Raw genomic sequence first — 288,358 nt, 5'->3', positions numbered from 1 at the left:
CTATTAGCTCTGTAATATGACGACAGTATTGGACACACTTTGACTGCTGTCTGGTGCCCCAAATCAATAAAAAGCACCTTCGCTGTCACACTACAAGACAGATGTACCAATACACCAGGGATGCTAATTAGCACAAAATGTTAACACCAACACAGAGTCCAACACTCTCGTGTGTTCACTGTAATTAATTCACACCCATGCAACTTATTATACATTTTTTGTACGCTCCTTTAGGGGTTTCCCTGTGGAAGTGCTATGAATGTTTTATGAAGACAATATGAAAAGTGGAGCCCTTGGGTTATGTCCCAAATGCCACCTTTTCACATTTTAGTGCACTACTTTTGACCAGGGCCCATACGGGGCCAAAACCTATTTGGAATGCAACCTTGCCCTACTCTACCGTTTGTAATCGGTACTCCTGGGAGATAACCGAGCTGAAGCTGTATTTACCCAGCATGTCTGTCAAAACTGGTGCCATCAAAACCACTTTGGTTCTTAATACGAGAGACATGTACAGAATTTTAACAGGATGATTGCTCCCACCCACGATAGGCAGTGTACAGTTGCCAATGTGACTGACAGAATGCTGTGTCGAAACACACAAGCGATCCTACAAGCGATGACACAGGATTTTGAATGCACACACACACACACACACACACAGGATAAGAATGGCACAGGAGGACGTGTGAGATATGAGATGTATTGTTTCACACGTTGCTGAGCCTTTGAAGCTCTTGCTCCGGGCACTGTTGCATGCTGGGAGGATGGAGACGTTCCTAAAAAACATCAGAGGGGGTCTCCCAGGGAGTCAGCGCTTGGTTGGTTGGTGTGTGTGACTGTGTGTGTGTGTGTGTGTGTGTGTGTTTTGGGGCGGTCTACCACCTTGCAATTTACAAAACCAACTCTATGGTAAGCATTTGCTTAGTTTGAATAAGGAATAGAAATTGTAACATGCTCAGGGGAGAGAAACATGCAGAGGTTTCTTTTTCCCAACAAGTCATTCAGGTAGAATTCAGGTAGAACAATTGACACGTACGAGGAAAACAGTGGTGTGGATTAGTTAGAGAGGTTACCCCCCCCCCCCCCACAACTGACATAGGATCAGATATTTCCTAAATCTTCTAATGGTTGAGGTTAGATCGGGGGTGGGATAATCTAATCTCCAAGATCTGCAGTTACAGTAACACAGTGGGCTACTCTGCATACTGTAGCATCATTTCAGAGATTGAAAGGTTGAACATACCTGCTGCTTCCTGGAACCAGATAATGATGGAGTCAGCAGAAATCTGGCACAAAATGTGGAAGGAAATACTTCTTTATACACAATAGTATTGAACAATGATAGATAATGGTGTAAGGGAGTGCGTAACTGGCGGCAGGGAAGACGGGCGCAGGAGAGCAAAACTGGGTAATCAACGGAGCCGTTTTATTCACAAAACCACCGGAAACCAGAACAACAAACAAACGGGTACAAAACCCGTCGCGCGCCAGAGACAACGTGCACATGCACTTACAATACACAATTCCGCACAAAAACATGGTGGGGGAACAGAGGGTAAATACACAACATGTAATGAGGGAATTGAGACCAGGTGTGTGGGAAGACGAGACAAAACAAAAGGAAAATGAAAAGTGGATCGATGATGGCTAGAAGACCGGCGACGCCGAGCGCCGCCCGAACAAGGAGAGGAACCGACTTCGGCGGAAGTCGTGACAAATGGCCTGCGACCTCTGGCGGACATTGAGGTTCCCTGGAGGTCCATTAGTGTTAGAGGGCTGGTGAGCTGAGGGAGTTAGCCAGCTGGCCCAAAGGGCTTAACCTCCTGTAGGGCCTAGCTGACTGTCAGCAGGACAATGTGTGAGAATCCTCCACTACAGTCTCCATATTATGAACGCCTCAGTCTCAGCATAAATGATTTCATTCTCAGCAGGAGTTGCCTCTGATATGCCTCCTAATATAGACACCGTGCTCCACAATTTCCTTAACAGTCTGAGATGGTCTTTACATAATGGTTACAGCATTAATTAATAGGAATAGATCATGCCTACAGTACTTTGATTATGTATAGTTCCTGATTAGTTCATAGTTAATCATTTTTGGTCTGGGAATAGTCGTTTTATACCATGGGCAAAATATGAACTATGAACTGACCTTTTTTACCAATCAAAAGGGGTCAAGGTCAACATGCTATTGATTTGGAATGGAGGGTCCCCTCAATTCCTTTTTATGGTGTATTATAGTGTGTGTTCAATTCCTTGACAGCAAGTATCTCTTTAAAAAGTATTTATGTTAGTATTGATGTCATCCATCTGACTAAACCTTCCATTACTCTGCCCCTATTGACAATACCGTGCATGGCTAAAACAAAACATCCATCCAAAGTTCTCCATCCATCCTGGTCAAATGGGCGCTATTGGCTTCTGAAATGGAGGCGATTGCTATAATATCTGAAATATTCTCGATTCATGTTTGATCGGTGCTGATTCAATCATCACTGTGAAGTATTGAGGCAACGACCACGACACAGCAAAATCAATGCACACATCCCATTAGCTACGCTCCAATGGAGATTAGCTGAGAGGATGTCCTGTCACGTGGTCGGCCATTTGATAACGGGTTGGTATAGTCTGATTTGCTCTGAGACCCCTTCACAATCCAATCAATGACTCAGCAGGCTCCTAAATGATGGTCTTTAGGGGTTGAGGAAGTGGGAGGGAGAGGCTTGAAGACGGGCTTTAATTCAATATACATTGCATAAGAGGGGTGGGTAGAAATGAGTAATTATTATGTGGTGGGTTAGGAGAGGTGAGCTGAGGAAAGAATTGAGTGGATTAGGAGATAGTCTGGGAGGGAGGCAGGGGTGACGGAAAGGTGCCGGATAATTCTCCGGACCTTGGTGACAGAATTGGCGGCCATTTTGGATTGAGTGTTCAGGGTGAAAATACTACCTTATGAGGGAGAACACAGTAAAAGTGTAAGCATGAACAATTAAATGTATTTATTACTGTCAAGTCGTATGTATTTGTACTTCTATGTACATTTTTGTAAGACATTAACACTTCGACTATAGCCTATGACTATGAGATCATGAGAATGTGGTGTCATGTTAAAAATGCACTAATTTGCACTATAAAGCATTGAATTCACAAGGAAGCTATCAATAATTCATAAACCCTCAAAACCCATTGGTGAGACATACATTTAAAAAAAACTTCCAATCTATAACCACGGTTTCAACTGCTCCTACAGCCTTGCTTCGGTACTTCAGTTTAACTGACGCCCGTCCCAGAAAGACAATTTCCATAGATGGCCACATAGAGAAATCATATTTGAGAGCTCTTAATAAGGAACTTTATTCATCACCTTTGTACATAAAACATCCATTGAATCATTGAAAGAATTGTTGCTATGGCCGATTTCTTTTTCATCACTCACGGCCGAAGATATTTCAATTCTATACGAATCTAATGTCTGTCATGTTTTTGGATGACTTGATGACGTCGTCGCTGCTTGCCCTGCTGCCTGTGCGCACTGAAAGCTAGTGCAAATGTGAATTTGGGCCGTGTAAACCGAATGCAACCCAGATATAGACGGTCCATGAATCGGTGTATGTGAGCATTAGTAAATTATGTTGAAAACAATGGTCAAGCATCTTGGACGCAGTCCCCAGCTATTTATACTGCAGTGTGATCAACTGTTTAATTACAGTACAATGCAATGTCTAGGCATTCATGATGTCTCCTTTAACAGCGACTGTACTGTCATCTCAAAGTATCTTATTTATGGTTCTATCGACCACCCCAAAAAAAAAAATCATTGCTTCCGGCACAGTCCTTGAAGTGCAATCATTTTATTCAAGCTCAGATTATTTGATACATTTTAAAACATCAGAACTTGATAAACCAAATTAAATTGCTGATTTGCTACAAAATAAAAACCTTAAAAGGAGCCCCACTATCTTGTAACAAAATGACTGATTAATGTTGCAAATTCAAGAAATGAAACTTTAAAATATTAAGGCTTTTAGATGGTTGTGTTATATGATCTTTTTTATCAGGATTTTCAAAAAAAAACTCGACCTCTAACTTCTGTGCTCCCTGGTACTTTTATGTGTTGTATTCTTGCTCCGACATGCTTTCGTCCTTTGCTGTCTGACCCAGTTGGGAGTAAGGTGAAGTTGCCCCTGGAAGGTTAGGATTTGGGGAGGGTCAGCCGATTCTAGATCTGTACCAAATGGCAACTTCTACCTGGAGTCCCAGCGGTGAGTACCCCGATACTACCCCCTGCCCTGGCAGAAGTAAGTCAAGGATTGATATTGTATATACACTCTTAGAAAAAAATGTGCTATCTAGAACCTAAAAGGGTTCTTCGGATTGTCCCCATAGCAGAACCCTTTGGTTCCAGGTAGAACCCTTTTGGTTGCAGGTATAAACCTTCCCAGGGTTCCATGTAGAAACCTTTCCACAGAGGGTTCTACATGGAACCCAAAAGGGTCCTGCCTAAAAACAAAAAGGATTCTCCTATGGGGACTGCCAAAGAACCCTTTTATAACCCTTTTTTTGTAAGAGTGTATAACCGCTTATAACTCCGTTATGAAATGCTTGTGACTGTTTTCCCACAACAGCAGATGGATCTTAGTAGAATGAGGCTCTCTCACCTCTCATCTTCACGAAGGCAATCTAAACACATTATAACCTCGTAGTGTCAAGGGCCGTCCGCATCCATTAAAGTAACCTGTGCAGACTGCGAGGAAACGGATGGAAACGAAGGGTCCCATGCACCGTGCAAGAGTTTTCAGATGACCTGTGCAGCTGCGGGACAAGCGTAGGCAGGCAAAACTCACTGAAGCATGAAGAAGAAGGATGTCACCCTCCGGACAATTACCCGCCTGGCTCCAGAACACTGGAACAGTCCTTCTGACCTGGTTGTGTGCTCAGAGTCTCACACTGTATATACACACACTTTTTCAGATGAGAGTCCAAAGCACTTCCCAAGGGGAAGACCTGGTACATACAGAACGCTTTTTGACAACCAGAAGGCCAAGGAGTTGAAGATAAAAGATTAACAGACTGGTTAAAGTTATCAAAGCTGACTGAATTATCCAGGGCGATGTCTTACTTTGTGTAATTGATTGATGGTGTGAGTGTTGTGTCCACAGTCTTCTGACATTTGTATAAATTGTTTGATATTTCATTGTTCCTGATACGTGTTCCAGAAATGCCCAACAAAATGTTCATACTGTATGTGAAATCCTTGTATCCTGACTTTATTTATTCGGACAACTATTGTGTCTTTGGTAGCAGGCTGGTCTTTTGAAAGGTAAAGCGACCGTAACATTTTTTTTTAAATCATGTAGTGTGGACACCTTGTCAAAATAATTTGGGATCTGTGAAAAATTGGTAACGTAAACCTGTTTATGGCCTACAACGACTCTAAATGGTGTCAGTAACATAATAACCTGGAACACATGAGTTAGCGAATACCCAAAGACTGTATCCGCACAGTGCTTCACACACACACACACACACACACACACACACACACACACACACACACACACACACACACACACACACACACACACACACACACACACACACACACACACACACACACACACACACACACACACACACACACACACACACAAACATATATATTTTTAAATCTAGAGGGGATGTATATTGGTCTAAGGACAGATACTGAAACATCAAACACTAATCGGTTTACCGCTAAACACACCCACATTTTATGGAGATTGAAATTGATTTCCGAGCCCAGATGCAAGGAACAAGACAACGAAAGTACCCGATTTTGTTTTGTGTGAAAAAATGTCAGGTTTTACACACTCCTTTCGGTTTCTTGTTGACTTTCAGTTACAAGCTCAAAGACGGAAATAACAGAGTGGGTAGCGCCTTATGGGCAAAGACAATGTGTGAGTTACTGGAACAGTCATGGGTTCATAATGAGTTCCATTAGCTCTTTTAGCTCTTTGACATCTGGAGATTAGAGAGGGAATTGAAACATAGCATTCATCTTACATGTACTTTAGAATGAAAAGACAGAACGCCCCATTCTGTTCTACTCCCTTCAACTTGAAAGGGCTGATCTAGGACTTCCATGCCCATGTAACCTTTTTCATTGTGATCTAAAAGGCCCTTAAATTAGCATTCCTATAAAACTTGCATTGAAAATGTGGGGGAGCAACATCAGACAATGGTTCTGGGGGCCTTCCTGCATTGCTATTCAAAGCTCTTTTACCAAATTGCCATTCAAAGCTCATTTCATACATTTCTACACTATCTAATTGGGCAATTCATGATGACATCACTTGAGAAATGTGTTTGGGAGAAACATTTAACTTTACAATGTATGTGTGTGCGTCCCTACTCCCTTGCCGACCTGGATTTAAATAATATTTGAAGTCATTTCACATGCTTTATTATCACGACTCAGGATATGAATCAGATGCAGACACAGGAGGTGGAGGAATAGTTATTATCACTAAGGGGCAGGCAAAAGGCAGGTCGAGGGCAATCAGAGGTTCGTAAACCAGATCAGAGTCAGGCAGGTACAGGATGGCAGGCAGGCTCAGGGTCAGGACAGGCAGAACGGTCAGAACCGGGTAGACTAGAAAACAAAAACTTGAGAATAGGAGAAACGGGAAACATGCTGGTAAGACCTGACAAAACAATTCGAACTGGCAACAGAAACAGAAAAACAGGTATAAATACACAGGGGATAATGGGGAAAATAGGAGACACCTGGTGGGCGGTGGAGACAAGCACAAGAGAGGTAAAACAGATCAGGATGTGACACTTTATATGTGCTTAACTGAGCTTGTCTGGCTTAATGGACCAGTAGAATAGTCACAACGCTGCAAACCCCACCCACCTGGCACTCCAGGCTGACTAGGGCAAATGCTCAAAGTATTTGAGAGATGTCAAATAGTACTTGAACCCAGGTTTAGTCCCAAGTGGAAATTACGCCCATGCATCTCTCCCAATGAGAAGTATTTAAACCATCAGCTGCCACAAATTAGGGTGCATCTGCAGGTATGTAAATGTATGCTAATGTGTGGCCTCTTTCCTCTCCCGCTGCTTTGAAGTAAGCTAGGGCAAGTGGATGGCTGAGAGTTTGGACTAGCGAGCATCAGGAAGCATGTGCCTGGAGGCTGATGCAGGCACTGTCCCTCGAGTCCTAACGAGACAGATTTAATGTTATCAATCGGTAATTCACATATACACGCAGTTAACAATATAAATAGACCCCTCATATTTAACTCAGCAAGCCAATCAATTAATAATTGTTATATGTTGCTTAAATTAGGTACATTTCCTATTAAGTACGTTTTTTTTAACCAAAATGGATGATGATTTAAAACTGAATAAGACTTGTTTGTTCTCCCACCAGGATTTGAGAATTGTTTGGTGAGCTGTGGAGTACATTTATTTAAACTTTCATTTAATTCTGTGAAGTTTATCTCCAGGATTAAAGTGTTATAGTCTGATTTGATTTGGAGTTGAAGAAAACAGATAGTCTACCTCCCACAGTAGAGAAAGAGTACGCATCTCATGCCAAGTACACAAGCAGAGAAAATGCCAGAAAAATGTCTCAACGTTTTTTATCATGTGACGGCGGGAAATGCAAAGAACTGTGGGAAGCGGCGTGTCCGCGGCGTAAGTGCCTTTGGGTGCCAGATGCAATTTTACACTCATGAGTGGAATACTGAGGATTTGGATGTGTGTGTGTGTGTGTGTGTGTGTATGCATATGTGTCTGTATCCATCTACATTACCTCTTTGCAAAAGAAACACCCACACACTATGAAATATAAGCTCAAGATATAAGAGTGGACATTCAAAGTAAAGGAAGCCATGCTGAGAGAAACATATATTTAGGTAACGCTTCAGGCACCCTACTGAGCTTATGAACCACGTAACACATTCATAAACAGCTTAAGGCATTAGAGGCGCCAATAGAGTTTCAGTTCTGTTTTTGCAAAGGAGATGCAATACCGGGCAACACATGTTCTATATCTAATTTCCCCTATATGAATGATATTAAATAGCACAATCAAATGCCTGAACACGTTACAAACACTCCTAATCTAATTCCTATTACAACAGTATAACCCTTGAAAACATCTTTTTTTTAAAGTCCCCTTGTGACCTCTGATAGGTGAGAGGAAAAGATTGTATATAGGGGTGCATCTCAATAGTCTAAAGTGGCTTCCTCTCCTCATCTCCTTTCCTTCATCTGCACTGACGTGAAATAACTTGTAGGACAAAAGCACAGTCCTGGTGGCAACCACAACGTTACTCTGACCTGTCCTGTGTTTTGAGGTCAGTGCAGAAAATGGAGAGGAGAGGAGGAGAGGAGGCCACTTTTTAGATGCACCGCGTGTTTCCACGTCACTGCTGGCACCTATTTAGTCCAGACCCATTAGGCCAAGTTGGAAAGGAGACTAGGGAAAGAACTACGCTATAAGAATATTTGGACCTACTGTAGACACTGGTTTTGGGTGTGCTTCTGAGGAAATCTATGGCAGAGTAAATTGGGCTAATTTGATTCCTCCATTTGCATTTCCAGAGCATCTTTTCATTACTTTTTAATGTTTCCATCCCATCTAAAACTTTTTTTAAAATAACAATTTTTTTTGTGGGTCAGACGATACATTTGTAAGATTTCTGGTGTCTGGGAATCTTGGTCTGATCACTGACTCACGTGGTCATTAAAATGAAAAAGTGAAGATTCTGATGACTCATTTCTATCCCAATTTTTACTTTGTACACTCGTTTTATGAGTCCCAACAGTGCTGTTCTTATTCCTGTCTAGCAACACTGTGATTAAAGTAGTTACAACATCTTATTAATAAGGTACTGCTTATTAACAGCATTATAATTGCAGTGCCAAAACACCTCATGAAGAGGGGACCTAAAGTCAAAAACATAGTAATGGAGTTGGGTGTTTTTTGTAATAGCACAAGAAGAAAACAGACTGCTGCTTATACTGCCCGTGTAATAACAATAACTCAACTTCATTATTATACAATTACTAAAGTACAATGTATAACAATGCTACCATCACCATGTTACCATACCAAAGTGCTACCATCACTTTCTTCCATATGGTTTCTCTCTATGGTTGGACATAATCCATTTGGATGAAAGTTATGGAAACACTATGTAACACTGTTAGTTTTGCAGGTCTTGACACAAACCGGGGCGCCTGGCACCTACTACCACACCCCGTTCAAAGCCACTTAATAAATATTTTGTCTTACCCATTCACCCTCTGAATGGCACACGTACACAATCGATGTCTCAATTGTCTCAAGGCTTACAAATCCGTCTTTAATCTGTCTCCTCCCCAACATCTACACCGATTGAAGTGGATTTAACAAATGACATCAATAAGGGATCATAGATTTCACCTGAAGTCACCTGGTCAGTCTGTCATGGAAAGAGCGGGTGTATCAAGGCACAAGGCGAAACCCAGATGCAGACACAGGAGGCAGATGATTGGAGTCTTACAATGTTTACTAATCCAAAAAGGGGTAGGCAAGAGAATGGTCATGTACAGGCAAAAAAGGTAAAAACCAGTACAGAGTCCAATAGGTACCGAAGGGCAGGCAGATTCAAGGTCAGGGCAGGCAGGATGATCAGGCAGGCGGGAAAGTAGTCCAGAGTCAGGCAGTGGTCAAAACTGGGAGGACTAGCAAAAGAGAATAGAAAAGGAGTACGGGGGGAAAACCGCTGGTTGTCTAAACATACAAGACGAACTGGCACAGAGAGACAGGAAACACAGGGATAAATACACTGGCACAGAGAGACAGGAAACACAGGGATAAATACACTGGGGAAAATAAGCGACACCTGGAGGGGGTGGAGACAATCACAGGGACAGGTGAAACAGATCAAGGTGTTTTTAATGTTTTATATACTCAGTGTACAATTTACAAATGAGCAAGTTGATTTCTGTAGCGTAGTAACTTTGAATATTTGAATGAACACCTTTAATCCATATGAATACTTTTACACTTAATCACAACAAAATAATAATGGGATCGCCATATTGGCTTGTTGGCACCAGCCCGCACACACACCTACACAATTTTTGATAATGCCCAAGTACAATATGTGGCTGTATATAATCGATTCTGTTTGATGCTCATCAACAGATGGACTTGTTCACTTGTGTATGTTCCAACGACGGACCCATCGTAATGCATGTCAAGCCAATCTGTCAATTAAGAAAAAAAAAGCCTTTGAAAAGCCCTGCCTTCTGGTAAAGTCAGTGTTTACCAAAATGGACTTGCAAAGTTTGGTCACGCTGTTCTTTGCACACAAAAAAAGCTGTGGTAATTGAACTTCCACGAGTCTCCGAAATGATGCAGGTAGGCCTATTTCTTCTGTTCAAAAACATACATGTGAAGGGATTTTTAAAAATCAAACGTAAGTGGCACATTTCCTACAGTCAAGCAAATGTGACTCACTATCCAATATGGTAATTAACTGTAGTGCAGCAGGCTACATTAAACATCATTTGTCTTTCTGTGTTCTTTCTGTAAAGAAAAAGGTGACATGAACAGTTGTGGTTACATGTTATAAATAACCGCCAATGTTCCCAAGAACCCACCCCCCACCACACTTACACAAGCCCCAGGTGATTACTCAAAGGAAAAAAGCATTGTCTTCAAAGGGGAGAAAATTACAATGGAACTTGAAGTGCCCTTAAACATAAATGGCCATTGTCAGTAATGGACAGCCTCTCTCCATGGGGTTCACTGGGCCCTTTGTCCCAAATAGCACCCTTTCACCTACATAGTGCACTACTTTCTATGTGCCCTAGTGAGAAATACTGCCCTACATAGGGAATAGGGTTCCATTTGGGATACAACCCGGGTATCTACTGCAGCTCTCTACTTCAGTGCCCCCGAGTGGCACATTTGTGTCCAGATAAACAAATTTGGCACGTGGTATAGTGTGTGGATTATACCACCCGTACGCATTTCACAGGACATACTGTCCTTCTTATGTATACCCAACACATGCAGAAATAAATATGTATCACAGGAAACATGTAGCACAATTTTCTAGATGTTATATCCACACCAATGACCACAGCACGGCAGATGGATACGGTACGCTTTTCTGACCGACCGTGACCATGGCCATTATTCTTGGTGGCACGGGACCCGGGCTCGCACCAGTTGGAAAATGGGCTTTTGGTTGGAGGCAGGGCCTTTAAAAGTAAACCACATTGGAGGGGCAATGAGACACCGGTAACAGCTCTCCAACTGGCAGGACCAATATTTCACGGTAAAGGAAGAAGTAGGTCAGCGCCAAGTAGTAGACGAGCTGTCGCTAAGAATATCGCTGGCCTCAGTGGACATTTTTAGGAATCTTAGGTACTTTCTCTCCACAAGGCACAGGTGACTACTCTGTCGTGAGTTTCCAGTGTTTTCCCAGCCAATGAGACAACCTAACACTCACAGACATGTGGAATTTGGAAAAGTCACTTTGAGAACTGTAATTGTAAAATTTTCGAGGTTCACAAAAAAAAAAAAATTCTTTGCATGTCAAAGTTATTTCCATACACCGTCCTGAACTCCCTTTCGAACGACACATTCCAATTCCACCAATACTCACAAAAGTTGCCACTGGGATGATACGATTCATACTTATTATGTGCTATTTGAGCTGTATCAGATCATGTTGTGTTTGGATGGTGTTGAGTGCGATGTTGCCCAAATTGCTCACTTACACCTTCAAGTCTGTTGATACAATTATGCGAGCAACAGCAATTCCACCCCTGTATCGAACAGTCCTTGAGACTCCAAAATCCTCCAAAGGTATTTTTTTCTCAGCTCTAGAAAGGATTTTTTCATTCGTTCATCCAATTTATTGGAGGGTGATGCATGTTGTTGGATGCTGTGGAACTGTTATATCGCCCTCGTAGTTTATTGCCTCTTTGAGAAAATACGATTTGAGAACCTCACATTTTGCACTTGCGTCTCCTGTTTCATTACAGTAATTGAGTTAGCTCTACTTTGGGAACTTTGTGCATTGAATAGAAGAAATGGGGCTGGTGCCAGTTGCAAGTAAAGGAATTTAGACACTCCTTGGAGTTTCCATAGCAATAACCAACGAACAAGTTGTAATTCCTTTTGATATGTTATAATTTCCCTAGTCCCATTTTCCCTGTTAAAATGTAATTACATCGTAAGTAAGAAAGCACTTTAGCTCTTGCTGAAAGCTTTCACAGTGTCATTGTGATTGATTATACATCATTGTATATTTTGAAGTGGTTTTGGCTGTGATAATGTTGACAGTGAGAAAAACCATAAGAATATTCAACCAAGTCATTACAAAACATGTAATAGAACCAGAGTAATTTAAATGATTTTATTGTTATGGCACATTCAAATTGACAGATTAAACACACGTTAAAACATTTAAGAGATACAATTAAGAGTATACTCATGAGAATAAGTGGTTACATCAAAGAAAGACCAATCTTGGTTTCAGGGATTATTTCTCAGAAAAAAGGAACCTACAGGAAAGGCAGAAGGAGACGAAATGATTTCCCGGCAGAGAGAGAGAGAGAGAGAGAGAGAGGCTACAAAGCACAATTAATTAACACATGTATCTACTTGGTGGAAAACACTTTCCATTTCTACTCGGATACAGCTCGTGCCTCACTACAGTGGGTAAGGACGATAGTCTGTCTCTGCTTCACTAGTGTTTAGATAGTTTAGCATAAGCATTCACGACAGGGAGAGTGCCTGGAGTCAATGACACGCGATCCAATAAACGGATGGCCGGTGGCGGTGGCTTTCCCGACACCCCACTCCAACCCCGATCAAGCCCCCCACCTGTGTGCTCATATTTGGGAGTAATGCGTCACAGAACCTGTCCCCTGAGGGGTGTCTTAACAGTCGGATGTTAGGATTTATGCCAAGTGATCAAACATGCCTTATTAGCATAGCGTAGCCTAGCGCTGGGGCTAACGCTCCCCCACACTGGCTCAAAGACCTAGTGTGGTGCTAGCCCTCCATCTCTCCATACCCATTTATTATTACATGCTTAATTAGCCTAGCGAAGCGCTGGGACTAGGCAGCTAGCTCCTTCACACACTGCTAGCCCTCCCTCTTGCACATGTATTATTTACGCCTGACTGTTAATTCTGGAAAAGAGAAGTCTGTCATCAATAATGAAAGAGCCTGTCTTTCCGAAAAGAGAGATTGTGATGTTGAGGTACAGGTTATGGCTTGTAATGATATATGATTATAAGTACAAATATGATTTCTGGAACAGGCATCCTCATTTAAGTCAATGCTCAGGTCAATGTTCCATGATTCTATTTCTAAGTTATTGACAATTCTATTTCTATGCTCCCCTATCGTTATTGTTATAAATTGTGTATAATTGCACCCACATTTTGGATGGATGGTGATATATTAAGTGATCTGAGTATCTCTTGTCTCTCATCCCTGTGTTCCCTTTAAGAAATCAGTGCAAAGGTTCTGAAAGAGCAGCCAAGGTTTAGCCTCCCCCTTCTCCTCTCTCTCTCTCTCTCTCTCTCTCTCTCTCTCTCTCTCTCTCTCTCTCTCTCTCACACACACACGCACACACGCACGCACGCACGCACGCACGCACGCACGCACGCACGCACGCACGCACGCACGCACGCACGCACAGGGGGCCGCTGGAGGGGACGTGTGTGTGGGGGTGTGTGTCACTCGTCTCAGTGGAGTGTGTGTGTGATTTGTGTGTGTGGGGGTGTGTGTCACTCGTCTCAGTGGAGTGTGTGTGTGATTTGTATGTTATTGAACCCCCCCCCCCCCCCCCAAGCGTCTTTGCTCTCCCCTGATAAAAGGAGGATCTCGACATCTGAGGGGTTGGGTGGACTTCACAGCAGGGATCAGTCACTCTGAAGGAGAGGGACAGAGGGCTTTAAAGAGCATGGGCCAGGAGGGGAAAAAGGGATGAAAAAAAGAGAAGAGAATTTGATGGCAGGAGGCAGCTCACACATGACCGTCACCATCGCTCCCTTATATCCCTATCTCTCTTTCCCTCGCTCTCTCTCTCCTCCTGCAGCTGTGGCTTTCTGAGCATGCCTCTTCGCCATCCAACGGCTGAGCACACACGAGTGGGGGAAGGAAGAGAGGCAAGAGAGGAGGGGCGAAAAAGAGATTCCAGCAGACCTAGTTTGAGAAGGCACAGACAAAACAGAACCTCGAGTAGGAGCAAGGAGGGCAAATGTTTAGAGATTTTCACATTAGAGGACATTTGAAACAGGGAGAGTTGACAATGCTGTGACAATGTGATGGCCATTCGCAACTCCTTTTCGGAGGGGGAAAGAAGATGACAAAGGAGGGAAAAGAGCTTTTCGTTGATGGCCGTGTGTGTGTCTCAATGGGCAGTAGGGCACGTCCGGCATTCGAGGTTGGACCGCACTCCGGTGGACATTCTAGGACATTCACCTAGAACAGATAGTTGATCAAAGCGACACATTATTTGTATCGTTCCGCAGGAAGAGCTTTCGTGTTGTCAAGGGGAGAGCATCTTTGAAGTGAGAGCACTTGTTATTGAAAAGGACAAGAGTCTTGTTGTTTTTCAGGGATTCAACTTGAAAGATAAACTTTTATCAGTCCTTTCTTTTTGAGGTTGCACACACAGGTCCCTGTTCCCTTTTATGACTCAAAAGGGGAGTTCGGGGGATGATTTTGTGGGTCAGCGGAAAGAGAACATTGGAATTGCAGTTGTTCATTTCCTTTTGTCAACACAATATATTGGGAATATCACAGTGTTGGGAACGTGTGAGGATTACAATGGAGACGAAACCTATCATTTTTTGCAGTGGATATCCAATACTCAAATAATGGACCATATCCATCATGTTTTTTCACTCCGTGCCACTGTATGGAATTAGTGCTGGAGTTCCCAATTCCACATTGGCATCCAACCGGAAATGTAATGCTGCGAATCCTTATGATTGATTATGACTGGAGACGTAAGTGTAAGTGCATTGCTGAAACCATTGCGCTTTTTCTTCCTGCTCGGCAAGAGCTTTTTATGCGGCAACTTATCTACAATGTCCAACATCTAAAATGGTATCAACCACTGGCACAATTACAAGAACATTAAAGTAATACAAGAGCAATTCCCAGTTACTGCAAATACTAAAGGACTACAAATCAATGGCGTGGAGGTATTGTGTTTAGAGTGTAGAGTTTTAGAGTTTGGGCAAAAACTATTATTGGTAGTAAGGATTTTTTAATTTATTACAGTCCCTAGGCAGCAATGCGGTTTCAAAGTTACTCTGCTTGACCTTTTCCCTGCTTGCTAAGTACTGAATAGAGGTTGAAGGATAACTATTCATATTTACGAGGGTATTTTGGGGGAACTGATGGCAGGTCATGCAAGTGGACCTGACTTTGTACTCATCTGATGGGACTAAAACTGTCTGAACCAACTGGTGGTATATACCTGATTCAACCAACAGGACTAAAATGAACTGATGAACAGAGACAGTTACCACACATTTATTATAATACACAACCCTCTTTGAACCCAGGTTTTTGCTTTGACCCACAATCTTCATTTATTTGATATTTAATTTTAAAAAATTGACTCTTTTTTCTTGGAACTTCATTTTCCTTTGACCTTTGACCTGTGTTTCGTCCTTTCTTCTTGGATCTTGGTTTCACTTCTTTCTTGGACCTATTTTTCTCTTTGACCTTCGCCACCTGGTCAGTATGGTGCCACCACCGCCCACCAACAAGCCTCATGTGTGCTTGTCGGCCATCTTGATCATGAGTAGCATGGCGCTGATGGACGCCTACCTGGTGGAGCAGAACCAGGGGCCCAGGAAGATTGGTGTGTGCATCATGGTCCTTGTGGGGGACATCTGCTTCCTCCTCGTCCTACGCTACGTGGCCGTGTGGGTGGGTTCCGAGGTGCGGACCTCCAAGCGTGGCTACACCATGATCCTATGGTTCTTCTACGTCTTCGTCCTGGAGATCAAGGTCTACTTTGTCTACCAGAACTACAAGGCCGAGGACGGGAAGAGGGGAAGTTTGGACGGTTGGACTGGCGGCGGCGTGGACGGGGTGGCACGGAAGGCGCTGACATTACTTCTGTCCATCTGGTTGCCCGTGGTCTACATCACGTTGGTGGCCATCGACCACATGGAGTATGTGCGTCCGCAGAAGAAGAAGGAGGAGATCCGGTGTCGACTCTTCTGGGTGGTGGTGGACTTGCTCGACGTCCTGGACGTGCAGGCCAACCTATGGGAACCTCAGAGGAGAGGGCTCCCCCTATGGGTGGAGGGACTCATGTTCTTCTACTGCTACATCCTGCTGCTCGTGCTGCCGTGCGTGTCGCTGAGCGAGATCAGCATGCAAGGGGTGAACATCGTGCCCCATAAGATGATGCTCTACCCGATTCTCAGCCTGGTGACTATTAACATTATCACTCTCTTCATTCGAGGCGGGAACATGGTTTTCTATAGGGACTCCAGGGTGTCTGGGATACTGATGGGTAAAAATGTGATCGCCATTGTTCTTAAGACGTGCAGTTTCGTCCAGTATCGGAGGCATCTCGGTGAGGTCCCGTCTCCCGCCCTTGGGGTAGAGATGCAGAAGAATTGCGTTGTCCACGGCCCGAAAGTGACTATGCCTGTGCCCATGCCGATGCCCATGCCACCCCAAGTAGTGATTCAAGACTTCACAAAGTTTCCCGAAGAGATGGTGTGTGTGAGTGACACAGAGGTTGAGCAAACGTGACACAGGTCTTGGTGAGAAAGTAATAAAGATACATAACATATTATAAGCTTTATTATAGGACATTATAAAAGACTAATTCATGCGTATAACAAGTTATTAAGCATGATGCCTGCAGGGTTTCAGTAAAGTGTTACCAGAACAGTTGACACAAGGAAGCACTGTGTAGGGTCACGACAAGGTGTTGCACCATTTCCTAGGACAAGGGAGGAAATGACTATAGGGAGAAGTGAATGTGTCCCCCCCCCCAATGATGATGATCTAAAGGAGAACAAAAAACAAAAATGAAAGGATCTTCTTAAGTATCGGACCCTTTTTTGAAATGTTCGCCTAAAATGACATACCGAAATCTAACTGCCTGTAGCTCAGGACCTGAAGCAAGGATATGCATATTCTTGATACCATTTGAAAGTAAAACCTTTGAAGTTTGTAGAAATGTGAAATTCATGTAGGAGAATATAACACATTAGATCTGGTAAAAGATATTACAAACAAAAAAAACATGTTTTCAATTTTTTTGTTCTGTTCCATCATCTTTGAAATGCCAGAGAAAGGCCATTAAATCGCATAGGAGTTTAGGCACAATTTAGATTTTGGCCAGCAGATGGCAGCAGTGTTTGTGCAAAGTTTCAGACTGATCCAATGAAGCATTGCATTACTGCACAAAATGCAATTGTATCAAGTCTGCCCAAATGTGCCGAATTGGTCAATTGATACATTTTCAAGTACATAACTATAGAGAACATACAAAAATTATATGGTAATAAAATATTTCAATTTACACACTCCCAGGAATGTTATAAATGATGGATAATTAGCTTCCCTAAAGAAAAGACACTAACCTTCACACATCTAGATGGCCAGGTGTGGTGGGTGTGGGGCCAGATACAGCAGGGGTTCAAATTGTAGAACCCAGTTCCTATATTTGAATATAAAATTGATTTTATCAAACAAAACTACGCTACATTTTATCTCTGGGACCCTCAGCAAGATTACTGATTACAAGATTATTTACCTTTTGAGGTGAATGTATCAAACCAGTTGCCGTGATACATTTTTGTTGTTGTTGTGCACTCCTCAAAAAATAGCATGGTATTTTTTCACTGTAACAGCTACTGTAAATTGGACACTTCAGTTAGATTAACCAGAATTTAAGCTTTCTGCCCATATAAGACATGTCTATGTCCTGGAAAGTTGGCTGTTACTTACAACGTCAGTCTAGTCACATTAGCGCACGTTAGCAACAACCGTCCCGGTATAGGGACACCGATCCCCTAGAGGAAAGGGATACTTCTATTTTAATAAGATGGGGATGATTTGTGTCTCTTTGTGTACCTGTAAAACTACCTAAAAATATGAATGTGCTGGATGCTGGATAAAGTAAATGAAAGACATTCTGCACACTCTACTAATAATGTCTGTGTTTATTATTTATTTCAGCATTGTAGAGGCAGTTCAATGAACAGTAGAGTACTTTCACTCTGACCGGTCCTCCTTTCCAAACTGTTTTTGTTCTAATGCTGTTTGAGTGTCAATGTGAACCATTTGTATTGACTGACTTGTCTTTGATAAATGAGCCCTGCATTGAGAGAGTTCAGGTTGTGATTGTTATGTATTTTGCATTGGATTAAGCGATATGCGTGACACTGAAGAGCTTTAAAAGAAAAAAGGAACAATTTGAAGCATTTTCTTTTCCAATCATTTTTTATTTTGCTAAGAGAAGTAGACTTTTTTCTTAGACGATTTCTTAATGTTCACTGTGGTCAACAAAATAAGATTGAAGAAAATACTTTAATGCGACTGGTATATGTGTCTCCGAAAATAGGCCTTTATCAAATATGTATTGAAAATGAGCGATGTCTGCTAACTTGTTCTGACACATGCTTATGAAGCTGAGCTTTTCAGCTTAGCCTGTACATGTATGACTACAAAGACAGATATTTGCACTGAAAGAAGACTATGGTGGAGAAATTACAAGATTATGTTATAATACTGTTATTGCATCAAATGGTTGTTTTATGCAACAGAATAGGGGGGTTCTTAGAACACTTTCATCTGTATGTGTTCTACTGAGGATGGGCCTCTGGGAGATCAAACACTGACAGAAGACTTACGATGTCTTTGGGTGATAAGCCTAACAAGACCATAGCATGAGTTAATGTTTCTATACTGGGGTACCAGGGGGAGATGGCTCCAGTATGGAGTTGGGGGCCAGACCCTGGTCTCTACACGATGAGAATAGTCTTTACAGCAGATACTGTTTGCTGTGAATTATTAGTATCTTTCATACAAATCCGAACCTTGTGACCCATTCCATACATTTGTGATTTGTCATGAACATCCAGGAGGATGGACTTTGCTATAAAATGCTGTGGCTTAGTCCTGCTGGTTGGGCTCTCAACGAATCACCTACAGGAGGGTCGTTGACAAGCTCCATTACTGCAGTAATTAAATAATAAAGTTGACTTGTTTTGAAGAAATGTAAAAGTCTCTCCTTTTGATTAGAATAATTCCACAGCAAGACATTTTATCAAAGAGAGATATTCTACACACATTCGTGTTCAGACAGAGAAATCCCAAGACAACTTCTGTCCTGTGAAAACTACATATTTTTATAATTGAGGCATGGCTGTTCTCTTCACTCCCTCCATTCACCGTTGGAAGATGGGTTCCCATTTTTCAAAAGTACAATTTCAGTCTACATAAGAAAAACTATATCAAGTGCATAATTAATCCAAGACCTTGAATTTGGCAATCAGTGCTCCCTCAAAAAAGAAGGGCATGACCCCTCTGCATTCAGAGTTGATAGAGAATATATTCCGAACAGTATGAGCTCTATGTTTGAGAAATGATCAATATAAAAATTCCGTTTACAGTTTTCTCAGAAAGACCATGCTGCATAATTGGTGTGGTATCCATGGCTACCCAATATCTTGTAATGACTGATATCCGCAGTATGAGGAAGATAAGTTAATGATTATATAACTGCATTTCCTTCTGTATTGTTCCCTGATTGTTTTACAATGCCTTTGCAGCAGCACTCTGTTTGCGGTTACGCTTTGAACCCTTAAAAGCACATTATTTATAGGGTATTACAGTATGCAGGCAATGTTCCAACTAAATATTTCAGCTCACAATTTATCCCTCACTTTTTGGACCCTTAGGGGAAAATAATAAAATATGATAAACTTCATTTAAATATGATCAAGGTGTAACGGTGGTCCTCCTCCTCTTCAACCGAAAAGGAGGAGTATTGAGGGAACCAAGGCGCAGCGTAGTGAAATGACATATTTATTGAACACGACGGAAAAAACAAACTAAACTTGTATAAACCAACAAAACAAATAAACGATGCAGACAGACCTGAACGACGAACTTACATATAACGTGAAGAACGCAATGAACAGGAACAGACTACATAAAACGAACAAACCGCAAACAGTCCCGTATGGTGCAAACATATACACAGACACAGGAGACAACCACCCACAACGAACACTGTGAAAACACCTACCTAAATATGACTCTTAATTAGAGGAACGCCAAACACCTGCCTCTAATTAAGAGCCATACCAGGCAACCCATAAACCAACATAGAAACAGAAAACATAGAATGCCCACCCAAACTCACGTCCTGACCAACTAACACATACAACAAACTAACAGAAATAGGTCAGGAACGTGACATAACCCCCCCCATAAGGTGCGAACTCCGGGCGCACCAGCACAAAGTCTAGGGGAGGGTCTGGGTGGGCATCTGACCACGGTGGTGGCTCAGGCTCCGGGCGAGGTCCCCACCCCACCATAGTCAATCCCAGCTTCCATCTCCCCCTACAAATGACCACCCTCATACTACACCCACTTAATCTTTTGGGTAACATCAATACAAGGGGCAGCCCCGGGATAGAGGGATAACTCAGGACAGAGGGATAGCTCAGGATAGAGAGGTAGCTCAGGATAGAGAGGTAGCTCAGGATAGAGGGGCAACTCCGGACTGAAAGGCAGCTCCGGACAGAGAGACAGCTCTGGACTGAGGGGCAGTTCTGGGTAAATAGCCGCTCTGGGCTGAGGGACAGCTCATGACTGGCTGACGGCTCTGGACGCTCATGGCTGGTTGACGGCTCTGGACGCTCATGGCTGGCTGACGGCTCTGGACGCTCATGGCTCACTGACGGCTCTGGACGCTCATGGCTCGCTGACGGCTCTGGACGCTCATGGCTGGCTGACGGCTCTGGACGCTCATGGCTGGCTGACGGCTCTGGACGCTCATGGCTGGCTGACGGCTCTGGACGCTCATGGCTGGCTGACGGCTCTGGACGCTCATGGCTGGCTGACGGCTCTGGACGCTCATGGCTGGCTGACGGCTCTGGACGCTCATGGCTCACTGACGGCTCTGGACGCTCATGGCTCACTGGCGGCTCTGGCAGATCCTGTCTGGTTGGCGCCTCTGGCAGATCCTGTCTGGTTGGCGCCTCTGGCAGATCCTGTCTGGTTGGCGCCTCTGGCAGATCCTGTCTGGTTGGCGCCTCTGGCAGATCCTGTCTGGTTGGCGCCTCTGGCAGATCCTGTCTGGTTGGCGCCTCTGGCAGATCCTGTCTGGTTGGCGCCTCTGGCAGATCCTGTCTGGTTGGCGCCTCTGGCAGATCCTGTCTGGTTGGCGCCTCTGGCAGATCCTGTCTGGTTGGCGCCTCTGGCAGATCCTGTCTGGTTGGCGGCTCTGGCAGATCCTGACTGACGACTGGCTCTAGCGGCTCCTGACTGACTATCGGCTCTGACGGCTCGGGACAGACGGGCGGCTCTAATGGCTCGGGACAGACGGATGGCTCAGACGGCGCTGGGGAGACGGATGGCTCAGACGGCGCTGGGGAGACGGATGGCTCAGACGGCGCTGGGGAGACGGATGGCTCAGACGGCGCTGGGGAGACGGATGGCTCAGACGGCGCTGGGGAGACGGATGGCTCAGACGGCGCTGGGGAGACGGATGGCTCAGACGGCGCTGGGGAGACGGATGGCTCAGACTGCTCCTGTCTGGCGGAAGGCTCTGGCTGCTCCTGTCTGGCGGAAGGCTCTGTAGGCTCATGGCAGACGGGCAGCTTTGCAGGCTCATGGCAGACAGGCAGTTCATGCGCCGTTGGGCAGACGGCAGACTCTGGCCGGCTGAGACGCACTGTAGGCTTGGTGCGTGGTGCCGGAACTGGAGGCACCTGACTGAGGACACGCACTTCAAGCCTAGTGCGGGGAGCAGGGACAGGGCACACTGACCTCTCGAAGCGCACTATATGCCTGGTGCGTGGTACCGGACTGAGGGCACGCACCTCAGGACGAGTACGGGGAGAAACAACAGTGTGCACAGGACTTAGGAGACGCACAGGTGGCTTAGTGCGCGGTGCCGGAACTGGAGGCACTGGGCTGGAGACACGCACCATAGGGAGAGTGCGTGGAGGAGGAACAGGGCTCTGAAAACGCACTGGAAGCCTGGTGCGTAGTGTAGGCACTGGTGGTACTGGGCTGGGGCGGGGAGGTAGTGCCGGAAATACCGGACCGTGAAGGCGTACTGGCTCCCTTGAGCACCGAGCCTGCCCAACCTTACCTGGTTGAATACTCCCCGTCGCCCGACCAGTGCGGGGAGGTGGAATAACCCGCACCGGGCTATGTAGGCGAACCGGGGACACCATGCGTAAGGCTGGTGCCATGTAAGCCGGCCCGAGGAGACGCACTGGAGACCAGACGCGTTGAGCCGGCCTCATGACACCTGGCTCAATGCCCAATCTAGCCCTACCCGTGCGGGGAGGTGGAATAACCCGCACTGGGCTATGCACTCGTACAGGAGACACCGTGCGCTCTACTGCATAACACGGCGCCTGCCCGTACTCCCGCTCTCCACGGTAAGCCTGGGAAGTGGGTGCAGGTCTCCTACCTGCCCTTGGCCCACTACCTCTTAGCCCCCCCCCAAGAAATTTTTGGGTGGTACTCACGGGCTTTTCGGGCTTCCGTGCAAGACGCGTCCCCTCATAACACCGGTTTTGGGCTTGATATTCCGGTCTCCAGCCTTGCTTCCTTGCTGCCTCCTCATATCTCCGCCTCTCTGCTTTCGCTGCCTCCAGCTCAGCTTTGGGGCGGCGATATTCCCCTGGTTGAGCCCAAGGACCTTTTCCATCCAGTTCATCCTCCCAAGTCCAGTAGTCCTGTGTATATTCCTGCTTGAACTCACGCCGCTTGGTTCTGGATAGGTGGGTGGTTCTGTAACGGTGGTCCTCCTCCTCTTCAACCGAAAAGGAGGAGTATTGAGGGAACCAAGGCGCAGCGTAGTGAAATGACATATTTATTGAACACGACGGAAAAAACAAACTAAACTTGTATAAACCAACAAAACAAATAAACGATGCAGACAGACCTGAACGACGAACTTACATATAACGTGAAGAACGCAATGAACAGGAACAGACTACATAAAACGAACAAACCGCAAACAGTCCCGTATGGTGCAAACAGTCCCGTATGGTGCAAACATATACACAGACACAGGAGACAACCACCCACAACGAACACTGTGAAAACACCTACCTAAATATGACTCTTAATTAGAGGAACGCCAAACACCTGCCTCTAATTAAGAGCCATACCAGGCAACCCATAAACCAACATAGAAACAGAAAACATAGAATGCCCACCCAAACTCACGTCCTGACCAACTAACACATACAACAAACTAACAGAAATAGGTCAGGAACGTGACACAAGGACTAAATGTACACTGCTGCTTGGCAGTTATTCATGTTTTAGGAGGTGTATGTTGCTGAGGTTGTCTATAAGGAATGGGTAAGTAAAAGTGTAGTGGTCTTGAGATCCTCTGACGGGTCAAAATCTGACCCATACTCACAAACGTATATGATATATGCACAAATACAGATGCAGTATTTTTTTGCACGCGTTACATCACAGCGTGGCATGCCACACTCGCCTGCGTCAAAATCGCGCTGACATTGCTTCTGTCCATCTGGTTGCCCGTGGTCTACATCACGTTGGTGGCCATCGACCACATGGAGTATGTGCGTCCGCAGAAGAAGAAGGAGGAGATCCGGTGTCGACTCTTCTGGGTGGTGGTGGACTTGCTCGACGTCCTGGACGTGCAGGCCAACCTATGGGAGCCTCAGAGGAGAAGGCTCCCCCTATGGGTGGAGGGACTCATGTTCTTCTACTGCTACATCCTGCTGCTCGTGCTGCCGTGCGTGTCGCTGAGCGAGATCAGCATGCAAGGGGTGAACATCGTGCCCCATAAGATGATGCTCTACCCGATTCTCAGCCTGGTGACTATTAACATTATCACTCTCTTCATTCGAGGCGGGAACATGGTTTTCTATAGGGACTCCAGGGTGTCTGGGATACTGATGGGTAAAAATGTGATCGCCATTGTTCTTAAGACGTGCAGTTTCGTCCAGTATCGGAGGCATCTCGGTGAGGTCCCGTCTCCCGCCCTTGGGGTAGAGATGCAGAAGAATTGCGTTGTCCACGGCCCGAAAGTGACTATGCCTGTGCCCATGCCGATGCCACCCCAAGTAGTGATTCAAGACTTCACAAAGTTTCCCGAAGAGATGGTGTGTGTGAGTGACACAGAGGTTGAGCAAACGTGACACAGGTCTTGGTGAGAAAGTAATAAAGATACATAACATATTATAAGCTTTATTATAGGACATTATAAAAGACTAATTCATGCGTATAACAAGTTATTAAGCATGATGCCTGCAGGGTTTCAGTAAAGTGTTACCAGAACAGTTGACACAAGGAAGCACTGTGTAGGGTCACGACAAGGTGTTGCACCATTTCCTAGGACAAGGGAGGAAATGACTATAGGGAGAAGTGAATGTGTCCCCCCCCCCCAATGATGATGATCTAAAGGAGAACAAAAAACAAAAATGAAAGGATCTTCTTAAGTATCGGACCCTTTTTTGAAATGTTCGCCTAAAATGACATACCGAAATCTAACTGCCTGTAGCTCAGGACCTGAAGCAAGGATATGCATATTCTTGATACCATTTGAAAGTAAAACCTTTGAAGTTTGTAGAAATGTGAAATTCATGTAGGAGAATATAACACATTAGATCTGGTAAAAGATATTACAAACAAAAAAAACATGTTTTCAATTTTTTTGTTCTGTTCCATCATCTTTGAAATGCCAGAGAAAGGCCATTAAATCGCATAGGAGTTTAGGCACAATTTAGATTTTGGCCAGCAGATGGCAGCAGTGTTTGTGCAAAGTTTCAGACTGATCCAATGAAGCATTGCATTACTGCACAAAATGCAATTGTATCAAGTCTGCCCAAATGTGCCGAATTGGTCAATTGATACATTTTCAAGTACATAACTATAGAGAACATACAAAAATTATATGGTAATAAAATATTTCAATTTACACACTCCCAGGAATGTTATAAATGATGGATAATTAGCTTCCCTAAAGAAAAGACACTAACCTTCACACATCTAGATGGCCAGGTGTGGTGGGTGTGGGGCCAGATACAGCAGGGGTTCAAATTGTAGAACCCAGTTCCTATATTTGAATATAAAATTGATTTTATCAAACAAAACTACGCTACATTTTATCTCTGGGACCCTCAGCAAGATTACTGATTACAAGATTATTTACCTTTTGAGGTGAATGTATCAAACCAGTTGCCGTGATACATTTTTGTTGTTGTTGTGCACTCCTCAAAAAATAGCATGGTATTTTTTCACTGTAACAGCTACTGTAAATTGGACACTTCAGTTAGATTAACCAGAATTTAAGCTTTCTGCCCATATAAGACATGTCTATGTCCTGGAAAGTTGGCTGTTACTTACAACGTCAGTCTAGTCACATTAGCGCACGTTAGCAACAACCGTCCCGGTATAGGGACACCGATCCCCTAGAGGAAAGGGATACTTCTATTTTAATAAGATGGGGATGATTTGTGTCTCTTTGTGTACCTGTAAAACTACCTAAAAATATGAATGTGCTGGATGCTGGATAAAGTAAATGAAAGACATTCTGCACACTCTACTAATAATGTCTGTGTTTATTATTTATTTCAGCATTGTAGAGGCAGTTCAATGAACAGTAGAGTACTTTCACTCTGACCGGTCCTCCTTTCCAAACTGTTTTTGTTCTAATGCTGTTTGAGTGTCAATGTGAACCATTTGTATTGACTGACTTGTCTTTGATAAATGAGCCCTGCATTGAGAGAGTTCAGGTTGTGATTGTTATGTATTTTGCATTGGATTAAGCGATATGCGTGACACTGAAGAGCTTTAAAAGAAAAAAGGAACAATTTGAAGCATTTTCTTTTCCAATCATTTTTTATTTTGCTAAGAGAAGTAGACTTTTTTCTTAGACGATTTCTTAATGTTCACTGTGGTCAACAAAATAAGATTGAAGAAAATACTTTAATGCGACTGGTATATGTGTCTCCGAAAATAGGCCTTTATCAAATATGTATTGAAAATGAGCGATGTCTGCTAACTTGTTCTGACACATGCTTATGAAGCTGAGCTTTTCAGCTTAGCCTGTACATGTATGACTACAATGAAAATGAGCGATGTCTGCTAACTTGTTCTGACACATGCTTATGAAGCTGAGCTTTTCAGCTTAGCCTGTACATGTATGACTACAAAGACAGATATTTGCATTGAAAGAAGACTATATGGTGGAGAAATTACAAGATTATGTTATAATACTGTTATTGCATCAAATGGTTGTTTTATGCAACAGAATAGGGGGTTCTTAGAACACTTTCATCTGTATGTGTTCTACTGAGGATGGGCCTCTGGGAGATCAAACACTGACAGAAGACTTACGATGTCTTTGGGTGATAAGCCTAACAAGACCATAGCATGAGTTAATGTTTCTATACTGGGGTACCAGGGGGAGATGGCTCCAGTATGGAGTTGGGGGCCAGACCCTGGTCTCTACACGATGAGAATAGTCTTTACAGCAGATACTGTTTGCTGTGAATTATTAGTATCTTTCATACAAATCCGAACCTTTGACCCATTCCATACATTTGTGATTTGTCATGAACATCCAGGAGGATGGACTTTGCTATAAAATGCTGTGGCTTAGTCCTGCTGGTTGGGCTCTCAACGAATCACCTACAGGAGGGTCGTTGACAAGCTCCATTACTGCAGGAATTAAATAATAAAGTTGACTTGTTTTGAAGAAATGTAAAAGTCGCTCCTTTTGATTAGAATAATTCCACGGCAAGACATTTTATCAAAGAGAGATATTCTACACACATTCGTGTTCAGACAGAGAAATCACAAGAGAACTTCTGTCCTGTGAAAAAGACATATTTTTTATAATTGAGGCATGGCTGTTGTCTTCACTCCCTCCATTCACCGTTGGAAGATGGGTTCCCATTTTTCAAAAGTACAATTTCAGTCTACATAAGAAAAACTATATCAAGTGCATAATTAATCCAAGACCTTGAATTTGGCAATCAGTGCTCCCTCAAAAAAGAAGGGCATGACCCCTCTGCATTCAGAGTTGATAGAGAATATATTCCGAACAGTATGAGCTCTATGTTTGAGAAATGATCAATATAAAAATTCCGTTTACAGTTTTCTCAGAAAGACCATGCTGCATAATTGGTGTGGTATCCATGGCTACCCAATATCTTGTAATGACTGATATCTGCAGTATGACGAAGATAAGTTAATGATTATATAACTGCATTTCCTTCTGTATTGTTCCCTGATTGTTTTACAATGCCTTTGCAGCAGCACTCTTTGTTTACGGTTACGCTTTGAACCCTTAAAATTAAATTAAATTATTTAAAATTAAATTATTATTATTAATTATTAAATAAAAAATTATTTATAGGGTATTACAGTATGCAGGCAATGTTCCAACTAAATATTTCAGCTCACAATTTATCCCTCACTTTTTGGACCCTTAGGGGAAAATAATAAAATATGATAAACTTCATTTAAATATGATCAAGGACTAAATGTACACTGCTGCTTGGCAGTTATTAATGTTTTAGGAGGTGTATGTTGCTGAGGTTGTCTATAAGGAATGGGTAAGTAAAAGTGTAGTGGTCTTGAGATCCTCTGACGGGTCAAAATCTGACCCATACTCACACACGTATATGATATATGCACAAATACAGATGCAGTATTTTTTTGCACGCGTTACATCACAGCGTGGCATGCCACACTCGCCTGCGTCAAAATCACCTGCAGAAAATTGAAATAACAAATGCCATTCCTCCTCATCATCACCAAGGAAATTACATTACCTTGTGCAAGTTTTTCTTTTGACCTATAATTTCACTGCAAAAACTGATGTTTGTCCAAAAGACACAAGCATCACACTGCAAGTCTGCATTCAAATACCCAATATCTATGATGAATACCTATGTGAGAATGCTGTTCATTGACTACAGCTCAGCGTTCATGATATATGTAAATCCTCTGGTGCAGGAAAATTCTCAGCAACAACAGATTGATCAAATTAAGAGCATACATCTGTAGTCCGGGACCCTGGGACTGAACACCTCCCTCTGCAACTGGATCCTGAATTTACTGACAGGACGACCCCAGGTGGTGAGGGTAGGCAACAACACCGGGCCTGTCATGCCAAATAATGTCCCCCAGCCAAATAGTGTCCCCCTCTACGTCACAATGGAATTCGATAAACTATTAGCGTTGCTATATCAAAGGTGTGATGACCTAATGATTCTCATTCTGGAGATCATTACAGCCTAAATTACGTTATTTTCATCATCACTATGCAAACAAGGCTGATTTCCGCGGCAATTTCACTGTTTAAACAAGTTATGTTGAGTTAATTAATAAAATGAAAACATTAAATTTAAGCTACTTTTGGGTACCTTGTTAACATTACAACATGAAAAAAATCCATGTCTTAAACATTGCTACGTTTCGAAAATGGCAAAAAAAAATGTGTAATCTGCTTGACACATTAAAGTTACTTACCTTACAGATCACAAAGGCGGCTAATTTCCACTCCATTCATATGCAAATCAGTTTGATTCAAACACTGGTTCGTCTGGCAGTCATGTTTTTATTTTAACCTGCCCTTCCCTTATCTACACTGAAATAATATAATTTGATGATTTTTTCCAACTCGCATAGCTCATATATGGATCTATTGTAGGTCCTAGGATACAACAATGAATAATGTGGAACAAATAAATACCATCAAAGAATACCTTTTATTAACTTACAATAATGAACACCTTGTGAAATAGCTATGAAAACCAACCTGGCAATATTTAAGATTTTAATACAAACTTTGATAGGTTTTGGTACGGATTTTTTGTGCGCTCTTATGGCAATCACAGACTAAAATACTGAATTCTGGTGTGTGGAATTCTGCCTGTCACTTGTTCTCAACAGGCAGCAAGTCTCAGAAGGGGGACTTGAAGAGGGAGACTGCAATGTCCAGACACTGCTGCTCTCTTTTTTCTGAGTGTTTGCAGTGCTAGCGTTTTTAGTTAATCTGTGTATCTCTGTCACGCCCTGACCATAGAGAGCTGTTTATTCTCTATGTTGGTTAGGTCGGGGTGTGATTAAAGGTGGGTTATCTAGGGGAATTATATGTCTATGTTGGCCTGGTATGGTTCCCAATCAGCTGTTTATCATTGTCTCTGATTGGGGATCATATTTAGGTAGCCATTTCCCCATTGTGCTTTGTGGGATCTTGACTATGTATAGTTGCCTGTTAGCACTATTTTGAGTGTCACGTTTCGTTTGGTTCGCTTTGTTGTTTTTGTTCTTTGAGTTCTCTTCCTAATAAAAGGGATGGAAACATACCACGCTGCATCTTGGTCCAATCATTATGACGATCGTGACAATCTCACATTATGTGCCCAGTATGATAGATCAAGAAAACTTTCTTAGCAGATAATGACAACAACAGTAGCTGTAGATGATGTAATGAAAAGTTGGAGGATGGTTGATAATGGAAGACATCAGGTGGATCCACATCTGGGTGTTGGGCAGAACCCCTAGGTCCTGGAGAACAGGAGCAGAGTTAAAGGGAACAGGGTAGGAGACAGAGACGTAAACAAGCAAACACACAGGTTGCACTTTACTGTGAGAAAATTTGATGGATTAGTGTAGTGTTATTAACAGCGGGCAATCCTTTTTATCTGGTATAAAACCTCCACTTCCTTCTCAGTCCGTGCCTGAAGGTAGTACACGAAGGCGTTCTGATCTGGTTTGACAACTTCCACCACATCAGGTGGGGTTTCAGTGATCTGAAAGTACTTTATACAAAAATAGCAATAGACAAACAACAACACTAAGTCAATCACACATTTGAAAGACTACAGTATATGCAATAATTGTATATACAATTGTATTGTTTACCTCAGTCAACAGCTGCAGCTCCCGTCCATACTCGGCCTGGATGCTGCTGTTGTGTGCAAAGAGAATTACCTTCAGGTTGTCCCACCCTTCCTGGTACCAATCAAGGGACCAGCCCATGGCAGTCTTGAGGGTCTGGTTGGTGCATTCACCAAACCTAGAGGATGGGGTAGGAAAGCGATATCTATTGACAATGTAAGACATTGAAATATGTCTGATTATGTACCATGGAAAAACAAATTGTAAAAAATTTATAAAACAAACCATTGGTGACAGAATATAACCTTTAACCTCTCTTGGGTACGTGAGACGTTAGCGTCCCACCTCTTCAACAGCCAGTGAAACTGCTGGGCGCCAAATTCAAATACAGAAATACTCATTATAAAAATTCAGAAAACAAAAGATATTTTACATAGGTTTAAAGATTAACTTCTTGTGAATCCAACCACGGTCTCAGATTTAAAAAAATGCTTTACGGCGAAAGCATACCTTACGATTATTTGAGAACATAGCCCACTAGACAAATCATTACAAACAGTGACCAGCCAAGTAGAAGAGTTACACAAGTCAGAAATAGAGATAAAATGAATCCCTTACCTTTGATGATCTTCATATGGTTGCACTCAGCAGACATTAATTTGCTCAATAAATGTTCATTTTGTTCGATAAAGTCTCTTTATATCCAAAAACCTCAGTTTTGTTCGCACGTTTTCTTCAGTAATCCACAGGCTCAAACGCAGTCAAAACAGGCAGACAAAAAAAATCCAAATTGTATCCGTAAAGTTCATAGAAACATGTCTAACGATGTTTATATTCAATCCTCAGGTTGTTTTTAGCCTAAATAATCGATAATATTTAAACCGGACAATAACGTCGTCAATTTAAAAGGTAAACAAGAAAGGCACTCTAACGGTCTCGCTCATGAAAAAGTTCTGTGACACTTTAGGGTCCACTCATTCAGACTGCTCTTACTTCCTCATTTTTCAGAATACAAGCCTGAAACAATTTCTACAGACTGTTGACATCTAGCGGAAGGCATAGAAACTGCAATTTGAGTCCTAAGTCAATGGATACTGTAATGGCATTGAATAGAAAACTACAAAACCAACAAAGAAAACTACTTCCTGAATGGATTTTTCTCAGGTTTTCGCCTGCCAAATCAGTTCTGTTATACTCACAGACACTATTTTAACAGTTTTGGAAACTTTAGAGTGTTTTCTAGCCAAATCTACCAGTTATATGCATATCATATCTTCTGGGCCCGAGAAGCAGGCAGTTTAATTTGGGCATGCATTTCATCCAAAATTCCTACCCTAGAGAAATTAACAGCCGTACCTTGTTCCAGCGTTCCTGACCTCGGTCACTCAAGATGACCTCAGGAGAACCGTGGGTGTTAAAGATAGTCCACCATCGCCTTGGAAGTGGCCTCGCTAGTCTCATCCTTGATGGGTATCATACTAAACGAAAATCTATTTTTGGTTCCAAGCACCTTTTTAATGGGTTACAGAAGGGAATTTAGAGTTAAGCACATACTCTTCCTTTACTGACCTTACTGGGTATTGCCTCCACCCACTTGGTAAAGTGATCGGTCGCAGGCAGGCACCAGCTGTTGCCATTCCTGGATTTCGTGAAGGGTCCAATGAGGTCAACCCCTAACATTTAAAGAGTTAGAGAGAAGATTACTTTATTCTTACCCGTATCTGTGTAATACAGTCTGCAGATTTTCATATTTGTAAGGACACTGACACACACTATAATATTGAACTCTGATGTGGTCAAATAAAGAAACCATTACAAAACAACTTATCAGGGCAAAATTAGAATTGGGACAGTTACCGATCATGTGCCATGGTGAAATAACTTTGATGGGCTTCAACTCCAGCGCCACAGTCTTCGCCCTCTCAAACTTCTGGCAGGCTAGACATGGTACTGACATTTAAGCAAAAAGTGACAAATTGAAACATTGTGTGCTCTCTGATATATTAATTGAAATCATAATAATTTCAGATATAATATTATGTGGTTGATAAACAAAAATGTTATTTCACTTGCCCAGCTGTCTACCCCCTTGACAATTCCCCATCAGAAGAAGCGTAGGTTGAATTTGGCATTCATGCATTTCACTCCGAAATGTACAAAATGCATTTCTGTCAGCATGGCCTCCTTCTCCTTAATAAAAATCGCCCTCCTGTGTGGCTGGCCATCCTACCCCCATAGGTAGATACGATTGCCTAACAAGTTGGAAGAGAAGAGTTGTTGAAATACTAAAGTCTAAGTATATTTGTACTGCCGTCTTTCTCTCTCTTTGTCTTCCACTCTCTTCCCACCTCTCTCTCACTTTCACCCTTTCTTTCTCACTGCCCCCCCCCCCCTCTGTGTGTGTCTGTCTAGCGAAGACACCTAGTTTAAGCCTATCAATTTGATTGATCAGATTTATTTTATAGCTAGACACCTCAATATGACAGAGATATAACTATATCAATGGAGGCTGCTGAGGGGAGGACGGCTCATAATAATGTCAGGAATGGAGTCAATTGAATGCTATCAACCACATGGAAACCATGTGTTTGATACCATTCCATTTACAGTTGAAGTTGGAAGTTAACATACACTTAGGTTGGAGTCATTAAAACTCGTTTTTCAACCACACATTTCTTGTTAACAAACTAGAGTTTTGGCAAGTCGGTTAAGACATCTACTTTGTGTATGACACAAGTAATTTATCCAACAATTGCTTACAGACAGATTATTTCACTGTATCACAATTCCAGTAGGTCAGAAGTTTACATACACTAAATTGACTGCCTTTAAAAGCTTGGAAAATTCCAGAAAATTATGTCATGGCTTTAGAAGCGTCGGATAAATGATGTCAATTGGAGGAGTACCTGTGGATGTATTTCAAGGCCTACCTTCAAACTCAGTGCCTCTTTGCTTGACATCATGGGAAAATCAAAAGAAATCAGCCAAGACCTCAGAAAAATAATTGTAGACCTCCACAAGTCTAGTTCATCCTTGGGAGCAATTTCCAAACGCCTGAAGGTACCACGTTCATCTGTACAAACAATTGAACGCCAGTATAAACACCATGGACCACGCAGCCGTCATACTGCTCAGGAAGGAGACGGGTTCTCTCCTAGAGATGAATGTACCTTGGTGCGAAAAGTGCAAATCAATCCCAGAATAACAGCAAAGGACCCTGTGAAGATGCTGAAGGAAAAAGGTAAAAAAGTATCTATATCCACAGTAAAACGAGTCCTATGTCTACATAACCTGAAAGGCCGCTCAGCAAGGAAGAAGCCACTGCTCCAAAACCGCCATAAAAAAGCCAGACTACAGTTTGCAACTGCACATGGGGACAAAGATTGTACTTTTTGGAGAAATGTCCTCTGGTCTGATGAAACAAAAATAGAACTGTTTGGCCATAACGACCGTCGTTATGTTTGGTGGAAAAAGGGATGCTTGCAAGCCGAAGAACACCATCCCAACCGTGAAGCACGGGGTGGCAGCATCATGTTGTGGAGGTGCTTTGCTGCAGGAGGGACTGGTGCACACAAAATACAGTCATGGCCAAACGTTTTGAGAATGACACAAATGTCAATTTCCACCAAGTTTACTGCTTGAGTGTCTTTAGATATTTTTGTCAGATGTTACTATGGAATACTGAAGTATAATTACAAGCATTTCATAAGTGTCAAAGGCTTTTATTGACAATTACATGAAGTTGATGCAAAGAGTCAATATTTGCAGTGTTGACCCTTCTTTTTCAATACCTCTGCAATCCGCCCTGGCATGCTGTCAATTAACTTCTGGGCCACATCCTGACTGATGGAAGCCCATTCTTGCATAATCAATGCTTGGAGTTTGTCAGAATTTGTGGGTTTTTGTTTGTCCCCCCGCCTCTTGAGGATTGACCACAAGTTCTCAATGGGATTAAGGTCTGGGGAGTTTCCTGGGCAATGGACCCAAAATATTGATGTTTTGTTCCCCGAGCCACTTAGTTATCACTTTTGCCTTATGGCAAGGTGCTCCATCATGCTGGAAAAGGCATTGTTCGTCACCAAACTGTTTCTGGATGGTTGGGAGAAGTTGCTCTCGGAGGATGTGTTGGTACCATTCTTTATTCATGGCTGTGTTCTTAGGCAAAATTGTGAGTGAGCCCACTCCCTTGGTTGAGAAGCAACTCCACACATGAATGGTCTCAGGATGCTTTACTGTTGGCATGACACAGGACTGATGGTAGCGCTCACCTTGTCTTCTCCGGACAAGCTTTTTTCCGGGTGCCCCAAACAATCGGAAAGGGGATTCAGAGAAAATGACTTTACCCCAGTCCTCAGCAGTCCAATCCCTGTACCTTTTACAGAATATCAGTCTGTCCCTGATGTTTTTCCTGGAGAGAAGTGGCTTCTTTGCTGCCCTTCTTGACACCAGGTCATCCTCCAAAAGTCTTCGCCTCACTGTGCGTGCAGATGCACTCACACCTGCCTGCTGCCATTCCTGAGCAAGCTCTGTACTGGTGGTGCCCCGATTCCGCAGCTGAATCAACTTTAGGAGACGGTCCTGGCGATTGAACAGGTCTCCTTGAAGTTCTTGATGATCCGATAAATGGTTAAATTAGGCACAATCTTACTGGCAGGAATATCCTTGCCTGTGAAGCCCTTTTTGTGCAAAGCAATGATGACGGCACGTGTTTCCTTGCAGGTAACCATGGTTGACAGAGGAAGAACCATGATTCCAAGCACACCCTCCTTTTGAAGCTTCCAGTCTGTAATTCGAACTCAATCAGCATGACAGAGTGATCTCCAGCCTTGTCCTCGTCAACACTCACAAACTTCCGAAGGCTAGGGGTTCCGAACATCTGCTGAAAAGGCAGAGCGCGAAATTCAAAAATATTTTTTTGAAATATTTAACTTTCATACATTCACAAGTGCAATACACAAAATTAAAGCTTAACTTCTTGTTAATCTACCCATCGTGTCCGATTTCAAAAAGGCTTTACAGCGAAAGCACACCTTATGATTATGTTAGGTCAGAGCCTAGTCACAAAAAAACATACAGCCATTTTCCAGCCAAAGAGAGGAGTCACAAAAAGCAGAAATAGATATAAAATGAATCACTAACCTTTGATGATCTTCATCAGATGGCACACATAGGACTTCATGTTACACAATATATGTATGTTTTGTTCGATAAAGTTAATATTTATATCCAAAAATCTCAGTTTACATTGCCGCGTTATGTTCAGTAATGTTGTGCCTCGAAAACATCCGGCGAATTTGCAGAGAGCCACATCAATTTACAGAAATACTTTGATAAAAGATACAAGTGTTATGCACAGAATTAAAGATATACTTCTCCTTAATGCAACCTCTGTGTCAGATTTCAAAAAAGCTTTACGGAAAAAGCACACCATGCAATAATCTAAGTATAGTGCTCAGACACAAAAACAAGCCATACAGATACCTGCCATGTTGTGGAGTCAGTAAAAGTCAAAAATAGCGTTATTAATATTCACTTACCTTTGATGATCTTCATCAGAATGCACTCCCAGGAATCCCAGTTCCACAATAAATGTTTGTTTTGTTCGACAAAGTCCATAATTTATGTCCAAATACCTCCTTTTTGTTTGCACGTTTAGTTCACAAATCCAAATTCAAGAGGCGCGGGCAAGTCCAGGTGAAAGTTCAGACGAAAAGTCCAAAAAGTTATATTACAGTTCGTAGAAACATGTCAAACGATGTATAGAATCAATCTTTAGGATGTTTTTATCATAAATCTTCAATAATATTTCAACCGGACAATTCCTTTGTCTTTAGAAATGAAAAGGAACATAGCTCGCTCTCACGGTCGCGCACATGACTGAGCTCATGGCATTCTGCCAGACCCCTGACTCAAACAGCTCCTATTCTCTCCCCCTTCCTAGTAGAAGCCTGAAACAAGCTTCTAAAGACTGTTGACATCTAGTGGAAGCCATAGGAAGTACAATATGACCCCATTTACATTGTATCTAGGAAAGGCAATGAGTTGAAAAACTACAAACCTCAGCTTCGCTTCTTTCAAGAGGTCTGGCTTAATGAATCTGCTCATCAAGCTTTTAAGCAACTTGAACAAGTCTGTAGAGAGAAATGGCACCATGGGCTTATCGGTCTGGTAGCGTGTGTGGAATCGTGTCATTTCTTTGCTCACTGACAAGATGAATTTCATTTTGCTGTCATGAGAGGGTTCTTAACGGCCTCCTGAATCACCTCAAAGGACTTTGTGCCTGGATTTGGACATCTCTACAGCCTTCACATATGTTGCCATATGGGGTAAAAACTCTTTCAAGCACGGGCGCATTTTCAACCACCATGTCTGGCAAAACTTAACTAGCACTGGGTGATCTGATGATCCAATGATGTTAAAGTAGTCCTCCCTGCGGGCTGGATTATCCTTCAGAAGTTAGTACATAGCACGCAGTACACTGTCGACTTTCCACTCTGTTTCTTCCACTCCCTTCTGAAATTCTCCATGTACAGTATGGAGGCCACAACTGCCAATGTTTATAAAGGTGTACATCAAAATCTAGGAGTGACTTCTCAACCTTTGAGTAAAATGGCCAATTTACATTTGGTCCATCCATGCAGATCAGAACCGTGTTTTTCTTTTGTAGATCTTCGGTGCTCTTCTCATAGACCGCTTTAAGGTCCAACGCAGTCGCATGTCCCATAAATGTGTCATCATAAAATCTTGTCACAACTTTGTCCTCATCCCGTAAACGGACGTGAAAGTCACACTGCTTTTACTGTGTTTTTCTGTTAAGGCTCTCATCAAAGAGAAGTACATAGTCCTCCTCCCCAGAAGACAGTTTTTTAGACTACAAGTGCTTGAAATGAGGAGCCATATAGATTTTCCGTGGATCTTTAACAAGCCAGTCTTTGTAAATGTCTTTGGTGAGCCAAGAGTCCTGGAATTTACATTTTCCAGGCATAGCTGAAGGTTAGCGTTCTCGCTTGCTTGCCGCTGTTTAACTTGCGTCATTCGACTTCAATCACGCACTTTTTCGAGGCAGGTGGCGCGTGAAACAAGGACGCACAGACGGCGGGAGACACACATGCAGACAGCGGAACGTAGCCTGTTACTGAGGTTAAAAAAAATATCTAAAGAACCTAAATTTCTATTCTGGCACAAAATATAATACACTGCTCAAAAAAATAAAGGGAACACTTAAACAACACAATGTAACTCCAAGTCAATCACACTTCTGTGAAATCAAACTGTCCACTTAGGAAGCAACACTGATTGACAATAAATTTCACATGCTGTTGTGCAAATGGAATAGACAAAAGGTGGAAATTATAGGCAATTAGCAAGACACCCCCAATAAAGGAGTGATTCTGCAGGTGGTGACCACAGACCACTTCTCAGTTCCTATGCTTCCTGGCTGATGTTTTGGTCACTTTTGAATGCTGGCGGTGCTTTCACTCTAGTGGTAGCATGAGACGGAGTCTACAACCCACACAAGTGGCTCAGGTAGTGCTGCTCATCCAGGATGGCACATCAATGCGAGCTGTGGCAAGAAGGTTTGCTGTGTCTGTCAGCTTAGTGTCCAGCGCATGGAGGCGCTACCAGGAGACAGGCCAGTACATCAGGAGACGTGGAGGAGGCCGTAGGAGGGCAACAACCCAGCAGCAGGACCGCTACCTCCGCCTTTGTGCAAGGGGGAGCACTGCCAGAGCCCTGCAAAATGACCTCCAGCAGGCCACAAATGTGCATGTGTCTGCTCAAACGGTCAGAAACAGACTCCATGAGGGTGGTATGAGGGCCCGACGTCCACAGGTGGGGGTTGTGCTTACAGCCCAACACCGTGCAGGACGTTGGCATTTGCCAGAGAACACCAAGATTGGCAAATTCGCCACTGGCGCCCTGTGCTCTTCACAGATGAAAGCAGGTTCACACTGAGCACATGAGCACATGTGACAGAGTCTGGAGACGCCGTGGAGAACGTTCTGCTGCCTGCAACATCCTCCAGCATGACCGGTTTGGCGGCGGGTCAGTCATGGTGTGGGGTGGCATTTCTTTGTGGAGCCGCACAGCCCTCCATGTGCTCGCCAGAGGTAGCCTGACTGCCATTAGGTACCGAGATGAGATCCTCAGAGCCCTTGTGAGACCATATGCTGACACATGCACATTTGTGGCCTGCTGGAGGTCATTTTGCAGGGCTCTGGCAGTGCTCCCCCTTGCACAAAGGCGGAGGTAGCGGCCCTGCTGCTGGGTTGTTGCCCTCCTACGGCCTCCTCCACGTCTCCTGATGTACTGGCCTGTCTCCTGGTAGCGCCTCCATGCTCTGGACACTACGCTGACAGACACAGCAAACCTTCTTGCCACAGCTCGCATTGATGTGCCATCCTGGATGAGCTGCACTACCTGAGCCACTTGTGTGGGTTGTAGACTCCGTCTCATGCTACCACTAGAGTGAAAGCACCGCCAGCATTCAAAAGTGACCAAAACATCAGCCAGGAAGCATAGGAACTGAGAAGTGGTCTGTGGTCACCACCTGCAGAATCACTCCTTTATTGGGGGTGTCTTGCTAATTGCCTATAATTTCCACCTTTTGTCTATTCCATTTGCACAACAGCATGTGAAATGTATTGTCAATCAGTGTTGCTTCCTAAGTGGACAGTTTGATTTCACAGAAGTGTGATTGACTTGGAGTTAAATTGTGTTGTTTAAGTGTTCCCTTTATTTTTTTGAGCAGTGTATATAAATTCAAGCACTTTCAATGACCCATGTCTATTTATGTATATTTTCAAAAACTTTCAAGGCCTTGATTTTTTTCTTCTCATTTTCACAAACTTTCAAGGATTTCAAGACCCGTGGGAACCCTGGGGTAAGGTTACATAAGAAATTTCATGACGGATTATTGGGACCGAGGTCAGAGGAGCAGACTTAGTCAATTACATAATTAGAGATGGTCTTGTTATGCTGCTGGAAATGTGATGGAATAACAATGTGAGAAAAACATCCACGCCAACACATTATGGTCTGGGTAGGCACAATGATTTAGAAAGGTTATTAGTGTGTGAATTAATGTGAGTAGGAAATTTGAAGAATTCTTGCATTTCCCTTCCCGTCTGTTCTCTCAACGAGGGGTACTTTGAATGAGTGCTGTGCACACACGTCCATGTATTGCCAGGTAGTGGAGTACATAAAGCAAAAGAGAAACATACAGATTACATTTAGACTAAAAATTCTGTTTGTAATACAAGTGATATTGATTGTTGCCGTTGATTATCAACAAGTAAAAGTTGAGTATGTGCTATGCTATTAGCTGCAGTGATTATGACAAGACAATATAGAGACGGAGAGTATGGAGGACAGGAGTAACAGCACCCAAACTTTACAATTTAACTGGACAGTGGCAGAATAAAATGGGGACTGAATAAGGATGGAAGGAGATGGAAAGAGTGTATCATGGGTTTAAATGAAGACTAACATTTCTCAATATTGAATATAAATTAGCTAGCTAAAGTTAGCTAACGTTACAGAAACTTTAACTGGCTAGCTAGCTAGTTAGCTAATGTTGGCTAAAACATACCAACAATTATACAAAAATTACCAGGTAACATTAATCAAATCAAATCAAATCAAGTTTATTTTATATAGTCCTTCGTACATCAGCTAATATCTCGAAGTGCTGTACAGAAACCCAGCCTAAAACCCCAAACAGCAAGCAATGCAGGTGTAGAAGCACGGTGGCTAGGAAAAACCCCCTAGAAAGGCCAAAACCTAGGAAGAAACCTAGAGAGGAACCAGGCTATGAGGGGTGGCCAGTCCTCTTCTGGCTGTGCCGGGTGGAGATTATAACAGAACATGGCCAAGATGTTCAAATGTTCATAAATGACCAGCATGGTCAAATAATAATCAGGAGTAAATGTCAGTTGGCTTTTCATAGCCGATCATTAAGAGTATCTCTACCGCTCCTGCGGTCTCTAGAGAGTTGAAAACAGCAGGTCTGGGACAGGTAGCACGTCCGGTGGACAGGTCAGAGTTCCATAGCCGCAGGCAGAACAGTTGAAACTGGAACAGCAGCAAGGCCAGGTGGACTGGGGACAGCAAGGAGTCATCATGCCCGGTAGTCCTGACGCATGGTCCTAGGGCTCAGGTCCTCTGAGAGAGAGAAAGAAAGAGAGAAGGAGAGAATTAGAGAGAGCATACTTAAATTCACACAGGACACCGGATAAGACAGGAGAAGTACTCCAGATATAACCAACTGACCCTAGCCCCCCGACACATAAACTACTGCAGCATAAATACTGGAGGCTGAGACAGGAGGGGTCAGGAGACACTGTGGCCCCATCCATTACAGGGTATGTAGCTTGGCTAGCTGATGAAAAACTTAAAACGCAGTCTCAAAAATAAATACCGTGTCTAAATGAATTACCTTGAATTGATTATGAGGTTTAATGTTTGATTTGTTACATTACATAATTAAGTAATGACTCAAAAAAGTTACGGCAATCATCTGTTTTATCACCAGTAAGAAACTGCTAGCCATTTCCTGCTAACAGCTGAGAACTGCTAGCTAACTGGCGAGAACAAAAACAGTCAACAACTTCGGGAGTACAGACCCCTAGAAATCGACCGATCGCAAAAGTAAGAACTGCCGAAAATGCACAGTCAAAGAGGAGAATATTTATTCTGTCAAGGAAACTTTTTTTTTTATAGAGGCATACTAAGACAGAAGAAACGTGACACAGTGTGTAAATGATAACACATTAGTGCAGGACATGAAGACATTTATTAAAATGCTGGAAGTGAATGCTGGAATGAAACAATTAACTATGCAAATCAGCAAAATCTGTGTGCATTATATATTTATTTTAATTTTTTATTTCACCTTTATTTAACCAGGTAGGCTAGTTGAGAACAAGTTCTCATTTGCAACTGCGACCTGGCCAAGAGAAAGCAAAGCAGTTCGACACATACAACAACACAGAGTTACACATGGAATATATATAAAAAAACTAAAAAATAGATGCCTGGTGTAACAGTATAACTTTACGTCCGTCCCCTCGACCCGGGCGCGAACCAGGGACCCTCTGCACACATCAACAACAGTCACCCACGAAGCATCATTACCCATAGCTCCACAAAGGCCACGGCCCTTGCAGAGCAAGGGGAACCACTACTTCAAGGTCTCAGAGCAAGTGACGTCACCGATTGAAAGGCTATTAGCGCGCACCACCGCTAACTAGCTAGCCATTTCACATCCGTTACACTCACCCCCCTTTCGACCTCCTCCTTTTCCGCAGCAACCAGTGATCCGGGTCACGGCACCAATGTAACAGTATAACTTTACGTCCGTCCCCTCGCCGCGAACCAGGGACCCTCTGCACACATCAACAACAGTCACCCACGAAGCATCGTTACCCATCGCTCCACAAAGGCTTGCAGAGCAAGGGGAACCATTACTTCAAGGTCTCAGAGCAAGTGACGTCACCGATTGAAAGGCTATTAGCGCGCACCACCGCTAACTATCTAGCCATTTCACATCCGTTACACTGGCTCAAATAGAAGCCTGTCTCTAATAAGCGCCTGTTGTGTTCAGTGATTCAATTTAAGTTTTACGGTACATTACATTATGCATTTTTTTTTAAATATATATTTTTATAGTTGTTTGATTATTATCTTAGCTAGTGAATAGCTAATGTTTACTCGACTTCCATGTCGATCCGTTGCAGTTGTCTCTCACCTGTTGTGTATCCAACCATCCACGCTCTTCCTATTTCCAGCGCGTCTTTTGACCAAGTGCACTTTACTCGTGAGCACACTTCTGGTTCCAAAACAAAGCCCTCTTTTAAAAAGGGTTCTTCAAAGCAACCCTTACGCTTACAAAGGTTTACAAATAACTGGTGGCAGAGACTGGGTTATTAAACGCACCATAAGGTTACTTGTTTAGCCTTATATTATCGTAAAGGATCATACAGGAACCTGAAGTACATTTATTTACCTTAAATTTTCCAGAAACCTTTTCTTTTTAGTGTACAGGGAGGTGGTCAGACACCTGGCAGTATGGTGCCAGGACAACAATCTCTCCCTCAACAAGTATGGCCCGTCCACATCGACGGGGCTGCAGTGGAGCAGGCCAAGAGCTTCAAGTTCCTTTGTGTCCATATCACAGAAGACCTTACATGGTTCACACACACTGGCACAGTCGTGAAGAGGGTGCTTCGTCTCCCTCATGAGGCTGAAGTGACTTGGCATGGGCCCTCAGATCCTCAAGAAGTTCTAATGCTGCACCATCGAGGGCAACTTGACTGGCTGCATGACCACCTGGTATGGCAACTGCACTTTCCACGACCACAAGTCTCTACAGAGAATGGTGCGGACGGCTCAGTGCATCCCTGGATATCCAGGAAATTCATATCAGGCGGTGTCTGAGGAAGGCCCGGACAATACCCAAAGACATCAGCCAAACCAGCCGTGCACTGTTCTCTCCGCTACTGTCTGGCAAGCAGTACCAGAGCATCAGGTTTCAGACCAACAGACTCAGAGACAGGTTCTATCTCCAAGCAATAAGACTGTTGAACAGCTAACCGATGGCTGGTCACCCTCATTAATATACTATCTGCACTGACTATATGCACACTCTCAGGTCTCTGTTCTCACACACATAAACACGCACACACCCACACATTCACCTATATATGCTGCTGCTACTATTATTATGAGTTACTTTTTTCAAATTTTGTTGTGTTACAAGATGGGATTAAAATTCATTCAATTGTAATTTTTTGTCAACGATCTACACAAAATACAGTGTTATGTCTAAGTGGAGGAAAAATAAAACACTAATATATCTTGATTACATTAGTATATTGGGTAAGTCTCTAAGAGCTTTGCACACCTGGACTGTACACTATTTGCACATTATTTTTTTTAATTCTTTAAACTCTGTCAAGTTGGTTGTTGATCATTGCTAGACAGCCAAGTCTTGCCATAGATTTTCAAGCTGATTTAAGTCAAATCTGTAACTAGGCCACTCAGGACCATTTTTTTTTGTCTTGGAAAGCAACTCCAGAGTATATTTGACATTGTGTTTTAGGTTATTGTCCTGCTGAAAGGTAAATTTGTCTCCCAGTGTCATTTGGAAAGCAGACTGAACCAGGTGTTCCTCTAGGACTTTTCCTGTGCTTAGCGCTATTCCCCTTTTTTATCCTAAAAAACTCCCTAGACCTTGTTGATGACAAGCATACCCATAACATGATGCAGCTACCAGCATGCTTGAACATTTGAAGAGTGGAACTGTGTTGTGCTGGATTTGCCCTGAACGTAACGCTTTGTATTCAGTACATTAAGTTAATTTCTTTGACACATTTTTTGTAGTTTTACTTTAGTGCCTTATTGCAAACAGGATGCATGTTTTGGAATATTTATATTCTGTACAGGCTTCCTTATTTTTACTCTGTGTTGATCCATCCTCAGTTCTCTTATCAACAGCCATTAAACTCTAACTGTTTTAAAGTCATCATTTGCCTCATGATGAAATCCCTGAGCGGTTTCCTTCCAACTGAGTTAGGAAGGACACCTGTATTTTTGTAGTGACTGGTGGTATTGCTACACCATCCAATGTAATTAATAACTTCACCATGCTAAAAGGGATTTACTCATCTACAAATAGGTGCCTTTCTTTGCGAGGCATTGGAAAACCTCTCTGGTCTTTGTGTTTGAATCCGTGTTTGAAATTCAATGCTCGACTAAGGGACCAGACCTTTGTATGTGTGGGGTACAGAGATTAGGTAGTCATTCCACACAGAGTGAGTCTATGCAATTTACTACGTGACTTATTAAGCACATTTTTACTCCTGAATGTATTTAACCTTGCTGTAACAAAGGGGTTGACTACTCATTGACTCACGACATTTTCAGCTTTTCATTTTTAATTAAGTTGTTAGCAAAAATCAAAAAACATAATTCCACTTATGGGGTATTGTGTGTAGGCCAGTTACACTAAATCTCAATTTAATCAATTTTAAATTCAGGCCGTAACAACGAAATGTGCAAAAAGTCATGGGGTGTGAATACTTTTGGAAGGCACTGTATCTACCCTGACTACCACTGTATCCCTGCACATTGCTAAGATAATGGTACAGACCTTGTGTTTAACATACATTCTCATGTGTTTTACTTCTTGTGTGTTTTTATTCTTAGATTTGTTGTAAAGTCATTTTTATTTTTAGATATCTGACCTTGTATTGATTCTGTGCTCTTTAAGATCCTATTCTGAAAATGTTTTTTCTTACTTTTATTGAACACTATTGTTGAGAAGGAGCTTGTAAGTATTCATTTCGCTGGACTGTTTTACATCTGTATGCTGTGCATGCGACAAATAAACTTTGATTTGATGACGCCTTAAAATGTGAGACTGGCTTACCGGAATGCGCAACAAAGATATCATGCTCATTCACCTCTAGGGCGCAATAACCTTGAAGATAAAGTTCAGGCATTAACTCGTGTGAGGTTAAAGGTGCAATATGCAGAAATTGCTCTGCCATTTTCTATGAGTGAGATGCAAGACTTCTCTCTCACATAGGCACATAGTATCTGCGCATGTGCATGGGTTCGCTTCATGCTGTTCCAGCGTGGTAGCAACGGGACCAAAACAGCAGAGATGTTAAGCCTCGCCATCAAAAGTTCTTAGTTGTTGCAGAAATTGACCCACTATGCTGTTTACTTTGTGCATCTACGTTAAATCGCTGAATCTACCTGTCACGATCGTCTTTACATTTACATTTTACATTTAAGTCATTTAGCAGACGCTCTTATCCAGAGCGACTTACAAATTGGAACGTTCATACATATTCATCCTGGTCCCCCCGTGGGAATTGAACCCTGGTCCCCTTTACGTGGAGGAAGAGTGGACCAAGGCGCAGCGTGATAGAAAGACATCTTCTTTTATTATGAAGACGAACAAACGAACAAAACGACAAACAGACGACCGTGAAGCTATTCAAACAAATAGTGCTGACACTAAACACTACACATAGACAATTACCCACAAAAGCCTACTGCCTATGGCTGCCTTAAATATGGCTCCCAATCAGAGACAATGAATGACAGCTGTCTCTGATTGAGAACCATTCAGGCAACCATAGACTTACCTAGACACCTACACTCAACACAAACCCATACACTCTACCAAAACCCCCTATACCATACAACCACCCCAGACGAGACAACTATACACAAACATCCCCCCTGTCACACCCTGACCTAACCAAAATATTACAGAAAACAAAGATAACTAAGGCCAGGGCGTGACACTACCTTTAAAACAGAAAGACAAAACAGAAACAAAACTGAAAGTGTAACAAGTGCCTGATTTGAGGATCAAACCCACAATGATGGAAGCTGTAAGCAAAGGTTTAAAGGAAAAATGTCATAATTTTTCAACCTCATATTCATCATCAACATATGTGAAAACGGTGGGTTGTTTTGTTTTTGTAGTTCACACAATTTGTGCATTTATGTTAAAATAGCTACAGTAGGTGAGACAAGAACACATCACAATCGTATCAAGTACATTTTCCCTGAACAAATTATTTATCAGCGAAGTCAGTTCTAGTGGGAAAAGAGAAGGGGGCACCATGAGAGTTATTTTAGATACTCTTCAAGGAGGTAGGTTTGCAGAAGTTTTTGCAATATGAGCAGGGACTCCGCTGTCCTGACTTTAGGGGGAAGCTTGTTCCAACATTGGGGTGCTAGGACAGAGAAGAGCTGACTGGGCTGAGCGGAGCTGCCATCCCATAGGGGTGGGAGGGCCAAGACACCAGAGGTCACATAGGGTTTGAGAATAGCCTGAAGATAATGAGGTGCATTTGCCCTAGCTGCTCCATAGGCAAGCATCAGGGTCTTGAAGATGATGTGAGTTTTGACTGGAAGTAGTGGAGTGTGCGGAGGTGACATGGTAGAATGGTAGAACTTAGGAAGGTTGAACATCAGGTGGGCTGCGGCTTTGTGGACTGGGGACAAGTCTGGACAAGTTGCAGGGGTTTGATGGCACAAACGGGAAGGCCAGCCAACAGAGAGTTGTAATAGTCTAGACGGGAGATGACAAGTGGCTGGATTAGGACCTGCTCCCCTTTCTGTGTGAGGAAAGGTTGTACTCTGCGGATGTTGTAGAGCATGAACCTGCAGGAGCGAGTCACTGCTTTGATGTTTGCAGAGAATGACAGGGTGTTGTCCGGGGTCCCACCAAGGTTCTTTGCACTCTGGGAGGGGAACACTGTGGAGTTGTCAACTGTGATGGAGGGGTCTTGGAGCGGGCAGGCCTTTCCCGGGAGGAAGAGTAGCTCTGTTTTGTTGAGGTTGAGCTTGAGGTGGTGGGCCCACATCTAAGCGGAGATATCTGCCAGGCACACAGAAAATGCGTCGCCACCTGGGTGTCAGAAGGGGGGGTGGAGAAGAGTAGTTTAGTGTCATCCGCATATCAATGATAGGGAGACCATGTGAGGATATGACAGAGCTGAGTGACTTGGTGTAGAAAGAAAAGAGGAGAGGGCCTAGAACCGAGCCCTGGGTGTACACCAGAAGTGAGAGCACGTGGTCAAGACACCGATCTTCTCCACGCCACCTGGTAGGAGCGACCTGCTAGGTAGGATGCAATCCAGGAATGTGCGGAGCCTGAGATGCCGAGCCCTGAGAGGGTGGAGAAGAGGATCTGATGGTCCACAGTGTCGAAGGTAGCAGATAGATCTAGGAGGATGAGAACAGAGGAGAGAGAGTTAGCTTTGGCAAAGTGGAGAGCCTTTGTGACACAGAGGAGAGTGGTCTCAGTTGAGTGAGTTAAGGTCAAGAAGATCGTTCTGAGAGAGATAACGAGAGAGTTGGTCAGAGACATTATTCTCAAGTGTTTTGTAAAGAAAAGGGGGGACATCGGTTTGTAGTTTTTGATGTCAGAGGGGTCATGCTTGTTTTTGCTGTTCTCCAAATTGCGTTCATGAGTTTTTTAATTGTGTATAAATGCAGTAAATTCGTTTTTTTTAATCATATGGAATTTTGCACTTTTTTTTAACCTTGTTGAGTTGTTTTGAGCTATGTCACATCTGTGCTAATATGGCAAAAATTCGCTAGGTAGCAAACCAACAAAGGTACCGATTTATTTTAGAGCGAAGAAGTGCTTATTGTGCAAATGTATTTGTTTTCAATACAAATTTGGAGACAAAATATAAATTACACGTCAATAATCCTATGATTGTAAACCAACCCCATCTGTTTCCTAACTCTTGGATGAGCGCACATCATTTTGGCAAGTAAACATTCCACCCGTTTATGGATACTCACACACACAGAGCATAGGGAGCAGGGGGAAGTGCAGTGAGCTGGGAAGAGAGCGAGACCAGCAGCTATTTAATTTTGGCAGAAGCAATAGGTAGGGTAGGGTCTGAATGTTGCGGGCATGGAAGGGGCTCGCACACTCGCACACACAAACTCGCAGAGTGAACTCATCAACAGCAGTTCGGTTGTGTCACGCCCTGGCCTTAGTTATCTTTATTTTCTGTAATATTTTGGTTAGGTCAGGGTGTGACAGGGGGGATGTTTGTGTTTTTGTCTTGTCTTGGGTGGTTGTAGTGTCTAGGGGGTTTTGGTTAGAGTGTATGGGTTAGTGTTGAGTGTAGGTTTCTAGGTATGTCTATGGTTGCCTGAATGGTTCTCAATCAGAGACAGCTGTCATTCATTTGTCTCTGATTGGGAGCCATATTTAAGGCAGCCATAGGCATTGGGCTGTTGTGGGTAATTGTCTATGTCTAACGTTAGTAGCTGTGTGTGCACTTTCGTTTGTAGCTTCACGTTCGTGGTTTATTGTTTTTGTATTAGTTTGTATAGTGTTCGTTTCGTATTCATCTCTAATAAAAGAAGATGTATTCATATCACTCTGCGTTTTGGTCCGATCCATGCTCCTCCTCAGACGAGCAGGAGAACGAACGTGACAGGTTGTCTTGAGTCATCCTCTTGACTCTCCCTCCCATCATCCTCATCGTTCACCCTAGTCATGGGTTCACTAGGTTCACCGACTTCACTGAGATGGGAATCTAATGTCTTACTGTCGGCACTCCTTGCTCTCACGGGTCTCTGTCATGTTGCTATAGTTACCTTTCATTCCAGTAATAACAGAATGAGTGAACCAACACAGAGAGGCATATACTCCTTGTACAACAACAACAACAAGCGATGACAAGGACTGAAGGTGGGGGCTGCCATATGGAGTGATTTTAGTGGCAACAGAAATTGACTGTGAATTTAATCATTAATTGGACTTAAACCTATTTTTAAAAAATAATATTTTCCGTACACCGTTTAACGCATTCACATGTGAGTTCCAAATATCTCTAACGGTCGCCTCAGTGAGTTTTTTTATGCACGTGACGTCAGACTGCTCTCACTGTTCCAAAATATGATTGTTAAGCAAAACAGGACAGTTAACACATGCTGCCTTATAAATTATCTATAGGCTATGTTTCAACTTGTCAATTTCAAATTCTTTTCTAACAAGTTGTATTTTCTAACAACAGTTTGAATTGAGGTGTGTTCCGCCTCCTCATTAATTCACATAGAAGTAGCCCATTTCACTGTTGTGGACAATTTATGTTTGAGGCTTTACTGAGCCGGACAAACTTCTTTCTTTGAGGAGAGCCCAAGCACTTCCCTAGTGTTTCCGCAGATCAAGTATGCAGACATTTGCACAGTCTTGCACGAACTGGCACATTTTCTGGCTGGCATTTACAGTTTTATTCACCAACTAATGCATTCTGATTATTGCATAGATTCTAATGAACACCTATGATGTGTGTAAAATACTTTTTTGAAGGTTGTAATGATTATAATGAGCTAACGCTAAGCTATTTGCCAGCTATTCTGGGTGTCACGCTCTGGGTGTCGCTACTTCTGTGAATGTCTGAACATTGCGTCCAAAAATTAACAGGTCACATTCAGGACATAACTTTGTTAGGACTGTTTTAGTGCAAAATGTTTCTGTGAAAAAACAGTGGCCAGCTCAAATGCTGACTATTGCGTCAATCGAAACTGACGTTGTAAATAAGCGTTCTAATCCCACAACCACAAAAATAAGTTTAAAGAGCTAAAGGAAGTCCCACCATTTTTTTAAATGGAAAATTTAGTTTAGAATTTTGTATCATTTTCAATTCAGAACAATTTTCTGTTGGCACTAATATCACTCCATTCTGACATTACCTTTGGTATGGTATAGGATGGACTGCTGAATAAACTGCAGGTTGTTCTTTCTTCAGCTTGGCTTGTAATATGATAGCAAATTGACAATTTCATTGTTTTGTATTCTGCACTGGCACAAACTTTAAAAAATAAATTAGTAAAGATCTACAGTAAGCAATTAGACCGTTTCAACTTGAGGTTTGCCATATTACTTACACTACATGAGTATGTTGAACATCTCATTCCAAAATCACGGGCGTTAATATGGAGTTGGTCCCCCCTTTGCCGCTATAACAGCCTTCACTCGTCTGGGAAGGCTTTCCACTAGATGTTGGAACATTGCTGCAGGGACTTGCTTCCATTCAGCCACAAGAGCATTAGTGAGGTCAGACTCTGATGTTGGGCGATTAGGCCTGGCTCGCAGTCCAATTCATTCCAAAGGTGTTCAATGCGGATGAGGTGTCATAACTCTCCTGTGATGATCTGAAGGATCAGTGGGTCTGCTCTACAGCGTGCTCTCTCGCTCGTAGAGGGGGAGATTGGGAAGTCGTCTGTTTTATGGGCGGTCATAAAATACGCTGCCTCCATGCTCTGTAGTGTTCAAGATTGGAATGTAAACTGTGGAACACCGAGAGACCCTTGGACATCGAAAGTTTGAATAATTAAACAATATTTTTATTTTTGAGAATGTGGGAGTGGTCCGTGGACACTTAAGGGACAGTCATGACGAGTGTGTTTAATTTGGTGATCTCATGAAAGACAGGAAACACTCATTACTGGGTCTTTGGTTGTGTACACTTCTTAATTATGGGGTTTACATTTAAATATTGTGTAAAACATATGATTACATATTAAACTATTTGTGAAAAGATGAAATGTAATGTTAGCCTTCTAAATGAGAGTATGGATTTTCATATAACGTTTAACTAGTCAGTGGCCACACCCCCGTGAACCCAGACATCACATTATGCGGCATAGAACCCCTTCTTCCACAGAGTATAAAAGCCACTTCCTACAAAATGTACATTAAGTCATTAAGTCAGAGAGTCCCCACATTGGAATGGCTACAACTCTACCAAGGACAAGACCAGAGAATGCGGAGATCATTCTCACGTTGAAATGACAAAGAAATCTACAAACTAAAGAACAATTATGCAGACTGCCGCTGTAAATACTTTAGTCTGGTAAACGCATTCGATCTAAGAACAGTTCCGAATGGTACTCTGAAGCATCCATTGTAACAACTACGACAGACTGTGACTCCTGGGGAACGCAACCAGAGACTTTTCTGTCGACTCTCTCCAGCAGACGTACCGGCGACCACAGAAAGAGACAACAAGACATACACTTGTAAATATGTAAATTGAAATGTATATTCGAATGAGCGGTCGTTCATGTAAAGTATTAGCAATTTCTATGAGTGTAGTTATCAGCTATGAGTTTCCCGCTCTTGAGCGGTCCACACCCCCCTTCCCTTGTCTACCAAGCCGTCATATCTACTTTGTCCGCTAGGGACTTTATCAATGCATTGTGTTAGTAGCCAATATCTACTGTTTATTTGTTATGTATTTCTGTGATTATTTAGTTAGTTAGTAAATAAATAATTAAGCCAATTTGTATATCGCTGATTCATCATTTAGGCTAGTGTAACGGCTGTCGTAGTCGTTCTCCTCCTCAGACGAGGAGGAGCATGGATCGGACCAAGATGCGGATTGGTAAGTATTCATGTTTTAATGGGAAAACAACAAACACTACAAAATACAACAACCAACAACCGTGACTAACCTGAAACAGTCCTGTGTGGCCCAAACACTGACACAGGAACAAACACCCACAAAACACAAGTGAAACCCTGGCTGCCTTAGTATGACTCTCAATCAGGGACAACGATTCACAGCTGTCTCTGATTGAGAATCATACCAGGCCGAACACAAAATCCCAACATAGAAAATCAAACCTAGACCAACCCACCCAACTCACGCCCTGACCAACTAAAACAAATACATAACAAAGGAAAACAGGTCAGGAACGTGACAGCTAGGGTTCATGCAGATATCCAAGGGTTTGCGACGTTCAGTAATGAGAACTGATGAGGTAATAATGATACATTAATAGAAGACTAATCGATAAGATATGAAAATATCTGAAGAGTCAATTCGGGAAATAGAGAATCTATAAACATTTTCCCGTGGTGCCCTGACTTCCTAGTTAATTAAAGTTTACATGATTAGTTTAATTACGTAATAATAATTACACAGAGAATTGATGATAAAATAACAGTCTTCACATTTAATGAGGTCAGGGCTCTGTTCAGGCCAGTCAGGTTCTTCCACACTGATCTCGACAAACCAGTTCTCTATGGACTTCACTTCGTGCACGGGGGCTTTGTCATGCTGAAACATGATTTGGCCTTCCCCAAACTGTTGCCACAAAGTTGGAAGCACAGAATCGTCTAAAATGTCATTGTAAGCTGTAGCGTTAAGATTTCCTTTCACTGGCCTAGGCTGAACCATAAAAAACAGCCCCAGAGAATTAAACTTTACAGTTGGCACTGTGCATTGGGGCAGGTTCTCCTGACATACGCCAAACCTAGATTTGTCCGTCGGAGAATGCGTTTCCACTGCTCCAGAGTCCAATGGTGGCGAGCTTTACCGCACTCCAGCCGACGCTTGGCATTGCGCATGGTGATCTTAGGCTTGTGTACGACTGCTCGGCCATGGAAACCCATTTCACGAAGCTCCCGACGAACAATATTTGTGCTGACGTTACTTCCAAAGTCAGTTTGGAACTAGGTAGTGAATGTTGCAGCTGAGGACAAACTATTTTTGGCGCTACGCACTTCAGCACTCGGCGGTCCCGTTCTGCGAGCTTGTGTGGCCTACCACTTCGCGGCTGAGCCGTTGTTGCTCCTAGATGTTTCCACTTCACAATAACAGGCTCTTACAGTTGACCGTGGCAGCTCTAGCAGGGCAGAACCGAATTGTTGGAAAGGTGGCATCCTATGACTGTTCCACGTTGAAAGTCACTGAACTCTTCAGTAAGTCAATTCTACTACCAACGTTTGTCTATGGATATTGCATGGCTGTGTGCTCAATGTTATACACTCGTCAGCCACGGGTGTGGCTGAAGTAGTCAAAGCCACTAATTTGAAAGGGTGTCCACATACTTTTTTATATATAGTGTACTTAGTGTACTCAATAGTGTACTCAACCACTATGGGACATGAGATTACAATGAGGCCTGTGTTGCCCCTCGCCCTACGAGAGGTTAATCTTGGCCACCTCGCCCACCAAAGTTCTGGGACAGTTAGCTTTAGGCCTACCAGGTTCTCTTGACCCTGGTGGAATCCACCTTCGGAACTTTTGGGGATTGTGATCCTGCTCCATCTGGAAAACATGGCCAAGCCAACGCATTATTCTGATCTTGATTTGATGGGTGATATTCTGTCTTTTGGTTTTCCTGTAGAGTTCGAGGTTGGTGATTTTATTTGGCCAGAAAATGCAGCAGATTCTTCTGAGGCATCCATTATGGAATGCCTCAACTTTCTTCATGTCTGCTTTGATGACCCGCGAGCATTCAGACCCATACAACAGGACAGATTTTCCATTGCTGTTGTATAGGTGGATCTTTGTTTTAAGGCTGTACTGTTTGGACATCCAGATGGAGTTGGGAGAAGACACCCTGAGCTTTTCTCAATCTTGCCTTGATGCCCCTTTTGAGCCCTGCTGTCCTTGCTGTTGAGGCTGCCCAGGTATAGGAAGTCCTCCACAAACCCAAGTGGGTCACTGTTTACAACGACTGGTGCCGGGATTTCAAAGTTTTAAAATGATTTCAGTACAAATGTAAAGATCTATGAAATGTTGCATCATCGCATTACAGTGCTTAAATGCAAGGTTGTTGGAATGGTGTGTATAGATACAAGATACCATGATTCGAAGGTGAAAACACAATGAGTGTCAATGAATTCTCATTTATTGGTTTGTTTGAAAATATTTTTTCCCATTATCAAGGCAGCATTCAACGTCGACATTATATGACCTTGAAGGAAATGACTCCTTAGAAACCATCTAATTGAACTTCGCTGACAAAGTTGAGCCTGCATGCCAAAACTGTATGCACAGGTAATCAGCGTTATTACTCTGTAACAATTGACATGAATCATACCTTCATAAAACATACATTACACATCTATAAACAATTTAAGTATTAAACAATATTAGTGATTCATTAATATATAGATATATAGTCTGGCATAGTGGTTGCGTCATAATACCCATGAAACCTAGCGATAAAACCAGGCAATGGTTCCTATCATATTTTCACCATTCATTTTTTGCATCTGGGATTTTAGAACTACTTCATATAAGGTCTGTGTTTTGAGTAGGCTTGCCCTGGCGTGACGTTTTGATAACCGTGTAATTCTCTCTTGTACAAGGTGAGTTTTATTAATATATTCGCCTTCACTTCTCAAAAATGTGAAATGCTAATTAGCAACAGAGAAGACCACAAGACTACAATTTCCTGCACATCATCTCTAGTTGACACTGTCCGCTACTGTTCACCAGCGCGATCAGAGGACTGTGTCCAATCCATTACCATCTTATGTCCCCTTTCTCTGTCTTAGCTAGCCACTGACTACACTTTAGGTAGCTAGTTAGCAGAGCAGTAGGTCAAACAATGATTTTGTTTCTACTTAGCCTAGATCAATGTTTGTTACAGTATGTCGACTTTGGTGTCTATTTCAAAACTTTGTCTAAGGCTGAGCATAAGAGCATTTAAAAGGGGGAAGACCACTACAAGTCTGCCATGTGGAGAAGTCTAGCTATAGTGAGGGGCAATTTAGCGGTTTGGTCAGGGCCAGCATGAGGGATAAAGTTTATCCTGTGTTGGTGAGTGTAGCTAGTAAGTTAAGTTTGATATACAGTGTGTTCTATACAGCTGTCGACATTCTACAAGGAAACAGCCACTTAATCAATATTATAATCATTAACCAGATTGGCCCGGATGACAGACTCCGATGAGTGATAACTCCATTCTAGAATGTTGTCATTTAAAAAAAATCTATTGACATTCAGAAGTGACTTTGTTTAGACATTCAGCATGTATTGTAGTTTCATTTTCAAAGGCAGTATTTATTTATTTGGGGTTGTACATGCATTCACAGTCTTGATTTATAGGATCCTTCCCACTGTATGATTGATATGTCAAATGATCAAATCTCAAGTTATCAATGAAAAGTTGATGGAAAAACTGCACATGTCCTCGTGAAAATGTGTTTATGAAATATTCTACAGTACAGCTGTAATGTCATCAATCAAATCAAGCTTTATTTATACAGCACATTTCTTACAACGAATGCTTTTCAAGGTGTTCAAAGTCATGCATTGAAAGGCATGTGGCACTTAACATCCTTCCTCTTGGTAGGTCTCTATAGGTAACCAGGGGGTTCTCTGTACTACATGCAAATGCCTCCATGGAGCTCATAAGTGTAGCCATGCAGCCTATTTTGGCGGTTCACAATATCGGCCATACAGATGTGGAATGCGAGTGCAGGAAGCCAGCCGTGCCCAACCAGGTGCAGTCAGTGGATGACCTGTACCCAGCTGAAGACTACAACCCTCTGTCCCGAGAGACCACAGAGGAGGATCTTCAGCAAAGGCATTTCTCCTTGAATCTGAGCCAGAACAACCGCTACCCTCCCTGCGATCCCTGTCTGTACCAGGCATTATCAAAAAAGGGCACCTGGGAAATGAAGGCATCCTGGCTGGCATGGCGCGACAGCAGGAGGCTATAGGGCAGGCAACAGTTGGACAGCGCACCAGCCCCAACTGACACACCATGAGTAGAGAAAGGTTGGTGGCCAGCAATTATAGAGCAGTGGTTAGGGCCAAGTGAATTACTTCTCCGCTGCTAAAAAGGGTCCTCAGTCATTGGATGGGGTGTTGTCTGTAAAATAGGGCACATATAACGAAGAGGAGGGCACCAGACCATCCGGTTACGCATCAAGGCAAATGGCTACAGAGATGGATGTGCAGGAGTCTGGGCTTTGTGTCATGGGGTCTGGGATACTGGGTGCCTCACCGGATGATCTGGTGGGCACCACAGCAGTGGTGGAGGTCAAGTGTCCTTATGGTGAAGGGACCTTACCATTGAAGAAGCAGTGATGTCGAAGGATTTATATATCAAGAAAGGACTTACAGCCTCCATGAAGAAAATCCTTACTGGCACTAGGTCAGCTCCACATCATTGGGAGGGACACCTGCTTCTTCACTGTGTGGACCACCAGAGCCTCCAACACCATCCCCGTCAGTGTGGCGACCTCTGACAGACTCATATTGCTCCTCCTGTTAGTACCTGTTTTCAGGGAAGCCAATGGTCCAAAAATGTTCCATATAGTTCATACACACACACTAGGCTCCTAGAATAGGTTATATTACACTGTGGTGGGAAAAGTATCCAATTGTCATACTTGATTATAAGTAAAGTCACCTTATTCGAAATGACTCAAATAGAAGTGAAAGTCACCCAGTAAAATACTACTTGAGTAAAAGTCTAAAAGTGTTTGTTTTTAAATATATTTAAGTATCAAAAGTAAATGTAATTGCTAAAATATACTTGGAAGTATCAAAAGTAAAATAATTTCAAATTGCTTATATTAAGCAAACGGCACGTTTTTATTTTGTATTTATTTACAGGTAACCAGGGGCACATTCCAACACTCAGACATAATTTACAAACGAAGCATGTGTGTTTAATGAATTTGCCTGATCCGAGGCAGTAGGGATGACCAGATATGTTCTCTCGATAAGTGTGTGAATTGGACCATTTTCCTGTCCTGCTAAGCATTGAAAATGTAGTGTACATTTGGGTGTCAGGAAAAATGTATGGAGTAAAAAGTACATTATTTTCATTGGGAATGTAGTGAAATAAAAGTAAAAGTTGTCAAAATATAAATAGTAAAGCAGATACCACAAAAAAAAATACTTCAGTAGTACTTGGCCATGTTCTGTTATAATCTCCACCCGGCACAGCCAGAAGAGGCTATGAGGCCACGCCTCATAGCCTGGTTCCTCTCCAGGTTTCTTCCTAGGTTTTGGCCTTTCTAGGGAGTTTTTCCTAGCCACCGTGCTTCTACACCTGCATTGCTTGCTGTTTGGGGTTTTAGGCTGGGTTTCTGTACAGCACTTTGAGATATTAGCTGATGTAAGAAGGGCTATATAAATAAATTTGATTTGATACTTTAAAGTATTTTTACTAAAGTACTTTCACCACTGATATTACATACAAGTTTTGCTCAAAGCAGCCGACTAAAGTCATGTAGTTAACATAAGTTCAATCACAAAGGCTGGTCTGAGTGCATTTCCTCATAGTTTCAATCAGTAGTACAACACAATTCACATTGCATTTTATCATGGGCACACTGGGAATTTATATATGTGATGTTTAAATGACGTCTTACCCCCAGAGTGAGAGAGTACGTCACCTCCAGCAGATCTCCTTTCTGAGGGTGGCGTTGATCATGCACTGCTTCTCATGGGGTGAGCCTGATGTTCCGCATAAAGTCAAAATGTTTATACATCTACAAATTAAATGTTTTACACAATATTGTATCATATTTGATGAGTTACTGACCTGTCTGTCCACAGGCTTGATCTGCTGTGGTCTCCACAACCGGATCACACTGGCACAGGGGGTCCATGCACCGGATAGCATGAGGGATGCACTACCTTTGGATTCGAAAACAAAGAGACATTTGGTCAGTGGTAGGTCTTTTTCCAATGCTCTATCACCATCTTTATCTGGACAGAAAACAAATGTTTTATCACACAACACCCAATCCTCATGCTTCAACAGTATGGATCTTCCAATCAACAGTATGGATTTTCCTACCATGGTGGATGAGCTAACTTTTCTGGTAAATACAAGGCCATTTCTCTTTCGCTCCGGAAAATGGCAGCTACAGACCCGAATGTTGTCACTGGGTTTCCGGTCTGACCATCTGAAAGACAAAAAAATAGATATTTTTACAAGCTAGCTAAGTTGATTACTAAAATGGTAACATCTACTGTATATTAAAATACCATCACCCACAGACCTGTCTATAGTAATGGTAAAATCGTCTGGGCTTTGGTCTATCTGCACGTCTAAAATCCTACTATGTGGATGGGACATTTCTGCTGGGTTGGAGGAATTATCTGGAATGCTCAACTCGATGATCAGGACAGTCTACGGTACTATTTCCCAGAAGAGGTGAAGTATTGCAATGCGCTATACGACTATACTTCTGATTCTAATTCTCAGGTTTCAAGTTAAAACCCTCAGCCGTAATTTCACTGAGGAGGACCAACAGTGATAGGGGGATCGTCTGAAAGGGACTGACATGAAGGGAGTAAAATACGAATTTTGGGCACTGGCCGGCAGACCACGATTTCTACATTCAGGTCCTAAATATGTGACATGTGATGTTTGTAAAGGCAAAATTTCACTGCAGTGTTGGGCTAGTTTGGCACATTGTCTACAAGCCCAGTCTGAAAAGTACTAGCCTCTGGATAGCTTAATTTTCATCCCTGCTGACATTTCTAACTGGCTTCACAGGTCATTTGATTAGTCATGTACAATAGATGCACTCGTTGAACAAAACCGTTTCTGTGTTTTGTATGGGGAAAAAATTGAGCCCACAAGTCCTTTGTGAGCTAGTTAGCCAACTTTAGCTATTGTAACCAACCAAGGTACCTAACTAGCTAGCTCATCAGGCAATATTTAGCTCGATAGCTAGTTAACATTATCTCACTGTTTGTGTAGTCAGACTTTTCTAAGTGGTGATATGCTAGCTAACCAACTATCCTTGCCATGGTGCTGGCCTGTCGTTAGCTAGCAAGTCTGACTACATGAACGGTGAGTTAACTAGCTAGCTAAATATCCTAGCTAATATCCTAGCTATAATATCCTATTATAGCTAGCTATAATAAATATAGCTAGCATGTCACAATGTGAGAAAAGTAGCTGGCTAGCTCACTAAAGACTTGTCAGTAAAAAAGTCACAACAGTCATTAATGCTAGCCTATGCTGGTTTTCTTTTTACTTGTAAGGAAGGTAACATTGTACATGTAACTACAGTTTGTGGTTATCTAGAAAAATGTCCTAAGCACCTACCATAGCTAACAACAGTTCTGTATGATAGCCACATTAGTGGTTCATTAGCAAAATTACAGGCGAATATATAAATAGAAGTTACATTGTCCAACAGAGATTTGTGCGGTTATGAAAACGTCACGCCAGGGTAAGCCTACACAAAACACAAACCTTATATGAAGTAGTTCTAAAATCCCAGATGCAAAAATGAATGGTGAAAAAACTATTGGAACCATTTCTGTGTTCTACCGCTAGGTTTTATATTATTATGACTCATACTGTGGTACTCAATGCATTTAAAGCAAAAACATTTTTTTTACCATATGTATTTAAAGTATACCATAAAAGTGTATTTTGATGTAATTCCTAGGGTTTCACCGCCCCATTGAAATTAATGGACCACTTAGCAGTGTCGCCTTCTATAAATTGGTGTATGTGTGCCTTATATTACCACAGAGTTTTCTTATACTCATACCCAGGTTGAGTTAAATAGTCTACCCACTGGACACACCATGCTATTTCAATGTGAAAAATTTGGTAATATTTGGTTGAAACGTTGATCAATGAGATTACAACCTACACTGAACAAAAATATTAACGCAACATGTAAAGTGTTGGTCCCATGTTTCATGAGCTGAAATAAAATATATCAGAAATGTTCCATATATACAAAAAGCATATTTCTCTCAAATGGCGTGCACAAGTTTGTTTACATCCCTTTAGTGAGCATTTTTCCTTAGCTAAAATAATCCATCCACCTGACAGGTGTGGCATATCAAGAAGCTGATTAAACAGCATGATCATTACATCGGTGCACCTTGTGCCGGGGACAATAAAAGGCCACTCTAAAATGCACAGTTTTATCACACAACACAATGCTACAGATGTCTCAAGTTTTGAGGAAGCGTGCAATTGGCATGCTGACTGCAGGAATGTCCACCAGAGCTGTTACCAGAGAATTAAATGTTCCTTTCTCTACCATAAGCCGCCTCCAACGTTGTTTTAGAGAATTTGTCAGTACGTCCAACCGACCTCACAACCGACTAAGATCAGCCAACCGAACAGCTGATGAAACTGTGGGGTTGCACAACTGAAGAATTTCTGCACAAACTGTCAGAAACCATCTCAGGGAAGCTCATCTAGGTGCTCATTGTCCTCACCAGGGTCTTGACCTGATTGCAGTTTGGTGTCGTAATCCGACTTCAGTGGGTAAATGCTCACCTTCGATGGCCACTGACACACTTCATAAGTGTTCACTTCACGGATGAATCACGGTTTTAACTGTACCGGGCAGATGGCAGACGTGGTATGGGCAGCCATAAGCTACGGACAACGAACACAATTGCATTTTATTGATGGCAATTTGAACGCACAGATACCGTGACGAGATCCTGAGGCCCATTGTCTTCCCATTCTTCTGCTGCCATCACCTCACGTTTCATCATGATAATACAGGGCCCCATATCACAAGGATCTGTACACAATTCCTGGAAGCTGAAAATGTCCCATTTCTTCCATGGCCTGCATACTCACCAGACATGCCACCCATTGAGCATGTTTGAGATGCTCTGGATCGACATGTATGACAGAGTGTTCCAGTTCCCGCCAAGATCCAGCAACTTCGTACAGCCATTGAAGAGACGTCTATGAATCAGAAGTTTGGACATTAGAGTAGAGCGCAGTAGAGTATAGTTCAGTACAGGAAAATACATTATAGTGTGCTCTACTGTGTACTGTACTCCACTCTATTCTACGCTACTGCACAGTACAGGACTGAACTATACTCCACATGACTATACTGTAGTGAACACTACTGTACTGTACTGAACTCTACCCTACTTTTCTTTACTGTAATATACTCTACTGTCCTATAATGTACTGTACTGAATTATACTGTACAGTAATGTACTGTATTCTCCAAATGTGTGAAACAGAGACGTCTATGATTGGTTCAGATTTCGTCCGGACCAAATATGAACCAATCATTGACGTCTAAGTTTGGGCCAAATGAAGGCCGGTCCAGACGTCTGTGTACGTTGAAATCAAGGCAAGGGCGGACTTACCAAATGTCTACTTTTCAACATCCATGGATATCCGGTGTCATTTGGTGCTTAGTGGGTGAGGATGCTAATTAAAGTAAATGGGGAGAGGGAGAGAGTCCAGATTTGACCCCCAGATGACAGATTTGAGATTTGACCCCCAGATGACAGAAAGAAAAAAGTTATCAGCTGAACATAACAGAATGCCAGTGGAAGGGAGGACAGTGGCATGTGACTACATGTATCAAATAATCTCTCACACCAAGTTACTTCATTCCTCAGTGTCAACATGCACAGACGCAAAGATGGGCCCAGTCACCATCCCCACGCATGCACACACACACACACACACACACACACACACACACACACACACACACACACACACACACACACACACACACACACACACACACACACACACACACACACATACACACACACACACACACACACACACACACACACACACACACACACACACACAGAGAAAATAAACTCAGTTTATTTGTCGCATACACAGTTCAGCAGATGTTATAACGGATGCAGCTCAATTCTTGTGTTAATAGCTCCTAACAATGCAGCAAAAATGTCAAACAAGTACACAATTAATAATAAGAATCAAGAAATCTGCACTCTATCTATATTGTAGCAGGGTTCCACAAACAGTGGAAACTTAGAGGTGCCCTTTATACAGTATGGCAACGCCGTATGATTTGTCCAACATCTAGTGCTTATGAAGACATTTTATATGCTGCACTGTATGAAAGCCTTTATATGTTGTAGTTTGTTAAGAGTGGGGCCGCCTTCACACGTTGAAGCCTTCCAGGAGCAGGTCTGGACCTAAAGGATGGACACCTTGTTGCTCTAATGACTGTGTTTATAGAATGCTGTATCCATGTTGTCTTTTAATTTGGACAGGAAGGATGCTGCTGGGTAAACGGTCCTTAGAAAATTCGCAAATATATATATTAACGTATTTTTGTTGATGTTCAGTAGGAGGCAGATACCTGGCCTAGAGTGTGTTCTCTGCCAAGAGAAGCCAATATTATGAGTTCCCAGTAAGCCAAACTGGTTGACCTGAAATGACAGTTACACCTGACCTGGTGCTCCAGGCCAGAACGCCTTTTTTTAAATGTTGTTTTGCATATCGATGTTGATTACATCCAGTCTTATGTGAAAGCCTGACATTAGTTCCACCAGGTTATCCCGGCCAGGATACGCTCTAGGCCAGGTATCGCATTTGCATCATACTTCAGATCCCCCTTCTACCAGATATTGGATAGTTAAACTGAAATCATTTTCTAAGAAAATTCCAAGGACTATTTACTCAGTGGCATCCTTCTGAATTACAATATGACGTGGCAGCATACATTAAAAAATGTTTTTAACCTTTTATTTAACTAGGCAAGTCAGTTAAAAGGATCAGACTCTTTTTTTCAATTTTCGCCTAAAATGACATACCCAAATCTAACTGCCTGTAGCTCAGGGTCTGAAGCAAGGATATGCATATTCTTGATACCATTTGAAAGGAAACACTTTGAAGTTTATGCAAATGTGAAAGGAATGTAGGAGAAAATACAAAGAAAAAAACATTCGTTTTTTTGTTGTTGTTCCGTCTTTGAAATGCAAGAGACAGGCCACACTGTATTATTCCAGCTTAGGTTTTGGTCACTAGATGTCAGCGTGTATTTTTTCGACTGATCCAATGAACCATTGTATTTCTGTTCAAGATTTGTATCAAGACTGCCCAAATGTGCCTAATTGGTTTATTAATACATTTTCAAGTTCATATCTGTCCATTCCCCTCAAACAATAGCTGTAATTGTAACGGCTCTCGTCGAAAGTAGTGGACCAAAGCACAGCGTGGAAAGAGTTCATGATTTTTATTATCAAAAAAACACTCAAACAAAATAACAAAACGAAAGCGAACAGTTCTGTCAGGTAACAGACACTAAACAGAAAACAACATCCCACAAAACCCAAAAGGAAAATGACAATTTATATATGATCCCCAATCAGGGACAACGATAGACAGCTGCCCCTGATTGGGAATCAACCACACCAACATATAAATAAGGAAACTAGAATGCCCACCCTAGTCACGCCCTGGCCGTAGAGAGGTTTTTATTCTCTATTTTGGTTAGGTCAGGGTGTGACTAGGGTGACAGTAATAGCTAATGTAAATTGAACAGTGCAGTTAGATTAACAAGAATTGAAGCTTTCTGCCCATATCAGATATGTCTATGTCCTGGTAAATTTTCTTGTTACTTAAAACGGCATGCTAATCACATTAGCGCACGATAGCTCGTAGAGGATTTACTTCTTATGGGCAGGTAACGTCCCACCTGGCCAACATCCGTTGAAATTGCAGAGCGCGAAATTCAAATTGCAGAAATATAAATATTTAACATTCATGAAAATACAAGTATTATACATCAAAATAAAGCTTAACGTCTTGTTAATCCAGCCGCTGTGTCAGATTTCAAAAAGGCTTTACGGCGAAAGCACACCATGCGATTATCTGAGGACAGCGCCCCGCATACAAAAGCATGACATTTTTTTTCAACCAGGCATGTGTGACACGAAAGTCAGAAATAGCGATATAAAAAATGCCTTACCGTTGAAGATATTCTGTTGGCACTCCAAAAGGTCCCAGTTACATCACAAATGGTCCTTTTGTTTGATAAAGTCCTTCTTTATATCCATAAAACCTCAGTTTACCTGGCACGCTTCATTCAATAATCCACCGGTTTCCCTCTTCAAAATGCATACAAAATGAATCCCGAACGTTACCAATAAACTTATCCAAACAAGTCAAACAACGTTTATAATCAAACCTCAGGTACCCTAATACGTAAATAAACAATACAATTTAAGACGGAGAATAGTATGTTCTTTACCGGAGATAAATAACAAAGAACGCGCTTTCATCCAAGCGCATGGAAACACTACAGCCAAAATGGGAGCCACTTAGAAAAACTACAACTTCTAGCTCATTCTTCCAAAAACCAGCCTGAAACTCTTTCTAAAGACTGTTTACATCTACTGGAAGCCCAAGGACTGCAATCTGGGAGGACTTCGCCTCATAATAAACATGAAAGCCATTGGAATCAGTGTTAGGCTGAATTATTTTTTTGTTGTTGGATGGTTTGTCCTCGGGGTTTCGCCTGCCATATCAGTTATGTTATACTCACATACATTATTTTAACAGTTTTCGAAACTTTAGATTATTTTCTATCCAAATCTACCAATTATATGCATATTCTAGCATCTGGGCCTGAGTAACAGGCAGTTTACTTTGGGCACGCTTTTCATCCGGACGTGAAATACTGCCCCCTACCCAAGAGAAGTTAAAATAACTAACTTTGGCCTTCCGAATAGCCTGAGTGCACTTATTTCTCATTTACCTGAACGAGAGCCAGTCAGCCTGAGTATGCGTGTGCCGAGCCTTTCGCCAAATGCAATTCTTGAGGTGGGGTAACTCTGCAAGATCACAGTCGAACTAGGGGCTGAACCTGTTTTTTAATTCAATTTTTTTTATGGGGGCGTGTTTGCTAACAATACCACTGAAAATATAAAAAAAAGAAGGTCCAAGCGTCCTCAACGGAGGGGATCAAGCTGATTTCTATACCATTTTACAGAGGCCAGGTCATGAAGGAAGACTTTTTTCATTAAAGTTTTTTAGCAAGCGTCTATGAAAAATCAGGACCGGTCGTTTCACTGAGCAGTCATTACGAACACAGGCTGTAAAACAGTGATCGCTAAGGTCATTACAGAAAACACCAGACTGATTCCTATCAGGATTATTTGTGAGGATAACATCGAGGAGAGTAGCCTTTTCTAGGTGTTTGGAGTCATAGCTTGTGGGATTGGTAATAATCTGAGAAATGATTAATGATTCACCAAATTATATTTTGAAAGATGAAGTAAAGTACTTTAAGAATATGTTTTCGTTTCAGGCTCCTCCATCTCCACTAACCGAAGTTAATTGTATGGATTTTTTTCCTATTAATAATGTAAAATTAACATTTGTACAGAAAGACTCATGTGAAGGCCAAATTACAGAGGAGGAACTTCTTGATGCAATTAAAGCCTTTAAGGCTGGGAAAACTGGATGACATACTAGTGGAAGTATACCAAACTTTTTTTTATATATTCAGAGGACCATTATTAGCATGTTTTAACCACTCCTATATAAACGGTAGATTATCGACACACAACAGGGTCTGATTTCATTATTACTGAAACAGGATCCAAGTGTTGTATATATAAATATCCAGTCCATTTAAAAAATTGGAGGCCTCTTACATTTCAGTGTTGTGATGTAAATTTCTAGCTAAATGCTTGGCACATGGAATTTAAAAGGTATTGTCAGATATTATTCATCCTAATCAGACAGGTTTTTTACATAAAAGAATACTATGAAATATCGGGGACACCAGGCCTGGTTTTCATAGCTGATTTTTAAGGCTTCTGATAAAGTACGACTGGAGTTTATATATAAATGCCTAGAATATTTCAATTTTGGAGAATCTCTTATAAAATGTGTTAAAGTTACTGTATGTATAGTAACCCTAGGTGTAAAATAGTAAATAATGGCTACATCTCAGAAAGTTTTAAACTGTCAAGAGGAGTAAAACAAGGTTGTCCACTATCGGCATATCTATTTATTATTGCCACCGAAATGTTAGATGTTAAAATTAGATCCAACAATGATATTAAGGGATTAGAAATCCGTGGTTTAAACAAAGGTGTCATTGTACGCTGATGATTCATGTTTTCTTTTAAAACTACAATTAGAATCCCTCCACAGCCTCATAGAGGATCTAGATACTTTTGCTATCCTCTGGATTAAAATCAAATTAGTATGATAATACTATATTATGTATTGGATCACAAAAAAATGCTACTTTTACATTACCCTGTATTTTACCAATAAAATGGTCTGACGGGGTTGTGGACATACTCGGTATACAAATCCTGAAAGAAAGAAATGATCTCACTCCAATAAATGTTTAAAGAATGTTAGCAAAAATAGATAAGATCTTACTACCATGGAAAGGAAAATACCTGTCTATTTATGGAAAACTCTTTAGTCATATCACAGTTTACCTATTTGCTTATGGTTTTACCTACACCTAGTGAGCTGCTTTTAAATTATATGAACAAAAAATATTCAATTTTATTTGGAATGGCAAGCCAGACAAAATTTAATGGGCCTATTTATATAACGAATATGAATTCGGAGGCCAGAAATGATTAAATATTAAATCATTAGACCTCTCACTAAAGGCATCAGTCATACAAAAGTTATACTTTAATCCGGATTGGTTCTCTAGTAAATTAGTAAGAATGTCTCAAGAATGGCCTTTTTCCCTTTATTCAGATTACAACTGCTCACTTTCAGTTATTTGAAAACAAAATAATCTACAAAATATCGTTATTTTTTTAAACAAGCCTTAGAAAGTTGGTTGCAATTTCAGTTTAACCATTCTGGACTACCCATCCCGGATCCGTGATAATTGTCATCAGAAACACTGACTAGCATAGCCTAGCCTAGCGCCACAGGTATATAATATAATATAATTTCATGAAATCACAAGTGCAATATTGCAAAACACAGTTTAGCCTTTTGTTAATCCATCTGTCGTCTCAGATTTTGAAATTATGCTTTACAGCGAAAGCAATACAAGCGTTTGTGTAAGTTTATCGATCGCTCGACAAAACAATAAGTACACCTAGCATCAGGTAACTTGGTCACGAAAATCAGAAAAGCAATCAAATTAATCGTTTACCTTTGATGATCTTCGGATGTTTTCACTCACGAGACTCCCAGTTAGACAACAAATGTTCCTTTTGTTCCATAAAGATATTTTTTATATCCAAATACCTCCGTTATTTTGATGCGTTATGCCCAGGAATCCACCGGAAAGAGCGGTCGCGACAACGCCGACAACAATTCCAAATTATATCCATAATGTCCACAGAAACATGTCAAACGTTTTTTATAATCCATCCTCAGGGTGTTTTTCAAATATCTATTCGATAATATATCAACCGGGACAGTTGGCTTTTCACTAGGACCGGGAGTAACAATGGCTGCCTTTCTCTTTTGCGCACAAGTCACTCTGAGAGCCCCCACCTATCCACTTACGCAATGTGGTCGTTCACGCTCATTCTTCAAAATAAAAGCCTGAAACTATGTCTAAAGGCTGTTGACACCTTAGGGAAGCCATAGAAAAAGAAGTCTGGTTGATATCCCTTTATATGGGCAATAGGGATGCATAGGAACAGAGAGGTTTCAAGAACAGGGGCACTTCCTGATTGGATTTTCCTCAGGTTTTAGCCTGCAATATCAGTTATGTTTAACTCACAGACAACATTTTTACAGTTTTGGAAACTTCAGAGTGTTTTCTATCCTAATCTGACAATTATATGCATATTCTAGTTTCGGGGGCTGAGAAATAGGCAGTTTCAAATGGGTACGTGTTTTTAGCCAAAAACAAAAATATCGCCCCCTAGTCTCCAGCTGAAAAGACAGAACAAATAATATAACAAATATTGTGGTTAAATTCAAATAGACTAATTGATTAAAAAAAACATATTTTTTGATAAGATGTTTAAAAAAGGTATAATTTTTGTAAATTATGTCATAAATAGGACTGGTGCCAGAATAACAACCTATCCCTCAACGTAACCAAGACTAAGGAGATGATTGTGGACTACAGGAAAAGGAGGACCGAGCACGCCCCCATTCTCGACGGGGCTGTAGTGGAGCAGGTTGAGAGCTTCAAGTTCCTTGGTGTCCACATCAACAACAAACTAACATGGTCCAAACACACCAAGACAGTTGCGAAGAGGGCACGACAAAGCCTGTTCCCCCTCAGGAAGCTAAAAAGATTTGGCATGGGTCCTGAGATCCTCAAAAGGTTCTACAGCTGCAACATCGAGAGCATCCTGACCGGTTGCATCACTGCCTGGTACGGCAATTGCTCGGCCTCCGACCGCAAGGCACTTCAGAGGGTAGTGCGTATGGCCCAGTACATCACTGGGGCAAAGCTGCCTGCCATCCAGGACCTCTACACCAGGCGGTGCCAGAGGCCCTAACATTTGTCAAAGACCCCAGCCACCCCAGTCATAGACTGTTCTCTCTACTACCACATGGCAAGCGGTACCGGAGTGCCAAGTCTAGGACAAAAAGGCTTCTCAACAGTTTTTACCCCCAAGCCATAAGACTCCTGAACAGGTAACTAAATGGTTACCCGGACTATTTGCATTGTGTGCCCCCCCCCCCCCCCCCCCACACCCCTCTTTTACGCTGCTGCTACTCTCTGTTTATCTTATATGCATAGTCACTTTAACTATATGTCCATGTACATACTACCTCAATTGGCCTGACCAACCAGTGCTCCCGCACATTGGCTAACCGGGTTATCTGCATTGTGTCCCACCACCCGCCAACCCCTCTTTTTACGCTACTGCCACTCTCTGTTCATCATATATGCATAGTCACTTTAACCATACCTACATGTACATACTACCTGAATAAGCCTGACTAACCGGTGTCTGTATATAGCCTTGCTACTCTTATTTTCAAATGTCTTTTTACTGTTGTTTTATTTCTTTACTTACACACACACACACACACATTTACCTTTTTATTCGCACTATTGGTTAGAGCCTGTAATTAAGCATTTCACTGTAAGGTCTACTACACCTGTTGTATTCGGCGCACGTGACAAATAAACTTTGATTTGGTGGAGTTATGTCACCCATGCAGCTAACACAGACATATGGAAATGTCTGCTCTACCCAAAATTACAACCAACTAATTGCAGCATTACCACAAAAATGGAAGAGGCAAGTAAAAGGGGGGAAAAGTAAGGAACTTGTCTGTCGGCCCTGCATTAAACACCATAAATGGTTAAAGAAATTTGTGATAAATAAAAACATATACCAATTTCATTTAAGGACCAAAAAATTGACAGCTGTGCCATTTAATTGCAAAATAGTTGGGGAGAGATTTTCTTTGTATCGATTCCATGGCACATGGTTTATGAATTGACACGCAAAACAACGCCGGATTCAAAATTCTTGCAACCAATAGAAGATTGTATGGGGGATACAATCTTCCCAGCTCTGCAGATTTTGCTGCGAGGACGCAGAGTCATTAGATCATTTTATTTTGGTACTGTCCATATGTAGCTCGTTTTTGGTCACAAATCCAGGAATGGCTGATGAATTGCAACATTTACCTATAACTAACGCTGCACATCGCAGTGCTAGCTGCGCCACCAGAGTCTCTGGGTTCGCGCCCAGGCTCTGTCGCAGCCGGCCGCGACCGGGAGGTCCGTGGGGCGATGCACAATTGGCCTAGCGTCGTCCGGGTTAGGGAGGGTTTGGCCGGTAGGGATATCCTTGTCTCATCGCGCTCCAGCGACTCCTGTGGCGGGCCGGGCGCAGTGCGCGCTAACCAAGTGGGCCAGGTGCACGGTGTTTCCTCCACACATTGGTGCGGCTGGCTTCCGGGTTGGAGGCGCGCTGTGTTAAGAAGCAGTGCGGCTTGGTTGGGTTGTGCTTCGGAGGACGCATGGCTTTCGACCTTCGTCTCTCCCGAGCCCGTACGGGAGTTAGAGCGATGAGACAAGATAGTAATTACTAGCGATTGGATACCACGAAAATTGGGGAGAAAAGGGGATACATTTTTTTTTTTTTATATATATATATTTTAAAAAAACTAACGCTGCAGATAGCAATACTGGGTGATTTAACAAGTCATAGTCAATCAATTAGTAATATAATAATTATTTTAGCAAAAATGTTTATCTTTAATTTGTAATCTGTGGAAGTTATGAGAATTAAAAAGGTTCAGTACTTTTGTGAAGCATCACAGCACAGTTGAAAAATATATGGCAAATAGAAATCCAAAATGGATGGTGTTAAGAGATAGATGGGAGGGGTTGAATGGAGCTGAGGGGTGGGACTAATAACAAGATAACCAATGTAAAACATACGGGGTCTTGTGCAATTAAATGTACACATCTATGTAATTTCACCTCTATTCATTGTAGTGACATATTTCTGTATTAGGCCTATCCTATAGCCTGTATATAGCCTGTAAGATGTTCCTTTCATATTATTAATTTACAAAGTGTTGCCTGCTCTTCGATTCACAATACAACACAATAAGGACACTGTGACCGCTTGTGGACAATCAGAGCCTTACACTTAAGAGCGCTGGAGAAGGCCCAACGGAACACTTTTCACAAAGGTCTGGGACCAACAGAGATACACGAGGAAGGAAGACATTCAAACACGTAAATACATTCATTACTTCTTACCCCAAACAGGCGGCGATTCGTGGCAAAGTATTATGATTACTGCGAGTGTAGTTCCAAGTGTATAAGTTTGTCTCTCTTTCTTTGACACTTTGTTCCTCTCTACCTCTCCCTCTTTTCATAAACAAGCAGTCATGTTGTCATTAGTCCACTAGGGACCTGTTTCCATCGTATTAAGTGTGTGTGTGTGCATGTGTGTCCTGTGTTATCATTTAGTTAGATAGTAAATAAACAATTAAATCAATTTGTGTTGTACGGAATGATCAGTAAAGCTGGGGTTTGTGATGCAAGGAGTATGCGACGTTCAGAAGTATGAGACTAATATGAGGTAATGATTAATAAATTACTGTTATCGATATATATCTTATATATCATCTCGAGTTTAATTCAGGAGATGGTAACTCGTTAAACAACTTCTTCCATCGTGCCCCAAATCCTAATGAGTTAATTGTTACATTATTAATTTAATATATTGTATTGATAGACGTAATGTATTGCTTCTTTAATCAGAACAACAGTTTTCAGCTGTGCTAACATAATTGCAAAAGGGTTTTCTAATGATCAGTTAGCCTTTTCAAATGATAAACTTGGATTAGCTAACACAACGTGCCATTGGAACACAGGAGTGATGGTTGCTGATAATGGGCCTCCGTACGCCTATGTAGATATTCCATCAAAAAATCTGCCGTTTCCAGCTACAATAGTCATTTACAACATTAACAATGTCTACACTGTATTTCTGATCAATTTGATGTTATTTTAATGGACCAAAAATTTGCTTTTCTTTCGAAAACAAGGACCCCAAACTTTTGAATGGTAGTGTACATCATCTTAATGCTAAAACTTTGGACCTATGTTTTGATACTTTGTATGTAAACAAAAGGATTTAGTTAACACTTTGGGGCCATACTTGTGAACTTTTATTTTTTACTTTGACCATGATTTAAACCATTGGTTTAAAATGGCTAGCTGCTAGCTTTTCTCATAAGCCAACCTGGCCAAATTAGCCATGATGCTGAGCAGATAAGTATATCCAAAATAACAAATCAACCTATCAGAGACTTTAAACGGTAGAGCCACAGTCCAATCGTATTTGTTCAACAGGTCAATTTGTCCAACAGAGGCAGAATGTTAAACCATCCAACAGCTTGGTTTAATTTGTTACCTATGGTCTAAGTGGAGTGTGCTAATATATTTTAGTATGATGCCTCCTGATAGGCCACTGATGTCATACAAAATTCAAGTGGTTGCACATATACATGTTTTTGCTTATACATTTAACATACATCCATGCACTTTCACTGAAAAAAGTAGGAGGATTACATGACATGTAACTTTGTATTTAGACATCATAAAAGTCAAAGGCGAAGACTGGAGTTGTGGTGTGATCCATTAAAATGATCTACTCCACGGTGTTGGCATATGGTGGCTGTGAGTTCGAATTCCCATTCAAGGCAAGATTATTTTTAAGGAGAAAACCTTCCACTGCTGGTCCTCAAGTGAAATTGCACAAATTTGACGAAGTAGCCAACTATCAAAATGCATATAAAACTTTGCACAATTTCACCTATATTCACATTTCTGTATTAGGCCTATCCTATAGCCTGTATATAGCCTGTAAGATGTTCCTTTCATATTATTCATTTACAAAGTGTTGCCTGCTCTTCGATTCACAATACAATAATAAATATTTGAAGTGTAGGCTACACTAAAGTCCCACTTATACCATGTATATGTACTTATACCATGTCATTGAATATTCCTTTCTTATTGGCTTGAAGGGCATTCTAGAGGGTGCATTATTTCCCTATAACGCACGGTATTCATAGGTTGCACCTCCATCACTCGGTCACGTCATGCCATTGTTATGAATGTTTTGAAGCCGCCCTCTATCGGCATCGGGATAGTGGTGCCCTAAAGTGGTGATAAGCCTCCCAGACAGCACACATACATTTTTCCGATGTCGGTCTGACAGCGGTATATCGTTAGTCGATCGCGTTCCATTTAGAAGGTCGGCGGGAGGGCGGCCGTGAGTGAGGGAGGTCGAAATGCACGCGCGCTCAGCATCACAGAGTTGGCCGTAGATCATGTAGACATCTAAATTAGGACCCAGATAGCACGCATACGTCTGCCCAACGTAGTCACGACGTATACATGATACATCGGGAAGATGTAGTATGAAGAGCGTTCTACATCGTTTATATGTCGGCCAGGCATCAACATTCTATTCTGATTTTTATCGGCACATCTCGCCTATGTGCAAACGCTATCCAAACTACATGTTCCCTATGCATTTTGATATGTCGGCCAAAGGTGTGCGTGCTGACTGGGGACGAGTGTCACATTGCTGCCTTCTCCCGATTCATGATCATTCCTCAACTGCGGAAGGGGGGCACGTTTTACATCTTTTAGGCATAGCCTACCCATGGACAGTCAAACATTTTCTGGTCATGATTGTCAATACTTTTATCAGAAAATATGTATAAAGCCTATAGGCTTAAATAAATTAATCAAAAGCGCCTTATCTGATTTACAGGGAATGTCCCATGCGTTCTTTTCCCCACGTGACTCAAATGTTTCCTTTTTTTTGTATTCATCAAATATTCACTGCCCCTAGCCTGTAATAAAACCTTCCTTCCATCTTTATACAAACTAACTGCACACCCTTTGCATAAGCTATATTTTTGTTAAATGTGATGTTTCTGTTTCTCTGTCTTTCTCTTCTCTGTGCTGGAGTTCTTTTAAGAACTTGGTATATCAACACCCTGACCTTACACCACTGAGGCGGACGCGTATATACATTTCATAATATTTCCCCTAATGTCATTAGCCGACCTCCTCTATCTCTCTGTTGTTGCTTCATTCCTCCCTCGGTTTCAACAGTTAAATGAAATACATGGTGTTGTCCTTATCTTCATCATTCTAATGACACCCTTAAATAATATAGGACCAGAATTAGATGCAGAAGGCTTTCACTTCTCTTCACGAGGATTGAACGGTTATGGGTCTGGATAAATGACTGCTGTAGCATACTGCACGCTCGCTCTTCTTTCAAACTATCCTTGAGTTCTATTGGTGGCTGTATTTAACGTCCAGCAAACAAGAGCTTGCGTCCCTCTTCGAAAAGTCTATTGCTATAAGAAATGCTAAAAACAATATTGTCCAGCAAGCTATTATGGTCTAGGTTTCCCTGCATTGGACTCCAAGAAATAAGGAGCGTTTTTTAAGGATAGAGGCCAGCGGAGCACAGGTGCGTGCGTATTGCGCAAGAGACAGAGGCGATTAAGTTAAATCAAATCAAATTGTATTTGTCATATTAGAAGTCTATTATGCAGAACCCATCATTAATTAGCTAAATATAAGGCTAATACTGCATTGAATGTATTACCTGAAAGAGGTAGGCTAGGACATCTATATATCGAGCTTTATATTCATCTAGAACAGGATGATCTATTTTGGATGCAATTTGAATGGAGTTGATGGAGAGAGAGAAAGACTGACAGAGAGTGCTCGCGCGTGCACTGATTTCAAGCAACGGTATTTGAGTGCTAGGCCGTTTTAAAACTCTGCAACTGCAATAAAATAAAAATGTGATTCCCGAAAGCCAGATGGAGATGGGTAAATTAGACCCGCATTCGGTCTTTATATTACCGTAGCATACACGATGTTGCAGCAAACGCAGGCCTACCTGTCATAAGAAAAAAAGCATTGTGAACTGCGCTCCATACTGAGATGAGCTGTTTGCCCCCACCATGAGCATTGATGACTCATCATGCAGAGGCCGTCGAGAAGCCAGATTTCGACATTGCATACAATTTAACATTTCCGTTTCACGCCATGCTATTCATATAAATCATTTATTATAATTTACTGGTTTCTCAAAGTTATTTTTCCCGGGGAAAAGGGAGTGGTTTTGGGCGGTAAATCTCGGTAACCAGGTTCCCCCCTTTCAACTATATATCAGACATTTTTCAGATCTCTAAAGTACTCGAATGTCCCAATGAGTGTTTCAATTACATCATAATATTGTTTATTCTATGTTTTATTCAGTGTTACAATGTGAACATGACCAAAATGACTATTAAATTCTTAGATCCACAGAAAGCTGCATGATTTTGTCTATAAAAATCTTGAGTATCAAATGAGTAATGCATTACAATTGTACATTTCAGTCCTTTCCAAGTATCGTTCCAAATAGAAGGTGCATGACAGTGCATTAAGTATTACTTATACTGTTGTTATGATTAATGGTCAAATAAAATCACCAAAATTGAATTACGGTCGAGTTGAAAACAGTGGTACCACATATGGAACTCGATCTAGGCCCTTTATTTTCATTAACCAATGAAAATTGAGCATAGACAGTGTTGTCATTCTGTGGTGTAGTAACGCTACCATCCACTGGAGGGCAAAGGATGAAGCTAGATTGTTAAATATACACACTGATGTGAGTTTAAGCAGGTATAAACTTCTTAAAACCACTTCCTTTCCATGTAAAGTGATGCGTTTAAGACCTCAAAAGTAAACTTTTGTTACGAAAGTATTCAGACCGGTTGACTTTTTTCCACATTTTGTTAAGTTACAGCCGTATTATAAGATTGATAAAATAGTTTTTATTCCTCATCAATCTACACACAATATACCTCATGACATATCAAAAACAGGTTTTTAGAAATTTTTACGAATTTATAAAAATAAATCAAATGTCACATTTACATAAGTATTCAGACCCTTTACTCAGTACTTCGTTGAAGCACCTTTGGCAGAGATTACAGCCTCAAGTCTTCTTGGGTATGACGCTACAAGCTTGTCACACCTGTATTTGGGGAGTTTCTCTCATTCTTCTCTGCAGATCCTCTCAAGCTCTGTCAGGTTGGATGGGGAGTGTCGCTGCATAGCTATTTTCAGGTCTCTCCAGAGATGTTTGATCGGGTTCAAGTCCGGGCTCTGGCTGGGCCACTCAAGGACATTCAGAGACTTGTCCCAAAACCACTTCTGCATTGTCTTGGCTGTGCGCTTAGGGTCGTTGTCCTGTTGGAAGGTGAACCTTCGCCCCAGTCTGAGGTCCTGAGCGCTCTGGAGCAGGTTTTCATCAAGGATGTCTCTGTACTTTGCTCCATTCATCTTTCATCTTTCCCTCGATCGTGACTATTCTCCCAGACCGCTGAAAACACATAGGAGCCTTTTGGTAAACTCCAGGCACGCTGTTATGTGCCTTTTACTGAGGAGTGGCTTCCGTCTGGCCACTCTACCATAAAGGCCTGATTGGTGGAGTGCTGCAGAGATGGTTGTCCTTCTGGAAGGTTCTCCCATCTTCACAGAGGAACTCTGGAGCTCTGTCAGAGTGACCATCGGGTTCTTGGTCACCTCCCTGACCAAGGCCCTACTCCCCCGATTGCTCAGTTTGGCCAGGCGGCCAGCTCTAGGAAGTTTTGGCGGTTCCAAACTTCTTCCATTTAAGAATGATGGAGGCCACTGTGTTCTTGGGGACCTTCAATTCTGCAGACATTTTTTGGTACCCTTGTTCCTCGACACAATCCTGTCTCGGAGCTCTACGGACAATTCCTTCAACCTCATGGCTTGGTTTTTGCTCTGACATGCACTGTCAACTGTGGGACCTAAAACTTAGAGGTAATCAAGACCTGGGGGAACCACAGCCTTGCATTGGATATCTTGTTCATAATGTATTGCAATGCTTTTCACAATAAAAAACGAAGAAATTCAACATCAGTATTTTCACTTTTTGCCTTTATGGCACATTATCGCTCTTATAAATTTCTCAAAAGTTTGTTTTGACTCTATATTCATTGTAGCTGACAGTGTGCTGAATCCATAGATCTAAAACACTTCATGGTGTTTATTACAGAAATGCCTGTGGCAGCCAAGATGTCAAGGTAGTGAAAAACAACTTTATGGGGTTAAGTGTTATCAGCAGATGTCTTGAAAATAGGAAAAGGCAGCGAGTCAGTAGGTCCTGCGCCATAGACAGGCAATTGCTTTGGAGTTGTTGAAAGAATGCTTTGGTATTTCTAAATGATCAACCATTACATCATCTAGACCTACGTGAAACAGTATAGTACACAAGGTACACATTTGAAATTTGGTTGTGCACCAGCAGTCACTCAATTAGCCCATGTTCGCAAATTTGTTTTGATTGGTAAGTTAGTCTAGTGGCCAGCTATCTAAACTTGTAGTAAGCATGGTCGAATTACCGACCGGGGTGGGGCCCTTTGATCATCAGTTATCATATTAAAAACGGCAAACATTTGCCTCCACCCTATGGCAAAATGTGTAGGATTGCAGGAAATTAGCTGTAAAACTGCTAATGCGGGTATATGGGGGGGGGGGGGGGGTTGATTTTACTCCTGGCTCAGAGTTTGTCTTAGCAGTGTCGTAACATCATCCTAAAAATGACTCTGACATGGGAGTTTCTTTCTTGTCTTAAAACAGGTTTTAACAGAATTCCTAGGACCCTTTCTGAGACGCTTTGTGGATACAGGCCCTGGTTTCCATGTTTGATATACCATTCCATTCATTATAATGAGCCTGCAAAATGTCTAAATGATCACAGTTTATACTGCGTGTTCATCTACACTACCAGTCAAAAAATGTAGAACACCTACTCATTCAAGTTTTTTTTTTTATTTGGACTATTTTCTACATTGTAGAATAATAGTGAAGACAACAAAACTATGAAATAACACAAATGGAATCATGTAGTACCCAAAGAAGTGTTAAATGAATCAAAATATATTTGAGATTTTTCAAATAGCCACCCTTTGCCTTGATGACAGTTTTGCACACTCTTGGCATTCTCTCAACCAGCTTCAATTGGAATGCTTTTCCAACAGTCTTGAAGGAGTTTCCACATATGCTAAGAACTTGTTGGCTGCTTTTCCTCCACTCTGCGGTCCGACTCATCCCAAACCATCTCAAATTGGTTGAAGTTGGGTGATTGTGGAGGCCAGGTCATACGATGCAGCACTCCATCACTCTCCTTCTTGGTAAAATAGCCCTTACACAGCCTGGAGGTGTGTTGGGTTGGCGCCCCCCCTTGGGTTGTGCCGTGGCGGAGATCTTTGTGGGCTATACTCGGCCTTGTCTCAGGATGTTAAGTTGGTGGTTGAAGATATCCCTCTAGTGGTGTGGGGGCTGTGGTTTGGCAAAGTGGGTGGGGTTATATCCTGCCTGTTTGGCCCTGTCCGGGGGTATCATCGGATGGGGCCACAGTGTCTCCTGACCCCTCCTGTCTCAGCCTCCAGTATTTATGCTGCATTAGTTTATGTGTCGGGGGGCTAGGGTCAATCTGTTATATCTGGAGTATTTCTCCTGTCTTATCCGGTGTCCTGTGTGAATTTAAGTATGCTCTCTCTAATTCTCTCTTTCTTTCTTTCTCTCTCTCTCTCGGAGGACCTGAGCCCTAGGACCATGCCTCAGGACTACCTGGCATGATGACTCCTTGCTGTCCCCAGTCCACCTGGCCGTGCTGCTGCTCCAGTTTCAACTGTTCTGCCTGCGGCTATGGAACCCTGACCTGTTCACCGCACGTGCTACCTGTCCCAGACCTGCTGTTTTCAACTCTCTAGAGACAGCAGGAGCGGTAGAGATACTCTCAATGATCGGCTATGAAAAGCCAACTGACATTTACTCCTGAGGTGCTGACTTGTTGCACCCTCGACAACTACTGTGATTATTATTATTTGACCATGCTGGTCATTTATGAACATTTGAACATCTTGGCCATGTTCTGTTATAATCTCCACCCCTCATAGCCTGGTTCCTCTCCAGGTTTCGGCCTTTCTAGGGAGTTTTTCCAAGCCACTGTGCTTCTACACCTGCATTGCTTGCTGTTTGGGGTTTTAGGCTGGGTTTCTGTACAGCACTTTGATATATCAGCTGATGTAAGAAGGGCTATATAAATACATTTGATTTGATTTGTTGGGTCATTGTCCTCACAAAGACATGGCGGTTGGAACCAAAAATCTCCAATTTGGACACTGCTCGTGTTTCTTGGCACAAGCAAGTCTCTTCTTATTATTGGTGTCCTTTAGTAGTAGTTTATTTGCAGCAATTCGACAATGAAGGCCTGATTCACACAGTCTCCTGTGAACAGTTTATGTTTTGATGTGTCTGTTCCTTGAATTCTGTGAAGCATTCATTTGGGCTGCAATTTCGGAAGCTGGTAACTCTAATGAACTTATACTCTGCAGCAGAGGTAACTCTGGGTCTTCCATTCCTGTGGCGGTCCTCATGAGAGCCAGTTTCATCATAGCGTGACTGCGCTTGAAGAAACGTTCAAAATTCTTGACATTTTCCGGGTCGACTGACCATCTCTTAAATAATGATGGACTGTCATTTCTCTTTGCTTATTTGAACTGTTCTTGCCATAATATGGACTTCATCTTTTACCAAATAGGGCCATCTTCTGTATACCTCCCTACCTTGTCACAACACAACTGATTGGCTCAAACACAGTAAGGAAATTCCACAAATTCACTTTTAAGAAGGCACACCTGTTAATTGAAATGCATTCCAGGTGACTACCTCATGAAGCTGGTTGAGAGAATGCCAAGAGTGTGCAAAGCTGTCATCAAGGCAAAGGGTGGCTACTTTGAAGAATATAAAATATATTTTGATTTGTTTAACACTTTTTGGGTTACTACATGATTCCATGTGTTATTTCAGTTTTGATGTCTTCACTATTATTCTACAATGTAGAAAATAGTAAAAATAAAGAAAAACCTTGAATGAGGTGTTCTAAACCTTTTGACTTTTGAGAAGTAACATCTCTCAGCTATATAATTCTGGTTTATCTTCACGTTTACCAGGATGTCCAAGGTGATCTTTACTGTTCCCTCATCACGGTAGCTCTCCACCACTGTTTCCTGCATGACATCGTTCTCTAGCTGGCTTCCTACAGGAAATTCAGGCTACAGGCTGAAATCTTTCTAGTTGTTCTCCAGCAGCAACAAGTCTGTGACAACATGTAAGGAATACAACTACTGGCAACAAGAACATCCATATTTTTGGGGATATACTGGAATATTATAACTTAATCTCTCAATCTCGTAATCATGGGACAGATTCACTCACTAACACAATTTGAAAGCTTTCAAATTATTTCAGAGTTGGCTTTAGCCTGCCTGGAGTTTGTACTTTTGGGATCACTGGTTCCATTAAAACAGGCAGGCTCAATCAAGAACAGCCTTAGTATTTGAACTCCCATTCAATGACCCATCTAACCCATTGTCTTGCAAGTAAACCCATTTAATAAACAAAAACAGTTTTTAGTCAGGATACAGTCTTGAACTACACCCATCTGATCCATTTTGTGACTCATTGGTGAAAACATTGATTTGACAATGTGAGTGCACTTAAGTGCCATCCAACCAAGTTTGTCAATGAATGATCATAACATAGATGCTAGGTTTGGTTGAGGAGAGGATTGACACTCGTGATATTGGCAATGACGTATATATTTAATACAAAAATGACCCTTCTGCATGTTCCAATGAAATAACATGATACATACAAACCATACGTATTTGCATTGGAAGTCCTCATAAAAACATACAAAATCAACAGTGTGCTTTCAGAAATTCCTCGCCGGTGAGCAAATACGGGAAGACGATATGAAGTACTAAATATACCATAGTTGTGATTAAGTCCTCTCCCATGGGACACCTCCATGGCCATGATAGGGCCGCATTCGCTTGGCTTCAGTCTCTTTCAGCCCTCTCCTAACCTTATTGGCTCAGTCCAAACTTAAGATGCATGCAAGCATCTGAGACTCTCACATAAATCATACATTGTTAATGGGATTCGGACCAGTTCAAGTTACTCACATGAATCTCAAGATAGAAGAGCGACCCCTTGGTAGATTGGCCCTTATTAAAAACAAAGCAGCGTAAACTGTTGCTGGGACAGCTTCTGAGGCCAAAATGTCCCATCATCATCATAAAGGACAAAGAAAAGAGCAAGACTGTTCCTGGGCCAGTTTCTGAGGCCAAAATGTCCCAATCAGGACAGTCACTTCTGCTGGAAAGGCAGCTTCCTGCGGTCTTTGCCAGCATTCCTCTTCCTCTTCTTGCTGAGGAAGTTTTCCAGCTTGCCGCTCTTCTTCAGTTCGCTGTACTTCTCTGCCAGCTCCAGCTTCTTCTTGTCAGCTGTGAGAGGGTTAAGAGAGCAGAGTAAGGCTTTTGAGTATCCTATCTGCGCTTTCACCGTAATGGCATTTCTACAACCAGAGTCTTGTGGTCAATGAAGATGACGTTTGGACAGCGATACAGTCTCTTATTCCATTGTAATATGTCTGATTTACAATGTGAAAAAAAACACGAGATTCCCCACCCAACCAAACAGGGTACAGCATTGTATTATAGTCTAGTGGCAAATTCTGAGAGGGGTTCAACGATATTGCATTGTTGTTGCCTTGATTATAGAACTGTATCATATCTGAAGTTAAGAGCTTTACAACATAGAAAAATGTCTATAGAGAAGAATAAATAGACTTCAGAGTAGAAGAAATAGAATAGAATGTCACGCTTTTACATCCCAACTTACATTTCTTGAGGAAGAAAGGCTTCAGTCCCTGGCCCGCCATCTCTCTCTGCTTCCTCTTGAACTCTAGCTCCTTCTCACGCTGCTGTTCCCGGCTCTTCCGGGCCCGCTCCTGGTTCTCCTGAATATGAGAAGGAATCGGGTGAATTATATAGAAAAAGCAGCCCTCATTCTAAAACTACGTCGCATGGTTGTGTGTGTGTTCAGCAGTTAACTCACCATTCTTTTCAACAGGAACTGAAGTTTCTCCTTCTTCTGGTTGCCCTTCATTGGTTTCTTGAGCTTCTTCTGCACTACCTATATATATACCACAAAGAATGAACACAATTAAATTCAGTGATAGTCAAATGTAAAAAATCTTGAGGACAAGCAGGACCATGTTGTACAAGAGATAATGCAGAACAAGTCCTATTTAAAATGTATGTTGTCTAAAATGAAAAACGGACTGATATGGACTAGACAAATATGGACTGATTAGAATTGATCGTTCACACACATCTCTCTCGCGCTGTTTGATGTCGGTGATGAATCTGTATGTTTTCTCAAAGATCTCCGGTTTGTATTCACCGGACAGATCGTCAAATCGAGGATCTCTTGACACCTGAGAGGGGGGGAAAAGTGACAAACGATTACAATTACACCTGGGGCGGCAGGTAGCCTAGTGGTTAGAGCGTTGGGTCCAGCAACCGAAATCCCCGAGCTGACAAGGTAAAAATTTGTCGTTCTGCCCCTGAACAAGGCAGTTAACCCACTGTTCCCAAGTAGGCCGTCATTGTAAATATGAATTTGTTCTTAACTGACTTGCCCAGTTAAATAAATAAAAGACAGCATGCAACAAGTAGGTTGAGAGGTCAAAAGCAACATTTTGGAGATGTCAATCTACAAAATACTTCAGAAGAGCCTTACGGATTTCTTGACAGGAACTACTTGTCTAAGAAAAGGGGCGGGCCTCTTGGCTGATATCTCCATTGGCCTTAAAGAGAAAAACAATGTTTGAGAAAGGATTGTTAGGAGTTTAAATACATACACCATCCCCCACAGTAATGAAATAACAGATTTTCTCCAAAATGACGTACGCTCAACATATACTGAATAAAAACACATACAATAAGGTTCACAAAGGAATCAAAAACCCATAACACATATTTAGAGTGCCATCCATGCTCCAACTCAGCTATTCGTAATGGTCTTATTCTAATGCATGAAGGGGAACAGACAATTGGACATTACCTATTCTTGTTGAGGCGTTTCTTTGTGGGAGTTTGTTTAGCCTTGGTTGTTCCGTAGGCTATTTCATTGTAGACCTTTGTCCCCACCTTGTTTTGAAGCTTCATAATGTCCTCAAAAGACATTGTTGAAAGCTCTGTAAAAGTCATAAAGAAAAATGAAGGATTCACTGGCTCGCTTAGAATACATGACATTTCACTAGTCGAGAATATTTTATAACCTTATTATGTATAAATTATAAATTGAATCTTCAAATGCAGACAATTTCCATTTGGTTACAAATTGTATAGTTATAGTTCTGTATGGACATAGGATTTGTTCTTCATAAATGAGATGGAAAACACACCAAACTATTCTATAGACCGTCATTGTAAATAAGAATTAGTTCTTAACTGACTTGCCTAGTTAAATAATGGTTAAATAAATAAAATAAAAATACCTAACATTTGTTCCTGGGAGTTCAACTGCAGTGAATGAAACTACGCTTACGATTTACCTTTTTTAATGTCGTCTTCTGTTTGTATTTCACCACTGCTGTTTACCAATTCCGGTTGTTCTGCGTCATCATCGACATCCTCAGAGTCCTCAGTGTCACTACCCAAACCTGTCTGGTCAACACCATCACTCTCTGCATTTTCAACCTCTGCATCATCTTCATCATTAGCCTCTTCTTCACTGTCATCCTCAAGAGCCTCTCCACCACTCAAACTGTACTCCTCTTCCTCTCGGCCAGACTCTTCCTGGCTCATACCTGAGGAGCTCTTTTTACTGAGTAAGGCAAAGTTTTCTTCCAGTTCAGAGTCTTCACCACTACTGTCAGGGGCTTTATTTGACAGACTTTTGGTCTTTTTTGACTTGTTATCCAACCTAGACACAGTGACAGCCACTTCTTGATGTTGCTTTCGCTTCATCGTTGCTTTCTGGTGCCCGGAGGACATTGTGGACTGTGAAAAGAAACAAAGGAGTTGTAAAGCCTTAGCTCACTCGCTTACAAAGTGTATGTGGCCTGAAATAGATTTAGGTAGTCTACTTTGAGAAAGTCGATTTTAAACAATAACAACAAAGGGTGAAACACCTCTACACCTAACATGTTGCTATGAGGCTGCACGTTCTAGCAACACGTAGACATACAGGTACCAGAAACAGCACGCGTATTTAGAGTCCTTGGAAAAACGGTGGCTTTATAAATAAATGTGATTGATTGGCTCACCTGCCTATGCCGAGAAAGGTTACATAAAACCCCTAAAAACAAATTGCCGTGCGCTACATTGGAAAGCCACTCCTTGGTGGAACGGTAAGTATGGTAGCCAACTATTGCTGTTACGCCTACATAAATACTGTAGCTTTTATTTTGTGACATGCAGAAATAATGTCTCTCAACGCAAGTCCCCGGCGTTCACTCTCCCCCCGAATAGAACACAACTCGAGTACCAGGCTTTAGAGAGGCCTTGTCTTGCATGGCTAATGTTACTAGTTAACGTTAGCTATAGTGGCTAGCTTGCAATAAAAAAGTCAAACTAACAACAACAGTGGATATAACACGGTATTGTTTTTGGCAGAAGAGTTATTAAGTAGGTACGTTAACGACTTACCATTATATGAACGACGATCCTTACTTAGAAACGAACTATAATAGCAACCAGCCCAAGAAGTTATCCACGTGGGTTTTAGTTGTGTACTGTTAGCCAGCTAGCTACTCTGAGTCTGACTGATTCCCGTGCAATATTTAATCGACCAACGGGGGGCACTGTTGAATAGGTATTGAGATACAGGCAGACGCGGGCCCAAAGATGTATGTGTTACCTTAAATTTGACCTTGTTACAATGCTGACATTTTCTAATTCAAGGCACCTTTCTCTGTCTATCCTAACAAGAATGTGTTGCTCATCCCCCGATGTACTTCAGAGCTTTATTCTCGATAAAATTGGACAACACTGCTCAAACTTTTTTGTCATTCTCATTGGTAGGTAGGCTTACTTGCAGAGTGAAAAAAACGGCCCCGCTTTAAATGATGTTCAGCTTTTAAAGGCTTTATAATGCCTTAATAAACACTACATGAATGTGTTACAAATCATCTATAACCGTATGTCATGCATTATACAGGCTTCATAAATGTGGCATAACTGTGTGACATAATCACCAATATCAAATGTGACATAACCCACTTATGTCGAATATGATATAAACATGTGACATGTTGTGCTGTAGGATGGCCCATGCTCTGAAGTGTAGTCATGTTTGTCACATTACACCTAATCTCGTTCCCGGACACTTATGCCCAAATGGAAGGGTCCAACGAATCCAACGAACGATGATTCCAACGAATCAAATTTGGCCTTCATTAGTTAGGGTTAGGTTTAAAATCCCATTTTAAGAAGAGAAATTGTGGAAATGGGTAGCTGTCCTTCAAAAATCAGCAGTACATTAATTACCTATTTATTGGCACTTTATTTTGTGTCCTGTAATACTTAGTTTGAAGTGAGACACTTTCAGTCATTCATAAAGACTATATCGCATGATGCTGTACTTACTTTAAAGTCAGACACCTTTGGTCATTCATAACACATACATAAAGGCTTAATGATGTAAACACACTATCAGCTAAAACAAATACATATTAAAGACATGTTTAAAGCGTTTCCTTCTATTTTTACATTTTTAAAACAATACAAATACATTAGGTTTGAAAAAGTCCAGCAATGTAATTATATTGAACATTACACAGGGCTGTGAATAGTGTAGCCTGTGACAGGTACCAGACACAAAGATCAGAAGCTTGTCCCTGAGCTGGTGGACGAATGGTTCTCGACTGCTGGAGGTACTGCATGTTGGTTAAACCTTAAAAGTAACAAAGAAAGTTGGCAGGTCTGTTAGGAAACACCATCTGGATATAGGCATTTCTGTGCTGCGCCAGAAATAATCTAAATGGGGAGATGGGGAAACTCCATTCGATTCGTATTATTATATTCCTCTTTCATTTACAAATCTCATGATGTGACTATGAGATGTGGCTGTTTCTAGGGGGATTTTTATTTAGCTGAGCCTTCTAGCTAGCTAAATTTACTTAGCTAGCTACCTAGCTCGCAATTGCTGAAATTATTTGAAATAACGATTGAGGTACCTATTTAATCTAATTCAACACTTAACTACTACAAACAAATTGAAATGACAATAAATAAAGGTTAACTTACTTGTTTTTCGCTATCCGGTGGCACCACAAGTGGGCATTGCTTTGCGCGTGCTTACAGGGACACCAATGCTCAAGAGACCACCAGAATGATCCTGCGGTGCAGAGGTGAATGCCACCTGTACCACAAAAGCTTGGGCATTAATAAAAATAAATGAAATGTCACATTTACATAAATATTCAAACCCTTTACTCAGTACTTTGTTGAAGCACCTTTGGCAGCTATTACAGCCTTCAGTCTTCTTGGGTATGACGCTACAAGCTTGGCACATCTGTATTTGGGGAGTTTCTCCAATTCTTCTCTGCAGATCCTCTCAAGCTCTGTCCGGTTGGATGGGGAGCGTCGCTGCACAGCTATTTTCAGGTCTCTCCAGAGATGTTCGATCAGGTTCAAGTCTGGGCCACTCAAGGACATTCAGAGTCTTGTCCCGAAGTCACTCCTGCATTGTCTTGGCTATGTACTTTGGGTCGTTGTCATATTGGAAGGTTAACCTTTGTGCCAGTCTGAGTTCCCGAGCACTCTGGAGCAGGTTTTCATCAATGATCTCTCTATACTTTGCTCTGTTCATCTTTCCCTCAATCCTGACTAGTCTTCCAGTCCCTGCCACTGAAAAACATCCCCACAGCATGATGCTGCCACCACCATGCTTCACCGTAAGGATGGTGCCAGGTTTCCTCCAGACGTGATGCTTGGCATTGTCTGGTTCACCTAGGGGTCATGAAAAGGGTTGTACCAAAAATGTTTGATGTATTAGAATAATTTATTATTTTAATGTTATATTAATAGAAGGGGTCATAAGACCCCTCCCTCCTTACATTTATAGGGTCCTAGACTACAGATTAACAAAATATATATTCATTATATAGTTTTAGAATTGTCCACAGTTGTTTGCTCTTTCTCTCTCTCTCTCTTATAAAGAAGACCCCTCTTAGAAATGTGTGACTGAGACAGAACTCTGCAGGGGAGTGTGGGAGATAAGAGACTACTCAGACATTCCACAATAAATCAACTTTGGGGAGGGGACATTTATTGCCTAGCTTTTAGATAAACACTGAAACTCTATGTTTGTACAGCTGTGGATGCAGGGTTTTGGTCTCAGGAGTAAAAAGGTAATGACGTAGTCAGTGACATCACTACGGCTGGACTTCGCTTTAATAAAACAACTTGAGACCTTTTGTTTGATGCAGAACTTACTTGGAAACATGCGTGCTATGTTCCTGATTGTCAACTTCTGAAAGAAACGAACTCTAACAGCATTCAGGCAAAAGAGTTCAATCTTGGTTTCATCAGACCAGAGAATCTTGTTTCTCATTTCTTCACTTTTTGTGAAGTGAAACATCAGGGAGGTTGTCTGTGGAGTATGGAAGTGGAACTGAGGCTAGTGTGATGGCAAGGTTATATATTTCACAACTACAGTGTTCTGCTGGAGGGAGAAGTCTCCACAAACGATTCCACTATCCTCTGAAAGTAATTTAGTTTTTTTGATTAATTTAATTTATATGTAAGCAATGATTTATAATTGATTTTGAGGTCAATGTCAAAATAAGTACAAATAGCTGGGGGATTCCAACGTTATGGACATTACATTGACACGCAAAATCACAACTTTAATGTCTCAGAATGGCGAAACAATATATAAATTAAACTTTTGATCTTTGTGTCTATAGTAGTCCGTGGGGGGAGTGTATACTCAACAAGGCAGACTTCTAAATATAGGCATGCTAGAGAAATGAAGCAAATGAGAGACATTATGGACGTTACATGAAATGGACAAGCTTTTTTGGGAGACTAAACATATTTAGCAAAGGTCTGAGTTTATAAGTCTTAAGGCTGCAGTGACATTAATCATGACGTTAATGTTACAGTACTCGAGTCCAGGACTCGGACTTGAGTCCAACACAAGTCCCAATTATCATGACTTGTGACTTGGACTTGACCATTGTTGACTTGGATTTGGACTCGCCTTCTCGACCATTGCTGACTTGGACTTGCCTTCTCGTGACTTGTATTTGCACTTGCACTGGATAGGCTGATCTGATAAGCAGAATATGAGCAGCTCTGGCTGCGCAGAGCAGCGAGGGTTCTGTTCTCTAGCTGCGGGAAGGACGTGCCACATCCGGCACACACAGCCTACATCAGCTGGTGAGCTGCAGGAGCACAAGCGATGATTGTGGCCAGGCAGACTTCGCTCAGGCTTTTACTCCGATCATAGGCTACACTTTTGACTTTCTTGCTTCCCCGTAACCACCAGTCACAAGCCTAATATTTAGCTTTGCCTTTTTAAGAAACACAAACAACTTTGCGAAATTGCAAACAATAGTATTGAATTTAGTAGTAAGACAACAGTCTAGCTCTCTCTCCCCTTGAGTAGGCGTATAGAAAAGTAGGCTGTCTTTGAATTTGTCATCTCTCTCTGACTTGGACTTACCCATAGGAACTCGTGACTCGACTCGGACTCGAGCACAGGGGACCTGAGACTCGACTCGGACTCGAGGTTTAGTGACTTGACTACAACAATTTTAGTTGCAGTTGCAGGTTGCAAGTGACATCATCTCAATTAACGTTGCTGTTACATGAAGCAACTCAAACACAATTAAATTAGCATGCAACAGCCGATCAAATTGAAGCTGCTTCTGTCATATTGTTTGAGAATTCTAAACTCACTTCATGTCATCTTCTTCATTACATCGTGATTTCACAAATTAGACAAAATGCTGGTTGTACAATTTTGCTAGACACAATTTCATTGCCAGCCCTGTTTGATCAAGCTAGCTAGCAACGAGCTAACCAAGCTAACCAAGCTCTGCACACATAGACAACAGCCACCCTCGAAGCATCGTTACCCATCGCGCCACAAAAGCCGCGGCCCTTGCAGAACAAGGGGAACAACTACTTCAGGTCTCAGAGCGAGTGACGTCACCGATTGAAACGCTATTAGCGCGCACCACCGCTAACTAACTAGCCATTTCACATCGGTTACACTAGCAACAAATTTGCTAGCTAGTTCATGTTGAACAATTTCAGTTGAAACTGGTCAGAAAGAGGTCTGGGTTCAGTTTTTTTTTCAAGTTTTTTTTATTGACGTTCAAACCATGCACATAAACCTTTACTAACCCTGACGCCAGTATTTATTTATATAGCTATATAGCACCTATTCCAGTGTCACGTTCCTGACCTTGTTTTCCTTTTGTATAGTTGTGTTTAGTGGGTCAGGACGTGAGCTGGGTGGGCAGTCTGTGTTTGTTCTATGTTAAGTGTCAGGTTTAATTGACCTTGTATGGCTCTCAATCAGAGGCAGGTGTTTTACGTTTTCCTCTGATTGAGAACCATATATAGGGAGGTTGTTTCACATTGTTTGTTGTGGGTGGTTGTCTCCTGTGTCCGTATATGTTACCACACGGGACTGTATCGTTTGTTTGTAGTCGTGTACCTGTTCGTGCGTTCTTCGTTATATGTAAGTTCACATGTTTTAGGTCAGTCTACGTTCGTTTGTTGTTTTGTAATTTTCCAAGTGTTTTTCGTGTTCGTCTTTGACTTCAGTTAATAAATCATTATGTCATCATACCTCGCTGCACATTGGTCTTCCGATCCCTCTCTCCTCTCCTCGTCCGAGGAGGAGGAAGAGCTAGAGATTCGTTACAGAACCACCCACCAATCTAGGATCAAGCAGCGGGGAAAAGGGCACCGACAGCAACAGCAGAAATCCCAGGACTCCTGGACATGGGAGGAGATCTTGAACGGAGAAGGACCCTGGGTACAGGCTGGGGAGTATCGCCGCCCCAAAGCTGAGCTGGAGAAAGCGAAAGCTGAGCGGCGGCGATATGAGGAGGCAGCAAGGCAGCGCGACAGGTACGAGAGGCAGCCCCATAATTTTTTGGGGGGGGAGGCTAGAGAGGAGTGTGGCTAAGCCAGGTAGCAGACCTGAGCGCACTCCTCGTGCTTATTATAAGCAACGCGTCACTGGTCAGGCACCGTGTTATGCGGTTAAGCGCACGGTGTCGCCAGTGCGTGCCCATAGCCCGGTGCGCTATAGGGCAGCCCCCCGAAAGTGTCGTGTGAGTGTGGGCATCCAGCCGGGGCGTATTGTGCCTGCTCAGCGCGTCTGGTCTCCGGTACGCAGTTTCGGTCCAGGGTATCCTGCGCCGGCTCTGCGTGCTTTGTCTCCGGGGCGCTGGGAGGGTGCAGTGCTGGGAGGGTGCAGTGCGTCCTATGCCTACGCTTCGCTCGTACCGGGCAAATGTGGGAGTGGAGCCTAAGGGAGAGGTGCGCGTAGTAGGCACTAGATCTCCAGTGCTCATCCACAGCCCGGTTCAACCTGTGCCTGCACTCTGGAGGGTACGGGCTGGAGTAGTACTCCAGCCTGGGGGAGTGGTGCTAAGGCTGCGCACCAGAGCTCCAGTGCTCCCCCACAGCCCGGTCCTTCAGGTGCCTCTTAACATCAAGCCTCCTGTAGGTCTCTCCAGCCTGGTGGGTCCTGTGGCAGCCCCACGCACCAGGCTGTCTCTCCGTCTCCTCCCTACAGGTGTGCCAGTCTGTCCAGAGCCGCCTGCACTGCCAGTCTGCCCAGAACTGTCTGTCTGTCCCGAGCTGTCAGAGCTGCCCGTTTGTCCAGAGCCGCCGTCCAGCCAGGACCAGCCAGAGTCGTCCAGCCAGGACCAGCCAGAGCCGTCCAGCCAGGACCAGCCAGAGCCGTCCAGCCAGGACCTGCCAGAGCCGTCCAGCCAGGACCTGCCAGAGCCGTCCAGCCAGGACCTGCCAGAGCCGTCCAGCCAGGACCTGCCAGAGCCGTCCAGCCAGGATCCGCCGTCCCTCAGCCCGGAGCCGCCGTCCCTCAGCCCGGAGCCGCCGTCCCTCAGCCCGGAGCCGCCGTCCCTCAGCCCGGAGCCGCCGTCCCTCAGCCCGGAGCCGCCGTCCCTCAGTCCGGAGCTGCCGTCCCTCAGTCCGGAGCTGCCCCTTATCCCGATGCTGCCCCTTAATTTAGGTGGGTTTAGTTGGAGGGTGGTCATTGGGAGGGGGATACGGAAGCGGGGAGTGACTATGGTGGTGTGGGGACAGTGTCCGGAGCCGGAGCCGCCACCGTGGACAGATGCCCACCCAAACCCTCCCCTTGAGGTTGAGTTTTGCGGCCGGAGTCCGCATCTTGGGGGGGGGGGGTAATGTCACGTTCCTGACCTTGTTTTCCTTTTGTATAGTTGTGTTTAGTGGGTCAGGACGTGAGCTGGGTGGGCAGTCTGTGTTTGTTCTATGTTAAGTGTCAGGTTTAATTGACCTTGTATGGCTCTCAATCAGAGGCAGGTGTTTTACGTTTTCCTCTGATTGAGAACCATATATAGGGAGGTTGTTTCACATTGTTTGTTGTGGGTGGTTGTCTCCTGTGTCCGTATATGTTACCACACGGGACTGTATCGTTTGTTTGTAGTCGTGTACCTGTTCGTGCGTTCTTCATTATATGTAAGTTCACATGTTTTAGGTCAGTCTACGTTCGTTTGTTGTTTTGTAATTTTCCAAGTGTTTTTCGTGTTCGTCTTTGACTTCAGTTAATAAATCATTACGTCATCATACCTCGCTGCACATTGGTCTTCCGATCCCTCTCTCCTCTCCTCGTCCGAGGAGGAGGAAGAGCTAGAGATTCGTTACATCCAGTCCAAGTCCGTCACTGGTCTAAACATGCATACACCCTCAGATAGAATTCTTAGCAAGCAATAGGGAGTGGGTGGGAAAACAAAAGGGATATACAGTATATTGGCAATAATAATGTTACATTTTATTTGGATGATGCCTTTCATGACACTCAAGGACATCGTACATAAAATCTAGTGCTGTACATTTATCTAATCGAGGACCTTGAATAGAGTTTTAGTACATTCAGATACAATGATCAGCACTACAACTCCATTTTTATACAACACTCCACTTCGACTCACACTCTCTCCCTCCCTCCGCTGAGACAATTCAGTTGAATAAAAATAAAAAAGTTATTTAAATGTATGGTCCTATGTGCCTCACATAGTAGGCTACAACAACTGACATATTACCAGTGTAATTATAAAAGTTATACAACTTTTGGCCGGTAGTGTATATGAAAATAGGTAAATGCGTGAAACAATATTTATTTCCAGTAGCCTATCATTTTTCGGAATTGAATTGAATTGGAAATAGAACTTAGCTCTGTGCTTCTCTGTCCGTGCACTATAGTTAGGCCCTATAAGCTATTGATAATTTCATTGATATCACACAATACATTGTAGGTGCACTTGATGTCCCGCACCAAGTAGAGAATTGCACTCCCTTGCATAAAGTGATCTCGTCTAAGAATATTATTTCCACTGTTCTAGTCTATATAGGCTATGGCCCTGTTATTATGTGCATTAGCATACTATTAGTCTATAATTTAAGTTTTATTTGATGGTGTTTCATATGCAGCGTGTAACCTATTGCAAACCTGATCTACTTTGATTGGCCTCCGTGTCAGGGATTAACACTAGAAAAGCCTGGCCTCGTTGGACCCCCCTTCGGGCCAATGAGGTGTCTTTTGAAAGTCAACATTCTATTAGTCTAATAAATACATTTCGTATATACTATCGGAAGAATAAGAATTTGGTTTCCGTTTATGAAGGTCTTGGGTAACAGAATATGGAAGAACATGTATTTCAAAGAACACAATAGCATTTTAATTAGTTTATGTAACATTAGGCTGGCTATATGTACAAAAGAAAAACCACTAAAACACCACCATTCAAGTGTTATAATCTATAAATAAATACCATCACAAAGAGTATTCATTTGTTAAGGGCAGGTCTTAAGGAATTAATATCTGAATTTAAGAAAATACATTTCAAAAGAACAGAATGGGATATTCTGAGGTTAAATATATTACTATGCTTTGAGTGTAGAGAGTGTGTCCTGCCTGCTCCCACTCCTCCTCACAGGCGGTCAATCATTACGCACACCTGTCACCATCGTTACATGCATCAGCACTTCATTGGACTCACCTGGACTCCATCACTTATTGATTGCCTCCCCTATATCTGTCTATTCCTCAGTTTCATTCCCGTGTCATCGCTAATGTCGTTTTTGTTCCCCCTGTCCAGACGCTGTCCTTGTTTTGTTTCATGTCAGTTATTTATAAAATATTCACTCCCTGTACTTGCTTCTCGTCTCCCAGCGTCTGTCCTCACAGAGTGCATGTAATAGCAGTAATTCTGCTAAGAATCTGCTCTTTCGGATATTATATAGACATCAAAATGTTTTACCTGCTTGTGATTCTGTAGGAGAATTAGCAACAGTCACTTTTTCGCACTCTGTTTTTTTCCCTGCCTCTGTGTTATTTTCCAAGCTGTGCTGTTCATCAGATTCTTCCTATACAATTTATAATATTCTCACCCACCAGACTATTGTCAATGTAATCTTGTCTTTAGGGTAACAATTGTTATATGTGTGAAATTTGTTTTGATATAGTTTAGGTGTAGTTTCAATTGACATGCCCTCTTAAAACTGCTTATTAAAAAAATGGTGTTAAACTTATTTAGGAAAAGTCACGGATGGGGGGACATAACCTTTGAAATGGCAGAGTAATTTAAAAAGTACATTTGTTTTGAGTCAATACGGAGCTCTCGGCTCTCCTCGTGTTAAATGACATTTGTGGCCGCCTAGCCTAATATCTCCTGGTCGCTGAGCCAGTGAGAGGTTGCCAAGCCTATTGTGATTATTACTGTTATACCTGGGCATTATGTTTTAGTCTCATAGTCTATTAATTATAGGTCTATGGTTTAATATGTGTAGGTCGACGTGAGTCGCTTGTTAAATGCAAGCGTCATTGATTTACATAGGCCTAGAAGACTATTTGGTCTGTATAAAAAGAAGTGATGTGGTCTGAAGTGGTCTGTATAAAAATAAGTGATATAAAAAGAAGTGATGCAGTCAGTCTCTCCTCAACTCTTAGCCAAGATAGACTGGCATGTATAGTATTTATATCAGCCCTCTGATTACAATGGAGAGCAAGACGTGCCGCTCTGTTCTGGGCCAGCTGCAGCTTAACTAGGTATTTCCTTGCAACACTCGACCACACGACTGGACAATAATCAAGATAAGACAAAACTAGAGCCTGCAGGACTTGCTTTTTGGAGTGTGGTGTCAAAAAAGCAGAGCATCTCTTTATTACTGTCAGACCTCTCCCCATCTTTACAACCATTGAATCTATATGTTTTGACCGTGACAGTTTACAATCTAAGGTAACACCAAGTAATTTAGTCTCCTAAACTTGTTCAACAGCCACACTGTTCATTCCCATATTCAGCTGAGGTCTAGAACTTATGGAATGATTTGTGCCAAATGCAATGCTCTTAGTTTTAGAGATGTTCAGAACCAGTTTATTACTGCCTGCCCATTCCAAAACAGACTGCAACTCTTTGTTAAGGGTTGTAGTGACTTCATTAGCTGTGGTTGCTGATGTGTATATGGACACACATGCCTTGTTTAATGCCAGTGGCAGGTCATTGATAAAAATAAAAGAGTAGAGGGCCTAGAGAGCTGCTGTGAGGTACACCACACTTTACATGTTTGACATTAGAGAAGCTTCCAATAAAGAAAACCATTTGAGTTCTATTAGATAGAGAGCTCTGAATCCAAGATATGGCAGAGGTTGAAAAGCCATAACACATATGTTTTTCAACAACAGGTTATGGTCAATAATTTCAAAGGCTGCACTGAAACCTAACAGTACAGTAATTTGTGTCAGTGCAGTACATGTTGAGTTCCCTTCTCTATAAGCATGCTGAAGTCTCCATATACCAAAAATGTGCGAACCAAAAATGTGCGAATATGAGCTTGGTTGTACCGTTGTTGCTCAGGTCCTATTGCAGGAAGATAGGGGTTGAACAATAAGTTGGTCTGTGCATACCCGCTGTCACCAAGTATGATTCCACTATGAGCATACAAAGAGGAGTTCTAGAGTTGAACCTTTCCGGCGTGCAACAATGTTGGAGAACTGCAAATTGGGAGTGCACACACTTTGTACAGTTTTTAAGATTCCTGTACTTCTCAGCATCTGCTGTAGATGGGAATATGACTTCCATCTATACAGCTAATGACTCCAGGGAAGTTCCCATATTCATATAACTCTACCTTGTAGTTGGCTTGGGTAACAGCATAATGGAACTTCATGTAATTGTCTTTCAGTTCGAAATTGTAGACTTTGTGGACTATTCTGCACACTGTCTGTTCACTTGCACCACACAAATCTCCTGTTTCACAATGGAAGGTTCCAGATGCCAAAAACCTCAATGTCAGCTGCATTTTCTTTGTATATACGGAAACGATCACGAAAATTGATTTAATCAAAATCATTCAGTGGGTTGCTCCTGTCTATAATCGCCCGTCTGTCTGGCCATGGTGGTGGTCTTTGATCATCATTGAAATAGTCCAGGTAATACATTTTTTGGCCAGGTTTAATTTAAGCTTTCACTAAGGTCTTCGAAAGCTAAGTTAATAAACAGATCACCGATCATCTCGAATCCCACCGTACCTTCTCCGCTGTGCAATCCGGTTTCCGAGCCGGTCACGGGTGCACCTCAGCCACGCTCAAGGTACTAAACGATATAATAACCGCCATCGATAAAAGACAGTACTGTGCAGCCGTCTTCATCGACCTGGCCAAGGCTTTCGACTCTGTCAATCACCATATTCTTATCGGCAGACTCAGTAGCCTCGGTTTTTCTGATGACTGCCTTGCCTGGTTCACCAACTACTTTGCAGACAGAGTTCAGTGTGTCAAATCGGAGGGCATGTTGTCTGGTCCTCTGGCAGTCTCTATGGGGCTACCACAGGGTTCAATTCTCGGGCCGACTCTTTTCTCTGTATATATCAATGATGTTGCTCTTGCTGCGGGCGATTCCCTGATCCACCTCTACGCAGACGACACCATTCTGTATACTTCTGGCCCTTCCTTGGACACTGTTCTATCTAACCTCCAAACGAGCTTCAATGCCATACAACACTCCTTCCGTGGCCTCCAACTGCTCTTAAACGCTAGTAAAACCAAATGCATGCTTTTCAACCGTTCGCTACCTGCACCCGCCCGCCCGACTAGCATCACCACCCTGGACGGTTCCGACCTAGAATATGTGGACATCTATAAATACCTAGGTGTCTGGCTAGACTGTAAACTCTCCTTCCAGACTCATATTAAACATCTCCAATCCAAAATCAAATCAAGAATCGGCTTTCTATTTCGCAACAAAGCCTCCTTCACTCACGCCGCCAAACTTACCCTAGTAAAACTGACTGTCCTACCGATCCTCGACTTCGGCGATGTCATCTACAAAATAGCTTCCAATACTCTACTCAGCAAACTAGATGCAGTTTATCATAGTGCCATCCGTTTTGTTACTAAAACACCTTATACCACCCACCACTGCGACCTGTATGCTCTAGTCGGCTGGCCCTCGCTACATATTCGTCGCCATGCTAGGTAAAGCTCCGCCTTATCTCAGTTCACTGGTCACGATAACAACACCCACCCGTAGCACGCGCTCCAGCAGGTATTTTGCACTGATCATCCCCAAAGCCAACACCTCATTTGGCCGCCTTTCCTTCCAGTTCTCTGCTGCCTGTGACTGGAACAAATTGCAAAAATCGCTGAAGTTGGAGACTTTTATTTCCCTCACCAACTTTAAACATCTGCTATATGAGCAGCTAACTGATCGCTGTAGCTGTACATAGTCCATCTGTAAATAGCCCACCCAATCTACCTACCTCATCCCCATACTGTTTTTATTTATTTACTTTTCTGCTCTTTTGCACACCAGTATCTCTACTTGCACATGATCATCTGATTTATCACTCCAGTGTTAATCTGCTAAATTGTAATTATTCGCTCCTATGGCCTATTTATTGCCTACCTCCTCATGCCTTTTGCACACATTGTATATAGATCCTTTTTTTTTCCCTACTGTGTTATTGACTTGTTTATTGTTTACTCCATGTGTAACTCTGTGTTGTTGTCTGTTCACACTGCTATGCTTTATCTTGGCCAGGTCGCAGTTGTAAATGAGAACTTGTTCTCAACTAGCCTACCTGGTTAAATAAGGGTGAAATAAAAAAAATAATAAAAAAGATCAAAATGAATTATAATCGTCCTTCTGGAAATCAGACTTTTTAAATCTAGACTATGGCAAGTCTGAGACTATTTTAAACCATGTCTGTAATAGAAATTTGTCCAGTTTAAAAGTGAAAATGTGTCTAGGATTAGGCTTAATCTGTGTCCGCGAAACCACCTCATAGAGTTTGTTTTATGGTAGGATCAAGATGGTCAGATTTATATTAAGATACTGCATATTGAAATGTATTCGTGGAATGCTTAATGTTTCATTAGCATCATGGCAAAATGAAAATGTCTAGTAACCCATGTTGGTATAAGTGTTGGAAACGCAGGAGTATGTGACTGAACTCTTTGTTCTTGCTATCAGCAAAACAAGAGCTGTCATTGTAAGGGGTGAGCTATAGCCATAGGAATTCGAGGTCATGCAGCTACAGTGCACATAAGACGGTTGGTTCTTGGAACAGTAAATGGACAGGGCTGTTTCACGCCTTAAGTATTTTTGGTCGTCATGGTGTTGACCCTAAGTCAATTGACTTCAGTTGAGCCTCGAGACAAAGGGGGCGTGGGGTGTAAGGGTGAAATACAAACACGAGAAGGGTGTTTATTTGTGAGAGCGAGCAAGTTAGCACGCTGTAATTGTGTCGCGTTCATAAATCAACGAGGGAATTTCCCCACATCTTGTACAAGCCAAATATGTGAACACAGTTCCACCAGAGTATAGTATTACACAGGGAAATATCTGAGAAAACAAAAGTAATCTTCTTTCTACAAACCCCCAATCCATCTTCATGAAACAAAAACAGGTATTTTCTCCTGTTCCTATAAGAACAAACAACATTGTATAAGTCCCAGTCCACATACAGTATAGGCCTATGGCTTATAACATGGAAAATACCTGTAAGTGATTGCCAAAGAAGGACAGAGGATGTTACAGTAGTAGCCTGATGTAGTTTGACCCATAGATAGGACACCTGGTTCAAATCAAGTGGAAGCCTGAGGCCTGAGTAAGCACAATGTGTTTCCTATGTGTGTCTGTAAATGTTTGGACTGTGAATGTGGAATTAGAAAAATAGGTGGGAAATTTAATTGGATTTTGTTACTCCTCAAAACAAACTCCTAGGGATTGTTATGAAAAAGTGTGAAAACTGTTAGAAAAGACAATGGATTCTTGAGGCGTGTTTGAGGACAAGCAAATACCCTCACCTTTAGTCTTTGTAGAGTAAACATTTGACAATTTGACCAGTTATGGAGAGAAATAAAGAGAGATAGGGAGAAAGAGAGAGAGAGAGCAGACTGCAGACGTGAGATCTAGAGGTGCTTCATGTTTGTTGTTCTTGTTAAAAGCATGACCTCATTGTCCAGCTGTGAGCAGGCGAGACCAGAGTGAGAGCGAGAGAGAGCGCAAGAGAGCATTTTACCCCTCTGTTACTCTACTCATATCTGAGCATGGAGCTTTTTGTTTAGGGAGGAAGTTTTTACAGCTCCAGTTTTACAACCCTCAGTCACTCTGACTCTGCCCAGCCCTTGACAGAAAGTGGTGACCTCACTCCTCTAATATAACTTCCCCCCTCTCTTTCCCTTCCTATTTTTTCTAAGAGAGCACCCAGGCAGCAAGCCAGACACTTTCCCTTTTTCTCTCTCTCTCTCTCTCTCTCTCTCTCTCTCTCTCTCTCTATTCACTCAGTTCTCTCTCTCTGCTTGGTGGTTGCTCAGAAGAGGCACTCCTCCCTCCTCATATTGGTTTCCCCTGACATGACACAGGCGCTGTAGCTCAGTGGATAGCTTCGAAACAGACAGGAGGGTACGTTCTATTGTGTGTCCTGTACTTGTCTTCCTCTCCATGAGGTGCAAGGAGGCGGGTGGCTTTTTGAGTGAGTTTTGCGTTTGACAATTTTTGGGGGTAAAAGAGCGTTGTTTATTCGAGGCTTCGTCTTATTTTTCCTCAAATTTTGAACTTCTGATACTGGACATTGCAGTACATGAGGTGAGATATCTGTATTGTTTTGTGATTCTTGTCACAGTATGCCCATCTAGACGAAACTGCACAGCTATCAAAAACCATGTCTGAGGGTGTCGTCAGAAAAATCCAACCCTTTACCATTGGGACCAGGCTGTCTGTCCCCTCCGAAGCCAAATGCCAGGAGTTCGTGGACGTCTATCTGCCGAAGTCTGCTGCTCCGAACAAGTTGGAGCTACACGACCAAATGTCCCTTTACGTGGGCCAGTCCCAGGGGTGGCCTGGGGACTCGGAACTCCCACAAGTGGCCCCCCAGGTCTACGCTTCAACACCAGAGGGACATCAGGATGAGAGAGTGGAGGAGGACAGGAATTCTGTGTCCCCCACTGCATCCTCTAGATCCATCAGGAAGATTGCTATTTGCCGGAACGTCGAGACAGTCCCCGACGTGTCCGTGTGTGACTCTGACCTGGCCACCTCAGTTAGATCCACGTCAGAGACCATCCGAAGCAACTGCAACAGTGTTCACCCAAAACCGCCATCCTTGATGGTAGAGGACGACTTGGATAAGAGGTCCAACTCTCAGTCTAAGGTAACCTTGGATTACAGTTGTTTTATTCATGGTGTCTCACATGTTATTGAGCTGGGATAGGCTACAAGCCAGCACCAACTAATGTACATTTCAAATCACTTGGTTCAAATCAATTGACTTTGAAATGGTGAATGTCTCAACCAGTGTTATGGACATTTGTTTTGTTTCTGTTGGTCAATGTGACCAGTGTTAACCATTCTCGAGCTTTCTGAAAGCAAATGAATTGACTTGTTTACTTTAAAGAAAGTAAGTCCAGAGCCAAAAGGCAATAGGAGGATTGGGAATTAAATCCATGACCACAAAACCCAGTGTAAGTAATGTTTTGTTTTTCTCCCTCATTTCACATACTATGTCATGCTCTCATTACGTAATAGTGTTTTTTAACATACTAATAATTACTGGATTTGCGTTACTGACTAAGCTGAGTAACAACATCAGGATCTTTCCGTTGGACGCCTTCCACCCTGCAACACAATATACTTTTTTTTCAGCTGTTACCAAAAACAACGTGATATAAACACCAACATAATGTGCATTGTTCCAGCATGAAACCTCCACACACACACACACACACACACACACACACACACACACACACACACACACACACACACACACACACACACACACACACACACACACACACACACACCATAACGTGCATTGTTCCAGCATGAAACCTCCACACACACACACACACACACACACACACACACACACACACACACACACACACACACACACAATGTGTGCACTATTACCTCAGTGTTGCATTATCCACACTGTACTCTGGAGCTATGAGATCATCAGCAGGCTTTCATTAAGCTAGGCAAAAGGCCACGTTTCGGATGAACTGGTTATTTCCACAGAATAAACGACTCCCAATTCCATAATTGAAGGGGTTGCGCGATAAAAATAGCAAACAGGCACATTGCGTTGGCGGATATAATGATGCCAAACTGAAGTTGGTACCTGTGATTAAGTGTTTCTCCAGATCCACAGCTGGCAAACGGGTTATTTCAATATTTGCGAGTGCCTTTCGGAATTTAAGGGGATCCTGATTGTATTTAATGGCGACATTGAAAAACTATTTTGAAATGTAACTCCACACGTTCCATAAGTTCCACTCCAGTGGCACAAGCATACCAAAATAAGCTTACAGATGAGGAAGATTGTGTACTTATTATCACATACCATGTTAAGATGCATATTTTATGCACTCAGAAAGCATGATATACATATGAAGTAAACTGGAAAATTAAGTTAGATATTTATACAGACGACAGTCCCATGGTTACAGTTTTCAATGCTGAGCGTGCAACTAGCAAAAGGACAGTGGGAGGGGGAAAGTTACGCCCCAACAGCGAGAAAGAGGAGCAATTATTTTGAGATGAGATCATGGCTTTGGCTCTCTTCGTTCTTCATCTCGGCCCTGTGTAGGTGGGCTGGCTGAGTCACACAAAGCTGTGTTTAGTACACATGTTCCATTTTTCACCAGGATTGAGTCTAGCTCTGGGGGTCCGTTTTTGTGCATCCGTCTGTACATTTCCCTGTTTCTCATGACAATGTCTACATCTCTTGAAGTTTTCAACTTTTCAAGTACCCAAGACTAAATAGACACATTGTTTTTAGCCAGCCAAGCTATCCAAATACTACAGGGTATGTGCATTCAGTTTTGTGGTCTTTTGTAGCCTACCTGTGGCTGGAACTACCAAGGCACATGGAAATCTTGCAACATGATGAAACCTGTGCAACAGTTCTTACATGAAACCTGTACAACAGGGCTTACAGAGACACATTATTGTAAAACATGATAAAAGCTCACATACAAGCTTATCATTGCATCATACTGCAAGCTTTAAGTAAACTGTTACCAAAGTTTGTATTTCACTGCAGAAAATACAGTACATTACGTTCCAGGAAAACAAACGTCTTTCTATGATGAAAAGCAGGCAGGCCTAACAAGTTTCAGATTATTGTGGAGACTGGAGGTAACCAGCAGCAGGTTGCTCCATGATTTAGCTACATACAGTGATGATGTAAGAGGTCTCAGAAAGATAATAGGCATCATTCAACGTTTTGCATGAGGTCATCAGTACAGAATGTATTGGCATGGCATTGAGAGAACGGCGACAGACAAGGAAAAGGTTATGAAATCGCATGGAGTAGATGGAGATGGAGTAGTGCTCTGGAGCTCGCAGAAAATGATTAATTGCAAAGTGGCAGAAGTAAATGAAATGAAATGAATGTATCGCCTGTAGTGATTTCACAGCTATGGCAAAAAAAAACATTATTTTCACATTTTTATGTTACAAATACTGATAACCATCTGTATAATGCATGACCATGCTCATAGTGCAGTAAATGCGATAACCATTCATAACACATCATGGGTACTTTTAACAGCACTTATAAATGAATAACAGCTACATTCCTAATACATTACACTACAACTCATGGATCCCTGTGACAGCCAATGTATTGCAAATGCTTAAATGACCATACAGAAATCCTTTGTAATATATTACACACAGGTGGTTCAAATATACACTGAACAAAAATATAAACGCAACATGCTACTATTTCTAAGATTTTACTGAGATACAGCTCATATAAGGAAATGTAAATAAATTTGTATCTATGGATTTCATATCACTGGGAATATGAAAAATGGTAGGTGCGTGGATCAGAAAACCAGTCAGTATATGGTGTGACCACCATTTGCCTCATGCAGCGTGACACATCTCCTTCGCATAGAGTTGATCAGGCTGTTGATTGTGGCCTGTGGAATGTTGTCCCACTCCTCTTCAATAACTGTGCAAAGTTGCTGGATATTGGCGGGAGCTGGAACACGCTGTCTTACTCGTCGATCCAGAGCATCCCAAACATGCTCAATGGGTGACATGTCTGGTGAGTATGCAGTCCATAAAAGAACTGGGACGTTTTCAGCTTCCAGGAATTGTGTACAGATCCTTGCGACATGGCACCGTGCATTATCATGCTGAAATATGAGGTGACAGCGGCAGATGAATGGCACAACATTTCTGAGATATTTTATTTCAGCTCATGAAACATGGGACCAACACCTTAGATGTTGTGTTTATATTTTTGTTCAGTATATATATCACCGTTCAAAAGTTTGGGGTCACTTAGAAATGTCCTTGTTTTGAAAGAAAAGTACATTTTTTGTTCATTAAAATAACATCAAATTGATAAAAAAATACAGTGTAGACATTGTTAATGTTGTAAATGACTATTGTAGCTGGAAACAGTTGATTTTTTATGGAATATCTACATAGGCGTACAGAGGCCCGTTATCAGCAACCAAGCATCCCGGAGTCGCTTCTTCACTGTTGACGTTGAGACTGGTGTTTTGCGGGTACTATTTAATGAAGCTGTATTTTTGATCAATTTGATGTAATTTTAATGGACAAAAAATGTGCTTTTCTTTAAAAAACAAGGACATTTCTGTGACCACAAACTTTTGAACTGTAGTGTGTATATATATGCAGTTGAAGTCGGGAGTTTACATACACTTTAGCCAAATACATTTAAACTCAGCTTTTCACAATTCCTGACATTTAATGCTCGTAAAAATGACCTGTCTTAGGTCAGTTAGGATCACCACTTAATTTTAAGAATGTGAAATGTCAGAATAATAGTAGAGAGAATGATTGATTTATTTCCAGCTTTTATTTCTTTCATCACATTCCAAGTGGGTCAGAAGTTTACGTACACTCAGTTAGTATTTGGTAGCCTTGCCTTTAAATTGTTTAACTTGGGTCAAATGTTTTGGGTAGCCTTCCACAAGCTTCCTACAATAAGTTGGGTGAATTTTTGCCCATTCCTCCTGACAGAGCTGTTGTAACTGAGTCAGGTTTGTAGGCCTCCTTGCTCGCACACACTTTTTTATAGATGTTCTATAGGATTGAGGTCAGGGCTTTGTGATGGCCACTCCAATACCTTGACTTTGTTGTCCTTAAGCCTTTTTGCCACAACTTTGGAAGTATGCTTGGGGTCATTGTCCATTTGGAAGACCCATTTTTATGGCAGTTTTGGAGCAGTGGCTTCTTCCTTGCTGAGCGGCCTTTCAGGTTATGTTGATATATGACTCGTTTTACTGTGGATATAAATACTTTTGTACCTGTTTCCTCCAGCATCTTCACGAGGTCGTTTGCTGTTGTTCTGGGATTGATTTGCACTTTTCGCACCAAAGTACATTCATCTCTAGGAGACAGAACGCGTCTCCTTCGTGATCGGTATGACGGCTGCATGGTCCCATGGTGTTTATACTTGCGTACTATTGTTTGTACTGATAAACGTGGTACCTTCAGGCATTTGGAAATTACTCCCAAGGATGAACCAGACTTGTGGAGGTCTACATTTTTCTTCTGAGGTCTAGGCTGATTTCTTTTGATTTTCCCATGATGTCAAGCAAAGAGGCACTGAGTTTGAAGGTAGGCCTTGAAATACATCCACTGGTACACCTCCAATTGACTCAAATTATGTTAATTAGCCTATCAGAAGCTTCTAAAGCCATGACATCATCTTCTGGAGTTTTCCAAGCTGTTTAAAGGCACAGTCAACTTAGTGTATGTAAACTTCTGACCCACTGGAATTGTGATACAGTGAAATAATCTGTCTGTAAACAATTGTTGGATAAATTACTTGTGTCATGCACAAAGTAGATGTCCTAACCGACTTGCCAAAACTATAGTTTGTCAACAAGAAATTTGTGGAGCGGTTGAAAAACGAGTTTTAATGACTCCAACCTAAGTGTATGTAAACTTCCGACTTCAACTGATATATATAATATATATATATATATATATATATATATATATATATTACCCACATGGGACCAATTCATCTTGTTTACAGACTGTCGTAAAATTTAACTAACTGTCCAATAAGAAATGTAAGGAGTGGGAGCTAGAGTCGTCTTTTTAATTCATCACTTCTTTTTAATTTATTTGTGCAATTGTGAAACACAAGAATTATGAGTACCACAGGCTTGCAACTGTCTCTCAGTGCACCTGCAATGTTTGCAATTTGACATGTCTGTATAAATTAGATTGGGAAATGTAAAGGAATGTATTTCATGATATATTGCAGGCTTGTTCTGTTTTGACTATCAATAATATATTTCATGATTATATTGCAGTTTTACTTTGTAACAAACGACTATCAATAATAGTACATTTATTCCTTTTTTCTTGCTCACTTCCAGATGTTTAATCCCAGGTTCCAAACTGTTTAGTTAGCCAAACACCTAAATCAGTGTTCCAGTGTATTTTTATATATTCTTTTCAGTATATTTTCTGTATTTATAAACAGTAATCTCCACACTAAAGGCACAGTACTCATCAAATGTACTCATGTCATCATGGATAAATACTTTATTGTAAGAGCATATCTGCTACAGTAAACATCCCTTGAACTAATTTCGTATCAACTTGATTTTAAAGACTTGTTAATTACTCAATCGTGTTTCTATACAGGTGGACTCTTGGTTCAAGAGGAAGTATTGGGATCAGAAGTATGGCTGTAGTGTCCTTGGATGTCCTTTGCAGGACCCAGAGGACGCGTCACCGACCCAACAGCGAGACCGAAAGGACATTGAGAATTCCCTCATACAGATGACGAGAAGTCTGGACATCAAACAGGTTTGCGCTTCAATGAATGAATCAATGTGTAGTGCACAAAGGTCCATGATATGGTGAAGCTCATAGTTCAGTGTTTCTCAATCCATAAAACATATGTTGTTCCAGCCCAGCACTAACACACCTGACTCAACTCATTAGTGGAATCAGGTGTGTTAGTGCTGGGCTCAAACAAAAATGTGCACCCTGGAATGGATAAAGAAACGTTATCATGTCATGGGCCTTTATGCACTACACATGAATTACATTTACTTCCTACAATATTGTACTGTATCCACATACATGCCCTCACGTGTCAGAACCATGCATTGAGTATACTGGTTCACAGATTCTTCCTTTATAATGTCCTCTATAGGATGGACATCAGTACGAGACGCTTGACGTGGAGACCGACCACAGGGGAGAGAAGAGGAAGAGACTGCAACAGATAGAAGGCAACAAAATCCCTTCTAGAGAGAACACCGTTAACCAAACGTAAGTCCCATTTTTGACCGTTTGAGCAAGATGTATCAATAACACCTTACTTTAATTAAAACATAAAGCAATAACAGCAAGGCACTCGAGGCCCCTAAGCTGTGATATACTCATGATAAATCATGGCCACTCACGCTTTATTTGAGTTTTTTTGATTCCTCTATGGCTCAATCAAATCAAATGTTATTTGTCACACGCGCCGAATACAACAGGTGTAGACCTTACTGTGAAATGCTTACTTACAAGCCCTTAACCAACAATTCAGTTTTAAGAAAAAAAGTGTTAAGAAAGTATTTACTAAAATAAATTGAAGTAAAAAAGAAAAATAGAAAAATAACAAATAATTAAGGAGCAACAATAAAATAACAGTAGTGAGGCTATAAACAGGGGGTACTGGTACAGAGTCAATGTGCGGGGGCACCGGTTAGCCGAGGTAATTGAAATAATATGTACATGTAGGTAGAGGTAAAGTGACTATGAATGTATAATAAACAGTGAGTAGCAGCAATATAAAAATGAGGCTGGGGGGGAAATAGCAAATAGTCTGGATAGCCATTTGATTAGCTGTTCAGGAGTCTTATGGCTTGGGGGTGGAAGCTGTTAAGAAGCCTCTTGGACCTAGACTTGGCACTCCGGTAGCACTTGCCATGCGGTAGCAGAAAGAACAGTCTATGACTAGGGTGGCTTGAGTCTTTCTCTGACACCGCCTGGTATAAAGGTCCTGGATGGCAGGAAGCTTGGCCTCAGTAATGTACTGAGCCGTACGCACTACCCTCTGTAGTGCCTTGCGGTCGGAGACTGAGCAGTTGCCATACCAGGCGGTGATGCAACCAGTCAGGATGCTCTCGATGGTGCAGCTGTAGAACTTTTTGAGGATCTGAGGACCCATGACAGATCTTTTCAGTCTCCTGGGGGGGAATAGATGTTGTCATGCCCTCTTCACGACTGTCTTGGTGTGTTTGGACCATGCTAGGTTGTTGGTGATGTGGACACCAAGCAACTTGAAGCTCTCAACCTGCTCCACTACAGCCCCGTCGATGAGAATGGGGGCGTGCTTGGTCCTCCTTTTCCTGTAGTCCACAATCATCTTCACGTTGAAGGAGAGGTTGTTATTCTGGCACCACACTGCCAGGTCTCTGACCTCCTCCCTATAGGCTGTCTCATCGTTGTTGGTGATCAGGCCTACCACTGTTGTGTCGTCGGCAAACTTAATGTTGGTGCTTGGCCATGAAGTCATGGGTGAACAGGGAGTACAGGAGGGGACTGAGCACGCACCCCTAAGGGGCCCCGTGTTGATGATCAGCGTGGCAAATGTGTTGTTACCTACCCTTACCACCTGGGGGCGGCCCATCAGGAAGTCCAGGATCTAGTTGAAGGGAGCTGTTTAGTCCCAGGGTCCTTAGCTTAGTGATGAGCTTTGAGGGCACTATGGTGTTGAACGCTGAGCTGTGGTCAATTAATAGAATTCTCACGTAGGCGTTCCTTTTCTCCAGGTGGGAAAGGGCAGTGTGGAGTGCAATAGAGATTGCATCATCTGTGGATCTGTTGGGGAGGTATGCAAATTGGAGAGGGTCTAGGGTTTCTGGGATACTAGTGTTGATCTGAGCCGTGACCAGCCTTTCAAAGCACTTCATGAATACAGACGTGAGTGCTATGGGTCGATAGTCATTTATGTAGGTTACCTTGGTGTTCTTGGGTACAGGGACTATGGAGGTCTGCTTGGAACATGTTGGTATTACAAACTCGGTCAGGGACAGGTTGAAAATGTCAGTGAAGACACTTGCCAGTTGGTCAGTGCATGCTCTGAGTGCACGTCCTGGTAATCCGTCTGGCCTTGTGAATGTTAAATCGTTTTAAGGTCTTACTCACATCGGCTACGGAGTGCATGATCACACAGTCATCCGGAACAGCTGATACTCTCATGCATGCTTCAGTGCTGCTTGCCTCGAAGCGAGCATATAAGATATTTAGTTCGTCTGGTAGGCTCTCAGCTCGCGGCTGTGCTTCCCTTTGTAGTCCGTAATAGTTTGCAAGCCCTGCCACATCCGACGAGCGTCAGAGCCGGTGTAGTACGATTCAACCTTAGTCCTGTATTGACGCTTTGCCTGTTTGATGGTTTGTCGGAAGGCATACTGTGATTTCTTCTAAGCGTCTGGGTTAGAGTCCTTGACTAGGCTACATATACTTTGTCCTTGGTGCTATGGATGTCTATTTGTTATGGCTACCGTTAACATGTTGTTTTCCTATCTACGCCTATGTAACTACAGCTTTCCATGTTATGTAACAGTACTTGGTCTGACTTGAACATCCATCTTGGATTTCAAGTCATATCTGGGAATTTGACCCCATTGTGATCCCATTGCCAAAGCACTGAACTAGATACTGTGTCTCTTTGGTAGCTGGCTGAGGTTCCAGTCACTGTTAAGAAACTATCACCAAGACCTCAAACTGGCTCTGGACGTCTCCTCCTTCTACCAACAGGCTGACACCATCATCTGCACCATCAACAGGAAGGTAAAAAGGCAGAATAGGAATTTGGACAAGAGTCCTATTTTGCACCAGTGATCCTTTAAAGGTACAATCTGCAATATTTACATGCTGTTAAATGTTTGATTGATTCTTGAAAGATATATGCGTCATGAGCTTAGTACATCATCATGTCCCCATCATAACATCATAACCCCAAATATAAGATCGTTTTACTCCATAGTTCCTCTTTGTTATCATTTGAATGGCATGTGGAAATGTGGTCCCAAGGTTCTGCAGATTATCATTGTTTGGTAATTCCACGTGATTACACATGCTTAGTATCATAAGATTGACTCTATATTATTTTGTTTGTTTGGTAGAGAAGCGTCCTGTCTGGATCAGATAACCAGGGGAGCTGCGGTCAGACAGAGATCTACAATATTGCCAGCCAAATCATGGTGAGTGGCTCATGGGGAATGTAGCTCAAAATAATTCATGCATTTATGGGGAAATGCAGCAATGCATCATTCATGCATCAGGGTTGTGTTCAATTCCATTTCAAGTGAAATACCGGTCGTTTACAAATGTTCTCATTGAAAATACTAAAATGTACTCCGATATGAATTTAAAAGGAATGCACTACAACTGTAATGTATGGTCTAAGCACATTTTGTAACCTTTATCTAACTAGGCAAGTCAGTTAAGAACAAATTCTTATTTACGATGACGGCCTAGGAACAGTGGGTTAACTGCCTTGTTCAGGGGCCGAACGACAGATTTTTTGTCAGCTCAGGGATTCGATCTAGCAACCTTTCGGTTACTGGCCCAATGCTCTAACCACTAGGCCACCTGCTCAGTACTCAAGACTACCTCAATCCTAAGTAGAGAGAAACACAGAGGAACTATCATAAGACAGTGAAACATAACACTAAAATCGAGACTACTCCTTCCGAGACCTTCTCTGAATCTTTTTGGGGCGTTTCCCCCTTAACCATAGAAGAAGCCTTCTATGACGTGATGTTATACTTCCGTGTTAAATCTAACCGTAGACTTCCATTTTCAAGAGCGTGGGTCGTTTTCCAAGACTGTAAATCAACTGTAAATGAATTGTGTCACATCCATCCACTACCCCCATCCCCTCCTCGACCATGCTCTCTCCAGATGCTGAACGAGACTGTTTCACGCCTTTCGGACCTCCACCCTACCCTGGCTGCTAGAGTGACACGGAAGCAGGCTGAGGTGCAGGAGAGCTGGGGCCTTCTCCAGGAGGGTAGTGGGTAAATAAGGGTCCAAAAGCCCATATTGTTTGTTTGTCTGTTTCTCTAATGCAGCGTTTCCTAAAATTGGTCCTCGGGACCTCAAGGAGTGCACGTTTTGGTTTTTGCCCTTACACTACACAGCTAATTCAAATCATCAAAGGTTGATGATTAGTTGATTATTTGAATCAGCTGTGTAGTGCTAGGGCAAAAAACAAAATGTGCACCCCTTGTGGTCCCGAGGAACAAGTTTGGGAAACCTTGCTCTAATGGCACCCTATTCCCTATATACAGTAGTTCACTATTTTTGACCAAGGCCCATGCGACTCTGATCAAAAGTAGTGCATTACATAGAGAATAGGGTGCCATTTCAGGATACCCTATAAAGTCCTTCTATTATATAACATAGTGTTTCCTAACTCCAGTCCTTGAGTATCCCCAACAGCACACATTCGTTGTAGCCTTGGACAAAAACACCTGATTCAACTTGATTACTTGAGAAGTAGAATCAGATGTGCTTGTCCAGGGCCACAATGTGTGTTGTTGGGGGTACTCGGGGAAACACTGATCTAATATCGCATTATCTAGGGGTGTGTTACAAAGATGCCATCTATCATCGTGTCTATATATTATGGCAATATTTGCTATAAATGTAAGATCAAATGCGAACATCAAAGGATTTTGAGAATGTTTGCAACGTTCACACATGGTTCCTGAATGCCCTTCACATAAAAAGGGTTTTACTAAAAGAACTGGAATGGTTTCTTCCAAATTGGGAGATTTATTTTCAATAAATATATAAATACAAAAACAGGCTTCAAAATGGCAGAGCTAAAATGTTAAAAACATGGACTAAAAGATTATTAAGCCCCAGAATAAAATAATAACCTTCACTGGTCTATCGTTGCTTACCTCTTCTTCCCCACTGGCACTCTCCCACAAACATAGAAACATCTGTAGCTCATTATCTCAGTGGGAGCCAATACCAATTCAATACCAACTCAGTAGCCAATACCAATTCAGACACAAACACTCAATTACTACACACTTAACTGGTTCAGGTGAATTGGTGGAATGAGATCTCAACTATGGCATGATATGAATAATGTATGTTAAGCAGGAACCATGGAATACAATTAACATAGAAATAAACACTCACAAATACAATTTAAATTAGGGGCAAGGTTCAAATGTTCAAGTGAGGATGTGTTTGTATCACTCAACCCTATTGGTTTATTGAAGACTGTGTATATTTCCCTCCTGAAACCACAGTCTGACAACCAGGTTGCTTACCTGTAGCCTATTTTTCAGTGGTGAAAAAAGTACCCAATTGTCATAGTTAAGTAAAAATAAAGATGTCTTAATGGAAAATGACTCAAGTAAAAGTGAAAGTCACCCAGTAAAATTCAACTTGAGTAAAAGTCTTAAAGTATTTGGTTTTAAATAACAAAAGTAAATGTAATTGCTAAAATATACTTAAGTATCAAAAAATAAAGAAAAAATAAAATGTAAAATGCCATCTGCAAGCCAGATGGCAACATTTCTGTTTTTTTATTTACTTAGGGATAACCATGGAAACACTAAGACATCATTTACAAACGAAGCATTTGTGTTTAGTGAGTCCGCCAGATCAGAGGCAGTAGAGATTACCAGGGATATTCTCTTAATAAGTGTGTGAATTGGACCATTTTCCTGTCCTGCAAAACATTCAAAATGTAACGAGTACTTTTGGGTGTCAGGGAAAATGTATGCAGTAAAAAGTACATTCTTTTCTTTAGGAATGTAGTGAAGTAAAAGTAAAAGTTACCCCAAAAATGTATTTTTTATTTTTACTTAAAAGTACTTCACACCATTGCTATTTTTCCCTCCATAAAATCGCTTACATATGGTAGTGCTGAATAAAATCAATAATGGAGGTCACCAATAACTGAATTAGCGAGCCGTTGCTACAGTATAATGATACAAAATGGGCAGCCCTTTTGACCCAACCCACACGTCGACTCCGAACTTTTCAACATGTTGATAAACATTGCTTAACAGTTTACGTCTGGATGAACTCATATGGAATATGTGTTCCAGATGAAAAGGTTTGATGTTTACAATTGGAATAATGGAAAACATACTCGGTGAAGAAGAAGATTGTTTTTCTACTAACACTCTTGTTGCGTAACTAACACGACATTCTGGCATTAGAACCAATGCCCTAATGGCAACTGAAGCCCACATTGAAATGATTCTTGCCCTAATAAGCCATAGTCTGAGTTTCACTCATAACAAATGCAGTCCAAATAATCGCCATGGAATCAATTCAGGGGAATTCATTCTTGACATTCTCTTTGTGTTTTGCAATGCTCCAACTTTAAACATGACACGGATTTTGCAAGCCCCTGTGTCTCAGTAAAAGTGTTCTGTGTAGAAGCTGGAGCGACATGTGTAACATTAGATATAGATAAATATAGAGAAAGACATTTTGGGGGAGATTATACTATACGATAAACCTGCTCCTAATTTCTTCAGCAGATGTGTGCAGAGTGCCTCATAAGTATGGTATGGCCTAGTGACCAGGGATACAGATGGATGTAGCTTATAAAGCTTATTGAACAGAAGTATACTGGTCAGTTACCATGTTAGTCATTCAATTGTGGGTTAAATGCACTTCTGCCTTTTTTAAAGTTACATTTTGGAAGTTTAATTACAAATGTTCTACCTCAGATGTTGGATTTAAACTGTATGGTTTACAGAGGCATTAACACATGTCTTAACCCATTGAACCATAACATTTTAGGGTATCAAACCTTTGAAATATAAACCGATGACCCACATTCCAAGCATCTGTGTGGAGAGGTGTGCCCATTTCTGTCGCGTGTGTATCAGCATCACAAACGCTGTATTTTTGTTGTACGGGCAGCAATGGGCTCTCTTCTGTCAAAACTGGAAATAGATTTCCTTCACGGGCGCCGGCGGGAAAGAACGTTCGAATTAAAGACAACCGACATACACAAAGTGTTCCTTTTTGATTCCAAGATGTCTTACTCCTCCCAGCTGTTCCCTCTCTATTTTATAGTCTCTTTCAAAAACAAAAGCACTTTCCTGAAACCATGACCTCACCCCTTCAGAGGGGGGGTGACATCATTCCTTTATACCCCTGCCAGCCCCAGTCAGTCACTCCAAGGACAAAGCCCTCTGTCTGTTCAGATTGTCATGGTTGCATAACATGTCATTAGCTAATTCAGCTTATCCGGTGGATCCAGTCAATGTTCATCCTGTGATTTCTGAGTCACGTGACACGTCTCCAAGCAGAAGCGCTCTGGACATGTTGAGGAGTGCTCAAACTTGTGGGTATGACTCAAACCCTGAAGAATATACAGTGAAACTGATTAACAGGCATCCGCAGCTGCCACAAAGGATCCACTTTGGACATATTGTCTCTAATGCATGACAATAGGTGCTATGCCGTGGTTAAGTGGTATCACTCCCTTCGCTATGTACCACAGCCCTGGAGTCCAGAGTTCAATCTTCGTGTCCACCCTTCTGACCTCTCCCCCACATCTATCTACCCCTTTGTTTCCAATCTGCCTACATTAAAAGCACTAAAATACAGTATGTGTTTTGTTTTTAACACTCCGCACCACAATGCTTTTCTCTCATCTTCTTTGTGGGGCTGAAAATAGAAGCCTCAGGAAACACAATTTCCCTAGTATATCACCGGGGTGTATACAGTACACCAATGTTTGCTGTGGAGAATGAGCATAATATCGTACATTGTAAAAGACTACTCCCGGACACATGATTACCTCTGCATGTTTGTTGTTGTCAACATTTCGGACAGTGACTTTTCTCAAGACAATTTTGAGTTAGTTCTCTATCCGAAACCACAATCACAACAACAGAAAAAACAACGTGCAGAGGTAATCGTATGTGCTGGAATGGTCGTTTACAGTGAGCTTGTTCTTGCTTTATCACGATTTTAGCCCAGTCACTCACATGAACTGTTCTATTTCATTACCAATGAACCTAGCACTGAGAGTGTCAACTGGCCTTCTGGATGAAGTAGGGTAGGGTCACTATCATTGTTAGAACCAGGGTTACAATAAGTAACCCATAATGTTTTGCCATGCAGGAGCGAGTGGCCAGATTTGCCCACCGCCCTTGACATAAACTTCTCCTGCGACGAACCTGGCTCACCGAGTCAAACCAGAGATACGGAACATGAGGCCCAGAGGACCATAGGAAAGGACATCAAAGAGGAACAGAACCGTCTCAAAGGGTTCGAGGTCAGCAGACCCATTTTTTCAAATAACTAGGAAATTCTCTTTAAAAGTAGTTAAAGGGATAGTTCACTCAAATGACAAAATGACGACAGTTCACCCAAATGACAACATGACATATAGGTTTCCTTACCTTCAAAGCAGTCGATTAACAACGAATATGTAATTCTGTAATATGTGGTGTAATTTGGGTGAACTGTTATGAAACGGGTAAATCATCAGAGTAGGTGATACTTGATACCTCTGTGAAATAGTATTTGAACTCTAATTATATGACCTACTAATGACCTATGTCCTTTCCTCTCTTTTTTTTTTAGAACATGAAAGACTGTGGTGTCCCCAGGAAGCTGACTGTTTGTCAAGTTGAAGAACAGCCTTCCGAAAGCTATGCCCGAGTCTCCTGTGACACCGCCAGCAGTCTGGATGACTTGATTGGAAGACGGCGTGCGGAGAGGCAAGGGTACAGACTTTCATCAGCGTCTTGTTTTTTGAAACCAGATTAAATTGTTGACGACACTTTAAGCAGAACATTAAGTGGACGTGTGTGCTTGCTTTGCAGAAAGGACCAGACAACCCATTTGAACACTTGTTCTCCAGATGCCCAATCGGAACTTGGTATTCAGTTGCAAAATTCTACCACATCTGCTGATAAGGTAGCTATGGATTGATTTCTGGTGTTTTTTGTGGTCTGCTACTACAGTACCAGTACTAATACTTTAGAGTAAATATCCAGTGACAATGTTCGCGACATGAACAGTGTGTGTTGATTTTAACGGGGTTTACAACTTTGGTGCGGTGTAAACATCGAGAGTGAACCCCCAGTGCGCTGTAGTTTTCCTTTATCTGCAAATGATTGAATTTGGGCCTGGATGCATCCCACTGGGTTAACCAAACGTCACTTCCTCCTCTTGTTTCCTCACTTCCTCTTCCTTTCCTGTTTCTTGGTTGAAGACTCTGTCATGGCTGAAAGACAACCTTGCTATGTCAACCCCCAGTCCAGATGTGACTAAAAACCTGCCAGCTGATATTTACCAAGACAATGTTGTTTCGAACACGATTTGCTTAGACCTGTCCAAGGGAGTAAGTCTTGTAGCTTTTCTTTGCATAATATGCAGTCTTTGCGACGGTACTTATCGGATTCAGAAAGTTTTACATTGGGCAATATATACTGAACAAAAATATAAATGTAAAGTGTTGGACCCATGTTTCATGAGCTGAAATAAAATATCCCAGAATTGTTCCATATGCACAAAAAGCTTATTTCTCTCAAATTTGGAGCATAAATTTGTTTACATTCATGTTAGTGAGCATTTCTCCTTTGCCAAGATAATCCATCTACCTGATAGGTGTGGCATATCAAGAAGCTGATTAAACAGCATGATCATTACCAGTGGCGATTTTAGCATTTAAATCTTGTTGGGGCAAACCACTTTTTTTTATTTTTATGTATGCCAGCTAAGCTACTACACAACACAACACTAAACAATACATTCATTGCACTATAATGGCGACAAGCGGTGCCCACAAACTGTTAGGGCCTACATAAAGCTGTCCCAACAGCAGAGCTTTCTTTTCAGCACCATGGAGTGAATCCTTACCACTGCTACACCAGGCTATCAGCGGAGCCTTGTCTGGCAGCGAAACAGTTCATTCATCCTCATTTACTGCCTTTTTAAAAAACATAGCTGATATGGCTGACCATATCACCCTGGCATATTACATAAATTATGCAGCAGCATATAAGACATTTTTGGAATCACTTTGTTGTACGCGCCGGTCCCTCTTTGGCAAATTTTGTCATCAATAAAAATGATTTACAATTCCGAGTTGGATGACTGTTCAAAACGTATTTTCCCGGTCTGACTTCCCAGCTGCAATGCTTGCAATTAACCACTGTCACCGATTCCTTCCAAACAACTCATTGTTGAATTTGCTATATCCAAATTGTTGTGTAATGTTTATGTCCAATGGCCGATGAGCACTGATATGTTTTATCTATATTTTCTCTTCATTATATCTCTTCATATGACAAGGATTAAAAAAGATTTGCCAGTAGACTTGATTCACGAATCATGATGATGACTGCTAGCTAAAATTATGAAAGTAAGATGTTAACATGATCAGTCCAATCAAAGCTACTGGACATAGAACGTGATTTGACGTAATTTATGTGGCTAATGACCTTGAGCCTACCAAAAGAACATGCAAACAGGCAAGCCCCCCCTCCCAAAAACAATAATAATATATATATACATTTATTTATATATTTTTGCAAATGTGGGACTCTGCCCCACCTGCCGTGAATGACGAGTTGCCACTGATCATTACATAGGGCCATTACAACACTACCACAGATGTTTCAAGTTTTGAGGGAGAGTGCAATTGGTATGCTGACTGCAGTAGAGCCCACCAGAGCTGTTGCCAGAGAATTGAATGTCCATTTCTCTACCATAAGCTGTCTCCAACGTATATTTAGATAATTTGGCAGTACGTCCAACCGGCCTCACAACCGCAGACCACGTATAACCACACCAACCCAGGACATCCACATCCGGCTTCTTCACCTACGGGACTGTGGGTTTGTACAACTGAAAGAAATTCTGCACAGTCAGAAACCGTCTCAGGGAAGCTCATCCGAGTGCTCGTCATGCTCACCAGGGTCTTAACCTGACTGCAGTTCGGTGTTGTAACTGACTTCAGTGGGCAACTGCTCACCTTCCATGGCCACTGGCATACTGGAGAAGTGTGCTCTTCACGGATGAATCCCGGTTTCAACTGTACCGGGCAGATGGCAAATAGCGTGTATGGCGTTGTGTGGGTGAGCAGTTTGCCGATGTCAACGTTGTGAACAGAGTGCCCCATGGTCTCAGTGAGGTTATGCTGTTATGCTGATGTCAACAGGCATAAGCTACAGACAACAAACAAAATTGCATTTTACCGATGGCAATTTGAATGCCATGATGCGATCCTGAGGCCCATTGTCGTGCCATTCATCCGCCGCCATAACCTCATGTTTCAGCATTAAAATGCACGGCCCTGTGTCGCAAGGATCTGTTCACAATTATTGGAAGATGCAAATGGCCTGCATACTCACCAGACATGTCACCGATTAAATGTTTGGGAATACGACAGCGTGTTCTAGTTCCCGCCAATATCCAGCAACTTTGCACAGCCATTGAAGAGGAGTGGGACAGCATTCCACAGGCCACAATCAACAGCCTGATCAGCTCTATGTGAGGGAGATGTGTTGCGCTGCATGAGGCAAATGGTCACACCAGATACTGACTGGTTTTCTGATCCTTCTGATAAGGTATCTATGACCAACAGATCCATATCTGTATTTCCAGTCATGTGAAATCCATAGATTAGGGCCTATTCATTTATTTCAATTGAATTACTTCCTTATATGAACTGTAACTTAGTGAAACCTTTGACTGTTTCGTTTATATTTTTGTTCAGTATATGTATGATGAGATTTGCAGGTGATATCAGAGTTGGGGTCATTCATTCTGGCAAAGGGTTTAAATTGAACATTACTTTCATTATCGGGATTTTCCTATTGACTAATAGAATTTACAATTCAGAAATGTATAAATGTGACTGTTAAAATGGAAAATATTTTATTTTATCCTACGAAATGACATAATAGACTAGAGCAAAGATTCATGTTCCATGCTTTGGGACAGGAAAAGCCAGGGTCAACCCAAGGCCAGCACAAAGGTGGTGTGAAGATGGAGGACCTCCTTGGCCAAGTGGAGACGCTATGGGAAGTTCTGAGGAGAAGACATCATAGAAGCATGATTGATGCAAACAGCTCTGAGAGGCTCAACTTGGAGGTATTGATTATTGGTGTCTATATACTGATCTGGGCCTGTATTCATAGTGTCTCAAAGTCGGAGTGCTGATGTAGGATCAGTTATGTATTTTACATCATATTAATAAGATTATATGGATAGGGGGACCTGATCCTAGATCAGCACTCCTATTCTGAGACACTCTTTGGTCCCCAGAGGGCAATTTATGCAGCATTGAAGACAAATCCATGCTATCCTTTGTAGAGGGATGACAATCATGAGACAGACAAGGATCGGCTCGAAGGACGCATGTCAGAATACAGGGCAACCACGGACAACGTGGAATTCTGGAGCGTCCCAGATGTCAAGGATCTCTCTGAGACATTGGAGGAAAACGACAGAGGAATGCTGACAGAGCTGCTTAGGTGTCTTGACCAGGATGAAAACTTTGATCGTTGTGAGGTAGAGGAACAGGTAAGGTTTCAGCTTTATCCGTTTACGTGGTTTTCCAAATACCACTTTATTAATGTCCTTCTTGCAACTCGGTTTCCTCAAACCTCTGTAAAAGGAAGGTGGGGTGTGTTTTTTCTCTAGATACATACACTCCCACTAAAACTCCCATTAGACCTCAACAAGACATGGTCACTGGCCTTGCAGGCAAAGCTAATCACACTCCAATTCTATCATCAGATAACTTAAATTAGATTAATACAACCACAATCTACCAAAATACTGAATAATTTATTTGAGTATCATGGCAGACCCTTACTGGACAAATGGATGACCAGGGGTGCATGGACCACCCTATGGAGGAATTGGTGGAGGTCCTGGAGGATCTTGGTGAAGCAGTGGAGAAAAGAGGACATTCCCTCTATCAAAGTCAAGACACCCAAGAACGTATGAGTCAGGTAGGAGTTAACTTAACAGTTTTCTATTTGGATGTGGTCCTCTGTAGCTCAGTTGGTAGAGCATTCCCAGGAACCCCCGTAAGTAAAATATGCATGCATGACTGTAAGTCCCTTTGGATGAAAGTGTCTGCTAAATGGCATATATTATATTATTATTTTCTGTTGCTTTTAACATAAAAAAACGCCACAAATTTGCACACTGTGCTTGTAGTGTAAATAGTGTAACCAGTCAATGCTAGTAAAGTCAGGCTGTTTCTGTTACTATTGTTCAGTTTGTGAAACTCTACAAGCACAAATTGTCATTTTTTACCTATTGGCTAAAATAAAATCTGTGATGCCCCCTCTCCTCTCTTCTCTCCTTTCCTCTCCTCTCCTCTACTAGCAATCAACACTGAAGCTGCGCATCAACCAGCTCTTGTCCAGGTGTGCAGAGTTCAGCATGGACATTCTGGACACTGAGACAGACATGGCGGTCAGATGTGAGCCCTATAGTTCTGAACTCGAGGGACTGCAGGAGCAACAGGATGAGCTAGAGGTATATACAGTGTATGTATGTGTGTTAAAAAGAGGACATTCCCTCTATCAAAGTCAAGACATCCAAGAACGTATGAGTCAGGTAGGAGTTGACTTAACAGTTTTTTATTTGGATGTGGTCCTCTGTAGCTCAGTTGGTAGAGCATAGTGCTTGCAATGCCAGGATAGTGGGTTTGATTCCCAGGACCTATCATCTGATAGGGTACCAGTCAAAAGTTTGGACACACTTACTCATTCAAGGTTTTTTCTTTATTTTTACTATCATGTAGTAACCAAAAAAGTATTAAACAAATTAAAATATATTTTTGAAGAATATAAGTAGCCACCCTTTGCCTTGATGACAGCTTTGCACACTCTTGGCATTCTCTCAACCATCTTCACCTGGAATGATTTTCCAACAGTCTTGAAGGAGTTCCCACATATGCTGAGCACTTGTTGGCTGCTTTTCCTTCACTCTGTGGTCCAACTCATCCCAAACCATCACAATTAGGTTGAGGTCGGGTGATTGTGGAGGCCAGGTCATCTGATGCAGCACGCCATCACTCTCCTTCTTGGTAAAATAGCTCTTACACAGCCTGGAGGTGTGTTGGTCATTGTCCTGTTGAAAAACAAATGATAGTCCTACTAAGCGCAAACCAGATGGGATGGCGTATCACTGCAGAATGCTGTGGTAGCCATGCTGGTTAAATGTGCATTGAATTCTAAATAAATCACAGACAGTGTCACCAGCAAAGTACTCCCACACCATCACACCTCCTCCTCCATGCTTCACAATGGGAACTACACATGTGGAGATAATCCGTTCACATACTCTGCATCTCATCAATGTGGTTGGAACCAAAATTTTCGAAATTTGTACTCATCAGACCAAAGGACAGATTTCCACCGGTCCATTGCTCATGTTTCTTGGCCCAAGCAAGTCTCTTCTTATTATTGGTGTCCGTCAGTAGTAGTTTCTTTGCAGCAATTCGACCATGAAGGCCTGATTCACGCAGTCTCCTCTGAACAGTTGATGTTGAGATGTGTCTGTTACTTGAACTCTGTGAAGCATTTATTTGGGCTGCAATTTCTGAGGCTAATGAGCTTATCCTCTGCAGCAGAGGTAACTCTGGGTCTTCCATTCCTGTGGCGGTCCTCATGAGAGCAAGTTTCATCATAGCGTTGGATGGTTTTTGCGAATGCACTTGAAGAAACTTTCAAAGTTCTTGACATTTTCCGTATTGACTGACCTTAATGTCTTAAAGTAATGGACTGTTGTTTCTCTTTGCTTATTTGAGCTGTTCTTGCCATAATATGGACTTGGTCTTTTACAAAATGGGGCTATCTTCTGTATACCACCCCTACCTTCTCACAACACAACTGATTTGCTCAAACACATTAAGAAGGAAATAAATTCCACAAATTAACAAGGCACACCTGTTAATTGAAATGAATTCCAGGTGACTACCTCAAAGCTGGTTGAGAGAATGCCAAGAGTGTGCAAAGCTGTCAAAGGCAAAGGGTGGCTACTTTGAAGAATCTCAAATATAAAATATATTTTGATTTGTTTAACACTTTTTTGGTAACTATATGATTCCATGTGTTATTTCATAGTTTTGATGTCTTCGCTATTATTCTAAAATGTAGAAATAGTAAAAAATAAAGAAAAACCCTTGCATGAGTAGGTGTCCAAACTTTTGACTAGTATTGTATATATATATTCATATATACACACTACTGTTCAAATGTCACGCCCTGACCTTAGAGATCCTTTTTATTCTCTATTTTGGTTAGGTCAGGGTGTGACTAGGGTGGGTACTCTAGTTTTGCATTTCTATGTTGGTCTGGTATGGTTCCCAATCAGAGGCAGCTGTCTATCGTTGTCTTTGATTGGGGATCATATTTAGGAAGCCTTTTCCCACCTGTTGTTTGTGGGATCTTGTTTTTGTATTGTTGCTTTTGAGCCCTACAAGGCTGTACGTTTCGTTGGTTGCTCTTTCTTGTTTAGTTGCTGGTTATCATTAATAAAAATGATTAACCTACCCCACGCTGCATCTTGGTCCGACCATCCTTACAACGACGAAGGTGACCTCAAAAGTTTAGGGTCACTTAGAAATGTCCTTGCTAATTTTTTGACCATTAAAATAACATCAAATTGATCAGAAATACAGTGTAACATTGTTAATGTTGTAAATGACTATTGTAGCTGGAAACGGCAGATTTTTTATGGAATATCTACATAGGCGTACAGAGGCCCATTATCAGCAACCATCACTCCTGTGTTCCAATGACACATTGTGTTAGCTCATCCAAGTTTATTATTTTAAAAGGCTAATTGATCATTAGAAAACCTTTTTGCAATTATGTTAGCACAGCTGAAAACTATTGTTTTGATTGGAGTCCACCTGTAGTCAATTCAATTGATTGAACATGATTTGGAAAGGCACACACCTGTCTATATAAGGTCCCACAGTTGACAATGCATGTCAGAGCAAAAATCAAGCCGTGAGGTCGAAGGAATTGTCCGTAGAGCTCCGAGACAGTATTGTGTCGAGACACAGATCTTGGGAAGGGTACTGTGATAGAAGAATTATGTATTTACCTGATTGGTTTGATATTAATAGTTAACGATTATATACTTGACTAATTGTAAGACATTTCTGTTCTATTAATGCTGTGTTTCTGAAAAGGGATGGTTTCCACTCTAGCTTCCTGCCGTTAGTCTGGGAGTATAGTCAAGCAATGGGTTTTGCTTGAGATAGCTTGAGCTGACAATGACTTGTTGATTAAAAACCTAAAGTTCCCCAAGAACACAGTGGCCTCCATCATTCTATTTGTTTATTTGTTTATTTTATTTGTGATATCCAATTGATAGTTAGTCTTGTCCCATTGAGAGGCAAAGGTCGAGAGCCATGCGTCCTCCGAAACACAACCCTGCCAAGCTGCACTGCTTCCCGGTCATGGCCGGCTGTGACACAGCCTGGGATCGAACCCAGGTCTGTAGTGACGTCTCAAGCACTGCAATGCAGTGCATTAGACTGCCGCGCCACTCGGGAGGCCGGCCTCCATCATTATAAAATGGAAGAAGTTTGGAACCACCAAGACACTTCCTAGAGCTGGCCGCCCAGCCAAACTGAGCAATCGGGGGAGAAGGTCCTTGGTCAGGGAGGTGACCAAGAACCAATGGTCACTCTGACAGAGCTCCAAAGTTTCTCTGTGGAGATGGGAGAATCTTCCACGAGGACAACCATCTCTACAGCACTCTACAGCACTCGGCCTTTATGGTAGAGTGGCCAGACGGAAGCCAGTCCTCAGTAAAAGGCATATGACACCCTGCTTGGAGTTTGCCAAAAGGCACCTAAAGGACTCAGACAATGAGAAACAAGATTCTCTGGTCTGATGAAAGCAAGATTGAAATCTTTGGTCTGAATGCCAAGCGTCATGTCTGGAGGAAACCTGACACCATCCCTAAGGTGAAGCATGGTGGTGGCAGCATCATGCTGTGGGGATGTTTTTCAGCAGCAGGGACTGGGAGACTAGTCAGGATCGAGGCAAAGATGAATGGAGAGAGATTCTTGATTAAAACCTGCTCCAGAGCACTCAGGACCTTAGACTGGGTGAAGGTTCACCTTCCAACAGGACAACGACCTTAAGCACACAGCCAGACAGCGTAGGAGTGGCTTCGGGACAAGTCTCTAAATGTCCCTGAGTGGCCCAGCCAGAGACCGGACTTGAACCTGATCAAACATCTCTGGAGAGACTTGAAAACAGTGTGCAGCGACACTCCCCATCCAACCTGACAGAGCTTGAGAGGATCTGCAGAGAAGAATGAGAGAAACTCCACAAATACAGGAGTGCCAAGCTTGAGGCATCATACCCAAGAAGACTCCAGGCTGTAATTGCTGCCAAAGGTGCCTCAACAAAGTACTGTGTAAAGGGTATGAATACTTATGTAAATGTTATACTTCAATGTTTTTTTTAATACATTTGCAAAGACATTTTGAATAGGGCTGTAACGTAACAAAATGTGGAAAAAGTCAAGGGGTCTGAATACTTTCTGAATGCACTGTATGGTCCAGTGTCTTCAGAGATATTGTGTATGCTTCAGCTTCCTTTAACGCTCCATAGCATTGTATAAAAAAAACTCTAGAATTGTCAGATATCATCTCAGATTCAGACTTTACACCTGTGTTAAAATTTCGAACATCATTAATAAAGGGAAAGTTGTCTCAAACTATCCAGCATAAGCTGTCAATAGTGTAATCTTGGCTATCCAGTCATGATACATGAGGAGTTCAATCATACTAGCCATGGTATCCCTCTGTAGATTGAAAGACCAGAAAAAAATATAGATTTTGTTTTCATAGCAGAATGCAACCCCATGTCCATTATCTATCATAAGATCATGACAGGCATTATTAGTTCAGAACTCGCTAAATTGGATTGGTTTTGAGCCTCTGTCAGGCTTAAACTCCGATACAAGAATATTCATCTCACCTGCGAAAGTGTAATTGTTCCACATACAGTATAAAACATACAGTATGATCTTCTTTCAGAGGGACTATCAGGTCATAAAAGAGGAGGTGGAGGAGATGGAGGGACTGGCTTCGCAACTACAGGTCCTCCTACCTGAGATGGCAGGGGCTTTGGGGGAGAACGTCCATGCGACCCAGCAAGCTTGGCAGGAGTTGGGCTGGAGCATGGCAGAGAACCAATGCAACCTCCAACAATTTCGGCAACTGCAAGACTTTCTTAGGGCCTACCTGGCCATGATGTAAGGGATTACACATACAGTATGATGTCAAATATTGTTCTTGGTACAACTGGAATGTTGTGCCTGTTTTGTCCTGAATAATGTACATGTAAATGTTTAGTGCTCATGAATGCTTATTGTAATAACCAATTGACCTACTGAGCTCTCTCCTCTCTCTCCCCTACAGCTCATGGACAGAGGACACACAGACTTGCATTTTCTCAGAGGCTTCAGCCCAGCAGTGGAGATTGGCAGAATCGAGTGTTCCATCTGAGCTAGATCTGAGGATAGAGCAGAAGTTTGACGAGTTTGACAAGCTCGCTGCTGCTGGGCAGAAGCTTATCAAGGAGCGACATCACTTGGCAGATATTGTGAGTTCTTTTACAACAGGGGTCACAAACATATTTTGCCCTGTGGACCACAGCCTTTGAAAAGACTGTGATTAATTAAAATATTTTGTACTTTCACGTGTTTTAAAAATTTAACTAGTCTAGGTGCACAAACCCCAATGACCCAACCATTAGAAGAGACTGAAAATATCTGGCAACTGTTTCTACAGATAAAGGAGAGGACTGAGGAACTGCAAAGCATGCTGGGATGGATCCTGGTGTACTGGAGGGCGCAGAAAGACCAGCTGGGTCGGGAGAGGTCAAGGGATTCAAGAAGAAGTGATGCCCCTCAGGGAGACGCAACCAGATTTTCACAAGGCCAACCCCAGGTAGGATATCCCTGCTACCCCCTAAAAAATGTATAATAATAGTAAATAAATAAAGGATATCTCTGCTTTCACGTCAATACGATATTTATTCGTTATAACAAATTCTTTCAGAACAATACCACTGCTCTCTATTAGAATTAGACACATTTAATGCACTGAACTACATCGCTGTGGTGAAGCTACTGTATAGATGTGTATAGAAGACCAAGTGCTTTCTGACAATATTCAACCTGCCCAAATCTTGGCAAATTATGCTCCTAAGGATCAAGGCTTATTGCACAAAACCTAAAAATAATTTAAATATTTTAAAATAGGAGTTATTGAACAAAATCTTTGGTTTTCTTTGCAGAATCTATCCTCTCTGGCAGAACACAACAAGTTCTCGGAAAGACTGTCCACAAAGCACAGGCTGATGGTGGCGAGCCGGTTTGAAGGACCACAAAAATCCCAACCGGGGATAGGTCACCATGGAGAAAACTTTGCCAAGCTGGTAAACGTCACACCACACGTCCCCTTGGCTGTGGCAGTAAACTCGCCCAGCATTATCCTTGAAGAGCCCTGTGCTACTGTCACCCCACTGGGCAGCAGCATCAACCTCATCCTCAGTTTTGACCAACAGCCACCAGGGGGCAGTCTGCAACAGGGGCCAGTGGAGCCAAGGCAGGCAGTGGAACCTGTGCATAGGGTGAGTACAGATCACCACATATTCATATCTACATACCACAAGACAACATCAACCAAATTAAATGGAGGATGCAAAGTTTTGGACAACAGTCAGATTTGAATTATGTTGCTGTAGATGTCTGTAAGCAGGTAGTTGATCCAACGTGTACGATGATGTTATACTGTCAAGTCTACCTAAAAGGCACAAATACACTACATGGCCAAATGTATGTGGACACCCCTTCAAATGAGTGGATTCGGCTATTTTAGCCACACCTGTTGCTAACAGGTGTATAAAATTGAGCACACAGCCATGCAATGTCCGTAGACAAACATTGGCAGTAGAATGAGCTCAGTGACTTTCCATGTGGCACCGTCATAGGATGCCATCTTCCAAACATGTCAGTTTTAACATTTCTGCCCTGTTAGAGCTGCCCTGGTCAACTGTAAGTGGAAACGTCTAGGAGCAACAACGGCTCAGCCGCGAAGTGGTAGGCCCCACAAGCTCACAGAACGGACCGCCGAGTGCTGAAGCGCGCAAAAATCGTCTGTCCTTGGTTGCAACATTCACTACCGAGTTCCAAACTGCCTCTGGAACGGTTTGTCGGGAGCTTCATGAAATGGATTTCCATGGCCGAGCAGCCGCACACAAACACACTTCACCATCTGGCAGTCCGACAAACAAATCTGGGTTTGGCGGATGCCAAGAGAACGCTACCTGCCCCAATGCATAGTGCAAACTGTAACGTTTGGAGGATGAGGAATAATGGTCTGGGGCTGTTTTTCCATGGTTCAGCCTAGGCCCCTTAGCTACAGGGAAGGGAAATCTTAAACCTACAGCATACATTGACACTCTAGACCAGGAGTGGGCAATTCCAGTCCTAGGGGGCCTGATTGGTGTCACAGTTTTGCCCCAGCTAATACACCTGACTCCAATAATCACCTAATCATGATCTTCAGTTTAGAATGCAATTTGATTAATGAGCTGTGATTGCTAGGGATGTAGAAAAAGTGACACCAATCAGACCCCAGAGGATTGGAGTTGCCCACCCCTGTTCTAGATGATTGGTTGCCTTCAACTTTGTGGCAACAATTTGGGGGAGGCCCTTTCCAGTTTAAGCATGACAATACCCCCGTGCACAAAGTGAGGTCCATACAGAAATGGTTTGTCGAGATCGGTGTGGAAGAACTTGACTGGTCTGCAGAGAGACCTGAACTCAACCCCATCGAACACCTTAAGGATGAATTGGAATGCCGACTGCGAGCCAGGTCTAATCAGTGCGCGACCTCACTAATGTTCTTATGGCTGAATGGAAGCAAGTCCCCGCAGCAATGTTCCAACATCTAGTGTAAAGCCTTCCCAGAAGAGTGGAGGCTGTTATAGCAGCAAAGGTGGGGATCAACTCCATCTTAACGCCCATGATTTTCGAATGAGATGTTCGACGAACAGGTGTCCACATACTTTTGGCCATGTGGTGTATTTCAAGGCCGATAAACCCATCCCCACAGCTAATAACACAAAACATCTAGTAGAACCTCAAGACATTCAGGCACATTTTTATTGTGTTGATCTTAAAAAGCTTTAGATTGGGACTGGGATAGGGAGAGCTGATCCCAATGGCTTAGAGCAGCTATTAGTAAAGGAATGTGCTGTAAGATTTCTGTAAGGTCCCCCATTCCAGATGTGGTGTTTCATCAACTTGGCTCACACTCAATGGATTAGTCATGGTCAAGCCATTGCCACTGCAGCTGGGTATGAGACCACCTCATCTCCATGTGATTTTGATAACGTTTGCAGAATGTGTGATCCCATTTTGAAGGCTTGCAGCTGAAGTAATGTCTTAAAATAACATACAGTATTTTCCGACAGAATCCACTACATATTTCATAAAGTTTGCACGAGTATCAAATTGGGTCTTCGTACATGAATCTAAGATGTCTTTGATCATGGTTGCGTAAGCATTTAACTTCAAGGATAATGAAAGTCACATTTTGCAGAGTTTTGTATTTTAACACATCCAAGTATCTTAATTTGTTTCAGGTGAGCACCTATCTGCAAGTCACAGACGGAAGTCCTGTTTTTGAAGAGGTGGCATCGCCTCATATCCCAGACACGAGCCACCTGTCAACCACCATTTCCACAAGCTCAACCAACGCTACTTTCGTACCCCAAGTCAGTACTGTCTTGCTCCCCACCTTACCCAGAACCAGTCCCACCTCTACCTTAAACCTGAAGGGACCGATGAAAAGGAGGAAGAAAATTACACACAGGCACACTGTGACTGGCATTGTCGGAATGCCCAAGCCGGAGGGGGTTACTACCGTGCCCATCGGTGCCGCACACAGAGCCTACACCTGGCCACTGGAGGATAAGAAGGAATGCCGTGCCAAACAAGGGAGTCCAGTAAATACAGAACTCCAACTGTATATCAAAAATAATTCTGTGGTGAGTGTCATAGATGGAAACTCTTCAGACACGTCAAGCATTCCTACCGTTCCTACCATCCAGGGGAATTTCTTGCATGGACCCAATGAGATGACCATTAGGCAAGACAAGAGCCACTATGGCGTTATCCCTCTTGGGTCGATGTTGAGCTTTGACCTGCCCAAGGATTGGGGGAAAATCTCACAGATGGGTGCAAAAGACCTCACAACTGAGAAAGTGCCTTCTGAAGCCAACGGGGACCATGCCAGTCCACCTTTGAATCTGTATAGACCATCGTGCTCAAACACACTCGGTCAGACTCACGTATCGTCCAAAGTAATTGGACAGACTTTCGCCCTCAGTCCAGAGAAGGAAAGGCATCTTGAAGCTGATGGGGAACATGACAGTCCGAATGGTTCACCTTCGATTCCGTGTAGACCGCCAGGATCAAATACACTCAGTCTAACTCAGAAAGTGATTGGGCAGAATTTCACCCTCAGTCCAGGGGACGAAAGTATCTGCAAAACAGGGGACTTTGCTGGTCAAAATGGTTCACCTTTGAATCTATACAAATTGGCAGACTCAAACTCACTCAGTCAGACTCACAAAGTGATTGGCCATACGTTCGCCCTCAGTCCGAAAGAGGAAATGAGCTGTGAAACAGCAAGGCAGGACTTGCAGAAGGTCAGCGCAGAGTCTGCTTCTCTTTTGGTTCAGTGTGTCTCGCTACCTGCGAAAGATGACGCCTATCACGACCTAAGATGCGCCACGAGGAGTCCTGCCCTTGCTGCTGGGCATGAGCACATTTTCTCCAGCACTGTGGGTCTCCACGATGAGGATAAGGTTGAGAGTTCTGTTCCAGTGGCCATTTTGGACTCTAACAAGCAACGCACTGAACCACACTGCAGCAGCTCGATGATGCATGACCACGCCCGCACTGAACCGCCACCGAACCACAAGCACAACTGTTTAAGTGTTCACACTAAGATTCAAGACCTCAATAACCACATATACTTCCCTTCGGCAAAGAGGCAATTCACTTTCCAAAGTGCACTTCGAGTTGTAGAGATCAAGATCTCTACAAGGTCTGGGCGAGTCATTGTGTGCTCTGAGGACAACTGTTGCGTGTGCTCCGACAGCTCCGCACCCATGATGGTATTGGAAAAAGAAACTTCACCCAAAAGAGAACCAGATCATATTCATCCTGATCATTGGCAGTTTGAGGAGGAGGAAGAGGAGCTGGAGGATATTTGGAATGGCACAGACCGGGAAAGAGCGCCTTGAATTACTGTGGTCCAAAAATATGAGGTATGTAAGATCAACAAAAGTGTCCATCTGATATTTGTATATATCTGCATTCAAAACACACACACACAATGCATCTGCAATAGTGTAATACACATACATTCTTGCATTAATATTTCTACACACAAACCAACTGGTTTCATACTGCAAAGTGTAGCCTAAGTAAACAAGTAACATTGATTTAGATTTCAGACTTTTACATTTCAATTCTAAATCAAGTTCTACATGGACACCGCATTAGGAAAAGCTTGAAGTGTATGCATGTCTGTTTTAACACAGATAACACCTTTTGATACAGCCTGAACATTGAGTGAACAATTGTTTGAAACTGGTTTTGCCCTGAACAACTCAATTTTAATCTTCAATGTATTCTCATGTTCCTTCTTCTCCCACCAGGTGGTGCCCATGCCACACTGAAGCACAGACCAGTGACCAACCAGCCAGAGATTAAAGTGGCCCTAAACGTATAGCGTCTCAGAGTAGGAGTGCTGATCTAGGATTAGTTAGCTTTTTTTTAGATCATAATGAATAAGATGATATGACAGATCCTAGATCAGCACTCCTACTCTGAGATGCTTGTGGGATTCAGACCCAGATCTATGATCAGTTTATTCTGCCCCTTTTCCAACCTTGACTCCAAATGGACTTTTACTTCACATTGTCTCAGTGACATTAGAGGACTATCGTGTGCAAGCAGCAGTGGTGGAAAAAGTACTCAATTGTCATACCTTAATAGAAAATGACTCAAGTCAAAGTCACACAGTAAACTATTACTTGAGTAAAAGTCTAAAAGTATTTGGTTTTAAATATACTTAAGTATCAAAAGTAAACTGAATTGATAAAATGTACTTAAGTATCAAAAGTAAAAGTATAAACCATTTCAAATTCCTTATATTAAGCAAACCAGATGGCACAATAATAAAACAAATGTTTTAATAGACGGATAGCCAGGGGCACAATCCAACCCTGAGACATAGTGAGTCCGCCAGATCAGAGGCAGAAGGGATGACCAGGGATGTTCTCTTGATAAGTGTGTGAATTGGACCATTTCCCTGTCAAAATGTAACAAGTACTTTGGGTGCCAGGGAAAATGTATGGAGTAAAAAGTACATTATTTTCTTTAGGAATGTATTGAAGAAAAATTTAAAGTTGGCAAAAATATAAATAGTAAAGTACAGATATCCCCCCAAAAATACTTAAGTACTTTACACCAGCTGCAAGCAGTCTGCAAGAATCTCACTACAGGAGACTGAAAACATCCATACAAGACCAAAGTAGTTATGAATGTACTGTTCTTCAATAAGGGAAATTAGCTAGAATTCCCCATATTAAACTCTTACCTGTGATTTTGACTAGGTATCCTCAACCCATTTTTTTTTAACCCTTATTTTACCAGGTAAGTTGAACACATTCTCATTTACAGCAACGACCTGGGGAATAGGTACATGGGAGAGGAGGGGGGATGAATGAGCCAATTGGAAGCTGGGGATGATTAGGTGGCCATGATGGTATGAGGGCCAGGTTGGGAATTTAGCCAGGACATCGGGGTTAACATCCCTACTCTTAAAAGTGCCATGGGATCTTTAGAGACCACAGAGAGTCAGGACATCCCATATCAAACGTCCCATACCAAAGATGGATTTCCACTCAATAATTGATGGATGTCAATGGCCAATGGAGGGCCGAAGCACTACAATCTTCTTTGTGTCTCTTTCCATTGGTTACTGGCTGTTACCATGACTTGACTGCCTGATACAACATAAAACAATACACATTACTGTATTGAAGCAATCAGACACTTGATGCAGGGTCACAAATAGTGCAATACACTGAACTGAATAGACTTACCCCATGGAATACCATACAAGATGATCAAAATGTATTTGCTCTGTCTCTTTAATGCCACTTGGTGTCTAATTTCTTTCAACTGTGTATGCAGGGCACATAAAGGAAGAACTGCCATTGATACCTATTTTAATCTGCTGTACAGTAGACTATCATTTATAATTGTAATCACTTTTGTAAAGAAAAAATAAATAAATCAAAGATAATTTGCAGTCTCTGTTCATATTGAATTGAAGTGGTTTGTCAGTTTATTAGTTGTAATAGAGAAGCCTATTTCAGGTTATCATGAAGAAGTTCAACCTCTCATACTCTTTCAATGAATTTGAAGTATCTAGGAAGATTGCCTTTCGAGTAGACATTTTAGAAGGCCAGGCTCAGATATATTCACTTTATTATTGTTACAAAAAGCAAGACAACTTGTAGTCCAATTCATGGCTGTGCAAACTTCCAGTTTGGGCTAGTAATGGACCATTTAAGAGCCTTCATTTAGATAGTCTACTTTATGTGGACCAAAGTGGATTCATTGTCGAGCAGTACAGGAAAGATAATGTGTCACTACTATTACTTATGCTCACATTTTCATTACTGTATTCTGTATGATTTTACTCATTCTTTCTGCATTATCTGTGTCTATGTTTCAGTAATTACAAGTGATGATTGACATCTCAGAGAACAAACGAACAATAACGTCACGGTAGGTCAGCCTATCCCTAAACAAATTACCGCATGGGATAGGCGGGACTTCTGCCGATGCTGCCAGCGCGACTCAACAGAAACTAGTTGTATAGACAGACACAGCTAGGCCTATTGATACAGTTCATGAATTGTAGGGACGGGGCTTTGTCTAGTTGCAATTGCAAAAAGTCATTGATAAATACAGTTTATTCTTCAACTAGGATGTTAAGACTTCAAGTTAATCGTTTTGGATAAAATGGGATGGGAGTTATCTAGATCTCGCCTGAGGTAAGATCTTTTTTGTTGTTTTAAGTAATTCGATTAAAGTAGCCACATTTATAAGAATTACACGTTGGCATGAATTGATTTGAAAGCTGTTCAAATGGTATCATAACCGAATGCAACTTTAAAAGTCGGCCTGACCAGCTAAATCTGGTGTCGAATGGTAAAAACAACAGCGAGATCTGAAAAGGGTCTGCGATTCTATTGTGCTGTGAGTTCGCCCTCAACAGCGGGCTCTCTAGCCTAAATTACATTAACTTTTCATTAGAAGCAAAACACCGTTCATAAATTGTAAACTGGACTGATATTTTGTAGGCAGAATTGATACGATACGGCTTCTTGATATTCTACAAATAACAGCGCTAGCTCAACTTCTTTCCTTTGAGTCAAATGTTGATTGTTTGCAAAACTCAATGCATGTTATGTTGGGATTCAAAGGGAAAAAGGTAAAAACGACAGTGGTGTGAAGTAGGTATACAAACCTTTTGCCAAAATTATACAAACTTTTTTTGTGAAGAATTCTATGAGAAACAGTGACATACACACCAAAAATGATACATCCTATATTGGTCTTTAAGTCAGGACAACCTAAAGGCGTCCGCATACTTCCCGTCTGGTACAGTTCCTGCATATATTATGACGACATTTTGTGACGTTTTTGGTTTTCGGCAAGTTTTTTTTTTCTTCGGTTGTTCGTGCACAGATTTTTGTCTCGAGGCAAGCCGAAATAGGTTGAGGAAGATTGGTGATTGGTCAACAGTAGGGATTGTTCAATTAAGTGTTTGTAATTCAAGGAGAGACTAATAGTTTTTTATGCAAAAAAATGTACTTGAGAAAAACTGCACTAAACACCATAGTTAGATGTAAAATTGCCCAACTATGATCTCCTTGACAAAAAAGTGAAAATAATGACTGATTTCTTCAGTTATTTTAGATTAATTCAGACTATTTTGAGGAAGTGTATCTGGCTATGGTGTCTTAAGATGGACAAACAGTACTATTACCGCTTTTTCTTGTTTTTCTAGCGAAGCACCCTCGTTTGGGTCCCCTAGCAGAAGCATGCAGTAGGCTTAAAGGCCTGCATGCTTCCCGTGGAGAAATATTCAGAAACAGTTTGTGTATATATTATGACAGCATTTTGTGATGTTTATGTTCGTTTTGGACTTCAGCAAGGGTTTCTTCGTGCGTTCACAAAAAATTGAGACAAGCCGAATTTCGGTAGCCGAAGTTTACACCCCTTCATCAGTCATTGTTCAGCAGTAGGGATTCTTAAATGAAGTGTTTGTTGTCATTCAACGATAGACGACTCGTTTTCATTCAGATTTTTTCACTTGAGAAATACTGCACCAAAAAACTGAGTTGGATGTAAAATTGCGAGACTATGATCCCCTCGACGAAAAAAAACAAAATGAATCACAGATTCCTTGAGTTATCTAAGATTCATTCTGACTATTTGAGGAAGTGAATGGCTACTGGCTATGGCACCTCAAGATGGACAAACAGTACTTTTGCTGCTTTATTCTTGTTGTTCAAGTGAAGATGTGAGCACACTCGTTTGGCTAGGTGCCAGCCGCACTGAAGCATGCGGAAGCCTTAATAGTTAGCCCTTGATCATGACTCATTGGATGAAGGTCATTGGATGAAGGTGTCATCTGTACTGGGGAGTTCTGTTAAGAGCCCTGACACTCGTTCTGAACATTGACATGTATTGCTTGTGGTACAGTTTTGGAAGTATAACGACTTCATATTTCATATCAGCAAGAAACGTTCAATTGATACACAACTTTTTTATGGGGTTAGTGTTCCCACAAGGCCATATCTCCATGTTAAAGCAAAAATACGGAAGACATTGGGACCACTGTGCTATCTAGCATGCTCCGAACACCTGTGTGCAACGGAAGAAGGCCGCCAGAAACGTCACTGAAAAATACTGTCGGCTACAACTGTGATAAAGCTGGTTAAAACAGTGTGTATTTTGCATTTGTTAAATTATTTTGTTGGGATAGGAAAGTAAAGCGGTTTATTTTTCTAGAATCGTATTGCAATTGAGAATCAATTCCCGTTTAGATGGAGCATTTGGCTGTTTTGGCAGCCAGAGCCAGTCTACCTCTGAAAATAACATGAGGTCCTTTGACCTTTAGGAGTAACGGCAATGTTAGGCTCCTTAAGAGTACATCTTGGGCTTGATAATAGTAGGCCTGCTATTGAAACAGATAAATACGTCTGTCAACGGAGTCAGAAATTCACAGGTTTCAGATTTGCCCCATGTTTTTTCTCTCAGGTTTTCGCTCACACCTTTTTAAATAGAATATCTAATTTTGTTGTTTTCCTAAGTCCACAACAATGCTGCGTAAACCACATCAGGAGACAACTTTTGAGATCTGGGAAAAAATGTAAGACATTTTTTATTTTTGAGTGTAGTTTCCCTTTAATTCAAAGGCTCAGGTACCTAACACTGTGGTTAGTGGTGTTTCTGTTGCACAGGAGATGGAGTTTGCAAAACAAATGGCCACTGGATTGATAACAATAATCATGTTATTATTTTGCAAGGTAGGCATAGGCTAGTTAACATTTTATTGAGAAGGTTTTTGGGAAAGCCCTTCCATCTACCTGAGGACGGATAGGCCTATCATTAGCATTGCTATATTTTTCCTGTTCCTTAATTGTTTGAAACCTGGACATTTTATTTCATATTATGAGGCATTTCTTACCTAGCTTCAAAGTAGCCTATAGCCAAAATTCCACCATAGAAATGTGGAGGCAATTTATTTTATTAAGCCTTCCTCAAATGTATTATCCTGTTCAATTAGTGTTCTTTCATTGTCTAGCAACAAGTGTTCTTTCATTGTCTAGCAACCAAAGGCATTATCCTAGTCATATTGGCAACCCATGATGACTGTTGCATCTTTGGATCACTTTCTACATTTCAAATGGATATTTCCGTCTCTGATGGTATGCATCTTGGGCATTAAGAAGTGAGTATATGCAATGACCATTGAAAATAAATGGTTATACGCCGTATACTTGCGTATACCCTCCACTACGCCACTGAGTATGCCTTCTCAAATTGGATTCGTTTGCTCTACAAGACATTTTGTATAGTTTCTAATCAATCTATCCTAAGTATGTAGGCTGTTGCTAAAAATGGTGTTTTGATAGCGTAGTGATGATGATATTATTATGCTATCAAAATAAGTCTCACACACACAAGCATATATGAGGATAATTTGTCAACTAAACTAGTTGGTACCTGTGTAAAGGGTTGGGTTTTATTAAAACTAAGTCTGTTTCTTCTACCCAGTGTGGCAGTGTTAACCTTGACAGTCCAGCTGTTGCCTTCATCAGCCTACAACGCGGCACTTTTGATTTCAGACTTTTGGAGAAACGCCTGCTAAGTGCATCTTCTTATAGCTCGCTGATGCTTTGCGTGTTTGAGACGTCAAACACAATGACTTGTGAAGTGGTTTATTGGGCCACGAGAAAAGGAGTCTGACAGAAATGCTCAACTTTGAAAAGAGGGAGTCGTTTTCTCCAGGATAGACCTTGGTAGATTAAGAGGCAGCCAAGAATACATTAGCCGAGATTAGCTTTTTCCTAAATATAAAGTCCCCAAAACACACGAGGATCCCTAAAAAAATGGCTATGGGAACAAGGGAAGTGCTGTGGTCCTTTGGCTCCCAAAATCCTTCCACTCATCAACATGCCTAAAATGCTCAAAACTGGCAACCTATTCTAGCCTGCATACCCTCCTCATATGGCTAAAATCAATAGCATTTGTATTGCCAAGCGCCTGGGAGGACAAGCTTAAGGGTGATTTGTTTGGCCAGATTAGCTCCTTTTATCTGAATTTGCAAAAGTACCTGTCAGCACTCAAGCCCGCTCAATGGGGCTCCAACTTTCTTTACTGGAGGCAGCTAATTAAAAGGCATGGCTTTTGTTTTGTAAACCTGTTCCTGGAATGCTGGACAGCTGAGACGAGCCAAGCCCGTTTATAGATGCAGTCCACACTCCAGAGCAGTGTATTCAGGGTATTTTCTGTCTGCATTAAGGTCCCCTTGAGCAGGCCAAGGAAAGTCGTCCCTCAGCAAGGTGTTCACTGTAGATGAAAGTAATCCACAAATCCTTATCTGCGTTCCCTTTTCCCCCTTTTCCACTCTTGATGTTTGAAAACTCAGAGTACTTCTTACTGTAGGGCGTTGGAGTGTAATGTTATCTGGATCTGTTGTTTGTGGGTCAGGTTTCTCTACTCATCTCCATATTCCCCACCTCCTTGTCCTCTGCTTCGTTGGTTCCCCCGGGGAGGTTAAATAATTGGAGTGTGATCTCATCGCCAGTATCCTACTTGGCAGGGATGATCATGTGCATTGTTTGCGTGATTACAGATAATGGAGTGCGAGAGAATCAATCCTGACGTGTTTCGTGTTCCTCCAAACAAGGTCAAGAGAGGAAGGACTAAGTGCCATACTGCTGTAGACGAAACAAGTTCTCCTCTTGTCCTTCACTTGACCTTTTTCTTACCCTGCCCAGTAGTGTACCGCACATATTTCAATTCCTAACCAGGTGTCTGCAACTTTGTGCCGCATGACTAGAAATACTGTGTGGTGCAGAACAGGAAAATGGCCACTGGCGATAGTCTGCACATCGAATCATCCACATGTGTAACCTGACCGCAGGCCAGCTTGCAGACCTATTTCAATGTGCATGACTAGAAAGGCTGCATGATAGTGTTACAGACAAGGGGTTTTGGGACTGGGTAAACACATTTTTTAAAGGGCCTTCAGCAACTCTTATGACCCGGTATCTGGTAACAAGGGAATGCACGGACGCAGACTGGGATTAGCTAGCCTGGGCCGTCTGTGCGAAGGACAGCGGTAGCCAGGCCTTTTCTTGGTGTCCCTGCATGGAGTCCCGAAGTCTCTGCTGGAATCCCTGTTGACCTCCCTTCATCTGGGCCACTCTGGGGGTCTTTAATGATTTGATTTCACCATGAAGCTGGAGGGAAGAGCTGCCTCCACAATCACCTCCCTTAATTCCCAATTCTCCATACCACAGGTGAAAGGAGACTGGCCAGGTATGCGCCACTCCTCTGTAAACCCCATAGAGAGTTTAGTTGCAGGTCGATGGAGAAAAAAAACGTATCCTTTCCCATGATAGCAGCAGAGAGCCCTAAAGAGGCGACACCAGCTCGGGGGAAAGGCCTCTGACTTCCGCTCTACTGATCGCGGTGACATTCAAACGTGAATCACCTGGTCTTAGCACGCTGCTTTGCCAGCCCAGCTAGTCAGTCACGGGGGCCATAGCCCTTGCAGGGTGACAAATGGGATTTAACAGGTTTACCAGTATGGACGGCTTTATTCACTCGACTCGTTTGTGTGTTTAATCTATTCTTAGCTGTAATTACTATACGGTGACTGGGCCTGCGCGGTGTTTGGGCTGGTGCCATAAACTGGTCAGGTGATTGACTTAGGTCACGGACCACGGTCAAGGTTTAAGGTCAATTAAGTGGATTGCCTGAAGTGCAAGGAGTTAAAGCCAATTAAATATTTAAATACCGAAGCAACCTTTTGATGAACTTCCTAGACGGCACAGCTCTACTTTTTCGAGTTTCGAAGAATGCAAAATAATTTCCGGTGTGTAATATGTCAGCATTTCTTCATAGCTATGGCTCTCGGTGGGTCCTTGGGAAAAATATGAATGACTTGAATCAACACTACTGCTGTTCTCTTACACTCCTGTAAAGGAAGGATAACATTTAGCCTGCTCGTGTGTTGTTGTAACCGCATTCCCAGTCTCTGTAACCGTTTGGAACCTCTGCGCTATCATCTGACATTCTCTCTATCCAGCACCACATACTCTCAAGGGAGTGGATCAAGCTGCTGGCAAGGCCTTTTCCAAACACGCAGCCATCTGCCTCGACACCTGACACCATAGCCCACACTGGGATCCAATTCGACTTCTCCTCAGACACACGTTCGTTTCTATTAAAGACCGTTTCAAAGCTGATGACAGAGCTTTATCGCCGCCAATCGAATAGATGGCCTACCTTTATTTTCACCCAGAAACTAATCTGTTGACGACATGTTTTAGTATTTGAAAATGACTGTGGACCAATCAAGTGTGCCTGAATGCTTTAGCTGGGGCGGTGTTGAACCGGTTTGGATGCGTTTCAAATTAGATGTGACAAATGGATGCTGTGTGCAATCTTGCTGACAAGTATAAATGAGGACTTTGGGCCTGTTTGTAAATGTATTTGTTTCATTGGTTTGTGCAAAGGTTATTTTTGACTGTGCTGAGTTTCTATTCGTAACATTTTCATTTGGCTGAATTGATGGTTATCGTATCTTTAAGTTAGTAGTAATAGGAGGCCAGGGCCGATACAGTTGCTAAGTACACACTTTGTTTCCAGAGTGCTCGGTGAAAGTAACTTTAGGATCTTAGACATTTTGAACTTTACATCAAGCTACTAACAAAGACAAGTGCAACGTTGCTTAAAACAAACGGTGTTTAAAGTAGACGGCCACCTTTAATTTCCTCAAGGTTGAAGCTGTTTTCAGGATGTCAGCAAATTGCCTCCGGGTGAATTTTTTTATAATTTCAGCTCTAAATAACCTCTAATTGACAGGCACTTCCTTGGTTGGTGTCCATCTGGGAACTACGAAACAACGAATCGAGCTTGATGGGTCTATGAAAAGAAGGAGGAGCCTCATGCTATTGTAGAAACACCTGTCAAAAGGTTGGTAAAGCAACAACCGTTGTTGTCATTGAGGTGTATGCAATCAAAAGACAGACCGGTTTATTTAGAGTGTTACGACACTTGGAGGCCTTCGTAACTATTGAGTAGCGATGCGCTACAAAGCAGTAGTGTGGGTGTCTACATAGACAATCATCTGGGGCTTGTCTTAACTGGTCAAAGCAAAAAAACGTTGTCATATTTGGTCACCGTCTCGTTGAAGTTTTCTATTGGTTCTTGGCAGCTGTGCTGACAAGTTTCTTGTGTTTTTCCTCTTTAACACTACTAATGCATTTGAGGATTGAGCAAGGCTGTTTCAGTGACAATGGTTCTGCAATTATTAGTGAATGACAAGCGACTTTGTAGTTGTGTTAATGTGTACATTAGCCTTTTGGGGACATTACTCTCCATTTCTGTGCTTTGCAACATTTGTTTGCTCGATTTACTAATCGTAGTTTGTTACATTTAGTCCCTCAGCGCTGTCAACTCCAAATGGGAGTCCCACAGTTTGTGTTATTTCAGCAACGACATGGGAACCATTTAGTATTTCCATTTGTCATTGCCAGAGGAGACAGCTTTCGAGCCATTTGTCTAAGAATTAATGAGGATGTCGACTAAATGTCCTCGACAGTAGAGTACAAATTATGTTGTTTGTGGCCTACAATTCCCACCATATTACACTGATGGGATATCCCATGGCATTTCTATTTTTCTTTGTGGGTTCGTTTGTGTGGGTGGATGAGGAGCCCTATATGCTTGATTCATTTATGTGATCCTCCTTAACCCTTTGCTTGTGCTGTAAAGGAAGATTAGTTTGCTCTGACTGCTTTCGTAACAAATCTGTCTTCAAGTATTGTTATTCTTCGTCGTTTAGTGGATGGTGGTAAATAATAGGGCGACAATGTCCTTTTTCTGGAACACACTATCATTAGAATTATTATTGTGATAATGACAGAATGACACTGGGTGTGTCAAAAGTAAAAGTCCTGTCAATGACCTATCACTGCACTGAAGTTCTCCCCTTGGTGTCGGTTAGTTGCAGGGGCCGATTTACCAAGTCTTTATACGTGCTTGACCTGTACAGCTGTCTACCAGATGTCTTCCATATATTTGTGAAAGATTAAGAGAAGGATCTATATTTTTCTTCTAAGTGTCATTTGGCTTAATGACCTTTCAATGACTGAAACATTTTCAAGGGCTAAAATAAAGGACACCATGAAAAAGTTGTTGCCTTGTTCAATCTTTCAGATAAAAACTAAGCCCACCTTACCAGGTATTTTCATACAAAGTCAGGAAAGCAAAGTCTGCCACGTCATTGACCCTGAACTCAAGCTTGTGATCACCGTAGCACGGCCAGAGGGGTTAACTGCAGCCCCTCTGAAGCGAAACAACCTGGGGGAATGTGTCGTGTTTTCTCCGGCCCAGAGCAGAAGCGGGGTACTGACCTCACTGGCCCCAGCCTCGAACGGGAGATAAGAAGAAGATTACCGGCCTTCCCTCCCTGCATTCCTTCTCCTCATTGAGGCGAAAAGTGACATCTCAATTGGAAGCCCTCGGGGATCTCCTTTTGACATTCCTGGATCACTTGACTCTTCTATCTCCACTGATGTCGTTTATGAATTGGGATGGGAATTCGTCGGATCAAGTCCCACTGAGCAGAGCTGGCTGAGGGAAATGATGGATGTGCTGATATTAGCAGGAGGAAGTTTGTCACCAATTTTTTTTCTTTCTTTTTTTTTTCTTTTATTTTAGTTTTAAAGGACGAGTACTAGCAACACATTCTCTTTGAACATTTATGGTCGACAAGTCAAAAGGTAGAAAAAGATGACAGCATATTGGTGGTTCAGTTATTATAGGAACCAAGAAGAACTTTAGTTGGTTAGAGGATGGTGCTTGGAACACCAAGGGTGTGGGTTTGATTCCCTTTTAGGTTACACTTATTGGAGGCCTAAGTGGCTTTGGATGCTAAACAACCATATTGGCTCTAATGGCTTTGATTACTGTCACCATGTTGGCTTGCATGTTAGAGGAATGTTCTGAATCAGGCAACTTCGTCAGACTAATGCATGACTACCAACTAGGGCCGGGCGACGTATCAAAATGAATTCAAATGTATGTTTTAGTGCAATGTTCCAAATGCCTGTATCGCAAGAATCAAGGTTTTAATTTTCTGTTAGTTTTCATGAGTGTTATGTGTTTTTGGTCTCGTCTTCTTCGTTTCTTCTGTGCTGTGTGCACTTGTGCACCTTCCCACTCGCACACAGACACCAATTCCTAATAGTTCAACTGGCCTACCTTGTTAGCAAGCAAATAGATCCAAGTTGTCTAGACTCGAAAAATGAGGATTAGCTGGCTACTCACTAGCACGTGACCTTGTGCAGGAGACATGTGTTCGTTTTCTACAATGCCTGCTACCAGAAGGTGGTCATTACAAGTGGATGTGCATGGTTCTGGTTACATTTGGAACCAAAAATCGAATTTCTGAAGACAGACTTGAAAGCCAGATCTGTGATTATTGCAAAAAAAAGCAGGTTAATAATTCAACTATTTTGATAAAATAATGAAATTATTTGTGTGTGTTATGATTGTGGAATGCTTATTTTGCCTAGGTATAATGTTTCACGCCCCGAATTCATTAGATTATTATTATTTTTAATTTTCCAACAAAGCTTATTTAGAGAAAACGTTAAAGAAATTGAGATGTATATCATGAAACGCCCATAAATTTGGAAAAAATCGAAATAGGATTTTTAGGCCATATCACCCAGCTCTACTACCAACCAGTCATAAGACCTCATGACAGATGTTTTGTTATGTAGTCATTTACCAACAGTGTGACCTACTCCTAGTGGCTTTGGATTGGTATCGAGTTCTATTTTGGTTGTCGTGCTTTTTTTAATTACAGTTTCCTTATAGGTTTTAAAGTATTATGTTTTGTTTACACCATCTGTGTGTGTTGGTTATTTTTTCTGATCCACGTCTTTCAATTCTTCAAACGTTTATCCCTGCCACCACACTAAACTGTTTTCTGCTCCCAAAAGGGATTTTGTAAGAAGCTTTGGGGATACAATAACACACATTTTTAGGTACCGACCAGTTGAAATGTTATTGCGTACCTAAGTCTTCTAAATCTTCTTCACTTTTGGGAGCAGCTTCTCTGCTACCTTTGGATGTATTTGTAGAGGGTCCTCAGCACAGTAGGCCTCACCACACAGGAAGAGCTGGGGTTTTTCTGTCTTTTTTTCTCCAGTCAAGCGATTCCACCATATGCTTCAAACAGAGAAGCGAAATCTTTTTAAAAGTGCTACTCAGTGTCTTACTCACCAAGAGTTTTGTCTATGGATAGGCTTGTCTATGGATTTAATTCATAATTCATGGAATACGTATTGCCAGCTTCACAATTCTGCCACACACATCCTGCCGGATAACATTGACCCCAAGTTGACCCCGCTGACCGGGAAGCCCATCGATATCCCACTTCGATGAACTCGCCCTCACGACGAGCCGCTGATGAACCGATTACCGGTGCCGTCTCTCGTGTGCCGTCACGTGGGGAGTCCTCCGTTCTACAAAGGGAACCATTAGATGGAAGATGACCCCATCTGTTTCGAGGTTAATTGGAATTATGTTCGCTAATCAAGAGCGGCAACGTGGACCCGGGAGCAGTTTCAACGGGCTTAATTAGTTGCAATGGCAGATAATGGGTAGTGACCGTAATCACCGGATAACATGCTCTTTGCCGTAGTTTGCAATAGTAATCACTCCCAAAAGTACGACTTTATGGATTTAGGATGATGGTGTCTTTATTCAATGTGATTATTCAATGGACGTTTCTGGCCAACACGGCCATGAACACTCAAAGGTCATAGGTCAAAACGCAGAAAGAGCCACTGTGGCGTTGTTCAAATTCACTTCATAATGGGCAGAAATGCTCTTCTGATATCATTCAGGGGGCCAGGGTTTTCGTGTGTGTGTTAAGGCTATCTATGGGGCTAGTCTATTCACATGTTATATATAGACATCGAGCATAAATGTATATAGACATCTAGCATAAATATCTGAAAATCTTGGCCCACGTCTATATGGTCCATGTGTTGTTGGATTACTGGGTCATAATGTGCGAGTTTGTCGTAATTGGAAAATCATGTGTTAGGTGGGTGTTAGGGCATATGTCTGTTTGTTACTAGACTGTTGTGTTTTGGTATCTGGTTTATATATGGTGTGGGTGTGGGCGCAGGAATTTGTAGGGCTGACTAATCCTCCCTTACTCAGCACTCATTGTGCACTTTCAGATTAGAGCAAATGGCTCCTAAACACACAGGCATTTCAACTAGTAATGTAACACCAGAGAAATATTTTTTATAGTCACTGCCTTGAACTATTCTGTTGTATAATACAAGTCAGCATTTCCCCAAAGCCTTGTTCGCTCTTTTCCCCTCTTTCTTTCCTAACCCAGGATACACATTTCATCTGAGTACCTGCCTCCTTTAAAAAGGCATGTCTTTTCATGAGATCATTAGCTCTGACAGACTCGAGAGGTCAAAGGTGGCCACTCCTCAGAGACTAGACATACTGCTCCTGGAGACATGTTTGCTGAAGGAAGCCTCGATGCAGGCATGCCCCACGCCTGCCCCTGCATGCTTTTCCCTGAGTAGAGGAGAGAAGGGGGGGATGGAGGGAGAGGTGGAGAGGACATGGGGGGATGGAGGAGCACGGTTGGGGGGGGGGGGGGGGGGGGTTAGTTCAATCTGTCTTGGTTGAGGCTTCCCAAACCTGCTTCCTAGAATCTACTGATGTGACCGCCTCCGGTCGGGGAAGGGCTCTGATGTACCCAATGGGGCATTAAACATGCATTCACTTTCACTCACTCACTCACTCTCTCCACTCTTCCTCTGTCATTGTCTTATTTCTGCTCTTCATCTCTTGAGGCTTTTAGTCTGCTCTCTCCGTCTTACCCTCACTCTTTCACTCTTTTTTTATTTTTTCAATGGCTGTCTGCTGCGTCTTCTCTCCCTCTAATGATTTCTTTCTCTCTGTTTTCAGATGCTTAGTTCTCTATCTCTCTCTCTCTCTCTCTCTGTCATTCAATCTGACCTCTACTTTTCTTGCTACCGCACTTTTCCCTTTTAAAAAAAAGATTTTGTATTTTACCCCCCTTTTCTCCCCAATTTCGAGCTTGTCTCATCGCTGCAACTCCCCAACGGGGTCGGGAGAAGCGAAGGTCGAGTCATACGTCCTCCGAAACATGACCCGCCAAACCGCACTTCTTAACACCCGCCCGCTTAACCCGACAGCCCGCCGCACCAATGTGTCGGCGGAAACACCGCTCTACTTATTGTAGTGTGGGAATAAGCTTATGCCAGACTTAGCCTACGTTTAACCTCTCCCTTGTTCATTTCAAAGGATGTTCATGACTCAATTCATATAAATCATGTCAAATGAAAAATGTATATTAACCCCTCCTACAGAATATGCTTCGGCAAGATTTTGAGTGATGCAAAGACTCCAGTGGTCATTCATAATTCATAGATTCACCAAACATCATATTATTATTATTATTATGTGTTTCATTATTCCTGGTAGATACTACTGATTATGATTGCAGACAGAGCCCAGAGAATGGGGCGGTGCAATATTAAATGAGTCATGTTTTGATAAGGTGCATGCATGGGTATGTCTACGTCACCAGAGATATGCCCATGCTGTAGAGATATACAGTGGGGCAAAAAAGTATTTAGTCAGCCACCAATTGTGCAACTTCTCCCACTTAAAAAGATGAGAGAGGCCTGTAATACTTATTTTCCACCATAATTTGCAAATAAATTTATTAAAAATCCTACAATGTCATTTTCTGGATTTTTTCCCTAATTTTGTCTGTCATAGTTGAAGTGTACCTATGATGAAAATTACAGGCCTCTCATCTTTTTAAGTGGGAGAACTTGCACAAGTGGTGGCTGACTAAATACTTTTTTGCCCCACTGTACCTAGCGGACTGAAACTTCACTGTTGTAGGCATAGTACAGCTAGTGTAACGGATGTGAAATGGCTAGCTAGTTAGCGGGTACGCGCTAATAGCATTTCAATCGGTTACGTCACTTGCTCTGAGACCTGAAGTAGGGTTTCCCCTTGCTCTGCAAAGGCCGCGGCCTTTGCGGAGCGATGGGTAACGATGCTTCGTGGGCGACCGTTGTTGATGTGTGCAGAAGGTCCCTGGTTCGCGCCCGTGCCGGGGCAAGGGGACGGTTTAAAGTTATACTGTTACACTAGTGCTATCTAGACTTGCGTTGGCAAACTAAGCCATGACATTAGCTAACTAAATGTGAAGGTACCTCAACTGAGGAGTAGTAGAGAATGGAGTGTTTGTTTGTGTTTTACCCCCCTTTTCAACCCAATTTCGTGATATCCAATTACCATCTTGTCTCATCGCTGCAACTCCCCAACGGGCTCGGGAGAGGCGAAGGTCGAGTCATGCGTCCTCCGAAACATGACCCGCCAAACCGCGCTCCTTAACACCTGCCCGTTTAACCCGGAAGCCAGCTGCACCAGTGTGTCAGAGGAAACATGAATCAACTGACGACCGAAATCAGCCTGCATGCGCCTAGCCAACCACAAGAAGTCGCTAGAGTGCGTTGAGCCTAGTAAAGCACCCCCGGCCAAACCCTCCCTTAACCCGGACAACTCTGGGGCAATTGTGCGCCGCCCTATGGGACTCCCGGTCACGGCCGGGTATGACACCGCCTGGGATCGAACCCGGGTCTGTAGTGACGCCTCAAGCACTGCGATGCAGTGCTTTAGACTGCTGCGCCACTCATGAGGCCTTAAAATGGAGCCTTAACTTGAAAATGTGCAGGATACCTCTTTCCGGTATTCCCTGACTTCAGTTTTTTTTTACTGTGTTATGCTTGCAGACAGAGCCCAGAGAATGGTAGCACTCCTCACAGGCCAATTTTTTTTTAAATGAAACTGCTAAAACTCAAAGATATTAGAATTGCAAGAAGATTTGTTCGAGCCTAAAATGTTAGTCTGTAATCGTAACATGGTGTTTGTATGTTCACAGATGAATTTGAATGTTTACGTTTCACGCATGGCTTTTCTTACGATCCTAACAATTTCCGTATGGATTTTCTTACGATCCTACTGATACAGGAGTCCTATCCACAGATCGCTTGAAGATGCATATCTTTCATTTTAGCGGGAGAAGTATGGAGCGAGATACCTGACAGAGGTTGAACATCATAGGACAGCGCCTGTCAGTCACAAAGTGAGTGACAACAGTGAAACACTGCTGGTTTGAGTCTGCTGTTCGGTCCTACCTCTCTTTACCTGGGTGTGCTGTGTGCGCTGTGGCTACTGTAACATTTCTGCACTGAGCGTGATAAAATAAACAGATTTAATTGTTTCTTAAATGCTAATGATGCTTACAGTGCTGTGAAAGTATTTTTCCCGCTTTCTGATAATCTCTAATTGCATTTTTTTTATTTTATACTGAATGTTCAGATCTTCAACCAAAACATAATATTAGACAAAGGGAACCGTAGTTTTAAAAAAAAATAATAAACTGAAAATGAAATGTATTTACAGGAAGCATTTGGGTGCAGTCATTGCTGTTAAAGGTGGCACAACCAGTTATTGAGTGCAAGGCCGCAATTACTTTTTCACACAGGGCATTCGATATTGCATAACTTTGTTTATGACATAAGTATGTAATTGTTGTTATTTGTTCACTCAGTTTCCCTTTATCTAATATTAGGGTTTGATTGAAGTATCAGTATCAAAAGTATGCAAAAATAGAAAAAAAATCAGAAAGGGGGGAAATACTTTTTCACGACTCTGTATGTGACATTTTCGAAGATGTTGATATACGTCTAATGATTTTAATCCAAGTGTTGACAATGGAGTAGTCATCTACTGCTTTCTGTGTAGCAAAGCCCACGTTTAACACCTGTATTGCAAATAGCTTAGAAAGTGCATCTTAAAAGGAAGCTTGACGCCTGTGGATGTCCGCAGACTCTTTGTAATTTATGTCATATTGTACAACAGCTGATGCAAGTAACACTGTAAAAGTGTGAAAACATTTGATCGGTGTTATTTCCTCTAGCGATGCACCGATATAACATGTTTGGACGATACCGATATCCAATATTTTCCTTGCAAAAAACCCCAAAACGATAACCGATTTTAAACATTTAGACGGCCATTTTAAGCATTCCAGTACAGTTAAGTAGTTCACACACACATGGACGCGGCGGTCTAAGCCACTGCATCTCAGTGCAAGAGGTGTCACTACAGTCCCTGGTTCGAATCCAGGCTGTATCACATCCGGCCGTGATTGGGTGTCCCATAGGGCGGCTCACAATTGGCCCAGCGTTGGCCGGGTTTGGCTGAATGTTATCATTGTAAATAAGAAATTGTTCTAAACTGACTTGTCTTGTTAAAGGTTACACACACAACACTGACCAAAAAGTGATTTTGTTGGCATTTACGTATGTCCCCATTACCAGTAAAACATAATCAAAACCTATTTCTTTCACTTACTTGCTGTGCTGTTTCGTTGTTCATTTGTTCAGTCGTTTCATTCTCAACCAGGATTTCATCATACATGTCAAGCAGTTAAGTTTCAGCTCTGTCTGTCCGTGGCCTCTCTTCCTCGGTGCGCACTGTCACTGTGTCCGTTTCCATCTTGTCCAGCTGTGTATGTAACATTTCACGTAAACCCTGGTTTCTTGTCTGCATCAAAGTGGCGGTCCTTGTACATGGCATCGAGCATGGTGGCGACACAGTAAAGAGAGAATGCCACCGAATCGCTTGTTCACAGCCTGTGTCGTCAGTTTTGTTGAGCGGGTGTTTCAATGCCATGACAGAGGGTATCACGCCTGCTGCAGTAGCAGTCGATGAGCATATATTTTGAGTCAGTTGTTCGACTAGAGCTAGCTAGTGTGTTCATGTTTCAAACATGTTCTCAAATGTCATTGAAATGGCAGCAGCGGTATGACAACCAGCACATTCATGAGCATGCAATACGACTTTCCTCAGTACGAAATCCTCGACGACCCACTGTGCTGTCAGACTCAGCATGCTCATGCGGCTGATATCGCTGGTCCAAATGTCAGTCGTGAAGCTAATAGCAGCGACGCCATCACTGTGTAACTGCGGTAGGGCAACATCTGAAAAATAGCGCACCGGTGTTCGACCAGTCGGCAAAAGCCAACATCACCCACGACAGAGAACGGTTGATTGTCAAGGGCAATGAATTCCATTATCTTGGCTTTAATGGATTTCCCATTTGAGTTGTCTCGCTGAAATGTTCTTACTCTTTCAAATGACTGCTTGACTTGTTGACCGCTCGATCCACTCAGCAGACATCGTTGGCTAGGTTAGGAATGCTGTGTTGCACGTATAGCGCTACAGTTTACGTGGCGTCAGTACCTACGTTTATATAAGTATGCACATCAGCTTTGACATCGGTTTTGCACATTGGCGTTAAACTAGACATCGGGTCCATGTTGGCATTTTTAGCTAATATCGGACGATTCTGATATGTTCACCGATATCGTGCATCCCAAATTTCCTGAATGTACCAGAAGCCACCAAAATAAAGCTTGTTCTGCAAAGAAAATCAGAACCCCCCCCAGCCCGGGGGAGCCTGGCTGGCTACTATTTCTATTTGGCTGGCTACTCCATGTGCTTGTGGAAAACACTGCTATGGCCACTGGTTAGTTTGTAGAAACATCATCTGTTTGGCTGTACAAATTCACCATGTACACATGTGCTCGTTTGCTATCAGTCTGGAACAGGAAAACAAACATACTGTAAAAGGGAGTTCTGAAAATCCAGTCAGTGACTCACACGACTCACACACCCTGTCTCACTCTGCACCCTATCTCAGGGCGGCAGATAGCCTAGCGGTTAGCGCATTGGGCCAGTAACCACAAGGTTGCTAGTTCGAGTCCCAGAGCCGACTCGGTGAAAAATCTGTTGATCTGCCCTTAGGCATACGTGCCTTGCTCAATTGCTCCGGGGTAGGTGTCAGTAATGTCTGATCCCTGGCCGTCTCATTGCTATATGCAAAAAAAACATATTTCCATTTTCGCACTTGTACGGGTTGCTCTTGTACATGTGTGGCCTGTAAAAAGACCAAGAAAAACCAAGTCTGTTTTTGCTGCCTTGCCAACTCTTGTGGCCATGACGACCACCACAGGATTTGTCTACAGCCTACTATACAGCTCAGACATGCGGACAGGCTAGAGCTTGGAGGCCAACCAACTACAATGCTTTGGGTCTAGCCTTAAAGCTCCAGTCCCTTCAAAGACCGACTGTACTCTCTCAGCGAGACCTACATGTCATACAGCGATGTCTAATACGCTGCCATAACCACCACAAGAGAACCCCCAGTCTGTCTGTCATTAGCATCACGCTTCCCATCCACTTCAGAGCTGACATAGTGCAGGTGTTCTGGCTCCTCGGAGGGGGGAGACGGTAATTAAAGCTAGCGATGGCTAAATTGCTTACGCCGTTAGCGTTGCGCGCTGCGCCGCCCCTGCGCGTGTGTTAGATGGGATTTAGGAGGAGAGTTTTGAGAGTCCGTGAAAACAAACAAAGCGTTTTATTTGTATTTTCGCCGTATAGTAGAGGATATTTGCATGATCAAGCAAGCCTGGTTGATGATCAAGCAAGCCTGGTTGATGATCAAGCAAGCCTGGTTGATGATCAAGCAAGCCTGGTTGATGATCAAGCAAGCCTGGTTGATGATCAAGCAAGCCTGGTTGACTTTGTAAAAGTTAGACTGCTCTGTTTCTTCTCTCCCTAGATGATGAATGGACATACCATACCCCTCCACTAGCATACAAAGGAATGGAAATAACTTGCTCTACATTCAACTAGACAGTTAGGCTTTCTCTGGAGCAAAACCTTTCATTCAGCTAGTTACAAAGTTTATGATCATTTGTGTGTATTTTTTTTATTTTTTACCATGCCTGTACACACACACACACACACACTTTAGCATGGATTAGTGTGTGCTAGGCCGACGGGTATGAACGTTTTCCTGCTTTTAGACTCTTACCAGTCTGTCGAAGATGGGGGTGAATAGACTGGGTGAATACAGCATGATAAATATTGAAAGCTAAGGCACCATCTCATCTTTTTCTTCCAGCTTATCTCCTTCACACAGGGGCCTCTGAAGGGGGAAAAAATGCTGCCCCTCCCCCCTTCACTACCCCTTCAACCCACTCACACAAATGCAACACTCCCTTTTTTTACTCAAGTGGACCACGAACTCGTATCATTTTGACTTTGGCACAGCGGGCTGCAAAACAGATGGCACGTCACTTCTTTAACATGGGAGTGTCAGGTGGTAGAAACATCTGCTGGCTATCCCCCCCCTCCCAACCCCCCCCCACCAACACTCCCACTCTTTCCTACACACACACACCCAACCAACAGATGTGTTGAAGCATTGCCACACTTTATGCAGGCTTGAAAGAGCCTTAAATTACAGTCTATCCCCCTCTAAAATGTTTTCCCGACAGGCCTTAAGCCAAACGGAGAGGCACATTCTGTCAATCAAATTCCTCTTCAATGATACGGTGCACGCCTTCCCAGCCGACCGGTTGCTCTCTCTGAAGAACATAGTCCAATCGGTTGGTTGTTGCCTAGAGACGGAAGAAGAGAGGCATCAACATACTCACTGCGACCATGCAATCTCCATCTCTCTCGGTTTATCTCTACCTCATATACTTCCACTCTCTTCCCCATTCCATTGTCGCCTAATCATTTTGTTACCCATCCCTCTTTCCTGCACTATTTCACTTCAAACCTATGTGAATTATTGCTATCACACTCGGTCACCAGTCCAACAGATCACTCAACTTGTGGCTGGCACTGCTTTCCTCTGCAAATGGTGGGTAACTAGGTCATATTTATTAGGTAACAAACAGAATAACACAGACTGAAACAGGGAGGCACTACCTGTACTTGTCCAATAAGAAACCGTTTTTTTTCCCATTGCAAAATGTTTGCATTGCGTGGTGGCCAACTGCATACAGGGGAGAAGGACTGCCCCCTCTCATTGAAGCCATGGAAGTTTAAGGCCGACAGCAGTACATCATGCATTGTTAGCAGAAAACAACAGGATCCTCTGTTATAGTGAATGGAAAAACATTTGGAGTCTCTCATTCTTCTCTGCAGATCCCCTCAAGCTTTGTCAGGTTGGATGGGGAGCGTCGCTTCACAGCCATTTTCAGGTCTTTCCAGAGATGTTCAATCGGGTTCAAGTCTGGGCACTGGCTGGTCCACACTGAATTGACATTCAGAAACTTGTCCCGAAGCCACTCCTGCGTTGTCTTAGCTGTGTGCTTAGGGTCGTTGTCCTGTTGGAAGGTGAACCTTCGCCCCAGTCTGAGGTTCTGAGCGCTCTGGAGCAGGTTTTCATCAAGGTTCTCTTTGTACTTTGCTCCGTTCATCTTTCCCTCGATACTGACTAGTCTCCCAGTCCCTGCCGCTGAAAAACATCCCCACAGTATGATGCTGCCACCACCATTCTTCACCGTAGGGTAATGAGCAATGCCTGGTTTCCTCCATACATGATGCTTGGCATTCAGGTCAAAGAGTTCAATCTTGTTTCTCATGGTATGAGAGTTCTTTAGGTGCGTTTTGGCTAACCAAGCGGGCTGTCATGTGCTTTTTACTGAAGAGTGGCTTACGTCTGGCCACTCTACCATAAAGGCCTGATTCGTGGAGTGCTGCAGAGTTGGTCGTCCTTCTGGAAGTTTCTCCCATCTGCTCAGAGTAACTCTAGAGCTCTGTCACTGACCATCAGGTTCTTAGTCACCTCCCTGACCAAGGCCCTTCTCCCCCGATTGCTCAGTTTGGCCTGGCGGCCAGCTCTAGGAAGGGTCTTGGTGGTTCCAAACTTCGTCCATTTTTAAGAATGATGGAGGCCACTGTGTTCTTGGGGACCTTTAATGCTGCAGAAATGTTTTGGTACCGTTCCCCTGAGCCTCAACAAAATCCTGTCATGGAGCTCTACGGACAATTCCTTTGACCTCATGGCTTGGTTTTTGCTCTGACATGCACTGTCAACTGGGACCTTGTATAGACTGGTGTGTGTGTGTGCCTTTCCTAAATTATATTCAATCAATTGAATTTACCACTTGTGGACTCCAATCAAGTTGTAGAAACATATCAAGGATGATCAATGGAAACAGAATGCACCTGAGCTCAATTTCGAGTCTAATAGCAAAGGGTCTGAATACTTATGTATACTTATGTACAAAAAATATGTGAACCCTTTGGAATTACCTGGACTTCTGCATAAATTGGTCATCAAATTGATCTGATCTTCATCTGAGTCACAACAATAGACATAGTGTGCTTAAACTAATAACACACATTATTGTATTTTTCTTGTCTATATTGAATATATAATTTAAACATTTACAGTGTATGTTGGAAAATGTATGCGAACCCCTAGGCTAATGACTTCTCCAAATGCTAATTGGAGTCAGGAGTCGGCTAACCTGGAGTTCAGTATATGAGACGAGATTGGAGATGTTGGTTAGAGCTGCCTTGCCCTATTAAAAAAAACACTCACAAAATGAGTTTGCTATTCACAAGAAGCATTGCCTGATGTGAACTATGCCTCGAACAAAGGATATCTCAGAAGACCTATGATTAAGAATTGTTGACTTCCATAAAGCTGGACAGGGTTACAAAAGTATCTCTAAAAGCCTTGATGTTCATCAGTCCACGGTAAGACACATTGTAAATAAATGGAGAAAGTTCAGCACTGTTGCTACTCTCCCTATGAGTGGCTTTCCTGCAAAGATGACTGCAAGAGCAGAATGCTCAATGAGGTTAAGAAGAATCCTAGAGTGTCAGCTAAAGACTTACAGAAATCTCTGGAACTTGCTAACATCTCTGACGAGTCTACGATACCTCAAACACTAAACAAGAATGGTGTTCATGGGAGGACACCACGGAAGAAGCCACTGCTGTCCAAAAAAACATTCAGAAGTTTGCAAAAGTGCACCTGGATGTTCCACAGCGCTACTGACAAAATATTCAGTGGACAGATGAAACTACAGTTGAGTTGTTTGGAAGGAACACACAACACTATGTGTGGAGAAAAAAAGCACAGCACACCAACATCAAAACCTCATCCCAACTGTAAAGTATGGTGGAGGGAGCATCGTGGTTTGGGGCTGCTTTGCTGCCTCAGGGCCTGGACAGCTTGCTATCATCGACGGAAAAATGAATTCCCAAGTTTATCAAGACAGCAGAATGTAAGGTTATCTGTCCACCAATTGAAGCTCAACAGAAGTTGAGTTATGCGACAGGACATAGACTCAAAACACAGAAGTAAATCAACAACAGAATGGCTTCAACAGAAGAAAATACGCCTTCTGGAGGGGCCCAGTCTGAGTCCTGACCTCAACCCGATTGAGATGCTGGGGCATGACCTCGAGAGCAGTTCACACCAGACATCCAGAAAATGTTGCTGAACTGAAACAGATTTGTAAAGAGGAATGGTCAAATTCCTCCTGACCGTTGTGCCGATCTGATCCACAACTACAGAAAATGTTTGGTTGAGGTTATTGCCGCAAAAGGAGGGTCAACCAGTTATTAAACTTTTTCCACCCTGCACTGTGAATGTTTACACGGTGTGTTCAATAAATACATGAACACATATAATTGTTGGTGTGTTATTAGTTTAAGCAGACTGTGTTTGTCTATTGTTGTGACCAATTTATGCAGAAGTCCAGGTATTTCCAGAGGGTTCACATACTTTTTCTTGCCACTGTATGTAAATAAGGAATTTCAATTTATTTTTAATACATTTGCACACATTTCTAAAAACCTGTTTTCGCTTTGTCATTATGGGGTATTGTGTGTAGATTGAATGTTTTTTTTATTTGATCAATTTTAGAATAAGGCTGTAACGTAACAAAATGTGGAAAAAGTTAGTGCATTCGGAAAGTATTCAGACCCATTGTCATTGAACCAATTATTTTAAAATCGCACACAGAAGAAGTTATGAGGATAATTTAGTTTGTATTGGCGCCCTGCAGTACCCCGGGTCGGCCTTGAGTTACTCAATGAGAAGGGGAAACACAGAGCAAGCCTGCAACCTCACTTTCTGGAGTAGCTCAAACCACTCATGTTATGTTTCCGTGAGATGCCATCTTAACTGATTTTAATTTGGTTTTCTTCACATAGAAATGAATGGTGTCACGTGACAGTTACATTGCCACACCCCCTCTTTCAAGTGGAAACTGCACTATATATACAAAAGTATGTGGACACCTTCAAACTAGTGGATTTGGCTATTTCAGTCACACCCATTGCTGACAGGTGTATAAAATCGAGTACACCGCCATGCATTCTCACTGACAGATTACTGCACCTGTACATAGCCCATCTATAATTTAGCCCAAACAACTACCTCTTCCCCTACTGTATTTATTTATTTTGCTCCTTTGCACCCCATTATTTCTGTTTCTACTTTGCACATTCTTCCACTGCAAATCTACCATTCCAATATTTTACTTGCTATATTGTATTTACTTTGCCACCATGGCCTTTTTTTGCCTTTACCTCCCTTATCTCACCTCATTTGCTCACATTGTATATAGACTTATTTTTCGACTGTATTATTGACTGTATGTTAGTTTTACTCCATGTGTAACTCTGTGTTGTTGTATGTGTCGAACTGCTTTGCTTTATCTTGGCTAGGTTGCAATTGTAAATGAGAACTTGTTCTCAACTTGCCTACCTGGTTAAATAAAGGTGAAATAAATAAGAAATTCTCCATAGACAAACATTAGCAGTAGAATGGCCTTCCTTAAAAGCTCATTAACTTTCAACATGGCACCGTCATAGGATGCCACCTTTCCAACAATTCAGTTTATCAAATTTATGTCCTGCTAGAGCTGCCCCGGTCAACTGTAAATCCGGTTATTGTGAAGTGGTAATGTCTTGGAGCAAAAACGGCTCAGCCGCTAAGTGGTAGGCCACACAAGCTCACAGAACGGGACCGCCGAATGCTGAAGAGCGCAGAGTGTAAAAAATCATCTGTCCTCTGTTGCAACACTCACTATCGAGTTACAACTACCTATGGACGCAATGTCAGCACAATACCGGTTTGTCGGGAGCTTCATGAAATAGGTTTCCATGGCTGAGCAGCCACTCGCAAGCCTAGGATTACCATGCGCAATGCCAAGTGTCAGCTGAACTGGTGTAATGTATGTAGTGTATGTTGATGACAAACAATCTGGGGTCAAGAGGGTCTTGTTAGTCTCTGGTTGTTGTGGCTGCAGAGTGAACGTGTCCAAATATGTATTAGGATCTGTTTGGTGTTCGGAGACAAAGGTTTGATCCAAAGACTGTCTTTCTCCTGTTCTCTCTCTCCTTCCATGTCTGTCATTCGGTCTCCATTTGAATCCCTCCCACTCTTATTATTCCCCATATTGCTGTTTCTCCCTCTCTGTCCATCTTTATCACTCCCACTCTTATTCCTTTCCTTCTCTTTACTTTGCCTCTGTCCATTTCGGCCTCACTCGGTCTTATTTCTGTCTCTTGTCCTCTCTCTGCCCACAGACAACACATAATTGACAGCTGTCTGATTTGGGAGGCAGTGATCTACAGCACTCCACCAGACTGAAACGCTGGCAGCCCCCCCCTCCCCCCAACACACACACACACACACACACACACACACACACACACACATCTCCTCTCTCACCCACAGAGATCTATTTTAAAAATACAGATATGAAATATGGAAAGTTTTCAATGGGGTGTGGAGAACAACCGCCGGTGATTCGTGTTTGTGTTAAATATGGATTAGTATAATGGGAACCACATATATTTTTCGACCAATGAGAGGGGTGTCTAACCCTCAACCAAAATATGTTTTGATGAGACGAGCCGTCTAGAAGTTCTCACGCACCTGCTGTTGCGTGATTGAGCAAAAGACTGACAAAGTAATCATAAAATTGTAACCACTGGGACTGGCTTTCATTGACGTTCTTCTGACGCTTAAACCATTGTTGCGTGCTATTTTGTGTGGCATTCGATGCACTCTGAAACGATAAGTGACATTAACGCTAGTTTTAATATTGCGTCGACTCCTTGACTCCGATCTTTGGTGTCACGTGTGACTCTGAAGCACAGTGCGAAATACCCAGGGGCATTCGGGAGGGTGGGGGGTGGTCTTTATTGAGTGCACACTCTTGCACATTTGATTTTTTATGAGCCTAATAATCAACATGAAATTTAAACAGTAAAAATGAATGACCTTTTTATTGTGGCATGAACACAACCCGTCATGTTATTTTCATCTGACTGTCCAACAAATCAATAAAAAAAAGTAGGCTACCTGTGCACGTTCGTCCACTCTAAAATAATTCCAGTATACAAACTGCGTGTGTACTTGCATCATTTTATGAATGGAAATGGACATCTGTTACATTCAGTGATTGCCATTTAGTTAATAGACAAATTTAAAAAAAAACTGTGGTCTGATAAGTCGGGACACCTAAAATGCGTCAAACTGTCCTGGGGAAAACGTGATGGTCACACGGTCAACTTACTAAACTAGGCTACAATGTGTATTACTGTGAACTTCAAATAGGACTACTGGTAGCCAGTGTGTACTGGTAAAAATAAATAGTGCTTAATGTATTAATGCTTGGAGTCTTTACAGATTGTGTGACATAAAACACAATTAACATAATTACAATTATGACCGTGTTATTTGTCATTATTAAGCATTTAACAATTGAACTTAAACCCTGTATGAATCATTGATCTTAAGAGGTCTCGGGAAATGTCCTGTATGTGTAACTATGCCTACGTAACGTTTCGCCATGAAAACAGTTCTCGTGTACACAAATCCAAAATAATTTAGGCCTATGCCATTGCAAAATCGAATGATTCTAACCGAAAGAGGTAACTATACGCCTACTGTAATTAACGTATACTTGTTGGATGGATTGGATGCGCATTGGTGTCCAGCTTTTGGCTAGTTGTCTAGTGATATTGTCAACCATCAGCTGAAAGAAAACAAATATTTATTTATTTTAAATCGACTTTTGGGCACGGAGAACACCAGTGCTCGTGTGCACCTGAAACACAAAGCAATGAGCACTCTAAACAGCTACCTGACAAAAGCAAACAATGATAAATCAAGGGATAAATCTAATGCTTTGGAATAAAATCATAGGCTGTTTTTTTAAAAGGACGCATTGGAAACAAATGGCGAAAAATGAGGAAGTACAAAGGAAACTGTGTAAAGGGGCTCAGCTGTGGCTGAAATTCAGCACTACTGATTGGACAATGCCACCACATACAAATATGGTTTAAACCATGACTGAGCGGTAGGGGTTATTTGTTTTCATATTTACCACTGTAAAACATACCACTGCATTTTAAACATGTAGGATCATTATTAATTTTGCATTATTTAGAGCCCCCCCCCCCCCCCCCCCCACACCCTAGAGTCTAAACAAACTGAACAAGATTTCTCTTTTTGCCTGTTTAGGTTGCACCAGGCAGACGTTTTCAGGGCTTGATTCTGAGCACACAGAATCAAGCCCTCGGCATCAAACCCTGCATTGTAAGACGTTTATACAGTTAAGACCAGTGTAAAACAGATTAGGAAGGGTTACTTATTGACTTAGAGACCGATCGCTCTAGTCTGTCTAAATAGAGGCACTGGTGGCGGTGTACTTGAGGATTAAGCAGAAGCATCATGCTGTTGTCGAGGATGTTTCTCTTAGACTTTGGTTGATCCCAGATGATCTCGTCAGACTTGGTAACGCTTTCAAAACACGCTCCCAAGTGAAAGGGAGTGGTTAGATGAATTGAGTGCAGACGCACACATGCAGACACGCATGCATGTACAGACCCGCACGTACACCCATACACGCAGGCCCGAAATCGAGACTGCATTGTACATTCGGATCTCTATGAAAAATCATTCTCCCTCCATACCTTTGTCCTATTCTTTCGCTGCAATCCACAGGAAGACAAAAATATGCCGCCCAGAGAAGGTCCTATTGGAGGCTCTGAAAGCACCAGATCCTTTGCCTCCTTAGCATTTTCCTTTTTAAACCTCATGAACTTAAAGGGGCCCCGTTCTTTTATTGTGTCCCCCCAGAATAAGTTGAAAGGCCCTTCTTCAATCCTGTTGTTCCCCCTCTAAAGGCCCTTTCAGCCCCTCAGAAGTTGGGGGGTTGCAACGTGGACCGGGGTTATTTTGGGCGACACAATCGTGTTGTATCTGCCGTCCTGATAAACTGAATGTCATGGTGTCCCTTTCCTCTATACACATGCTAATACCTCCCAATCAGTTCGGCAGTTGGAGAGTGTGGGCATTTGTTCAGGGAGGACACCCGGGGATAGCTAGCTACACATCCCATCCCTCTCACAGTAGGGTGTGAGGGGAGTCTCACTAGCTCTCTGTTCAGTGCTCCCTCTGTCACCAGATGGTCGAAATGTGGGGGTGGATGGATGTACTTCTCCTTAAAGGTGTTATTGTTCGACAACTAGGCCAAGCTATAGCCTGATATGGGATGACTGACTTGACTTCATTCAAGCAAAGCATAGCGACTGCAATGCAATCAAGCTACCTGCTGCTCTGTTTTTTTCCCTTCTCCTTTTTCATATTCATAGGAGACTTCAGTTGCCGCCTCTCTTTCCCTCGTTTTTTTTCTTTTTCATTAGCATTCCAGCATGAATGATGATTCCTCCTCGCTCCCACCTAATGGGGTTCATTTTTTTGTTCAACGGACAATGCAACAGACGGCTTTCCTCAAGCTCTATGGGGAAATCCTGGCGGGAAAATAGGCTTGCGGAAAAAGCCCCTGTCCGTCTTCTCGTTTCACTCTCCTACTCTGTCTCTGCTACCATTGTCATTGGACATAGCACTGCCCTTAGCACTGGTGCCGGAGAGGATGGCTGCCGTTTTTATGGGCTCTTAACTAGAGGTCGACCGACTATGATTTTTCAACGCCGATACCGATACCGATTATTGGAGGACAAAAAAAGCCGATACCGATTATTGGAGGACAAAAAAAGCCGATACCGATTAATCGGCCGATTTTTATTTAAAAAAAAAAAAGTGTATATATATATATATATCATACACACACACATTTTTGTAATAATGACAATTGCAACAATACTGAATGAACAATGAACACTTTTATTTTAACTTAATATAATACATAAATACACACACACACACAGCTCTGAAGTGACAATGATACTGAAGAGTCTGCTTAGGAGACAAATACTCTCAACTGTTTGAAATATAAATTGAGTTTAAGTTACCTGTGATGAATGTTGAAAACAAAAACTGTAATTTCTATATGCAGGAAATCCTATTTTAATAATGGGCATGGTAAGAATTGACGACCAAAGTGCGAGTCATAATTCCCATGACACCTTCTAGCAAAATCTGAAAAGCGGTTCCTTCATTTATTCCATAGGATATTTTTAGATTCCCTTAAAATAAGGTCTGTGTTTCGTGTAGGCTTACACCACCTTGCTAATTTTATACTGTGGTAACTCTGATCAATATTGGCTAAATATAAGCGAAAATCTGTCTTTCTAGAGTGGATTTATGAAAATATGTTGACAAACGTTACCTTATCCTAGTGAGATTTACACGGGTATCAAAACGTCGAGGCGGTTTAAGCCTGCACGAAACACAGACCTTATTTGAAGTAGATCAAGACATTCTCTATGGAAGACATGAACGGTAAAATAACGAAGGAACCCCTTTCAAAGTTATTACAGGAATTATAACGCGTCGACTATTTCTCTCTAAACCATATACCTTTGACTAATCTGGAAACTATCACCTCAAAAACAAAATGTTTATTCCGTTCCGTATTTTATCTAACGGGTGGCATCCATGAGACTAAATATTCCTGTTACATTGCACAACCTTCAATGTTATGTCATAATTACATAAAATTCTGGAAAATTAGTTCGCAAAGAGCCAGGCGGCCCAAACTGTTACATATACCCTGACTCTGCGTGCAATGAACGCAAGAGAAATGACACAATTTCACCTGGTTAATATTGCCTGCTAACCTGGATTTCTATTAGCTAAATATGCAGGTTTAAAAATATATACTTGTGTATTGATTTTAAGAAAGGCATTGATGTTTATGGTTAAGTACACATTGGAGCAATGACAGTCATTGATTGATTATTTTTTATAAGATAAGTTTAATGCTAGCTAGCAACTTACCTTAGCTTACTGCATTTGCGTAACAGGCAGGCTCCTCGTGGAGTGCATTGTAATCAGGTGTTAGAGCATTGGACTAGTTAACTGCAAGGTTGCAAGTTTGGATCCCCCGAGCTGACAAGGTTAACAATCTGTCGTTCTGCCCCTAAACGAGGCAGAACGTTCCTAGGCTGTCATTGAAAATAAGAATGTGTTCTTAACTGACTTGCCTAGTTAAATAAAGGTGTAAAAAAATAAATAATAATAAAAATTGGCAAATCGGCGCCCAAAAATACCGATTTCCGATTGTTATAAAAACTTGAAATCGGCCCTAATTAATCGGCCATTCCGATTAATCGGTCGACCTCTACTCTTAACCAACCGTGCTATTTTGTTGTTTTTTTCGCATTGTTTGTAACTTATTTTGTACATACTGTTGCTGCTACTGTCTCTTATGACTGAAAAGAGCTGCTGGACAGTGATTACTCACCTTGAACTGGACTAATCATTTTTCTTTAATGAGTCTGACGAGAGGCATTTACTCCAGACACTCGAACAGATCCTCATCCCCGTAAGTCGCAGGAGAAAACGGCGGAAGAGATATTTTGGAAAGATATCGGGGTGCCTTGTGAGGATCCGCCGACGATTGGCTAATCTGCCTTTGCCATCCTGGCCAACGTACAATCGCTGGATAATAAATTGGACGAACTAAAAGCACGTATATCCTACCAACAGGACATTAACTGTAATATCTTACGTTTCACTGAGTCGTGGCTGAACAACAACATGATTAACATACAGCTGGCGGGTTACACACTGCATCGGCAGGATAGAACAGCAGCCTCTGGTAAGACAAGGGGTGGCGGTCTATGTATATTTGTAAACAACAGCTGGTGCATGATATCTAAGAAAGTCTTTCACGGAGTATCTCATGATAAGCTGTAGACTACACTATCTACTAAGCGAGTTTTCATCTATAATCTTCGTAGCTGTCTACATACCACCACGGACTGATGCTGGCACTAAGACCTAATGAGCTGTATAACACCAAAAGAAAAAAGGAAAACGCTCAGCCAGAAGCGGCGCTCCTAGTGGCCGGGGATTTTAATGCAGGGAAACTTAAATCTGTTTTACCTCATTTCTATCAGCATGTTAAATGTGCAACCAGAGGGAAAACAACTCTAGACCACCTTTACTCAACACACAGAGATGTGTACAAAGCTCGCCCTCCATTTGGCAAATCTGACCATAATTCTATCCTCCTGATTCCTGCTTACAAGCAAAAATTAAAGCAGGAAGCACCAGTGACTAGATCAATAAAAATGTGGTAAGATGAAGCAGATGCTAAGCTACAGGACTGTTTTGCTAGCACAGACTAGCACATTGAGGAGTACACCACATCAGTCACTGGCTTCATTAATAAGTGCATCGATGACATCGTCCCCACAGTGACTGTACGTACATACCCCAACCAGAAGCCATGGATCACATTCAACATCCGCACTGAGCTAAAGGGTAGAGCTGCCGCTTTCAAGGAGCGCGACTCTAATCTGGAAGCTTACAAGTAATCCTGCTATGCCCCCCGACGAACCATCAAATAGGCAAAGCGTCAATACTGGACTAAGATCAAATCGTACTACACCGGCTCCAACTCTCGTCAAATGTGGCAGGGCTCGCAAACTATTAGACTACAAAGGGAAGCACAGCTGAGAGCTGCCCAGTGACCCTAAATTACTTCTATGCTCGCTTCAAGGCAAGTAACACTGAAACATGTATGAGAGGACCAGCTGTTCCAGATGACTGTGTGATCACGCTCTCCGCAGTCGATGTAAGACATTTAAAGAAGTCAAAATTCACAAGGCCGCAGGGCCAGACGGATTGACAGAACGTGTACTCCGAGCATGCGCTGACAAACTGGCAAGTGTTTTCATCCTGTCCGAGTCTGTAATACCAACATGTTTCAAGCAGACCACCATAGTCCTTGAGCCCAAGAACACTAAGGTAACCTGCCTAAATGACTACCAACCGTAGAACTCACGGTGTAGCGATGAAGTGCTTTGAAAGGCTGGTCATGGCTCACATCAACACCATTATCCCAGACCCTAGACCCACTCAATTTGCATACCGCCCCAACAGATCCACAGATGATGCAATCTCTATTGCACTCCACACTACCCTTTCACACCTGGATAAAAGGAACACCTATGTTAGTTAAGAACCCTGGGACTTAACACCTCCCTCTGCAACTGGATCCTGGACTTCCTGATGGGCTGCCTCCAGGTGGTACGGGTGGTAACAACATATCTGCCACGCTGATCCTCAATACGGGGGCCCCTCAGTGGTGTGTGCTCAGTCCCCTCCTGTACTCCCTGTTCACTCACGGCCAGGCACGACTTTTACACCATCATTAAGTTTGCCGATGACACAACAGTGGTAGGCCTGATCACCAACAACGAGACAGCCTATAGGGAGGAGGTCAGAGACCTGACCGTGTGGTACCAGTACAACAACGTGATCAAGACTAAGGAGATGATTGTGGACTCCAGGAAAAGGAGGACCGAGCACGCCCCCATTCTCATCGACGGGGCTATAGTGGAGCAGGTTGAGAGCTTCAAGTTCCTTGTTGTCCACATCACCAACAAACTAACATGGTCCAAGCACATCAAGACAGTTGTGAAGAGGGCACCACAAAACCTATTCCCCCTCAGGAGACAAGATTTGATTTGAAAAGATTTGGCATGAGTCCTCAGATCCTCAAAGGTTTCTACAGCTGCACCTTCGAGAGCATCCTGACTGGTTGCATCACTGCCTGGTATGGCAACTGCTCAGCCTCCAACCGCAAGACACTACAGAGGGTAGTGCGTACGGCCCAGTACATCACTGGGGCCAAACCTCCTGCCACCAGGACCTCTATACCAGGCGGTGTCAGAGGAAGACCCTAAAGTTGTAAAAGAATCCAGCCACCCTAGTCATAGACTGTTCTCTCTGCGGTACCGCAGCGCAAAGTCTAGGCCCTTGAAGCTTCTAACAGCTTCTACCCCCAAGCCATAAGACTATTGAACCTACAATCAAATGGCTACCCAGACTACTTACACCACCCCCCCCCCCCCCCCCTCTACGCTGCTGCAACTCTGTTATTATCTACACATAGTCACTTTAATAACTCTACCCTCATGTATATATTACCTTGTCTAACCGGTGCCCTGCACATGGTTCTCCCTGTATATAGCCTCGGTATTGTTAATTTACTGCTACTCTTTAATTATTTGTTACTTTTAGGTATTTTCCTCAACGGCATTGTTGGTTAAGGGCTTGTACGTAAGCATTTCAAGGTCTACACCTGTTGTATTCGGCACATATGACAAATAACATTTGATTTGATCAAATGAATATAGAAATGAAAGAGAACACTAGGGCTGTGTGCGTGCACATGGCTTGTTCTTCTGTGTTTTGTTCACACCCTCCTATGTGCCCAGATTCAAAGTGTCTGCAACAGCAACAAGTTGCAAGAGCCCAAAACCAGCCGTGTTATGAGTGGCAACCCTCGTAAAACTGATGATTCTACCGATCCTTGACTTAGGCAATGTCATTTACAAAATAGCCTCCAACACTCTACTCAGCAAACTGGATGTAGTCTATCACAGTGCCATCTGTTTTATCACCAAAGCCCCATATACTACGCACCACAGCAACCTGTATGCTCTCGTTGGCTGGCCCTCGCTACATATTCGTCGCCAAACCCACTGGCTCCAGGTCATCTATAAGTCTTTGCTAGGTAAAGCCCCGCCTTATCTCAGCTCACTAGTCACCATAGCAACACCCACCCGTAGCACGCACTCCAGCAGGTATATTTCACTGGTCATCCCCAAAGCCAACACCTCTTTGGCCGGCCTTTCCTTCCAGTTCTTTGCTGCCAAAGAATGGAACGAATTGCAAAAATGACTGAAGCTGGAGTCTTATATCTCCCTCAATAACTTTAAGCATCAGCTGTCAGAGCGGCTTACCGATCACTGCACCTGTACACAGCCCATCTGTAAATAGCCCATCCAACTACCGCATCGCCATATTGTTACTTTTGTTGCTCTTTTGCACCCCAGTATCTCTACTTGCACATCATCATCTGCACATCTATCACTCCAGTGTTAATTTGCTAAATTGTAATTATTTTGCCACTAAGGCCTATTTATTGCCTTACCTCCGTACTCCATTTGCACACACTGTATATAGATTTTTCTATTGTGTTATTGACTGTACGTTTGTTTATCCCACGTGTAACTCTGTTGTTTTTGTCGCACTGTCTTTGCTTTATCTTGGCCAGGTCGCAGTTGTAAATGAGAACTTTGTTCTCAACTAGCCTACCTGGTTAAATGAAGGTAAAATAAATAAATAAAAACAACTGATGTCATCAACCGAGTGCTGACCCATTTCTTTTGTGTTTCTTGTTACTCGGCAACCGGTTACCGTCACGCAGAGACATTTGTCCACGGGCCTGTGTATGCTGTTAACATCATATTGGTGTTGCAGCTGTACTGTTTGGTGATGATGAGGTCCTACTACTGTTTTCCTTGCTTTTGTCTGTAAGACGAGTGGTAAGATGCAGTGACAAAGTAAACAGTCTTATCTCGAGCACCTGTCCTTTCCAAACAATGCCCGACTGCTGTATATGCTGGTATTGTCTTCAACTCACCTTTAAAAAAAATTATGCTCTCAATGAATGGATGCTGCCTTTTCAGGTGATTTTGTAGTTTATTCCAAAGATTTGCATAAATTTAAGACATTTCTTGAAGAGTCTAGTGCTTACATAGTGGCCCTCCAGGACTGAGTTTGGGTTCAGTGTTTAGTATGCTGAAGTTAACAAAAAAGAAAAGGGGAATGCATGATTGAGCCTTTTATAGATAGACACAGCAACAGTCTGCAGTTGAAAGGTTTTGGTTCTTGGCCATCCCATCCTTGTGCTGTATTTAGGACACTCGTCCCAAGTTGTTTGGTAACGACACAGTCACATCCCCGTCTGGTCCTTAGCCTCTAAGAGTGGCATTGTTGCATGCTGCAAGGCATATGGTAGGTATTACTTTAAAAGTTAGACATTTGAATAACTGAGCCTTAACACACTTAATTGCCCCCGAATTCCAAGGCTTGCTGTTAAGGGAAAGAAGGAGAAGAACGTGGGCGTGTTTCCCAGCATGAGAAGTCCAGATGGGGGAGTTGAACAAAATGTCAGACCCCCTAAAAGAAACAAACAAAAGTCAACATTGTCCTAGTCCAGCAGTTCCATCTCAGCTGGGACCTCCTTGCGTGGGCTCGATACGATCGAGCCTGGAGCACCATGTTGCTAATCAAACAACAGCCCGACGTACAGTACCCATAAATCCCATAACTTGTTTAAAGATGTCATCAGTGCTTTATCTATGCAAACAAAAACCCCATATCTTGGTTCCATGTGGCAGCTTGCCTAGAGCTCAGCTGTGAAGGGTTATGTTGGCCGGGGGTAAGTTCACGGGTTGAAAAGGGCTTCTGGTGCGTTCTGGCCTTGATTTATTTGAACAGCTGATCCAAGTCAACTGGGCCAGTCAGCGGAGCCAGAGCATGGCCATCCCACTTTCAATAAAACTCAACGAGAGCTTTATTGGCAGCCCCTAACGTTGACCACTTGGTTTGCCAAGAAACTGCTAGAGATTGCTGACATAGGCTGATTGAAAGTAATGATACAGTACTTTATACTCCAACACGGATAGCTATACCATATACGTTTAGGATATGGAAGAGCAACTGCTGTGAGAATCCAATAAACATGCAACCTGTAACTGCGTCATTTCAGCCAGCTTAGCCCAGTTTTGCCCACCGGGAGTAGTGATATGAAAATTGATTTTTCCGATTGTTGTCTTTAGAAAGATATTTGACTTAATCACATACTTGAATATACTGGATGTACTGATGCAGTCAACTATCTCTTTCTTACTTCTCATCTCACTCATCACAGACTATATGGGCCTAATTCAGTAACAGCTTGCCATTTAGTAAAAAAAGCTACTACATGTACACACGTTATTTTTTACACTAAAAGCATTCAGGTGAGGCGGGTCTACTTTGTATATCTCCAGTACCCAACGCCATTAGTTTGTGGTTTTATTTGGCTATTGGGGTAAAGGCATATTTACTCTCTGCTACTATGATCTCAAATAGCTCAGGGTAGGTGCTGAGGGGTATACTACAAAGCAGGATCACTGCGTTAGCCAGCTAACTTTGATTAACAACCATATATAACTAGATTTTCTGGTTTGTAAATCTAAACTGCTACTGAGTTGTAGCCATTTATTTACTATTTTACACCTAGGGTTACTATACATAACTTTAACCCATTTTATAAGAGATTCCCCAAAATTGAAATATTCCAGGCATTTATATATAAACTCCAGTCGTACTTTATCAAAAGCCTTTTCAAAATCAGTTATGAAAACCAGACCTGGTGTCCGCGATATTTCATAGTATTCTATTGTTTCCATTACTTGTCTTATATTATCTCCAATGTATCGTCCATGTAAAAAAAACTGTCTGATTAGGATGAATAATATCTGACAATATTTTTTTAAATTCTAGGATTTTTGCATTAAAACACTGAAATGTAAGAGGCCTCCAATTTTTTTAATGGACTGGATATTTATATATACCACTTGGGTCCTGTTTCAGTAATAATGAAATCAGACCTTGTTGTGTGTCGATAATCTACCATTATATAGGAGTGGTTAAAACATGCTAATAATGGTCTTCTGTGTATATCAAAAAAAAGTTTGGTATACTTCCACTTGTATGCCGTCCAGCCCTGGAGTTTCCACAGCCTTAAAAGCTTTAATTGCATCAACAAGTTCCTCCTCTGTAATTTGGCCTTTACATGAGTCTTTCTGTACAGATGTTAATTTTACATTATTATTAGGGGAAAAAATCCATACAATTTAGCTTCGGTTAGTGGAGATGGAGGAGACTGAAACGAAAACCCTTGCTTTTTGCCAAATCCTTTTAGAGCAAGCCAAATAATTTGCACTATCCTCCCCACAACCCACCCATATGTGCCTCCCCGGAACCTTCCCAGGGGTCCGTCTTTCATTTAGCTCCTGCAGAGCCATCATAGTGTTTACATTCACTTCCTTGATGTTCCGCATTTCCTCTCTTTGTTTATTTACGGCCTTTCTCCATACCTTCATTTGGCCCACCTACCACTACCACCGCTGCCCCTCTTCACTAGCTACAGCCCCACAACTAAACAGCCGCACAGTGTTCTCGATGGATGACCAACCTCTCCCGCCCCCCCCCTACCAACCTGCCTTCTTGAGGGAGTAGTCATTTTAAAGTAAACACACACTGATTTGTCTCTGCTTCAGGGAATCAAACCCATGTCGTGGTGGAGTGCATATCGCAGGACCGCACTGGAATGTGTATGTGAACTGATCCCCGTCTGTACCCCCCCCCTCCCACCCCATCCTGCATGCCTCCGCTTGGAATTAATCCCGGAGAAACTTCCCCTGGCATGGAAGGCATTAGGGCCTGTGACTGGGAGTATCTCGTAGTTCTTCCAGGGGCTTAGAATGCCTGGGTACTTAGGCTAGTGCACCTAACAAGGCAAAGCAGACGAGCAGTGGGAAGATGGATGGGGACCCTGCTATCTTAGCTCTGTCTTATTGATGTGTGAGGTTATGTGAGTGCCAGGGTGGGTTGCCAGTTAATGGGATGCACCCATGTACGGTGTTGGAAGCAGGCTTGACGCCCTTGTTTTCTTGCCCCTTGGTTTGGATACGAGCCTAGTCAGCAGTTGGAGACACGTGAGCCCCTTGATTCGAAGGCTTCAAGGCATATTGCTGCCAATCCCTTGGTGCGAATTTGAATCTCAATTTATAATCCAGTCTCCCCCCCCCCCCAAAAAAAATACATACAGTATGTTTTACTTTCTTGAATCATTTTTAATGGTAAAGATAAAGCTCACATTGTAAAAGTAGAACAAAGGAATGATGGGGTTGTCTGTCTCTGGGGGTTTTGGAACTGGCAGCAAAGCTTCCACTGCTCACTGACCTCCTTTCTCTGTCATTTTTTTTGTTGCCCACCTCATCATACTGCAAAGTGGAGGTCTATCTGCCTGTCTTAATCTGTACCCAATGTTCCCAAAGGACATTGCCACTTGCGATCCCGTGGTTAATGAAGTGTGATGATACAGGGCATTTGAGCATTTCCCAAAATGTGACTGAATAACTGAATTTGAACTGTAGTACTGCAAATAATAGCTTCGTCACATATGAAAATAGCTCAAGTACAATGTCCAGATCACACACACATCTATAGTTCAGTGTAACAGTGTGTCACATGGGTTTGAGCCATGCAGACAGACATAACAAGTACAAACCTCTGCAGCCAGCAATGAGTTAGGCCTGGCTCATTTCTAGATGCCACACACCATTCATCTTAAACTCTCCCAAATCACAGAATCCAATACCCAGTACTGACATCCACTTCACTGTACCCCAGTCGGGGTACATAGTGTCCGTTCTATAGATTTTCAACCAAAACAACGCTACTCTGCCTCCCAGCCAAATGTTGCTCCCATGTCACTAGCCTAACATTTGCTCACCGTTATGTTTGGGTGAGTGGCCAGCTCTGTGTGCCCCGCTGGTCCGTGGAACCGACTGTGGCACACATCGGTTCTGTCAGTAGCCTGCATTCAGGCTGACGTTTGATGGACGGTGTCGCCCGTTCATTTGTGACCACGTTTGTATGTTTTTTTAATTGTAAAATAAAATAAAATCACCCCCTTTTTTAGATGGTCTTGTTTTAAAGACCAATGTTCATGCAATTTATCTGACTCTTGATAATTACTATGTGTTTATTGCAATTGTGTCGGTTCTCTCTATAACGCTTAATATAGTGCTGTATGTACTGTATTTTTTAAATGTATTTTTAATTTGAGACATATTACAACACAAACATTGACATATTGAAGAATCGAGCATCTGATGCAGTGCACCATCATACTTGAGCTTGTCCCAACTTCCAGCATCAGTCAGGCCCTACTGCAGCATCAGTCAGGCCCTACTACAGCATCAGTCAGGCCTTTGATGGCCAATGTAAAGCAGTATGAACTTGTACTTCTAAACCCATATCCACTTAATTCGGCTTTGTAGATCAGATAACTGACTCGAGCCTTAGAACCAAAGTTGTCTTCTTTTGCCGAAGCGGGAACCTTTTCATAAGATTCCTGGCGAGTACTGAAGGGGGGGAAGAAAGTATGTCACAAGCAGTTTTCATCTCACGCTTTCATGATCTGTTTGCTCTCAAGCAGTCGGACATCAAGGCCATGCATTTAATGAGGGCTCTTTTCTAATTTGATCTAATTTTATTAGGGTGTTTTTAATAATGGAGTAGGGCGTCATTGGGGGCGGATGGCATCGGTTGCTCCTTCTTGGGGCCCCCTCAGTGTTCCGTGTCATAGCACGGCTGCCTCTGTAGTGATTGCAAATAACTTTTACACCTTGATGTTATGAATGCTTAATGCTCGTTTCGAACAGCCTTCTGTTAGAGGTGTTTCTACACTGATTAGTGCGCAGTAGACTGTCTGGCTCTTGCTAAGAGTGTTGATTCATAAACTAGTCAGTGAAGGTCCATGGTGTTTGAATGGATGTGGCACCTTCAAAAGTATCCTGTAACAAAAAAACAAAAAAAAACAAGATGTTACTTTATTCTAGTTATCATACTCTTTATTTAAGTCACATTCTTTTACACTAAGGTAACCTTAAAGTTCAAATGAGCATCCAATCAGAGCCATTCAACATTCAATACAATGAGGCAAGAGAGACAGATGAAAGGATAAGGCCTGTGTTTTTCCTCAAAGGGTAGGGGGGACTATTTCATCTGGTCAAAGTTTTGGGGCCTATCTAAAGATCGTGCACTGCTTTCGACCCAGGACTATGTAGGGAAAAGGGTGCCATTTGGGACATATTCAGACTGGTATTTTCCAACATGGTATTAACATACCCCCCGGTGTTAAATCTGTTGATGTTTACTATAGGAAATGGTGAATTATGGATATTCAAATCTGGTACGGATGTACATTTCTCCTTGTTCACAAACATTGTAGCCTGTTTTGAAATAAATCCTCTGAATAATGCAACTTACCTTAACATAAACATACCCCCTCCACTCTTTCTACAATTTTTAATAAGGGCAATTCCACAGTAATGTTGTCATTTCTAATTAGAATCACTTTCAAATGCATACGGTACTTATCAGGAAGGTTGACATGTCGGTCTCATGTTCACACTGTTAATCACATTCCAAGATGACTAACCAAATACTGGTTAATGTTGGCAGTTTTATACTGTTTTCCGAAATCCTGCCCTCCACAACTTTAACATTTTATTGACTCCACAGTCCAGAGGCAGTGTGATAAACAGTTGACTTAGAGAGTGATAGGATGATTCATATCATATGACATTGTTACTCTTCTGTAAGACCTAGGAGGCATTACTTGTTTTTGCATAGGCTGTGTGGCATGTTACATTATTAACAGATCAGATAACTGCGATAAATCTTTCTAATTCAACAAGGTTGTGGGCCATTTACAGCCATGTAGCTTGCAGCACCTAGAGACATGAAATAATTCATTCTAAATTATTGCAAATGAGCCTTTGAACTTGAAAAGGCCTTTAATCTTTCAGCCACACCATTCCCAATGTGCCAAAAACCCCATCAAAGCAATACATATGTCTTTTGTTCTAATATTGGTACATGGACATTGTTTGTAGGCCCTCGGTCCGATTGATTAAACCGAAATAGCAATGATAATTGATGTTCATTGTGTTTAGGCCTTTGTACAAATTGTTGAAATGCAATTTTAGATCTGTTTTTATTTTTGATGTTATAATTGAATGAAATTAACCTGTGTTATGTTTATCACTTTTTAAGATCTGAATCCACAAAGGATCACCATGTGTCGGTCATTGGCTTGATGTGGACCAGGAAAGGATCTTCACCTTCTTCTATGCTGCACTGTCCCTCAGAGACCCAAGCAGATCTGTCAAGCTAATCATTTTCTATGGATTATGGACCTGGCGAAGTGAAACCCCAGAATTGGGTTTTTGCCTAGTACTACCTGATTGCAGTTTCCAGAGCAAATGGCATGTATTGGAAACCAGTCATGAAATTTGGGACTGTAAGGTACCTGTACACAGGATATGAACGCGCCTAGCCTCTGGACTGAGGACGTAGCGAATCTTGCTGGAGTAGCTGGCGAACCAAAGGGCTCCAATCATTTGATGCAGTCGGATAACCCTTTCAACAAGAAACTCCAAGCGTTAAAGAGGCCCATGGGACCTCCAAACGCCAACGTGCAAGGAACGCCAGCCATGCCCAAGATGGGTGTCCGGGCGAGGGTGTCGGACTGGCCCCAGCGAAAGGACGGCTGGGAGTCACAACCTCCACCAGGCTATGACAGCCTGGTGCCGACCTTCCAGAAGGGACCGTCAAATCTTAGCACAGAGGTCACCCTCCAAAAGAACCAGGAGTTGCTCAGTGCCGAGTTCCCAGAGACCAAGTATCCGCTGTGTGACCTCCTGAGCCACTCCCCCATGAAGGGCTGCCCTGGGATCAAGAGGAGCAACAGCGAGGTCACCATTAGTGACATCGGCGCCGAAGACTTGGATCACACCACCATCAACCCCAACACTGGGGCCACCTTGCGCCGTGAGTATGGCAGCACGTCCTCTCTCGACAAGCAGAGTCTGTCCGGCGCCAGCAAAGACCTTGTGGGAACCCTGAGGGGCTACCACATGGAGGACCGCTCGGACCAACCCAGCGTGCCTCCTCCACAGAGTTTCCCGGAGCTGCTGCGTCTCAACACCACCCTTTCACCCAGCCTACAGACGGCCGCCCAGATCGCGCGAGGCGACATTGTCTGCATCCCGGGCTACGACTACGTGGACAGCTCCCTGCTCTACAGCCGTGAGCGGGAGAAGTCCTTCATCCAACGCATGAAGGCGGAGAAGGCCGACACCTCCATCTTCCGGAGGCTGCGGAATGTGAAGAGCGAGGGCGAGTACCTGGACCAGGAGGACGGAGGGCGCTTCGGAAGGCCCCTGAGCTTCCAGAAGTGCTTCGCCCACTACGACGTGCAGAGCGTCCTCTTCAACATCAGCGAGGCGGTGGCCAACCGCGCCGACCTGGGTCGCAGGAAGAACACTACCACTGGGGCATCGGCCGCCTCTCAGTGCCAGGCGCCGGCTTCTGGGCTGGGAGACAGCGCCACGACTATGCCCATCTGTGAGTCACCCGTAGGCAGCTGCGAGGACCTGGGCCACAAGGCCAGCATGGACGCAGATGAAGGGGATGGGAAGAGCAATACTCTGGTGCTCAGCTGCCCGTACTTCCGTAACGAGACTGGTGGCGAGGGCGAGAGGAAGGTGGCCCTGAGCAAAGCCAGCAGCGCCAGCTATGGGAGTGGAGACTATGCTGCTAACTATGGGGTTGGAGGACAAGGCTACTCTGTGGAATCATCGCTCAGCACCCGGTGCACCAACGCAGGGGTGTCGGTGCTCGAGGTGCCAAGGGAGAGCCAGGCTTTCCACAGGGACATGTACAAGCGCTATATAATCGAACACATTGACCAGGGGGCCTACTACTACCACAAGTACTTTTACAATAAAGGTAAGAGAGGCATTGATTACCTCCTAATACTAAATTGTTTCCTTACTATAATGTACTCTAGCAACTTAAAAGAAAGAGCCAGATGGGGTTTTTCAAGTTCATTTACGATGTGCTTTGCAGTGTTTACAAATGCACAACGTTTGCAGACACGCCATACAATCTGGCCATGTGTAGCTAAATGTGAGGGTTGCTGAAAATCTCTGACCTGCTCATTGAATGAGGAAAGAATTGACTGGAGTAGACGTCAACATGACACCTGAGATTGCAGGTACATGTCAAATCTGCAATTTTCCACTCTGCTTTTTAGATGGCATAAGTGTAGCTTGTTTGTTGACCACAACTTCTGGGCACTTAAAGGCACTTAAATGTCGCTTATATGTCAGTGATTGACATTGCCTGAGATGACGATAGTCACGCTCGAGTCACCGCCGCAATGCAGCGCATTAGTTTTCCCCTCTACATTTGTCAGTATCCATAGGTTGAAAATAAATAAATATTAGTCATATGAATATCCACAATCAACCGAAGATGTCGCTAATAGCTTTTTTCAGACTTGAGCTAAACTTGAAGATGGGCGATTCCACGCCAGCGTAGGTGGAAAATATTTTTGGGTGTCTCAGATTGTTCTGGCAATTTCTCACAAACTTCGTTGGGAGGAAGAATGATGAACTAAGAACAAATTCTTAATTTTAATGACGGCCTAGGAACAGTGGGTTAACTGCCTTGTTCAGGGGCAGAACGACAGATTTTCACCTTGTCAGCTCGGGGATTCGATCTTGCAACCTTTCGGTTACTAGTCTAACGCTCTAACCACTAGGCTACCTGCCGCCGCAGATTGAGGGACATTTTTTTATTAAATCAATTTTAGAGTAAGGGGTCTGAATACTTTTCGAATGCTCTGTATAATTTATAAATAATATAGACCATTGAAGCTCTTTTGGGATTTTTGTTGTTGTGGGAAAACAAACTATATACACTTCATGATCAAAAGTATGTCCTCGTCAAACATCTTAAAATGGAGTTGGTCCCCCATTTGCTGCTGTAACAGCCTCCACTCTTTTGGGAAGGCTTTCCACTAAATGTTGGAACATTGCTGCAGGGACTTGCTTCCATTCAGCCGCACGAGCATTAGTGAGGTTGGGCACTGATGTTGGGTGATTAGGTCTGGCTCGCCGTCGACGTTCCAATTCATTGTGAGCTTGTGTGGCCTACCACTTCGCGGCTGAGCCGTTGATGCTCCTAGATGTTTCCACCTCACAATAACAGCACTTAAAGTTGACCGGGGCAGCTCTAGCAGGACAGAAATTTGATGAACTGACTGGTTGTAAAGGTGGCATCCTATGACGGTGCCACGTTGAAAGTCACTGAGCTCTTCATTCTCCTGCCAAAGCTTGTCTATGGAGATTGCATGGCTGTGTACTTGATTTTTACTCGTGTCAGCAACGGGTCTGGCTGAAATGGTCGAATCCACTAATTTGAAGATTAGCGTCCACATACTTTTGTTTATTTATATATATAATCCCATAAATTAAAGCTAGACAGTCAGGGAGTATATTTTGACAGAGGAAATGGAACACATTTCCAGTGCGGCCTGCCGGACCTCGTTGAAAGCTGAATGTGGCCCCCGGGGCAAAATGAATTTGACACCCCTGGTCCTCTCCTTTATTTACCTTTTCAACACTTTCTACTTTCCACTTATGTTTATTGTTATGCACTTCATTTTAGGGATGAAACCCGCACTGAAGTTAATGAACTACAAAGACTGTTTTTCCTACAGTGCAGGTTTCGGTCCGTGCAGGATTTCTGGAAATGAGCCTGTAGTTACATGTCTTTTCGAACCCTACAAGGTCATATGCCTACATGTCAATTAATCAAGTAAAAGGGAGCATTACTACATGAATTGTATTTTGTCTACTCATTGATTTATTGATACACTAGGTTAAGGCTTATCTCTTTATGGGTTATTGATACACTAGGTTAAGGCATATCTCTGTATGGGTTATTGATACACTAGGTTAAGGCATATCTCTCTATGGGTTAGCAATGTCAGTGGGTCCATCTAGTTGGTGAATTTGGTCTACTTTTCTGGCTTTGCTCGGGTTATAATCTGTGACGCGTTGGCCCTATTCATGGAGTTTAAGTTTAATCCTTTGCATCAAAAGGCAAATCATGTTAAGTTGAACTGTGTTTGTTGCAAATCTTTTTTTAAATTATTTTTTAAAACATTTTACCTGTAAGCCAGAGTGCCAAAGCCACATTTTTATTTTACGTGAATTGAAAATAAATATTTCTTATGTATATCATAATCCAAACCACAGCTAACATTTGTGTTGTGCCGTCGTTTGCCATTTACCCTCAGATCACCAGAACTACTTTGGCACGGATGAGAACTTGGGCCCCGTGGCGGTCAGTATCCGCCGGGAAAAGCTGGATGAGGGAAAGGAGGGAGCACAGTACAACTACCGGGTCACCTTCCGGACTAGCGAGGTAAATCATTGAAAAGGGTAGATGTCACTTAAGGCTGAGGGTGTCCTAAAATGTTTGATGTACACAGGTTCTTACTGTGGACTCTCACAGTAATGATGATGTACACTGCTGACTATGCTGAATTCCGAAGTCGTAGAATATTGTCATACCTTCATACATAATGAATAATCAATTAATTATATCACAACAAATGGTGTGACATAGAAAATACCTCTAAATTGAATTCAAACTCAACCAAGTAGTTCAACTCTAGATAATCACAACCAAAAGGTACATCTGTTCTGAGACGATACACAGTCAACTAGATGAGCAGACTTTTTGTATGATCAAACCAATGGGACATTAGACAACTTTTAATCTGACAAGTTAATGGAAGTTAAACTCTTAAAGGGAAAGTTTGATCCCACGATATGTTAGTTCTCCCATGAGACACTGTAAGTGGGGCGTTCGTGGTTGCACTTCTTATGACACGCTAATGCTAAAAGCTAATCTATTTCGTTTTACTAAAAGCTAATTCCCTAACTTAAATGTCTCTTCAACTTAAACGTCTCTCTCCCAGTTCATTGGGTTAACTGCATGCAGCGGGAAAGTGAAGCTGTTTGGGGAGAAACTCTCTTTTCATCACAAGTATCCTAGTTTACTACTCCACATATCACTCACGTTTCTTATATATTACAGTAATTTATCTTTTACGTTTTCTTCCTGATGTAGTTAGTTTCTATTATTCATAATTTGTAAGCATCCCCCCCCCCCCCCCAAAACGGAATACTTCTTTAATAACATCATAGCTACATTACTCAAGATAGTCAAACACTTAAATGATTCCCACTCACTTCATGTGTTACAAACATTATTTAGGATCATGTTGCTCTTGAAACATGGGTGCAGAAAAGATTGTGACATCCGCACCAAATTTTGAACCCTTAAATAACAACTTTCACGAATGAGCCTTTATAGATGCTTACACTTCATGAATAAGCTTTCAATGTTGTACCTAAATCCTTATGAATTGTAATGATTGTAACGCCTATATGTGCTCAATTCTTAAGTCTAAGCCGTTGGGGGCTTCTAATCTGCCATATGGAATTGTTTTAAGAAGGTCATACCATGGATCATCCTTTACTATTGTAACCCATAGAAACGCATTGAATTACACATTCATAAATGGCCAAAAATACAGTAAAAAAATGAATAAGGTTTTGAAGTGTGTCTTTTATCTAGGAGATATAAGAATGCTCAGGAAATATTTTTTGGGCACAGAACTACCTCCATACTTCCATTAATTTGTATGGGTTACATTTAGACGGATCCCGTGTCACTTGTGAGGGTCGTAGAGCAAAATGGAGAACACCATCACGTTCGTTTGTCTCCCCGTTCTACGGTGATATATGTAGCCCAAACGGTTCTGGACACTACAGACAAACGCTAGTACATTAGCGTTACCGACTTCAAACGAGTCCCGTGACAAACTGTTTGGATGCTAGAGACGGAGAAGACCGATTTTTCGGCATGTCTCCTGGTCTGACAAACAGCACTGTAGATCTGCCACTTTCCACACAGATGTGGAAGGGTGACATGGGTGATGCGGTGGATTGAGACGCAGCTCTAGCTTAAACTGACAGACTTTGATGCACCGGTGCATCAATACACTCTAGGGGGTTAAACTTAGCAAATAATGAAACAGTTATTCATAATTTATACTTACTTATAATTTGCAACTTTATTCACGAGTTTATAAATTGGTACTCGAAATTCAACTCAACCGTCAGGGCGAGACACCCAGCTGACCTCCAGCCTCTCTCTCTGTCCTCCCCAGCTCACCACTCTCCGAGGGGCCATCCTGGAAGACGCCGTGCCCTCCACCGCCAAGCATGGCATGGCCAGGGGCCTACCGCTGAAGGAGGTGCTGGAGTATGTGGTCCCAGAGCTCAACATCCAGTGTCTCAGGCTGGCCATCAGTTCGCCCAAGGTCCCTGAGCAGCTCCTCAAGCTGGACCAACAGGGGGTGAGTGACCATAGACATACAGTCGCTAGTGAAAATCTCCACACCTCTTGCACAGTCTTCATTTTGCTGGCTTAAATGATCTAAAAAGGTAATAAAACTACTCCATATTTTCAAAGTGTGTGTGTTTGGGTCACTTAGAAATGTCCTTGTTTTTTCCATTTAAAATAACATCAAATTGATCCTAAATACAGTGTAGACATTATTAATGTTGTAAATGAGCTGGAAACTGCTCATTATTTTATTTCATGGAATATCTAGGTAGGCGTACAGAGGCCCATTATCAGCAACCATCACTCCTGTGATCCAATGGCACGTTGTGTTAGCTAATCTAAGTTTATCATTTTAAAAGGATAATTGATCATTAGAAAACCCTTTTCCAATTATGTTGGCACAGCTGAAAACTGTTGTGCTGATTAAAGAAGCAATAAAACTGGCCTTCTTTAGACTAGTTGAGTATCTGGAGCATCAGCATTTGTGGGTTCGATTACATGCTCAAAATGGCCAGAAACAAAGAGATTTCTTCTGAAACTCGTCAGTCTATTCTTGTTCTGAGAAATGAAGGCTATTCCATGCGAGACATTGCCAAGAAACTGAAGAGCTCATACAATGCTATGTCCACTCCCTTCACAGAACAGCGCAAACGGACTCTAACCAGAATAGAAAGAGTGGGAGGCCCCGGTGCACAACTGAGCAAGAGGACAAGTACATTAGTGTCTAGTTTGAGAAACTGACCCCTCACAATTCCTCAACTGGCAGCTTCATTAAATAGTACCCGCAAAACACCAGTCTCAACGTCAACAGTGAAGAGGTGACTCTGGGATGCTGGCCTTCTAGGCAGAGTTGCAAAGAAAAAGCCATATCTCAGACTGGCCAATAAAAATAAAAGATTAAGATGGGCAAAAGAACACACACACTGGACAGAGGAAGATTTGAAAAAAGTGTTATGGACAGACAAATCTAAGTTTTTGTGGTGTTCGGATCACAAAGAAGAACATTCGTGAGATGCAGAAAAAATGAAAAGATGCTGGAGGAATGCTTGACGCCATCTGTAAAGCATGGTGGAGGCAATGTGATATGCTGGGGGTGCTTTGGTGGTGGTAAAGTGGGAGATTTGTACAGGGTGAAAGGGATCTTGAAGAAGGAAGGCTATCACTCCATTTTGCAACGCCATGCCATACCCTGTGGACGGCGCTTAATTGGAGCCAATTTCCTTCTACAACAGGACAATGACCCAACACACAGCTCCAAACTATGCAATAAATATTTAGGGAAGAAGCAGTCAGCTGGTATTCTGTCTATAATGGAGTGACCAGCACAGTCACCGGATCTCAACCTTATTGAGCTGTAGTGGGAGCAGCTTCACCGTATGGTACGTAAGAAGTGCCTATCAAGCCAATCCAACTTGTGGGAGGTGCTTCAGGAAGCATGGGGTGAAATCTCTTCAGATTACCTCAACAAATTGACAACTAGAATGTCTTAGGTCTGCAAGGATGTAATTGCTGAAAATTGAGGATTCTTTGGCGAAAGCAAAGTTTGAAGGACACAATTATTATTTCAATAAAAATCATTTTTTATAACTTCGTCAACGTCTTGCCTCTATTTCCTATTCATTTTGCAACTCATTTCATGTATGTTTTCATGGAAAACAAGGACATTTCTAAGTGACCCCAAACTTTTGAACGGTAGTGTAAATGACTAAGGTATTTGTATTGCAAATGAGTGCACAATATGACACACCCTAATACAATCTACATCACTGTTGTCATAAGTAAGTATTTCCGCTTACAACAAGGGATTACGCTGCAGATTTTGATTGCTTCACTCAACTCTGGACAGGGGGAAAACAATAAGCTGTATTTCCCTTGTAACTGGCTATCTGGGTAACCAGAGACGTGCATAGAGACAGATCGGTTCCTAAAGCATGTAACAGCAGGGGGAGAAATGGCATCGGTGTGCAATAAGAGTAATGACGAGATCAAGTTTCATACAAGCCTCTGTCATTGGCGGAAAGTGGCGGGTGGTTTGTAAATCTATTGGAGAGCGAGGAGGGGGACTCTTGACCTCTGTGAATATCTAGCGGTCACGTCTCTTATTCCTCAATTCGATTTAAGTTTAATTACATGTTCCTGAATTCAATTACATTACCTTTCATTGATGTGATATTCATAATATCATAATAAGCTTTCACCGGTTATATCTACTGTAAGTAGGACTGGAATGCTATTATTGTTTTAGCTACTCGTTAAGCAACCGTGGAGATACATAGTGAAGACAACAATCAATGGCAATCTAACGTCGCTTTGCCGGCAGTACTTCCCCCATCCCCCTCAAGTGTGAATCCTTCACTAAGGCGGCACAGCTTCCGTTCCCCTTGTCCAAAACAATATGGCCTCGGCTCCTACTGAATTTGTGCAGTGTTGCCACGACAACTGCCGCAGCGGCACCAGGAGGCGAGACCCTTTATTCCCTGTGTTAGGAGAGATGAGAAGAGACCAGCCAAGCAAATTGGGACCATACATTTTTCTTTTGACCGCTCGTCTCGTCATGTCGCCTAGCTGTGAGCAGTGGGCACCCCCACTGTTTTTTGTTTCACAAGTGTCTACTGATCCCGGTCTTGCACCACACACCCCAAGCCTCCCCACACACCAAAAAAAAAAAACGTTTCATCCTATAGCATTTCTAAGATTATTAAATGATTCAGGACCAACAGTTAGGTGTGGTCTGAGGGCCACTCACACTGTAATTACTTCCTCTTTTTTGTGTGTCTGCTCCGCAGTGCACTTAGCACTAGCTCTCAAAATGAACGATCTCAGCACCGGGTGTCAGGTAATAGGTATTGATAGCAGGAGATAAAATCCACTGGGCTGGTAAAACTCTTGGAAAAAGCCCTTCCTCCCTGAGTGCTTACATGGGCGTTTCAGTCTAATTTGACACCGTACACCGGCGCCGGCATTCGTCTCTGACACTACAGAGCATTTCAATCAAGAGTGTAGATAAGGAGGAACGCATTGTTGAATACTGTATGTCCCATCTCGGTGTTACGCTGAAATAACGTGTCTTGTGAAAAATAGCACCGGCTATAATTTGGTCATGAGCCCAAACATTTTGAGAAATGTTTCACAAGCGTTATGCCAGTTATCTTTTATAAGATTTGAATTGAGATAAAAAATATATATTATCGTATAATAAACAGACATTAGGTGTCTGCTAACCCACCTCTATATTACAATGTTCTTTCACCCATTAGCATGGAATAAACGGATATTAGGTGTCTGCTAACCCACCTCTATATTACAGTGTTCTTTCACCCATTAGCATGGAATAAACGGATATTGGGCAGACATTGACATGTCATAACCCCAACCCTATTGTTCTTTGTGGTTCCAGTTGAGCTTCCAGCACAAGGTGGGCATCATGTACTGCCAGGCGGGCCAGAGCACCGAAGAGGAGATGTACAACAACGAGAGTGCCAGCCCCGCCTTGGAGGAGTTCATGGAGCTGCTGGGCCAGAAGGTCAGGCTGAAGGGCTTCACCAAGTACCGGGCCCAGCTGGACAACAAAAGTAAGTGTTCACGGCTCGACACACACACCATTTGTTTGTTTTATTCGCATTTGATTTATCATATGGTTGATAAATGTGCAATAAGTTAGAAGATCAGGGCCCAGCTGGACACGTACTGTACATCATCTTGTACGGACCAACTGAAAAGAAGAAGAATGACGTTTTGAATGACATATCTTTTGATAGGAGCAAACTTAGAAGTTAGTCCTTTTCTCTGTATTAAAAAAATGTGGTAGATCGCAAAAGAACTACAAAAAAAGTCCATGTCTCTCTGTACACTGAAAAAATATTTTTAAACAGTGCAAACAAAATAATACTTAAAAAAAAAAAATTACACACAAGTGCCTTGGAGAGTTTTGCTAATGCAGCGAAGGACTACCTTCCATGTTTGTTCCTATCAGTCAATACTGTTTCCGCCACACCCAAACCCACACAGCTCCTATCCTTTGTTTCTCCTTCGCTTTGAAAGTGTGGAGTATGTGAAACAAGTTATCTTGTTGAATGTGAAAACCAAGCCACTGTATATGGAGATATGACTAAAGTCTATGGAGGTACTGTGTGAGTTTGGGCAACTTCAGAGCTGTTGTTGCCTTCTGCTTGATGCTGGCAACACCAGGACTGATTGGTACTGATTCCCATATGTGTATATAAACTCAGCAAAAAAAGAAACGTCCTCTCACTGTCAACTGCGTTTATTTTCAGCAAACTTAACGTGTAAATATTTGTATGAGCATAACAAGATTCAACAACTGAGACATAAACTGAACCAGTTCCACAGAAATGTGACTAACAGAAATGGAGTAATGTGTCCCTGAACACAGGGGGGTCAAAATCAAAAGTAACAGTCAGTATCTGGTGTGGCCACCAGCTGCATTAAGTACTGCAGTGTATCTCCTCCTCATGGACTGCACCAGATTTGACAGTTCTTGCTGTGAGATGTTACCCCACTCTTCCACCAAGGCACCTGCAAGTTCCCTGACATTCTGGGGGGAATAGCCCTAGACCTCACCCTCCGATCCTACAGGTCCCAGACGTGCTCAATGGGATTGAGATCCGGGCTCTTCCCTGGCCATGGCAGAGCACTGATATTCCGATCTTGTAGGAAATCACGCACAGAACGAGCAGTATGGCTGTATAAGAGGTCTTAAAACATATCTTTTTAGCTTTGTTTTTTAGTCATTCAGTTTTTGTCACTCTTTTTAGTTTGTATTCTTATGTTTGTTGTGTAGTAAATATTTCAGCTTTTATTTTCCTTGTTTTTTATAATTTTTTTCCTGTGAAGCACATTTTGTTGCATTCCATTTCTGAAATGAGCTGTATAAATAAAGCTTGATTTCACTTGGTGTCTGAATAAACCCGGGTGGGTCTTTTCTATCTAAACCATAGCAACACTCTCTTTACATTTATTGTCATGTGTACCATGTTGGTTTTATTTGCTTTGCAGTTCTAAGCTGTATCGTGCGTAATGCTCTTGGGGAAATCATTCAGATCACTGTTTTGATTATTCTGGAGGTCCGAAATTCAGTTACAGCAATCAAGATTTTATGCCATCTTAAAGCGGTGTCCGTCTGTCAAACCTGATTCCTAGACATAACACGCAATCTGCCCAGCATTCATATAAAGCCACCTATACAGGAACAAGGGCCAGTGTTTTTTCTGAGCTCAAGGGAAAGAGAACGGGCCATTTAGAAATACCCAGAAATAGACTGGCCATAGGGCATTTCAGGCAAATGCAAGATAGCAGGTCTGTCAGCCCAGTGGTCCTGTGTACATTTGTTAAAAAAAAATATTTGCGCTGTATTATCGTTATTTGACTAATAATGGGGGGCCTCACGAAAACAAATGGGCCGTTGTGCTGGAAATGTTAGAAATGCTCATTTCTGGTTCCAGTCCGTCCCTGGCAACACCACAGGATTATTGTTTGCAGAATACAATGATCTTATTGCAGATCATTTTTCCCGGAGACTGCAGTATAACATTCTATTGTTTAGAATGTCTCCGTCTGAGCTGCTCTGACCTAAATTCTTTGTTTGGGTGTTACAGCGGATTCCACCGGAACACATTCTCTCTACACTACTTACAAAGACTACGAGCTGATGTTCCACGTGTCCACACTGCTCCCCTACACCCCCAACAACAGACAACAGGTGAGTGGACTCTGGAAGTCTCTGGGTATCTGCTAGCAACGCTACCTCTAGCTTCCTTCATACTGGACACGGACGCGTAACATTTTTATCCACGTGTTCATCTGACTCTGGGGAAGTAGCTAAAAGGCCTCATTGCCAACATCCCAAAGTATCCCTTTTAAAGCAGCTCTAGTCAATCTGTGTCCACCCACAGTGGGCCCCCAACATTTTGTGTAAGTAGTCTGAGAGATTGGTCTCGGCAAATGTCACTGCCACTGAGGTATTTGAATATTGTTGTAACTGCCCTTAAAGCCAGATTTTGGAGTGCCACTTCAAAAGAGCAATTTAACACCTTTTTGATAATTAACATAAAGATCTAGTAGGTCAGTTTTTGAAACATTAAGGGCTGAATCTAAACTTGAAATGTGCACATAACCAGTGGTAGAAAAAGTACCCAATTGTCATACTTCAGTAGAAGTAAAGATACCTTAGTATGGGATGACCAGGGATGTTCTCTTGATCAGCGTGTGAATTGGACCATTTTCCTGTCCTGCTAAGCATTCAAATTATAACGAGTACTTTTGGGTGTAAAGGAAAATGTATGGAGTAAATAGTACATTATTTTCTTTAGGAGTGTAAAAGTAGTCAAAAATAGAAATAGTAAAGTACAGATACCCGCAAAAACTACTTAAGTAGTACTTCAACGTTTTTTTACTTAAGTAAAAACCACTGGACATAACCCTCTTGAGTTAGATTGTCGCAGAGCCGCGGAAATTAATTGGCATAATAAAAAAATCCCCATCAAAATCCGTCTAAGCTAGTTGCTATCTATTTTATTACATGGGTTTAACTGGCAACCCGGTACCAGTTTAAAAAATGTATTAAAGTATATATGGCAATAGTTTAGTGCCCAAAAAATTGGGTTAAATATGTGCAAAAATAATTAAATAGTTTCCTGATCTTATATCACTCAGATATAGGACAGACACTTCAAAACAAACTTAATTTTTTTTACTATCTAAAAATGATCTGTTTTTACATGTATGAATATGTTATCAATGTGTTTTCTATCGGCTAAGTTCAGTAAGCCCAAATTCAATGTTTCATCAAATACTGTTTTAATATTTTTTGGGGGGGGATACCTAAAGGGGTTCTAAAATTCTAAATCAAATGGCTAAATGATCCTTGATATGACCATCTTAACAATTCCATATGTTAGCTTGGTATCCCCCCCCCCCCCCAGAAACTCAAGTCAAGCTCACATTTTTTAAGCTGCTTTGAAAAATATATTTTTTAAATCACTTATGTTAATGAAGTTAACTCTAAATGCAACCCTTTTTTAAATCGTCATTTTTAGTGATCATTATCATGAACATTTCTTATAGTTTATACCCCTTTACTACAGCAGGCATCTTGCCATGTTGATCCTTTAGTCACAATCTGCTCTCCAATATTAGAAATTGGCACTCTTCATTTCAGAGTTGCACATAATTTCCCCCCAGTCAGTGACTTGTTAATTGGAAATGATATTTCTGGAGATGTTGCCACGACAACAATTTCGCATGCACTCCTCAATTCAATTCCCACTCTGCTTGGTGTCTGAATATGCCTGGGTGGGGCTTTCTATCTAGACCATAGCAACACGCCCTATAAATGAATTGTCACGTGCACCATGTTGATTCTATTTGCTTTGCAGTCGTAAGCAGTATCTTACGTAAAGCTCTTGGGAACAGCATTCAGATCAGTTTTTTTATTTGTATTAATGGACTATTCTGCAGGTCTGAAATTAAGTTACAGCAATAAAGATTTTAGGCCATCTTAAAGCTGTGGCCATCTGGCAATCCTGATTCCTGGACATGCCGCAATCTGCCCAGCGTTCATAGAAAGCCACCTATGCAGGAACGAGGGCCAGTGTCTTTCTGAGCTTTATGAAATTAGAACGGGCCATGTGTCTTGGGCTTCGCATGTGTCTTGGGCCTTGATTATTATTATTATTATTCCTCCCCTGGGATCCCATTAGATTTCTGAGATTAGCCGTAAGCCCCCCCCCAAGGTCGGCAGAGGCTCTGCCACTACTTGAGCCCCTTTATCCAGTCAATTCCACCCCTCATCCCGTTTGTTTACCACCTACACCAAGGGACTTAACAGATTATGGCCTCCTGGTGAGGAGGCTATCGCCCTGTTAAGAAACCCTGGACCCTAGCCACTGCCTTTAGCACTTCTGTTGATTGGCAAGGATATGAGAGGTATAAGCAATATGACAGAACTGTAGCTCCCACAGGCCCTCTGATAGACTACAAATAAACAAGTTTTACTGTTCTCCATATCCTTTCCTTGACCACTTAACAGCTTGACTTGTGTTCTAGAATGGGATAGATTTCCATCATTTAGGTCTTCATCAGCCTTTGAGACCTTGTCCTAGTCTCTCATGTACTGTAAGGGCATTTATTCTTCTGAATTCTAATGTGCTTTTTCTTTTCCGTATCCTTTTCTTGCCATTTAGCTACTGAGGAAGAGGCACATTGGAAATGACATCGTCACCGTCATCTTCCAGGAATCTGGTGCTCTTCCCTTCACTCCCAAAAACATTCGCTCACACTTCCAGCACGTGTTCATCATCGTCAGAGTCCACAACCCTTGCACAGAAAATGTTTGCTACAGGTGAGCAAAGCGGACCGCCGACACTTCTAAAATGCATGGTGTGAGAGATGTGTAAAGCTGGTTTCAATTAACTTGCATTGATTCAAGCATTCATGTACCTAAGGGCCCACTTTCAATAAGGCTGGAATCCAATCATTATAAGAAGTACCTCTATTAATGATTGTTGAATCAAGTGTCAACTCCCTCCATCGCTAAAGTTCAGTCCCTGGACAATAAAGTTGACAAGCTTAGGGCTAGGATCTCTTTCCAGAGAGACATCAGCGACTGTATAACAGTCTTTTTTTTACAGAATCATGACTCTGCGGATATATTGTCCATTCAGCCAGCAGGGTTCTCTGTGTGATTGTGGTAACAGTTTCCCAATCTGGAATACCTCACCATCAAATGCTGACCGCATTACCCCCCCAAAATACATTTATTCGGTCATCATTATTGCCTTGTATATTCCCCCCCAAGCCGACACTGCGACGGCTCTCAAGGAACTACACTTTTCTATGTGCAAACTGGAAACCGCTTATCCTGAAGCGGCATTTATTGTAGCTGGAGACTTTAATAAAGGAAATCTGAGGAAAACGCTACCGAAATCCAATCAACACATCTCCTGTGCTACATGCGCAACACAGACCGTGGATCATTGCTACTCTCCCTTTTGAGGCGGGCTACAAGGCCATCCCCCTCCCTCCCTTCGGCAAATTAGACCACACCTCTCTTCTGCTCCTGCCCACCTATAGGCAAACGGGTACAGGAAGCTCCCGTGGTATGGACTGCTCAATGTTGGTCTGACCAATCGAAATCTATGCTTCAAGATTGTTTTGATCATGCGGACCTGGAAATATTCCGGGTCGCCTCTGAGAATAGTAGTATTGACATACACACTGACTCGGAGACTGGGTTCATAAGGAAGTGCATAGAGGATGTTGGTCCCATTGTGACGATTAGAACTCATCTAAACCAAAAACCGTGGATAGATTGCAGCATTCGCGCAAAACTAAAAGTGTGAAACATCGCATTTAACCATGGCAAGGTGACAGGGGAATGTGGACCTGTACAAGCAGGCGTGACCTCAGTAACGCAATCAAGAGGCAAAACAACATTACACAGTGGAGTTGCATTAAACGGCTCCGACACGAGACATATGTGGCAGGGACTCCAGACAATCACGGATTATGAAAGGAAAGCCAGCCACGTTGTGGACACCTACACCTCACTCCTGGACGAGCTAAACACTTTCTGCCGCTTCGAGGAAAACAACATAGAGCCGCCGACATAGCTACCGATGCTCACCAGAACTCTATGCTTTCGTCCTCCGTGGCTGACGTAAGTAAGTAATTGAAGCGTGTTAATGCATGCAAGGCTGCCAGAGCCACTCCTCAGCAAAAGGCACAGGACAGCCCACTTGGAGTTTGCCAAAAGGCACCTAAAGGCTCTCAGACTACGAGAAACCACATGCCCTGGTCTGATGAAACAAAGATTGAACTCTTTGGCCTAAATGTCAAGAGTCACGTCTGGAGGAAACCTGCCACCATCCCTACGGTGAGGCGTGATGGCAGCATCATGCTGTGGGGATGTTTTCAGCGGCAGGGACTGGGAGACTAGTCAGGATTTGAGGGTAGGATGAACGGCGCAAAGTACAGAGATCCTTGATGAAAACCTGCTCAAGAACGCTCAGGACCTCTGACTGGGGCGAAGATTCACCTTCCAATAGGACAACAACCCTAATCACACAGCCAAGACCATGCAGGAGTGGCTTCTGGACAAGTCTCTGAATGTCCTTGAGTGACACAGCCAGAGCCCGGACTGGAACATGATCGAACATCTCTGGAAAGACCTGAAAATAGCTGTGCAGCAACGCTCCCCATCCAACCCGACAGCGCTTGAGAGGATCTGCAGAGAAGAATGGGAGAAACTCCCCAAATACAGGTGTGCCAAGCTTGTAGCTTCAAATCCAAGAAGACTCAAGACTGTAATCGCTGCCAAAAGTGCTTCAGCAAAGTACTGAGTAAAGTGTCTGAATACTTATGTAAATGTGATATTTTATTTTTAATAAATAAAAATGTATGAACCTGTTTTTGCTTTGTCATTGTGGGGTATTGTGTGTAGATTGATAAGGGAAAAATAAGGATGTAACATAACAAAATGTGGAAAAAGTCAAGGGGTCTGAATACTTTCCGAATGCACTCAATATACTGTATTCTAGTCATGGCTCAACCTATATATCAACTGCTGGACAATACTGTCCATACTGCCTTTACACCATTATATGTGTGTATTTACAGTGGGGAGAACAAGTATTTGATACACTGCCGATTTTCCAGGTTTTCCTACTTACAAAGCATCTAGAGGTCTGTAATTTTTATCATAGGTACACTTCAACTGTGAGAGACGGAATCTAAAACAAAAATCCAGAAAATCACATTGTATGATTTTTAAGTAATTCATTTGCATTTTATTGCATGACATAAGTATTTGATACATCAGAAAAGCAGAACTTAATATTTGGTACAGAAACCTTTGTTTGCAATTACAGAGATCATACATTTCCTGTAGTTCTTGACCAGGTTTGCAACACTGCAGCAGGGATTTTGGCCCACTCCTCCATACAGACCTTCTCCAGATCCTTCAGGTGTCGGGGCTGTCGCTGGGCAATACGGACTTTCAGCTCCCTCCAAAGATTTTCTATTGGGTTCAGGTCTGGAGACTGGCTAAGCCAATCCAGGACCTTGAGATGATTCTTACGGAGCCACTCCTTAGTTGCCCTGGCTGTGTGTTTCGGGTCGTTGTCATGCTGGAAGACCCAGCCACGACCCATCTTCAATGCTCTTACTGAGGGCAGGAGGTTGTTGGCCAAGATCTCGCGATACATGGCCCCATCCATCCTCCCCTCAATACGGTGCTGTCGTCCTGTCCCCTTTGCAGAAAAGCATCCCCAAAGAATGATGTTTCCACCTCCATGCTTCACGGTTGGGATGGTGTTCTTGGGGTTGTACTCATCCTTCTTCTTCCTCCAAACACGGCGAGTGGAGTTTAGACAAAAAGCTCTATTTTTGTCTCATCAGACCACATAACCTTCTCCCATTCCTCCTCTGGATCATCCAGATGGTCATTGGCAAACTTCAGACTTTTGGACATGCGCTGGCTTGAGCAGGGGGACCTTGTGTGCGCTGCAGGATTTTAATCCATGACGGCGTAGTGTGTTACTAATGGTTTTCTTTGAGACTGTGGTTCCAGCTCTCTTCAGGTCATTGACCAGGTCCTGCCGTGTAGTTCTGGGCTGATCCCTCACCTTCCTCATGATCATTGATGCCCCACGAGGTGAGATCTTGCATGGAGCCCCAGACCGAGGGTGATTGACCGTCATCTTGAACTTCTTCCATTTTCTAATAATTGCGCAAACAGTTGTTGCCTTCTCACCAAGCTGCTTGCCTATTGTCCTGTAGCCCATCGCAGCCTTGTGCAGGTCTACAATTTAACCCTGATTCCTTACACAGCTCCCTGGTCTTGGCCATTGTGGAGAGGTTGGAGTCTGATTGAGTGTGTGTACAGGTGTCTTTTATACAGGTAACGAGTTCAAACAGGTGCAGTTAATACAGGTAATGAGTGGAGAACAGGAGGGCTTCTTAAAGAAAATCTAACAGGTCTGTGAGAGCCGGAATTCTTACTGGTTGGTAGGTGATCAAATACTTATGTCATGCAATAAAATGCAAATGAATTACTTAAAAATCATACAATGTAATTTTCTGGATTTTTGTTTTAGATTCCGTCTCTCACAGTTGAAGTGTACCTATGATAAAAAATTACAGACCTCTACATGCTTTGTAAGTAGGAAAACCTGCAAAATCGGCAGTGCATCAAATACTTGTTCACCCCACTGTATATATTTATATTCCAGTCTGACATTGCTTGTTATTTTTCTGGATTGTGTATTTTACGTTTTTTAATTGCTAGCTATTACTGAACTGTTGGAGCTAGATACACAAGCATTTTGCTGCACCTGCGATAACTTCTGCAAATCTGTGTGAGCGACCAATAAACTTTGATTTGATTTGGATATGCTGCTGTACGATTCAAATCCACGACAATGATTTCCGGCCCTTACTGTTAGAGGACCTGAGTCTTGAATCAGAATTCTGATCATACAGAAACACCAGTTGCTTGTCACTACCTACACCACTGTGAGGGTTGAAACAACCTCTATTTGTTTAAACTGAAACCACACCTCTATTTATAACAGAGGATTTTAAAATTAAGCTTGTGTAGTCAATTATATTCGCGCAATGGAACAGCACTTTAGCTATCTAATATGATGTACAGTTGATCATGAAACCACTTGTTCTGCTCTTGTAATTGGCCTTTGGATTGGCAGAACAACAGTTTGTAACCTTTTCATTTCCAGGGAGTGGCTTTAATTCAAATTCCCCCCCAACAAATCTCTCTCAAATGTATTGTTTTGACCTGTTTGTGTTACTTATAAAATATCATGATGGTAAACGACAGAGGGATTAAAATAGCTGTTTGTCTTTATTTTAGTGTGGCGGTCACCAGATCTAAAGACGTGCCCGCCTTCGGTCCTCCCATCCCCCAGGGGGTGCTCTTCCCAAAGTCGGCCATGTTCCGGGACTTCCTTCTGGCCAAGATGATGAACGGTGAGAATGCGGTGCATAAGTCGGACAAGTTCCGCGCCATGGCCATGCGCACGCGACAAGAGTACCTGAAAGATTTGGCCGAGAACTTTGTAAGCGCCAACCCCGTGGACTCTTCAGCAGCCAAGTTTAGCTTCATCTCGTTGGGTGTCAAGAAGAAAGAGCGCAGCCGACCCCGGCGGAACGCCCACCTCCAGAGCTACGGGGCAGTCACTTGGGCCGTGGTGGCCCGGGACTTTGGCCAGTCGGCGGACATTGGCTGCCTGCTGGCCGTCTCCAATGAGTTTGTGGTGCTGATCGAAGAGGTGTCCAAGGAGGTGGTGTTCAACTGCTACTGCCGCGACGTCCTTGGTTGGAGCGCAACATCTGGGAGCGTCCGGCTCTTCTACGAGCGAGGCGAGTGTGTGGTGTTCTCCACGCTGGAAGGATGCTGGGACGACGTCCGGGAGATCATGCAGAGGTTGGAGGTAAGAAGGTTGTGTTAGGCTAAAAGACAACATAATTCAGTGCTACACATCCTGTACACAGGTTAAGCCTAATACTGGACTAAGCATTATTTTCAATTAAGATCTTCCATTGAGAATTATATTTAGTCCAGGCTTAATTTGTGTCCGGGAAACCACGCCTCAGTGTTAAAGTCCTTTAAACCAGGGGTCGCCAATCGGACCCACAAGGAACATATCTAATTAAACTTCTCCAAGTATTTACTGAAGACTAGGTTTAGTTGATCACTTGAATTGGGTTTGGGTTTGTTACTGCTTGGCTGTACCCACACTGGACCGACCAGAGAGAAGATTGGCCACTTCTGCGTGAGACATACACTACCGTTCAAAAGTTTGGGGTCCTTGTTTTTGAAAGAAAAGCACATTTGTCGTCCATTAAAATAACATTGAATTGATCAGAAATACACTGTAGACATGGTTAATGTTGTAAATGACTATTGTAGCTGGAAATGGCAGATTTTTTGGGGAATATCTACATGGGCTTTACAGATGCCCATTATCAGCAACCATCACTCCTGTGTTCCAATGGCACGTTGTGTTAGCTAATCCAAGTTTTTCATTTTAAAAGACTAATTGATCATTAGAAAACCCTTTTGCAATTTTGTTAGCACAGCTGAAAACTGTTGTTCTGATTAAAGAAGCAAGTATCTAGTTGAGTATCTGGAGCATCAGCATTTCTGGGTTTGATTACAGGCTCAAAATGGCCAGAAACAAAAGACCTTTCTTCTGAAGCTTGTCATTTACAACATTAACAATGTCTACACTGTATTTCTGATCAATTTGATATTTTAATGGACAAAAAAATATGCTCTTTTTTCAAAAACAAGGATTTTTCTAAGTGACCCCAAACTTTTGAACTGTAGTTTAATATCATAAGACACTTGCATAAAACCTTGTAACTCAGTATTTGGCTGCGTTTAGACAGGTAGCCCAATTCTGATATTTTTTCACTAATTGGTATTTTGACCAATCAGATCTGTAAAAGATCTGATGTGAAAAGATCTTGTTTAGTTAAATGGTTTACTACTGGTTAATGCCGCATTGAGAAGATTACTCAAGTCCTGGGAGCCGGCCCAAGTCACAGCAGTTCAGTCAGCAAGTCAGCAGATGTCCCCCATTATACCGCCACTTTACCTCAGCCTCACAACAATATGTTTGTTGTTAGAAGTTACTGTTCTTGAATCACTGTTGGTAATAAACGCCTGCCGGGGCATGTACTTTCCTCCTGCTTTTTTTTTGCCTGTAATTGATTGAGTCATTTGGTTGATAATTGTGTTATTTAGGGGGAGACGAGAGGTCGTATGGGGTCGGGTGTCCCTGAGCGCTCTGTCCCAGGCCCTTTACATTTCAGTTAAATGGCATAATCCAAAGGTGTTTAGGGTTGTTGCTAGGGTTGCTAGGATTGCTAGGGTTGTCTGCTAGGGTTGTTACGATACCATTAGCCTCGTACGCCCAGGCTTTAAGACGCCAAAAAGGGGTGAAGAACTGGGGAGTCTGGATGAAAAATAGTGACACGTTGCCACTCCAAACAGAGATTGTGTTTTTTTTTACCTTTGGCATCGTGACGACCCTAATCTCTGCAGAGCTTGACATTGTGCGATTGGCTGGTTTGTTCTGAAATTATCTAGGTATTTCTTTTGTTGTTGGCAAACGTTTTTTTTGTCAAATCCCGTAACTGTTTCCTGCGCTTCAAGAGGCCAGCTCAGGCCACTTTTGGACTATATTTCGTTTTTGTTGCCAAGTTTGATTGAATGGAGCCCTTTAGTCTTTTCAACCAACTTTATCTTGGAAAGGGATAATGATTTAAGTTCTCATTGGCTTCGTGCGATTTTGAAGTTTTGTTTTTGTGTGGATTAGATCAAACCACAAAGTTGCTAATTACTGCCCCTCCATGAGGTTAACTGGGGGTAAAGGTTGATCTACAGTAGGCTTTATAAGGTAATGCTCATAACGCATCAAAACAATTGCCAACATGGATAAACCCTAATAAAGCCATTAGATCAGAGTAGGCTGGAATTGACTCTCTTGGTCATGTCGTCCTAGATTGTCACCCGGGGCTGCGAGACAGTGGAGGTGACCCTTAGGCGGAACGGTCTGGGCCAGCTGGGATTCCACGTCAACTTCGAGGGCGTGGTGGCGGACGTGGAGCCTTTTGGCTTCGCCTGGCAGGTGGGTCTCCGTCCGGGCAGCCGGCTGATGGAGATCTGCAAGGTGGCTGTGGCCACACTATCCCACGAGCAGATGATCGACTTGCTGCGCACGTCCAACACAGTCAGTGTGGTCATCGTCCAGCCCCACGAAGACGGTACACCCAGGAGGTAGGTTAAACACCACTACCTTCTTTGCACTTAAACTTGTGCCGTTTTATTCTTACACAGAACAAAAATATAAATGCAACATGCAACAATTTCAATGATTTTACTGAGTTACAGTTCATATAAGGAAATCAGTCAATTTAAATAAATTCATTAGACCCTAATGTATGGATTTCACATGACTGGGCAGGGGCGCAGCCATGGGAGGGCATAAGCCCACCCACTTGCGAGCCAAGCCCAGCCAATCAGAATTCGTTTTTCACAGCAAAAGGGCTTTATTACAGACATAAATACTCATCAGTTTCATCAGCTGTCCGGGTGGCTGGTTTCAGACAATCCCGCAGGTGAAGAAGTTGGATGTGGAGGTCCTGGGCTGGCGTGTTTACCCGTGGTCTGTGGTTGTGAGGCCGGTTGGACGTTCTCTAAAACGACATTGGAGAGGCGGCTTATGGTCGAGAAATGAACATTAAATTCTCTGGCAACAGCTCTGGTGGACATTCCTTTAGTTAGCATGCTCCCTCAACTTGAGACATCTGTGGCATTGTGTTGTGACAAAACTGCACATTTTAGTGGCCTTTTGTTGTTCCTAGCATGGGGGTGGCAGCATCATGTTTTGGGGGTGCTTTGGTGCATGAGGGACTGGTGCACTTCACAAAATAGATGGCAGGAAAATTATGTAGATATATTGAAGAAACATCTCAAGACATCAGTCAGGAAGTTAAAGCTTGGTCGCAAATGGGTCTTCCAAATGGACAATGACCCCAAGCATACTTCCAAAGTTGTGGCAAAATGGCTTAAGGACAACAAAGTCAAGGTATTGGAGTGGCCATCACAAAGCCCTGACCTCAATCCTATAGAAAATGTGTGGGCAGAACTGAAAAAGCGTGTGTGAGCAAGAAGGCCTACAAACCTGACTCAGTTACACCAGCTCTGTCAGGAGGAATGGGCCAAAATTCACCCAACTTATTGTGGGAAGCTTGTGGAAGGCTACCCAAAACGTTTGACCCAAGTTAAACAATTTAAAGGCAATGCTACCAATAATAATAATGTAATAATTGAGAGTATGTAAACTTCTGTCCCACTGGGAATGTGATGAAAGAAATAGAAGCTGAAATAAATCACTTTCTCTACTATTATTCTGACATTTCACATTCTTAAAATAAAGTGATCTTAGCTGACCTAAGACAGGGGATTTTTACTAGGATTAAATGTATTTGGCTAAGGTGTATGTAAACTTCAGACTTCAACTGTACCTCATATGTTTTTAGCTAGTGCATTTATATCGATCTATTCCCATATAGAATAGATACAAAAAAAAATGTACCTTCCTGTTAGTGAGCATTTCTCCTTTGCCAAGATAATTCATCCACCGAACAGGTGTGGCATATCAAGAAGCTGATTTAAACAGCATGATCATCACACAGGTGCACCTTATAATAAAAGGCCACTCAAAAATAGCCTATGGGCCCTGGTCAAAAGTAGTGCATTATAATGGAAATGGGTGCCATTTGAGACTTATGAATCAAGACAGGGCTTTCGGCTGTGCCATTTTTTGGGACATTCCAATGCCGTCGTTTGGGTCGGTTGAGATCTTGAAACTTGCCAAATCATGTTTTAACAGGAATCAAGCAGAGTGAAGGAGAAAACAACATGATCCATAGTTTTGTACTATATGTGCGTAAGGAACATTTCTGGGATCTTTTATTTTAGCTCATGGAACATGGGACCAACACTTTACATGTTGTGTTCATATTTTTGTTCAGTGTAGGAAATAGGGGTCCTTTTGGGACTCAGCCTATATAGCTAATTATCTCTGCAGTCATGACCTAAGTCATGTTAAATTAATCAACGTTGTCTGTTAATGTTATGTGCTATGTCATGTTTTGTGTGGACCCCTGGAAGAGTAGCTAATAGGGATCCTAATAAAATACTAATACCAGTGTTATTGATGTCAATCGGCCACAGGCTTAGTCAATGTAGCTCATATCCATCAGCAAATATTGAACATATTTAACTGTAGCAAAGTAGCAGTACATTTGGATGAGGTTGGACACAAGTTGGCAGCGTCTGGTCCCAAATGCAATGGAAAGTTGGTCATCTCTTTCGCACTCAGAATATTGGGTTAATACTATATTCTGAGGGTTAAATCAAGCGAGCAAGAAAGAGGTGGAATGACGGCTGTACCTCTTTTGGAATCGGACGTATCAGGCAGTGAAAAATCTCAAAATATCTACCACTTAAAATGCAGTCCATCTGCCAAATATCAACATAACTCTCCCATTGACTTAGAGTAGCCTATGAGGATTGTGTCACACTTTTTACATTAGATGCACATAATAACATGTAACAACACTTACTCATGCTCTTACAGTATAATGTAAGTACATGTACTTCACCGTTTTAAGATTGTTTTGTAAGACGCTCAATTGTTAAGGTGTCTTTGATTTGTTCTATCAGGAGCTGCTCGGAGATGTACCGCGTCCCCGTGGTGGAGTACAAGACCAGCGCGGCTGCCGCCTGGCACCGTGTCTCAGCAGCCCCGGGTGGTGGCCCATCCATGTCCCGGACCTCCCCCACACAGGGCCCCAGCCCCGGGCAGCAGATGTTCCATTACGCCCAGGGGGCCATCTCCCGCAGCACCTCCTTCGACAGAAAGCAGCAGGACGGGACCAGGTACACCTCAGCACCCACTTCCATCTTCTTTGACTCATAGTTCCTAGTTCCAGCGCCCTAGATCCGAGGTACTCAAATTTTGAGCCTGGATGGCCAAAGTCCTGATGTTACTTTTCCCGAACAGAGTAAACTCATTGTCACTGTTTTGGTTAGTGCTAGTGAGTGGAATCTCGATCTTAATCAGTCCCTGCTTCGAGCGAAGAATTTACATCAGCAGTACTTCTTGTCTGGAGGCCAGATTTGAGTATCCCTGCCTTTGACACTCATGATCATGCTCAAAGTGTGTCACCGAAAGAGACTTGAGCTATATTACATCAAGCATGCTTCCTTGTTTGGCATGAAGAGTCACTCCAACTCAGAAAATATTTTCATGTACATATACAGATTTGCTTGCCAACCATGTCTGACTCATCCCAAGGACCTGTACTAATAATTGAATAGGACTCATTGCCGACTTGTTTTTGTTAGTGAAATTGTATCATTTTCTCGACGGACACAATGGCACCTCTATCCTTAGTATCACTGACACACTGCACGATATTAGCATAGGCTGTGCATAATGAGGTCAAGGTTTTTGTAATTTGATTAGCATAAAATTAGCAAGTGGCAAATACATGACTGGGAAACTGAGACTGGGCTCTGACAGGAAGAAAAACAAGATGGCGGAAGGGGCGTTAGGGAAACCAACAGTGTTTTAAAATGATTTGCAATGGAAAACAGGAATGAGCTTTTATTTGACAAGTCTGGGTAAACCGTCCCTGTTTGTCTGTTTTCTACCGTTCATGCCTAATGAACTCGACCCAGCTCTAATTCCAACTCTAACATACTGTGGCTACTATACTTAAATCAGTGTTTCTCATAGACATTGTGTCAGATGGTATTTGCACACACAGTGGGTCCCAGGACTAGAGAAAACAACTGAATCAATGCTGAATGTAGATGAGAAGAGCTCTTTGGCACTGTGATATAATACTAACAGAAAAACAAACAGAAGAGACCATAAGGTTTTTCCTAGTGTTTTATTTTTGCTCTTATGTTGGGTCATGGTTTATGGAGTGATTTTAGTGGCAACAGAATTTTTATCCAAATCTAATCATGTTGAATTTGTATTATGAAATGTTTCATTTTGTTGGCTTATTATCACTCCATAAGCATCAACTTTCTTTACCCTGTATTTAGAGTGTATGTTTCTCACTCTGTCTGAGGGTTGAGGATCAACCTCCATGTTGTGCCCCTGTTATTTAACATGGCACACAGCATGGGGGGAGGGAGGGGGGGGGGGGGGGGGGGGTGTTAGCTAGCAGGGTGTCATGGCGTGTGAATGTTTTATTGAGCTCTAGAGTGTCGAGGTGCTTGTTTGCAGCCCTGCACTGCCCCTCTGCTGTGGACTGTCCACGATTGTCTGTGCACACACACACACACACACACACACACACACACACACACACACACACACACACACACACACACAGCGACAGTAAGGCTACCTCAGCACTGGTCTTTCAGGGTAGTGTTGCATTACACATCAGGTTGAACGCGCGTGTGTGTCCATGCCATGCGTATCTGTGGTGTTACATCTAATCAGTGTGTGCATGTCCATTTACAACTGTGTGACAACTGTGTGTGCGCATGCAAGCATACTGGTATATGTGGGAGTAGTGCAATTGTGTGGGATGAGTTTGACCTTTTGTAGAAAGAAAAGTACAGCCTGTTTGCTGGCGGAAAATTGAGATGAAGTGATTCCCTTCTAGCCGGTGGTTTCACAGGAGTGATTGCGGCATGGATTGGCCTTTCAGGAGAGAACTCTATTTTCAGATTGGAGTGTCCTTGTATATGTCTGTTATGAAAGACTTTACAAGTCTACTCTGAGTGTACAAAATATTGTGAAGACCTGCTCTTTCCCATGACATGGACTGACCAGGTGAATCCAGGTGAAAGCTTTGATCCCTTATTGACACAACTGTGGGAAGCATTGGTGTCAACGTGGGCGAGCATCCCTGTGGAATGCTTTCGAAGCCTTGTAGAGTCCATGCCCCGATGAATTGAGGCTGTTCTGACGGAGAAGGGGGGGGGAGCAACTCCATATTAGGAAGGTGTTCTTAATGTTTTGTACCAGTCAGTGTATATTATAGACCTGTTGAAGAAAATGGGTGGTTTGCTTTGCTAAAAACTCTTCTGTTGGCAGTCTGGGAACCAAATGGTTGTTGTGACATTTCTCTCATTAAACTTAATATGTCATGAGTTAAGATGTCAATCCCGCTTGGCACCAAATGGTGAATTTATTTCATCTTTATTTTATCAGCGATTCAGTCTAGAGGTCGACCGATTTAATCGGAATGGCCGATTTTTAATTAGGGTCGATTTCAAGTTTTCATAACAATCGGTAATTGGCATTTTTGGACACAGATTCTGGCCGATTACATTGCACTCCACGAGGAGACTGCGTGGCAGGCTGACTACCTGTTATGCGAGTGCAGCAAGGAGCCAAGGTAAGGTGCTAGCTAGCATTTAAACTTATCTTATAAAAAACAATCACTCTTAACATAAACACTAGTTAACTACGCATGGTTGATGATATTACTAGTTTATCTAGCTTGTCCTGCGTTGCATATAATCGATGCAGTGATTTAACGAGCGCATTCGCGAAAGAAACACTGTCGTTGCACCAATGTGTACCTAAACATCAACGCCTTTCTTTAAAATCAATACACAAGTATATATTTTTAAACCTGCATATTTAGTTAATATTGCCTGCTAACATGAATTTATTTTAACTAGGGAAATTGTGTCACTTCTCTTGCGTTCTGTGCAAGCAGAGTCAGGGTATATGCAGCAGTTTGGGCCGCCTGGCTCGTTGTGAACTGTGTGAAGACCATTTCTTCCTAACAAAGACTGTAATTCATTTGCCAGAATTGAACAACAATCACTCGTTAGATAAAATACGTAACGGTTCCGTATTTCACTGAAAGAATAAACGTTTTGTTTTCGAAATGGTATTTTCTGGATTCGACCATATTAATGACCTACGGCTCATATTTCTGTGTGTTATTATATTATAATGAAGTCTATGATTTGATAAAGCAGTCTGACTGAGCAGTGGTAGGCAGCAGCAGGCTCGTAAGCATTCATTCAAACAGCACTTTCCTGCTTTTGCCAGCAGCTCTTCGCTGTGCTTCAAGCATTGCGCTGTTTATGACTTCAAGCCTATCAACTCCAGAGATTAGGCTGGCAATACTAAAGTACCTATTAGAACATGCAATGGTCAAAGGTATATGAAATACAAATGGTATAGAGAGAAATAGTCCTATAATAACTACAACCTAAAACTTCTTACATGGGAATATTGAAGACTCATGTTAAAAGGAACCAGCTTTCATATTTTTTTTATTTCACCGTTATTTAACCAGGTAGGCAAGTTGAGAACAAGTTCTCATTTGCAACTGCGACCTGGCCAAGATAAAGCAAAGCAATTCAACACATACAACAACACAGAGTTACACATGGGATAAACAAAACATACAGTCAATAATACAGTAGAACAAAGAAAACAAAAAGTCTATATACAGTGAGTGCAAATGAGGTAAGATAAGAGGGTTAAGGCAATAAATAGGCCATGGTGGCAAAGTAATTACAATATAGCAATTAAACACTGGAATGGTAGACGTGCAGAAGATGAATGTGCAAGTAGAGATACTGGGGTGCAAAGGAGCAAGAAAAATAAATAAATACAGTATGGGGATGAGGTAGGTAGATAGATGGGTTTGTTTACAGATGGGCTATGTACATGTGCAGTGATCTGTGAGCTGCTCTGACAGCTGGTGCTTAAAGCTAGTGAGGGAGATTTGAGTCTCCAGCTTCAAGGATTTTTGCTGTTCTGAGCAAGGAACTTAAAGGTTAGCTTTTTTACATGGCACATATTGCACTTTTACTTTCTTCTCCAACACTTTGTTTTTGCATTATTTAAACCAAATTGAACGTTTCATTATTTATTTAAATTTATTTTATTGATGTATTATATTAAGTTAAAATAAGTGTTCATTCAGTATTGTTGTCATTGTCATTATTACAAATATATATATATCGACCGATTTTAATCGTTATCGGCTTTTTTTGGTCCTCCAATAATCGGTCGACCTCTAATTCATACTGAAACCAAGATCTCTTTTACAGATGGCACCCTGAGTTACAGAAAATACCCACATCAAAATATAAATACAAAACGCAAGCAGAAAGGAAAACACGGTCATAAAAAAACAAACCCATTCATCAGTAATAAGGTCCTCAATCAGCTTTCTGAATTACCCTAGAGGCACCAAAACATCACATTTAAGAACATTTTAAAGATTGTTCCACCAAATAAGTTGGCAGAAAACTAAAAGCTGAGTTACAGAACTCTGTAGAGACCAAGGGAATTTTCAGAGTTCACCGTCCCTGAGACCAGGTGTCTAAAGTTTAGTGAAGATGTCAGTCCCACTGTACCGATTTTGTAAAATGGCTTTATAAATGAAAACATAGCAATGTATCAACCTACGTGACATCAGAGGGCCAACCAACTTTCTGGTAGAAGAATGCAGTGATGAGTACTAAAATTGTCGCCCATAATAAAGTGCAGTGTGCTACGATAAACTCCATCTAAGGCTTTAGTGAACCTAAAGTCCTGACCCACTAGTCATTATCCTTTTTTATTATTTGGGTTTTAGTTAGCGCTTTGAGCTACACTTCAGGGGGAAAGCTTTCAGAACAAAGTTCGAATTTTCAATGTCGCCGTAATGTCTTGAAAATAAAAACATATATACAATTTTAAATGACCACGTATTTCCAAGACACTAGCCTCCTCAGTCTACGTTTCGGACCAGACCAGTTAATATAGTAACATACTGGTTCTTATAAGCACTGTGGAGCGTACCGGGAGTCACCACACCGTTACCAGCGGGAAATATAAAAAAAGGATTTCTGGGTTATGAGTCACGTAACATTACATTTCCCCGCACACTTTTACCATACCGTATTTGTCATATGTGACACTTTGCCTGGGTTCTACAGAAAAAACAGAAGTGATAGACTCTGAGGTAGTACAGTGGAACCATTCAGGTGACATGTTTTCCTAAGGGAAACCTACATGGAGACACGGAATTCAAAACGATCCCCACACAATAAACATATGCAAACACTTTGTGGCTTCGACTCCTAGTCAGAGCTTTGCCAGCTAATTAAGAGGGAGTGGGACTCAATTTGCAGCTGCCAACGCTTTGCGACGCAGGCCTGCTCCAATGCTGCTGAAGATGCAGCATTGAAGATCCCTTTCACACCTCCATTATGCTCGCTTCTCCATTGCACATTTACGATCCCATCGCAGCTTTTCCATATGATGTGTAATTCCGTGTTTCCTTTTCAAGGGCTCAGCGTTCTTCCCGGGCCGGCGGGAGAGTCGGGTTTCACGAGTCAGAGGCTCGAGCATCTCCCACTCCGCGGAGGCTTGGAACAGTGTGTTCAGGCTAAGAATAACGCCTTGCCTAACTGCTTAATTACGCTATGTTCCCCAAGTATTTACCCAAGCACTCTTCATAAATGGATGGGATTCTCGTAGTCCAGTTACAACTTATCATCACAGTATAACGGTTGACCTACTCTTTGTATTGTCAGTATCGAATAAACCCTCTTTTTTTTAATATACATATATATAAACGTTCTTATCTGTAATTTGACCTTTGGCATAGTACACATAATGATATACAAAACAAACAAACAGGAGCATATGCATCATGCGTCCAGACGAGGTGATGAGTTGTATTGACACGCCTGACGTTGTCTTGACAGCTCTTTTTATTTTGTTTCACAACTCCTGAGAATAATATCTGTGATAACATGGTCGTTTAGCAGATGCATTTATCCCAAGAGACCCACCCGGTGGCCAATTTGGTTTGGTCTGCTCGGTGCAGTCAAATCGTTTCCTTAGACCTAGTGTGCGTGGCCCTTTTGAGAATCAAACCAACAACTAACCCTTTCCATTCAACGGGGCCATTGGAGCTGTAGCCAATAGGTGGGGCACTTTGAGGCCTGTTTAGGTTCAATGTCCCCTGAATGTTATTTTGTGGTTTTCAGGATACTGCAGGAATATGAGATCTCCCCTACGGCCTCCTGTAGCAGTCGGGAAACAGGACAACTGTACTGCAGCTCCCCAAGCAACCAGTCCACATCCAGTGACCCCGGACCCTGTGGCACCTGGTCCCAGAAGGCGGGATGCATTAACGGGTAAGTGCATTAGAGCACAGTGCTGCGGTGCACATTTTATGACAGCTATGGTGTATATTTTAGGACGACTACGGTGTACATGCGAGGGAACTCTCAACCTCAAGCCTCACCCTTCCATGGAGAGTTACGTACACAGCAGACTGGGTTTGAATACAATTATATTCAAATACTGTGTCTGCGCCTGATGTAGCTTGTCTGGGGCAATCGTGCCAATGAAATAGTACCAAAAGTGGAAACCCCGCCCACTTATCTGTTTAAAGGGATAGTTCAGTCCAAAATCAAAGTTTTTATTGGATGTTTACTTTTCTCAAAATAATCAGGTCCATATTTGATGGCGTCTGTTGTGTGTCCCGGTTACAGATAGGCCTACAGCTATGAGCATTAGGAGAAATCTACAGACCCCGAGCACAAATAAATGGGAGAGATGGCTGTCATCTAATAAAATGCTTTTAGGTGCTTTTCTTTGCTCCTAGATTAGATCAACTTTATTATCCCAACGGGGGGAAATTAATTTGGTCACGTGCTTAAAAAGACAAAGTACATAATATATAGAAACACAGAATAATGCACAATTAAAATTCATATGAATAGTGCTACAGGCTAGATATTTACATCGAAAGTTCAATCCATATTTACACTCCTTTAAACCAGACTATTCCCTCCTGTGCATACTGTAGATGGCACATAATCTTTAGAGAAAGAGGACTATAATAATACTATGGTCATTTAGCATTTTTTTTAATCCAAAGCAATTTTCATAACTGTTCAGCATTCACAGTGACTCATACTGCATATGAATCAATCAAATTCAATCACATTTATTTTAAAAGCCCTTTATCCCTCAGCTGTTGTCACAAAGTACTTTACAGATACCCAGCCTAAAACACCAAAGACCAAACAATGCAGAAGCATCAGTGTAGTGTTTATTTTCACTACATCGGCCCATATATTCAGCATTGTGTATATATTCAATACAGTGACCCATACATTCAGTATATGTAGTGGGACCAGTTGTGTCATATGATAGGCCGTCTCCTCTATCTAGGACAGAACAATACCGTTACTACCCCCCCCCCCATCCTGGTTCTTCCAGTACCCCCATTCCTTGACCTTCGGCAGTCCAGACCAGGTTATAGGCGCCGGGCCAGAGGCCCCAGCCGGACCCTGGCTCTCAGGTTATAAGGCATTCCTTCAATATCCCCACAGCATCCGTTGTGGAAATGTGTCCGGGCAGCCGCAGCTTAACGGATACTGTTACACACCAAGGGAAAGGTTTGAAATAGCTCCGTGCGACGAGCCAAGTGGTGAGAAACAGTGAAACAATGGCCAGTGGTGTGAAGAGCAGGAAGTGGGGTTGATAAGTATTACAATGCACTTAAAAGGTTCCAATGCAAAGCAATGGCAAAGCATTGAGGATGCTGTGGGAGAAGACTATAATTTGAACACATTTTCTCAATTGTAATGTTTGGCAGCCATGATATGCTGGTTAGCATTCTCTTTTCTCTTTGAGGCCTGAGTTTAGGACAACAATTCTCATTTGACAAAATGATTGCATTGAAAGTTGATACAGTTGTGATTAGGTAAGGCATGGGTAGGCAACTCTGTTCTTGGAGTGCCGCAGGATTTTGCTCCGATTAGGTACCACACCATACCAACTGAGGTAATTGGTCAGTTAAATGATTGTCTAAATGCAAAACACCTGGTCATCCAGGTCGGTTAAATCAAAAACATTTGAAGTGCCTACGTCACTCCAGGACAAGGGTTGCCAACCCTTGTGATAAGAACTGGCAGCTCTACATTGGATCATTCAGGTACGGGGTCAGTTAACTGTGAGTTTGTTTGGGCGAAAAACTAAAAAATGGCTGACCTGATTGTCTTCATGGTTAGAATGTTCAGCAAAGACGTCATATCTTTCCTCCCACTTTTGAAGATTTAAACCAGTTTGCTGATACCGCTAGCTTTGTCATATCCGTCTTTCTGTAGATGCCAGTCCCCTGCACTGCTCCTGGACCAGCCGAGCGACAAGGAGGGAGAGGGCCGGAGAGAGAGGGAGCCCAAGCTGGAGAGGACCAGATCTGCAGGTATGAGTTACTCTTCTTCATCACCAGCACCATCATAAGCATCATGTTTCACCAATACCATTTTCATCATCATTATCAACTGTGCTACGACAGAGACTCACTCGCCTGTCAGTAGAAATGCACTTAGCGAAAAGGTCAGCTGGAGACAGACAAAACAGAAAGCAATATTAACTGTCATTCTTCCAGATTCAAGATTGTCATTCACATTAAGTGTTACCAAATGTGTCATGTTGTGATGTCAACAAATGACAAAATGTGCTTTCATAGCCTGTAACATAAAATAGAATGACCAAATAACTGCCATTCCAATTCATTTTTTGGCATTTCAGGAACTGCGTTGAAAAAATGCCAGTAATGGCAACTAGGGTCATATTCATTAGTTCACGCTGTATCAAAAGGTTTTGAAATGGGAAAGGAAAACAGGCGTTTCTTATTGGACACATTCAGGTAGTCCCTCCCCACTTCAATCTGTTTGGTTCCTAGTGAATATATAATAGTTCCTGACATCAACTCTGGTGAGCAGTATCGTAGAAATTGCAACACAAGTATTTTAATGAGAAAATTATAAATACATTTTAAAAAATCACAAATTGTCTTATTCCTCTTTTGCAGAGGCCAAGTGGCACCATCCCTCCACGAAGGTTCTGAACACGAGGGAGAGAAGCCAGCCGAGACAAGGAGCAAAGGACTCCCCCGATAAATACCGACACGTGAGTACTCGTACTTGGAAAGAGTTATCCTGATGTTTATTGAGGGTTGCCAGGTTAACTTTGATTTTACGCTGTAATGCTTTTTTCTTTGGGTTAGCTATGTCACCTCATGCAATAGCCTACATTTTGAGCATCAATGGAAAGTATGTCTTGTAACACTGTTTCAGGACTAAATCAGGTAGTTGTAAGTAAACAAAGTAATTCATTAATCAATCATATGTTTCATTCGTTTCATATGAAAGCATTCATGTCATCCAATGACAGAACATCATGGCCTTTCGGTGACCGTTTCCCATAGGAGTCCCGCCAGTCAATAAAGGCTTTGGTAGACCTAACTATGCGCGCGCAGAGCACCTTATCCCCTACTAGCAAAGTGCATGGTCTTCGGTTTTGGACCGCAACACGACACCCTTGACAGATGGGTCATTATACCGTACGTATAGTCATCTGATCTTTAGGGTCACACCTAGATGTAGAGAACGGCTTGGTTACCCATACAGCCCCAAGCCTACACAGTGCGATGGTGTGTAGCGCTATGACTGCGGAGAACGAGGGCCCCCCCTCCTCTCGTCAGGTTGACTAGAACGGTCCTTGATGGATCAGGCCAGAAAAGGTCAGCTTACCCTTGTCGTTGATGACGTTTTTACTAACAGCAAACTGTCGCTTCGGATTTATTATCCTGTAATACCCCCCCCCCCCCCCCCCCCCCCCTCCCCACCACCACCACCACCACTTAATTTGAAATAAATGTAAATGTGTATTGAAAGTAATGGCGACGCATGGTGAATATCGATTCATGTGCGTTATTTATTTTCATTAATATTACTGTAAATGAGGAAGCATCCCAACAATTGGCCCTGGGAAAAATATTGCAATGTTTGAAGCTTGAGGGGATAAACAGAACGAGGGGTAGAATGTACTTGTCTCCCTATGCAGAGCGCATTAAAGTTTCATATGCCCTCCGAACCCATTTGGAAATGGCTCGGTTTATGGAGTTTTCAATTAATTGCAGCTTCAGGAATTATTTATTTTACTACGGTGTAGTTAAAATGGGACCCAAGTCGGCTATGAATATACCTCTCTTAACAGGAGTAGGAAGCTCAATGGCTGGATTGCTCTATTAAATCAAAATGTGAATGGTTTAAAGTCCAAACCACATATAGTCTAGCAACAAGAAAAGTATGTTTTAAATTAAATGTAGTTTTGTTACACTAAAGGCCTGTGAAGTGGTATGTTGGTCATTTTCCCACACGACTTGTTGGTTTAGATTAGGGTTAGGAGTATGGTAATTTACTGCTGTAAATACATTGTAACAACGAATAAGTACAATAGTAAATTGTACCAAACATTTCCAGGGCCCCAATTTCATAATTCTCAAGTTAAGTTTAATACATTCTGAACCAGTGAATAAATCCACAATGTGTTTTTCCGCTTTTATCTAAGATATGATTGAATTGTGGTGTAAGGACACATAGCCTCTGTACACTAGCTGCCGAATTCTTGTTTCCTCAATTCCTCTCAAAGGTCATTGGAGGTCAGAGGGCGAGGTCTTGGATCCTTTACTCCAATGCTCTTTGAGAGGAACTGAGAAAACAAGAATGGACGAAGCAAGGATTTAACCGCTAATTTTCAGACACAAATGAATGCTGCTAACCACTAACTATTGTTGTTTGATCTCCATCTCTTCTCCCAGTCCGGCTCCAGCCACTCCAGCAGCAACACGCTCTCCAGCAATGCCTCCAGCGGCAGCAGCGACGACAAGCGCTTCGGCTCTGGTGACCCCATGGACCCCGATGCCCTGGGCCTCATCTACATCAAGGGCGCATCTACCGACAGCGGCATTGACACGGCACCTTGCATGCCCCCGCCACCTCCCCCTCTACCCGGCTGCAGCGGAGGTGGTGTACCGGGGGTCTCGGCTGGCCGGCCAGTCCCCCAGAATGCCCGAGGGGAGCAGTGGGTGCTGGAGAACCACGGGACGGGGGGTTACCACGGAGCGGGGACGCCGGAAGGAGGATTGACGTCACAAGGCTACAGCACCCAGGCCACTTCGGCTGGGCACGTAACGGACGGGAGCCTGGGCGACCTGAGTGAGATTTCCTCCATGTCCAGGTAAGGTGTAGCTCCAAAATAAAGATCTAGGATCAGCTTCCACTCTCCCAATCCATTAGTGGGGAAACCGCAAAACTGACCCATGATCAGTGTCTAGGGGCAACATCACCCTACACCAAGAGGCTGACTGGATCCCTTTTATCTGACCAATGACCAGCGCTTGAATTGTTGGCAACAACTCACCGATCCGCGGTACCAGCATCTGACATGTTATTCTGCTTGATCATCAGCACCTCTTGTAGAATATTCACTCTAAAATGAACCCTGGTACTGAAAAATGTAAATCAGTACTGGTACCTTTTTCATTCCAATGACACATCATCAGGCTAAGTAATGTGAGGTCAAACTGCCCATGTTTTCAATGTCTGTCATTATTGGATGTGAGTTATTTTTGCTCTAGGCATGTACACATTACACATTGGCATGATGAGTAAGCAGGGACGGACTAGGACAAAAAAACGGCCCTGGACTTTGACGCAGACTGCCCCACCACAACCAGTCCTCGGATACTCCACTACACACGTACACACACCAGCCCCTAATACCACCACCTAGCTGCGTCACAGCTATTGTACACTAATGCAGTACTATTTTCAGAGTGCTATAGAACACACACACGCTGTACGCTGTTAAAAGAGTTCTACAGAACATATACTGAATTGTCATGATTGAACAACATCCCGTCATCTGAAGCCTAGAATAAAGGTATAGTAGCTAGAATACTCAGTGAGACAGAGCGCTGGCTGGCTATTCTTTCAGAGAGGGCTGGCTGGCTTCACTCTGTCAAAGCAGTAGACAACACTACTACAGACAGCACAGTGAACCAGAAAAAGACACCCGAAATTTGGGTGTAAAGAGAATGGTAAGTAAGCAAGTTATAAAAAAAATGTGCCCTGGCTACCTTTATTGGACGAGCAGTTTTCTCAGCAGCTCACTTTCCTCTAGCTTAGCACAAATATTCAGTTCATCGTTGTTTTAGCTACAGATTATAAATATAACAACCGGTTTAGTCAGAATTAATCATCATCAAATGTATAAATAAAAGGCAGCTGTGTCAAAGGCTGCCTTTTTCAAGCATTTCACTACACCCGCAATAACATCCTCTAAATATGTGTATGCGACCAATAAAGTTTGATTTTGATTTGACTAATGTCAATTGTAGGGCTTCAAACAAACATGTTGAATGTAATGTCAAAATGTAGAATTCCGCCTAAATATACATTCCCAAAAGTAATTATTTAGCATGAGTGCCATTAACAATAGCTAGTAATGCTGCTATACTCCAAGAAAGATAAAAAAATTGCACCTTTCTGGTAAAAATTGCCGAGGTGTACTCACTTTTAAAGACACAAGCTCAAGTACATAATGAAAATATGAAATCATATGTTGTAGTTCCTATTCAACAAAAGTTGAGGAATCGGGCTTGAAATTACAATGGCTGGCATGTACATTAATCAAGAAACTGGCTGGCTGGTATCATGTTACTGGTATAGTTAGTTAGCCTAGTTAGTTTGCCCAATATTGATGTTGCGTTATCCATGTCTCCCTCCCTGCCCTGGATCCCCATTGCCTAGCGCTTTGGCTAACACTGACTTTTGCTGGTGCTAGGCTCACAATCGTTAACTACGCTGTCGCTGTCCTCTTCTTCCGCTAGAACTCTTTGACCCGGCGCTGTGACATCCTCCTCGGAATGGGCTTACATGCACGTTGACGTTAGCATTGGCACTGTCCCTTAAACTTTCCGGCCCCACCTTTTGCGTGGTGGTGTTACTTTTCCATGTTGATTTGGGAGTTTTCCTAAGTGGACTTCTCTTGATAGATAGCTCTTCTCGTGAACGGGAGCCCCTGCTCCCGCTAGTTTTTCCTGCACACTCTACTTGGTTCACTATCACTCCGACTCTCTGGTTCATTTGTACGCTGTCTGGGCTGTGTTCAGTGAAAGGAAATGTTTGGAACGTTGCAGATAGAAATGTAATAAATAGAGCTGACATGATTCTCTAGTGTTAGCCATTTCGGGTGCTCCAGATGGCCAGTCCATTACTGTGAGTAAGGCTAAATAGGTCATTGCTGTGCCTGCACAATAGATTGTTTTATTAATTCACATAGACACTGGGCACATCAACATCGATAATGGCGCCGCTAAAGTAGCCAGCTAACCTACTTAGCCAGCGACTAAGCAAAAACCACCGTCGTCATCATCGCAATCTCCCCACTAGATTCCCAATCCATTATTCTCGCACGTCCTCTCCAAGCTTGTGCACAGTAGCCTGGAGTCAAGGTTACCTTTCCAACATTTCATGTCCTTCATTTTTGGATCAGACCGAACGAAACGGAGTAGACCGTTTCCTGCCCAACTCTGCAGTTTCATGCTGTGCCAGGCTGAGCGGTGACATCAGGTTCTCCATTTTAAGTCAGACTGGATGAGCCAAAGTGCAGTTTCCTACCGGACTAAAAGTAACCTCGTCCTCCGGCTATTGCGCCCAGCCTATATAATCCTGGGATATCAACCACTCTAAATTGGCCTTAATGGGAGTGGCCATAGAATTCTATGGGAGTGCTCTACTGAGTAAGGTATTTGTAATTACATTTTAGCGAATCACCTGACTGCGAGGTGTGGCTCTGTGCTAGCATACGGGGGATAGTGAAGGGGAAAGCGTTCTGGGAGATGATTGGTTGGTAGATTAAGCCTATTTAAACCAATGCCTGCGCTGGGAGTTTCTCCAGCCTCTCTGTATTGTCTAACAAAGGCTAAGTTTGACGCGTTGGTCCACCAGACTCTTTGTGCATTTGGGGCGAAAGTGTCTGGGAACAAGATTATGCTAAAAGGTTGACGACCGGTCCTCCATGTTGTGGCAGGCTCACTGTGGCCATGGCATGATCCTGCCTCCCCCCGCAGTGGGCACAATGCAGCATTTAATGAGGTGTGACACATTTGCCCTTCGCTGCCAGCGGCAACAGTGCAGTGTCATCATGCCCCAATTCGTATCACTATGTTGTCCGCATAGGCAGGGTTGGCATGAATTCTGCTGAAGTAGGCTAGTGGAGTCATAGGAGTTAGGATCAAAACCTGCTCCGAGAACCACACAGAGCCCATCGTGAGGAGAACCACTGATATGGGTAGCAGGGTTTGGGTCAGTTCAATTCAGGAGGCAGAATTATCCCTCCTGATTATCCCCTGACTTTACTGATCTAAAATGGACTGACCCCAAACCCTGTTTTTTTGGTAGCCACTCATATTTGACGTAATTGGCCAACTGTGATCACATGTTTCTGTCTCGGTTTTCCTAGTGGCTCACGGCACTCAGGCAGCCCCTCGGAACGTGGTCCTAAGACCTCCACCTCGGTCGACTCCTCCAAAGTCTACATCGTCTCCTCCGGAAGCACAGTGACAGGGGCGGGGCTTAATGATCCCATCCACGCCCGCCAATCACCAGGCAAAGAGTATCTGATTGGCTGGAAGAAAGCCATGGATGGCTCTCCAATGGAGGATTTGGGCAGGCCAAAAGACTACGGGTGAGTAAATAAGCAGTGTTTTGTGGGGTTTTATTCTTACTTGGACATGTAACTTGCTCCTAGAGCGCTGTCTATATGCTCTATAGCATCATAATAGTTGCCAGTGCCACACATCATTTTTCTACCTCCCAGACTGACAAGTTTTCAGCCTCGACTCTACGTAACCCGTTGAAACAAACCCCATCGTCCTATTTTAATAAAGAAGCCACAAGTGTGTCAACTTTACTAGTACTTTCCTGCTAACCTTTGGCCAGGTTGACGGTCTTTCTTGGTTAAGTTAACTGAACTGGAAAAAAGATGGCGAGCTGACAAACTGAGTGCTTTGGTCCTGTTGAAAAGGTGCCATACTGCCATACTAACCAAAGGCCCCCATTTTAGGCAGGTTCTGATCAAAGGGGACAGCCATATTAAAAGTAACCTCTGATTACTTGATGCTCTGACAGAATCCTCTTGACACATGTCCCATCTTATTGATAAGTAGGAGTTGAAGCAGTGTCCTCTAGTACGGTCTCTCATTTAGCTAGTGTCAAGTGTCCATCGGCTAGTGCGACCTTTTCTGATATTTTCCGTTCACAAAACAGCCTTCGTAGTGGGCATAGTGCCCCCAAAATAAACATATAGATGAGACTGCAAATAGATAATACAAAACAAGTGTGGATTGCTGAAGCTACACTACATTAAAAAATGTATGTGGGCACCTGCTTGTCGAACATCTCATTCCAAAATCATGGGCATTAATATGGAGTTGGTCCCCCCTTTGCTGCTATAACAGCCTCCACTCTTCTGGGAAGGCTTTCCACTAGATGTTGGAACATTGTTGCGGAGACTTGCCTCCATGCAGCCACGATCATTAGTGAGATTGGGCACGGATTTTGGGTGATTAGGCTTGGCTCGCAGTCGGCGTCCCAATTCATCGCACAGGTGTTCGATGGGGTTGAGGTCAGGGCTTTGTGCAGGCCAGTCAAGTTCTTCCACACCGATCTCGATAAGCTATTTCTGTATGGGCCTCGCTTTGTGCACGGGGGCATTGTCATGATGAAACAGGAAAGGGCCTTCCCCAAACTGTTGCCACAAAGTTGGAAGCACAGAATCGTCTGGAATGTCATTATATGCTGTAGCGTTAAGATTTCCGTTCACTGGAACTAAGGCGTTTAGCCTGAACCATGAAAAACAGCCCGAGACCATTATTCCTCCTCCACAAACTTTACAGTTGGCTCTATGCATTGGGGGCAGGTAGCGTTGCCCTGGCATCTACCAAACCCAGATTTGTCCGTCGGACTGCTAGATGGTGAAGCATGATTAATCTAGAACATGTTTCCCCGCGAGCATAGCTTCCATCAATGTAATTGTCTGCATCATTTCTAATACCCATACATTTTTTGGACTATTTTCTACATTGTAGAATAATAGTGAAGACATCAAAACTATGACATAACACATATGGAATCATGTAATAACCAAAAAAGTGTTAAACAAATCAAAATATATTTTAAATGTGAGATTCTTCAAAGTAGCCACCCTACACCTTGATGACAGCTTTGCACTTCAAGAGGTAGTCACCTGGAATGCATTTCAATTAACAGGTGTGCCTTGTTGAAAGTTAATTTATGGAATTAACTGTAATGAACTTATCCTCTGCAGCAGAGGTAACTCTGGGTCTTCCTTTCCTGTGGCGGTCCTCATGAGAGCCAATTTCATCATAGCGCTTGATGGTTTTTGCGACTGCACTTGAAGAAACTTTTGAAGTTCTTGAAATGTTCCTCATTGACTGACCTTCATGTCTTAAAGTAAAGATGGACTGTCGTTTCTCTTTGCTTAATTGAGCTGTTCTTGCCATAATATGGATTTGGTCTTTTACCAAATAGGGCAATCTTCTGTATACCAACGCTACCTGGTCACAACACAACTGATTGTCTCAAACGCATTAAGAAGGAAAGAAATTCCACGTCCGTCGGTGAAGCGCGAGTCATCATTCCAGAGAAAGCATTTCCACTGCTGCAGAGTCCAATGGCGGTGAGCTTTACACCACTCCTGCCGACGCTTTGCATTGTGCATGGTGATCTTAGGCTTGTGTGCGTCTGCTTGGCCATGGGAACCCATTTTATGAAGCTCCAGACAAACCGTTCTTGTGCTGATGTTTCATCCAGAGGCAGTTTGGAGCTCGGTAGTGAGTGTTGCAACCGTGGTTTCAGCACTCGGCGGTCCCCTTCTGTGAGCTTGTGTGGCCTACCACTTCGGCTGAGCCTATGTTGCTCCTAGACGTTTCCACTTCACAATAACAGCACTTATAGTTGACTGGTGCAGCTCTAGCAGGGAAGAAATTTGACATCCTATGATGAAAGTTACTGAGCTCTTCAGTAAATCTACTGTCAATGTTTGTCTATGGAGATTGCACGGTTGTGTGCTACATTTTTATACACCTGTCAGCAATGACTGTGGCTGAAATAGCTGAATCCACTCATTTAAAATGGTGAGTGACCACATACTTTTGTGTATATATAGTGTAGAAGTAGCATTCGTGGACAGTTGTCATTCTTTTGTTGTTATATTATATCATGGCATGACAGGTTTCATTGTAATGTTTATGATTGGTGGAGGTTAACAAGAGTAGAGCAGTATTTTCATCACCACTTTACATTGGCCTTATTCCAAGGTAACTATTATGTAATTAGTTTGTACTATGTATGCAAGAACAAGTAGTTAGTGTACTTACCCCTGTACAGAAACAATTAACACAAAAGTAACAGGTTTATAACATAGTCTGCTTGATAAGGCCAGTGTTATTTGAGGTATGACCATATATAGCATAACAATTTTGACCGCAATATGCTTGCATATCAGCCATGTATACAGCTTTTGTTTACATCTCAATGTACATTACCATTATTTCCCTCCTTTTTTCACTTGGGGTTTTCTACATCAGTGGAATGGAAGGCGTATTGTCTTTCCTACTAAAGACTCTAACACTGAGATCCAGGTACACTAGCTTTACAGAAGCCTGTTTGGTTCAATAAACCTCTTACGTATGCTTTATTTTACAGTCCACTATTTACTTTGTATTTACTAACAAATGACATTGTAAAATTGAGATTATATCATATTTACCCGTTTCTTGAGATTAAAATCACCATTTGGTTGTGTCGAAGTCTAAGTTAAGTGCGTCATTTCTTAATAAATATTGGACAGAGCCCGGTTGAAATGGGCTGGTAAAATAAATCGACCCACTTTGTCATTCGCATGGTGTCTGTACACAATGCAAACTGTGCCTTCCGTGACACCCCACCCCCACTCTGTGTGTTTACCTGGAAACGGCAACTCCCCAACCTAGATGCCCTCCAGTTGAAGAACTGTGATTGACTGGTTCCGAACAGCATATTGTAATAAATTACTCCCCCTGTTTGTGTGTGTGTGTGTGTGTGTGTGTGTGTTGATATTCAACTTTCAGTAACCCTTTACAGTAGTTCTGGTAGTATACTTATTTCTTATGACCTTGTTTTATTATTTTGTCCTTCCCAAAGAGCAGTGTAATGTGCTGCCTGGTCTTACTTTTGATAGCTTTATGCTTCTATATATGTCTTACTCTCCCACACGTGTCACTATGCCCCCTCTACCTCACCTTTGTGGGCAAATTACCCCCTATTCCACATGTAGTGCACTGCTTTTGACCAGGAATTGGGTGTTATTTTAGACACATGTTCTTTGTTCAGGAGAGACTGCCTTCCCACCTACCCTTGTACAATAGCTTTCACAAGAAACTTCAATGAAACTGATAAGCTTGTCTCTAATGCATCTCTCTTACCTTTTTTTTTGCCCCCAATATACACCCTCTCTCTGCCTGTTTCTCATCCCGATCTCTTTCTTCCCTCCTTTCTCCACCTCACTTTCTCTCTCTACCCTCACTTTCTCGTTACATTCTCTACCTTACCATCGTTCTTCATTTATCCCTTTTTCACTCATCTCAATCTCTTTTCTCTCTTCCGCCTGTTCGTCTTCCCCTCCCTCCCTCTCTCCATTGCATCCCCCATCCTCCCCTGGGGAGCAGGCTGCGGGCCATGCTGGGTGCAGACAGCCAGCCCAGCCTGACCAGAGAGGCCTTCCTGAAGATGATGCTGCCCGACAGTTCCCCTGGGGAGGGGGGGCGTGGCAAGGTGAGCCCCTGCTCCCGTGAGTTTTTCTCCACACACTACTCGGTTCACTATCACTCCGACTCCGTGGTTCATTCGTACGCTGTCTGGGCTGTGTTCAGTGAAAGGAAATGTTTGAACGTCGCAGATAGAAATGTAATAAATAGAGCTGACAGCATTATCTAGTGTCGTGTTAGCCATTTCCTCCCCTGACAATGAGTGTCTTGCTTTAATTTCCTTCAGTCGGCTCCTTCCTCCGCTTGACATAATCCATTCAGATTGCTTGTGATATTAAAAATCAAGGCCGCCACCGTTTTCAAATGAAATGAAAACCAAGTGGGATTATAAGGCGCCAGACTTGGGCTAACCTTTTTTCGAGCACAGCTTCCCTCCGCCTGTCGAAAGGTTAATTTAGACATCTACCGTTCAATACCACCGGCCTAGCATCAGGAAAAACCCCACTACTTGATGTAAAGGCTCTTGGGTAATTAGAAGAAGACAATGTGGCCAGGAAACAAGGGTGGAGGTAGAATGGGAAGGGGTTGATACAAATGGATTTGATCTGGGAGCTACTAGCAAGCTCCTCTTCAGTCCTCTTTGTTCACTGATTGAGAAATACATCACAGGAAAATGGCTGCCAGCAACATAATAGTCAATAGTCTTGACATATCCTCCTGTAATAAATGGAAGATTATTGTCTGATGCCCTGAATTGATACCAACTACTATGCGCAGGGAAGCTATCGTCAGATAATTGAGGGGAAATTATCGGCTCTCATTTTTGGCACTGTGGTAGACCGAAGTTACTGTTTAGCCAATTTTGTGGAAGATTCAGGCAGTTTTTTTCCTAGTTTAGCACTACCAGCTGGAGCTTGAATCACCCCTTCTGCGGTGCAGCCCTCCGAGATGTAAAATGTCTCAGGATTTTCAGTCACCCTTTTTCCCCTCCCTCATTTTCTCCATCCCTTCCCGCAGAGTCTGACAGGTCCTGGTGGCCTGCCCATGTCCCCACGGAGGTCCCTGTACCGGACCCTGTCGGACGAGAGCCTGTGCAGCAGCTACAGGAAAACCCTGTCCCTGGTCAACTCTCGGAGCTCTCTCCTGGACCAGGCCCTGCCCAACGATATCCTGTTCAGCACCCCCACTGAGCCCTACCCCAGCACCCTGCCACCTCGCATGAACCTCGGCCACAGCCACGGGGCGCCGCTACACAAGAGTGAGTGTCTGCCCGTTTAGGGTAGGGGGGGTGGCATAGTCTCTCTCGCTAGATAGGTCTTGTCAGTTGTGAAAACAGAATGTAATAGAACAGATAGATAATATATACTTTATATCTAGGGATGGCCAACGTTTCTCCTGGAGAGCTACAGGATGTATACTTTTTCTTCCAGCCCTGCTCTAACCCACCATATTCAGCTCATACCGTTTTTTTCAAGGCCCCTTTTACCTTAAAATCGAAATATGCCAAACTGTATAGTCAGTGTAAAAGTACCAAAGTTTGTCCTACATTTTATTATATGTTAGGGAAACCTTGGAGTACATTTCATTGATTCAGACATTTAATTAGGAATGGAACACATGTTACGAAATCATTAATGTATCTGCCAAAGATGGAATGCAAATGAGGCAAATGGACAGTGGACAGCTGCATTCACCTACTCCTGAAAAGCACTTAAAGGCCTACTCTGTGATATTTACAGCCACTTTTATATTTCTCCAGACTCATTCCTCAGCTTAGTAGTAAACAAAGTGGCAGGGCAGCCATTTTGATTTTCAAATGAAGGCCATAGAAATAAAAAAAGATCTAACTGCGAGCTCATTGTGGTCAATTAAATACAAACGCCCTTGCCAGTCTGAAGCTGAACTTTACGAGACCCGTTGTAAAAGCTACCAGCGTATGCCACTTTCAATTTCCCATCTGTCTTATGCAAACCTATTTTAAAAAGTTTACTCTCTTCATAAGAAATACAGCAAGATATTGGATATTTTCCACTGGGAAGAACATCCCAGTATGTGCTCATTGAGTATGCAAAATATGAACCCTTTCATTGTCGGTCCTCCTTGCGCTCTTTGTTGAAACATTCTAACCACTTGTTGTATTTCGCAATGACTGAATACCCCCCCCCCCCCCCCCCCCCACACACACACACACCTTGGAGGTTGTGTGTGTGTGGATATGTGATTGCTGTGTCTTATTCAGATCACCTTAACTCTAGGGGGGGGGGGGGGGGGGGGGGGAGAATCATTGAAAAGTGAAAGACTAAAGTTACATACATGGGATGCTTTAGTGAATTTCACAATGTCTGGAATAGAAAAGGCAGAAATAAAACAATTCAATAAGGATTCGCAGCCAGTCATCCAAAACATAGTCCTATGCAGTCGTTAAATTCCTATAGAAGGCTGAGGATGTGTTCTCAACAGGCAGACAAGTTTCAAACCATTTAAATGCATTCAAATCATTTTTGTGAAGAACTTTAGTGTTATTGTGGCATACGGTGGTTACATTCAGATGCGAGTCCCCTTCCCAAACCATAATTAAGCATCATGAATCTCCAGCTGTGTGTGAGATTAAGGTGCGTATGTGAGGTTTTTATGCACACATTTGTATGCCTAGGTTTGTGTGAGTCTGTTCGCCAAAGCTGACCCCTGTGGATGTCCCCTAGATGCAGGTTAATTGTCTGTCTGGCGGGAGGAAGCTCCCCCTTTCGTCTCCGTCCTCTAATCAGCTTTCAACAGCAGACTGTGACAGTTTTTTTTAGTAACCGTGTTCTTGGCAGTTTTCCAAGCAGGAGTGCAATTTGAGTATGTAATTGTTTCGCATTTTCTAACATTTTGGATGGGGGTTTGTCTCGCACGGTCAATTTGGTGCAAATTGAACAGACTGAATTGTATTTGCTTCAAGGGGAATTCCAGATGTCTCAACAAAAGAAATACCTCTGCGAGATGTTTGTTTTACGCTTTGGTGGAAAGTGCCCGTCTTTCATTCGTTAAGAGTACCATCTTATTTAAACTCTATTTGTGTTTTTACTGACTTTGAAACTCCAAAACCCTGAAATGACTTTTGGAAATCTGCAAGCAGTTTGGCCTTAACATGGGAGCAGGTGTTCCAAGTGGAGAATGGATGAGCACTGATGTCTAATTATCAGTAGACAGGAGGGAGAGGCGGAGGGAGAGGCGGAAGGAGGGAGAGGGAGAGAGAACCAAAATCGGTGAGCATGTCAGTCACTTATCTAAACCCGAAATGTCTCATCTCTACAGATGAGCTGTGGTTCTCTGACAGCTCCCTGGCCGACCGCTGCAAAATGGCTGATGGCAGTCTGATGCCCCTCCCGGAAGCAGTGTCTGGCCTGGACTGGTCCCATCTTGTTGATGCCGCAAGGGCTTTTGAAGGTAAGGACAACGTCTCGATTCATCATACTCCCGCATGGCATTAAACAAAACGGAGTGCTTATTCACTGTTTGACCTTTTGATGCTCCCAAAAGCTTACCCAGCTAACAATTAACATTGCCTAGAACAGTATGGAATGTTTTTTTGTCGGGTACCCATTTGGTTGTGATGTGAGAACATCAGAAGGGGAATCTTCACATTTGTTAGGAAATGATACGTTTGAACAATGTCAAAAGGAAAATATCCCTTTGGACAGACTTTCTTAAAGCACTTAAAAGGTGGACCAATAAAGGTTATGGGAATGTTATCCCCTAACCTACCAGAAACATTGTTCGCTAACCTACCAGAAATGTTCTGGGAATGCTAGCTAGGTGTAAGTGGTACCTGATTAACATTTGCTGCTAACAAGGTTCTTCCTGTCAGGTGTCATACTGTCAAAGGCTGTCAAATCTTTTGTCCGCAGTTCTCATCAGGCGTTCAGCGCTTGAACTGTCACCCTTTTGTTCACTCAGTATTTGTATTTATTATGGATCCCCATTAGCTGCTGCCAACAATTCCTGGCCTTTATTCAGTGTCTAAATCGTACTGGTTTTTTCTCCCCACTCTGGTCAATTTAGGTATCCAATTTGGCGTGAAATTCAAAGTGCGAAAAGACCATTCTAAAAGTTGTTTTTCTTTTCTCTTAATGTTCAGATGTGATTTCATTGTCCGTCATCCAGTTAAAGTCTGCCAAATTCATTTGCTGAAGTCGACTTGACATGAATTACAATTGACCCCCCAATATCATCTTGACCCAGTCAAAATCTTCAGTCTCTCCCATTGTCTGTGTCTACCTTGAACTCAGTCTGTCTACCTCGAGGTGCTAATTAGCAGGAAGTGGAAGGAGAGAGAGAGAGTATTTGGGGACTTGAGAAGCGACGCATTATGACAATGGAGCGCACAGCAAGGAACCATTTTGCCAATTCGCGCCGTAATTGCACCTCTTGCTTGCACACGTTCTCTGGCAATTATAGCTTCGCTACCTCATCCAACTGTGTTTCTGGTCATCTGGAATTACAGGGTGATGTACTCGCAATGGTTTTTTTCCCCTTCCTGCAAATGCCTTCTGCTTCCTTCATGACCAACAGATGTTTATAGACTGGATAGGTTGGACCCGTTGACCACATTTTTTTTTCACCCTGAGCAACGAGGGGTGGAGCCGGGGACTCCATTGATTAGCATCGGGCTGCATAGCAGCCTTCGATTTGTATAGAAGTCAACAACAGAGAAAAGAAGGGGGAACTAATTTTCTTGGAGAGTCGTGGGAGTGCTGACTCTGGCATTATTATGCCGTGTCGTTTAATTGGCTTGTTGTGTTTCGTGTCGCTCGCTGTGTGCTCTCAAGGCAGTGTTGCTAAGCACGCAGAAACTCGAGCATGCTAGCCCTCATTAGCATGCCGGGGGGAAAAGGGCGGGGTGAGCATTAGTAGCAACAAGCGAGCATTATTTATGTTACCGTAGACCCACGCATACTAGAACAGGACAAATGGTTCACAGTCAAGAGGGCAGCAGAACAGACACAACACAGACATTCCTCTCTCCTTGCACGTCTCATTCTTCAGTTGTGATTCATATTTATCTTCGACCGTTTGTCTTCCATGTTGAGCGTTACAGAAAGAATGTCGTGGGATGTTTTTAGTTGTTTCCAACTCACTAGTCTTTTTAAGGAAAAGGAATATCTGGCTCTGTTCTATATCTCTCTCTTTTACTTCCCCCCTTTGCCCTCTTGTGTTCTACTATGATAATCACTTCACCTGTGATTTACTTCAGTCAATGTTAAGCCAATGTTGAGACTGTCAATTAGAACGGAGTGATTGTTAAAAGGAAGAAAGAGGGACGTGTAATTATGGGTGAGGTTTTCAAAGCCTCAGTCTCTCGCTTGGCTCTCAGAAGCAACTTCAGTGAGACACGTATCTTTAGTGAGAACCACTTTCATCTCTCTTCCCTCTCGCAATTCCCTTTTTCTCTCTCCCCTCTTCTCACTCCTGAGTGAGGACAATCTTAGCGAGAGCAGCTCCCATCCCTTTCCCCTTCTGTCCTCAAATAACACATTCCAAATCCACGTCACCTCTCAACACCATCCCAATATTGAGAAGACAGATGCAGGTGGGGGATGGTTGGTGCTGCCCTTTCGCAAGGAAGGGTACTGGCTTCTAGTGTTTCTCCACTCGGCAACCCATCTGACTGCACTTTATTGTTCTAGCCCAGTGCTAATGCGCTTGATTCAACTTAGCCACGGGCTGTTTGAGTCGTTGACTAGTTGAATCGAGTGTGTTAGTTCTGGGCTAGACCAAAAATGTGCAGTCATGTGGGTCTTTACAGCTGGAGTTGAGAATCACTGGCTTATAATGCCTTCGGAAAATATTCAGACCCCTTGACTTTTTCCAAATTTTGTTAGGTTACAGCCTTATTCTAAAATTGATTAAATCGTTTTTTCCTCCTCATCAATCTACACACAATACCCCATAATGACAAAGCAAAAGCAGGTTTAGACATTTTTGCAAACTTATTAAAATAATTAATTTTAAAAAATCTATCACATTTACATAAGTATTCAGACCCATTACTCAGTATATTGTTGAACCACCTTTGGCAGCAGTTACAGCCTTCAGTCTTCTTTGATAAAATGCTACAATCTTGGCATATCTGTATTTGGGGAGCTTCTATCATTCTTCTCTGCAGATCCTCTCAAGCTCTATCAGGTTGGATGGGGAGTGTTGCTGCACAGCTATTTTCAGGTCTCTCCAGAGATGTTCAATCGGGTTCAAGTCCGGGCTCTGGCTGGGCCACTCAAGGACATGCAGAGACTTGTCCTGGAACCACTCCGGTGTTGTCTTGGCTGTGTGCTTAGGGTCATTGTCCTGTTGAAAGGTGAACCTTCGCCCCAGTCTGAGGTCCTGAGTGCTCTGGAGCAGGTTTTCATCAAGGCTCTCTATGTACTTTGCTCCGTTCATCTTTCCCTCGATCCCGACTAGTCTCCCAGTCCCTGATGCTGAAAAACACCCCCACAGCATGATGCTGCCACCACCATGCTTCACCGTAGAGATGGTGCCAGGTTTCTTCCAGATGTGACGCTTGGCATTCAGGCCAAAGACCAGAGAATCTTGTTTCTCATGGTCCGAGAGTCCTTTAGGTGCCTTTTGGCAAACTCCAAGCGGGGTATCATGTGCCTTTAACTGAGGAGTGGCTTCCTTCTGGCCACTCTACTGTAAAGGCCTGATTGGTGGAGTACTGCAGAGATGGTTGTCCTTCTGGAAGGTTCTCCCATCTCCACAGAAGAGCTTTGTCAGAGTGACCTGTCGGGTTCTTGGTCACATCCCTGACCCAGGCCCTTTTCCCCCGATTGCTCAATTTGACTGGGCGGCCAGCTCTAAGGATAGTCTTGGTGGTTCCAAACTTCTTCCATTTTAAGAATGATGAAGGCCACTGTGTTCTTGGGGACCTTCAATGCTGCAGAAATGTTTTTGTATCCTTCCCCAGATCTGTGCCTCGACACAATCCTGTCTTGGAGCTCTACGGATACTTCTTTCGACCTCGTGGCTTGGTTTTTTTCTCTGCCATGCACTGTCAACTGTGGGACCTTTTATATAGACAGGTGTGTGCCTTTCCAAATCATTTCCAATCAATTGAAGTTACCACAGGTGGACTCCAAGTTATAGAAACAGGATGCAACTGAGCTCAATTTCGAGTCTCATGGAAAAGAGTCTAAATACTTATGCAAATAAGGTATTTCTGTTTTTTATTTTTAATACATTTGTGAAAATGTCTAAACCTGTTTTCACTTTGTCATTGTGGGCTATTGTGTGTAGATTGCTGAGTTTTTGTATCCATTTTAAAAGGCTGTAATGTAACAAAAGGTGGAAAAAGTCAAGGGGTCTGAATACAGTCTGAAGGCACTGTATATTATACTGTGAGTGGGGCCTTAACTGTGTGAAATCTAGTTTGCTCTCATATTTAACCCCCCAGCCTGCTCGTGCAACCCTCTTCACCCACCGAGAGAGTGGATCCAGTTGTTATATACAGTGCAGTGAAAAAGTATTTGCCCCTTACTGATTTTCTCTATTTTTGCATATTGTTGATACTGAATCTTGAACCTTTATCTAATATTAGGTTTTGTTGAAGATCTGATAACGTTCAGTATAAAAAATATGCTAAAGTAGCGAAAATTAGAAAGTAGCTCCATTGCTTTTAGAATAGACTCTGGCAAAGTTTTAGGGATGGGAGCTAACCATAGCACCTCCACAGGATCCATCCTACTCTACATCACTCCCTATTAGTCATGCTCTCCACCTTCATGGTTGCAAGATTGGACTGCTTAAAAGGGCTGCACCAGAATGTGCCTTTCCTTAGAACATTGCTTTTGGAGCATTTAAGCTCTTCTGTAGGTTATTTGCACTGAAAGTGGACTGTACACAGTGCGGGTAGCTGAACTGTATCTGAGGGATGTGCTGTCTCCTGTTTTCAGGTCTGGAGCTCGACAAGGATGCCAGTCGTCTGTGTGATAAAGACTGTCCGAAAGACTCACTAGGTGACATGACATTTTGCTCAGCGAGGCGCTCTACTCTTCACTGGAATTCCTTGACTTTTACTACCACTAGTTAGTTACTGGCATTAGAGCTTCTTTCGCCTTTACTGCCGTTGGTGCTTTTGCTATTACTGCTATGGGACCTCCACAACTAGATTTAGTGTTGAAACCAAATCAAATGAGGGTTTTTACGAGCATTTCTGTAACACTACAGTAGCTACTACCACCACTGTACTTCTACCACCTTGTAGCCGCCTAATGCCTCTGCCTGGTGTTACCTCAACCACTTCTTCTGTTGTGATGTTTTCTCCCGCTAACGTTTGTTCCAGCCGAGCACTAACACGCCTGATTAACACGCCTAAACTGCTCTCCTCTTCCAATCTAGCGTTTCCCAGCAGTTCAGAACATTATTGAAGTCGAAATGTGTGTCATGGGATCTAAAGGTTCACTATGCAGAAATCGCTCCGCCATTTCCTGGTTGCTAAAATTCTAATACTTTGACTAATTTCAGTTTGTGAGAAAACAAGCAAGTGGAGAGAATCATTGTACCATCTACACTGCTGTGAAATGTATATTCCATAACCAAAAACTTTGTACACTGAACAAAAATGTGAAGTCTTGGTCCCATGTTTCATGAGCTGAAATAAAAGATCCCAGAAATGTTCCATACGCACAAAAAGTTTATTTCTCTCAAATTTTGTGCAAAGATGTGTTTACATCCATGTTAGTGAGCATTTCTCATTTGCCAAGATAATCCATCCACCTGATAGGTGTGGCATATCAAGAAGCTGATTATTACACAGGTGCACCTTGTGATGGGGTCAATAAAATGCCACTCTAAAATTATACAAAACAATGCCACAGATGTCTCAAGTTTTGAGGGACCATGCAATTGGCATGCTAACTTCAGGAATGTATACCAGATCTGTTGTCAGAGAATAGAATGTTCATTTCTCTACCATAAGCCGCCTCCAACGTCGTCTTAGAGAATTTGGTAATACGTCCAACCAGCCTCACAACCGCAGACCATTTGTATGGCGTTGTGTGGGCAAGCGGTTTGCTGATATCAACGTTGTGAACCGAGTGCCCCATGGTGGCAGTGGGGTTATGGTATTGGCAGGCATAAGCTACGGACAACCAACAACAAAGCATTTTATCAATGGCCATTTGAATGCACTGAGTGACCATTACGAGACCCTGAGGCCCATTGTCGTGCCATTCATCCTCCACCATCACCTCATGTTTCAGCATGATAGCGCACGGCCCCATGTCTGTTCACAATTCCTGGAAGCTGAAAATGTCCCAGTTCTTTCATGGCTTGCATACTCACCAGACATGTATGGGATGCTCTGGATTGACGTGTACGACAGCGTGTTCCAGTTCCCGGCAATATCCAGCGACTTCACGCAACCATTGAAGAGGAATGGGACAACATTCCACAGGCCACATTCGACCGCCTGATTAACTCTATGCGAAGGAGATGTGCCGCACTGCATGAGGCAAATGGGGGTCACACCAGATACTGACTGGTTTTCTGATCCACGCCTCTGCCTTTTTTTGTGTCTGTGAAATCTATAGATTGGGGACCTAATTAATAAAAAATGTTCAGTTGATTTCCTTATATGAAATGTAACTCAGTAAAATGTTTGAAATTGTTGAATGTTGCGTTTATATTTTTGGTTGACTATTTTCAGCCATTTGAAGCTGGTGTGCAAAACGAAGTAAAAGTCGCAAAAACGAAACGTAAGAATGGGATGCATAGAAATAGAGCACATAGAACAGATCTACCCCCAAAAAGTTACATATTGCCGCTTTAATAGTAGTGTGTGTGTGTGTGTTTTCTTTTTAGCAGCGGACCAGGGTTCACTCTGCCCCATGTTGGATGTGGAGCAGGCCCAGCAGGCCATGGAGCTCTCCCGTGAGCTGAGTCGAAGGGTGGCTGCGTCGGAGGCTGCCGCTCTGGAGGCAGGGTAGGTGTACTGCGCCTTTGGGTGGGGGCAGGCAGTTAAAGGAGCTTGACTTAGTAGAGAAGGGGATTTAGTTATTGAAGGTCTTACATATGTGTATGTTTAACACTACTTACTGACTGAATGCACTGACAATAGCATGAATCCCGAAATATTGTTCATCCTCCTCTAAAGGAATAACTTTTATGATCAAAAGATTCCGATTAAAGCCCCAGTGTAGTCAAAAATGTGATTTATCCCTCTCTCTCTGTGTGTGTGTGTGTTTTAAAAAAAATCACATTGTGGTTGGAGTAATACTGTGAAAAATATGATAATGCCTTTCTAGTGTAAGAGCTTTTTGAAAGACTGCCTAACATTTTAGCCTGTTTTGGTCGGATGGAGTTTTGGCCTGCCTGGTGTCAACACAAATTAGTTAATAGACCAATAATAAAGAGTTCCAAACCTCTCTGCCAATAACAGCTCGTTTTCAGTTTTCTCCTCCCCACTCAGACCTCTCCCAGACAGTCCTAGCAGTCCTTCCTTGAAAAATTGCTCTTTGCTAAGAAGCTATTTTTGTTTATTTTTGACTATTTTAAATTGAAAACAATCACAGTAAGGTGCTTAATTGTTAACCAGAAAATGTTATTTGGAGATAAATACAACTGCATAGAACCTTTTAAAAATGAACTAATAACTATAAACATTTTCATAAATGACCTTCACTTCACATAAATGACCTTGAGTGTGGACCTACAACACTTAAATATGTTTTAAGTCAGTGACCTGGTCACACCTGAAGTTAGCTAGTAAACAATGCTGTTTTTTGTCAGTAGTTATACTCCACTTCAAAGAGTGGTCTAATTGATGCTGTATAAAAGCATATACCAATAAAGACAGACATAACGAAGAGGTCCTGTCACGCCCTGCCCATAGTTTGCGTTGTTTGTTTCTATGTTTTGTTTGGTCAGGGTGTGATATGAGTGGGCATTCTATGTTGTATGTCTAGTTTGTCTGTTTCTATGCGTTTGGCCTGATATGGTTCTCAATCAGAGGCAGGTGTTTCTCGTTGTCTCTGATTGGAAACCATATTTAGGTCGCCTGTTTTTTGTATTGTGGGTTCTGGGTTATTGTTCCTGTTTTATGTGTTCTTGTGTTCACGTTACGGGACTGTTTTGTCGTCGTTTGTTTTTTTGGTTTTGTTCAAGTATTCTATTAAAATGAATACTCACCACGCTGCGTCTTGGTCCTCCTCTCTTTCGCCCGACGAAGATCGTGACAGGTCCATTTCTATAGACTGCTCTGTAGACTCGCAAAACTTTAAAGAAGCCTGTCTCTCTCTATCTCTATATAGGGATGGCTCTCCTGCTCGGCTCACTGGCAAAGTCATCCAACTGGAAGAGATCCTCAGACAGCTTCAGTTCGACCTACGAAAGGTATAGTCAACTCCCCGAAGCACATCGGTAACGTGCCCAGTGAATCACTTTAGCATGTATAACAACAATAACATGGTAATTTAGCTAATTACTTTTATCCAAAGGGATGCGCGGCGAACGCATGAATCAGTATACTACTACGATATACTAAAATGGTCTGTGCAATTAGCTGTTGTTTTAAAAATGTACGCTTCTCTGTCGGTGTATGTTGTAAATCATACAACCCCAGCGAAACCAGTCGTCATGGTCAGGTGGAATACTGATTGTAAAAGGATGTCAGTCTTTTCAGCATCCAGAAAAATATGTCTTTATCTGACCAGATAAACAGCAAGAATACGATTGCTTGCCCATGATGTGGTGACGTCGTCATATAACATACATTTTTACCTGGCTATAACAGAGACCGGTTGCTTGTCATCTGGTTATATTTTGTATTCTCATTCAGAAAAGCAGTGTACAACCGGACAATTGTGTCACAATGAAGCCAAATGTTGTCTACTGTGCCAAATGGTGATCATATGTATAGCCAATGTCATCACGCCAGGTTGCGTAATAACCGGAGTGTGTGTGTTCCCTCTCCACAGGAGCAAGAGGACAAGGCCATGTTGCAGGAGCAGGTCCAGCACTTGCGTCAGGACAACATGCGTCTGCACGAGGAGAGCCAAACGGCAGCCGCCCAGCTCAGGAGGTTCAGCGAGTGGTTCCTACACTCGGTCGACAACAAGAAGCCCTGAGCAACGACAACAAAAAACACTGACACACACTGCAACATGGCCGTTAACTCCACATTACCTGAGCCGGTGGCATGTCAAGAGCGACGATGGCTACGGTGATTCAAAGTGAATAGCCATCGCATGAGTGCGAGTTAGCGTGCTAATGCTAGTAGCATTGTTTTGAAATCAAAACCACAACATGAATTAGTGTAAATATACCAAGGGGCCGGGGGAGGGTAAAGGGATACATTTATAGAAGGTTAAGATAAAGGCGAGGAAGGGAAGAATGCTGCAGATCTCATGTTTTTGGCTATTTGGTTATAGGAAGGAACATGTGAATTTCAAAAAAAAAAAAAAAAAATGAATGTAACTTATGTGAAATCTATATTCTTTTGCCGAATAAGGCAAGTGTAAACTTATCGGTTCCCTCAGTAAACAAGTTTACTCAACTTTACCTTGACTTTTAATGCATTATATAACAACCAGGAAATAACTAAGGTGTTACAAGGTTCTTGTATAAGTTTTGTAAATACTCCACTTTTGAACAAAAAAAAATGAAATTGTCCTAGCAATAAATATGGTGATAGTCACAAAACTGTTATTAATGGTTAGCACTGATTGTGGTGTTGTCGAAATTGCGGTTGTATCGGATTACTTGGAAGTGTTTATTTTAAACGTGCCTGACTTTAACCAGTGGTGTATGGATACTGTAGTCTTTTCTGTTGTTGTAGTCCCTTTTCCAACCCCACACCTTGTCCACCACTCTCACTAATGATGTCTACCATGATGTTATTACCTTTTTCTTTTTGCCACAGAGAAAAGTATTCTTATGCAGTCGATCCTGAACACTTGCAGGTACATAAGGTACCACCAAGTGTACGAATGATGTATTTCCAATGCCAAAGTGTGTTTGATGGTCTTTGTACAGTACTTTAGAGAAAGTGTCTTGTATTTAACACTCTTATTTAAATTTACCCTCCAAATTGTTTATTTTAATATTGAGTATTTTGATCCTTTCTGCACTAAAAAAGATGAATGGCTCCTTATTGGCAATGTCTGTATAGTTGGCAAGAGATGAGATATAAATACTATATACATATAAAGGGTTATTTCTGGGAAGTCCAGCGTTTGGATGCTGCTAGAACACAGCCTGTTGATTTGTATGCCTTTCTTTCTTTGTAAGATGATTTGTTAAAGATGGGACAAATGGTTTGCTTTTTTAATAAATGTAGGATGTTGGAAAAACAAAATGGACTCAACGGTGAAAGCGTTTGTGAGTATTAAGGTGTTTTTTTGTAAAGTTCTGTGCTGTTTTGCAGACAAATTATGTCTTAAACAGACATCCTATAGTATGTCCCTGATGAACTGGTTAGTTGACATTCTTGATAAAAATCGACTATAATCAGTGCTACACACTGTTTTGGTAAGTGGCATGCAGTCGTTTAGAGTATTGAATTATGGGTAACACTTGTACAGGGATCATATCTTCGGCACAATTGGGAATCCGCGTAGTGCCTTTTTTATAGGTCAGGCCATTATTCAAAACAGCTCCTCTCTAAAGGATCTAGCAAAAGTGGTGCCTGGCTGGCTGGCTGGAAACGGGTGTTCTGGAGTGTAGCACACTATCATCAAATCTTGTTAGACCCAGATGGGCCGGCAGTGTTCACAAGCATCACCTAGATGAACCTTTTGAATTATTCATGGCTTGGAAGAAATATCATTTATAATACTTTCAGATATGGATCCTGGAGCCATGTTAAACGAATAAAAAAAAAATATTTGCCCCAAAATGATGGTACTGTAAAGTATTTGGCTCAGAGGTGATGGGCTACCAGCTGTTATGGCAAGGTGGCACAAGTGAAATTTTGCTCTGAGTGCAAATAGCTGTCAACCTTGTGTCTTGTACTGGAGAATTCACACGATAGTAATCGGACTATAATTGTGTTTATTCCTTTTCGGTTAGACTTAACATATTGGAAAGTCTTGTGTGTTGAGAAATCAGAGCATAGTATTTTCCTAAAACCCCACACAACCAAACTAGTCTCTTATGAAAACAAGGCCTAGATTTGGTTGACACCAGTTTTACCTCTTAAGGATCTCTACAGATCGGTGTCCCACCCTCGCGACCGTTGAGCTAATGTGCGCTAGTGCGATTACCATGAGGTTGTAAGTAACAAGAACATTTCCCAGGACATAGATGTATCGGATATTGGCAGAAAGCTTAAATTATTAATCTACCTGCACTGTCCAATTTACAGTAGCTATTACAGTGAAAGAATACCATGTTATTGTTTGAACAATTATTAATAAACTAATTAGGCACATTTGGGCAGTCTTGATACAACATTTTGGACCAGTCTAAAACTTTGCACATACACTGCTGCCATCTAGTGGCCAAAATCTAAATTGTGCCTGGGCTGGAATAATAAATTATGGCCTTTCTCTTGCATTTCAAAGATGGGACAAAAAAAAATATTATTTTGTATTATCTTTTACCAGATCTATGTTATCTTCTTGTGAATAGGGGGGCGCTGTTTTCACTTTGGAAAAAATTGTGCCCAAATTAAACGACCTCGTACTCTGTTCTAGATCATACAATATGCATATTATTATTACTATTGGATAGAAAACACTCTGAAGTTTCTAAAACTGTTTGAATTATATCTGTGAGTAAAACAGAACTCATTTGGCAGCAAACTTCCATACAGGAAGTGAAAAATCTGAAAACGAGGCTCTGTGTCAGGGCTTGCCTATCCAAAGGATTTTTCAACCGAGTTTGATCAGTTTATTCAACGTTTATTGGGAATTTTGGAATTTTTCGTTACATGCGTCAAGAGATGATGGGCATGTTCGCGCCACATGGCTAGCCAAAGTTGCTAATTCGACAGAAGAAATGGACATTCTAAAACCAAACAACGATTTATTCTGGACCTAGGACTCCTTGCACAACATTCTGATGGAAGAACAGCAAAAGTAAGACAACATTTAGGATGTTATTTCGTATTTCTGTGTAATATGTTGACTCCAACACCGCGGAGAATAGGTGAGCGCTGTCTCACAATAACGCATGCTGTATGTTGTGGTAAAGTTATTTTTAAAAATCTAACACAGCGGTTGCATTAACCTGTTTGGGCTGCAGGGGCAGTATTGAGTAGCCAGATAAAAGGTGCCCATTTCAAACGGCCTCGTACTCAATTCTTGCTCGTACAATATGCATATTATTATTACTATTGGATAGAAAACACTCTCTAGTTTCTAAAACCGTTTGAATTATATCTGTGAGTCAAACAGAACTCATTTGGCACAAACTTCCTGACCAGGAAGTGGAAAGTCTGAAATCGAGGCTCTGTTCTACTTCCTGCCTATAAATGGGCATGATACGTATTAGTATACATGCACTTCATAGACCTTCCCCTGGATGTCAAGAGGCGGAGAAGAAATTGAGTGTTTATCTTGGTCTGAAGTGGAATACAAGCTCTTTGTATGACGTGTTCCCCATTTCCGGTTTTCTGGAGAGCGCGAGGAGGTACCTGGATTTGCCTTCTGTTTAGCTGCCGTTATAGGCGACTACTATCTCCGGCTTTGATTTTATTTGATACATGTGACCATATCATCGTAAAGTATGTTTTTTCAATATAGTTTAATCAGATTATTTAAATTTTTTCGGGAGTTTTGCCGTGTTCCGTTCTCTGACTTTGTTGACGATGGAGAGCTTCGTGCCACTTGGCTAGTGTGCTTGCTAATTCAAGAGGGAAAGTGGCCGTTCTAAATCCAAACAACGATTGTTCCCGACAAAGGACCCCTTGTCCAACATTCTGATGAAAGATCAGCAAAAGTAAGAAACATTTTATGATGCTATTTCATATATCTGTCGTACATGTGAAGTAGTCGTCGGCGCCCAACTTTTGGGTACTCTAGCTATACCGAAGCTGGATGTCGTAATGAAGTTATTTTTTAGAATTCTAACACTGCGATTTCATTAAGAACTAATGGATCTATCATTTCCTATACAACATGTATTTTTTTGTTATGTTTATGAATAGCTATTTGGTCAGAATATGTGTGTCAGAAAAAGTGTCAGAAAAATATCTGGACGTTGTGGAAAAAGTAGCTAAGTTAGCACACTGTATAACCATTGATTTCAGCTCTAAATATGCACATTTTCGAACAAAACATAAGTGTATGTATAACCTGATGTTATAGGACTGTCATCTGATGAAGCATATCAAGGTTAGTCAAAAATTATATATATTTTACTGGTTTGTTACGATCGCTAACTTTTACTGCTGCGAAATGGCTTGTGTTTCTGGCTATTGTGGTAAGCTAATATAACGCTATATTGTGTTTTCGCTGTAAAACACTTAATAAATCGGAAATATTGTCTGGAATCACAAGATGCCTGTCTTTCATTTGCTGTACACTATGTATTTTTCAGAAATGTTTTATGATGAGTAATTAGGTATTTGACGTTGGTGTCTGTAATTATTCTGGCTGCTTTCGGTGCAATTTCTGATTGTAGCTGCAATGTAAACTATGATTTATACCTGAAATATGCACATTTTTCGAACAAAACATAGATTTATTGAATAACATGTTATAAGACTGTCATCTGATGAAGTTGTTTGTTGGTTAGTTTGGTTGGTTCTTGGTTAGTTAGGTTGGCTTTGTGCATGCTACCTGTGCTGTGAAAAATGTCTGTCCTTTTTTGTATTTGGTGGTGAGCTAACATAAATATACGTGCTGTTTTCGCTGTAAAACATTTTAAAAAATCGGACATGTTGGCTGGATTCACAAGATGTGTACCTTTCATATGCTGTATTGGACTTGTTAATGTGTGAAAGTTAAATATTTTAAAAAAATATCTTTTGAATTTCGCGCCCTGCACTTGAGCTGGCTGTTGTCATAAGTGTACCGACACCGGGCTGCAGCCATAAGAAGTTTTAAGAACCAGTGTATCTTTCATTTGCTGTACAACATGTATTTTTTAGTAAAGTTTATGATGAGTTCTTTGATTAGATTAGGTGACTGTCCAAAATATCTCCGGAGATTTTGGTGAATTGTTGCTACGTATTCACAATGTATAACCACGATTTGCAGCTCTAAATATGCACATTTTCGAACAAAACATAAATGTATTGTATAACATGATGTTATAAGACTGTCATCTGATGAAGTTGTCCAAAGGTTAGTGATTAATTTTATATCTATTGCTGGTTTTTGCGAAAGCTATGTTTGCGGTGGATAAATGGTGTTGTGTGTTTGGCTATTGTGATGAGCTAATATAATTCTATATTGTGTTTTCGCTGTAAAACACTTTTAAAAAATCGGAAATATTGGCTGGATTCACAAGATGTTTATCTTTCATTTGCTGTACACCATGTATTTTTCATAAATGTTTTATGATGAGTATTTATTTATTTCACGTTGCTCTCTGTAATTATTCTGGCTGCTTTGGTGCTATTTGTGATGGTGGCTGCAATGTAAAACCAGGATTTGTAGCTATAAATATGCACATTTTCGAACAAAACATAAATGTGTTGTATAACATGATGTTATAAGACTGTCATCTGATGAAGTTGTTCAAGGTTAGTGATACATTTTATCTCTATTTGTGGGTTTTGTGAAAGCTACCTTTGTGGTGGAAACATGCCGTTGTGTGTTTGGCTATTGTGGTTAGCTAATATAAATACATATTGTGTTTTCGCTGTAAAACATTTTAAAAATCGGAAATGATGGCTGGATTCACAAGATGTTTATCTTTCATTTGCTGTATTGGACTTGTGATTTCATGAAATTATATTATATGATATCCCTGTCCCGCTAGGCTATGCTAGTCAGCTTTTTTGATGAGGAGGATCCCGGATCCGGGAGAGAGAAGCAGTAGAGGTTATATTCTCCTACATTAATTTCACATTTCCACAAATGGTATCAAGAATTTGCATATCCTTGCTTCAGGTCCTGAGCAGTTATATTTGGTTATGTCATTTTAGGCGGAAAAAAAAAAGAAAAAAAAGGGTGGATTCCTATCATGTCCAACTAAGAAGGCAACATACTCTCATTGTGTCCAACAGATGAGAGATTATGTATGGCAGATCGAGAACATTCCCATCCCTTAGGGACAATAGCCTGTGGTATGGTGGGGAAGTCTGTACAGATATCAGCCCAGCCTGTCTACAACAGTAGGCCTATGTCCCAGATGCCTCTCCTACAGCCCCCAGCCACCCAATTTAGGTCCCATTACCTCACCTCTCTCCACATCAAATCAAACTTTATTTGCCACGTGCCGAATACAAGTGTAGACTTTACCGTGAAATGCTTACTTATAAGCCCTTAACCAACAGTGCAGTTCAAGAAGAAGAAAATATTTACTAAGTAGGCTAAAATAAAAAGTAACAATAAGAATAACGAGGCTATATACAGGGGGCACCGGTACCGAGTCAGTGTGCAGGGGTACAGGCTAGTTGAGGTAATCTGTACATGTAGGTGGGGGCGAAGTGACTATGCATAGGTAACAAACAAACAGCGAGTAGCAGCAGTGTACAAGGGGGGGGTCAATGTAAATTGTCCGGTGGCGATTTTCATGAATTGTTCAGCAGTCCAATGGCTTGAGGGTAGAAGCTGCTGAGTAGCCTTTTGGTCCTAGACTTGACGTTCCGGTACCGCTTGTCGTGCGGTGGCAGAGAAAACAGTCTATAACTTGGGTGACTGGAGTCTCTGACAATTTTATGGGCTTTCCTCTGACACCACCTATTATTTAGGTCCTGGATGGCAGGTAGCTTGGCCCCAGTGATGTACTGGGCCATTCGCACTACCCTCTGTAGCGCCTTACAGTCAGATGCCAAGATGTTGCCATACCAGGCAGTGATGCAACCGGTCAGGATACTCTCGATGGTGCAGCTGTAGAACCTTTTGAGGATCTGGGGACCAATGACACATCTTTTCAGTCTCCTGAGGGGGAAAAGGTTTTGGCGTGCCCTCTTCACGACTGTCTTGGTATGTTTGGACCATGATAGTTCGTTGGTGATGCGGACACCAAGGAACTTGAAACTCTCAACCCGCTCCACTACAGCCCTGTTTTCCCATAGTTGCACATGTGACATGCTGGTAAAAATGTGGTAAAACTGATTTAAGTTTGCCTGCATTAAAGTCTCCGGCCACTAGGAGCGTCGCTTCTAGGTGAGCATTTTCGTCTTTGCTTATGGCCTTATAGTGTTGGTTGAGAGCGGTCTTAGTGCCAACTTCGCTTTGTGGTGGTAAATAGACGGCTACGAATAATACAGATGAGAACTCTCTTGGTAGATAGTGTGGTCAACAGCTTATCATAAGGTACTCTACCTCCAGGCGAGCAACTCGAGACTTCTTTAATATTAGACATCGCGCACCAGCTGTTATTAACAAAAAGACACACACTCCCACTCCCTTGTCTTACCAGAGGTAGTGTCTCTGTTCTGCCGGTGCATGGAATATCCCGCCAGCTCTATATTGTCCGTTTCTTCATTCAGCCACGTCTCTGTGAAACATAAGATGATACAGTTTTTAATGTCCCGTTGGTAGGATAATCTTAACAGTAGGTCATAAATTTTATTTTCCAACGATTGCATGTTAGCAAGGAGAATGGGAGTTTGCTCGCTCGCCTCTGGATTCTCAGAAGGATCCCTGATCTGCGTGTCTTTTCTTCACGTAGAAGGTGTGGATCTGGGCCTCTTCCAGTGAAAGCAGGATATCCTTCTCGTCGGATTCATTAAAGGAAAAAGTTTATTCCAGTCCGCGGTGAGTAATCGCTTTTCTGATGTCCAGAAGTTATTTTCGATCATAAGAGACAGTAGCATCAACATTATGTACACAATAAGTAAAAAAATAAGTTACACAAAAAAAATAACAAAATTGCACAATTGGTTGGGAGAATGTAAAACATCAGCCATGTTCTTTGGTGCCATCTTCTCTGTCATATGGTTTGACCACAGATGTAAGAAGTGGAGGAACCGAGAGAGACACACACCCACTCACACGTGCAATTGGGAGCAGACACACACGCATGCACGTCGTTGAAGTCCAGGAGGAGTAGCAAGGTTTGGTTGGAGATGAAAAAGAGAGTTAAAAAAATGAGGGCCCGAGAGAAACAGAAAGGCCAGGAGGAGCTACGTTGAGGAGAAGAGCGATCAAACAGGAGAGGCATCCTGCAAGGAGGGGAAGACAAATGGGCCAGTGAAATAGTTCAAAGTGAGCTTTTTTTTAAAGATGAATGGAAGAAAAAAGGGAAAGTTAGATGGATGGAGTGCTGAATATTGAATGGAGCTCCATTGTCACCCCCTTTACTCTAGCTCATGTTTCACCTTCCATTTCAAAACCCCAGCGTTCTCCTCAGTGGAGCCGATCAGAGTATTTTAGAGCACTTTGGTGGTTGCGTGGTGAAACGTATAGAGCACCTGCCGCATGACAAAGTGCTTTTAGGATGAGAGCCCCGACCCAAGAAGTGTAACACGGAATGAGAAGATGCTGTGTCCTACCCTTCCCAATGACCCCGTGTTTTGAACCAAGAGTTGACTTAATGGAACAACAATTTACAAAGATGCTTGCGAAAGCACCAGGCACGCTAAATCCCGAACAGAAGCGTTCAACCCGAAGGGAAAAAGAAAGCTATGCGACGTTGTCAGTGCCGGAGTTTGTCATGGAGAGGGATCTATAATTCATAGGTCCGATGACCTGATTTCATGAAGAAAAAAATGCTGCGAGAGAGGGAAAAAAGATCAATGCATTGGTATTTTTCACTGTGTCCTACACGCACACAATGGAAAGCAGGAAGTGTAGAGAAAGATCAGAGACCTCTATGGCTCGGGGTTAAGCTGCAAATTGTGCAATGGTTTCAGCTGTGGTGCCTCAAAGGTTTGGGCTTTCTAGGCCAGAGTGTATTCTCAGCAGTGAGCCTTAGGTCAAAATGAGAACATTTTTCTAATAATAATCATGGGAATGCAATGGTCATTTGGAGTATATTGCTGTGTATGTGACCGACCGTGTATCGAAGCTTAATCGAAGCATCATTAGGGCTCCATCAACTTTGCTTTTCACTACGCAGTCCTTTCAAATAAGTTGGAACATTGTTTCTCCCCCAAACTAATCAAGGGCTTGATGATAAATTGAGTGGTTGGAACAGTTCAAATGGGATAAAACAGAATAAGTTAAATGTGCAACCTTTCGGGTACACAAGGACCAGGAGGGGGGGGGGGGGCAGCCAGACACATGAAAAGGTTCATGCAAAGTCACATCTCCCGGCGGTCCTACAGGGAGAATTCGGCAGCTCTACTACCAAGGTTAGCCATGTTGACAGTTTGGTCCGGTGCCCTGAATGAAAAATTCCCGAAGCTATCTGTCAGTAGAGTTGTGAATTGAGACGACAATATTATGCTAGCCTGCTGAGCTAAAGCTAGCCAATGAAAATCTTCAGGTCTTACGAAGGTTACTCATCACATGAGCATGGTTCACCGAACAACCTCCACTATACTCACTCTTTGCCAATGTTACAAAGGTGACAAAAATTTGTCCAGTGGACTAAGTGTGACATTCCCGAAGCTATCTGTCTGTAGAAATGAGGAATAGTTCTTGCTTAATCTTTGCTATTGCTTATGTAGGAAAGAGTAGCAACAGGTTTTTCCGTAAGTAGTTCATTTACTCCTCCCTTTTCAAATGAAGGACATTTTGGGTGAACATAACAGCCAATGGGACTTTAAAATAATAGTCTTTCAAATGAATTATTTACACATAAAGCTGTAGAAGTTAAAATCTACAGTGCAACGTGTATGTTTATCGGAAGAAACCAAAGTGAGCTAAAGGTCACCATTCGTTTCACTTCAGTATGCCCCCATGTACTTTTTATCAATTATATATGTAAATTGAGCAATCAATAAACCGTTGTAATAACCAGTAATTAAGTGTTAGATAGTAACTGTAGTATTAGTGGTTGGTGAACAGTACAGTATGTGTGCGTGTGGTGACTGGTAAGCGTGCGTGAGGATGTATCGGTGTGCGTGTGTGCATGTAAGGATGATTTACATCCTAAAAAAACTATTTCAGGAAAGTTCACAGGAAGGTCAGTGAAAATGAGCCACATCAATTAGTAAAAGATTTCCATTTTGTTTCAGATTTTTGGCCCTGGATTTCATAATTACAAAATTATTTCAGGCAAAAAATATATAATTTGTTTATTGGAACATATAGGCCTATAGAGCTTTTAGTTACAGAAAGATACATACAGGAGTCCATAAGCGCAGATGAAGGATATCAAGGATCTGGAAAGATTCTGGATGGAGGTGTAATATCCCTCCCAATGTGGTCCAATATCCCTCCCAATGTGTTCTCCAATCTCATAAAACATTTTAGAAAACGGCTCAGTGTTAGGAGGGTGCTGCGGTATTGATAATAGTGGGTACAGTCAGTTTGACCCAATCTTTTTGAGATATGTTTTATTACTTGTTGAACAAAATCTAGTTCTCTGAGCAATTGTATTAGTATATAATAATATACTTTAACGTTTATAGCTCAGTATTTGTATAACTTATTTTATTCAGTCTTTTTTTGCTCATCTTTATCAAGGGAGCCAATAATTCCGGACCCCACTGTATATGTAAGAGGTTACACAGGACCTTTGTGTCTGACCTTTCAGTACATTAAATGCAGACTCAGTGTAATGACGTACAGTAGATGCAGAAAGTAAACAGCACAGAGGGTACATTTCCACAACAATTAAGAACGTTGAAGCGCGAGGCTCGACTTCTCCGCTGTTCTGAACAGAGTGACGCGAACCCGTGCACATGCGCAGATACTGTGTGACTGTGTTAGAGCGAAGTCTTGCGTCTTGCTCATCTCAATATCTGCGGTGCCGCTCGTGGCAATGTCACTTCGCTGAGTCTACATTTAAGTAAGCATTTCATAATAAAATACAATACAACTGTTATTGTAAAATGGAAATGTGTCTTTGCTGTATTATGTTTGTTTTTTTACCAACCCCTTCGGGCATGTGAACATACACTTACATGAGAGCCTAGAAGCAGCACAGGGTCAACACAGGGTCAGCTGAAGAGGAGCACCCTGGAGCAGTTTATGTATTAAGTGCCTTACTCAATGGCATAGCGGCAGTAGGTGGCACCTCACTCCCGGCAGATTGTTCCCCGTCTACCCTTTGTTTACTGTCCTGAGGCTACTGCCTTCATAAAAACAAAATACATTTTGGTCCCACTTTAAACAAAGTATAATTTATAAAGGCTTCCTAAGCACTACAACAATGCTTCACAAATCCTCTATAAGCCTATGTCATACTCTATGAATTGTGTATAAAGGGTACATAACAATTCCCACAGTATGGTGAATTGCCGAATCTAACATTCTACAGCATTCATAGGGTATGACATACGCTTATAGATGATTTGTGAAGCATTTGTGTAGTGCTTATGAAGCCGTTATCTTTATGCATGCTATATAAAGCCTTTATAAATTATTCTTTGTTTAAAGTGGGACCAAAATGTGTTTATTTTTTTATGAGGCAGTAGCCTCAGGCAGGCCAGTAAACAAAGGGTTGCCGGTTAAAATTCCAGGGCTGACGGGGAACAATCTGGCGGGAGTGAGGTGCCATAGAAAGCCTTTATAAGTTGTACTCCGTTTAAAGTGGCACCCACATTTTCAATAAAGTGTTTAAAGTCGCTAATAGACTTCTGTTATGAGCTTCACATTCATGTGATAACGACTTGAACGCAAGCATCAACTAGATCGGCTCTGAGTCGTTGTACTTTGACTTTCCCACATCACCATAGAAACTCAGCATTCCTTTTATAATCGGCACTAGAACACCTAAAAAGAATATGGCTTCTACTGTGGCATCGATGCATTGAAAACTGTCAGCGGCTCTCACAACCACAATACCGGTTCACACATGGCGACAATCCAATCAAGACAGCCACAGGTCCAGATGCCAATGTCTCTGTGTACAGTACATCTCCCCTCTGATCTCCAAGAGATCCTACAGGCACATATTTCTATCTATTGTTCTGCATAGGTTATCTAAGCATAGGTCTTCACCTGTTCAATTGTCATTTAAATGAATGATCCACATTGATTATTTAACAACGTTTATGCCCTTAGTAGTTTAGTACAGCTGCCACACTGGTATATACTATCATAACCCAAGAATTAAAGCACTTTTGGTATTTTCTAAAGTCTAGCCAGCAAGCATGCCAGCTAAGATACTAAGACAAGCTACTCTTAACTTGATTGATAGCTTGAAATGGCTTGGTAGCTAGTTATGAGGTTGGGAGATTGGGAACCTATCTAGCTGGCTAGTTAAAGCCAACTTGATAAAATTGCTAGGTATTACAGAAAAACACAAACGGTTTTATTTATTAATCAAAAAGGAATCAATAGGCTAACATAGCTTAATCAAATTAATTTACAAACATACCTCCTGGGAGTCCTGCCCATCACTGGCAGCTAAAATCAAATCAAACGCTGTGTGTGTTACTCGACACTCTCTCTCCCCCTCCACTGATGATAGTGTATGCACACATTAGAGAATCTAGTGTCCTGCCTAGCATACCTTTGCTCCGTGGTGCACCTTGGAATAAACCCTGACAGATCTTCTTTTTATAAATAATTGTGATCAAACGTGGGCTTAAAAATGACGTTTAGTAATTCATTTAACATCTGAAAAATTAAGAAACAGTACAAATCTGAGCAGCATGACACCTCTGGGTGTGCTGCAATTCCGCATCAGCCAGTGGGTTTTGTAATCGACACCATTTATGTGTGATGGAGAGTGGATGTCTTTGTCTCCTCTGGACTGGAGAAATAGAAGGCTTATAATAAAGCCCCGTGGAGATACCGCCTGTTCCATCTGTTTTTTTCTTGAGGAAAACATCTGGGCCCGAATTCACGTAATACTTCTTAAGAAAAAACGCAAGAAGCGTCTGGTCTCTGCTTTTCTCTAGCATCTGTATCCAGAGTTTTTCCTTAGTTTGCATTATTAAGGCAGAAGATAAGGAGATTACTTTTTCCACATTTTGTTGTGTTCCAGCCTGAATTTAAAATATTTTAGATTTTTTGGTTACTGTCCAACACACAATACCCCATAATGTCCAAGTGGAATTATGTTTTTCAAATTTTTTACAAATTCATAAAAAATGCTGAAAAAAGCTGAAATGCTGTTATGGCCAGCCTAAATAAGTTCAGGAGTAAACATTTTCTTAACAAGTCACAAAATATGTTGCATGGACTCTGTGTAGACCAGGGAGGTTTTCCAATGCCTTGCAAAGAAGGGAACCTATTGGTACACGGGTACAAAAAAATCTGACATTGAATATCCCTTTGAGCATGGTGAAGTTATTAATTACTCTTTGGATGGTGTATCAACTTAAAGTGAAATAAAGGTTAAATACAATTACAATAAAAAATCAATATACCCAGTCAATACAAAGATACAGGCGTCCTTCCTAACTCAGTTGCCGGAGAGGAAGGAAACCTCTCAGGGATTTCACCATGAGGCCATGGGTGACTTTAAAACAGTTATGGAGTTTAATGGCTGTAATAGGAAAAACTGAGGATGGGTCAACAATATTGCAGTTACTCTACAATACTAACCTAATTGACAGAGTGAAAAGAAGGAGGCTTGTAAAGAATACAATTTTGGCAAAGTGTTATGTTTGTGGCAAATGCAATACAACACATTACTGAGTGCCAATTTCCATTTTTCCAAGCATAGTGGTGGCTGCATCAGGTATGCTTGTAATCGTTAACTTCTTCTTAATAGGGGGCGCCATTTCCACTTTGGGAAAAAATAGTGCCCAAATTAAACGGCCTCGTACTCTGTTCTAGATCATATGATATGCATATTATTATTACTATTGGATAGAAAACACTCTGAAGTTTCTAAAACTGTTAGAATTATATCTGTGAGTAAAACAGAACTCATTTGGCAGTCAAACTTCCAAACAGGAAGTGAAAATTCTGAAACGGGTCTCTGTGAAGGGCTGCTCCTATTCAATTACCTTGTATTTATGGATATGTATGCACTTCATACGCCTTCCACTAGATGTCAACAGGCAGTAGAACGTTGAATGAGGTGTCTAGCCTGATGTGGGACCGAATGAGAGCTTTTGGAGTGACAGGTCAGCCATATTGGCAGTATTTTTTCTGCAATGCGTTAGGTAGACACGAAGAAATGCTCCGTCTGGGACGTTATTGGATACATACGAGAAAAACATCCTAAAGATGGATTTTCAACTGAGTTTGACCAGTTTATTCGACTTTTATTATGACTTTTGGAATTTTTCGTTCCATGCGCCAAACTTTCATGGACACGTGAGCACCACTATGCTAGCCAAAGTTGCTAATTCGACAGAAGAAATGGACATTCTAAAACAAAACAACGATTTATTGTGGAACTAGGACTCCTGGCACTGCATTCTGATGAAAGTTCATCAAAGGTAAGAGAATATTTATGATGTTATTTCGTATTTTTGTTGAATATGTTGACTCCAACATGGCGGAGAATGGCTGAGCGCTGTCTCAGATTATTGTATGCTGTGCTTTTTACTAAAGTTATTTTTAAAAATCTAACACAGCGGTTGCATTAAGAACCAGTGTATCTTTAATTATATGTCCAACATGTATTTTTCAGCAAAGTTTATGATGAGTTTTGATGAGTTAGATTACGTGACTCTCCAAAATTTCTCCGGACAATTTGGACCATTTTTGTGCCATGTTCACAATGTAAAACCAGGATTTGTAGCTATAAATATGCACATTTTCGAACAAAACATAAATGTATTGTATACCATGATGTTATAAGACTGTCATCTGATGAAGTTGTTCAAAGGTTAGTGATTAATTTTATCGCTATTTGTGGGTTTTGTGAAAGCTATCTTTGCGGTGAAAAAATGGCGTTGTGTTTTGGGCTATTGTGGTGAGCTAACATAAATATATGTTGTTGTCACATTCCTGACCTCATTTCCTTTGTTTAGTTGGTCAGGACGTGAGCTGGGTGGGCATTCTATGTTTTGTGTTTCTATGTTGGGTTTGTCAATTGTCCTGATGTGGTTCTCAATCAGAGGCAGGTGTTTGTCATTGTCTCTGATTGGGAACCATATTAAGGTACCCTGTTTTCACTGTTTGTTTGTGGGTGATTGTTCCTGTTCGTGCGTTCATGTGTTTTATGTTCTCTCGTTCAGGACTGTAGCTTCGTTGGTTTTCGTTTGTTTTATTGTTTTGTTCGTATTCAAGAAGTATTCTAATAAATATGGATACATACCACGCTGCGCTTTGTTCCTCCTCTCCTTCTACCGACGGAAGCCGTTACAGTTGTGTTTTCGCTGTAAAACATTTTAAAAATCGGACATGTTGGCTGGATTCACAAGATGTTTATCTTTCATTTGCTGTACAACATGTATTTTTCATAAATGTTTTATGATGAGTATTTATGTATTTCACGTTGCTCTCTGTAATTATTCTGGCTGTTTTGGTGCCATTTATGATCATGGCACCAATGTAAAACCAGGATTTGTAGCTATAAATATGCACATTTTCGAACAAAACATAAATGTATTGTATAACATGATGTTATAAGACTGTCATCTGATGAAGTTGTTCAAAGGTTAGTGATTAATTTTATCTCTATTTGTGGGTTTTGTGAAAGCTATCTTTGCGGTGGAAAAAATGGCGTTGTGTGTTGCGCTATTGTGTTTTCGCTGTAAAACGTTTTAAAAATTGGACATGTTGGCTGGATTCACAAGATGTTTATCTTTCATTTGCTGTATTGGACTTGTGATTTCATGAAATTATATTATATGATATTCCCTGTGGCGCTAGGCTAGGCTATGCTAGTCAGCGTTTCTGATGAGGAGGATCCCGGATCCGGGAGGGTGATTAAGTTTAAGGACTGGGAAATTTTGGGGGATAATAATTTAATGGAATGGATGTCACGTTCTGACCTTTATTTCCTTTGTTTTGTCTTTATTTAGTATGGTCAGGGCGTGAGTTGGGGTGGGCAGTCTATGTTTGTATTTCTATGTTTTCCTATTTCTGTGTTTGGCCTGATATGGTTCTCAATCAGAGGCAGGTGTTTTGTGTTGTCTCTGATTGGGAACCATATCTAGGTAGCCTGTTTTGTGTTGGGTTTTGTGGGTGGTTGTCTTCAGTCTTTGTGTGTCTGCACCAGATAGAACTGTTTCGGTTTTCACGTTTGTTTGTTTTGTATTTTGGAAGTGTTCAGTTTATTGTCTTTTATTAAACATGATGAACACTAATCACGCTGCGCTTTGGTCCTCTCCTTCTTCCACAGAAGAAAACCGTTACAGAACCACCCACCAAAAAAGGACCAAGCAGCGTGGTAACAGCCAGCAGCAGCAGGAGCAGCGCTATAAGGAGGAATGGACATTCTGGACGGCAAAGGTTGCTACACATGGGAGGAGATCCTGGCTGGAAGGGATTGCCTCCCATGGGAACAGGTGGAGGCAACCAGGAGAGCGGAGGCAGCAGCTAAAGGGAACCGGCATTACGAGGGAATACGGCTGGCAAGGAAGCCCGAGAGGCAGCCCCAAAAATCTCTTGGGGTAGGGCACACGGGGAGTGGTGTTAAGCCAGGTAGGAGACCTGAGCCAACTCCCCGTGCTTACCGTGGAGAGCGTCGTACTGGTCAGGCACCGTGTTATGCGGTGGAGCGCACGGTGTCCCCAGTACGCGTGCTTAGCCCGGTGCTATACATCCCAGCTCCTCGTATCGGCCGGGCTAGAGTGGGCATCGAGCCAGGTGCCATGAAGCCGGCTCAGCGCATCTGGTCTCCAGTGCGTCTCCTCGGGCCGGTGTACATGGCACCAGCCTTACGCATGGTGTCCCCGGTTCGCCAGCACAGCCCAGTGCGGGCTATTCCACCTCACCGCACTGGCCTGGCTACGGGGAGCATTCAACCAGGTAAGGTTGGGCAGGCTCGGTGCTCGAGACCTGTAGTGCGTCTCCACGGTCCGGTCTATCCGGTGCCTTCTCCACGCACCAGGCCTCCAGTTCCAGCACCCCGCACTCGTCTTGAGGTGCATGTCCTCAGCCCAGTACCACCAGTGCCAACACCACGCACCAGGCTTCCTGGGCTTCCAGAGCCTTGTACGCCCTGTTCCTGCTCCCCGCACTCGCCCTGTGGTGCGTGTCCCCAGTCCGGTACCACCAGTTCCGGCACCACGCACCAAGCCTACTGTGCGTCTCCAGGGTCCAATATGCCCTGTTCCTGCTCCCCGCACTCGCCCAGAGGTGCGTGTCCCCAGCCCGGTACCACCAGTTCCGGCACCACATACCAGGCCTACTGTGCGCCTCAGCAGGCCAGAGTCTTCCGTCTGTCCAGCGCCGCCCGTCTGCCCAGCGCCGTCTGAGCCGCCCGTCTGCCCAGCGCCGTCTGAGCCGCCCGTCTGTCCAGCGCCGTCTGAGCCGCCCGTCTGTCCAGCGCCGTCTGAGCCGCCCGTCTGTCCAGCGCCGTCAGAGCCGTCCGTCAGTCAGGAGCCGCTAGAGCCGTCCGTCAGTCAGGAGCCGCTAGAGCCGTCCGTCAGTCAGGAGCCGCTAGAGCCGTCCGTCAGTCAGGAGCCGCTAGAGCCGTCCGTCAGTCAGGAGCCGCTAGAGCCGTCCGTCAGTCAGGAGCCGCTAGAGCCGTCCGTCAGTCAGGAGCCGCCGGATCCGCCCGCCAGTCAGGAGCCGCCGGAGCCGCCCGCCAGTCAGGAGCTGCCCTTCAGTCCGGAGCTGCCCTTCAGTCCATAGCTGCCCTTCAGTCCGGAGCTGCCCCTCAGTCCGGAGCTACCTCTGTCATGAGCTACCTCTGTCATGAGCTACCCCTCAGTCATGAGCTACCCCTCAGTCATGAGCTACCCCTCAGTCCTGAGCTACCCCTCAGTCCTGAGCTGCCCCTCAGTCCGGAGCTGCCCCTCAGTCCGGAGCTGCCCCTCAGTCCGGAGCTGCCCCTCAGTCCGGAGCTGCCCCTCAGTCCGGAGCTGCCCCTCAGTCCGGAGGAGTTTCCTCAGTCCAGAGGCGCTCCTCAGTCTGGTGGGGCCCTTTATTAGGGTTCCCAGGCCAAGGTTCAGCGGCGAGGGTCGCCGCTCAATGGACGCTAAGAAAGCGGACAAAGACAATGGTGGAGTGGGGTCCACGTCCAGCGCCAGAGCCGCCACCGCGGACAGATGCCCACCCAGACCCTCCCCTATAGGTTCAGGTTTTGCTGCCGGAGTCCGCACCTTGGGGGGGGGTACTGTCACGTTCTGACCTTTATTTCCTTTGTTTTGTCTTTATTTAGTATGGTCAGGGCGTGAGTTGGGGTGGGCAGTCTATGTTTGTATTTCTATGTTTTCCTATTTCTGTGTTTGGCCTGATATGGTTCTCAATCAGAGGCAGGTGTTTTGTGTTGTCTCTGATTGGGAACCATATTTAGGTAGCCTGTTTTGTGTTGGGTTTTGTGGGTGGTTGTCTTCAGTCTTTGTGTGTCTGCACCAGATAGAACTGTTTCGGTTTTCACGTTTGATTGTTTTGTATTTTGGAAGTGTTCAGTTTATTGTCTTTTATTAAACATGATGAACACTAATCACGTTGCGCTTTGGTCCTCTCCTTCTTCCACAGAAGAAAACCGTTACAAATGGAGCTAAGCACAGGCATAATCCTAGAAGAAACCTGGTTCATTCTGCTTTCCTCCAGACACTGGGAGATGAATTCACCTTTCAGCAGAACAATAATGTAAAACACAAGGCCAAATCTTCACTGGAGTTGTTTACAAAGAAGACAGTGAATGTTCCTGAGTGGCCGAGTTACGGTTTTGAATTAAATCTGCTTGAAAATCTATGAAAATTGGACAGAGCTTGAAAAGAATAATGGGCAAATGTTGCACAATCCAGCTCTTAGAGACTTACCCAGAAAGACATCTGTAATCGCTGCCAAACGTGCATCTACAAAGTATTGACTCAGGGGTGTGAATTCATATGTAAATGAGATATTTATGTATTTCATTTTCAATAAATTAGCAAAAAAGTCTAAAAACATGTTTTCAGTTTATCATTATGGGATATTGTGAGAGAAAAAAATATTTCATCCATTTTGAATTCAGGCTGTAACACAATAAAATGTGGAATAAGTCAAGGGGTATGAATACTTTCTGAATGCAGTGTATGTGACAGTGCCATTCTGTTGCCCCGTATGTTGATTAAATCTGTTTAGTTTTAGCTTTTGCATAGTTGATATTTCATTGCCTAAATTTTCACAAAATGGCACGGTGGGATTTGACCTCACAACCCCGAAGAGACTAGAGCAGTGCTATTCAAAGCCGAGGGTCGCTGTGAGAGAGAACGGGGCAAGTAAGTGTTCATGCTGACGTATGACGTAAAGGTAACGTAAGGGTAATGGCGGACTGAAGGGATTTATGTAGAGCACCTCAAGATAAAACATAATATTCGAAATATCTGCTAAATTAGACTAAAATATTAGCACTACTTAATCTGGTGAGTGATAACCTTCAATCTGGACAATAACACAAAACAAATCCTAAAACTAGAGACATTTATCGACAAATATTACGAAAACAGGCAACAACCAAACATGACGGAGAGTAAGACAGGGGAACCGATTACAAAACGAAAACGTGACTCTTCTACAGACACTGATGATTTAATATTCTCACCACCGGGAATGGTAAAGGTCGAAACCGATCTGTTAAAATCAATAAATGACAAACTGGGTATACTTGAATTAGTTAGTAAGGATATAAAAGAGTTGAAGGCAAGCCTAGAGATGAGTGATGAAAAAGCTGCGACATTGGAGAAGCAAACACACGCGCTAAAAGGGACAGTCAATAAGATTGAAACCGAAATGAATGGAATTAAAAAGGAGAACACCGTTCTGAAAGAAACCTTACTGGACATACAAACTAGATCCATGAGAGAGAATTTGGTACTTACAGGTATCCAAGAAAAAGAAGGAGAAGTTCCTGAATCTATAGTTAGAGAGTTCCTCCTTACAGCGCTTCAGATTCCACGCGAAGTTATCGACAAAATCCAACTTGAACGCGTTCACCGCTTCGGACAGAGAGGGCAGAGGTACGAACGCCCAATCGTTGCCAAATTTGCTTCATTTAAAGATAAAATAATGGTTAAAAGCCTGGGTAAAAGACTTGCTGGGACCAAAATTGGCATGAATGATCAGTTTCCGAAGGAAATTGCAGAACGGCGCAAAGTTCTGTATCCAATTTTCAAAGAAAATAGATTAAAAGCGAAACGAGTAGCTCTCGTCGTTGATAAACTATATATTGATAACCAGTTGTTCAGAGACACAAAGACTACTCCATGGTTATTTTAAAAATTACAAAGTTCTCATAGACGAGGGAAATAAACACAATTCAAGCCCGGTTACTGATTGTAACAATACAATAAAAAATATAGCTTTTCTATAAATCTTCACATATAACTAATTGAACACACAAGCACTAATTCAACATAGTGAAGATAAAAACTAAGTAAACAGAAGGCACAGTATGTGTGGATGGTATGGTTTGTGTTTATTTTTTATTTTATTTGTTATGTTTGGAAAGTTGAGTGAGTGAGTAATGAAATGGTTGCATATCCCAGAGCCAATGTATTGCTGTGAGCCGGGTATGAGAGGGCTTTCAATGTTGTTAAGATGATGGATATACTTTTATAATGAATTATACGTCTTATTTATTTATTGTCCTATCATGGAGAACTACATTTTTTATTTATTTTTTTATAAATTATATCTAATTATTTATTATCCTATTTTAATGGTACGGTCCATGGCACTATACCCTAGACACCCACCTGAATGACCCAGATACTAAGGAGAAGTCCCTAACTGTTATATGTGCCCGCTGTAAGCGGTCTGTATGCAGCTAAAATGAGGTCAGAGACCAAGAGCAGCACTGCCCCCTCAAGATTCTGAGCCTGCTTGGCAGGGTTGGTCCTGCAAAGCCAAAGCCCCATAAAGGGAGAGCATAATATACAAGGAAATTCTCAAAGCTGCTAATGAGAACCATGACGACCTTGTACCTAGCCGGTGGGGATTCCGGTGGGGTGCCCCCACCCAGGCAGTGGCAGTGCTGGCAACACTAGCTGCAGTAACCCATGGGGAGGGGGTCACACTCGGACATTCAGAGAGGGGGTATATTATTGTGGCCCTGGCGGCACAAAATCAAAGTCGGACTGCATGGAGATGCGTGGGGACATGGTCATGACGGGTGGCCGTATTGTGGGTGTTTCAGGAATAAGGTGTACATTTGACCTCCATTATCTAGGATATGACAATGGTAAATAAATCTCTCAATTTTTGCTAATTTTTTGTGCGGTCTTGCAGGCCTTCTCATGCAGCTGCAACTGCAAGTGCATTTGTAAATCATGACCCATCTTGAGTTGGGCTCTGGGATGGTGCAATTGTTGAGAAAGTGAGCTTATGGTTGTGTGGGGGTAAGGGCTGAGTGTGTGTGGGTGTATGTGTGTATCCCACAACTGTTGCGAAGGAAGAAGTAAAAGATGTTAGGGACAATAGAGGATGATCCACAGATATATATAATACAAATCGAGGTGAGGGCAATGGAAATGCATATGGTAATTGATCTTCTTCAATTCGGTAAATGGCACTGTATGCTCTTTTCAAAGAATGGATCCCAGTCGGTTCAGGGCTATGGGATACAGGGGGTCGAGGGTGGTCTACCGGGCATTGGGATGACAAGCCATCTCGAGATGAGGCCTTTTAGCGGGTGGAATAGTAGGGACCAATTGGAGGTTTACTTAGTAGAAATGCAAATATCATGGTACAACTATATAGACACTCAATCATTATGTTACTTTTTAATAGTACGTTTACAAAAATATATTCTGATTAAAAGAATGAAAGGTGTGTCTCATTATGGTAAGTGGTGAAATAAGTATAGCCAGTTACAATTGTAATGGCTTAGCAGATAATAAGAAAAGACGATCAGTATTTACCTGGCTAAAAGAGAAGGATTATAATATCTATTGTTTACAGGAAACCCATTCAACAGTTTTAGATGAAGTTTTGTGGAAAAAGAACTGGGGGGGCAAAATATATTTCTCCCATGGGCAAAGAAATTCAAAAGGGGTGATGGTTTTAATTAACAATAATTTTGATCCAAATGTGCAAATTGTCCAAACAGATCCTCAAGGTAGATGGATTATTTTAAATATGTTATTGGACAATAAACAAATATGGCTTGTTAACCTATACGGTCCGAATAATGATGATCCAAGCTTCTTTGAAAATATATATAAGAATTTATCAACTCTACAAGCAACACTAGACTCTATTATTATAGTGGGAGATTTTAATACGGTCTTAAATACCTCTATAGACCGGAAAGGAAATCACACTACAAACTATCACCCTCAGGCACTTAAGGAAATCATGAATGTCATGGATATATTGGAATTAGTGGATATATGGAGACTTAAATACCCTGATTTAGTGAGATATACATGGCGGAGGCTGAATCAAGCTAGTCGTATTGACTACTTTCTTATACCATTCTCTCTGGCACCAAAAGTTAAAAAAGTGTTGATAGGGGACAGAATGCGGTCGGATCATCACATAATTGGCATATATATTTCTCTTACAGAATTTCCACGTGGGCGAGGATATTGGAAATTTAATCAAAGTCTACTAGATGATAAATTGTTTAGAACTAGGACAGAAGATTTTATAACTGACTTTTTCAGACATAACATAGGTACAGCAGATCCCCTTATTGTATGGGACACTTTTAAGTGTGCCTTTAGAGGCCATGCAATTCAGTACTCATCTATAAAACAAAGGGAATTTAGATCAAAAGAGTCCATATTAACAAAGGAAATTGAAGGACTAACAGTACAGTTAGATAGCAATAAAAACAGTACCATAGAGGCACAGAATAAGTTAGAGGAAAAACAAAAAGAAATGGAGGAACTTATTCAAGAAAGATCCAGTGTAATATATTATAAAAATAAAGCGAACTGGATGGAATATGGGGAAAAATGCACCAAATTCTTTTTCAATCTTCAATATAGAAATGCTACCAAAAAAAATGTATTAAAACTTGTTACAAATGATGGAGTCACGCATGATTCACCAAATGATATTTTGAAAGAGGAAGTAAAGTACTTTAAGAATATGTTTTCGTTTCAGGCTCCTCCATCTCCACTAACTGAAACTAATTGTATGGATTTTTTTCCTATTAATAATGTAAAATTAACATCTGTACAGAAAGACTCATGTGAAGGCCAAATTACAGAGGAGGAACTGCTTGATGCAATTGGGGCCTTTAAGGATGGGAAAACTCCAGGGCTGGATGGCATACCAGTGGAAGTATACAAAACTTTTTTTGATATACTCAAAGGACCATTATTAGCTTGTTTTAACCACTCCTATATAAATGGTAGATTATCAGACACGCAACAAGAAGGTCTGATATCGTTATTACTGAAACAGGACCCAAGTGGTATATATAAAGATCCAGTCCAATTAAAAAATTGGAGACCTCTTACACTTCAGTGTTGTGATGCAAAAATCCTAGCAAAATGCTTGGCGCATAGAATAAAAAAAGTTTTGTCAGATATTATTCATCCTAATCAGACAGGTTTTTTACATGGACGATACATTGGAGATAATATAAGGCAAGTACTGGAAACAATAGAACACTATGAAATATCGGGGACACCAGGTCTGGTTTTCATAGCTGATTTTGAAAAGGCTTTTGATAAAGTACGACTGGAGTTTATATATAAATGCCTAGAATATTTCAATTTTGGGGAATCTCTTATAAAATGGGTTCAAATTATGTATAGTAACCCTAGGTGTAAAATAGTAAATAATGGCTACATCTCAGAAAGTTTTAAACTATCTAGAGGAGTAAAACAAGGTTGTCCACTATCGGCATATCTATTTATTATTGCCATCGAAATGTTAGCTGTTAAAATTAGATCAAACATTAATATTAATGGATTAGAAATCCGTGGCTTAAAAACTAAGGTGTCATTGTACGCTGATGATTCATGTTTTCTTTTAAAACCACAACTAGAGTCTCTCCACGGCCTCATAGAGGATCTAGATACCTTTGCTATCCTCTCTGGATTAAAACCAAATTATGATAAATGTACCATATTACGTATTGGATCACTAAAAAATACACATTTTATATTGCCATGTAGTTTACCAATTAAATGGTCTGACGGAGATGTGGACATACTCGGTATAAAAATCCCAAAAGAAAGAAATGATCTCACTCCAATAAATTTTTATAGAAAGTTAGCAAAAATAGATAAGATCTTGCTACCATGGAAAGGAAAATACTTGTCTATTTGTGGAAAAATCACCCTGATTAACTCTTTAGTCATATCACAGTTTACCTATTTGCTTATGGTTTTGCCTACACCTAGTGACCTGCTTTTTAAATTATATGAACAAAAAATATTCCATTTTATTTGGAACGGCAAGCCAGATAAAATTAAAAGGGCCTATTTATATAACGAATATGAATTCGGAGGGCAGAAATTATTAAATATTAAAGCATTAGACCTCTCACTAAAGGCATCAGTCATACAAAAGTTATACTTAAATCCAAACTGGTTCTCTAGTAAATTGGTACGAATGTCTCATCCTATGTTCAAGAAGGGCCTTTTTCCCTTTATTCAGATTACACCTGCTCACTTTCGGTTGTTTGAAAAGGAAATAATCTCCAAAATATCCTTATTTTTTAAACAAGCCTTAAAAAGTTGGTTGCAATTTCAGTTTAATCCACCTGAAAGGACGGAACAAATAGTACAACAAATATTGTGGTTAAATTCAAATATAGTAATTGATAAAAAAACTGTATTTATCGAAGAAATGTTTAAAAAAGGTATAATTTTTGTGAATGATATCATAAATAGGACTGGTGGAGTTATGTCACACATGCAGCTAACACAGACATATGGAAATGTCTGCTCTACCCAAAATTACAACCAATTAATTGCAGCATTACCACAAAAATGGAAGAGGCAAGTAGAAGGGGAAAAAAGTAAGGAACTTGTATGTCGGCCCTGTATTAAAGAACATAAATGGTTAAAGAAAAGTGTGATAAATAAAAACATATACCAATTTCATTTAAGGACCAAAAAACTGACAGCTGTGCCATATAAATTGCAAAATAGTTGGGAAGAGATTTTCGATGTACCCATTCCATGGCACATGGTTTATGAATTGATACGCAAAACAACGCCGGATTCAAAACTTCGAATTTTTCAATTTAAATTACTGTACAAAATTCTTGCAACTAATAGAATGTTATATATATGGGGTATACAATCTTCCCAGCTCTGCAGATTCTGTTGTGAGGAGGCAGAGTCATTAGATCATTTATTTTGGTATTGTCCATATGTAGCTCGTTTTTGGTCACAGGTCCAGGAATGGCTGAAGAATTGCAACATTTGCCTAGAACTAACGCTACAGATAGCAATACTGGGGGATTTGAAAAGCCATAGTCAATCAATCAATAATATAATAATTATTTTAGCAAAAATGTTTATTTTTAATTTACAATCTGTAGAAGCTATGAGAATAGGAAGGTTCAAATCTTTTGTGAAGCATCACAGCACAGTTGAAAAATATATGGCAAATAAAAATCCGAAATGGATGATGTTGGAAGATAGATGGGAAGGGTTGAGTGGAACTGAAGGGTGGGACTAATAACAAGATAAACAATGTAGGGCATACGGGATCTGTGAAATGTGTATAGGTGCGGAGCTTTTGTGAAATAGCACAGTTACAAGTGGAAATAAAATTGGATGGACAACAGAAATAGAGGAAGGACTAAGAACAAACAAGAGAGAACTATTATAAAGTAGTCTGTGTCTGTAAAATAGGTATAAGATGTATAAATTGAAGGTAAAAGCAGAAGTGTTTATTAGTTTACTCCAATTGGGGGAGCGGTGGTAGGGTTGCGGGGAATAATAATAAAGGTATATTCTTTAAAAAAGTATGTATGTCTATATAGGTATGTGTATGTATATATGTATATATGTATGCATGCGTGTATGGATATATATATTTACCCAAAAAAATATGGGGGATTGGAAATGATGCAGACAATTACATTGGAAGCAACATTCTTTCCGCAATATTAAGCTGATCCACCCCAATAAAAAAAATAAAATAAAAAAAAAATAAAAAAAAAGCCGAGGGTCGCAATCTCACTAAACTACAGTGAAGTAAAAAAAAAATAATAAATAAGAGTACAGATTATTGTATGGGACAATATACAAACTTTTTCAGAAAGATAACTTCATTTTTTTGGTAAATGTATTTATTGGTCTCTTTTTCGAAATTGACAGATTTCACAGTTGTATCATTAGATTTGGAGTGGAGTGGGGTCGTGAGACATTCTTGGGGGGAAAAATTGGGTCTCCAGAAATTCTGTTGGAAAAAATGTGGTCCCCTCTGAAAAGGTTTGAATACCAAACCCACATGAAAAATATTAAGTTTATTAAAGAATACTATAGTAAACTGTAGTGTACTGTAGAATACTATACTCCACACTGTAGTATCCCTTGATCATGTTTAGTAATTACTATATAATTTTGCAGTAAACTATAGAACACTATACTACAAACTGTAGTATCCCTCAATCATGTAGTGCTACCTTTAGAATTTTCTAGTATACTGTAGAATATTTTACTCCACCCTGTAGTATTCCTTGATTGTGTAGTGCTGACTATAGATTTGTTTTTGTATACTGTAGAACAGTGGTTCCCAAACTTTTTATAGTTCCGTACACCTTCAAACATTCAACCTCCAGCTGCGTACCCCCTCTAGCACCAGGGTCAGCGCACTCTTTTTTTTTGCCATCATTGTAAGCCTGCCACACACATGATGAGGCTCCCTTGCTCAGATATCGGTAAGTGGACTGGAGGCAGGGCATGAAAGGGAAAACGAATCCAATTGTTTGTGTCGTCAGTTTTGGGAAAGTGCCTGCGTAGGTGCGCACCCAGCTCACTCAGGTGCTTCGCTATATCACATTTGACATTGTCCATAAGCTTGAGTTCATTTGCACCCCAATAAAATCATACAATGATGGAAATACCTGTGTGTTGTCCTTGTTAATGCAGACAGAAAAGAGCTCCAACTTCTTAATCATAGCCTCAATTTTGTCCCGCGGAGAGTCCCTGTAATCCTAGATCCCTGTAATCCTAGATTCAGATCATTCAGGCGAGAAAAAACATCACCCAAATCGGCCAGTCTTGTGAGAAACTCGTCATCATGCAAGCGGTCCGACAAGTGAAAATTATGGTTAGTAAAGAAAACTTTAAGCTCGTCTCTCAATTTTTAAAAACGTGTCAATACTTTGCCCCTTGATAATAACCAGCTTTACATGGTCGCTGCCCATATCTTTGCATAGTGCCGAAAATATATACGAGAGTTCAGGGGCCTTGCTTTAACAAAGTTAACCATTTTCACATTTTCACCGACAGAGATGGCCGCCTCGCTTCGCGTTCCTAGGAAACTATGCAGTATTTAGTTTTTTTACGTGTTATTTCTTACATTGGTACCCCAGGTAATCTTAGGTTTTATTACATACAGTCGGGAGGAACTACTGAATATAAGAGCAACGTCAACTCACCATCATTACGACCACGAATATGACTTTCCCGAAGCGAATCCTTTGTTTTGCCTTCCACCCAGTACAATGGATCGGATCCCAGCCGGCGTCCCTAAACAACGACGCCGTAAAAGGGGCAAACGAAGCGGTCTTCTGGTCAGGCTCCGGAGATGGGCACATTGCGCACCACTCCCTAGCATACTACTCGCCATTGTCCAGTCTCTTGACAACAAGGTTGATGAAATCCGAGCAAGGGTTGCCTTCCAGAGAGACATCAGAGACTGTAACGTTCTTTGCTTCACGGAAACATGGCTCACACGAGAGACGCTATCGGAGTCGGTGCAGCCAGCTGGTTTCTTTACGCATCGCGCCGACAGAAACAAGCATCTTTCTGGTAAGAAGAGGGGCGGGGGTGTATGCCCTATGATTAACGAGACGTGGTGTGATCATAACAACATACAGGAACTCAAGTCCTTCTGCTCACCTGACTTAGAATTCCTCACAATCAAATGTCGACCGCATTATCTCCCAAGGGATTTCTCTTCGATTATAATCACAGCCGTAAATATTCCCCCCCAAGCAGACACATCGATGGCCCTGAACGAACTTAATTTGACTATGTAAACTGGAAACCACATATCCTGAGGCTGCATTCATTGTAGCTGGGGATTTTAACAAGGCTAATCTGAAAGCAAGACTCCCTAAATTCTATCAGCATATCGATTGCGCAACCAGGGCTGGTAAAACCCTGGATCATTGTTATTCTAACTTCCGCGACGCATATAAGGCCCTCCCCTGTCCTCCTTTCGGAAAAGCTGACCACGACTCCATTTTGTTGCTTCCAGCCTACAAACAGAAACTAAAACAACAAGCTCCCTCGCTCAGGTCTGTTCAACGCTGGTCCGACCAATCTGATTCCACGCTTCAAGACTGCTTCGATCACGTGGATTGGGATATGTTCCGCATTGCGTCCAACAACAACATTGACGAATACGCTGATTCGGTGAGCGAGTTCATTAGAAAGTGCATCGGTGATGTCATACCCACAACAACTATTAAAACATTCCCAAAACAGAAACTGTGGATTGATGGCAGCATTCGCGTGAAACTGAAAGCGCGAACCACTGCTTTTAACCAGGGCAAGGTGACCGGAAACATGACCAAATACAAACAGTGTAGCTATTCCCTCCGCAAGGCAATCAATCAAGCTAAGCGTCAGTATAGAGACAAAGTAGAGTTGCAATTCAACGGCTCAGACACAAGAGGTATGTGGCAGGGTCTACAGTCAATCACGGATTACAAAAAGAAAATCAGCCCAGTCGCGGACCAGGATGTCTTGCTCCCAGAGAGACTAAATAACTTCTTTGCTCGCTTTGAGGATAATACAGTGCCACTGACACAGCCCGCTACCAAAACTTGCGGACTCTCCTTCACTGCAGCCGAAGTGAGTAAAACATTTACACGTGTTAACCCTCGCAAGGCTGCAGGCCCAGACGGCATCCCCAGCCGCGTCCTCAGAGCATGCGCAGACTAGCTGGCTGGTGTGTTTACAGACATATTCAATCAATCCTTATCCCAGTCTGCTGTTCCCACATGCTTCAAGAGGGCCACCATTGTTCCTGTTCCCAAGAAAGCTAAGGTAACTGAGCTAAACCGCGAAACCGCGAGGAAGTATCACATTTCACTTCATTTCATTACAGTACAACGGTTTGATTTGTTTGATCTTAGCTAGCTACATAGCCGTCTTTGTATCAAAGATAATTGTGTAGTTTAGAGCGATTTTCTAGGTTAGCTAGCCAGCTAGTTTCGTCCTTTTAACGTAACGTAACGTAATCAACACTGCTAGCTAGCCAGCTAGCCACCGAATAGCAGCACTGTAGAATCTATTACATTCAACGGAACAACGGAACGACTTGATTAGTGTAGTGTTAGCTAGCTACATAGTTGTCTTTGCTGTCCTTGTATCTAAGATAACTGTGGAGTCTAGAGTAATTTTCGGTTAGCTAGCCAGCTATTTTCGTCCGCCGCGCTGCCGTTCTCCTACCTAGTCAATACTGCTAGTCAACACTGCTAACACTGCTAACACTGCTAGCTAGCCAACTTCTACCGAATAGCAGCACTGTAGAAACTATTACATTACAACGGAACGATTTGATTAGTGCAGTGTTAGCTAGCTAGTGTTAGCTAGCTACATAGTTGTCTTTGCTGTCCTTGTATCTAAGACAATTGTGTAGTATAAACTAATTATCTGGCCAGTTACCGAGGTTACCTAGCCAGCTATCGAGGTTACCTAGCCAGCTACACTTTCAAACAAAGTCAACAACGCAGCCACTGCTAGCCAGACTACTTCAGCAGTACTGTATCATTTTAACCATTTTAGTCAATAAGATTTTTGCAACGTAAGCTTAACCTTCTGAACATTCGAGACGTGTAGTCCACTTGTCATTCCAATCTCCTTTGCATTAGCGTAGCCTCTTCTGTAGCCTGTCAACTATGTGTCTGTCTATCCCTGTTCTCTCCTCTCTGCACAGACCATACAAACGCTTCACACCGCGTGGCCGCGGCCACCCTAACCTGGTGGTCCCAGCGCGCACGACCCACGTGGAGTTCCAGGTCTCCGGTAGCCTCTGGAACTGCCGATCTGCGGCCAACAAGGCAGAGTTCATCTCAGCCTATGCTTCCCTCCAGTCCCTCGACTTCTTGGCACTGACGGAAACATGGATCACCACAGATAACACTGCTACTCCTACTGCTCTCTCTTCGTCTGCCTACGTGTTCTCGCACACCCCGAGAGCTCCTGGTCAGCGGGGTGGTGGCACCGGGATCCTCATCTCTCCCAAGTGGTCATTCTCTCTTTCTCCCCTTACCCATCTGTCTATCGCCTCCTTTGAATTCCATGCTGTCACAGTTACCAGCCCTTTCAAGCTTAACATCCTTATCATTTATCGCCCTCCAGGTTCCCTCGGAGAGTTCATCAATGAGCTTGATGCCTTGATAAGCTCCTTTCCTGAGGACGGCTCACCTCTCACAGTTCTGGGTGACTTTAACCTCCCCACATCTACCTTTGACTCATTCCTCTCTGCCTCCTTCTTTCCACTCCTCTCCTCTTTTGACCTCACCCTCTCACCTTCCCCCCCTACTCACAAGGCAGGCAATACGCTTGACCTCATCTTTACTAGATGCTGTTCTTCCACTAACCTCATTGCAACTCCCCTCCAAGTCTCCGACCACTACCTTGTATCCTTTTCCCTCTCGCTCTCATCCAACACTTCCCACACTGCCCCTACTCGGATGGTATCGCGCCGTCCCAACCTTCGCTCTCTCTCCCCCGCTACTCTCTCCTCTTCCATCCTATCATCTCTTCCCTCTGCTCAAACCTTCTCCAACCTATCTCCTGATTCTGCCTCCTCAACCCTCCTCTCCTCCCTTTCTGCATCCTTTGACTCTCTATGTCCCCTATCCTCCAGGCCGGCTCGGTCCTCCCCTCCCGCTCCGTGGCTCGACGACTCATTGCGAGCTCACAGAACAGGGCTCCGGGCAGCCGAGCGGAAATGGAGGAAAACTCGCCTCCCTGCGGACCTGGCATCCTTTCACTCCCTCCTCTCTACATTTTCCTCTTCTGTCTCTGCTGCTAAAGCCACTTTCTACCACTCTAAATTCCAAGCATCTGCCTCTAACCCTAGGAAGCTCTTTGCCACCTTCTCCTCCCTCCTGAATCCTCCTCCCCCTCCCCCCCCCTCCTCCCTCTCTGCAGATGACTTCGTCAACCATTTTGAAAAGAAGGTCGACGACATCCGATCCTCGTTTGCTAAGTCAAACGACACCGCTGGTTCTGCTCACACTGCCCTACCCTGTGCTCTGACCTCTTTCTCCCCTCTCTCTCCAGATGAAATCTCGCGTCTTGTGACGGCCGGCCGCCCAACAACCTGCCCGCTTGACCCTATCCCCTCCTCTCTTCTCCAGACCATTTCCGGAGACCTTCTCCCTTACCTCACCTCGCTCATCAACTCATCCCTGACCGCTGGCTACGTCCCGTCCGTCTTCAAGAGAGCGAGAGTTGCACCCCTTCTGAAAAAACCTACACTCGATCCCTCCGATGTCAACAACTACAGACCAGTATCCCTTCTTTCTTTTCTCTCCAAAACTCTTGAACGTGCCGTCCTTGGCCAGCTCTCCTGCTATCTCTCTCAGAATGACCTTCTTGATCCAAATCAGTCAGGTTTCAAGACTAGTCATTCAACTGAGACTGCTCTTCTCTGTATCACGGAGGCGCTCCGCACTGCTAAAGCTAACTCTCTCTCCTCTGCTCTCATCCTTCTAGACCTATCGGCTGCCTTCGATACTGTGAACCATCAGATCCTCCTCTCCACCCTCTCCGAGTTGGGCATCTCCGGCGCGGCCCACGCTTGGATTGCGTCCTACCTGACAGGTCGCTCCTACCAGGTGGCGTGGCGAGAATCTGTCTCCTCACCACGTGCTCTCACCACTGGTGTCCCCCAGGGCTCTGTTCTAGGCCCTCTCCTATTCTCGCTATACACCAAGTCACTTGGCTCTGTCATAACCTCACATGGTCTCTCCTATCATTGCTATGCAGACGACACACAATTAATCTTCTCCTTTCCCCCTTCTGATGACCAGGTGGCGAATCGCATCTCTGCATGTCTGGCAGACATATCAGTGTGGATGACGGATCACCACCTCAAGCTGAACCTCGGCAAGACGGAGCTGCTCTTCCTCCCGGGGAAGGACTGCCCGTTCCATGATCTCGCCATCACGGTTGACAACTCCATTGTGTCCTCCTCCCAGAGCGCTAAGAACCTTGGCGTGATCCTGGACAACACCCTGTCGTTCTCAACTAACATCAAGGCGGTGGCCCGTTCCTGTAGGTTCATGCTCTACAACATCCGCAGAGTACGACCCTGCCTCACACAGGAAGCGGCGCAGGTCCTAATCCAGGCACTTGTCATCTCCCGTCTGGATTACTGCAACTCGCTGTTGGCTGGGCTCCCTGCCTGTGCCATTAAACCCCTACAACTCATCCAGAACGCCGCAGCCCGTCTGGTGTTCAACCTTCCCAAGTTCTCTCACGTCACCCCGCTCCTCCGCTCTCTCCACTGGCTTCCAGTTGAAGCTCGCATCCGCTACAAGACCATGGTGCTTGCCTACGGAGCTGTGAGGGGAACGGCACCTCAGTACCTTCAGGCTCTGATCAGGCCCTACACCCAAACAAGGGCACTGCGTTCATCCACCTCTGGCCTGCTCGCCTCCCTACCACTGAGGAAGTACAGTTCCCGCTCAGCCCAGTCAAAACTGTTCGCTGCTCTGGCACCCCAATGGTGGAACAAACTCCCTCACGACGCCAGGACAGCGGAGTCAATCACCACCTTCCGGAGACACCTGAAACCCCACCTCTTTAAGGAATACCTAGGATAGGATAAAGCAATCCTTCTGACCCCCCCCCCCTTAAAAGATTTAGATGCACTATTGTAAAGTGGCTGTTCCACTGGATGTCATAAGGTGAATGCACCAATTTGTAAGTCGCTCTGGATAAGAGCGTCTGCTAAATGACTTAAATGTAAATGTAAATGTAAACGACTACCGCCCCGTAGCACTCACTTCCGTCATCATGAAGTGCTTTGAGAGACTAGTCAAGGACCATATCACCTCCACCCTACCTGACACCCTAGACCAACTCCAATTTGCTTACCGCCCCAATAGGTCCACAGACGACGCAATCGCAACCACACTGCACACTGCCCAAACCCATCTGGACAAGAGGAATACCTTTTGCAATAACAATAATGGCTTTTGCGCCATCAGTACAGATACCAGCACATATTGACCACCAAAGTCCATTTGATGTCACAAAGCTGTCCAGTACTTTACAAATATCCTCTCATGTTGTCCTGGTTTCCAGTGGTTTGTCTTTCTTAATTGACCCCATAAACGTAACGAACATATACCAGGAGCTGTGCCAGGCCCGTCACGTCTGTACCGCATATTATTCACTGGCTTGTATGGGAAGCAGTAATTGTTTCAAAATATCTCCTGACATGTCACTGATGCTTAGTGAAACAGTGTTGTTTGATGAAGGCATTGTCTGTATAGTTTTTTGGGCCTTTTCCCCCAGCATTGTCCCAGCCATATCCACGGCAGGAGGAAGAATTAAGCCCTCCACAATACTGTTGAGCTTGCCTGTCCTAGCCACTCGGTAGTTCACCATATAAGATGCTTCTAGACCCTTCTTATTAATGGTATCTGTTGCTTTCATACATGTCTTACTACTCGAAAGTCTTCTTTATTCTCGATCAAAAAAGTCTGGTGGCTTATTTTTCAAATTGTCATATTTATTTTCTAAATGTCTGCGCAAGAGTGAAGGTTTCCCGTGAGAGAGTAACGGTTAATGTGATTGGATGTTAATTATTTGACCAGGCTACCTGTATTTGACTTGTTTTGTTATTTCACTGAACACTAGATGGTTTAATTTTATTTTTGACAGTGAAACGAGGCTACTCAGGTGAGAAAAAAACCTCACCTAAATGTATAGCCCCATTGGAAAATATAAATGTACTGTTTGAAAATGTGACGAATAAAACATTTTGACATTTTTTTTAAAGTGAATCACATTTTAATTTGGCGTACCCTCGATGGCATTGCGTGTAGTTTGGGAATACCCCTGTTTGGAAATACCTGCTCTAAACTATCCATTCAGACTCCAGTCCTACCTACCTTTAGTATTTGTCCAGTAGGTTTCCTCAAGGAGAAAGCCTCCACTTCTATGTCAAAGATAAAGCAAAAACACTAGGGTAAATACTGCAGTAATTTCCACAAAACACTACAGTAAATGCTATAGTATACTACATTCATGGCCGCAAAAACAGCAGATTATTTGCTCCTGCTGCGTTAGGTTCCGTTCAACATTAGCTTCTTATTTCATCCTTCTACCTGGCTAAGTAATACTAGCCAGAGCCCTTCAACATTACTGCAATAGAAGTCTCTGCCGGCAGCTAGCCTCCTGACTGACTGACATATTTTTAACCCTCCTGCTATGTTCCGGTCGAATTGGACCGATTTTACAAGTTTTCTCTCTGAAAAATGTAGTTCATTTAATCTGATTGTCATAAGGTTCCATGACTTTGTCCACACAGGGCGTGTGATCACACAAAATTCATTTTGACAATTTTCATTATATTTTGGGTGTTTAATTTAACTTTTCTACACCTGTGGTGTTCCTGGTCAAAAATGACCGGTCATTAGAAATGAATAGGTGAGACTACAATTAGTGTGTCAAATTTAGTTCAGGCACATGCTCGTTCATCAGATGGACACACTTCCTCTCCCAGAACCCCGCCCCCTTCTTGGCTTCAATGGCAACCCCCACGGGAACCTGTCCCCAATAGAATCTTTCCCCCACGGGAACAACACCTGTTGGCATTCCCACAAACAATCGCAACATTGTTTCAATAATATATAGAACTTTTCTCGCAGCGCTGGGATATAAAGCTTTTTTGAGGCCTTGCTCACAATTCATTCTGTGGCAGCACAATGACCAAATTATATACCGTGTGTGAGGCTCTTTGATCATGACACTGGTGAGGAGGAGAGAGTCCTTGTTAAACTTTGACACAAAGTAGTCTGTGATAAATAGCACATTATGTTTCATCTGATTATTTATTATAGTCAAAAACGAGTTGTATGAGCTCAGGTCCATGAGGCCTACAGGCCATAAATAGCAAATAGAAGTTTAAAACTTGTAATGTTCACAAGAACTTAAGGTGCTCAAAAGATCTAACACAGCATTAGGTGATAATGTATGTATTAGTATGGGTTTATAATCAGCTATAATGGGGCGGTCATTTTGGACCGGGAACACAGAATGAAATAACATGAAACGAACACAACAGGAGGGTTAAGCTACTATTTACCAGTTGTGCACTCATTCTCCGAGAGTCAGTTTTTGTTTGTTTGGGGGATGTCTGTAGACACCGCATGAGTCGCAGGATGGTTACAAATGGCCTTTTGTCAACACATTGTCAGCTGGGTCTTTCGTTGCCGACTACGAGTTGGGGTAGTACGTTTCTCCTCTCAGGCCCTCGGTCTGCGTCGCGAGTGGGCGGAGTTAGCCGTTTGAGAGAGTAGTGAATGTGCTGCTAAAAAGGCAAATCCGGAAGGCAAATCCGGGGAACGCAGGCGAACATAACGAACGAACCACTGTTCATGATTCCATTTGTTAGCAAAGAGGCAGGCGCAGTTAGAACTCAGTCAAAAAAAGAATATAGCCTAAAGCAATCTGAGCTTTAATCAAACGCTGGGAGCAATATTAAATGATGACCAGTAATTGATTTTCTTTGTGTACAAAATATATATTTGTATTATTGTTGTTTTATTATTTATTTTTATTACCGAGTGTCGTGGAAATACTAGTCAATAATGAGGAGAGACAAGGTCAATCCCCAATCAGGATATTACTGTATTCAAAACGTATTAATAGCATAGATGAATTATTGCAATAATGAAGCTGGTTGACGAGATGATTCGTTGCGAGCCCAACGAGCGGATTTGAGCCACAGCATTTTATAGCAAAGTACATTCTCCTGAATGTTCATGACAAACAACAGATGAATGGAATGGGTCACACGGTTAGGATTTGTATGAAAGATACTAATAATTCACAGCAGACAATATCTGCTGTATAGACTGTTCTCATTGTGTAGAAACCAGAGTCTGGCCCCCAAAAGAAGGTTCCCCTCATCATTATCCATACCCGAACCATCTCCACCCTGGTACCTCCCGGCACACAAACACAAACTCATGCTATGGAATGCAGTCTTTAGGTTTTTATCACCAAAGGCATCGTAAATCCACTGTCAGCCTTAAGAGGCCCAACTCAGAAGACCACGCACAGATGAGAGTGTTCTAAAAACCATATTCTACTCCATAAAACAACCATTTGATGTAGTTACGGCACTGCTGATAATGGTTAACAGCTTTGCATAGTTGAAACAAGCAGCAGACTTGAAACAAATAGTCTGCCAATTCTCAAGTGCAACAGTGACGGATGCAAAGTGGAAATCTAACTCACCAGAGGAGGCTGACTGTAACTTTGTTTGTCATATCCTGCGGGTGACCTGGTTACTGTGCCAACAAATCATGTAATCGGCAATGAAGTTGCCACAAAGACAAGGCCGTCTTCTCATATCCCCTGAGCATTGCGTCAGTATACAGCACAAAACACAACATCCACTTCCCTTACGCACGCACACATCCACAAGGACAGATTTACAAGGCATTTGCATTGCTAGACATGGATTTCAGAGAGGAATACAACATACAGTGAAAAGCTGAAAGAATTGAATGCGTAGAAGTCACACCGCCTTGCAGAAACATTTCAGAAGCATTTCATTCACAGGAAACAAACTCACATTTGCTAATGCCTTCTGTCATGTAATGTCACAGCATCATATATACATTAGGAACACCTTATTAATATTGAGTTGCACCCACTTTGCCCTCAAATTTGATTTGATTTGACTCGCCGGTCAGTCTATGTCATGGAAAGAGCCGGTGTTCCTAATGTTTTGTACACTCAGTTTATATATGCCATTTAGCATACGCTTTTATCCAAAGTGACTTACAGTCATGCGTGCACTATCCTGGCATAGCAAGCACCATGCTCTACCTACTGAGCTACAGAGGTTTCAAACTGTTCCAAAACCACTTACTCTGTGTACCAGAGTGGCCTTATTCAGCCTGTAAGGGCGTCTTATCTAATTTCATGGTTCACCAATGTGTCATCGAAGCTGGCTTTTTAGGAATGGTTACGTTTGCCCATATTTTTTTTTCAACAGAAAACATTGTTTTTAGTGCTCCGTATGAGGAGAGTTTTGTCCACCCCCAACGCTTCTTTTCAAAGGGCTCTGATACATTCCACTTTAGGCTTCACTAAACTACAGGCTTTTGACATATCATTTGTACTGCACATCTTTAACTTATTCATGAAAATTCATTTGGCTTTTTGCAAAACAGCTTAATACACTGACCAATGTTCAAGGGATTTTAGGCAAAATGTAATGTTTCATTACATCGCTCACAAGCAATTGGAGTAGTAAATGAAATAGGTTTTGACGGATAGCTTGATTGCCTTCTGCAGCCTAGCCTTTTGTAGCCTAGACAATTTTTGTTTTAAGCCTTTCCCAAACCTTAACCCTTATGTTAACCATTCGGAGTTGTCTAAACTTAACCTTAAACATTTTTACGTTTGCAAAAACTTCGGAATTTGATGTTTGAGAATCATGGGTGAAAATGTACACTGAGTGTTCAAAACATTAAGAACACCTGCTCTTTCCATGACATAGACTGACCAGGTGAATCCAGGTGAAGGCTATTATCCCTTTATGGTGATTGATGTCACTTGTTAAATCCACTTCAATCAGTGTAGATGAAGGGCAGGAGACAGGTTAAAGAAGGATTTTAAAGCTTTGAGACAATTGAGACATGGATTGTGTGTGTGCCTTCCAGAGGGTGAATGGGAAAGACAACATATTTAAGGGCCTTTGAATGAGGTATGGTAGTAGGTGCCAGGGTTTTTCACACTCAACAGTTTCCCGTGTGTATCAAGCACAGGGGGTTGGTGGCACCTTAATTGGGGAGAACATGTTTAAATCAGTTGTCCTCGTAATAGAAACCAGTTAAAACCATGCTAATATTTCGAATTTCATTTCCCACAATTCCCTTTTATGATGCCCAATGATAACCACGCTGTGGTTTAGAACTTTGTAGTACACAGATGTATGGCTTAATTTTTACATGGCTCTTACTACTGAATGTTAAAGGGACACTTCATTAGTGTATCTCAAGCACCACCAGTGTCAACATTATGTGAAAGAATTTAGAAAGTCATCATTGTCAAATGTGTAGGCACTGGTATGATGCTGGAGATATTAAATACGTGTTAAATATTAAGTGTCCCTTGACATTTTTTCTGTATCTTTGCAAACTTTATTTGTTCCTTTGCAGGTCTTTAGCGTAAGCTCTCTCTTCTTAATATTTTGGTCGAATAAAAATACTCCCGTTTGTCATATCCAATACATGCAACAACTTCAAACAAACAGCTTGGCAAAGGTCATTGGCCAAGAGCAAGAAACTTTTGAAGGCCAGCGCAGCACAGTGATGGATTCTTCGAGCTGTCTGTGTACAACAAAACAAATTCGTTTCCAGCCTTGTCACGAAGCACCACAAAGCATTGACAGACAATCATCCTAAAAATAACTGGGAGAGAGACAGAACATAGAAAAATGGACCGGAGAGCACCCAATATATATATATATATATATATATATATATATATCAGTGGTGGGCCGTCAGGGCCAGCAAGGCCTTCTCTGCTGGCCTAAACATCATCAGAATATATATATTTTTTAAATATATTTTCCCACAAATATGTATTAAATTATTCCCCAGAGTAAGAATTATACTCTTCATTTCATAGCTTTCCTCTTGGTTGCACTGCTTCCAGCCCCAGGTTGAGATTTGGACGGCTGGTCTTAATGTTAGATCTTTTATCCAATCATATTCAGCCATCATGTGTTGCCAGGGGTCTAAAATCTGCCCTCAGGCCTTCAGAATCAACAGTGCGGGCGCTTGTAGCTTAAAGTGAATGGAAATGAAAATTTAGTGTCAACCAATCAGCTTTAGGGTTGGCTATTGTACGCCTGCTGGCTGGCTCCAGTGTTACACAGGAGCCAGCTAGCAGGCGTAGTGCGTGCACGTCTTTTGATTGGATTACCAATATTGAAAAGCAGGTCCTATGGGCAGGTCTATGCAGATCCTCAGAACTAGGAAACTGAATTTGATAAACGAATTAATTTGCGTACGACTAAGCTGTTTTTTCAACCCACAATGGCGGAAGGAGGAGAAGATATCGATTTGGTCGAGGATATAATTATAACGCCATTCTCAAGACGAACTTTTCAAGAAAAGTTCGACATTGTAAGGAGAGGTCGCCCGACGCCGATGCTACAAAGCCTGTCACAGGCGGGAAAGGGGTTCGTTCGCCACTTTCAAAGTTCCAACTACGAGCGCTACCAATGGCTCACAGGCTCCGAGAAGCACTGCAAACTGTACTGCTGGGAATGCCTATTATTTGCAAGTGATCGATTTGGTGTTTGGAGCCACACTGGCTTTGCAAACTTGAGTTGTCTAACCAAGGCAGCAACGAGACACCAAAGTACGGCTGGGCACTTACAAGCAATGGTGCTTTTGAAAACTTTTGGGGACACCCGAGTGGATCTACAGCTCAATGAACAATCGCGCAGGGCAACGGAGCTGCACAATGAAAAGGTGAAGAAAAATAGGGAAATATTGAAAAGACTCATTGATTGTGTCATGTTTTTGGGTAAACAGGAACTTTCTTTTAGGGGACACGATGAAAGTGCTGACTCCACAAACAAAGGGAACTACGTGGAGCTTCTTTCTTTTCTTTCTGAAAGCAACACAGATTTACAATACCACCTGTCCACTAACAAAGTGTTCATTGGGACGTCCGGCAAAATACAAAATGACCTAATTTATGCTATTGCTGAAGTGATGGGAGAAGAGATCAAAATGGAGATTAAAAAAGCTCCCTTTGTTGCTGTTATGGTGGACGAGACAACAGATGTGGGAAATGCAGCACAGCTCTCACTCGTCCTGCGTTATGTGACGGACACAGGAGTCAAGGAGCGATTTATCCGATTTGAAGATGTGACAAGCGGCAAGCGAGCTGATGACATTGCCGCTCTTATTTTCCGTTTCTTGGAGGAAAATGAATGTAGTCTGGATAAAGTTGTGGCACAGTGTTTTGATGGCGCAGCAGTCATGGCATCTGGACTCAATGGGGTGCAGGCTAAAGTTAAGAAGAGGGCACCGATGGCCTTATTCATTCACTGCTATGCACATCGACTAAATGTAGTACTGACTCAAGGAGCCTCAAAGCTTAAAGAATGCAAGGTCTTCTTTGCCAACCTCAATGGCCTTGCAGCATTTTTCTCACGATCCCCTAAGCGCACGCAACTGCTGGATGACATCTGCAAGCGTCGTCTTCCTAAGGTTGCACCAACGAGGTGGCAATATACATCTAGATTGGTCAATGCAGTCTTTGAAAAGAGAGTTGCCCTAAAGGAGCTGTTTAACCACTTACTGGAACATCATGATGACCATGACGGGGATACTGTGCTTATGGCTGATGTATTTAATGCACGTTTGGATGATTTTGAGTTTTGTTTTTTGCTTGAAACATTCAATGGGATTTTTAATTATTCGGATGTGCTTTTTGGAATTCTACAGAAACAAACTTTGGATGTACAATTCTGCGTGACAAGGGTGAACGAGTTTTGTGACACTATTGAGCGAGAGAGGTTCACCCAACGCAGGCAGAGGCCCAGCACAAGGAGACCCTCGCACATACTATCAACAACTCCACAGCAATATTCTGGACAACATTCTTTGCCAGATACGAAACAGGTTTCAAGACCACGAAAAATTAATGTTTCTCTCCCTCCTGGACCCCCGGCACTTTCAGACCTACCAGAAAAAATTCCCGCAAACAGCCTTCTCCACCTTAACAGAGAGTCACGGAACACTGTTCGACCTATCCAAGCTAAAAACAGAACTGACTGTAATGTATGCTATGACTGATTTTGAAGGGAAAAGTCCCTCTGATCTCCTTGATTTCCTTAAGCAGAAAAATCTGAATGAGGACATGGGGCAACTTTACACATTGGCATGTGTGACAGTGACTATCCCTGTGTCCACGGCTTCTGTCGAGCGGTCATTCTCGGCCTTAAAGCGAATCAAAACGTATTCCAGAAATGCTACTGGACAGACTCGGCTTTCAGCATTAGCCTCCATGTCGATAGAAAAGGACTTATTGGTGGAACTAAAACGCACAGATAGACTGTACAACAGAGTCATTGAAGTCTTCTTGAGGAAAGAAAGGAGGAAGGATTTTGTGTTCAAATAATCAGTCTTTGGTGAGTAGGCATACAATGCATGTTATTTTTTATTAAATGTGTATGTATGTTTCGCATTTTATTTCGTTAATATTAAATACCCTATATATTAACAAAATAAAATGGCAAATAGCCTATGTTGCAAATTATTTGTTTTCTTTCTTTTATTTTCAGTGAATAGTTATGTGTCTTTATCATCACGGTGAAACTGCTTTGGGTGCGACAATGCGCTGTTTAGTGAACACACTGTATTTATTTTTTTGGGGACTTAAAGCTCAAAGTTTGTGGACCAGAAATGGATAGAAGAAGAATATTAATATAACTCTGTTGCACTCGACTATGTTCTTGCCTATTAGTTGAACTGTACTGTATTGTACTCTTCCCCTGCAATTCTCTGAATAAAAATTTCAATTTCAAGGTGACGCAACGCCTGGTTATACTGCGTTTCTGTAATAAGAGGTGGATTAATTCGGGTGGGACTGTGTAGGACCTCACTGAAGGCCCAGGCCCCAGGCCCACGGCACGCTACTGATATATATATATATATATATATATATATATATATCTCTCTCTCTCTCTCTCTCTCTCAGCTGTTATTTTTAGAGGGTTGATGATGTACCTTTAGGAAGATTTATGGTCTCTACTTCTGGTCTTAGTTGACAAGTACAAGGTTGATGAGGAAAACGTCTCCCACCAAGGGGAGGTAGGCACTCACACACAAACACACACACACACACACGCCCGCACACACACATTTACTCTTATAGGCCCTATACTGGGCTCTGGTAAAGGGTCTAAGAATGCTGTCTTTAGTGCCTGGAGGAACTGAGACGCCCCTATGCCGTCTAACCTGTCAATCACAAGAGCCACGGGCCTAGTTTCAGCCGTCAGTCTCCTGTCTGTTCCAATAATTTCTCCTCAAAGACATCAACCTTCCACTGACTTCAACACCCATACAACAGTCATGTGTCCACACTGTTGTCAGTTTATGTAGATTGTCTCTGTGTCTCTTCTTGGATCTCCTCTCCCATGGTCTGCTGTCGTCACGTTTACCTTTTCTTCTTTTTCAGTGAATCCGTATTTAATTTGAAGAATTTGTGCCATTTTGTAAAGATCCTATGAGAAATAGTGGAGACCTACTGATATTGTCAAAGTAATTCTGTAGGATAGTGGCTGGAGAATACAATGACAAAGGAAAAAACTTCTCCAGTGTTACAGTTGTTTGTTTCTCACTCACTAAAATAGGCCCTCTCTCTTTCCATTTTCCAAAAGACTGGTCCAACATTTTTAAAACAGACGTGCATGGGCAGCACAACCAAAGGACAAATTTAAGTGACCCTTTTTTGCCCTTAGGCACTGGTTGCTATCCAGTTAGGAACATAGCATGGCTGCCACTCACGGTTGCCATGGGATCGATATGTAATGTGTCTTCCTTCCATTTCCTCATACTGCCTCTGTTTATTGTGCAACTGGCATTACGACCGGCTCAGCAGGACCCCGCAATAGCTTCCTTTTTTTAGGGTGCTCCCCTCTTGCATTCTCCTTTGTAAACTTGTTATTCCCTGGTCCGGTTGATGAGGAGAAATAAAATAAAATTTCTTTATTTTGTCTGTCGCAAAGCAGAGGAGAGAAATGGCCTTTGGGTGACACTGCGGTTTTCCTCCGACTGAGCATCCTGGTTCGTTTGCATATGGGTTTTGTCAATCTGTCAGAGTTTGTGTGGAGATTGTGGAAAGAATGTTCTCTGTCTTTCCCTTCAGTTTAGATTCTTGTGAGATGGGGGTAGACCTCTGTTTGCTTTGTGGAGATCATTTGCATGGCGCACATTAGCATAAACAAACGTACTGTAATGTCTGAATAGGCAGGCACGGGAAAGAGGTAGTGTTGGCGGGTTTTCCGTCTCTATGGATCCATTTTATAGCAATACATTAATTCTTTGTCAGATTATTCTGAATTTGTGATCATTCATCTTTGCTTTATGTGTATTACATGGAATATTAATTAATTCAGTCTGGTCCCTTCTGATGCTTCTGCCAACTCTATAGCAGTGGTGGTAAAAGTCTAAAAGTATTTGATTGAAATGTACTTGAAAAGTATCAAAAGTAAATGTAATCGCTACAACATACTTAAGTATATTAAAGTAAAGTACAGAAACTTTACACCACACAAGTACTTTACACCACACATGACAACAATAGTCGATTTATGAAATGTCCTAATGTAACGGAGGCGGCATGTTGATCCACTCTCATGTGATAAGTAAACTTGCCTATAACCTGGAGAATTCCATTAGCTCCGTAACGTAACACAATTTTGTGGCATACAGCACACCCCGGTTCAAATCCAGTCGGTCACACTAAGTTATCATAGTGATTAGAGTGAGAATATGGGCCCAAGTAGTGTGCAACCCTAGATTGAGACAGACACATCTGTCTGTTTGGCTTTGCAGCAGCATTGGAATTAACATTCCAACAATTATGTATGAACGCTGCAAAGCCAAAACTGTTCAAATGACACATTGTAGTGGTGGGAGTCTTTTTTTGACACAGCATGAATACATTATCCACACTTACACAGTGTATCCGACCGAAAAGAAAACTACTGGTACATGCCAAGAACAACAATTGTGTGTGTGTGTGTGGTAATACTGAGTACTGAGCAGCACCATTAGGACATTGCCCCTAGACATTTGTGTACTTGCTATAAGATGTGTGTAGGCAGGCACCCATCTTAGCCCCCTTCCTGTAACACACCGAGAGGCATTGGCTTGAGTGAGACCAGGTTGACTCACACTCATTTACAGCCAAACACAATGTGGTTGCTCCAGGGACCCCATCTGTAGAGGAGGTCCTATAGGACTAGATGCATATAGAGTAAAATAGAATATAGAATAGTAATATAGATTTGGAAGTTTGGACACACCTACTCATTCAAGGGGTTTTCTTTATTTTTACTACATTGTATAATAAGAGTGAAGACATCAAAACTATGAAATAACACATAAAGAATCATGTAGTAACCAAAAAAAGTGTTAAACAAATCAAAATATATTTTATATTTGAGATTCTTCAAAATAGCCACGCTTTGCACACTCTTGGCATTCTCTCAACCAGCTTCACCTGGAATGCTTTTCCAACTGTCTTGAAGGAGTTCCCACATATGCTGAGCACTTGTTGGCTGCTTTTTCCTCACTCTGCGGTCCAATTCATTCAAACCATCTCAATTGGGTTGAGGTCGGGTGATTGTGGAGGCCAGGTCCTCTGATGCAGCACTCCATCGCTCTCCTTCTTGGTCAATTAGCCCTTACACAGTCTTGTGGTGTGTTGGGTCATTGTCCTGTTGAAAAACAAATGATAGTCCCACTAAGCGCAAACCAGATGGGAGGGCGTTTCTCTGCAGAATGCTGTGGTAGCCATGCTGGTTAAGTGTGCCTTGAATTCTAAATAAATCACAGACAGTGTCACCAGCAAAGCACCCCCACACCATCACACCTCCTCCATGCTTCACGGTGGGAATCACATATGCGGAGATCATCCATTCACCTACTCTGTGTCTCATAAAGACAAAGCGGTTGTAACCAAAATCTCAAATTTTGACTCATCAGACCAAAGGACAGATTTTTTTTTTTTTTTAATTATTATTATTATTATTATTTTTTTTTATTTTTTTTTTTATTTTTTATTTTTTTTGGGGTGGATCAGCTTAATATTGCGGAAAGAATGTTGCTTCCAATGTAATTGTCTGCATCATTTCCAATCCCCCATATTTTTTTGGGTAAATATATATATCCATACACGCATGCATACATATATACATATATACATACACATACCTATATAGACATACATACTTTTTTAAAGAATATACCTTTATTATTATTCCCCGCAACCCTACCACCGCTCCCCCAATTGGAGTAAACTAATAAACACTTCTGCTTTTACCTTCAATTTATACATCTTATACCTATTTTACAGACACAGACTACTTTATAATAGTTCTCTCTTGTTTGTTCTTAGTCCTTCCTCTATTTCTGTTGTCCATCCAATTTTATTTCCACTTGTAACTGTGCTATTTCACAAAAGCTCCGCACCTATACAAATTTCACAGATCCCGTATGCCCTACATTGTTTATCTTGTTATTAGTCCCACCCTTCAGTTCCACTCAACCCTTCCCATCTATCTTCCAACATCATCCATTTCGGATTTTTATTTGCCATATATTTTTCAACTGTGCTGTGATGCTTCACAAAAGATTTGAACCTTCCTATTCTCATAGCTTCTACAGATTGTAAATTAAAAATAAACATTTTTGCTAAAATAATTATTATATTATTGATTGATTGACTATGGCTTTTCAAATCCCCCAGTATTGCTATCTGTAGCGTTAGTTCTAGGCAAATGTTGCAATTCTTCAGCCATTCCTGGACCTGTGACCAAAAACGAGCTACATATGGACAATACCAAAATAAATGATCTAATGACTCTGCCTCCTCACAACAGAATCTGCAGAGCTGGGAAGATTGTATACCCCATATATATAACATTCTATTAGTTGCAAGAATTTTGTACAGTAATTTAAATTGAAAAATTCGAAGTTTTGAATCCGGCGTTGTTTTGCGTATCAATTCATAAACCATGTGCCATGGAATGGGTACATCGAAAATCTCTTCCCAACTATTTTGCAATTTATATGGCACAGCTGTCAGTTTTTTGGTCCTTAAATGAAATTGGTATATGTTTTTATTTATCACACTTTTCTTTAACCATTTATGTTCTTTAATACAGGGCCGACATACAAGTTCCTTACTTTTTTCCCCTTCTACTTGCCTCTTCCATTTTTGTGGTAATGCTGCAATTAATTGGTTGTAATTTTGGGTAGAGCAGACATTTCCATATGTCTGTGTTAGCTGCATGTGTGACATAACTCCACCAGTCCTATTTATGATATCATTCACAAAAATTATACCTTTTTTAAACATTTCTTCGATAAATACAGTTTTTTTATCAATTACTATATTTGAATTTAACCACAATATTTGTTGTACTATTTGTTCCGTCCTTTCAGGTGGATTAAACTGAAATTGCAACCAACTTTCTAAGGCTTGTTTAAAAAATAAGGATATTTTGGAGATTATTTCCTTTTCAAACAACCGAAAGTGAGCAGGTGTAATCTGAATAAAGGGAAAAAGGCCCTTCTTGAACATAGGATGAGACATTCGTACCAATTTACTAGAGAACCAGTTTGGATTTAAGTATAACTTTTGTATGACTGATGCCTTTAGTGAGAGGTCTAATGCTTTAATATTTAATAATTTCTGCCCTCCGAATTCATATTCGTTATATAAATAGGCCCTTTTAATTTTATCTGGCTTGCCGTTCCAAATAAAATGGAATATTTTTTGTTCATATAATTTAAAAAGCAGGTCACTAGGTGTAGGCAAAACCATAAGCAAATAGGTAAACTGTGATATGACTAAAGAGTTAATCAGGGTGATTTTTCCACAAATAGACAAGTATTTTCCTTTCCATGGTAGCAAGATCTTATCTATTTTTGCTAACTTTCTATAAAAATGTATTGGAGTGAGATCATTTCTTTCTTTTGGGATTTTTATACCGAGTATGTCCACATCTCCGTCAGACCATTTAATTGGTAAACTACATGGCAATATAAAATGTGTATTTTTTAGTGATCCAATACGTAATATGGTACATTTATCATAATTTGGTTTTAATCCAGAGAGGATAGCAAAGGTATCTAGATCCTCTATGAGGCCGTGGAGAGACTCTAGTTGTGGTTTTAAAAGAAAACATGAATCATCAGCGTACAATGACACCTTAGTTTTTAAGCCACGGATTTCTAATCCATTAATATTAATGTTTGATCTAATTTTAACAGCTAACATTTCGATGGCAATAATAAATAGATATGCCGATAGTGGACAACCTTGTTTTACTCCTCTAGATAGTTTAAAACTTTCTGAGATGTAGCCATTATTTACTATTTTACACCTAGGGTTACTATACATAATTTTAACCCATTTTATAAGAGATTCCCCAAAATTGAAATATTCTAGGCATTTATATATAAACTCCAGTCGTACTTTATCAAAAGCCTTTTCAAAATCAGCTATGAAAACCAGACCTGGTGTCCCCGATATTTCATAGTGTTCTATTGTTTCCAGTACTTGCCTTATATTATCTCCAATGTATCGTCCATGTAAAAAACCTGTCTGATTAGGATGAATAATATCTGACAAAACTTTTTTTATTCTATGCGCCAAGCATTTTGCTAGGATTTTTGCATCACAACACTGAAGTGTAAGAGGTCTCCAATTTTTAATTGGACTGGATCTTTATATATACCACTTGGGTCCTGTTTCAGTAATAACGATATCAGACCTTCTTGTTGCGTGTCTGATAATCTACCATTTATATAGGAGTGGTTAAAACAAGCTAATAATGGTCCTTTGAGTATATCAAAAAAAGTTTTGTATACTTCCACTGGTATGCCATCCAGCCCTGGAGTTTTCCCATCCTTAAAGGCCCCAATTGCATCAAGCAGTTCCTCCTCTGTAATTTGGCCTTCACATGAGTCTTTCTGTACAGATGTTAATTTTACATTATTAATAGGAAAAAAATCCATACAATTAGTTTCAGTTAGTGGAGATGGAGGAGCCTGAAACGAAAACATATTCTTAAAGTACTTTACTTCCTCTTTCAAAATATCATTTGGTGAATCATGCGTGACTCCATCATTTGTAACAAGTTTTAATACATTTTTTTTGGTAGCATTTCTATATTGAAGATTGAAAAAGAATTTGGTGCATTTTTCCCCATATTCCATCCAGTTCGCTTTATTTTTATAATATATTACACTGGATCTTTCTTGAATAAGTTCCTCCATTTCTTTTTGTTTTTCCTCTAACTTATTCTGTGCCTCTATGGTACCGTTTTTATTGCTATCTAACTGTACTGTTAGTCCTTCAATTTCCTTTGTTAATATGGACTCTTTTGATCTAAATTCCCTTTGTTTTATAGATGAGTACTGAATTGCATGGCCTCTAAAGGCACACTTAAAAGTGTCCCATACAATAAGGGGATCTGCTGTACCTATGTTATGTCTGAAAAAGTCAGTTATAAAATCTTCTGTCCTAGTTCTAAACAATTTATCATCTAGTAGACTTTGATTAAATTTCCAATATCCTCGCCCACGTGGAAATTCTGTAAGAGAAATATATATGCCAATTATGTGATGATCCGACCGCATTCTGTCCCCTATCAACACTTTTTTAACTTTTGGTGCCAGAGAGAATGGTATAAGAAAGTAGTCAAGACGACTAGCTTGATTCAGCCTCCGCCATGTATATCTCACTAAATCAGGGTATTTAAGTCTCCATATATCCACTAATTCCAATATATCCATGACATTCATGATTTCCTTAAGTGCCTGAGGGTGATAGTTTGTAGTGTGAATTCCTTTCCGGTCTATAGAGGTATTTAAGACCGTATTAAAATCTCCCACTATAATAATAGAGTCTAGTGTTGCTTGTAGAGTTGATAAATTCTTATATATATTTTCAAAGAAGCTTGGATCATCATTATTCGGACCGTATAGGTTAACAAGCCATATTTGTTTATTGTCCAATAACATATTTAAAATAATCCATCTACCTTGAGGATCTGTTTGGACAATTTGCACATTTGGATCAAAATTATTGTTAATTAAAACCATCACCCCTTTTGAATTTCTTTGCCCATGGGAGAAATATATTTTGCCCCCCCAGTTCTTTTTCCACAAAACTTCATCTAAAACTGTTGAATGGGTTTCCTGTAAACAATAGATATTATAATCCTTCTCTTTTAGCCAGGTAAATACTGATCGTCTTTTCTTATTATCTGCTAAGCCATTACAATTGTAACTGGCTATACTTATTTCACCACTTACCATAATGAGACACACCTTTCATTCTTTTAATCAGAATATATTTTTGTAAACGTACTATTAAAAAGTAACATAATGATTGAGTGTCTATATAGTTGTACCATGATATTTGCATTTCTACTAAGTAAACCTCCAATTGGTCCCTACTATTCCACCCGCTAAAAGGCCTCATCTCGAGATGGCTTGTCATCCCAATGCCCGGTAGACCACCCTCGACCCCCTGTATCCCATAGCCCTGAACCGACTGGGATCCATTCTTTGAAAAGAGCATACAGTGCCATTTACCGAATTGAAGAAGATCAATTACCATATGCATTTCCATTGCCCTCACCTCGATTTGTATTATATATATCTGTGGATCATCCTCTATTGTCCCTAACATCTTTTACTTCTTCCTTCGCAACAGTTGTGGGATACACACATACACCCACACACACTCAGCCCTTACCCCCACACAACCATAAGCTCACTTTCTCAACAATTGCACCATCCCAGAGCCCAACTCAAGATGGGTCATGAGTTACAAATGCACTTGCAGTTGCAGCTGCATGAGAAGGCCTGCAAGACCGCACAAAAAATTAGCAAAAATTGAGAGATTTATTTACCATTGTCATATCCTAGATAATGGAGGTCAAATGTACACCTTATTCCTGAAACACCCACAATACGGCCACCCGTCATGACCATCAGACCAAAGGACAGATTTCCACCGATCTAATGTCCCTTGCTTGTGTTTCTTGGCCCAAGCAAGTCTCTTCATCTCATTGGTGTGCTTTAGTAGTGGTTTCTTTGCAGCAATTTGACCATGAAGGACTGATTCACACAGTCTCCTCTGAACAGTTGATGTTGAGATGTGTCTATTACTTGAACTCTGTGAAGAATTTATTTGGGCTGCAATATGAGGTGCTGTTAACTCTAATTAACTTATCCTCTGCAGCAGAGGTAACTCTGGGTCTTCCTTTCCTGTGGCGGTCCTCATGAGAGCCAGTTTCATTATAGCTCGATGGTTTTTGCGACTGTACTTGAAGAAACTTTCAAAGTTATTGAAATGTTCCTCATTGACTGACCATGTCTTAAAGTAATGATGAACTGTCGTTTCTCTTTGCTTATTTGAGCTGTTCTTGCCATAATATGGACTTGGTCTTTTACCAAATAGGGCTATCTTCTGTATGCCACCCCTACCTTGCCACAACACAACTGATTGGCTCAAACACATTAAGAAGGAAAGAAATTCCACAAATTAACATTTAACAAGGCACACCTGTTAATTGAAATGCATTCCATGAAGCTGGTTGAGAGAGTGCCAAAAGTGTGCAAAGCGGTCATCAAGGCAAATGGTGGCTACTTTGAAGAATCTCAAATATGAAATCTATTTTGATTTGTTAACACTTTTTTGGTTACTACATGATTCCATTTGCGTTATTTCATAGTTTTGATGTCTTCACTATTATTCTACTATGTAGAAAATAGTAAAAATAAAGAAAAAACCTTGAATGAGTAGGTGTGTCCAAACTTTTGACTGGTACTGTACAGTAATCACATGAAAAAACAGGGAATTTCATGTTAGTTTTTTGCATGTAGTCGTTGCATGTTAGAAAATACACCACACAATTAGATATGCAACACACGCCAAAGACACATAGAAGACTGAGTAAGTGGCAAGCCTTTCTTACAGAAGATTACCCAACGTTGTGTTAACTAACCCTCACTAACCCTTAGAGACAAATCAAATCAACCATATAACGCTCCAAGGGAGAGGGCCACACTATGCAGAAGGACAGAGAGACTGCGTCCCAAATGGCACCCTATTCCCTTTATAGTGCACTCCTTTTGACCAGGGGCCCATAGCGCTCTCATCAAAAGGAGCACACGTTATAGGGAATAAGGTGTCATGTGGGACTCACACAGAGCTATGTCAAGTGGTTTCAATACATTTCACATAGAATACCAGATGAGCTGTATGCTATTAATTATACATACAGTAGGCAATCATTGGCCAGTAGTTGGCTGTTTTTCTTGAAGTTGCTCATGTACCGAGGCACCTTTTATTCTGAAAACAGAAAATCAGCCCATGCTGTACTTACTATGTATTTTTCCAGTTGGAATGGCCACCTACTAATCATTATGGTGTTACCAAAACTGTGCTGTACATTGGTGAGGGTTGATGCCATTGTGGTCCTGTGTGGCTCAGTTGGTAGAGCATGGCACTTTCAGTGCCAGGGTCGTGGGTTCAATTTGTATGAATGAATATGAAAATGTATTCCCTCACTACATACAGTAAGTAGCTCTGAATAAGTGTGTCTGTAAAATGACTCAATTTTTTTTTTTTTTTTTTTTTTTAAGACATGATGAATCATATGACTCATTTGTTAGTTGGGGAAGAAGCAGGTGGGCTGATCTAATGATGACATTAATGTTTCGTGAACACGCCTGGAGGAAATATCCTCATGTGGAAAAGTATACCTTTTCCATCTCAAGGGCTCTTGTATGAATCTGCTCGAATGTTTTCCTATTCAATTGCGTGTAGGTGCCATCTGCAGTACTAAGGACTCTGTGGTGATATATTTAGACTTGTCATAGGCTTGTGTTGCCGACACAGATAGTCTACAGTTGGGACTTACTACACCTAAACACCTTCAATCGATACAGTAGTAGGTCATTGAAATCTTATGCTTATGCTTTCAAAGAGCGACAAGGCCACGCTTGAATTAGCTGGCGACGCATAGCAATAAAAATCACTCAAGTGTTACATCGGGTAATGAATAACTTGATTAGAGATGACCCCAAGAGGTCAGTACCAATGACAAGTCAATAAGCTACACCGTGACCCCAATGAAATATCTAAATGAGTTTTGGAGGAAGAAAATTAAATTCAAAAAGGCACTCGCACATCTGAGCAATCTTATTTGCAGGTGCATGGCAACAATTGAACAAGATGAAGGAAAAAGGGAACCTGCACACTGCTCTTGATAGTATCACCGATATTTAAGAAGCTTACGTAATCGGCCTCATGGCCTTTGTCAGAGCTTTTGTGATTTCTGACTTGGAGGAAGAAAATGACCTTTGCTTGCAGCACATTGTAGCATATACAACATAAGAGGTGTTTATATTATCAACGTCTGATTATTGCTTATCGGTGCGGATTCAATAGGTTGTCATTAAAAGATCAAGACACTGACAAAAACAAACACACATTCTCACTCAGTCACCACAGCCTTGAGAAGGAGGTGGTGAAATGGCCCTATCTCCATTGCTGGAACGAGCAGACCAAATCAAATCAAGTTTATTTTATATAGCCCTTCGTACATCAGCTAATATCTCGAAGTGCTGTACAGAAACCCAGCCTAAAACACCAAACAGCAAGCAATGCAGGTGTAGAAGCACGGTGGCTAGGAAAAACTCCCTAGAAAGGCCAAAACCTAGGAAGAAACCTAGAGAGGAACCAGGCTATGAGGGGTGGCCAGTCCTCTTCTGGCTGTGCCGGGTGGAGATTATAACAGAACATGGCCACGATGTTCAAAATGTTCATAAGTGACAAGCATGGTCAAATAATAATCAGGAATAAATGTCAGTTGGCTTTTCATAGCCGATCATTAAGAGTTGAAAACAGCAGGTCTGGGACAGGTAGGGGTTCCATAACCGCAGGCAGAACAGTTGAACCTTGTTGACAGAGTCAGAGTGACCCCTTCTGGCATTGAGACAATTAGTCGGCCATGACAGGGGGTGCCAAAAGGGCTTACACACCCAGCGCTGTTCGACAGCTCGCGAAGACAAACCAATGAACAAGGAACGTGACGCCGAGGACATAAAGAAGTGGAGGGAGCCTCATTGTTGCCGTATGTCCCAATATGGATGAAGGAGGATTAAGTAAGTAATGAACAATGAATAGTAGGATGGACAAATTCAATGTCTTGGAAATCAACTCAGCATAAAATAAACAATAGCATCTGTATTTTCAGCATACAAATGGATACAGACTCTGTTTCAGTAGGCATGACGCCCCTGACGCACACCCCCCTGCCCCCTTGCTTCTGCTTTTTTGCCTAATGGCCAGACGTTATGCAGACGTTCTCCTCGGGGTGATCTGCCTGCGTCCTTGGGATATTGTCCGCATCGCATCTTGTATATAGGTCAGGCTGTCTTCAGCTGTTGTCAGACAGTCTCTCTCTCTCCCTGACACACTTTCCAGGGCATATAACTCATGTCCTTCCCTAAGTGCTTTGGTGTACTAGAAGATAGCAGTAAAGACATTCCTCAGGGATGTTCATAGTCTTCTGATGTTCCTTTAGTGTTCCCCTGTGATCCAAGAAGAACAAAACATCCTCCTGCCACCTATTTTCTCACATGTTCATTTGGGCACTATCAACAGGCGTTAAGATATTTGATGCCTCATAGGTTTTTTCACTGTAGATAGATTTTTGTTTGCCCTTTAGATTTAATGTATTGCTCTGGGGTTTGTTTGTGCTTATTTGTGCTTATCCCTGAGCATGGCACTGACTTCGTCGTAGGCTACTATGTAAAATCTGCAAGTCTGATTACAGAGCCTTGCGGTATACACCCAAAAATGTTTGCAGTGGATGTTGGATGCCATACCAACCAGCATACAGTACATTAACTTAACATTGTCGAGGATATCAATGTGCAAGACCACCTTGGTGGCGTTTCAGGTTGTTTTTTTGGAGTTGTGCTGTGCAGATTAGACATTGTGTGATCTGATCATTTCTACCGAGTGATGTCAGAAAAGACAGCCTGAAACAGCACCCTATCCTACCTTCTATTAGCAATGCATTCACCTGGGAGATCACACGACTGTATAGCATGGAATTAGCCCCCACGCACCGAAACAGAAGTAGCCCCCAGTCCGCATGATGTACACTTATGTAATGCATAGGCTTCTATGGATTATCTACCCCCCATATATACAGTTGAAGTCGGAAGTTTACATACACTTAGGTTGGAGTCATTAAAACTTGTTTTTCAACCACTCCACAAATTTCTTGTTAACAAACTATAGTTTTGGCAAGTCAGTTAGGACATCTACTTTGTCCATGACACAAGTAATTTATCCAACAATTGTTTACAGACAGATTATTTCACTTATAATTCATTGTATTACAATTCCAGTGGGTCAGAAGTTTACATACACTAAGTTGACTGTGCCTTTAAACAGCTTGGAAAATTCCAGAAAATTATGTCATGGTTTTAGAAGCTTCTGATAGGCTAATTGACATCATTTGAGTCAATTGGAGGTGTACCTGTGGATGTATTTCAAGGCCTACCTTCAAACTCAGTGCCTCTTTGCTTGACATTATGGGAAAATCAAAAGAAATCAGCCAAAAATGTGGACCTGGTTCATCCTTGGGAGCAATTTTCAAATGCCTGAAGGTACCACGTTCATCTGTACAAACAATAGTACGCAAGTATAAACACCATGGGACCACGCAGCCGTCATACCGCTCAGGAAGGAGACACATTCTGTCTCCTAGAGATGCACGTACTTTGGTGCGAAAAGTGCAAATCAATCCCAGAACAACAGCAAAGGACCGTATGAAGATGTTGGAGGAAACAGGTACAAAAGTATCTATATCCACAGTAAAACAAGTCCTATATCGACATAACCTGAAAGGCCGCTCAGCAAGGAAGAAGCCACTACTCCAAAACCGCCATAAAAAAAGACAGATTACGGTTTGCAACTGCACATGGGGACAAAGATCGTACTTTTTGGAGAAATGTCCTCTGGTCTGATGCAACAAAAATAGAACTGTTTTGCCATAATGACCATCATTATGTTTGGAGGAAAAAGGGGGAGGCTTGCAAGCCGAAGAACACCATCCCAACCGTGAAGCACGGGATGGCAGCATCATGTTGTGGGGGTGCTTTGCTGCAGGAGGGACTGGTGCACTTCACAAAATAGATGGCATTATGAGGAGGGAAATTCTGTGGATATATTGAAGCAAAATCTCAAGACATCAGTCAGGAAGTTAAAGCTTGGTCGCAAATGGGTCTTCCAAATGGACAATGACCCCAAGCATACTTCCAAAGTTGTGGCAAAATGGCTTAAGGACAACAAAGTCAAGGTATTGGAGTGAAAAAGCGTGTGCAAGCAAGGAGGTCTACAAACCTGACTCAGTTACACCAGCTCTGTCAGGAGGAATGGGCCAAAATTCACCCAACTTATTGTGGGAAGCTTGTGGAAGACTACCCGAAATGTTTGACCCAGGTTAAACAATTTAAAGGCAATACTACCAAATATGAATTGAGTGTATGTAAACCTCTGACCCACTGGGAATGTGATGAAAGAAATAAAAGCTGAAATAAACAATTCTCTCTACTATTATTCTGACATTTCACATTCTTAAAATAAAGTGGTGATCCTAACTGTCCTAAAACAGGGAATTTTTACTAGGATTAAATGTCAGGAGTTGTGAAAAACTGAGTTTAAATGTATTTGGCCAAAGTCTATGTAAACATCCGACTTCAACTGTATTACAAATGACATGATTCTATGAAACAATTCATGTAAAAAAAGGGGCAATCATCAATATATAGACTGCTTATACAACACTGATCCTTTGGTTGAGGAGGTCACGCCTAGGTTAAGCCAGGGTTAGGGATAGAATGAAAGATAATGACGCCCTTGCTCACAGCTTGTACATTATTAAATCACATGGTTTTAAAGGCTTACTTTGTGATCATTTTAAATGATCTTCATAGCATATCAAGTGCTGGGGCTGCATTGTATTGTTACAAATGAAGGAATGGGTCTTTAACGGTTGTCTGTGCAGCTCTAATAGGATATTGTTACTCCAATCATAGTGTGTTGTTTTTTCATCGCTCAGCTTTTTAATGCAATATCGTTAAGTGAGGTGGCTTTTATTTTCTGCTACAACCAATGGATATAATCAAAATATATCATATAGCTACACCTATTCCAAGAGCCCAAGGTTATGCTGCTTATTGTACGCTGTTCTGTCAACTGACAGCTGTGGTAGAATGGGACATGCATATGGGGATCCTACTGGCATTGATGGCATTCTGTATGCACTTCCAGGTTTTAAATAAAAAACTAAGTTGACCTCTGATCTATGGCAGGCCAAAACGAAAAGGATAAGCCGAATAAAGGGATTTTTTTATGACACTGAAATTGTCTAACATTTAAAGACTGACCTATTATTCTGATACGACCCCCCTAGCTAATTTAAGTCTGCAAAATGTGGTAATAAGATAACAGGCTCGGATTTCAACTTGGGTAACCTTGTTTGATACAAATGTATGCAGCTTTTGGTGTGTGTGTGTGTGTGTGTGTGTGTGTGTGTGTGTGTGTGTGTGTGTGTGTGTGTGTGTGTGTGTGTGTGTGTGTGTGTGTGTGTGTACACACTCTCTCTCTCTTTAAACCCCCCCCCCCTCCCCCCCTCTCTCTCTCACACACACACACACACACTCTTTCTCTCTCTATCTGAAAGAATTGCAGTTGTCACACCCTACCTGTGTTTTCTGTCTGTCTGTGTCAGTTCGTCTTGTTTTCCAAGTCAACCGGCATTTTTCTCTCAGCTCCTGTTTTTCCCAGTCTCTCTTTTTCCTCGTCCTCCTGGTTTTGACCCTTGCCTGTCCTGACTCTGAGCCCGCATGCCTGATCAATCTGCCTGCCCCTGACCTCGAGCCTGCTTGCCGCCCTGTACCGTTTTGGACTCTGCCCTGGCTATGAATGCTTGCCTGTCCCCGACCTGCCTTTTGTCTATAAATACCAGAGCTCAAACCATCTGCCTCCTGTGTCTGCATCTGGGTCTCGCCTTGTGTCGTGATAGAACGAATTGGCCATGACCGACCCAGCAGACTTGGAACCCCGCTTACCTCCTCCGGAGCAATATTTCCCAGTGCTCCCTCATTTTTGAGCTACAGCCATCTTCGTTACCTTCGGACCGATTGAAGATAGAGTATCTAAATTACGCTAATGTCTGGAAGGGCGCTCTCCTTGGCGATGTCCGTTTGGGAGCAAAAAAACTCAGTTTTGTCATAACCTGGAAGATTTCATGGCGGAGGTGAGGAAGGTATTCGATTCTCCGGTTTCCGGGAGAGAAGCGGCCCAAAATCTACTGAAGGAACATCAGAACTCCCGTAGTGTGGCAGACTATGCGGTAGAGTTTCGCACATTGGCCGCCAAGAGTGCCAGGAATCCGGAGGCTCTATTCGATACCTTCCTTCACGGTCTGTCAGAGGAAATAAAAGACTAGTTCGCAGTGCGGGAGTTACCATTGGACCTCGATTCCCTCGTCGCCCTCATGATTAGGATTGATGGGCGTCTACGAGAACGTCGAAGTGAGAGGAGGTCGGGTCTCGGGAACATTCGCTCATCCCCTGCTGCCTGCTCACCTCCGAAGGAATCCGGAAGTCCCCGAAGTGTGCACTTCCGAGGAGAGCCGAAGCCAACCGAGTTCCCTCGAGAATCATCGGCGATGAGTGAGTCGGTTACCCATGAGCCTATGCAACTGGGCAGAGCTGGACTATCGCCTAGGGAACGTTCCCACAGGCTGAGCGCCAACTGTTGTCTGTACTGTGGGGCTGCGGGACATTATATAGCCACCTGCCCGGTTAAGAGACCTATTTATTTTGTAGGTACAAGTACTCTGGTGAGCCAGACTGGGAATCCTCTAGTTCCCATCACCTGCACTCACTTTTTTGTGATACTGCTGTGGGGAGACCAGTCTAAGTCTCTCCGGGTGCTCATTGACTCTGGGGTGGGTGAGAGTTTTATCGACGCTACACTAGTTTCTGAATTAGGTATCCACACTCAACTCCTCTCTGTTCCCATGGACGCTAGAGCACTGCACGGCCGCTCCGTTGGAAGAGTTACCCACAGCACTGTGCCTATTAATCTGTAGGTTTCAGGAAATCAGAGTGAGGCTATACAGCTTCTCCTCATTGATTCCCCTCATGTTCCTGTTTTGGGATTTTCTTGTCTCCAAAAACACAACCCCGCTATTGACTGGACCACGAGTTCAATCCTGGGTTGGAGTCAGTTCTGTCATTCCCATTGCCTCAAAGCGGCGCAGCCTTCCCTGAGACGTCCTCCTCTGGGCTTAAGTCAAGCCTCGGATTTCCCGCAGAATACCATGACCTCCTGGAGGTCTTTGAGTATAACAGAACTGATGTGGCAGGCGAAAACCCGAGGAAAATCAATCCGGAAATGTATTTTTTGAGGTCACAGGCCATTTCACTGCTAGCCTATTGGATAAACAAATAGATAGGACCCAGATTGCTGTTCCTATGGCTTCCACTAGATGTCAACAGTCTTTAGACAGGGTTTCAGGCTTGTTTCTTGAAAAATGAACAAGTAGTTGTAGTTTTTCCAATGTGTCTCTCATTAGAAAGTATTCTTGTTGTGGCGTGAATGATGTGCGCGCTCTTCGTTATTTATCTTCTCTATTGAACATACTATTCTCCGTCTTAAATATTATTGTTTATTTATATATTAGAGTTATTTAGAAACATCGTTTGACTTGTTTGGACGAACTTTACCCGGTAACTTTTTGGATTTGTTTGTATGCATGTTGAACGAGTGGATTACTGAGATCATTGGCGCCAACAAAACAGACTTTTTAGAACAAAACGACCATTCATTGTGTAGCTGGGACCCTTGTGATTTCAAACAGAGGAAGATCTTAAAAGGTAAGTGATTTATTTCATCGCTATTTGTGAATATGTGACGCCTGTGCTGGTTGAAAAAGTATTTTGATGTGGGGCGCTGTCCTCAAATAATCACATGGTATGCTTTTGCCATAAAGCCTTTTTGAAATCTGACAACGCGGTTGGATTAACAAGAAGTTAACCACGTCTCAGTAACGACCAACACATCTGGATTGGAGCTGTGAACCCACACTTTCAATTGATCCATTTTAGGTAATAAACTTTGAGTGTTAACGTGCAGAAAACTCAGGCTTTTACGAGAGCAGATATCAGTGAAGCAGATATCGGAGCACAAGTCAGAATTGGGGCTAGCAACAGTAGATGGGCCAGGGTGTAAAATGCACATTTCCAGATATCATCAACATTAATACAATCAAGGCACGGCATAGGACAGGGACAGCTCTGCAGTGCTTATTTATGACATCTGAATGTGCATCAGATGGCAACAAGATCATATTGTACAGCAATTTCATCAGGAAACATGAATACAAAGCCGGCGAGAGGTGGTTAGAATAGGATGGGAGTCCAAAAGTCAGTGTAACCAATAGAGAGTCAGAGTCCCGAGTGTGGGAACAAACATGGTCTGTCCCACGGTTGGGTAAAGAAAGTTTGTCGTCAACAAAGTATGCAGGAGTCATGAGGCAAATAGCTAAATGCACAAGAAATGTTTTAAATATATAACGACTTGGGGCTAGCCATTGTACGTTCAGAGTCACTCGCCCCAACAGTGCGTGTGTACTGGAGGCGTGCAAAAGCTCAGGAGAGAGGGGTGAGTGTGGTGGGTGTACCTGCACCAGACAGGGGGAGACAGGCCAGGGCAGACGGTGAACAGATCGCCAGGTGGAATCCAAGCAGCAGTGCAGCAGGCGACGGGATTAGATGTCACACCCACTTGGGAGAAGCTTTTATTTCTGGAGGAAGATTTCTTGTAGAAAATGCCAGTGAATGGTCTTTGAACAGCAGCAGGGGGCTTCAGAAGACTCCTGCCACTTGTTGGATCAAAAGGCCTCGACACCTTTTACTTCGCACCTTGGTGCTAATTGAAGATGTATCTGGTCTGTCCTTGCAAGACTGGGAGCCTTAACTCAGCATTCAGTCCCTATGAAATAAAATATATCATTATAATGTACTTTATTTTTATTTCTTTTTTCTTATACTTTCATGCTACATCACGATTTTAGCAGCACTTAATGATAATAGTTTCTGGATCATCTGTTTCTTTTACAGTAGGTTTAAACCTCTCTAGGGTACGTGAGACGGTAGCGTCCCACCTCTTCAACAGCCAGTGAAACTGCAGGGCGCCAAATTCAAAACAACAGAAATCCCATAATTAAAATTCCTCAAACATACATGTATTTTACACCATTTTAAAGATTCACTTGTTGTAAATCCAGCCACAGTGTCCGATTTCAAAAAGGCTTTACGACGAAAGCAAACCAAACGATTATGTTAGGTGAGTGTCTATTCACAGAATAACACCGCCATTTTTCCAGCCAAAGAGAGGATTCACAAAAAGCAGAAATATAGATAAAATGAATCACTAACCTTTGATGATCTTCATCAGATGACACTCATAGGACTTCATGTTACACAATACATGTATGTTTTGTTCGGCACATCAATTTACAGGAATACTCATAATAAACATTGCTAAAAGATACAACTGTTATGCATGGAACTTTAGATGCACTTCTCCTTAATGCAACCGCTGTGTCAGATTTCGAAAAAGCAACCCATGCAATAATCTGAGTCGGCGCTCAGAGCCCAATCAAGACACAAATATGGCCGCCATATTATGCAGTCAACAGAAGTCAGTAGTAACATTATAAACATTCACTTACCTTTGATGATCTTCATCAGAATGCACTCCCAGGAATCCCAGTTCCACAATAAATGTTTGTTTTGTTCAATAATGTCCGTCATTTATGTCCAAATTCCTCCTTGTTGTTCTAGCGTTCAGTACACTTTCCAAACTCACGACGCGTGGGCAGGTCCAGCGGAAAGTACGTAAAAAAAGTTATATTACAGTCCGTAAAAAGATGACAAACGAAGTATTGAATCAATCTTTAGGATGTTTTTCACATAATTCTTCAATAATGTTCCAACCGGAGTATTCCTTTGTCTTCAGAAGTGCGATGGAACAGAGCTTGCTCTCACGTGAATGCACATGGTCAGGGCATGTTCAGGTCATGATAGACCTTACTCATTCCTCTCTCCTTCGGCCCCACTTCACAGTAGAGGCATCAGACAAGGTTCTAACGACTGTTGACATCTAGTGGAAGCCTTAGGAAGTGCAACATTACCAATATCCCACTGTATCTTCAATAGGAGCTGAGTTGAAAATCGACCAACCTCAGATTTCCCACTTCCTGGTTGGATTTTTTCTCAGGTTTTTGCCTGCCATATGAGTTCTGTTATACTCACAGACATCATTCAAACATTTTTAGAAACTTCAGAGTGTTTTCCAAATCTACGCATACGCATATGCATATTATAGCTTTTATGACTTTGTAGCAGGCCGTTTACTCTGGGCATGCTTTTCATCTGGACGTGAAAATACTGCCCCCTACCCCAAAGAAGTTAATAAAGGATCATCTCAACTTCTCAAGTGTTTTGATATCGAATAAATCATATGAAATATGAAATTCAGACTCTGGTGACGACTGCTTTGGGTTTGCACAGTAGATTGCGTGGGGATGTGTGTCTCTCTCTCCCTCTCCACATATCTAAGCTCCTGGCTGATGGATTAGTCATTGACAGAGAGACAGAGAGGAGGATTTGAGATGACAGAGAAAGGTGCAGAAGGGAGGAGTAGAATTCTGGGGACTGAACAGTAGCCTAAATAGAAAGGTGAGGAGGGGCACGAGGAGCGATGAGAGGAGCCAGGCTATCTGGGCCCTAAATAGAACACATTCCCATGTGTTAAGTAGCAAAATGCCCCTGCCGTCAGAATGGTTTGACTTCAAAGTAGTGTTTCCAAATACACAGTGCCAGCTTATACTGTGAAGAGTAGACACGTCATATTAGTACATTAAATTATTAAAGCTAAGAACTGAGACTTGCTGTTGGCTGAGTAGAAGAGCAAGAATGGCTACTATTTTTGTGTATTTGAGATCATGAGAATCAAAGACAGGTGCATGGAAATGTTTCTCTTGTAATACAATGGTTTTCTTTCTGCAACTCCCCTTATCTTATCTACAGTATATCACTTGTCATATGAAACAGCAAGAAAAAAAACTAAATTGTTAGACAGGTTTAACATGATATTGCAAATGCCTCCAACAACAATGTAAGGAAAACAGGACAATGGAAATTCGCAGGTGTAAATTAAATGAAACTAACAGCGTTTTCCGGCAATTGAAGTCAATCATGGTTGCTTGTTTGCCGACAGATTGGCTGAGGCTTCAGGCAGCAGCAGGCAACAGGAGTTATTTTTGAAAAGCAATTGTAATTAAAGATACAGCACAAACACACACACATATACACACACAAACCCATTTAAAAATACTCCCAACACGCTGGAACACCTATCATGTTGAGCCAATTATCCGTATTTCATTTCACAAGGTTAAGCAGACAGCGAATAATAACATATGGTACCAAAAAATATATATAATTCCTAGTTGCTAAGGTAACAGCAACCTTGCTCCCCAATTAAAAAAGGTAGCAGTGATAACTAAAATGGTAACAAAAAGCATCCTATTCAACATTTCTAATGTGCAATCGAAAATTACCATCTTCATTAACCTGAAGACTCATGTTAGCTCCCCAAGCTAATGACTAGGCTTTGGCTCAGAGGGCTAACACATTCTTGTGGCGCCCAAGAGACCCGTATTCGCCCCAGCCGGTCCTTCTCACGTCACCAAATTTGGCGATAGAAGTTGCAGCTAGAAGCAGACAATAGAGGTCACGCTGTCTGTGTCGAGATCGAGGCACTTGGGGGCCATCACAAACAACACTGTCCGTCTAACTTCACCATTAAAACCTTTACTGTGTCTCCCTTTCAGAGGAAGACAGCGGATATGTAGCCTGCGTCCCAAATCGCACCCCATTCCTTATAAAGTGTACTTCTTTTGACCAGGGTCCTCTGTTCAAAAGTATATAAGGAATAGGTTGCCATTTGGAACGCAATGTAACCTTCCTCAA

The 288,358-nt window shown here is 42.3% G+C and overlaps 5 protein-coding genes across 7 annotated transcripts; 4 read left to right on the top strand and 1 right to left on the bottom strand.

Moving 5' to 3' along the window:
• Positions 1-15,769: 15,769 nt before the first annotated feature.
• LOC120032567 (transmembrane protein 121-like) lies at positions 15,770-16,798 on the top strand. Its single transcript, XM_038978707.1, has one exon. The coding sequence runs from the start codon at positions 15,770-15,772 to the stop codon at positions 16,796-16,798; it is 1,029 nt and encodes a 342-aa protein (XP_038834635.1).
• A 6,812-nt stretch (positions 16,799-23,610) lies between these two features.
• Positions 23,611-24,426, top strand: LOC120032761 (transmembrane protein 121-like). The gene is made up of 2 exons (XM_038978943.1): positions 23,611-23,614; positions 23,738-24,426. The coding sequence occupies exons 1-2, from the start codon at positions 23,611-23,613 to the stop codon at positions 24,424-24,426; spliced, it is 693 nt and encodes a 230-aa protein (XP_038834871.1).
• Positions 24,427-79,339: 54,913 nt separating this feature from the next.
• rrp36 (ribosomal RNA processing 36) lies at positions 79,340-83,363 on the bottom strand. Its single transcript, XM_038979110.1, has 8 exons — positions 83,261-83,363; positions 82,165-82,612; positions 81,672-81,804; positions 81,348-81,414; positions 80,938-81,042; positions 80,661-80,738; positions 80,445-80,562; positions 79,340-80,047 (listed from the first exon to the last, which is right to left on the bottom strand). The coding sequence occupies exons 1-8, from the start codon at positions 83,261-83,263 to the stop codon at positions 79,911-79,913; spliced, it is 1,089 nt and encodes a 362-aa protein (XP_038835038.1). The 5' UTR covers positions 83,264-83,363; the 3' UTR covers positions 79,340-79,910.
• Positions 83,364-97,636: 14,273 nt separating this feature from the next.
• On the top strand, positions 97,637-128,497 carry LOC120032624. Of its 2 annotated transcripts, none has more exons than XM_038978794.1 (20): positions 97,637-97,825; positions 97,976-98,503; positions 104,005-104,169; positions 104,522-104,640; positions 107,040-107,154; positions 107,490-107,567; positions 108,271-108,386; positions 112,486-112,639; positions 112,951-113,093; positions 113,193-113,286; positions 116,320-116,469; positions 116,692-116,901; positions 117,189-117,335; positions 117,718-117,870; positions 122,405-122,622; positions 122,789-122,972; positions 123,161-123,319; positions 123,669-124,004; positions 126,024-127,715; positions 128,109-128,497. In XM_038978794.1, the coding sequence occupies exons 2-19, from the start codon at positions 98,015-98,017 to the stop codon at positions 127,689-127,691; spliced, it is 4,698 nt and encodes a 1,565-aa protein (XP_038834722.1). In that variant the 5' UTR covers positions 97,637-97,825; positions 97,976-98,014; the 3' UTR covers positions 127,692-127,715; positions 128,109-128,497. The 2 variants fall into 2 exon arrangements, with proteins under 2 accessions (XP_038834722.1, XP_038834723.1); XM_038978795.1 differs by having other exon boundaries at positions 97,637-98,503; positions 123,669-123,809; positions 123,939-124,004.
• A 1,853-nt stretch (positions 128,498-130,350) lies between these two features.
• On the top strand, positions 130,351-225,341 carry LOC120032530 (signal-induced proliferation-associated 1-like protein 2). 2 transcript variants are annotated; one of them, XM_038978669.1, is made up of 22 exons: positions 130,351-130,520; positions 169,427-171,163; positions 173,523-173,650; positions 175,467-175,655; positions 179,043-179,217; positions 181,261-181,364; positions 183,847-184,004; positions 188,532-189,111; positions 191,191-191,465; positions 193,920-194,135; positions 200,238-200,387; positions 202,371-202,468; positions 203,081-203,178; positions 204,872-205,290; positions 208,579-208,803; positions 212,846-212,951; positions 213,902-214,142; positions 216,182-216,313; positions 220,816-220,878; positions 222,725-222,845; positions 224,173-224,254; positions 224,839-225,341. In XM_038978669.1, the coding sequence occupies exons 2-22, from the start codon at positions 169,696-169,698 to the stop codon at positions 224,986-224,988; spliced, it is 5,178 nt and encodes a 1,725-aa protein (XP_038834597.1). In that variant the 5' UTR covers positions 130,351-130,520; positions 169,427-169,695; the 3' UTR covers positions 224,989-225,341. The 2 variants fall into 2 exon arrangements, with proteins under 2 accessions (XP_038834597.1, XP_038834598.1); XM_038978670.1 differs by lacking the exon at positions 220,816-220,878.
• Positions 225,342-288,358: the final 63,017 nt, after the last annotated feature.

This window comes from Salvelinus namaycush, chromosome 39, assembly GCF_016432855.1.
Source record: "Salvelinus namaycush isolate Seneca chromosome 39, SaNama_1.0, whole genome shotgun sequence".
NCBI lineage: Eukaryota > Metazoa > Chordata > Actinopteri > Salmoniformes > Salmonidae > Salvelinus > Salvelinus namaycush.
The sequence above is the reverse complement of the archived record's forward strand: the minus strand, read 5'-3'. Positions and strand labels throughout refer to the sequence as shown.

Bases quoted from the DNA above. Each gene is read 5' to 3' on its own strand.
- LOC120032530 (XM_038978669.1), top strand. From the start codon at position 169,696: ATGAACGCGCCTAGCCTCTGGACTGAGGACGTAGCGAATCTTGCTGGA. The intron at 179,218-181,260 runs GTAAGTGTTCAC...TGGGTGTTACAG, and splicing joins GGCCCAGCTGGACAACAAAA to CGGATTCCACCGGAACACAT. The intron at 184,005-188,531 runs GTGAGCAAAGCG...TCTTTATTTTAG, and splicing joins ACAGAAAATGTTTGCTACAG to TGTGGCGGTCACCAGATCTA.
- rrp36 (XM_038979110.1), bottom strand. The intron at 80,739-80,937 runs GTGTGTGAACGA...GTATATATATAG, and splicing joins TCAAACAGCGCGAGAGAGAT to GTAGTGCAGAAGAAGCTCAA. The intron at 80,048-80,444 runs GTAAGTTGGGAT...ACCCTCTCACAG, and splicing joins GCCTTTCTTCCTCAAGAAAT to CTGACAAGAAGAAGCTGGAG.
- LOC120032567 (XM_038978707.1), top strand. From the start codon at position 15,770: ATGGTGCCACCACCGCCCACCAACAAGCCTCATGTGTGCTTGTCGGCC.
- LOC120032624 (XM_038978794.1), top strand. From the start codon at position 98,015: ATGTCTGAGGGTGTCGTCAGAAAAATCCAACCCTTTACCATTGGGACC. The intron at 116,470-116,691 runs GTATTGATTATT...TATCCTTTGTAG, and splicing joins CTGAGAGGCTCAACTTGGAG to AGGGATGACAATCATGAGAC. The intron at 124,005-126,023 runs GTGAGTACAGAT...AATTTGTTTCAG, and splicing joins CAGTGGAACCTGTGCATAGG to GTGAGCACCTATCTGCAAGT.